The sequence below is a fragment of the Carya illinoinensis genome, chromosome 16, assembly GCF_018687715.1.
Source record: "Carya illinoinensis cultivar Pawnee chromosome 16, C.illinoinensisPawnee_v1, whole genome shotgun sequence".
NCBI lineage: Eukaryota > Viridiplantae > Streptophyta > Magnoliopsida > Fagales > Juglandaceae > Carya > Carya illinoinensis.
The window spans coordinates 3,943,959-4,221,016 of NC_056767.1; the positions used below are offsets into that span (position 1 = coordinate 3,943,959).

Genomic DNA, 277,058 nt, shown 5'->3' on the forward strand with positions numbered 1-277,058 from the left:
AAAAGAAGGGTAGTGATAGGGTACCCTATTACTACCCATTTACTACTTAAATGTATTTTAAGTTTTTTTATTTTTATTTTTTATCTTTTTAAAGTATTTTTTAACATCTTTAATTATTAAAAAAAATTAAAAAAATATATAACTTTACTAATACTCATTTTCTTAATCATTTAGTAAAATAAAAAATTAAAAAAAATCATATATAAAAAGAGTGGTAGATGAATATTAATGGAGTAAACCTATCATTTTCGTAAAAAAATATTTATGCTGCCCTCCCTCTGTCCCTCATCATTTGACATTTATTGTGAGATAATATTAACGGTAGGTGAGGGATCCCTTTATTGCTTTATTCTGATTCTCTGAATGTACGTCGACGAGGGCCAATATGTCTTACCTGTTTGTTAAGTTTTCTAGGCAACAATATGTCTTACCTGTTTGTTGTGTTCAGGGCCATTACTGCAATGTGAATGAGTACAGGGAACACGTCGTTCGTATACTGTACATACTCAGTAATATATCACTATTTTTAAGAAAAAAACAAGTCGTAATTAGAAAAAATTAAACAACTCAATGAAAAAAATATCAAAATATTAAATAGATATATCAAAATATTAAATAGATACTATGTAATTGGTTATCTATCTTCAAATATATGTTTCTCTTTTGTTGGCAGAGGTAGGAGATTTGTTTCTTTGCCTTTGCCTTAGCCTTTGATAAAGGTAGGAGTAATTTTGTTTCTCTTTTGCCTTTGTAATTTGAAAATATTTAGTTACAAGTATAATTATGTATTAATATGTGTATTAATTTAAAGTAATTGATTAAAAAATATATTTTATTAAAAATAATATTAATTTAAATTTTAAATATGAAATAATTAATATTAATATATAAATTAATATGCAATTTTACTATTACTTAATAAAACTCTTGCGATTTAGGAGATTTGTTTCTTTGCCTTTGCCTTTTGCTGCCTTTTGCCTTTGCCTTTGCCTTCGTAATATGTTGCCTTTGCCGTAGCGTAGACCAATGTAGTTCAAAAGTCAAGAACCTTTTTCCCACGCATTAAATTCAATTGGGATCCGTCCAACTGATTTACTGTTTTTTTTTTATTCCTTCACATAAATGAATGCATGCAGGCATTGGTCTTTGTGGACCAGGAAGTCCAGGCGAAAGGGCTTTGATGCACGGCATTTATGGGGGTGGCTATGATATCGACGAATGTTTCCATCTCACAGATTGACAGACATTCCTTGGAATCAATATCAGATAAAATAAAGTAAGCCAAAGGCATGATTAGTATTATCTCCCGCTTTTAAAATAGAAATCTGAAGTTCAAAATCCCCTATCTTAAACGTATAATAAAAAAAAATCAGATAAAATAAGCTATTAATGGAAGTAGAACAAGATGTTACGGCCCAAATTGGGCATAATATATATTTTCTATTTGATATTGGAAAATGATAAGGTTATCACCTTTCTACTATTTATTTATTATTTTTTGTATTTATTTATTTTTAATTTTTATTTTACTTAATGATTAAGAAAATGACTATTAATAAAATTATATATATATATATATTTTAATTTTTTTAATAGTTAAGGATATTAAAAAAATACTTTAAAGATGACTAAAAAAAGAAAAAATTTTAATACTTTATAAATAGTAAATGGATAGTAATTAGATATACTAAAAAATGATAGGATTACCACCTTTCTATCACCCATTTACTATCAATGGTTTCAATCTAGTTAATATCTATGTGGTGATCCACAACGTTACTCTTTCTAAAGGAGATTATTTTTGAGCCCGTCTTTATTTTTATTAATATATACTCTCACTTGCCAAAAAAAAAAGAAAAGAAAAAGGAATTAGATGATAAGAGAGAAAAAAATGTGAAGCCGATGAAAAGCTCGGCCCAATAAGCGTCTCTTGTCCTTGAGCATCCCAATAAGTATAAACTTCTTTTTCCCCTCGGTGGACCAAAATCCTTCTACCTCCCTCTTATTTCTCTTCGGCATTATGGATTCTGGAAAAACACCACTTACAGCTTTAGCTGAGGAAGCCCGTTACAAAGCCCACCCCGCACACCCTTCACATCAGCCTTTAATATTTTACCCTCGTTTAAAATTTTAAATCACACTTCCTTTCCCACTGGCCTGCTCACCCACGGCTGAAGAACTATCCCCTTTCTTCGATCTCCTTCCTCCAGAGACTCACCCACAACGGAACAATTACGTAGCTCAGGTCACGCAACAAAGCTCAGGCTTTAAGGTTCAATTGTTTTTCCCATTTCGCCCATCTCCTTTTCCCTTTAACATTTGTGAACAGTTAGGGTATTTCTTTGGTCTGCAATTTTTTTGCCCATTGATGAGAATCGAGATTGTGTTTGTTGGTCTGTGATGACATCTTGATGAAGAATAAATAGATGAGAATGATTTTTTTATCAAGTTTTTAGTTTGCTGGTCTGGGTGATACTGGCACAAGGATTTTTTTATTTTATTTTTTTATGCTCACGGGTTTTGCTTGGAGAACTGGATTTTTTCTGAGCCAGTCAGTGTTTCGAGAACTTGAGTGTTCGAAGTGAATTCTGGTTGATTGATTTTGCTTGGTTTTGTCGAGTTGGGTCTTTTGGATTTGTTGATTCTTGCTGCAATGAAAGATCTGGCTTTTACCCCCATTTTCAAGATCACTTGAAGTCAAATTTCTTTTAGAATTTTCATCAAAGGAGGGATAGACACTACTTGGACGACAGTGGCCACTTTCCACGCCAGGCAAATTTTCAGCTTTTGAATTGGTTCTATCAGGTTTGAAGATTCGATCTTTGCATATTCATCTTTGTATCTTCCCTACACAAAAAAAACTCTCTGTTTCTAATGCCCATATTCAATATTATTTGTCAGCCAAAAAAAAATCGGTAGGGCAAAACTCCAGCATTACAGAGATCGGAGAAAGGGTTTGAACTCAATAGCGAAGAACAAGAACTACAAGGAAGAACACTTCTGTTTCATGAATCTGTTTTCTGAGAGAGAGAAACGCAATTTATTTACTGAAGCACTACTCGGAAAAGAAAGCCCCATATAGAAGGCAGGGAAAAATTTTACAGAAGGAAAAGAAAATGGCGCCAGTATTGCAAAGCTCTCAGCAATGGGTCGAAAAATAGTACGAAACCTCTCTACTGCGTTTCATATTTTCTTTATTTTAATGGGTTTTATTGTCTCCATCATTCTAAATTTGGAGTGTTTATGTGTGCGCACCTTTGAAAATTGTTCAGTCGGCCAAAACAAGTGAAAGATGTAGCACACCAGGAGGAGGTGGTTCGGGTCCTCACAAACACCCTCCAGACCAGCAATGTAGCAGGCTCTTACACTCACTCTGCAAAAATTATTCAATTTCAGAAAACCCCTTTCTCAATATTCTTTTTGCCTTGTTTTGTAGTGCCCGCATATGCTCTTCTACGGCCCACCCGGCACAGGCAAGACCACCACCGCGCTAGCCATCGCTCACCAGCTCTTTGGGTTACTACTGCACCTATTGTTTATAAATCTTTAATTTGTTTTAATTGAAGTATTGGTTTTGCTTTGGGCATTTTACAATGTGTCTGAGGGAGCTTAATTGCTTTGGGCTGATAAGTGAGTCTCTTTGGGAGCTTAATTGCTTCCAACTGCCTAAATAAGCACCAGTTTTGCTCAAAGTACATCATGGATCTGTTTCTTTTATGCATTGACGCAAACACCTTTATATTATCATATTTTTGTATGCCCTCCTAAAGCTAAATGAAGAGATACCCAAGGAGCTTCGTGGGTGGGAAAAAAAATGGGGAACATAAGTCCAGGAACTCAATGGTGGAAAACAATTTGGAATGGGTTGCTTGTCATTTTGAAAAGGACATCATCAAATATAGAACTTCAATTATAATTAAGCAGTTAACCTCTTACCGATCAAAAAAGAAAAAAAAAAAAAGTCAGTTAGCCTCTGTTGCGGGCTCTTTTTTTTTTCCCCTCTTTACTCTACCTTGATATGCCTATTCAGATTATTGACCCCACGGTGTAGAAAAAGCACTTTTGGACCACACATAGCATATATAAAACCTGTCTTTCACCTGGACTTGGATATTTTATTTGGCATCATACTGACAACTATAGACCATCATCCTAGATGGTGGAGTTGATAGACTCAATTTACCAGTCTTCCCTTTGTAATAAAACAGTGATATTTTGCAGGCCTGAGCTCTACAAGTCTAGGGTGCTGGAGCTGAATGCGAGTGATGACCGTGGCATCAACGTTGTTAGAACAAAGATCAAAGATTTTGCTGCCGTGGCTGTTGGTTCTGGTCAGCGTCAAGGGTGTGTACTCGTACCTTGTAACTATTGGTATTCCTATTTTGTTCTACACTATCTTCTATGCACTTTAACAATGTTTTTCCCTTTTCTGCATGGTATTTCAGAGGTTATCCATGTCCACCATTCAAGATCATCATTCTAGATGAGGCAGATTCAATGACTGAAGATGCTCAGGCATGTTTGTTACCTGTTTTTTCCTTTGTTCTGTTTAATGAAATATACACTCCACTTATATTTTACTTGACAGAATGCCCTGAGGCGTACTATGGAAACCTACTCCAAAGTTACAAGATTTTTTTTCATCTGTAATTACATCAGCAGGTAAGCCTTACTGCTTCCTAATTTAGCATGAAAGTTGATAGGATTCTGACTGACTAATCAATTGCAAAATATAAGAGAAATTGACACGAGGCTCTTTATGATATTCAAGAGTAAACGATCCAGGCAAACTGATTTATAGACTGATTATAACTACTCTCCGTTCATTAAAATAACAAGCATGTATAATCACAGTTCTCTTATGTAACTGCATCATAGAATTTCCTAATCCAACTGTTACTTGTCAACCAGTTCAGTTCATGTGTAAAGTACTTTGTCGAGGCTTAAGGAGTCATTTTACAAACTCTATTGTCATCAGTCACACATTTCATTGATTTCGTTCACTCGTGTATGTAAGCTGCTTTCATTTCTTATTAACAATGATTAACGAGATGCTTGGGGTATGGGATGATATGAGAAATCTGTGAATAATAGTGAATAGTCGGAAAAATCGAGGTGCACTTGCAGGAAACTCATTGCCAAGGACTTGTACGCCCTTCGAATTAGTCGGGACATTGTTCTTGGACACCCAGTGCCAATCAAAAAAAGAAATCTATAAATAGTAGTTAAATAGTTTATGAATAGTAGTAAAATAGTTTGAGTTATGATGTTTTATGGAATTTTGAAAAAGAAGAGAGAAAAAGTTGAATAAAATATTATAAAGTAAAAATATTATTTTTTAATATTGTTTTTATTTTGGGATTTGAAAAAGTTCTTTTTTTTTTTGTTGTGTGTTTTGTTTGGAAGTTTGGGAAAGTTGTAATGATTAGGTATTGATTAGATGAAAAAATTGAAAATTTAAACTTGAAAAGTGAATGCTTGAATGGGGTTAGGATGTTGAGATGTGATAGGATGAGATGAGATGAGATGGGATTAGATGATACCATCTGCAACATCCAAACAACCCCTAAGTTAATTGGGAGCATGAGGCAAGGATCCGGTCGGTGGCTTAAATAAAGGAAAAATATAGACCCACACATTGTTTTTGATATTATCATCAGTCATTGTTTTTTATATTATCATCATTTGTGATTTCATCTTTGGCATTTTATGACCTTAATTGTTAATAGCTCTGCTCCTAGGAAAGACCCATAATTTTAGTGCTGAACTTAGCCAAACAGAGTGGAGCTGCAATAGGACGTAAGACTTACAAAGTTCTCATGTTTTTCAAAGTTTCTTTTGTTCAATTTTCATGGCGAATCTTTACCTTTTCGTATCACACTGAGATGTGGATGATTGAATGGAGACCCTTATACTTTATGATGAAGATGATTGTATTTTCTGTAGGATCATAGAACCACTTGCTTCAAGGTGTGCAAAGTTCAGGTTCAAACCACTTTCAGAAGAAATCATGAGCAGTCGAATATTGCATATTTGCAAAGAAGAACGCCTCAATCTGGATGCCGAGGTGTAGCCATGATGTCTCAGAGTTTGTCTTTTGAAATAGTTTTCAGAGTAGATTTCTTCATTGTTTTGGTGTTAGGTTTTCTAACTTCATTAATATGATGCATAAGTCTAGGCTCTTTCAACCTTGAGTTCTATTTCACAAGGTGATCTTCGTCGGGCTATTACGTACTTACAGGTGAGAACTGTTTTTTACTTTTCCTGTCGTGTGTTCAAGTATGTAAATATTATCACCTACAAAAAAAAAAGTATGTGAATTATTATGATTTTATCTCTGTGCTCATGCAAAAGAACATTCTTTCTGAAATCGGATGCCATCTATGTGTCTAAAATAATCTATTCTTGCCAAACTGGTTTGGTCCATACATGTTGTTGATGCTTGCTCCAACGAAGCACCCCCATCCCGTGAGTGGATAATCCTTCAATGCATTTCTGAAACCTTCAGCTTAAAATATTGGTTTGGAAAAAAAAAAAATTAAAAAATTCTTGGCAGTGCCAGATATACAGGTGCCACAAATAACCATTGCGTTTTCAATTTAGTTAGTATTTTCTTCAATGCTCAACACACATTCATTTTGGCAACTCCGTGATAAAATTGGAAAAATTTTATTTGATTGATGATGATGGGTTGACTATTAGGAACTTTCAATATAGGTTTTCCATTTCATTGGTCTATGGTCATGGTTGAAATTGTACAGAGGATTAAATAGTAGGTCTTCCAATCAAAATACTGTCATTAATCTGGAGTATCAAAATCTTAAATTCTCAAGTGGCTTTGTTTTCCATGGATCTTGGGCCTTTAAATAGAAATTAATAAACAGAGTACTAGATATGCTTTTGTGAGAGATCATGGGCTCTTTTGAGTAGAATTTTCAATGAAAAAGGTCAAATAAAACTAGCTCTGACATTGGAGCTTGGAGACACAAATCTTTGTCTTGTGATTAAGGGCTGCTGGATGTCTATACAGTATAATTGTACAATTTCTTGATGTTGAGCAATGTTACTCTTCATCTTAAGTCTTGTCATTCATAACCACACATGTTGTGTGTCCCATTTCAGTGGTTTTTTCTATCAATCTCTTAAATGACACCCATTTGAAATGTGTCACGCCACCAAGTGTGATTGGGGATGACAGATTAGGATGAAGAAGAGCATTTCTCAATTGTTTATTCCGTAGTCTTTGGGCTTTTAAATTTAGTCCCTCTTCATCCATTTACTTTTTCTGTTCTAATAACTATTCCATGGACACCAAGTTGGAGCTTAGTATGTAGATAATGACTTGAGTTTCTAATCTGTCTTTGCATATTTCAGTCAGCTGTGCGATTATTTGGATCATCCATTTCTTCGAAGGATCTGATTAGCGTGTCTGGGGTAAGTTATGATGAAGTTTCAAAAGGCTTTGTCTGTCATAACATGCATCATGACCCATACACAAATGTGCATAAACATAGGTGCATGGATGCAATATGTGTATACATCTATATGTTTATCTGATTTAATTGTGGCTTCTTCAGGCTTTTATTGAATAAAACCACCCTTTATATCCATGTGGTCAAGTATATAAGAAACTTTTCTTCAACATCAAAGATTGTTGTGCTTGTGCACACAAGCTTGTTTGAGACTGGGTGCAAGATGTTGGAAGTTTCATCCACGAATTTCACACTTGGGTGTTTTCTCTGATTCCAACATTTTGCTGTCAATTCCATGCTTTATTGATATGATAGTGGAACTTCATATCATCATTCAAACCATTTCTTTATTCGTTTTTACTGGAACTATAACTTAACACTTAAACAGCAACAGATGATAAATATAAGCACTCTCCATAAATACAAGGACTTTTTCCTCCAGTTTTAGAAGCCCCGCCATGTGCTAACTCCTCAACGCTTTATTATTAGGTCATTCCACAAGAGATTGTCAAGGCATTTCTTGTAACTTGTAAAAGTGGTAACTTTGATGTGGCAAACAAGGAAGTCAATGATATAATTGCAGAGGGATATCCAGTCTCTCAGATGCTTTACCAGGTTTCCAAATTATACTTTTGTTAGTGGTTCTTTACCATTTGCAGTTGGTAGATAAAGATACAAATAATTGAATGCTTTTTTTCCAGTTACTTGAGGTGGTTGTTGAGGCAGATGATGTATCAGATGAACAGAAGGCCAGAATTTGCAAGAAATTGGCTGAAGCAGATAAGGTTAATTATCTAGTCGGAGACTTTTTTGAAGCCTTTAAAATAATGGAGTCTGGTATCATTCTGTTCAAAATGAAATGAGTCTTACCATAACTTTGTTGTCTTCCTAGTCAAGATGTTGTACATATCATTTAGGATTCAGATGCTGTCTTTTTGAATATTTGAGATTGCTTGAAGGTGAATCATACTTCAGCAACGTAAGATGCTTTAAAGAAGCTTTTAAATCATTGTAGAACTTATGCTGTCTCTCAGGAATGACCTAGGGTTTACCAATTTCCATTCTAAATTGATTTTCCATTTACCTAAAGAAAAATGACCCTAGCCTTAAAATTTTAAAATCTGCTCCTGAATAACGTTGTACAACTGGATGTTTCTGGCATTCCTACTTATCAAGTAGAATTTCTGGTATTCTTATTTTGGTTTTTTGGAAATTCTAGGGTGCTATTTTCAATTAAATGTTATAAAAGGTTATTGTTTACTTTCCTTCATGAACTTAGGAATCATTCTTTATCCATGCAATAATGGTATCTACACTGATGGCTAATTTTTATAGTAGCACTCTACTGTACAGAGACATTGTTTTGCACGGCTCTTACTTCTTTTAATTTTGAATCGGCAGTGTCTAGTTGATGGTGCAGACGAGTACCTGCAGTTGCTGGATGTAGCTAGCAATACAATGCGAGCTCTTTGTAACATGCCACAAGAATTTTCTTATGAGTGTTAGGTAGGTTGGAACCCTGATCTAGATACAGTTTGTTGTCATATCATGCAGAGATAAGCAAATTCAGCTTTGGATGGATGTTGAATTTATAAAACAGATCAGTCTTTTTGCAGCCAGATGTATTAATTTCTCCCCATTCACAAAGAAATATGTATTATTTTATCATAACATGTTCTTTCTAAAGGCAAGGATTATTAAAGATCAAATAGAAATAAAGTAAGGCAGTCAATTGGTTTGAGATTATGACAATCTGAGGTCTCCAAGCCAACCTTTGATTGGTTAATATAATTAATAGACATTCAACTCCCCACCTGTTGATAAGAATATTCCCCCCCATCGATAACAACGTGTATATATATATTATAATATGAAGATTTCTGTTGCAGGCACGATCCAACCTGAAAAATGGACCAAAAATAAGGACGTTTTGGCAATGATTAGAAAATCTCAGCATCAGACATATCTAACACAAATAATCAGGACCACTCACTTCATGATCATCACCAGTACGTACGTACGAGATGTCCTTCGACATGGAGGGTCAATGCGAGTACTGCTGATCATTCCTTTTTAAAACTCAATGATGATGTATATACATATAATATTGATGGCGATTTTTTTTTTTTTTTTTGGTACAACGGGAGTTGGGGGTTTAGAACTCAGGTTTTCTAGCCGTGACAGAGGAGATAAGTTTTAATGCTCATGCACAAAGAAATTGCCAAAAATTATCATTCAGTCATGAGTCACATAGGTAATGGTTAGTTTTTTGAATTGGCATATGATTGTATCTTCTAAACTTCCATTGAATTGAATTGTACTTGCTAAACTTGTTTCCCTCTTGCCCTGTATTTCTTAAGATGTGTACTTTACGTATATATTCAAACGTTTTTGTCTTGTTTATGAGGATATATTGCTAAGAGATGTTCAATGTTTCTGTGGTTGTCATTCCCATCAATTTTTGTGAGGCATGTTGGTATAGCATGCATGGATCCACCATATTTTGATATGCATCCAATTATGAATCATGTATGCACCTACATATGTAACTACATACAACAATCTTTGGACCTTTTGAGGTTATGTCATGTCTTCCATGGAAGGAAATGCCATATTCTTATTCTGCTGACGTTTTTGTTTGACACAAATGCTATGTCTCGAAATCAAAATCCGTTCAAACGGTAAATTTTGGACTATTTTTTTCATCCCAAAATAAAATCTATTCGAATGTAATTATTTGCATTTGAACAATTGTTATGAACAGAATTTGTTTGGTCTAAAAAAATTCCATTCGAACACTTTCGAACTGAAATGAAAAATTTCATGAAAATTACTATTAAGTCCCACATTGCTCAAATAAGACTCTTGTATGGCATTGAAGTTCTATATAAGTTGGCCTAGGGTGTCCATGCCATTTGCAATCTTGTAAACAAGTATCACTCTCTTGTGATTCTTGTAAACAAGTCTAACAAATTTAAAAATTAATAACATAATTTTTATGTTAATAGTTTTTAAATTATTATTATATATATAAATTTTAATTTACGATTTAACTATTCCATACCATCCCAACCCAAATGAAATCCCAGCCCACCCAGACAGTGGCAAGGATGGAGCTCGGCCTAGTTCCACCACCACCATTGTTTTGTCCACCATCTCCGTCGCCCAAAACTTCCATCGCCTGCCATATTTTCTTTGATTTGTTATCAAATGTTGTGGACAAAAAACCCAAGCAGTGCTCATCGATATCCATACCCATGGAGGACGATGAGTTTGGATTTCATAGAGAGCACGGGGTTTTCTAGATTTTGGTCAGATGGTGGCTGTGCTAGAGTGGGTTATGGTCTGCAATATATCTTGGTGACTCGCAAGTATTTTTTATTTCTTTTTCAAACCATTGTTTTACATTTCAAATATGAAAGTCTACAGATACATTCATGATTTATAAATATGAAAATGAACAACATTACACATACAAGCATCCAAAATCTCAGCCCCTTCTCACCATGAAGAATATCCAAAACTCTCTCAACTCAATCTCGTTGGGTGGAAAGGCTTTTGATGGTCAGTTCACTCCATGGCTGTGAAGGTCTCACCGGATCATTCAGTCAGGAAGAGATTTCTTTCCGTGTGAGGGGGCCGAATCGATTTGGGTTTTGTAAGTGGAGAGGGGGGTGTTGCCGGGGGGTGTTGCCGAGGGTTGTGGTATGTTATTTGTAGGTTTCCGTCGAGAGAAATGGAGGGTCAACGCCAGTGTAAGGGTTCCTTGACAATGCCATGATTCAGTAGGAAAAAAGATGGCAGAGAGATGGGTGAATACTTGAGGACTTGGCCGGAGAGTTGGAGGAGAGTGCTACGGTCTCCGGGAACCCCTTTTCGTTAGCTTCGTTCGAGACCTCACAGATGGTGATGGAGAGGATCATGTCACAGTTGGTAGTGTTGGTGGAGACTGGGGAACCAACGTTGAGGCGTGTGTGGACAAATTGTGGGGTTTTTTGGCTTCTTTGGGGTTGATTCAAACATTGGTTTTAACTGGCATTTCTCTTTTTGTTTCTTTGTTCTGTTTCCTGTATAGGGTATATTGTATTATTGCTTTTACTCGTAATTTGACTGGGTTCTTGTTTTCTCTTTCTATTCTGGTGTTTTTTCCCTGTTGTTTGTTTCCTGGTTATGTTCAATCCGAACAATGCTTTCATACTTTTATGTTCTGCTTCTGACCCTCAATTTCAGTTTTGTTTTTCTACGTTTACTCTGTTTTCAATTTGTCTATTCCTGGGTTCAATGTCTGGACTAGTAGATGAATTCGACAATGCCATGATTTAGTGCGAAAAAAATGAAGGAGAGATGGGCGACCGAAACAAGGCGAGCCAATCGATTTGGGTTTCTGGTTTTGTTTCAGTTGTTAAAGTGATCGTATCACTGGGTGAGGACGACGGCGAGGGACAAGGGTGAAGACGAAGGTGTCTCCCATTCATGAAGATCCAGTATGATGAGGTTCATTGTACTTTAAGTAGAATTATTGACGTGGCAAGTTGTAATTGGAGGGCTGCTATTCTCAGTTAAATATTCCGACCGTCCCACAGTGTTTCACTTTTTTTTTTTTTCCTAAGCAAGCTTGTATTTATATATAACGTGTTCTTCCTAAAGGTAAGGATTATTAAATATCAAATCGAAATAAAGTAGGAAGTCAATTGATTTGAGATTGTAAACAAGCTGAGTCTGCCGCCCGTTGATTGGTTGACACAATTAATAAACATTCAACTGCATGCCCTTAAATTTAATTAATGTTATCTTTGTCTGATTATCCTAATTATCCCCCTCCTGTTGATAAGAATATTCCACCCAATCGATCACAACATATATATATATATATATAAAAGGAAAATTTAGTTACAAGTAGAATTACATATTAATATGTACATCAAATTAATATGATTGATTAAAAAATAAATTTGATTAAAAATAATGATAATTTTAAATATAAAAAAATTAATATTAATATATAAATTAATACAGAATTTGATTTGTACTTAACAAAACTCATATATAAATTTAAGGGCAAAGATAAATATATATAAAGAAGATTTCTGTTGCAGACACAATCCAACCTGAAAAATGGACCCAAAATAATAACTTCCAGAGTCTTCCCTCTATCGGGTACTGCTAATCATTCATTCCACTTTAATTTTTTAGCTAATGCATGCCATATAATGCTCTAATTAAATTAGTATTTTCCAAAACCAGCAGTCTTAGTATTAACTTCTTGTCGTATCTGCTTATATTTGTTGACGTGTCATATTTTAAGCGGATGTTTTCACGTGTTAGTTATTTTAACGGCAGTTACTTAAAAGAGTTCTTCTACCGTCATCGAAGAAATCATCCGAAAAAGTGTCCCGATCTGTGTATTTCATTTTTTTTTTAATTTTTTTTCTTTTTTTAATGCATTTTTTTAAACATCATAAACATTTAAAAATAAAAAATAAAACATTATTTAAAAACACTTCCTTAATCACTAAGTAAAAAAAAAAAAAAAAAGAGACATATTCAATAGAATTAGTGTTTCTGTACTTAAAATGTATAATACGGCACTCTAATGGAAGTACTGCATGTCTTTTATAAATACATACATACATATTTTATACATGACATACATATTGTAATGTTTTAAACTTTCTAAAGGGGCAAGAGTCACACATCTTGATCTCTATTTCAAAAAGATTAGTCAATAATATAATCGAAATTTTATCGAAATTATTATAAAGAGAAAAAAATTTCTAAATTTCTCATTCTCAAAAATACATCACATATTCTTATCAGTCAGTACAAAATAATATAAATGGAAGAAAAGGTGTATAAGTCACGCCATTGGCTCTAATTTGACCAATCCTAGATGGGTTTATTGCCATATAATTTTCTTTATTGCAAATTTGCAAGTGTCTTAGATGGCAAAAGAGCAGAATCTTTAGTTGTCTCTATAACGCTCCTTTTTATCATATCGACAGGATTTGATACATCCCATTTTGTTATAAAATAAATATTGACTTGCTTTTATAAACTAAACTTACTACTTCCATACTAATATGATCGGATTACACAAAGAACTATCTAATCTAGGTTTAGATAACAAAATTATTTTCAATTAATTATAGAGTAATATTGCTACCCGCCATTTCTTTAATTATCATTATTTCACAATTTTATGATGTGTCATTTAATGATAAGAAGTTATTTATTATGTTTTATTAACTTGTAAGTTAATAATTTGATGCGTCGAGAATGATAATAACATGAATGATAAATATAATTTTTCATATATAAAATAGTAAATAAGCATACACATGATATATATATATATATATATATATATATAATAGTAGAATTGTATGAGACAGACAGTGATTTTAAGTGCAAATTAAGGACAATAATGCTTAGATCAACAACAAACACTACAACAAATTTAATTTTTGGAGACGAAATTTTTTAAGAAGGATGCCATGGATTTCACCAATGTTTTGAAGAAAAAAATGCATTTGGAAGCTACAAAGAGATGGTAATAAGGAGAATTCTCCTCCTTTTTAAAACTCAATGATGATGTATATATACATATAATATTGATGGCGATTAAAGGGTAGAAAGGTGGTGGGATCAGGTCTTGTAGCCGTGACAGAGGAAATGAGTTTTACTGCTCATGCACAAAGAAATTGCCAACCGATGGTCTCAACTAATGGTCAACCGATGGTCAACCTCCTTGTATTGTATAGATTTTTCCACTGTTTGTTTGGCCATAATGAAACACGGTGCCTACAACAAAGCAAGAGAGCAGCAAAATTACCTTGTGAAATTTTCTAGATAACAAAAATTCTAAAACTAAATATACAAATTAAGATAAAGTATTAGGGCCTTTTAGCCTTCACCGAGTTAATTCCTAGATTTTTTACTTAAAAAATATTTTTTTAAAATAATAGATTAATTTCAGTTTGCCGTTTGATCCATCGATCATTATTCCTTCAGATTTCTGTTCAGAACCTTAAAGATAACAACGCAGTAGTAGGACCGCGCGTGTGGATAAAAGTAAATAAAGAGTTAAAAAGTAATCTAGAGCATTATAAGAAAAGAAAAGGTAATAAATATAAAATCTAGCCTTTCAAGAGTGCGAGGCAACCAGAGAAAGCAATTCAAAACGTAGATATAATTAATAGGGGTTCCTTTTCTGCTATATATGGAAATCTTGCGTGTCTTGCTATACCTTCCATCATTCGATTAGTGGCTAATTTTTAGGATTGATTTATAGATGAAATGGTCACTAGGAACCTCCACAATAAGTTGTATATATATACTCATGAGCTGTGTTTCTTATTGTGGAGGTTCCTATATTGACCAAATGAAGTTGACACACCGCAAATGTATATCGCATTTGCGGCCCAAAATTGAATAGATTCATTTCTTCGGTCGTTCGGTAAATGAATTAATAAATGTCGGCCCGCCTTCTACGACCTCGTTGGAAGTGATCCAAAAAGTGATCGATCATCAATATTAGCATCCAGCATCCGTGCTGGACTGATTGACGAGCTAATTGCGGACGGATAAAAAGCGCTCTATCGTTAAAAAATGTTATTTGTGGTCTCCCGGCCTTTAAACATCGTTTGCTCATAATATCCTGATCATGTATTATCAAATTATTAGAAGATAATTAAAGGATGGTCATGATAAATAGGTTTCCAGTAATATGCATGCTAACTAAATTAAAATTTTTACATAAACACTAATTTTTTTTAAGGATAAGATGGGGATCAATATCGATCGTATGTATTTTTAATATATATTCACAACTACATAAGTACGCACTCCTTTCTCTTGTCCACTTCGTCACTTGAGCGTAACGAGCCAATTACCCTATCATTAAATTAACTAGTGGCTTTGAAAAATGCGCCCGCGCGTTCATTATTTCATCACACGGTCTCTAATGTAACTTGGTCCCCTGTCATCTGCTGGAAAGAACGTGATGGCGGAGCGACCATGTCGATGGTTTCTAAAAGATAAAGATAGTGAAGAGGAAAACAATATTGTTATATATAAGCTATTTTCCTCACATGTGATTTATTGTATAGGTTCCCAACCAAACAATATATATAGTTATTATATATTTTTTATAAATTGGTGTAGTTCTAATTTATCGTCCATATTACTTAAATGATAAAATTTAATTGTTAAAATTTAAATTTTAAAATTTATTTTTTAAATCAAATTAAGTCATATATGTAGACAGGCAATATATGGTACAGAAGACTTATAGTAGTATATATTCATATATATATATATATATGTTTGTGTATCCACGTACGGTTGGTTACAAGAGGTCCACGCGAACAAATGACCGACTTGCTTGTTATCGACACGAAAAATATCAATTAAAGTCTCTAATTAGCACCATTTTCGTTTTGGATAAGGCCGGATTACCTAGTTTTAGACAGCATTGATATGTTTCAGCATTAATATGTGCTGATTGAGAAACAAATGGAGTAGTACTACTCAAGAAACACAATTCACTCATATTAATTAAACTGCTAACACCACAAATATAGGAATAATACAAGACACACTTCAAATAATTCTTACTAAAAAAAAACACTGATTAACAACAGCCAAACCCACAAGGCGCAATTCATGAACATCTCCCACACATTAGTAGTACTGTTTTGCACTCAAAACACACTGTATATGACACCAATACCATGCATGCATGCAGACTCTGCAAACCGAAAGAAAACTCAAAAGCGGTGCTGGCTCTTCAAGCATTGAATTTCAACCTAGTTTTCCTTGAAGAGCTTGTGAGTCTGGAGATTAAGAACCACCCCAGCAATGTAGCCTACTACAGCAGCAATGTTGATGATGAGGAGCGCCAGGCTCAGGATTTGAAGGAAAACCCATTTTGCGCTCCATCTTGTTATCTTCTTTTTAGCTATATACATCCGCACAGGCAAGTAAACAGTCAGAGGCCAAAACCCTAAAATCCCAGTAAGTCTAGCCACGTCTTCCAAGGAGTACCTCAGAAACATTGATATAACAGTAATTATCATCACAAAAATTGTTCTACAAACAGAACGGTAGAGATTGGGTCTATCTGGGCGGCCATTCGGGATTGGGTTTATGGCCTCTCCTGTGAGTCTTTCATGTGCTGCAGCATCCTCAATCAAGGCAAAGAGTGCTCGGGAATTAACTTGGTACGCAGCAACACACTCGAGAGACACGGCAACATGTGCTATGTCCAGCAGCCAATACGGGTTATAGAAGCCGAATCCAGCAAGGAGGTTTCTGGGCGTGCTCTCTCCAAAAGCAGCATAACCCAAATAGCCACAAACCATGTAGAAAAAGGTTATAAATGCAAAGCTGAATTTAATGGCCTTCTTCATTATAATCTTCGAGTCTGATGGCGGGGAATTAAATACTGTGTTCTGTTTTTAACCAGTATCGGTTAGTTCAGCATATATACAACTCTGATCATTTACAAAGAGAGAAGATAATTGTAGCTCTTAAATCCTGGAACAAAATATACCTGAATTTCATTAAAGTCGATGGAGAAAGAGAAAGTAAATGCTATGTCCCCGAGTGCTTGGAAGCTCCTCCATATCTTTTGTGTTTCATTCACATGGCTATTGCCTATTCCAGTCATACTTCCCCAAAACTTTCCAGTTTCTGGTGTTTGAGCAATCAAATTACAGGAAAATCAAGTCAATAAGCAAGTTACGATTCAGAAAATGAAAAGAATTGAAGGCATAAATTAAGCAGTAACATGGACCTGCTACTTTTGCGATGCCGAGGCCAAGACCAATTGTGGAATAAATGAAGGACATCACAGCTGCAATAATGGAGAACCACTTGAAATCACCAATGACAGAGAGAATTATCTGAACAAGGCCAAATGCAAGGATATATGGGTAGCTGTTGATTTGGCATGGATTCCTGCCTTCACTGCTGTGGAAGCAGATAGACCTTTGGATTGCCCTGTTTGATCAAAAGCAAAAAGACTCATCAGCTCTCGTTGGCTCTTCTCATTATGTCAAAGTTTTGACTGAGGAGACAAGTCATAGCCCTACCAACTTCAACTTTGCTGTCCCGCACACATTTATATAAATATATATATATATATATATATATAAATTAGGGGGAAATTAAGAGAGTTCTTTTTATGATATAGTTTATTTTTTTTATAAAAGAAATGTAAGAGAGTTATTTATTTAAAATTTATATAAATCATTGATCGTTTCTATAGGAAGAAATATGTAATAGAATATACAGGTGTCGGGTTATTAATAGTAAGTTTATAATAATGGGGAAAAAATCCTATTACTTTATTTATGATGGTCATATATGTTCGGACAAGACCACCAACAACTTACTTCCTATATATAATTGGTTTAGTGGGTGGTATATACAATTTTACACACATCACACACACATTTATATATATATATATATATATATAAAAGATTTCGAACTTACATCATGCCTGTGGTGGCTCCAATTGTGTATCCAATCGCACTCCCGACGAGCCTCAAATATTGACCTAGTACACATATCTTCACCTCGGGACCACCTAGAAAATAAAACCCACAAAAAGAATGAGATGTAAAACTTGAAAATCTTGTTATGTATTTTGAGAGCGAGCAACTATAAATTTTTATGAATGGACTACCAATTGGCCATTCGGGTCCATCTTTATGTTAATATAATCCCAATCTGTACATAAACTCAACAATTATCATGTACGTGCACAAAAAATAAAATCATTCTCTAAAGTAATATCTGCAATTGTAATGATGCTTTGAGAGAAGACTTCATCATAACTGAAGTCTACAACATGAATGAATTTACTAAATAAGATTTTATAAATAGATCATGACTAGCAAGCTAATTGAGTGCTAAGAAATAAATTTTCTTTACCTTTGGGCCAAACTAATTACTAAATACTATTACTATATCTGAATAATTAAATCATATGAATAATTACTTATAAATTTTTTCACATGATCGATCATCAAAATAAATTAGGATGCTAGCTAGCTGTGACCATTTCTAAAGTACGTACCTTGAAAATCACCACCTCATAATTGGCAATAACTTGAGCCTTAGATTAACCCAAAATTACAACGAAGAAATATTACCATGCATACATGCTAAAACCCTAATTTACGGAGTCTAAACCTCATTGGGAGGGGTCCTGACGTACGTACATTTTCTAATCATGTACGTCGTCGGCTTGGAAGTATCATAACTTACAACGTACCCAATCCTATTTGACAAAATTTGCTTGTAGAAATTAAAACATGGCCCAACTTAATTACCAAGGTTTTTCTGCAAAGCCCCCTTGTAGGTATAGTACCGCCTCTGGGAATTTCTAGCGTCAGATCGATAACATACAGAGAGGAGGACTGAAGTATCTAAGTACTTGACGATGGAGAAGAAGAATATGGCAGCAGGGCCTGCAATCCATCCTAGCTGAGTATTAACTCGAGCTAAGGACAGAACTCCGGAACCAATAAGAACTGTTATTATGTAAGCACTGGCAGTCAAGACACGAGTTCCTGAATCGTGAAGAAGCTCTGGGAAAACAAACAAGCACACTAACCGTGTCAGTCATGAAAGTGAAGCCTTACCAAAACAAAAACAAAACGAAAAAAGAAAGTAGTTTTTAAAATGCTAATGGGACAATACAAACTGTTATTATATAAGCACTAGCTGGCAAGCAGTCGACAGCTGAATCTGGAAGAAGCGCTGCATGGGATAACAAGGGTAATGATACCCACACCACCAAAGACTACCCGTTTACTACCCATCTCTCTCTCTCTCTCTCTCTCAGGTCCCTCTTGCGTCGCTTCTTTTTCTGTGGGTTGCCACCGTTGAACGGCGTCGGCCAGAGAGAGACATATAGCTAGCCCAGCCCTCAAGTCACAGATGTGAAAGTTGGAACAATATTATTTTTGTACTGATTTTTGTGCTCGGCTTGGTGCTCATCTTGGACTTATTTTTGTGCCGCTTTTGGAACAATCTTTGTTGATTGAGCTGTAAAAAGTGGAGTTATATCTTAAAATCCTATACTATCTGGGCTTAGGCAGAAATCTCTCTGTCATTGCGCGAAGTTTCTGATTTGTCGTTGCAAATGCTATGAATTGGGAGTATAACAAGAAGTATTGTTCGTTGGAAGCGGTGATTGAATTTTAAGAGGAAAAAGGAAAAAAATAACAGTAGAATTAGGAAACACAACACATTGGCATGCTATATTTTCTGCATTCTTGGTGTTTCAGTGAGATCCATTGAACTGATGGAAGTGAAGCCTTACCAAAAAAACAAAACGAAAATATGAAGTAGCTTTAAAATGCTAATGGGCAATGATAAGAAAGATTATGCGAAAGTAATTTAATTGCCTGCATGCACAGCTTCGTTGAGAGGGCCATCGTCCTCGATGAAGTACTTGGAGCCGCGGCCTTCTGAATGTACGTCGACGTGGTATTTGTTTGTTGCTGTGTTCAGAGCCATTTAAACTGCAACGAGTACAAGGTGGTCGGAGGTCGGAGGTATTTATAGAGAATGCTACTCAACTTCACCAATTTCCACATTCACTTTTGTGCTAACTGGTAGCAAGATTCTGCAGTTTTTTTCATATTTATAATTCGAGTGGCGGACGTGTGATAAAGTATTACACTTCACTAGATTGGAAAAGTGAAGTATTTGATTGGAATACTTCACTTTTCCAATCAAATACTTCACTTTCCCATCTACTTCCTATTCTTCACTTTCTGAAGAAAATATTTTGATTGAAAGTGAAGAATACACATATTTTTCATATTCTGCACTTTCTCATCATGAAAGTGAAGAATACACAGATAATTCCCAGATGAAAGTGAAGAATACACATATTTTTCATATTCTGCACTTTCTCATCATTAAAGTGAAGAATACACAGATAATTCTCAGATGAAAGTGAAGAATACACATATTTTTCATATTCTGCACTTTCTCATCATTAAAGTGAAGAATACACAGATAATTCCCAAGATATTTTTTCCCAAGATATTCACTTTTTTGCTACCTCTACCAGCTACCAGATTGAAAAGTGAAGTGTAATATTTTATCAGCACGTACTGATAGTGTATTACACTTTTTCTTGCTACCCTGCAAACAAGTACTACTTAACTGCGTGCATTCTGTGCCAGGATCACCGTACGCACAAATTAATTTTGCTTGTGGGCGCACAAAGTACGAAGAACTTTTTGATTTTTTAACTTCCTAATCAAGTTAGTCAGGGAAAATGATATTATTATTACTAAATTACAACTTATTTACAATTTTTTTTTGTATTTGATTTTTTTTTTAATTTTTTATTTTACTTAATGATTAAGGAAGTGAGTATTAATAAAATTATATTTTTTTAAAATTTTTTCTTAATGATTAAGGATGTTAAAAAAATACTTAAAAGAAAATGAAATAAAAATAAAAAAATTTAAAATACACATGAGTGGTAAATGGGTTGTAATATGATTGGTGGTGTATCATTGTCCGTTAGTCAGAACCTCGCAATGACTTTTTTGCCCTCGATCGAGGATCCAGAACATTTTGTTTACAATTTATATACAACTACGTAGAAAGTAATATTATTTTAGATTTTATTGATGGTTTGATGTGTTTAAATATAATAAAAAAATTATTATTATATTTAAAATTATTTTTAAATTGTAAATAAGTTAGTGGTGTATCATTATCTTGCAAGATTTGTAGAAAGAAAATGATAAATTTACTTTTTATTTACAATTTGTATACAATTATATAGAAAAATAATATTGTTTTATATTTTATTTTAACTTTATTGATAATTTGATGTGTTTAAATATAATATAAAATTATTATTATATTTAAAATTATTTATAAATTATAAATAAATTGGTGTTGTATCGTTACCCTGGAGGAGCATTGCCAGGGCACTATAGAGCTGAATCTAGCAGCCATGATCTGGCCAGTGTCAGAAAGGAAATGATTGCTACAGCCCAAGCATACAAAGGAATGATTGGGTCAGTTTATTATTATTTATTTTAGGGTTGTTTTCTGTTTTGTGAGGAAGTGAAATATTCGGTAGACAGAGTAAATAGTTGTTTGTCTTTCCAAAAATATCAATTTTATAATATATATTCGGATTCTATTTATATAAATAATTCGGAACGGAGAGTATTTACATATTTCATAATATTTATTAATAGATCAAAATGGATTAATATGACACGACTCATTATGTTAATGTGTCATGTTAGAATTTAAAATTTTGACATGATAAGTTTAACGAATCAGATTAAAATTAACCTATATAATATAATATATATATTTTGACACGATATAAATATGACTTGTTAACACAATTTTACATCCCTACAAATAATATCTTGCACATGCAACCACCACCGAAAAATCTGGAAAGAATAAGAAATCCTTTGAAGTAGAAAATGTAAGGAATACACTAGATACATTGCGGAAATTTTTTTTAATTTTTTTTTAATTTTTTATTTTAACTGAGTGATTAAGTAAACATTTTTAAATGAATATATAATTTTTTTTATTTTTAAAAAATATCTAAATAATTTTAAAAGATAGTAAAAAAAATTAAAAAATATAATTTTGAAGTAATCGGTAAAAATTATCTGTAAAAATTCTGATGTGGCAACGCCCAAAATGGACTGGACAGCGTACGTCCCCCACTCTGTGGACCTTTTTCCTTCTAGAAAAGTAGAAATCTGTGTCGACTTTTTGACAATGGCATACCGCCACTGATCCGTACTTCCTTGTCCGAGTGGATTTCTTTTTGAAAATTCTTTCCCCCCACCCCCCCTACAAAAAAAAACTCTTTTACTCAATAGAAATGATATACATCATCCCACACCACACATTTTATATATTAAAATAATATTTTTTATTTTTTTATTTTTTATTTCATTTTATTCTTATTAAACTAATTAAATTATTCTATTTATCATCTACACATTACATATTTATTATAGAAAAAATGAAAAAAAAAATAAAATAAGTGTGGTGTGTGAAGTGTGAGGATGATAAGAAGAATTTTTCTTTGAGTAATTCTACTCGGCAGCCTACTGTTTACTTCACACCGCACACCTTACGTGTATTTTTATTTTTTTAATTTCTTCTCTACATCTGTGAAAGCCTTCACTGCTCTGCCATCTGAAGCTTTTGTCAGAAAATTGATTTGATTGACCTTCTATCAGAAGATGTGCCTCCCAGATTTGTGCTTTTGTTTTCCTTTCGAAATTCAAATCCACAAATCTCGTACCCTCTTGTTTTCCCTTCATTTTTGCTTCTAATCCTCTACCTAATGCTCCGTATCTCTCCCTCCCAAAGTCGCATGCCTCCCTCCCTCCCCTCCCTTCATTTGAAACCACAAAACCGAAGCAATCTCAAAGTTCCACTTCCATTTCTCTCAAAGACCGAGCGACAGAACTCCATTTCTGCATGGAGTGTTTGTTAATATGTTTGTATGCTTCTCTCTTACTCTGTATGCTTCTCTCTCTAATTTTCACTTCTCTGTTTTCGGTGTGGCATGGGTATGAATTGTTAGTTTCCTGTTGTTGTTTCTGGGTGAATCTGAATTTCTGATTCGTGACAGTGGTGATTGCCTGGGTGGGTTATTGGTTTTTGTTTTTTTTGTTTTTTTTCCTATTTTGATTTTATTCGTGACCACTTGTTGGTTCGCTGAGGGGGAGTAGAAGGAAAGTTCGGTTTGGATATTTGTTGGGGTTTTCCAATGGACTTAACTGTCTAATTCTTCTATTTTATTATGCTTGAATACATTATTTTGATTTGGTTATTTTGGTTTCACTATGCTCATCATTCTGGGTGTTGGCACCAAGTTGTGTTGCAATTTTTTTTTTTTTTTTAATAGTTGATGGATTTGTTATTTGATTTTTCTCCCAGGAGCTATTTGTTATAATATATAGACCTCTTTTTCCCTTTTTTTTTTTTTTGTTGCTAAATAACTCTACTTGTTACATTCGGAGTGTTGGCACCAAGTTGTGTTGCATTTTTTTTTTTTTACAATGGTTGATGGATTTGTTATTTGATTTTTCTCTCAGGAGCTATTGTTATAATAAATAGACACGTTGTTTTTTTGGGCTAAATGACTATGCTTGTTAACAACACATTTATCTCTACATGTCCTTGATTATTTTCTATGGAAACAAACACATATTTGGTGTTTTAAAATTTTCAAAATAAAAGATTTGTGTTTTCAAGTTTATAAAACAATGTGATAGAAGCACTTATGATCTAAAATCATGAAAAGCTCTTTGCCGCACAATAACAGGATCAAAATTTGATTTTTTTTATGTGCCTTGACTGTGTGTCCTAATCTTTTGAACCCACTGTACATCACAGGTTTATATTTCATCATTCTGAGTCAATTTGTCAAGAAATTCCTGTGTTTATAAGAAGCCTAGTTTATGTGGTTTCCTTGACTTTTTGTGCTTATGCTTTTATTTTTTTTTAATAAGCATTCAACAAAGTCAAGTTGGTTCTTATTAGGTTGGTTTTTTTTTTTTTTTATGCCAAACAGTATACACAGTCAAGTTTGGACAAACATCCAAGTTTATATGGGTACAAAATTGACTGCGAATCCATTTCAGGTAATGTTGACGTCGAATATGGGCAAGATTATGGTTTTAATTTAGTTTGGTTCTAACTACGTTTTGTTCCTTTAGGTGCAAATGGTGATCTACACCCGTATAAATGGTGGCACACCCTTTGTTGGGGAAGTTTTGGTTGAGATGCCATGCGTTAGTTTGAGGCACAACTTATTGTGTTTTGTTAAATGTGTTTGTACATAATTTCTATTAAAGAGCAAAAAGAACTAAAAACAAAGTAAGGAGTTTATTGTAAACGCTTTCTCCTCCTCTCCAGACAATACAGGAAAGGAAATACTTGTTGAACATTGGAATGTATTTATACATTTTTTTCTTTTATTCTGCTTAGCAAAGAGATGGAATGTATTGTCCTCGGGCCCGAATTAATGATGAAAACTGCAGTCAATCGGGCAGTCTTGTGGATTACAACAGTGTTGGACCTAATTAATTATGAAAAATGAAGTCAAGCAAGGGATGGTTACGAATGATTTTCTCCGTGCATGCACCTGTTTGCAGTTCAAAAATCCGAACATTTTTCTCTCCCTTTTCCACAAACATTAAAAAACAAAAAGAAGGGAAAAGCAAAAAAATCCAACCAGATATAGCTGAACATTATTTGGGTAGAGGGAGAACAACTAATCAAAAACAAAGAAATGATGCAACTAATCACATAATCAATTGGCTATACATATATTATATTTTGTAGCTGCTGCTAATAAGATACTGCCTGGCTCAGGAATGCCCCAAAAAATATAACATCTTATTACATTGGCAAGACTTGTGAGTCAACATGGTTTTTCAAAAACTAACCATATTCCAAAAAGAATATCCACAATAGTGAAATTGAGATGATATAACTGTTTTCCTCCGGTTTTCTCTTGTGCCGCCCAGCCTCTATTTCTAGTTGATCTTGAGTGGTTTGGATGTCTATTGCTGCTTGTATCTTTTGAAGTTTGATTTTTGATCTACCAATTGGCTGTTGTAATAAGTTGATTGTCTTTTGGCGATATACTGGAATTTTTGGATCATATCAAAAGAAAAATTTGCAAGACTGCCCAACCAACAAAAGTGACCAGTACATATTAGCAAACAACAGTACAAACACATATTAGCAAACAAGACTACTGAGTGGCTCAAACATTGGGTACTTAACCCTTGGATACTACTACACACAGTCAAGGCACATTAAAAAAATCAAAATTTGATCCTATTATTGTTTATTTAGTTTCCTGCACTTTTAGTGGCAAAGACCCTTTCATGATTTTAGATCACAAGTGCTTCTGTCAAATTCTACCATGTTACAAATAAAACTAGGTTTCTTAAACACAGGAATTTATTGACAAATTGACTCAGAAGGATGAAATATAAACCTGTGATGGACGGTTCAAAAAATTAGGACACACAATCAAGGCACATAAAAAAATCAAATTTTGATCCTGTTATTGTTTATTTCGCTGCCAGCACCTTTAGCGGAAGATAGCTTTTCATGATTTTAGATCACAAAGCGTATCACACTGTTTCATACACTTGAGGACACAACATTTTCTTCTGAAAATTTTAAAACACCAAATATGTGTTTGTTTCCATAGAAAATAATCAAGGACAGGTAGAGATGACTCTGTTGTTAACAAGCAGAGTTATTTAGCCAAAAAAAAAAAACATGTCTATTTATTATAACAAATAGCTCCCGAGAGAAAAATCAAATAAAAAATCCATCAACTATTGTAAAAAAAAAAAAATGCAACACAACTTGATGCCAACACCCAGAATGATAGAGATGAATCTGTTGTTAACAAGCAGAGTTATTTAGCGAAAAAAAAAAATAGGTCTATATATTATAACAAATAGCTCCTGAGAGAAAAATCAAATAACAAATCCATCAACTATTGTAAAAAAAAAAAAAAAAAGCAACACAACTCGATGCCAACACCCAGAATGATGAGCATAGTGAAACCAAAATAACCAAATAAAAATACTGTATTCAAGCATACTAAAATAGAAGAATTAGACAGTTAAGTCCATTGGAAACCAAAAAATATCCGAACTGAACTTTCCTTTTACTTCTCCTCAGTGAGCAAACAAGTGGTCACGAATAAAATCAAATTATAAAAAAAAAGAAAAAAAGAAAAAGAAAAACCGATACCCCACTCCTGAAGCCCAAAAATGATCACTCACACAGGCAATCACCACTATCACAAATCAGAAATCTAATTCACCCAAAAACAAAAACAGAAAACTAACAATTCATACCCATGCCATGTCAGAAATAGAGAAGTGAAAATTAGAGAGAGAAGCATACAGATATATTAACAAACACTTCATAGCCACGCCATAAATGGAGGTATGCCGCTCAATCTTTGAGAGAAATGGAAATGGAGCTTTGAGATTGTTCCGATTTTGTGGTTTCAAATGGAAGAGAGGGGAGGGAGAGAGGCGTGCGACTTTGGGAGGGAGGGATACGGAGCATTAGGTAGAGGATTAGAGACAAAAATGAAGGGAAAACAACAGGGTATGAGATTTGTGGATTTGAATTTTGAAAAGAAAACGAAAGCACAAATCTGGAAAAGACATTTTCTGACAAAAGGTCAGTCAAATCAATTATTTGACAATAGCATCAAATGGCAGAGAGCAGTGAAGGCTTTACATATGCAAAGAAGAAATTAAAAAAATAAAAATACACGTAAGGTGTGCGGTGTTAAGTGAACAGTAGGCTGCCGAGTAGAATTACTCATTTTTCTTTACTCAAACCCCATCTTTCCAAACCCCCCCCCCCCCCCCCCCCCCCCCCCCCCCCCCCCCCAAAAAAAAAAACTCTTTTACTTAGAACCCATCTTTCCAAAAAAAAAATCTTCCCCCACTCACTCTTATCCATACGGCATTGATGGCTGTAAATATTCCAGTCACACACATTGCACTTTGCAGCTAATGAAAGTAGTACGCGGCCCAAATTGGGCATGATACTTGACACACAATTAATCAAAGTTTACACATTACATTATTAAGATGCTAATTGGTTTTCTAGCTTCAAAACCTTCTTTCATTTTTATTTTTTTATTTTTATTTTATTGAAAAGAGATGAATAAGTCAGAGCTTTAAATAAAGAAGCGATTTCCTGTCAATTTCATGCACTTTTGAATTTTCTATTTGATCTTCATCAATTGTTTCAATCTATTTAATCTCTATGTGGTGATCCACAACGTTAATATGAGATGATTTTTGAGCTCCTCTCTTTATTTTTAGGGTTTTGCTACATAACCTCTCAACACCCCAACACCCCACCTTTTTTTTAATTTTTATTATTTTATTTTTTATCAAATATTTAATATATAAATAATAAATAAAATAATTAAATTAATTTAAAAAAAATAAATTCAAAAAAAATATTAAAAAAATATTAAAAAAAGGTGGGGTGTTGAGGTGTTGGGAAGATTTTTTCTTATTTTTATTAATATATACTCTCACTTGCCTTGGAACAAAAAAAAAGGAATTAGATGATAAGAGAGGAAAAAAATGTGAAGCCGATGAGAAGCTCGACCCAATAAGCGTCTCTTGTCCGTGAGCAGCCCAATAAGTATAAACTTCTTTTTCCCCTCGGAGCCCCAAAAGCCTTCTCCATCCCTCTTATTTCTCATCGGCATTATCGAAAGGAAAGACGCCACTTTCAGCCTTAGCTAGGAAGCCCGTTACAGAGCACACCCCGCACACCCTTCACATCAGCCTTTTTGAAAGGTCTATTTTACCCTCGTTTAAATCATACTCTCTTTCTCACTGGCCTGCTCACCCACGGCTGAAGAACTATTCCCTTTCTCCCCATCTCCTTCCTCCAGACACTCACCCACAACGGAACAATTACGTAGCTCAGGTCAAAATGAAATGAATATCACCATAATTTTGTTGGCTTCCTAGTCAAGATGTTGTACATATCATGTAAAATTCAGATGCTATTTTTTTGAATATTGGAGATTGCTTGGAGGTGCATCATACTTCAGCAACATAAGATGCTTTAAAGAAGCTTTAAATCATTGTAGAACCTATGCTTTCTCTCAGTAACGTCCTAGGGTTTACCGATTTCCTTTCTCAATTGATTGAACGCACTATTGCCATTTACCTAAAGAAAAATGACCCTAGCCTTAAAATTTTAAAATCTGCTCCTGAATAACGTTGTACAACTGGATGTTTCAGGCATTCTTACTTATGATCAAGTAGAATTTCTGGTATTCTTGTTTTGGATTTTTGGAAATTCTAGGGTGCTATTTTCAAATGAATGTCATAAAAGGTTATTGTTTACTTTCTTTCATGAACTTAGCAATCAATCCATGCAATAATGGTATCTACGTTGATGGCTAATTTTTAAAGTAGCATTCTACAGTACAGAGACATTGTTTTGCATGGTTCTTACTTCTTTTAATTTTGAATTGGCTGTGTCTCGTTGATGGTGCAGACGAGTACCTGCAGCTACTGGACGTAGCTAGCAATACAATGCGAGCTCTTTGTAACATGCCGCAAGAATTTTCTTACGAGTGCTAGACAGTTTGGAACCCTGATCTAGATACAGTTTGTCGTCAGATCATGTAGAGACAAGCAAATTCAGCTTTGGATGGATGTTGAATTTATAAAGCAGATCAGTCTTTTTCCAGCCAGATGCTGATATCATTTAGCATTCACACTGCAGATTTTGCTTCAAGAGTTTGTTTGGCAAGTCTCTTTTTTTGGCTTCAAGGAGGTTCATTTCTGAGTTAACCCCACTAGCAAGTTTTGCGTTAGCAAAGCTTTAAAACTTAAAACTACCCAGTTCTAAAGAAGCCACCCTCCCAAAAAGAACTAATAACAGTTTTTTATTAGGCATTAAAACGGCAAAAAATGTTTATCTTTATTAAACATAAAAACCACCTTCATTTGAAGTTTTCCAATCTCTCTCTCTCTCTCTCTCTCTCTCTCTCATCAGGTTTGGATGCTAGTTGGGAGTTGGACAGAGTATAGTCTACATGCACAGCCAAAAAATACATGGCAATTATTTGTTCTCCACATGAACCAAAAAGAAAATGGACAAGTCGAGAATATAGAGGCCTTTACTAGGGGTTTTGACTAAAATAGCTGTCCTATGTGTGATTTTCCACTTAACATTGACAAAACTCCCACCAGAAATATGTATTATTTTAGCATAACATGTTCTTTCTAGGGGTAAGGATTATTAAAGATCATTAAGAAATAAAGTAGGGAAGTCAATTGGTTGGAGTTTGTCTGTCTCAAATTCCAAATCCTTCTTGATGGGGTAATTTTGGCCCTGGTAGGAAAGTATCACATGGAGTTTCTTTGTCTGTGTGCCACATATATCTGGTCCAAACATTAAACTACACAAACAAAACAGGAATGTCAATTACTGCAGTATAAAACAACAAGACGAAAGGAAAATAAAAAATTATTACTCGAATGTTTGCCAATTTGGGAGCAACCAGAGTACTACTGCTGGTATTTTGGATGTGGCTAAACATCAGGTGTAGACTCATTAGATTAGAAGAAAGAAAACTGTATAAGCTTGGAACATGAAAGAAGCACAAAACAGAAAGATTCGAAAATGTGGGAAGAGAAAATTTATATAAAACTACTTTAGATGGCATCTTAAAATCCCCCACAACATTCTCCTTAGGTGAACTCATCAAAGATATGAACCTCCAACTAGAAATAAACAAATTACTAACGTGCGCTCTCAGAAGTAAAGAAAACTCATCCAATATTCTATTTAAATCAAAATCTTCTATTCCTTTTGAGTGACTCGACAATATTCACTTGCAACTGTCTCAAGATCTCAGCAAAATATGAGCATTATACATCGCATATGGTTATGTCCAAACTGGTTGGCTAAACTACTTTCTTGCTGATCTGAGAATTTAGCATTCTTCCATGATAAAGTTCTTCAGTCTCTTTCCTTTGATAATCAAGACAAGCCCTATTTATAATTTGGTGGACAAAATCCTTTACCTTCACGAGGTAGTATAAGCAAATAATGAATGATATTGCCATTTTTTGTGTAAAAGCTTCATATTGTCTCCTACACAGTGCCAATGATAGCAAAATCACTCACATAGGTTAAAAGTGTTCACTAGACCTTCAGGCAATTAAGACACTTTTAATGAATTTGGTTAGTAGGTAGAGCTGGAGCATTCACAACCTTCCCACTCAATTTCAAAGATTGATGTACATTGAAAGACATGGGGATTGTTTTCTCTTGGTTGCTTAATCCTTTTGCACTGGAACCGGATTACTTCATGCTATTCACTTAACATCCAAATCTAACAGATCCACTATCTTTCACAAAATAATTTTTTTTTAAGAAATGAGTTAAAAAAGAAGACAAATTGAAGGTGTAGATTATACTAAGTTTGTGCATTAGAAACAAACCTATATGGAGTGTTCCCACCAAATTTCTTTTGATCGACAAATCCAGAGAGCAGTGTAACCACCACCACATTCAATATCGTGCTCAAATCTTAATGGAGTATTGGCGGACCAATGTTCTGTTCTTGTTGTTGAACTCTGGTATCTTTGCAGATAACGGAAAATGTTTTGCATCAGGATATGTCTGAATACCTACAAAAGTTTTACGTATAATCAGAAAACTACTTTAATTGCCAATGCCACCAAAGTTTCAGTTGACATTTTGGTTTCAACCCTGCTTCATCATCAAATTCCAGTGTTGATATTTAGGAAGAAAAAAATGGCGATAAATCCTTTTTGCTGCAGCTAGCAAAGATAACAATTAACATCAACAACTCAAAAACCCCACAAATCAAACAAACACAAAATCGTAGATCATTAAACACAAAAATACACAATATGAATACAATAGTGCTACGTACAACAAAAGGTGCGTAACCATTGCGCACCCAATGCTGAGGTGGCGTTGTCAGATGGTTAGTGTAGTTAAAAACAAAAAAAACAAAAAACAAAACGGAGGGAAATCGAAATAGAAAGAAATAAGCTGTACTGCTTTTCTGCTTTTCGTCTCTGTTTCTTCTTCTGGACGCCGAATCCATATTGCTGGTTTTTTTGGTTTCTCGTTGACGCAGAACTGGTTGTTTCTTTTTCTTTTTTATTTTTCCTTCATCTCCCCCAAATCTCTTCCTCTACCTGTTGGCCGGTTTGCTCTACACCAACGGTGTCCTCTGCACGCGACATTATCTTCTGCTTCATACGGTCTCAAGCAAGTACTGTTTGCTGATTTCTAAGTGAGTAGATATTTGTGTATCATGTATTTCAGGATATCTAGATTTCTCTTTTTTTGTATCCAGCAATCCACTGAATGCATTTGCTTTTGTTTATACTAGATAAAGTCATTAATAGATATAATTGGACCTTGGACCCAACTTCATGAACGAATGGTTCTGAGGTAGTGATTGTTTCCTACAATATATCTCTATTAAGTGGTCTTAGCCCGAAATAAATATATTTAAAATTTCGTTAAGTTTTAATGTCGATGAAATATTCTCAAAAATGCATGTTCTGAATGTGATTTCAATAAAGTCGTTATTTTTAGGCAAATGATTATTCTTCCACTATTTTATTTTATTTTTTTGGTTCAGAATTTGATTGGTCAATAATTTATTACAGTACAATATAAGTTTGAAGAAATAGCTGTTTTAATATTTAAATCAACTATTCCTAATCGATATTTGATGCTTTTATCTAATTTATTGTAAAGAGAATAGTTAAGAAGGCTGAGTAGAGTGAAAAACAAACACTACAGACTACACAGTTAGCTTATGGGCTGGGAACTTGACAACCCACCTTTCTTTATGGCATGAAAAACAAAAGAAAAATGATCACTCCCATGTCCAATACAATGTACTGGTTAGAGAGATGTTGTATTCCAACCACTATGGTTTTGTTAACTTGGATTGTGATGAGCATTGTTTTACTAGATACTAGACTGGTGATTATATATACTTAGGTATTCCATATAAGATAAAACGAATGCCCATGGTTTCTACATCTATCAGACAACTCAGGTAATTTTCTAAGATGTAGGCTTTAGAAGTCTGAAGGCTCTTGCCTACAGTAGTCTTTGACATTCTTCCAAGTGATATCTGTAGACAATCATTCCTCAATTAAGTGGGCAGAGTTTTTCAAGGAGAAATGTCCAGTGGGGTTTAAACAATCTTATACATTAATTAGCTGCCCCTTCCATTATTTTTTAATATTCAGAGTAAGCTACACGAGGTAATTCCTTGCGGAATTGGGAATGATTTCATTTAGGACAGACTTCCAATGGGTGTCTATGTAATATGGATGGCCCATGTTGATGATTCTTAAAAGTCTACCTAAACTCGAATCTACCAACTGGTAGGGCTGAATGTAGCATAGCTCATATGCTTAGAACTGAAGAAATTTCTTCAAGTAACCAAGAGAACATGAATTTCAACTGTGAGAAAGACAACTATATCAGCTCAACAGGCTATCCTAGATGATGAAGCAGCTCTGGATTAATCGAGTGGTAATAATCAGTTGAAAAAAAAAACTAAAATGCAGTTTCTTAATTTATTAAAGTTGTTTTCTTTCTTGATGTTATATATCATGTGAGTAATTTTATTTAATTGAGTTGCTTTTTTTACATATTTTTTGTCACTCTTAAAAGTTATGATTTGTTCTAAAATACAAGTAAATACCATGTAGATGGAGAAAGGGAAAGGGAAAGAGCATGCATCTCCTATAACGCCTCTTGCCACTAATCCATTAATTAATCCATCAACTCAGGTATGTGGAGTTTCTCACCTCTTTCAGTTTTTTTACTCATTATCATGACATGGTTGTTGACATCTTAGGTGATACCAAGACCATTTTATACATATTTGTCAACACCTCCTACCACAAATGCATCTATCAATCCAACAACCCAGGTACTGTAAATATTAATTTGACACTAATGTCTATATTTATTACTACATCTTTACTTAATTTTCATTATTGATCTATATGTTAGGTGATACCAATATCATTTTATCCAGATTTCTCAAGTTATATGCATGGGGGCCATGCACCAATGCCACATGCTCTGTTACCACCTTTCTTACCTTGTCCTAATGCCAACCCATCGTCATGGACTTGTCAGGTAATGAATTAATTTTTTTTGTAGGGTGTGTATTTATAAAAATGTTTATATCGATTTAAATATTGGTTTTTATTGTTATAAACTGTAGGAAAATCTTATGCCAAAATTTCAGTCATCAGCTCCCCCCTCTTTGATTGGTATTCCATCTGGAAGCTCCAGCTGTGTTGAAGAAATTCAAGAGCCCACACCTAACTCGAGGGAGGTTGAAATCTTCTCTACATCCTCTGAATCCGAAGATAACAATGAGGCGGAGATAGAAAATACAGTGCATAATGAGGGGGCCGATATCATTGAGGAGCCGAAGGTGGGGATGGTCTTCAAATCTCAAGACGAGTTAGTGGCATATTATAAAGGTTATGGGAAACAATGCGGTTTTGGGATAATGACTCAAAGGAGTCATAGGTTTGAGGATGGGAGCCTCAGATATATCACGCTTTGTTGTTCTCGTGGTGGGAAGGCACGGAACCGTACGACAAATGTTGCGAGGCCACGTCCGACGTCAAAGACTGACTGTAAGGTAAAGATAAATGCTACGTTCATGGATGGAGTGTTCAAGTTGTTGAGTGTTAACAATTCCCACAATCACGGCCTAAGTCCACAGAAGTCGAGATTCTTTCGCTGTAATAGAGAAGTGAGCGAGTCTGTTAAGACAGTATTAGATACAAATGATCAAGCTGGCATTAGACTAAACAAGAGTTTTGCAGCACTTGTGCAAGAAGCGGGTGAGTTTGAGAACTTGCCTTTCAGTGAGAAAGATTGCAGAAATTATATTGATAAGGCACGCCACTTTCGACTTGGGAAAGGTGGCGCTGAAGCCCTTCGTCAGTATTTTGCTAGGATACAGTACAAAAATGATGGATTCTTTTCAGACATCGACCACGATGATGATGGAAGGTTGAAGAATGTCTTCTGGGCAGATGCACGGAGCAGGGCAGCCTATAAATATTTTGGTGATGTTGTGACATTTGACACCACATACCTGACAAATAGGTATGGAATGCCGTTTACACCGTTTGTTGGTGTAAACCACCATGGTCAATCAATCCTTCTGGGGGCAGGATTGATTTCTAACGAGGATACGGAAACATTTGCATGGCTGTTTCAGACTTGGCTAAACTGTATGGATGGGGAAGCTCCAAAGGCCATTATCACAGATCAAGATAGAGCTATGAAGAATGCAATTGCTCTCGTCTTTCCCAATACACGACACAGATATTGTTTGTGGCATATTCTAAAAAAAGTACCTGAGAAACTTGGTTCCCATCATGCATACAAAACTGGGTTGAAAACTAGTTTAATGAAGTGTGTGTATGACTCTCAAACCATAGGGGAGTTTGAAAATTGTTGGAATGTGTTAATTACCACGTACAATTTGCAAGAAAATGCTTGGTTGCATAGTTTATATGATGAGCGTTCGTTTTGGGTACCAGTATTCTTGAAAGAAATATTTTGGGCTAGGATAAGTACAACACAACGAAGCGAGAGCATGAATGCTTTCTTTGATGGCTACGTACATTCGAGGACAAACTTAAAAGAGTTTGTCGATCAATTTGATAATGCATTGCGAAAGAAGATTGAAAATGAAAATGGGGCGGACTTCCATTCATTCCACGTCACAATTCCCGTCGTCTCAATCTCCACTTGAAAAGATATTTCAGAACATATACACTAATGCTAAATTTCGAGAAGTTCAAAAAGAGATAATCGGGATGTTTGGTGTTCTTCCAACTCTACATCGAAAAGATGATGTAATCGCAACGTATCATGTAGAAGATGAAGTTGCTATTGATGATTTCATCAAAGAGGTGACCCAAAGGGTGTACTTCAATGAGGCTGAATGTGATGTGAAGTGTTCATGCGCACTGTTCGAAATGAGAGGGATATTGTGTAGACATGTATTGGCTATTATGAGAGTTAACAAAGTGAAAAAAGTGCCAGAAAAATACATATTAGATCGATGGAGAAAGGACATTAAAAGGACATACACTCTTATTCGAAGTTCTTATGACTCAGTTGATGCAAGGCCAGAAGTGAGTAGATATTCACGTATCATGAAGGTATGCTACGAGGTTGCCACAAATGCAACGTCATCTGATAAGAATGTCGAGGATATGATACATAAGTTACATGAAATGAACCTCGGCTACCTCACCAACAAGTTGCCCTTTCAAACTTCTTCCAACGTTGCAGTTACAACTGTCAATACCACTATAGAGGGGAGTTCAAAAAAAGTACTGAGTCCCCTTCCAGTGAGAGGGAAAGGCAGACCACCATTTCTCAGGAAGAAATCAATGATTGAGCGGGTCAGACCGACAACGAAGAAGGCTACTCAACAGAGAAAACGTAAACAGGTCGACTCAATACTCCATTATGATAATTTCAGTTTTATCTATGTTGGTCAATTGTTTGTTATACTTAACTTATTTTTAATGATTTATAGCCGCATGGAGGAGAAACATGCAGAAATTTATTTGGACATGTAGATATTGGGACTGAAGAGAGTATTCACATTCAGGTATCATACATTTTTAGATATTTATAGCCTCATGCATTTTTAGAGTGTAAGGTGGCGCTCTAAAGTAATCTAGTTTTTTTCCTTTTCTATTGTTATGACTCAGTTGATTTATTGATGTATTTCTTTAAATTAATCTACTTGTTTGTATCTATTATTAGCAACCAAAAAATACTACAGAGGTGTTGGAATATGGTGGAACCCAGTTTGGTTTTGCAATGAGTGAGACTCAAGAAAGTGTAACTTTTTTAACTTGGTCACTCTCTTTAAAGTGCCTTATATAGTTACATGTGGATATTTTTTTAACCATTATTTAATGGTTCACAGGTACATATTGGGGTAGATGGAATCCAACTGGAACCGTTGGATGGGACACAGCTATGGTTATAAGGACTACTATAGTTGGTGAAAAGTGGTCAGAATATTTTGTTGTAGTGTTGGTTTTTTTTGTGGGTCTGTTTCAGACTTGGATATGGCGTGGAAGGGGTGGGTTGGCCTGGTTTGTGTGGCATTTTCACCATGCATTTTGTTGCATTTAAACAATGCAGTTTTATGCTTTGATTGCTTACTAAAGGTGGGATATTTATATGCTTGAATTTATGGATAATACCTTAGTATTTTGTTAGCTTACTTTACAAGGAATATATTAATCATTCTAGATGGAATCCAGTTATGTTTTAAGCCTTGACTGAAGTTAAGTTAGATAAGTATGAATGGCTGTTTGGTTTTTGCAGGAATTGGTTTTTGAATAGCATTTTCACCATGGTTTTTTATGCTTTGCTTGCCTATTGAAGGTTGGATATTTATTTTCTTGCTTACTAAAGGTTGGATATTTGATTTCTTGAATTTATGTCACATGGTGGATTCTTTTCTTGTTAGATTAAGATTCACGGGATATGTTAATGTATCCCGAATTTGTCAGTTTTAGATATTATTTGACATACAATTTTTTGGTAATATGAATAATGCACGGTTGTTCTTATTTTTGCAGGAGTTGGTATCATAAATATTCTGAATTTATCAACTTCCCCATGCAGAAATTTGGTCAACCAAGGAGATTGATTTGAAATTCCAGTTTATGAAGATGCATCGGGCCTTGAATGCTCTGTTTTTGTGTATATACGTACATATCTCGGTTTAGTAGTTTTTGTTCATGGTCCCATTGCCTGAAATAGACATGTATTGATTACGTCCTGGAGCTTTGCTTCAGTTGGAAAATGGGGCCGAGTGACCTCACAACAGTTCCAGTGTAAGGTGTGGGTAGTGATGCAGCCTTCAAATCATTAAGCTCAAATATTTATTTCAAATTATCTTGTTAACACCTCAGTTCTCAAATTCATATTACCATTGGGAACTTGCCAAGTTCTCAATCACCCACACCATTGTCTGAAATATACCTACGATTTTCAACACCTAATAGATGTTTAAGCACATAATACAACAATACAACAAGATAATAAACCACTGTCTGAAAAACATGCAGCAAGAACAAGGCAGATCAGTCTCTTCAAATCTTTCGAACACTGCTATATATCAATAAACCACAATACAACAAATCTGGACAGCTAATCTGTAACTCGAGTTACAAAATCCAGTTACCAGCTACATACAGAAGGTTACAACATACTAAGGTCACTATGGTGACTACATACACATGGATCTAATATATACAAGAGTTTTGAGCTTTTGTCCAACTACATTAACAATATATCAAGCTGCCTTGATCAGTGGGTATTCATTGTGATCGTACGAAGTACAATAAAATTAAAATTAAAATCACACAATAGATACGAAGAAGTGTGCGTTCATGTCGGATGTCTGCTTGTTGCTTTTGAATATCCAGTCGATCATTGTGGACTTCCAACTCCCTCTTCAAAATCTCTTCCTCTCTTCTTCGAAACTCTTGCTCATTTCTTAACCGCTGAATTTCGATCTTCATGCGTTCTATTTCTATTTCCTCACTGATATCTGCCCATTTGAAGTAGTTGCAATGTGGTAATCCCTGATAAAACCAAAAAATTAAGTATGTAAATCAAAGAAACAAACCACATGCTTTGTAAAATAAACAAACTTTCCATAAAACTTTCCACCTGTTTATTATACTTTGGACACCCAAAGAATGATCGTCCCGGATTTGTCATCGTATTTGAAGTTCTAAGTGAAGCGGGTTGGCCACAAGTGTATATTGGGTTGTTCACCAAAGTACGGTTAACAAGAGAAGATGAAGAAGTTGATGTTGACATCCTATCAACTAAAAGCAAACACAATGAGTGGGCCTTGGCTTTATGAGGTCCGCTGTGTGGACATATGTAAAATTATGTCACTGTATTTTGATATGATATACATGTGCCAATAATAAAAGAGCTGACTTGATTACTTGGGTCAGTTTATTTTCTTACCATTATATTAATGAAATTCCACGAATTCCATTAATTACCATTTATAATATTGTGGGCTAGAAGTGTGATTTTTAAACAGATTTATTTGCAACATTGTGTATATATATTTGTATGAACTATGAATGCTACAAATTTGAAGCATAAACTACCCCAGGGCCTGCATGTGAAACGAGTCAACACATGATACACCCCAATGAGTCATGAGTGACTCGTTTATTTTCTAGTAAAATATTTTTAAATACACCCCGTACGTCTTTAATTAGTAGCTCCATAATAACAATGGATCCCAAAAGCACAAAAGCATATGATGATCTTCAAATCTTATGCGTTGCGTTAACTACATATAACTAGCTGCAGCTGGGAGCTAGCTGATTTGATGGAGAAAAGCATTCATGAGAGATCAACAAAAATTATCCACATTCATGTAAGTGAGTATATATACAGTTATAAGTTGCAGCTTAATGGGCAGCAAAAATATGAGCAAAAAACATACTAAAAAAATCTCAATGTAGGAAGTGTGACAAATTAAGACGATATTAATTGCTTGCTTGCTTCAGAGAAGACGTCTCTGGTCATGTTAATGGACAAGATTTTGGGACAACATTATTAACTATTCACGTCAAAGATATATATATATATATATATATAATATTTGTAAATGTAAATACATACATACATACATATAATGAGTACTAGCTAGCTGATCTCTGATAATACAAGTAGTAGTACTAGTACTACAATATACCTGATTCTTATCGATATTACACCTCAATCTAATCCCCTTTTGAGTTCACGTGTGTGTCCAACTAATAATGTGACTATATGATCATGAACTAATGCATATATATGGATGTACTTTAATGAAAGAGACATAGCAAATTAGTTTGCATATGCATGCATCGATCCACATGCATACATATATATATATATATATATATATATATTTTGTCTAAGAATTTAGATCATCAGAAAGCGTCTATATATAGATGATCAGTATATACCAATTAATATATATTTTTTTTTGCTGCTACTGAAAACATGATGGCTCGAATGCGGAGAAATATTTGAGAGCTACCTATACTAGGAACTTATAATAAATAACAAGTCGCCTCAATTTAATTAGAAATGTTAATAGTGGAAGGAGCTTATCAATTGACGAAATTGGCGTACCTTTGCATGATTTGCTCTCTCCAAGAAACAACACAAACCTCTTCAAATACACGAAGATTTCTTTTTGCTCATTCGTCAAATTATATATCAACCTAGCTACGTACTGATATTGGTCTTTTTAAGTATCCTTTCCTCACTCTCAACACACCACATATTACCATTAGAAAATTAGTGCATATATATGTCAGTGCGTGAGAAAGAGAGAGAAGGACATGAGCTTGAGTTTCCAGTCCTTTGGGCTGGAAAAACGACACATGGGAAGATTAATTATTCAGTGCAATTAAAAAAGTTGCCACACACTCACAGACAAATATAGAACATACAAACTTCAGGAAAGAAAAAAATAATCAGGGGATTTTTTAAACTTTAATAGCTAGCCACTTCAAAGATTCCAGTAGCTTAGCTCATATTAGTCTATCAGCTCTTTCTTTCCTTTCTTTCTTCAGGCATCATTATATCTCAAATACGATCAGAAATAATTGTAATGCAGAAATTATTGTAATGCAGCTAATATGCGTGATTTTAATTTTAATTGTAATGCAGAAATTATAATATACGATCACACAATAGATACGCTAGAATTCAAAATGACATAGACAAATTATTCTGAACAGATGGGTCTCACAGAAACTGCCAAAAAAAAAAACTTAAACTTTATGGACCATGAAATCAACAACTTACGAAATGCATGAAATCTAGCGCTGGGTTCGGATGCAGCAAGCAAAGCTATCATCCAATGGGGCTTCTGGACAACGAAAACTCTCAGAGCATGGACAAAATATGATGAGTTAGGGTTTTCCTGAAGGGGATTTGGGAGAATAGTGCGGAATGGATGAAGAAGAAGGTGAAGGGTGTTGGAATGGATGAAGGAGAAGAAAAATCTAAAGAAAATATATTAAAGGGAAGGGGAAGGAGAAGGAGAAGGGAGGAGAACGAGAAGGAGAAAGGGAAGGGTGTGTGCGGGAGGGGGAGAGGAAGGGGAAGGGAGGAGAGAAGGGGAAGGAAGAAGATGTTTATTTTTCGTTAAGTTTTGATATTAATGAATTCAAAAATTTCGCTTACCGCTTATTTACTGATTCCTTAAACCGTACCGTTTTATTTAAAAAGTTAAGACTAACTTATAACTTGTTATGTTAGATTGGTGTGTGAAGGTTGCGTGGGGATGGTTACGAACAGAATTTTCCATATGAATAAGGTTAAAAATGGAGAGATAGAACGAGAAGAGAAAAATAAAAAACATTTTCTTTCGTATACAAACAAACACAAAGCTATAGCTTGTTTGCCGCTCGCTCCTTCGTAGCCTTGAAGCTTTAAAAAAGGCTTAAAAGGGATTAGACCTGCGCGATCGGTGGTGGTGTCAGAACATATGACTTTAGTTTTTAACGAAGCTACAGGTGTCGGACCGACCCCACCTCCTTCTGACACCGTTAATGAAGTTTACACGTGATTGAGATTGTCTTGTGCCCTTTTATGATTTTATCTCTTGCAAAGTAATCAATATTAAAAAAAAAAAAAAACAAAAAGTTTTAAGATTGCATTAAAATGAAATCAAGAATATAAATGATGGGTAAGATATTCTCCGTAGATAGAAAATAAATAAAATATAATATATTTTAAAATGAGTCATTTTTTTTAGATTGGCGTGAAGTGCATATATATCAATTAAATAATAATATTTAATTTAGATTATTCAAGCCAAGAGCCTAATTGACTAATGTCATATGACCCTATTCTCCTAATAAAAAATCTGAATTTAAAAACCCCATCTCAAAAAAAAAAAAAATTATAATATTCAAATTTTAAAGTTTTTCTTTTAAATGAAATTATGTCATATAAATATATTACTAGATATGTTATATACACCAATTTATAAATATAAATTTTCTTTTAAAATATATAAATTAAATTAGACCGGGACTAATTTCTTGACATTTTGCATAAATCCAATCGTTAGCTTGGTGGATTTTATTATCTTTCAAAATTTTTCTACAAAATTGTGTAAACGACTGAAAATATGGAAGAAGCAAAATAAATCCAATCGTTAGCTTGGTGGATTTTATTATCTTTCAAATTTTCTCTACAAAATTATGTAAACGACTGAAAAAATAAAAGAAAAGAATGAATAAACTCGTAGGTCTCATCTTCTATTTATAGAGACACCATGTGAAAAGTCACAAGTCAGTTATAGTTTAAAGGTTATGTTGTATTATTTAAAAACCAAGTGATTGGACATCCTTCCCTTCTTTAAGGGAGGTCATTAGTTTGAAACACACTTATTCAATCATTTTAATTAAATTTATTTTGAAGCATTCCATCCATCCAAGTGGATTTTCACATGAGCCGAATCCAGCCCACGCCAAACATTGTATTTGTTTAGCCCATGCATGGTGTCTTTTTGGCCCATGTCTTTTCAGCCCATGCATGTGGGAGCATGTAGTACTTTTTCATCCCAAACATTGTGCCTTTTTGGGCTTAACTCATATGCACCGCTTGGGCTAGTCCATAACATTGTTAAAATTAAAGCATCAAAGTATATTCATGGTTGTTTGAACTCATGCCATTTATTTTGAAATAATACACTCTTACTACTAAAGTAATGTATCTCTTTGAGATTCTAGTTCATAAAAATAAATAATACATTTAATAAATTCTTATATTTAATATCACTTTCTATAATAAATATAATGCGGGTCCCTGTTTAAAGTCGTGTAATCTTTGTTTAGTTGCTTTTAATGGATTCAAATGGATCTACTTCAAGATCCATATAAGACTACAATATAGCCTAAAATGCCAGTTGAGATGGAAAGAAAGCCTAAAATAATTAAGGCCACTATTGTACCCAGTACTGCATCTTATTCATGATGCAATCAGAAGAAAAAGAAAATAAATGTACACTGGAAATGATCCAGGTAATTGACTTTTCCCCAACTTTAGGCCCTTAGGGAGTGGACGATGGTGGAGGGATAATGGATAGCTTTCATATTTAATTATTATTTATTCTTTTTTTTTTCAAATAAATTAATAAAAATTTTATTTAAATTATTAAATTAAAATTAAGTAAATTATTAATGTAGATTATGTAACTAACTCATAAAAAAAATTCATATGGTCAGTAATAATATATTAGATAAAAATTATATCATTAAATTATATAATTATTAATAAAAATAATATATTAAATTATTAAAAATATTTTAAAAAATATATATAGAGTTTGGTCAATTTGGTCAGGTCCGGTTCAAAATTTGTAGAACCCGGGACCGGACCGAATGTCAATTGGTCCACACATTTTGGGACTGGACAAGTCCCAACTTCATTCCGGTCGGTTTTTGCAATCCTGACCGACTGTTGAATCCCGTAGGAGGGAGGGGGCTTGCAGGCAAGGGGGGGTGCGCAGAGAGAGAGAGAGAGAGAGAGAGAGTAAACTTTCTAAATTGCTAATGCTTCTCTTGGGCAACCATAATTGGATAGACACACAAGCAATTTTTCAAAATCAATTTATTTCCTTCTGTCCGAGAGAACTTCCTATGCGAGAAATGAACTTTCCTGCCTTCCTATGCCAATTTGTTTGTCTCTTGTTTTTTTAAAAAAAATAAAATAATGTCACGTCACCATGTGTGCAAGGTGTGCAAAATAGAGGAGCTTCTTGGTAGCAAAACTCTATTATTATTATGACTTCTTCTACTACGTATTATTAAGCGGGAATGAGATAAAGAGTAATTCCCAACCCGCTATGGTAATTTGGACCTTGATCAGTGTGGTTTGGAGCCCCTAGCAGTAGTTCAGTGCGGCTATACTTCTGTACGGCGTCGGTGAGTACATCTATGGCGGTATTGAACGAAAAATAAGTTTAGGAAAAATAAAAAAGAGAGAGAGAGAGAGAGAGAGAGAGAGAGAGAGAGAGAGAGAGAGAGAGAGAGAGAGAGAGAGAGAGAGAGACATATATATATTTACATGATTCGGCACTGGACTTACGTCCAAGGATCGTTTGGGAAGGTGAATTCACTATAATATACTTGTTTTATAGTCTCTAATCCTCACTGTGTAATAGAGACTGAAGCTTTATCTCGTGGTGTAAAATGCCATCATTGGTCTCTTTTAGGGGTGTTCAAAATTCCGAGACTTCCGATTCCGACCGATTTCCGCTCCGATTCCGACACTAGCGGAGTCGGAATATTCGAAACTCGGAATCGGAATCGGAATATTCCGATTCCGACTCGGAAGTCAGAATCGGAATCGGTGCCCGGGTTGGTTCCGATTCCGAATACCGAATTCCGAGTTTTTAAAAAAAAATTATGCAGCTGCAAAACGACATCGTTTTGAAGCTGCATAATTTTTTTTTAAAAACTGGAACGGCGTCGTTCCATTTAAAAGGGAACGACGCCGTTTTTCGTAACTCTCACGCCGAGTGCTCTCAAGTCTCACGGACAGGACCGGTCTCGACTCTCACTGTCACATGACTCACATTTCTTGCCTCTCAGACCATTCACAGAAGCACTGCTGCCTCCACAGACCTCTCACGCCGCAGGCCCCCACCGATTAGCCGTCGCCGCACTGCGTGATTGCCGAATCCGAGCAGTTTTTTTAGTAAGGTAAATATAGGAATTATCATGAGATAAATTGTGTATTCCGAATTTTATTTAAACGGATTATTTGATGTATGGAATTTTTCTGTGAATGGTGAACGACGTTGTGATTCTGTGAAATGATTATGTATTGAGGAACCGTTTTGCATTTTCAGTATTTTTTTTGTTTGTGATTTTGGACATTGAAGGCAACCTGTTTGTAGAAATGTCACAAAGAAAATGTTGGGCTATTTTCAGCCGTGGTTTCACTGGTTTGGTGGATGTTGGGGTCCACTTTATATATCTACATTATCATATATATGTCCTAATTTATATATATATATATATAATATCCGAATATAGTATAGACTATGGTTATATACTTATATCTCGGCCCAGGACCCCCAAAATTGATACGTTTGGTTCCCGAAATAGATGGCTTCTCCCTAGATAGCCACCCTCCAGGTAAATGCAAAATGCTAGTGTAAACTCTCCAATCTTTCATATAATATATTTTAAAAGACTTCAATTATTCATTATTTAAATTATAATATCATCAATATAATCGAGATCACAAAATCTAAGATCAAAAACAACATTTTTCTTATTCCCCTTGGTGTTTATGGACATTGATACGAGAATCATGTGCCATATCCGAGCTTCATCTTGATGAGAATATTCAAATTCTAAGGCTTAAAGGGTGTGGCAGTAGGTATTTGAGAGCCTCTAGGGAGTAGAAAGTTTGAAGTATCAATAACAAATATATATGTAAAGAAGACCATGTGAGGTTTAAACATCAAGAGATTCTTCAATACTGCTTAAGCCTTAAGGTCAATACCTCAAGGCTATCTCTTGAGGCTTCCCTCTAAAGTTTATTATTAATAATTTACTTTGGGCTCATTAGAGAGCGCTGGGACCTACAGGCTATATAGCATGGACATGTTTGTGAGGAGTTAATCCCAGGTTGTGTGTAAGACATCAAGAGGCTTAGTAGCTATAGGCAACTGGCGTATTTTGCTTGTGATTAAAATGAGATGCAGTAGAGGCTAATTTTCCTCTACTGTCTAGCCGTCATTCATAACCCTATATTATATATGGTATATTATAACTTGGCTGAAAATTATATTGAGATAAAGATATATGTGTATTATATTATATATGGTATATTATAACCATATGGTATATTATATTTTCCTCTACTGTCTAGCCAGATAAAGATATATTATATATATATATAGGAATATATATATATATATAGGAATATAGGAATATAGGATATATAGGAATATATATATATATATATATATATAACTTGGCTGAAAATTATCATGAGATAAAGATATTGAAAACTACAGCAATCTAATAATCAAAAAGACACCTTAAATTGTTCTAGGCATCACTAGAAGGAACTAGAAGGATGATCATGAGCCTCATTCACCATGCAAGAATCTGTAGTAATGATCTTTGGCAGATTCTTTTATTGTTTTTTTAATAAACTTATTAATTTGGTCTTCTATAAATGTGTCAGATTTGAAGCTATGGAGGAAGAACCATATGGGACCCCAGAACAGGATCAAGATGCCACAATGCCGTCCCCAGCACCGAGATCGAGACCCTCTTCCAGAACACAAACTCCATGTGCAAGTAGTCGATTCCCACTCCCGGTAAATATAGAAGATGAATATACATTTAATGAGGAGACTGAGATGGGTATTGGGGATGAGCCGGATGTACCACCTCCATCCGTGAGTGCCAAGCCACCACGTCCACGATCAAATAAAAAAAGATCGTGGACGTGGGAACATTTCACCAAGGTTGACGGTGATACCTCGGAACCGTACGCGGCTTGCAACCATTGTGGCCAAGAAGTTGGATGTCATTCAAAGAAACAAGGCACTACTGGATTGATATCACATCTAAATGGTTGCCAGAGGTATAAGATAGCGAAGGGATTGGCGGCCAAAGATCAGACAACGCTGAGTTATGAAACTTCTACTGCGACTGATGGTACGCAAGTTAAGAAAATGGTTATCCCTCAATACAGTGAGAAGTTGTTGAGAGATGCGCTTGCTGAGATGATCATTGAAGATGAGATGCCTTTTATGACAGTTGAAAAAAGAGGGTTCCGCAAGTTTGTCAAGCTCATTGAGCCACGATTCCCAATATCGTCACGGTATACAGTGATGCGGGATTGTATGAAAAGGCATTTAAAAGAGAAGGCTGAGATGAGACAAATGTTTGTGAGGACTGGCCAGAGAGTCTCATTTACGACTGACACATGGATGTCTATACAGAATGTTTCCTACATGTGTATTACAGCACACTACATTGACAGTTCATGGATTTTAAAAAAAACGGATTATTGGATTCAAAGAAATCAGTGATCATAAGGGTGCATCAATTGGGGCGGCAATGGATGATTGCTTGAAAGATTGAGGAATTCAGAAAGTTTTGTGCATTACAGTTGACAATGCTAGTGCCAATGATACTGCAATCGAATGGTTCAAGCGGAATACGAGAGTGAGAGATGATGTCATCCGGGACCATGAGTTTATCCATATTCGTTGTTGTGCTCACATAATCAACCTGATTGTGACTGAGGGCTTAAAAGAGGTTGATGATTCCATTACCAAAGTCCGCAACATTGTGCGGTATGTGAGGGCTTCTCCCCAACGGCTGAAAAAATTCAGGGCAATAGAAGAACAACTTGGGATAAAACATTCACGGACGCTGTGCTTGGACGTTCCCACTCGATGGAACTCTACATATATGATGTTGGATGTAGCACAGAGGTACCAGAAAGTATTTGAGCGGATGGAGGTGGAAGATGGGGGCCTTAAGTATGCTTTGCTGGAGCCTGCCGGAAAGGGGCTCGGTCCGCCGGACACACATGATTGGATGAGTGTAGGATTTTTTGTCACATTTTTGCAGATTTTTTATGATATTACAATGAAAATATCTGGATCCGCATACACGACTGCAAACTTGTGGTTCAGTCAGATCTCGACACTACACCACCACTTGGAAGATGGTTGTGATGACCCTAGCGGACTTCTATATGGTATGGCTCAGAGGATGCTGTCCAAATATAATAAATATTGGGGGCAGGTTGAGAAGATAAATAGATTACTCTTTGTGGCTGTGATCCTTGACCCCCGAATCAAGTTGGCCGTGATAGAATATTGGGCTAATTCTGTCCTTGGGGCAATGAAGGCTGCATCGTTTATTACATCGCTTAAAACTGATCTCGATGACTTGTACATCCATTACAAAAATAGTGGACAACCTTCATCTTCAGCGGGTACCTCACACGTGACTCCGACACCTCCCTCTGATGACTTTAGCCCAGTAGGTGCATTGCCTCGACGCCGTAGGAATTACGACATCATGAATGAGTATCATCAGCTCGTTGCGTCGAAGAATATTATGGGGTGTACTTCAGAGGTTGAACGGTATTTTATGGAAGAGGTCGAGGCACCTAGTCCTGCATTTGAGATATGCATTTGGTGGAAGGCTAATTCCGTCAAGTATCCAATCCTTTCCCGTATTGCCCGAGATGTGCTAGCCATTCCTATTACGACAGTTGCATCTGAGTCGGCGTTTAGCACTGGAGGTTGAGTGTTAGATGCTTTCCAGAGTTCTTTGTCACCGTCAACTGTGGAGGCCCTCGTTTGCACACAGAACTGGATCAGTGATATACCCCTTGGACTAGATAGCATTGGCATTGACGATGAGAGCTATAGGCTTGAAGATGATAACCTTATTTTACTTGTTTTTTTATTATTGATTATTTTAATTATTTTTATGATTATACTAATTTATTTAATTTATATTTTTTTATCATTTCACAGATGTAATTGTGAACCCCAGTATAGTTGCTGATGACTGATGGACTATGGATAAAGATAAGTTGATATCAGAATTAACTTATTCCGTCCTTGGTATTAATGGTAATTAAATTTTACTTTTACTTGGTTACATTTTCTGAATCAATATTTGGTTACATTTATTGATTGAATTTTTTTTTTTTTATCTTAATTTCAGGTACTTCAAATGACCAACTACGATGCTGCAAATGATGTTTCTTTTTTGGTTGAATCAAAATGTTTGTTCTTATGGACTGTTTAATCAAACTTTGAACTCGGCTGTTATTTCTATTATTCATTGTTTATGATCTTCTGAATTATGTATAATTAGCTCCTAGCTAGCTATAAAGAAAATATATAGTCAGACTTTTAATGAAAATTATATCAATCTAAATTTTGAATATGAAGATAATAATATTAATACGCAGATCGGTATGTAAATTCATTTGTATGTAACAAAACTCATGAGCCGAAAATGCGAAGGGAGCTAGCTAGATCATGAGCCGCCTATATATATATACACACACACAGATATCTATATATATATATATATATAAGTACTATATCTCCCATAATGCAAGTCTCCTTAATTAGTAAATTAATCATAAATGGTAAAAGAGAAATGCTATGTACTAATTTCAAAAGTACAAATTCAAGTCTTTTATAAAAAGACTGACTTCATTATAAAAAAATTTATATAACACTGATCAATAACTATATTTTTAATCTAAGAATTTTACTACATATAAATTATAAGCAGAGTCGTGTATTAATCTACATATAAATACTGATTTCTTTATATTTAAAATTTAAATTAATACTATTTCAAGTTAAAATTTACTTTTTGATTAATCACATTAAACTAATACATATATTAGTATATAATTAAATTTAAAATAAGATAAAACCTATCATACTAAATAAGTCGGAATTCGGAATTCCGGAACCGATCGGAATTCTGAATTCCGACTGGAATCGGAATTCCGACTCATGTTCGGATTTCGGAAGTCGGAATTCCGATCGGGAGTCAGAATTCCGACTTCCGAACAGAGTCGGACTCCGATTCCAGTCGGAATCGGAATTGGAGCTCGATTTCGATTCCGACAAAAGTCAGAATCGGAAGTCGGAGTTCCGATTCCGACGTAGTCTCTTTGTTTAGGGGTGTAAAAAAAAACCGGTTTAAACTGGACCAACCCGGTAGGATCAGTCCGGTTTCGAGTTTGGTTTAGTCCGATATCGGTTTTATTTTTTTTTAAAACCGGTCAAAATCGGTCTAGTTCTATTTTTTTTTCTAAAACCGGACAGGACTGGTTTATATATATATATATATATTAATTTTTTCTATTGTATATAATATTTATATATAATATATAACTATATATAAAATAGTTTTGTATTATATGATAAATTACTAATTAATATAATATTAAATTTTAAAATCTTATATCATTTTTTTTATTGTATTAATAGTTATACTAATATTATATAGTACATATTAATAGTTATACTAATACTATATCACTATATATTATAATATATTATAATATGTCATTATATTATATATTATATTATATCATTATAGTCTATAATACAATTATAATATATATTATAATATACTACAATATATTATCACTATAGTATTATATACTATAATATATATAATATAGTACATTAAAACTGAAAAACCGGACCGAGCCGAACCAGAAACTGGTAAAACCGAAGTACCGGTTTAGGAGGGTAATCGGTGCGTAATCGGTTTTGAAAAATGCAAAACCAGTACATACCAATTCGGTTCTAAATTTTGTCCAAAACCGGACCGAACCGGATCAATTACACCCCTACCGTTGTTCGTGTTCTAGATGTGAGGTTGAAGAAGCTGAATCCGTCGTCTCCCCCAAAAGTCATCTGGTTTCCTCCCTTAATGCTCTACCCATACCCTTCTTTATGTCACATCTCCTCTCCTTTATATCACATCTCATTTTTTTTCCCTCCTGACACATTAATTTCTTTCCTTAGCCTTTTGTCCTCTCCTTCATTCCCTCTTTATTTCCTCCTGATGAGACCCCCCACCTTGGGCTAGGCTTGGAAACTCATTATGGGCTTGAAATATTTTATTCCCCTAGTTGCCCGCAATTCTTAAGGTCAATTCACTCTAAAAATTTTCAAGATAAAATATGCGACGGAGATAATCCGTAAACAAATAAATTTCGAGAGTTGGTCCCTTGTTTTCTATTTGCTTGTTTCAAGTGATAAAGATTTCCAAGCGCGTGACTAGATGAGAGATGTACTAATAGCAAAGTTGTAACCCTCAAAGTGATCTCTCTTCTGCATTCTCTTTTTTCCACCTCATTTTCTATTTTATTTTTATTATCTTCAATGAGAATCATGTGTGAAATTTAATCATTTAACTCATATATTATATTCTTTTGGCATATATATAGAATTAATATTTCTTTTTCAATTTAATAATGTGTCATAATTTCATGATAAAATTGAAAAATGAGAGTATGTCTTAATCTACTATAAGCTAATAATTTGATCAATACCACATCCTCCGCAATCTGATCATTTTGATAGTATAAATGATATTCGGTGATGATGAGTTATACTATTTACAAATTTGAAATCACCCCACATATATGCTGCATGCAGGAGTACTTATTTATTCATAAAAAGAATAAAAATACAAATTATTTTTTATATACGCTAATGTAGTAAGCTTTCACATGATTATAGGTCATGTACGTATCGAGTCAAGTGTGGCGATAATTAAAGGGCTAATTAATTTGCAAATCTATTTATTCTTTAGTCTAAAAGAAGGCCGGAGCTAGGTTGCCATGAAAGTTGGAGCTAGCTAAAGAATTGCATGTGTGAACGTGAAGCAGAACAGTTCCGTCTTGCTGGTATCCTTGAAAGTCTCCAAAATATATACTACTTCCCTTGGCCGCTGAGTTCTGACATGAAGTCGATCGTATTTAGTCTGACTTTTAAGTTGTTATATATACTTGAAAAGAATTCTGGATACATTTAGTCAAGAGAATATCAGAAGTCTTATCTAAAGCTCCAATGAGTCCAACCACGTCGACGTCGTTGAAGAACGGCAGAAGTATTGATATGAGAGTGGTTTGAAAGAACTGCACGTCTCCTTGGGAGCTAGATAAAAGACTACTTCTGCAAATCTTTGGCACTGAAAGAGTACGTAATTAACCACCTAATCAAAATTATCTAGCTCCGAATTAATATTAAAATCTCTTAGATGTTTTTCGTTAGTCAAAAGTGAGTTTCGTGGAAGGGAATGAGATTTGAAGGAATGGATGAAAAAAAGCCAAGATTTTGATGGAAGAAAATGGAAGGGAAGAGGATATTGTTTTAGTAGAAGATTCGATTAAGAGATGCTTAAAGGACCCGCAATCGATCGCACCAATTTTCCGGTTACACTTGATTAACGTTTTGGACAGCGACACCTTCGTTCATTGAAACAAGCTAGATATATAAGGTGGGAAAAATCTATACAATGCGAGGCCCTACATTGTATATATATTACTTTTTCAATATTATAAGTTGATGATGAAAACCCCACGCTAGCCCATGTGCGGCGGGGTGCAGGAAAGGCCCCGCATGCAGTGGCGGAGCCACGTTGGGGCAGGGGGGGGGGGGGGGGGGGGGGCCATGGCCCCCCAGAAATTTGAAAAAAAAAATTATATGTTAATTTTTTTAATTTAATAAAATAATATGAATTTATTATGTGTTGGCCCCCTCTATAAAATTTAATCTAATATAAAAAAGCACATCTCATATAGAATAAAATACATATTTTTATTATAAATAAAATTAAAAAAAAATTATAACTATATCCGGTAACATTTTTAGTCTCTTTACATTTTCTAAAACATTTCAATCGGTTATGGCAATCTGTCAAACATCCTTTTACAGACTATATTTCATTCTCACACGGCACAATACCGTATTTTCACATCTCCTCCTTCACTTTTGTTTTCTCCACTTTCCAACGTCAAAACTCATTTCATCCTTTACATTTTATTTTCTCTACTTTTCAACATCAAAACAAAAAAAAAAAAGGAAGGCAGGAAGCAGAAGATTTTACCTGTTAGCTGCTCTGCTGCTCGACTATGAGGCACTGAGGTGTAACCCGGCGACTGCCGACAGATCATTTCCAGTCGCTCTCGCTCTCAGCGTCCTCTCTCTCAGTCGCTCTCGCTCTCGCTCTCGGCGTCTCCAGACTCTCCACTCTTTATTTCATTTCACGCTAAAAACTAAAAAGGTTTTAGCTAAAAAGGTTAGACCTTTTTCACTTTTTGTTTTTGAAGGCTTGATTCGCTTGAAGCTTCCAAATGAGATAATAGATTAACAAATAACAATGAGGAGAATCTCGAGAGAATATAGTCAAATAGTCAAATAGAAGATGGCCCTCTTGTAACTTTGTTTGTCTCGACATGATATTTTGATTTTTTTAATTCATTTTTTTTTTCTAATCTTTGGTTACTCAGTTTATAAAAAAATTCATAATATATTAATATTATTTATTTAATAGATTAATATTTTTATAGATTAATACTTTTATTTATTTAGTAGATTAATAATTTTTTTCTATAGTAAACTAACATTTTATTTTTTAATAGATTAGTAGATGTATTTGATAGCCCATTCTAGATTGCCAGTTCTCGTCACACAATCTCGCAGGTATGTCTTTTTTTTTATAAAAATTTTATATTAATATTAATCATATTGTATATATATATTACATATATTAATTGTGTATGGTTATATGTACTTATTGAAGTTGCGGGCCCATGAGTGGGTAGCACCCTGTCCTTAGACAATAGCACCCTGTCCTTACACAATTTTTATTGGACAATAAATTCTTATAATTGTATTTATATTAATTTAATGTATTGTTTTTTAATTATGTAATGAAGTTATTATAGCTATTTATGTATGTATCATAAGTGTATGGATTCTTCCAAATTTGTACATATAGTCATTATTTAAGATACAAATATCTATTGCATATATATTTAAAATTATTTATACATGATCATGTTAACGTCGTGTTTCGTACGCCTTTGGGCCGGGTTACCCAGTCGGTCTTGGCCTTGACTCAATCTTGGGCCGGCACGCCGATGGTGGCGTTGGGCTTGTGTCCGCAATGTGCGGATCCAGTGGAGCTGGGCTAGGACGAGATGGTGCAAGACCCCAGTTGGTCCAATGCGACTGTACAGAATCCATGCGTATGAGCATGAAGGTAAACAGTATAAGAATGTAGGGAAAATAGAGAGAAGTAGATACACAAATTTATGTGATTCGGCACTAAGCATACATCCACAAGAGTTTGGAGAAGGAATAATCCACTACATAAGCTTTATTTACAATCTCCCAGGGTCTCTCATCCTCACTGTACAACTAATTTGCAGATCAATCTACTGATTTGGACTCTGTCACTGGAAGCCGAATCTGGAGATTGAAAAAGCCTGACCGGAAAGCCTCTAAGGAGTCTGGCCAAGGGTCCCTCGAAAAGTCCCCCCGCAAGATCCAGAAGAAGTCCTCCCGAAGATCCAAAAGTCCCCTAAGTCGTCTGCCCCCCTCCCCTTTTATCTATTTCTTCCCCTTCTTTATGTTACATCAACTCACCTCACGTCCTTTTTCCTATTCCCTGCATTCTTGACACTACTTTCCCTTTCCTTTACTATCTCATTTCTCCATATTTCGTCTTTTAAATTAAGCCCCCTAACACATGATTTATTGCCGAAAAAAAAAAAATATTTTGAGTAATATTTTAATATTTATTTTCAGAAAAATTGATATACTGATGATTTATATGACTTTATGCAAATGAATATGATCTCAAGTAATGATGTTTATTTATATGAGAAATAATAAATTAATCACATAGTTTGAGATCGAACAAGTTTAAGCTTATTAAAAATAAATAAACATATTAAAATAGATAATATATATTACTCAATAAGATTTACAACTCAAGTATATTTTAAAAAAACAAAAAAAAAAAGAGAATCATTTTCGTTTTTCTCGATTAGAATTACAGTAAAAAAGTCTGTTTTAAATTACTTTTTTTGTGCTTTTAAACAAATTAGAAAAAATAAAACAAAAAAAGCCAAATAAGATAACGGTACAAGAGCTAAGCAAAAGAAGACGTGAGGATGAAGTGATCAACACGTTCGAGTTAATGGAGCTTGCGATACTTGACGCATGTGGTCGGCGAAGTCACTGGTGGAGGAGACGCTGACGGACTTTTGGAGGCGAAGAAACTAGGCTGCCTGTCTCTGCAGTCCCGAAATACATGGATTCGACGTACGAGGCGCTGCTACCGTCGTCTTCAGACTGTAGGAAGCGCTAGGTTATTCCCTCCCGGCCCCTCCACTCCATGTGGTGGTGGCGGCCATTAATTTGCCTTAAAAAATCCTTTTTTTTTTTTTTAAAGTATATTTTTTGGCTTTCATGTTTTATTTAAGTTTGTTATATATATTTGGATTTTATATTTGTAGCTTAATTTTTTCTTATAATTCTTTAGAAGACTTTTTTACTCTTTATTTACTTTTATCTAGACGTACTGCTAGCGTACGTTATCGTTAAGGCCGTTCTAAATAGAAATATGAAGGAATGATGGATCAAACAGCAAACTGAAATTAATCTATATTTTTTTTAATTTCAAAAATTCGAAGGATAAATTTGACTGATAAGGCCAACCACACTGTGATCCCACAAAACTAAATCATCTATATATATATATATATATATTAATTTATCATCATTTGATAACAAAAAAATATGTAATAAATGATCATTTAATAGTGATAAATATGTTACATCTTACTTAGTGGCCAGGATGCAAATAAGAGGCCTAGTATGGTGTATAGAATTTTTCATATATATATATATATCATTTTAATTCATATATATTGGCACTATATATACAGCACTAATTAATATACCTTCAATTCTGTCATTAATCGAGATAACTAACATGCATTGGGTTTCTGCAGCTTGGCCTAGTCGTTTTTCTTGACCGAGTCGGCCATTCATGACCTAGGTAATTGACTTTTCCCCAGAACGTTAGGGAGTGGGTGATGGTGGAGGGATATATAATGGATAGCTTTCATATTCAGCGCGCGTTTGCCTCCATATATATATATATATATAAAAGTAGTAGTTCGCTTAAAAAACAAAACCCCACAAAGAGTACTCCTAATTTGTAGTGAGCAAAAAATAAGTGAACATGGTCGGAGATACAGTACTTTACACATATATATTTAAACACACGGACAAATCATAGCAATTAGCATTATGCCGATGGTTTCTAAACGAAGATAAAGATAGTGAAGAGGAAAACAATACATATAGATATAAGCTATTTTCCTCAAATGTGATTAATTTATTGTATATAGGTTCCCAACCAAATAATATATATAGTTATTATATTTTTAAATTAGTGCATGTAGATCTAGTTTACCATTCACATGATTTAAATGGAAAATTTTAATTTGTAAAATTCAAATTTTAAAATTTATTTTTCAAATCAAATTATGTCACGTAGATAATATATAGTTCAAAGGACTTAGAATAGTAGTATATGTTCATATATATATGTTTGTGTATCCACGGTCGGTTACATTTAAGAGGACCATGCGAACAAATGACCGACTTGCTTGTTATCGACACGAAAAATGTCAATTAAAGTCTCTAATTAGGACCATTTTCGTTTTGGATAAGGCCGGATTATCTAGTTTTAGACAGCATTAATGATATGTTTCAGCTTTTCCTTAGAGTTTAATATATATGTGCTGATTGAGAAACAAATGGAGCAGTACTACTCAAGAAAAACAATTCACTCATATTAAACTGCTAAAACCACAAATAGAGGAATAATAAAAGACACACTTCAAATAATTCTTACTAAAAAAAACACTGATTAACAACAGCCAAACCCACAAGACGCAATTCACGAACATCTCCCACATATTAGTAGTACTGTTTTGCAGTTTGCACTCAAAACACACTGTATATGACACCAATACGATGCATGCATGACTCTGCAAACCGAAAGAAAACTCGTAAATTATGTCGGCAAACCACTCAAAAGCAGTGCTGGCTCTTCAAGCATTGAATTTCAACCTAGTTTTCCTTGAAGAGCTTGTGAGTCTGGAGATCAAGAACCACCCAAGCAATGTAGCCTACTACAGCAGCAATGTTGATGATGAGGAGCGCCAGGCTCAGGATTTGAAGGAAAACCCATTTTGCGCTCCATCTTGTTATCTTCTTTTTAGCTATATACATCCGCACAGGCAAGTAAACAGTGAGAGGCCAAAACCCTAAAATCCCAGTAAGTCTAGCCACGTTTTCCAAGGAGTGCTTCAGAAACATTGATATCACAGTAATTATCATCCCAAAAATTGTTCTACAAACAGAACGGTAGAGATTGAGTCTATCTGGGCGGCCACTCAGGATTGGGTTTATGGCCTCTCCTGTGAATCTTTCATGTGTTGCAGCATCCTCAGTCAAGGCAAAGAGTGCTCGGGAATTAACTTGGTACTCAGCAACACACCCGAGAGACACGGCAACATGTGCTATGTCCAGCAGCCAATATGGGTTATAGAAGCCGAATCCAGCAAGGAGGTTTCTGGGCGTGCTCTCTCCAAAAGCAGCATAACCCAAATAGCCACAAACCATGTAGAAAAAGGTTATGAATGCAAAGCTGAATTTAATGGCCTTCTTCATTATAATCTTCGAGTCTGATGGTGGAGAATTAAAAACTGTGTTCTTCTCAAGATTCAATTAAATTGAGTGACAAGACAACATAGGAATCCTCAATTTACAGCACTGCAGTCCAGCCCCTTGGAAACATAACTGTCAAAGACAGTGCCCACATGCCATCTTCCTTTATTTATGCTTCTTGTTGGACAACTTGTATAGGATTATTAGCTAGTTTATTTAGTCTTTCATGACCATATATATAAAATATACTCTCGGATTCCTCTGTAAAGCAACTTACCCACTGAATACTTGAATATACTGAAACTTTCCATCTCTTTGTTGTCTTACTTCACGTTATTTTCCTCTCAACAAGATCATGGCAAATCTTCTTCATTCTTCACTCAAATTCTGACATGGTATCAGAGCAGGATCTTTGACCTGTTCTTTTGCTCACCTTCCTCATTCTGATTTTCTTCTGCTACTATCAACTCTCATTCAAATTTCAACATGTCTACAGAGGAAACTGTTGTTAATCCTCCTACCAGAAATCTCTCACCATCCGAAGACAGCAACAGCCCATCTTTCCTTCATCATTCTGATGGCATCAATACTGTAGTCATCACTCCACCTCTATCTGGCCCCAACTACCTATCATGGAGCCGATCCTTCACTCTTGCTCTTTCTATCAAAAATAAATTAGGCTTTCTTGATGGAAGCATCATCACCCCTGCTGTAACTAGTGATCTTTATGGACCATGGGTTAGATGTAATAATCTCATCCTCTCTTGGATCCTTCACTCCATATCCCAGGAGATATCATCAAATGTCTGCTTCATAGGTGATGCTAAGAAAATATGGGACAAACTCAAAGACAGGTTTGCACAACCTGACAATGCTCGGATTTATCAACTTCAACATCAACTTGGGACCATCATACAAGGAACTCAGTCTGTAAATGAGTATTTTACCCAACTGAATGCAGCATCTCACCATCAAACCAGGAAGAGAGATAAGTTTGACATCACTTGTTACAATTGTGGGAAAACTGGACACACTAAGGATAAGTGTTATCGGTTGATTGGATTCCCTCCTGACTTCAAGTTTACAAAGACCAAACAAGGAAACAATCACTTGGCAAATCAGACCACCAGTCAACCCTCTAATGGCAATGCAGCAGAACCTGCCCAGCTAGCTTTGAGTCAAACTCAGATTCGGCAACTCATGCTCTTGGCAAACTCACAGACATCACAGCTCAGCATAGAGGACTCGGGCAAAGGAAAGAATGCCTCACAGCCTGACCCTACCACTCACGGCTCTCACATGGCAGGTATGATGACTTACCATTCACCCTTCATTTTTTCCTCTGAACATGATCACCATCTTGCATCCATGACCACCTGCATTTCACACAAACCAAAACACATCACATGGATAGTGGATACTGGAGCCACAGACCACATGGTCTGCTCCACCAGCCTTCTCTCCTCCATCATTTCAACTTCTCAAGCTTATGTACAGATGCCAAATGGAGAAAAAGCACAAGTCACTCATATAGGCACTGTTCAGATCAGTAACACCTTAACCCTCCATGGAGTATTATGCATACCATCTTTTTCTTTTAATCTTCTCTCAGTCAGCAAGTTAACTCAAAACTCTTCTCTATGTCTTATTTTCTCTCAAAAACAGTGTCTCATTCGGGACCTAGCTACATGGACAGTGATTGGAGTTGCTAGAGTACGAGAGGGACTCTACTTCCTTGATTCCAATTCACTAGGAAGTTTTTTTTATCAAAGTCCAGCAACAACCAATTCTGATCCCAGCCTTTTATCTCAAGTCCAACAAGTTTCAACAAGTCAAGATTTTCATTTATGGCATTTCAGATTAGGGCATGTATCAAATCAAAGGTTAAATTTGATTTCTTCTCATGCCTCAGATGTAAAATGTACTGATTTCAATCAATGTGATGTTTGTCATTTTGCAAAACAGAAAAGAAATCCCTTTCCCCGCAGTGTTTCTTCCACTTCTTCTCCTTTTGAGTTAATCCATTGTGATATTTGGGGACCATATTCACAAGCCACACCTCAAGGACATCAATATTTCCTCACTATAGTAGATGACTATAGCCGAATGACATGGATTTTTTTAATGAAGTTTAAATCTGAAACTCGAAGTCTCTTGCAGTCTTTCATCCAAATGACAAAAACTCAATACAATATTAAGGTGAAACAAATTAGATCTGATAATGGAGCCGAGTTTCTAATGCAAGAATTCTATAATAAACATGGAATCCTTCATCAAAAGACATGCATTTATACCCCTCAGCAAAATGGGGTAGTTGAAAGGAAGCATCAGCACCTCCTTTCCACTACTCGGGCTTTGCTCTTCCAAGCCTCTCTTCCCACCAAGTTTTGGGGAGATGCTGTTCTAACAGCAGTTCACTTAATAAATAGGATCCCCACTCCTGTACTTAACAATCGGTCACCTTATGAGCTTTTGTTTTCAGCTCCTCCTTCATATTCACATTTAAGAGTCTTTGGTTGCTTATGTTTTGTCTCCACTCTCAAACACAATCGAACCAAGCTAGATCCAAGAGCAAGGAGGTGTATGTTCATAGGATATCCACCAGGGGTTAAGGGATACAAAGTTTATGATCTGGACAGTCACAAGTATAGCATCTCAAGAGACATCATTTTTCATGAAACTAATTTTCCTTTCCAACATCATCACTACAATTCTACACTTGCTCCATCTCCAGACTCCATTTTACCTCCCATCCCTTCGAATGTAGACTTCCAAGATCCCCTTCCAACCGACCCTTCTTCTGTCAATGACCTAAATACACCCTCACCTTATTCCCTTTCAACCGACCCTCCTTTCTCTCCTTCCCTTCCTTCTAATCCTATTCCTTCCACCACTTTACCCTCACCATCTCCTGCACCTCTAAGAAGATCGGATAGGGTCAAAAACCCACCTAAATACCTTCTTGATTATCACTGCAACTCAGCATCTTCACCATCATCTCATCACTCCACTGCTCATCCACTTGAGCATTACCTTTCCTACACTCATTTCTCCCCCTCTCACAAGGCCTATACACTCTCCCTTTCCTCTACCCGAGATCCTACCACTTATGCTGAGGCTGTTCTCTCTGAGCATTGGATCAAAGCCATGGCAGATGAGTTGAATGCATTGGAGGCCAACAACACTTGGACAGTCACTACTCTTCCAAAAGGAAAGAAAGCAATTGGCTGTAGATATGTCTACAAGACCAAATTGCACTCTGATGGTTCTATAGAAAGGCACAAGGCCCGATTGGTAGCCAAGGGCTACACTCAAAGAGAGGGATTCGACTTCCATGAAACCTTTAGCCCGGTTGCAAAGATCACTACTGTTCGTGTCTTCCTTACTTTGGCAGCAATTCACAATTGGTATTTGAACCAATTGGATGTTCACAATGCTTTTCTTCATGGGGATTTAGAAGAAGAGATCTACATGGATTTGCCTCTGGGATTTCAGCCTAAAGGGGAGTCAATCACAGATCAAAATTTAGTTTGTAGGCTGCACAAATCCCTTTATGGCCTTAAGCAAGCCTCAAGGCAATGGCATTCAAAATTTTCCACATCCCTCATTGCCATTGGTTTCCAACAATCCAAGTCAGATTACTCTTTGTTCACAAAGATTCATGATGGCCAGTTTATTGCATTATTAGTGTATGTTGATGACATTCTCATTAGAAGCAATGATCTCAAAACAATTGACTCCATCAAGACATATCTGCACAGCCAATTTAAAATCAAAGATCTTGGCAATCTAAAGTATTTCCTTGGCTTAGAAATAGCAAGATCAGAAAAAGGAGTTCATTTGAATCAAAGGAAATACACTCTTGAGATTTTAGAGGATGCTGGTATGCTCGGATGCAAGCCTATCAGCACACCAATGGAATTGAATCATAAACTTTCTCATTTGGCAGCAGATCCTATCATTGACGTTACAAGTTATAGGAGGCTGGTTGGAAGGTTAATTTATTTATCCATTACAAGACCGGACATCACTTATTCTGTTAACATCTTAAGTCAATTTATGGATCGGCCTTCACAAATCCATCAGCAAGCTGCACACCGAGTCTTGAGATATCTCAAAGGATCCATAGGCCAAGGTCTCCTATATTCTTCCAAATCTGAACTACTTTTCAGAGCATTTAGTGACTCAGATTGGGCTGCTTGTCCTGAAACCCGAAGATCTACCACTGGTTTTTGCATCTTCTTGGGAGATTCCTTGATTAGTTGGAAATCAAAGAAGCAAACCACTATATCTAGGTCCTCTGCTGAAGCTGAATACCGTGCATTGGCCAACACCAGCTGTGAAATTGTATGGCTAATGAACCTGCTGCAAGATTTTAACACAAGCCATTCGAGACCTGCCCTCCTATATTGTGATAACCAGGCAGCCCTACACCTCACCAAAAATCCAATGTTCCATGAAAGAACAAAACACATTGAGCTGGACTGTCATTTTGTTAGAGAGAAAGTGCTTGCTGGAATCATTACACCAATACATGTGAGTTCAAAGTTACAGATTGCAGATATCCTAACAAAGGCTCTACCTACTGCTACATTCCTTTTTCTACTGTCCAAGATGAACACACTTAATCCGTGCGTCCACCTTGAAGGGGAGTCTCAAGATTCAATTAAATTGAGTGACAAGACAACATAGGAATCCTCAATTTACAGCACTGCAGTCCAGCCCCTTGGAAACATAACTGTCAAAGACAGTGCCCACATGCCATCTTCCTTTATTTATGCTTCTTGTTGGACAACTTGTATAGGATTATTAGCTAGTTTATTTAGTCTTTCATGACCATATATATAAAATATACTCTCGGATTCCTCTGTAAAGCAACTTACCCACTGAATACTTGAATATACTGAAACTTTCCATCTCTTTGTTGTCTTACTTCACGTTATTTTCCTCTCAACAAGATCATGGCAAATCTTCTTCATTCTTCACTCAAATTCTGACAGTTCTGTTTTTTACCAGTATCGGTTAGTTCAGCATATATACAACTCTGATCATTTACAAAGAGAGAAGATAATTGTAGCTCTTAAATCCTGGAACAAAATAAACCTGAATTTCATTAAAGTCGATGGAGAAAGAGAAAGTAAATGCTATGTCCCCGAGTGCTTGGAAGCTCCTCCATATCTTTTGTGTTTCATTCACATGACTATTGCTTATTCTAGTCACACTTCCCCAAAACTTTCCAGTTTCTGGTGTTTGAGCAATCAAATTAAAGGAAAATCAAGTCAATAAGCAAGTTACGATTCAAGAAAATGAAAAAAAATTGAAGGCATAAATTAAGCAGTAACATGGACCTGCTACTTTTGCGATGCCGAGGCCAAGACCAATTGTGGAATAAATGAAGGACATCACAGCTGCGATAATGGAGAACCACTTGAAATCACCAATGACAGAGAGAATTATCTGAACAAGGCCAAATGCAATGATATATGGGTAGCTGTTGATTTGGCATGGATTCCTGCCTTCACTGCTGTGGAAGCAGATAGACCTTTGGATTGCCCTGTTTGATCAAAAGCAAAAAGACTCATCAGCTCTCATTGAGTTCCAAACAGTGCACCACCAAGAGAACAAATTAAAATGAACTTTTTTAAGAGTCTAATAAGAAGCTGACACCTCAGCTTTTCATGAGTCTTTTCTGAAAAAATAATTAATTGCATTAGATCATTTACCGAAAGTAAGTTAGAAAACTTCAATTTTGCAGCCCCGCTGGGTAAACTAATCTCAGACTTAATTACTACATTTTTTCCTTTTTATATACAAAATTCTAGTGAAGTGGCCGGGCACGTCCACTAATGTTGTTTTTAATTTGTCCCACGGCCATTTTCTTTGCTGGGTTGAAGTCAAATTAAGATTTTACTATATGGCTAAATGCCCGTATTAGCTAGAGTAGTATATTCTTATTGGTGGTACTGGTCTACTATTGGTCTGAAAATGCAATTCCCTTTATAATCAGACTATTTTTTCTTCGTTGATTGAACCAGATCAATGTATTTGTGACCCGTTATTTTTTATAAAAATAATTATTTTTTGTCAAAATAAATTTATATATTTTCATCACAAATAATTATTTTTACTATATTTAATTAGTCGTAAATGCTCTTTTCTTTTTTTGTTTGTAATAGAAAAATTTAAGACATAAGATTGATCAAAAGCTTTTTTGAGATTTGATATTGACGATCTAGTGAAGAAAGCTCAAGGATAAAGATGCGAATCCATGTATTCGGTAAATTATGAAGCTTCGTGGCAATTAACGGGAATTAAGTTGGGAAGCGGAAAGATAAGATTGTCATTATATATATATATATATATATACACACATTCACATTATAACTACTATAGATATAAAGAGATTATACAAAATAAATCTACAGATTGATGTGATTTCATGTAACCCGTTAGATCTATTTTATAATAAAAGTAACTTTACAATATGAGGTACAACGTCAAACCATATCAGTTTGAATTTTTTATATATAATTCATTTGTGACTAAAATATTTTTCTCTATATATAAGATTTCGAATTAACTTACATCATGCTTGCGGACGCTCCAATTGTGTATCCAATGGCACTCCCGAAAAGCTTCAAATATTGACCTACTACACATATCTTCACCTCCGTACCACCTAGAAAATTAATAAATAAGCTTTAATTAGATCATGACTTGCAAGCTTGAGTGCTAATAAATAAATTCTCTTTACTTTGGGCCAAACTAATTTATAAATACTATTACTACTCTGAATAAATCATATGATTTAATCACAAGTAAACAAATACCGAAAACATTATGAATTAAGTTCTATTCATTAAATAATCTTCACACGTACGATCGATTGCCAAAATAAATTAGGATGCTAGCTGAGAAAAAGTACCGAGGTTTTCCTGCAAAGCCCCCACGTAGGTATGGTACCGCCTCTGGGAATTTCTAGCGTCAGATCGATAACATGTAGATAGGAGGACTGAAGTACCTAAGTACTTGACAGTGGAGAAGAAGAATATGGCAGCAGAACCTGCAATCAATCCTAGTTGAGCATTAACCCGAGCTAGGGACAGAACTCCAGAACCAGTAAGAATTGTTATTATGTAAGCACTGGCAATCAAGCTGACACGAGTTCCTGAATCGTGAAGAAGCGCAGGGAAAACAAACTGAGAGACGTTAGAAACAAACACACTTACGATGACAAAACAGTAGTGGAAATGAAGCCTAACCAAAATAACTAAACGTACGTAGTTTAGTTGCCTGCAGCTTCGTTGAGAGGGCCATCGTTTCCGATGAAGTACTTGGAGTTGCCTTCTGAATGCACGTCGACAAGGGGCTAGACATATTCATTTACAGTACTCCGAAATCCGACTAACTTTTCTGGGTGCATGGTGGTGTTGTCCATGCGTATGTTTATAAAGGCGCGCGAGTTGCCGTGTGTACGTGTCATATATGCATGTAAAATGTCACCCACTAAAATTTCCCGCAACGTGGGTTTCCTTTTCTTCAACCCTTTGTTGGTAAATACTTTGCAGCTTGACGAAAAAGTCCACATAGTTGAGGACCCAACGGCCAGTTATGTATAACAATTAGTAGGGTTTTTTTTTTTTTTTTTTTTTTCTCGGCAGTTTGCATTTGCGACTTCGAAAGTAATTATGTACAAGAAAACTGTCTAATTTTGATCAATGCTTTTTTTTATTAAAATGATTATTTCTTATCAAAATGATATATTCTCCTTATAAACAATTTATCATAAATACTAGTTTTTCTTATATTGTAAATTATCCCATCTAACTAAGATTTTCTCTTTAATATATATTAAATTCCCAAACCTCTAATGGTTATACCAACTTTGTCCACAGTTGAAGACCCAGTTATAACAAGTTAACAGTAGTACTACCCGATAGTAGTACGTAATATAAGTGCATATTTCATGTCAATTTTGTGGGATTGGTAATTAAATTGGCCTTACGTACGACGGACAAGAGATCTTATGCGAAATTATTTATGTCCTCATTTTTCCACATTAAGTACTTGTTGTCTATTTGTCATTGTGCAGCTAGTACTCTAAACTCATGGGAATATATGGTGTTTCTTTACACAAAACCGTCAAAGAGAGATATTTGCGTGCACAAACTTTTTATACATACATAAACTTTCTCAACGTGCCAAATAATTAGTTGAATTTTTTTATTTATTTAAAAAATACTAAGATGAAATAGATTTATATTTACTTGAGCAATTTTCTGGACTGAAACGGGCATATATATCAACTTTCAAATCAACCACGATAGTTCGGTTTATATTTAATTTTTTGGTTTGAATATCTGCATCTTTGTTATTCGTTGGTTGGTAATTTGGGAAAATATCAATTTTATAATATACGGGCCAGGGAGAGGCACGAACTAATTATTGGAAGATAACAATTAAGGGTCTAAGACAATATGGCATCTTTCATAATCAGCGCCTGTATGTCGGCAATTCAAAAAGACACCAATTAAGATTCGGTCTACGGCCTGAATGGCCGGGCTAAAGGCATTTTCTTTTGGTGAGAGTAATTACATCACTCATGCTTGTTTTATTCATAATTTACGTATTATTATGTTTTGTTCATGTGATAGGTTCGCTTGCCGATAAGTCCAAATAATATCTAGCACATGCAACCAACTACACTCCTTCTGCCGTTTGACCGAAACCATCTTCAGGCAATCACAAGTCGCGGAAAGGATCTACGTAAAGGCTTTTCCCATATAAATGGATCTTCGTTGGCATTATGAGGATCATATGAATGAAATAGGTATGTTCTTCAAACGTTGAAGGTTTTGGGAAGGTGGGGGTCTGGTTCTTCCTACTTGCATAAACATTCAACGTTAGGCCGGTTAGGACCCATGTACTATGGTTTGGAGAGTGAGATGAGAATTTTGAGTTTTATATTAAAGTTTAAAATATTATATTTTAATATTATTATTGTTTTGATATTTGAAAATGTTAAATTGAAATTTGAAAAAGTTAAATTGTTTATTATATTTTGTATGGGGATTTGAGAAAGTTGTAATGATAAGATGAAAATTTTAGCTTGGCCAAACCGAACTGTTCGGTGAGATGATAATTCACAAAGCTCATGTTTCTCAAGCTTTTGAGAAAGTAACACATGAGCTAGAGGTTTTGGTTGGTTTGCGGTGAACAAACATAGACTGGTTCTGCTTGGCCACTGAGAATTCTCATATGAGAATTTTGAGTTTTAAGATTAAATATTAAAATATTATATTTTAATATTATTATTATTTTGAAATTTGAAAAAGTAGAGAAAAAGTTAAATTGTTTATTATATTTTGTATTGGGATTTGAGAAAGTTATAACGATGATATGAGAATTTTATTTTTGAGATAAAAATTCTTTGTGGCCAAACAGTAAAGAGGGAAAGAGAAAAGCTCCCAACCGGTTAGGTGAAAACCCCATTTTAACATCATCCAATAAAAATTCGCCATATAGGATGATAGACGTGTAGCAAACCAAAATTTACACTCACATGAAGTAGATTACTCCATTTTATTTTTGATATCTTCCCCCTCTTCTCTATCTCCCTCCCCCCACCCCCTATTGCCTGCAATCCCATGAGCTCGTAAATAACTTCCTCGTTGATGACGTTCCATTAATGAAACCCCATGAGATTATCGCTCCAAGTACAACTTCTTCATCGACTTCTTCCTCTCTTCATCATCTTCTTCAAATTCCTCCAACTTCTTGCAAGAGTACTTAGATCAGTTCCATGATAATAAAAAAATAAAACAAAACCCAGATAAATACATCTTACCCACCAAACATATCATCAAACAAATCATAGTACCGATAAAAAAAATAGATGAAGAAAAATGGAGAACATTGAGTTCAACGAAAGAATTTGGGGCTTTGAAAACTAGTGGAAAGCTTTATGAAGATGTTATGAAGACGGAGCTTCAAGGAAGTCAAAAAATAGAGAGAGAGAGAGAGAGAGAGAGAGGCTTCTTGGTAGCAGAACTATATTATTATTATGACTTCTTCTACTACATATTATTAATTATTATTATTATTGTTAATGCCTAAAAATAGCATTACTATTATTATTAAAACAACATGCCTGAAGGAGAGAAAGAGTGATTCCCAACCCGCTATGGCAATTCGGAATTTAATTAGTGTGGTTTGGAGCCCTGCGGTTGTATGGTGTCGGTGCGTACATCCATGCTGGTATTGAACGAAAAATAAGTGCAGGGAAAATAAAAGAGAGGAAGACACACAGATTTACATAGTTCGGCACTAAGCCTACATCTATGGGTTGTTTGGGAAGGCGAATCTATTATAATATACTTGTTTTACAGTCTCTCATCCTTACTGTATAATAGAGACTGGAGCTCTATCTCCTGGTGTAAAATGCCATTGTTGGTCCCGTTGTTCATGTTCTAGTTGTGAGGTTGAAGAAGTTGAAGCCGTCGTCTCCCCCAAAAGTCATCAGTTTCCTCCCTTTATCCTTTACCCATTCCCTTCTTTACGTCACATCCCATCTCCTTTTTTCCATTCTGACACATTTTCTTTTCTCAGCCTATTGTTCCCTCCTTCATTCCCTCTTTCTTCCCTCCTGATGAGACCCCCCACCTTGGGCTAGGCTTGAAAACTCATTATGGGACTGAAATATTTTATTCCCCCTAGTTGCCCCATGATTCTTAAAGTCAATTAGCTCCAGAAGAAGGCCTCAAGAATTTTTAAGATAAAATATGCGACAGAGATAATCCATAGACAAATAAATTTCAAGAGTTAGTCTCTAGTTTTCTGTTTGCTTGCATTAAGTGATAAATATTTTTAAGCGCGAGACTAGATGAGAGATGTACTAATAGCAAAGTTGTAGCCCTCAAAGTGATATCTCTTCTGCATTCTCCTTTCCACTTCATTTTCTATTTTATTTTTATCATCTTCAAAGAGAATCATGTGTGAAATTTAATCATTTAACTCATATATATATTCTTTTGGCATAAATATAGAATTAATATTTCTTTTTCAATTTAATAATGGGTCATTTCATGATAAAATTGAAAAATGAGAGTGTATATATATATCTTAATTTACTGTATATAATCTAATAATTTGATCAATACCACGTCCTCCGCACTCTGATCATTTTGATGGTATGATATTTGGTGATGATGAGTTATACCGTTTACAAATTTGAAATCACCCCACATATATACTGCATGCAGGAGTACTTATTTATTCATAAAAAGAATAAAAATACAAATGATTTTTTATATACGCTAAGAGCATTGGCATTGGATTGACTATCCTAATCTTCAAAATTTGAAGAATATGTAACTTTTTATTTTTTAGCTACTCACTTAACTTTTAAAACCTACATTGGATTAGCTATTACATTCTCCATAATAATAAAATATTATTATTTTATAATTTTTATTTTTTTATTACTTTTTTATTTTATTTTTCTAATGTGATATAACCTCCAATAATCATATTCCTTTTCATATTCATAATCAAACAATGTATAATATAATAATCTTATATGTATATAGATGACAAAATCTCATATGTAAAAAAAAATTCCATATGTACACAATCCATAATAATCTCATTTCTATAATATAACAATCCATGCTTCTCTCAATCACGAGATAAGAAGGAAATCCCTAATTTCAATTTCCATTAATTGATGTAAACAGCTAAAAATGTTTTACATGATCCCTCTTCATTTGTACAAAAAGCCAATAATAGACCACCTAGATTCAAGCACTTCAATATTATGTAGCAGTTAATGTCATGAACTCAGAGTACCACTTTAACAAATTTTTATGCCACAGTTAAGTTTCAACTTACATGTCTGAAATGCAATTATTCAACAGAGAAATCTTGCGATATTGCCAGTGATTCTACTCTCAACAATTCATTTTTTCTGTTATTTTGGCTGTCATGGAAATCCAATTATACAACAGATAATCACAATGTATCATCTTGATCCTTCCACACATATCACAGTTGTCAGATCAGTACTTGATAATTAACAGATCAATGGTGGAGACGGTACATTGTGAATAGATTGTGAAAGAAACCTTATGAGAATAGCTTAAGAGATGAAACCCGAGGCTGCCATCTTGGCTAATAAGCCCTTAGTCAGTCATGTTCTCTAAACAGGAAACTAACACAAATAAGGAAAAATAAAATTATTCTTTCAAATTGCCTAAAGCATGGTTTCCTAGGGCTACTTCTCAACATTCTGACTAAGTTCTACTTTTCAAAAAACAAAAAAGGACAAAGTTCTCTGATTTTTTATATTATCCTGCAATTGCATCCAAAATTTTTTAGGAAAAAATCCCTATCCGCTTTACCTCTTATACTGGCAAGGATTATTTACATATTTCCGAGTACTTTTCAGGATTTCATAAATCCCAATTGATCCAAAACTCTACATCAAAGCACAGCTCAATTGGGCTCTTGAAGGAAAACCTGAGACTTGAAAACCGAAGATCTAAAGACCAAAAAAAAGAAGGCAAATAGCAAATAGCTAAATGACAGGCAAAAGGAAGGCAAATAGCTAAATGACAGGCAAATAGCTAAATGACAAACTAATAATTAAATGAAATAAAGCAATTGTGGCCGACCAAAAAAAAATTTACCTGAACCTAAAGAACCAGGTTTCTTTGCAAAAGAAATAAACAATTATTTGCAACTGTGGGACCGTGGGACCAAGAACAGCAAATAAACCGAGACACTTGCAACAGCGGTGAGAGTTTCTTTGCAACCGTGGGACCGAGAACAGCAAATAAACAATTATTTGCTGCAAGCTGGATAAGACCGAGACACTTGACTGAAAAAGTGAGTGAGCACTACGAGACCCAACACGTGACTGAGAAATAAAGACCCAACACTGACTGAGACCGAAAATAATGGTGCCGAGAACTTGCCTGAGAACCTGTTGAGATGAGGGTGCCGAAAGATACAGAACAGAACCGGGAACTGGATTTCTGAAGAGGTGCTGAAAAAAAATTCTGAAGAGCTTCAGTTTCTGAAGAGTTGGATTTCGAAATTTTCTGAAGAGCTGGATTTCGAAAGAGGTGCTGAAAAGAAAGTCTGAACAGCTTCAGCGGTAGCTCGGTGAGAATTTCTGGAAAAGAAAATTTCTGTAGGACCAAAACAATAGAGATAGACCGAAAAAATTTCAAGGAAGCTCTGATACCATGTCAAAATGGATTCCAATTCGATACCTCTTTCAGAGGATTTATTCCCCTTATATAGAACATATTTACATGTCTATGTACTATCTAGTTTGAGCGGGAAAAGCAGCGCCGTATATGGCGCCGAATGTAGCCTCCCTCTATTTAGGCTACCTATATATATAATATGAACTACTACAAAAAAGAGATCGACTGTTTGTACGTTGACAACCCCCCTCAAATTGATGCCCGTAGATCAACAAGCATCAATTTGCTACTTAGAAAGCAATGTCGATGACGAGTGAGAGCCTTGGTGAAAATATCAGCAATTTGTAGTTCAGTAGAAACATGTGTAAGAGTGATAATACGAGCTTCAAATGCTTCACGGATAGAGTGACAATCGACTTCAATATGCTTCGTGCGCTCGTGATAGACAGGATTGGCCGTGATCTGAATAGCACTCGTATTATCGGCATGTAGAGGTGTGGGATCGATCTCAGAAAAATCTAGCTCAGCAAGCATACCTCGAAGCCAAATAATTTCAGAACAAGCTAAAGACATCGCTCGGTATTCAGATTCTGTAGATGACTTAGAAACTCGGTCTTGCTTCTTACTCTTCCAAGAGACCAATGCATTACCTAAGAACACACACCAACCAGTTATGGAACGGCGTGTATCCGCACAACCAGCCCAATCAGCATCGCTATAAGCAGCCAGACGAGTCGAGTTGCCGGCTGGGAAGAATAAACCACGAGCAGAAGTGCCATTAACATATCGTATGATCCTACGAACAGCAGCCAAATGAAGATGACGAGGAGTCTGAAGAAACTGACTGACTTGCTGTACAGCAAACGAAATGTCGGGTCGAGTAATAGTGAGATAAACAAGGCTACCCACCAACTTTCGATATAAACTGGGATCAGAAAGTAAGTCACCCTCCTCTTTGCGAAGCTTGACATTTAATTCCATAGGAGTATCCACAGAAGGAGCCTCCTGTAGACCAGCTGTAGCCACCAAGTCACTAGCATACTTATGTTGATTGAGTGAAATACCAGAGGGACTACGATGCACCTCAAGACCAAGAAAATATGTGAGAGATCCAAGATCCTTCATATGAAAGGACTCTAAGAGATGAGTCTTGAGCTGACCAAGTAAGACAGAATCGGAACCAGTGATCACAATATCATCAACATAGACTAAAAGAACAACAATACCCATGTCTGATTTCCGAAGAAACAATGAAGTATCATACTTGCTCTGCTTGAATGAAAATTGTAATAAAGTTGTGCGGAATTTATCAAACCAAGCCCTCGGAGCCTGTTTGAGACCATAAAGAGAGCGACGAAGCTTACACACATGTGAAGTTGGAGAGCTGAACAATCCCGGGGGTGGCTTCATATAAATACACTCTTTAAGATCCCCGTGAAGGAAAGCATTCTTAACATCCATCTGATGTAGTGGCCAATCACTGGAAGCAGCAAGAGCTAGAATCATACGAACAGTAGTCATTTTAGCCACAGGAGCAAAGGTCTCTTCATAATTGACACCATATTCTTGATTATTCTCGAGTGCAACAAGCCGAGCTTTGTAACGATCTAAACTTCCATCAGATTGGATTTTGACTGAATAAACCCATTTGCAACCCAGAGGAACAATGGTGGAAGGACATGGCTCAATATCCCAGGTGTGGTTGGCCTCTAAAGCGTCAATTTCTTCCTGCATAGCTTGTCGCCAACAATCATGCTTGACAGCTTGTGAGTAGCAGGTGGGAATATCAAAATTGGATAATGTAGTAGTAAGAGCAGAAGCAAACCACCCATACCTATCCGGAGGTACTGATACTCGAGAAGAGCGACGTACCAAGTGCTCTAAAGGTGCTGCAACTGTTTGATCCTGGAGCATGGTAGGATCAGATATTGGTTGAGCCACCGGAAGAGACTGTGAGTGGGAGCATCTTGTATACACAATACCTGGTTTAAAACGGGAGCTGACTGGATGAAGATCTGAGAACTGCTGTTCAAAAGATGGGAGGACCACAGTAGAAGAAGAAGGGATAGAAGACACAGGAAAGAAATGTTGATTTTCAAAGAAAATAACATTCCGAGAAATGCGCGTACGATGTAAAGTGGGATCATAGCAAACAAATCCTTTTTGACACACATTATATCCCAAGAATGCACATCTAACAGATTGAGCAGATAATTTATGTCGCTCATGAGGAGGTAAATGGACAAAACATACACAACCAAAGATACGAAGATTATCATAATTAGGTTGTTTAGCAAACAAGCGGAAATAGGGAGACTCCATGTGTAAGACTTGGGAAGGTAAACGATTAATCAAGTGAGTAGCAGTTTTCAGAGCCTCGACCCAGAACATGGATGGAACAAATGATTCTAACAAGAGTGTACGTACCACATCAAGAAGATGACGATTTTTGCGTTCGGCTACTCCATTTTGTTGGGGAGTAGCAGGACATGAACGTTGATGAATAATACATTTAGAAGCCAAGAATGCCTGAAACTCAGCAGACAAATATTCACCACCAGAATCTGTGCGTAATGTCTTAATAGTCGCAGAGAATTGATTGTCAATATACGCAAAAAACTCAGTGAAAGTACGAAAAACTTCAGATTTAGAGCGAAGAAAATAGACCCAAGTGAATCTGCTATAATCATCAATGAAAGTCACATAATATTTAAATTTTTCACGTGAACTAACCGGGGAAGGTCCCCAAACATCACTATGGATAAGATCAAAGCAGTGAGAAGCTCTACTAGCATGTAACGGAAATGGAAGAATTTTACTTTTACCAAGTTTACAAGAATCACATTGAAGAGATAAAGAAGAACGTTCTTCATTATCAAGAAAACCCGAGTGCAATACATGAGATAAAATCTGAGCATTGGGATGACCTAAACGACGATGCCACATCATACTCAAAGCTGGAACATTATGACAAGTAAAGGACTTAATAGACGAAACTGAAGAAAGTAGTGGAACAGGTAAAAATAGTGGAAATAAACGCCCCACTTTAGGTCCCTTCGCGATCGGCTTCCCCGTTACCTGGTCCTGCACAACACATCCATCACCAGAAAAGTGAACAGCACAATTGTTATCAACTAATTGACCAACAGAAATAAGATTTGTGGAAAGTTGAGGAGCAAGAAACACATCAGTAAATTGAGAAGAGGCATCTCCAATAGCAGCTATTGGCAAGGCACTACCATTGGCAGTCTGAATGGCAGATTGACCAGCATAGGGCCGAACATGACATAGAGCAGTAGGAGTATTCGTCATATGATTAGAAGCACCCGAGTCTACATACCAGAGTTTAGTTGTAGTTTTACCTTGAAACCCCATTGCAGATAATGCCGAAATTAGCATTTGTTGCACCATTTCTGGTGTGCAGTAGTTTGTTGCAGGAGGTGCGAGATCGGAGGAAGCACCTGAGGAAGAGCCATGTGCTACAGAAGTTTGAAATGCTTGAGCCTGACGATTCTGGGGACGTATACGACAGTCTTTGATAATGTGACCCTTCTTCTTGCAATAAGAACAGTATTTCTTAGGACAATTAGCAGCAATATGCCCGTATTCCTTACAGCAGAAACACTGTAAGGTGCGAGAATGAACAGGCGGTCCTCGTCGTTGAGCAGCATAAGCCACAGGAGGGAATCCGGAACTTCCAGGAGAATGTTCCAGAGAAGCTTGAGTACTGAGCCTTTGTTCTTCACGAAGTAACTCACCAAAACAAACATCAAGAGAAGGAACAGGGGAGCGATTTAGTAGAGAAGATCGAACAGATTCATACTCGGGGCGGAGTTTCATAAGAAACTGATCACGACGACGAGTCTCGTGAAGATTTTGAATAGTGGAAAGAGAGGCAACAGGAACATCCGCAGTAACCAAATCAGAATATTCGTTCCAAAGAGTCAGAAACGCTGAATAATAATCTTGGATGGAACGATTGTCATGTGAAAACAGGGCAATCGTATGTTCTAACTGAAAGCGACGAGCACCATTATCTTGATGATATACTTTCTTTAAGTAAGTCCACATGAATTGAGCGGTACGATGAGGCCGTAAGTGGGTGATAATATGTGGCTCAACTGAGCCAAGAAGCCAAGACATAATTCGAGCATCAAGGACATCCCAATCCTTGGATTTATCAGGATTAGATGCACAATCAGTGCCATCAATATGCCCCCAAAGATCTTTTCCTTTAAGAAAAAGTTCAAACTGAAATGCCCACGTAGAATAATTATTTCCCGAAAACTTAGTACATACAGGTACGGAGTCCATGTTAAAAGCCGAAAATATCAACAACAAAAAAATCTGAAAAGAAGATTAAATGGAACCCGAGACAAGACTAATAAATTATATCCCACGGCAATTGTGGCCGACCAGGAAAAAAAACAACTGACAGAAAGAACAAACAGCCGAAAATATCTAAAGACCGAAGAGCTAAATGACAGGCAAAAAAAATAGTGGGACTTGAAGGAAAACCTGAGACTTGAAAACCGAAGATCTAAAGACCAAAAAAAAGAAGGCAAATAGCAAATAGCTAAATGACAGGCAAAAGGAAGGCAAATAGCTAAATGACAGGCAAATAGCTAAATGACAAACTAATAATTAAATGAAATAAAGCAATTGTGGCCGACCAAAAAAAAATTTACCTGAACCTAAAGAACCAGGTTTCTTTGCAAAAGAAATAAACAATTATTTGCAACTGTGGGACCGTGGGACCAAGAACAGCAAATAAACCGAGACACTTGCAACAGCGGTGAGAGTTTCTTTGCAACCGTGGGACCGAGAACAGCAAATAAACAATTATTTGCTGCAAGCTGGATAAGACCGAGACACTTGACTGAAAAAGTGAGTGAGCACTACGAGACCCAACACGTGACTGAGAAATAAAGACCCAACACTGACTGAGACCGAAAATAATGGTGCCGAGAACTTGCCTGAGAACCTGTTGAGATGAGGGTGCCGAAAGATACAGAATAGAACCGGGAACTGGATTTCTGAAGAGGTGCTGAAAAAAAATTCTGAAGAGCTTCAGTTTCTGAAGAGTTGGATTTCGAAATTTTCTGAAGAGCTGGATTTCGAAAGAGGTGCTGAAAAGAAAGTCTGAAGAGCTTCAGCGGTAGCTCGGTGAGAATTTCTGGAAAAAAAAATTTCTGTAGGACCAAAACAATAGAGATAGACCGAAAAAATTTCAAGGAAGCTCTGATACCATGTCAAAATGGATTCCAATTCGATACCTCTTTCAGAGGATTTATTCCCCTTATATAGAACATATTTACATGTCTATGTACTATCTAGTTTGAGCGGGAAAAGCAGCGCCGTATATGGCGCCGAATGTAGCCTCCCTCTATTTAGGCTACCTATATATATAATATGAACTACTACAAAAAAGAGATCGACTGTTTGTACGTTGACATATAGTTGTTACTTATTGCATATTTATTTTCTGTGAAAGTTTTCTATGGAAGCATCAAGATTGGAGAACAGGCTTAGCAGAAGTTCAAAAACAAATCCCAACAACATCAAGAAAATCAAACCCAAACAACAAAATCAAGATGAAAGAATCAAGGTTAGGGTTTCGGATTTTACCGTGTTGTTGGGCGATCGGCGTTGGAGTGAAGCCGTGCGGTGCCGTGCTCGAGAGAAGATGAAAGAGAAGAGCTGCGTGCGAGAAAGGGGGAAGAAGAAGAGAAATAAGAGAAAAAAATAGAAGAAAAGCAAGAAGGGAGAGACACGGGAGACGGAAGAAGAAGAGAAAGAAGGAAAAAAACTGTAAGAAGTGAGGAGGTGAATCGTGATACGCGGGAGGGAAGAGGACCGCGGGAGAGAGGAGCCGAAATAATAAAAAAGATTTTGGACGTGCAACAGGACTTTTCAAACATGAAAAAAGAGATGAAAATACTGTAGCTTAAAATTGATATAAAAAGTCTTTAACCAATCCGATGCAGGTGTTTTATTCATAAAATCGATCGAATATGAAGATGAAAAGTCATTTAAACAAACCGATGCCAATGCTCTAATGTAGTAAGCTTTCACATGATTATAGGTCATGTACGTATCTAGTCAAGTGTGGTGATAAAGAGCTAATTCATTTGCAAATCTATTTATTCTTTAGTCTAAAAGAAGGCCGGAGCTAGGTTGCCATGAAAGTTGGAGCTAGCTAGCTAAAGAATTGTGTGAACGTGAAGCAGAACGGTTCCATCTTGCTGTTATATATCCTTAAAAGTCTGCAAATTAAATACTACTTCTCTTGGCCGCTGAGTTCTGACGTGAAGTAGTATTTATTCTGACTTTTAAATTGTTATCCTTAGAAGTTGCTAGTCTGACAACTACATATATTTATACTTAAAAAGAGAATTCTAGTCAGGATATTAAAAGCCTTATGTAGAAGTTATTTTCTCCAGAAACTTCTATGCAAAATAACAAATTAACTTTGATCAACACTATATACATCTGCCCAGGGAAGTAAATATGAGTGAGATGCCGAAACCCTAAAGCTCAATATATAAGTCCAACCACGTCGTTGAAGAACGCAGAAGCATTGATATATAGAAGTATTCATTATTTTATTATTATTTTTTATATAATTTTTACTATTTTGTATCACTATTTATTATCATTTAATATTTTTTTATTACTTTCTCGTTGTTATTTACAGAATATTTGAAATAATTTCACTGTCCAAACAAAACTTAAAACTCCAATAAGTCCAACCACGTCGTTGAAGAACGGCAGAAGCAATGATATATATGAGGGTGGTACGTTTGACAGAACACGCCTCCTTGGGAGCTAGATCTCTTAGATGGATGTTTTTCGTTAGACAAAAGTGGGTTTCGTGGAAGGGGATGAGATTCGAATAAATGGATGAAAAAAAGCCAAGATTTTGATGGAAGAAAACGGAAGGGAAGAGGAAATTGTTGAAGTAGAATATTCGATTAAGAGATGCTTAAATGACCTGTAATCGCTCCGATTTTCCGCTTGTTAACGTTTTGGACAGCGACACCTTCATTCATTGAAAAAAGCTAGATATAAGTTGGGAAAATCTATAGAATGCGAGGCCCTACGTTGTATATTACTTTTTCAATATTATAAATTGATGATGAAAATCCACCCCCACCCATTATAAATTATGGGGAGGGCGTCGGTGCAGGAAATGGTAGGGGTGTCAAATTGTGTTAACGGGTTGTGTTCGTGTTGTGTCAAAGCATACATATTATACTATATAGATCAACCCTAATCCGATCCGTTAAACTTATCGTGTCAAAATCTCAAACCCTAACACGATCTATTGACATAACGGATCGTGTCGTGTCAACCCATTTTGACCCATTAGTGAATATTAAGAAATAAGTTAACACAACACAATATGACCTGTTTCAAAATGTTTTTGTAAATGGGTTGAATAGACTCGAAATTAACATGTTTGACCTAATTAAATTTAGTATAATTTTATATAAATATTAAAATCACAATATCTATAAAAATTATAAAACTAACTACAAGTCCAAAATTACAATCCAAATAATAAAAATATCAAAATTAAAATTCTAACAATTTTAACTTTTAGGTATAAGGGTATAATTATAATTTTAACTTTCTTCTCGTGTCATAGCGGGTTATAACAGGTTGACCCGTTATCAATCCGTTAAGCAATCGTATCTTAACGGGTCAACCCGTTTGACCCGAACCCGTTAAGACTAAACCCTAACCGCTATTATTGTGTCGTGTTGGGTTAACGGGTCATGTAACATATTGGCACCCCTAGAAAAGGGTCTACCCTGTTCCCGGATGAGCGGGTAGCACTTAAACAATTTTTATTGGACTATAAATTCTTATAATTGTATTTATATTAATTTACTATATTGTTTTGTATTATTTAATGAGGTTATTATAGGTATTTATTTCTGTATGATAAGTGTATGGATTCTTCCAAATTTGTACATATATATATAGTCATTATATAAGATACAATATTTAAAATTATTTATACATGATTTATTGCAAAAAAATTTAATATTGAGAAATAATTTTTTTTTCAGAAAAATTGATATACTGATGATTTATATGACTTTATGCAAATGAATATGATCTCAAGTAATGTTGATGTTTATTTATATGAGAAATAATAAATTAATCACATGGTTTGAGAACAAGTTTGAGCTTATTATAAATAAATAAACATATTTAAATAACTAACATATATTACTCAATAATATTTACAACTCAAGTACTACTATATTAAAAAAAAAAAAAAAAGGAATCATTTTCGTTTTTCTCGATTAGAATTACAGTAAAAAAAGTCTGTTTCAAATTACTGTTTTTGTCGTTTTAAAGAAATTAGAAAAAATAAAACAAAAAAAGCCAAATAAGATAACGTTACGAGATCAAAGCAAAAGAAGACCTGAGGGTGAAGTGATCAACACGTTCGAGTTAGTGGACCTCGCGGTACTTGCATGGCGCAAGTATCATGATACATATATGATGACAAAAATTTCCTATATGCATTTAGGGCTGTAAATGAACCAGTCTGTTCGATAGCTCGCTCGGTTAAATTCGAATAGAATTCGACTCGTGAAAAAAAAAGCTCGTTCGTTAAAGCAGATGCTCGCTCGATTTGTAAATGACACATACTCGACAAGACTCGACTCGACTCGACTCGTTAGCTCGACTCGATTAAAACTCATTCATATATTAATAAATATATACATACACCTATGCATGTATATATGTATTAGCTAATAATATAAGCATACCACTTTTATAATTAAATATATAATATGTATTCTAATTACTTATGTCTATATAGTAAATATACTTCATAGGTATATTTTATAATTTGTATAATAATTAGTTGATAAAATTTAATAATTTCATATACTAGTATGTGGAAACCATATATGAAATAGATATATTCTATCATATTAAGTATATGTATTAATAATATATGTAGGCATATAATATATTGTTATTTTGGATAAATATCAACTAGTTAGATATTAATTATTTATAAATTTTTTAAAATTTTATAATTTAATAGAGGTTCTACTTGTTAATTGTATAAATTCAATATTAATTCTTTTTTATTTATTTATTTATTTAATTTATTAATTATTAAATCTTATTAAAAAATAATAATTCAAGTTCGAGCTCGAGCTCGACTCGACTCGAACTCGTTTGTGGGACGAACTCGAGCTCGAGCTCGAGTTGAGATTTCAACTTATCGAGTCGAGCTCGAACAAAGAATTAAAAAAAATCTCGAGCTCGGGCTCGAGCTCGAGCTCGAGTATTTTGAGTTGAGCTCGAGTTCGGCAAGCCAAAGCTCGGCTCAACTCGGCTCGATTATAGCCCTATATGCATTAATACATATCATGATGCATATAGGATGACTTAAATCGTCTCCGTGGTCCCGATCGAAATACATGGATTAATCGACGAGGCGTTGCGTGCTACCGTCGTCTTCAGACTGTAGGAAGCGCCAGGTGGTTAATTCCCTCATGGCCCCTCCACGCCATGTGGTGGGTGGCGGCCATTAATTTGCCTTTGAAATTGCCTTTTTCTTTTAGTATATTTTTTTTGGTTTTCATGTTTTATTTTTATATATATATATATATTTGATTTAATATTTGTTACTTTTTTCTTATAATTTTTTAGAATACTTTTTTACTCTTTATTTACTTTTATCCACACGTACTGCTAGCGTACGTTATCTTTAAGGCCGTTCTAAACAGAAATCCGAAGGAATAATGGATCAAACAGCAAACTGAAATTAATCTTTTTTTTTTTTTTTATAATTACGTAAAGACGTGTTAATTACCATAATTCGAAGGATAAATTTGACTGATGGAAAAATATAATTGTAAGTATAATTGTACATTAATCTGTGTATTAATGTGATGTGATTGGTTAAAAAGTAGATTTTATTAAAAATAATATTAATTTAAATTTTAAATATGAATAAATCAATATTAATATATAGATTATTACACGACTATATTTATATGTAGCAAACTGATAAGGCCAACCACACTGATCCCACAAAAGCAAATCATTTCTGAAAATATATAATATTTTAATTCCAGGTATATTAATATTTTGATCCTAAAAGAGCAGCATGCAAGAAGTGCAGTCAGAATCAGCCGGTGCATTAATTGATTGCGGCCTTTTTAGGGTCAAAATATGATTGTGACTGCATTTCCTGCTGTTTTTTTAGGGTCAAAATATTTTCGGCAAATACTTTAAAACCTCCAACTGAGTGTAAGCACTCAGATTTTTTTAGGGTCAAAATATTTTCTGCTGCTTTTTTTGACCTTCAGTTGAAGGTTTTAACGTATTTGCCGTATTTACGTACGGCAAATACTTTAAAGCCTTCGACTGAGTGTAAGCACTCAGATTTTTTTAGGGTCAAAATATTTCCTGCTGCTTTTTTTGACCTTCAGTTGAAGGTTTTAAAGTACGGCAGGTTTTAAAGTATTTGCCCTATTTTAAAACCTTCAACTGAGTGTAAGCACTCAGATCCCATTGCTAAAGATTTGCGTTATACTTGATGGAGGCGATCAATTTGCCAACATATCAAGGGACGACGTTCTCCGGTAGATCCGAGCCGTCTTCGTGACATCCTTGTAAAGGGGCGCCCATAGATATGATATTATTTAGAAAGGAAATACGATGAAACTTACTAAAAGTAATCAATCCAAATAATGTCACTTTATCTTATATATTCGATCTATTTTAAAATAATTTTATAACGTATCACATCAAATATATTTATAATATATTTATAAAATATATTTATAATATAGTTAAAACATTTCTCAATTGCATAGCACCTAAGTATATAATATAATGAAGTTTTTATTTTGTAATGAATATAATGAAGCTCGTAAACAGATAATGCGTTTAATTTAAAAGTATGTTATTGGTCATGGGTAGGGAATAAGAAATTGATCTCAAATAATCATATTTTTTTTTCTTTTTTTCCACTACTATGCATTATTATCCATTACTTTGGGGCATTTATTGGAGAACCTCACTCAGGATTGTTCATGCGGGCCGGATTTAGCCCGGCCCAGACCGGAATCAGGAAAACCGGAGTTCCGGTTATGGGTTTCGACCCGGATTTGATCCGAGCCGGAACCCGTATTAGACAAACCGGATTTATCCGGTCTATACCCGGGGTATGAAACCCGGGTTCCGTATTAGTAACTCGGTGTAATCGAGTTTGTATAAAACGAAAAAAAAAAAAAAAAAAAACTTCTACCCCCGATCCTGACCCCCCCTCCCCGTCTCTCTCTCAAGTTAAGTCCTCCTCGAGATGAGAAATGCTGGAGGCAATCATGAGGAGGGGGAACCGTAGGAACTATCATTGATCGAAAGAAAATGACATTTATTTAATTATTGATGGTAAGCATCAATCACTCCCCATCTCTTGATTCTTGGTTCCCGACGGTATGTGTGGAAAGGACAGAAAAGTTGGAAACAAAGTGAGGCAATACAATAAAATTTTAAATCATAAAAAGGCCAGCCAAAAAAGCATGTACTGCATATACTTCAATCTAACCGCACGCTTGTGCTTTGTGCTTTGTGCTTTATGCCTAGGCTCTAGATGCCAGATGGTGTTTGTGCATCTGCTTGTGCAGTTGTGGTCTAGAAATTTATGCCTATAAAATGATATGGCACAAATGAAATCAAATCTTAATTTCCACCGGAGCCTTATAGGATTGATTAAGATTTGACCCTAATTACAAGTTGTGTTGAATCAACTAACATAGTTTATAGGCATAAATTCTAACGTGGTTTATAAAGGTCTGGGGACTTGGTTGTGACACAGGAAACCTTGGCAAGAGAATCCCCCTTTTTTTCTCTTCTTTCGGTGTTTAGTGTTTTTGGTCTGAATAGAATACCGGAAGGATCTTATCTCTTCACACATTTTTGCTTTTGACTTTTTGTGCTCCCACACCTATACATTCTCCATTCCCAGTTTGGGTGATCTTGAATTATGAGTTCCTCTCTCTCTCTGAGTATTTTCTTCTTTTTAGCAAGATAGTGATTATATGAGGTGGGCCTCAACCAACATCCAAAAAACAGCAGATTCAACTCAAAAAAGTACTAAACTGAGAAAAGGAAAACTGATTAGGAAATAGAAATGGTAGCAAATAATAATTTATATGCCTTCACTTCAGCACAGCCCACCCTAGAAGTTAGAACACATTTAACAGGCGTATATATTGTCTCCCCCTTGCTTGTAATTATTAAGTTAAGTGGTGGGTTCTTTTCTCCAAAACTAAACTAATGTTGCAGAAACAGGAGCTTGAAGACCACAAACAAAGTAACAGCCAAAGAAACCACAGCAGGTTCTAAAGGAATGAAAAGAACTACATCAATTCATTAACTAATCGAGTTTTGTTACAGGTTCTAAAAATATTAGAGGGTAGACAAATTTTGTGAAATGTTCTGAAAATTGCTGCCCAAACTGTCAAAACCCTCGAACTCTTACCACATTTGATCAATTTTTCACTACCCATTTAAGTAAGTTTATTTTTGTTTTTATTAATATATACTTTCACTTGCCTTAAAAAAAAAAAATATAAAAAAATAAAAAAAAATAATAATTAAATTATAAGACAAAAAAAAAAAGTGTGAAGCCGATGAGGAGCTCAGCCCAATAACCATCCATCTCTTGTCCGTGAGCAGCCCAATAAGTATAAACTTCTTTCTCCCCTCGGTTGCCCAAAAGCCTTCTCCCTCCGAGCACTGGGCTTTCAAATAGTAATTCCATGATCCATCTGATTTTTCAAATTTGCAGCAAAGATCAAATATTATTTTATTGTTTTCGTTTGCTCCAACGTCTTTTTTTTTTTTTTAACCACCTCGAAATGCAGATTGCCCATTTCCCTTTCTTTCTTTTTCGAGTAGTGCTAGAAAGAGGCACAGAATCGTGCCTCCGGGCGAACTAGGGCTGAGCACCGATTCAACCGGAGTCGGATTTGGCCTCCTCCGACTCCGACTCCGACTCTGTCGAAGGCCGAATCCGACCTCCGACTCCGACTCCGCTTACACTCCACTCCGCTCCGACTCCGACTCCGATTTGTCGGAGCGGAGTCAGAGTTAGGCTTTTTGTTGGACTTTTTTATTGAGCTTTTTTTTAGACTTTTTTCTTTGACCTATTTAACATTTCAATTTTACAATTTGCAACTCTAATCGGATTTGGGCTTTTATATCAATTTTTTTAAAAAATATAATTTGAGATTTCTAATTTATCTAACCAAAATTATCACATTAGAAAATAAAACTAAATTCAAAAGCTATCACTATAAAAAATAAAACTAAATTCAAATGTGCAACCAAAATTAAAAACCGGATTAAAACTAAATACACACATTAAAATTACATAACCAAAATTACAACCTAAAATTAAAAATACATAACCAAAATTAAAACCTAAAATTAAAAATACATAACCAAAGGTCCAAAATTACAACCTAAAATTAAAAATACATAACCAAAGGTCCAAAAAATATCATTTTTCAACTTGTGCCTGAAAAAAAAAAAAAAAGAACAAAATTAGTAAAGAAATAAGATACCATATAAATTTATAAAAATAAAAAAAGTAAAATTGAAATAAGATACCAGAAACAAGATTGTCAATCCTCTTCATGAAATATGCTGGTCATAGAATTGGCTAATTCTGCATTAAGATGTTAAAGTATAGGAAATTAGTATTACAAAATGTTAAAATCAACTCATATAACAAATTACTATAATATAAACTGGATTTCTATTCAATTATATGTATTAAACAATTTTTATGGAAAACAAGATATTGTTTCGTTAGGCTTTAGTAAATAATTTTTCAATCACCACATATTTGCTTATATGGAAAAGAAAAAGTAGGCTCTAGCTGTCATAATTATCTCCTAATTCTTCAAGACAAAGTTTATTTTATTAAAATCAACCTTGCATGCCATAGAAATAAATACATTTGAGATTTGAACTCGAAGCATTTGAGCATTTCTTGGAAATAATTTTGGTGATATTGAAATCCTAATGGTAGCAAGGTTGCTGACTTTAGGCTGTTTCCTGGTTTAGTGTAGTTGTACTGTAAATGCTATTGCCTTTTCATGATGTCATTCGTCTCATTATAGTGTGGCTGACTTAATAGAGAGCTGTGCTTTTGGTCAAGTATGCTTTGTGTTTGGAGTATTTTTTTCATGCTTTTTGCCTGTTGTTTTACCTTGAGTGACTGAATTTTATTCCCAAACAACTTAACAAAAAAAATTATCATTCCCAAACAAAATTTCCTCTTCGCCTGGTTAACTCAAATGCTGGTGAATTGCAGTCTAGATATTTTTCAATCACCACATACCGCGCCGTTTACCACTTTCTACTTCTAAATTCTACTTCTAAACAATAAAAATAAAGTAATAAATAATAAGTGAGTAAAAATATATTTTAAGTTAGTAAAAATAAAATTAAGTAACAATTTAATGTGTATTATTTAATTAACTCACTAAAAAAATCACTAGTTAATTATTACTTTATTAATTATTACTAACTTAGAGAGTTAGTTATATATTAGAAATTTGACAATTTTTTTTTATTGTTTTTATATCCAAGGGAATATATTTAATAATTATGTAATTATATTGTATCATTAATTTAATATATATTAACTAATAGTATACTATTATATATATATATTATATATTAGTAATATACTAATATTAATACTATTAGTCTATTAATATATAGTAAATTAGTAATATTTATTAACTTATTTACTATAGTCTATAACTAATAATAACTAGATGTAATAACTAGTAACTAATAATATGTAATAACACTAGTTACACTAGTACTAATAGATAATAACTTAAAGATATTAATTTAATATATATAACTAATAGTATATTATTATATATATTAGTAATTTACTATATACTAATAGTCTAATACTATTAGTCTATTAGTATATAGTAAATTATTAATATTTATTAACTTATTTACTATAAGTTTATAACTAATAACTAGTGCGAATTACAAGTATATTATTGAATTTAACTAATGATGTTAATATATAAGATATAGACTATAGTTATGTAAAATCTATAAAATCAATTTTAATTTTTATACATTAGTATTAAATGCTATTATAAATTTATTATTTATATATTAGTGTTATATGTTATATTATACATTAGTATTATAATGTTACATGTTATTAAGCATTTTAGTATTTATACATTAATATTACATGTTATTATATTTATATTTATATGATTAATATATAGAAAAACACATATATTATTTATAAAATATGTACATTAGCGGAGCGGAGTCGGAGTCGGAGTCAGAGTCGGAGTCGGAGCATCGGAGTCGGAGTCGGATCGGAGCGGAGTTGAATCCGCCTGGCCTCCGACTCCAACTCCGACTCCGACTTCCCACCGGAAAAAACCTCCGACTCCGACTCCGACTTGTCGAAGGCGGAGCGGAGCCGGAGCGGAGTCGGAGTCGGATTTTCGGATTTCTGCTCAGCCCTAGGGCGAACGCCTTTGATGTGGCCACATACATTATTAATTATATTTATAAAAAAAAAAAAAGGAAAAGCAGACAAGAAAATGAAAAGCAAAACAGCGGGAATCAATGTTAATTCAAGCTCTCAAACCTCTTCATCTCTCATGTTTGAAAATCGCAGATTCCTTTTCCTTCTCTCATACCTCTTCATTTCACAGGCTTAGAAATCGTAGATCTCATCTTTCTCATCCTTTTGACTAGACCTATTTATCTCTTAGGTTTGGAAATTGCAAATTCGTGTCTATTTTGTTTTTTTTTTCCCTTCAAGTTCGGCTTTCTGGGCTACAGATCTCATCTTTTCGTTTCTGGGTTCTTTTTTTTTTTCCAAGTGGGTCGCTTCCTTGGTGAGTCTGTGTATACTCGCATGTGTGTTGACGCACCCTTTTTGGTGAACCATAAGTAGAACATTGATAAGATTATCAACTTTGGCTACAGATCTCATCCTTTTTGGGTTCTTTTTTTGGTTCTTTTTCAAGTTTGGCTTCTTGCGGCTACACCTCTAGAGAGAGGCCAGTTCTGGGGAACAGGGAGGGAAGGGTTTCGTGTTCTCGAGCTAATTGAGAAGAATAGTCTCAAAAACACTCGAACGGGACGTTTTGATCACTTAATTCAAATAGGGCGTTTTAGTCCACGTAGGAGACCGTTTGCGGGGAGGCCCCTCCCATGATTGCGTTTAGACTTTTCCTTCTTGTTCTCTACTCCGAATCGCACCATTTCCTTCCTCCCTCCCAATCGCCGACTGAAACACTTTTCTTTTCTCTTCCTCTTCTCTCACGCCAACTGCAACACTTTCTGATTCTCTTCCTCCTATCTCATGCCGACTGCAACATTCAAAATTCCTTCCAATTTTTGACTCCATTTGCATCGTCTCTCACCTTTTTCCTTTCCCTCCCTCCCATTTTCTTTCATTTCCATTTGCAGAGAACCCTTTGATCAACTTCCATTTGCGCATCTAGAGTCAAAATTTACGCCCACGATTTTTGCCCTAGACTGCCAAGATCAACACAGAGTATCCCTCGACTCACAGGGGTAAATTATTTTGATATTTTTTCCTTCAAATATCGGTTCCAGTTGCTGGCTTCTTTTTGGTGGTTTGAATGTATGCGTGAAGTAAAACTGATAGGTAAAACTAGTTTGTTAGTTCTTTACCCTAGATAGGTAAAATTGGACCCTGATGCAGATCTAAAGGTTGTTTTTATTCTTTTCCCACTGCAGCGACGTTAGACTTTTTTAAATTCGAAGAAAAATTAGAAATTAATAATTGCGGCAGTGAATTCTATGGATAGCCAAATCATGAGTGTCCCAAAAACTAGTGATATTGAAACGAATTCGTACTGATACTCTTTGTATTATGACATGATGATTTGATAATTGACAGAGTTATTAATATCATGATTTAGTTATATTCTTGAAGTAACAAATGTCTTAATTTGTATATTAGAAATTAATTGTTGATTTACCTATTTGTATATAATATTTTAGTGTAAAGGTCATGATTATATAAGATGATCGAAAATTTTTAACCTTGATGTATTGAGTCTTGACACCTCGGAAAAATAAGTTACACGTACGGTTGTGCAAATACGTGTAAGAATGATTAAATGCACTATTAGTAGTAGTTATAAAGATTTTTAGCCTTCATTACATTTTCTTTTACCTGAAAAAATGTGCCACAACTTAATTCCTAATGTTCGGCCGGGCAGGAATCATTAGGAATTAATTGAGGATTTGGATGTCTGGTCTGTGGCACGCATGCTGCTGAACGTTGTATTAATTTATAATATTGTTTTCTTTCCTTTTTGGTTAATGTGTCGTTTAACTCTGCCAACTCACATTTAATTTCGAATTAACGGCCATTGATGTAGGTGAAGTGCATCGCTGACACTTTGCGCGTGGTGCTCCCTTGGGCAATAGTCACGCGAGATATACGCAACACCACACACCACGACACGACACAACATTGTAAGATTGAAGGATGCTAGTACTCATCATTCCAATATTCGTTTCTGCCAATTTCTACAAGTCGCTGGCCTTATTTAGCTTAGGTTTGGTTGAGTAGTAAACTGATTCGAGATGATATATAAATAGTAAAAAATATATATATATTTTAGTCATAAAAAAATTATGTAAAAATAAATTTAAAAATTGATATGACTTGATGTGGTACGTCAGTTTGTAAAATTACTTTTATTATAAAGTAAATTTAAAGGATTTTATGAAACTATATCAATTTGTGTATTTATTTTATATAATCTCTTTATGTTTATAGCAATTTTAAAAAAATAATAATGATAAAATATTAAATAATAATAATAAAAATAATGAAAAAGAAAATATATAAAGATTTTGTCCGCCACCATATCTCATATATATGATATTTTATGCTTTTATAAATAATCGATGACGATTTATTTATGGAATTGGTAGTGGGAAAATATTTTGACTGCAAAAACCCAATTTTCTTGTAGTGATATTAAAAAAAATTCCAAGTAAGTATTCGTGATATTGGATTTATCAATAAACTATTTACTTAAGTCATTGTTAATTGAAATTCGGTTTGAGATGTTATATATATTTGGGTAAAAGTAGATAAAATTAATACAATTGAATGCGCGCGGCCATGTCATTGGGGTGCTGTGATCTCCAAAAGCAGATTAGGATGGAGGAGCATTTCTCAATTGTTTATTCCGTAGTTTTTGGGATTTTATCTCTCTTCGTGCATTTATTTTTCCTGTTCTACTAATTATTCCATGGACACTGAGTTGGAGCTTAGTCTGTAGATAATGACTTTTAAAGTTTCTAATCTGTCTTGGCATATTTCAGTCAGCTGCACTGTTATTTGGATCATCCATTTCTTCCAAGGACCTGATTATGGTGTGTCTGGGGTAATAAGTTATGATGAAGTTTTAAAAGGCTTTGTTTGTCTTAACATACATCAAAACCCATACACATACGTGCATACACATAGGTGCATGGATGCAACGTGTGTATGCATTTATGTGTTTGTCTGATTTAATTGTGGCTTCTTCAGGCTTTTATTGAATAAAACCGTTTGTATCCATGTGGTCAAGTATATAAGAAACTTTTCTCAACATCAAAGATTGTCGTGCTTTTGCATGCAAGCTTGTGAAGTTGCAACGAATATGCTGAATGTTTGAGACTGGGTGCAAGATGTTGGAAGTTGCATCCACGAATTTCACACTTGGGTGTTTTCTTTTATTCCAGAATTGTGCCATCAGTTGTATTCTTTATTGATGTGAAACTCCATATCATCATTCAAACATTTTCTTTATAATTTGTTTTGCTGGAACTATAACTTAACACTAAACAGCAACGGATGATAAATATGAGCACTCTCCATAAATGCAAGGACTTTTTCCTCCAATTTTAGAAGCCCCTCCATGTGCTAACTCCTAAGCTCTTTATTATTAGATCATCCCGCAAGAGATTGTCAAGGCATTTCTTGTAACTTGTAAAAGCGGTAACTTTGATGTGGCAAACAAGGAAGTCAATAATATAGTTGCAGAGGGATATCCGGTCTCTCAGATGCTTTACCAGGTTTCAAAATTCTACTTTTGTTTGTGATTCTTTACCATTTGCAGTTGGTAGATAAAGATACAAATAATTGAATGCTTTTTTTCCAGTTACTTGAGGTGGTTGTTGAGGCAGATGACATCTCAGATGAACAGAAGGCCAGAATTTGCAAGAAATTGGCTGAAGCAGATAAGGTTAATTATCTAGTTGGAGACTTTTTTCAAGCATTTAAAATAATGGAGTCTGGTATCATTCTGTTGAAAATGAAATGAGTCTTACCATAACTTTGTTGTCTTCCTAGTCAAGATGTTGTACATATCATTTAGAATTCAGATACTGTCTTTTTGAATATTTGAGATTGCTTGAAGGTGAATCATACTTCAGCAACGTAAGATGCTTTAAAGAAGCTTTTAAATCATTGTAGAACTTATGCTGTCTCTCAGGAATGACCTAGGGTTTACCAATTGCCATTCTAAATTGATTGAACCCACTATTTCCATTTACCTAAAGAAAAATGACCCTAGCCTTAAAATTTTAAAATCTGCTCCTGAATAACGTTGTACAACTGGATGTTTCAGGTATTCTTACTTATCAAGTAGAATTTCTGGTATTCTTGTTTTGGTTTTTTGGAAATTCTAGGGTGCTATTTTCAATTGAATGTCCTTTTATTGTTTACTTTCCTTCATGAGCTTAGGAATCATTCTTTATCCATGCAATAATGGTATCTACTTTGATGGCTAATTTTTAAAGTAGCATTGTACAGTACAGAGACATTGTTTTGCATGGTTCTTACTTCTTTTAATTTTGAATCGGCAGTGTCTCGTTGATGGTGCAAACGAGTACCTGCAGCTGCTGGATGTAGCTAGCATTACAATGCAAGCTCTTTGTAACATGCCGCAAGAGTTTTCTTACGAGTGCTAGACAGTTTGGAACCCTGATCTAGATACAGTTTGTTGTCATATTCATGCAGAGACAAGCAAATTCAGCTTTGGATGGATTTTGAATTTATAACGCAGATCAGTCTGTTTGCAGCCAGATGTTGATATCATTTAGCATTTACACTGCAGATTTTGCTTCAAGAGTCTGTTTGGCAAGTGTCTTTTTTTGGCTTCAAGGAGGTTCATTTCTGAGTTAACCCCACTAGCAAGTTTTGCATTAGCAAAGCCTTAAAACTTAAAACTACCCAGTTCTAAAGAAGCCACCCTCCCAAGAGAACTAATAACAGTTTTTTGATAGGCATTAAAACGGCTTAAAATGTTTTCCTTTATTAAATAAAAACCTTCATTTCAAGTTTTCCAATTTCTTAATCTCTCTCTTTCTCTCTCTCTCTCTATCTCTCTCTCTCATCAGGTTTGGAAGCTAGATGGGAGTTGGACAGAGTATAGTCTACAAGCACAACCAAAAAATACATGGCAATTATTTGTTCTCCACATGAACCAAGAAGAAAGAGTTTTGCTATGTACAAGTAAAGTCTTGTACTAATTTACGTACTAATACTGATTTCTTTATATTCAAAATTTAAATTAGTCATATTTTTAATAAAATCTACTTTTTGACCAATCATATTAGATTGGTACACATATTAGAGCGCAGTTATACTTACAACTAGATTTTTCCAAAAAGAAAATGGACAAGTCAAGAATATAGAGGCCTTTACTAGGGGTTTTGACTAAAATAGGTGTCCTATGTGTGATTTTCCACTTAACATTGACGAAACTCCCCCCAAGAAATATGTATTATTTTAGCATAACATGTTCTTTCTAGAGGTAAGGATTATTAAAGATCATTGAGAAATAAAGTAGGGGAGTCAATTGGTTTGAGTTTGTCTGTCTCAAATTCCAAATCCTTCTTGATGGGGTAATTTTGGCCCTGGTAGGAAAGTATCACATGGAGTTTCTTTGTCTGTGTGCCACATATATCTGGTCCAAGCATTAAACTACACAAACAAAACAGGAGTGCCAATTACTGCAGTATAAAACAACAAGACGAAAGGAAAATAAAAAATTATTACTCGAATGGTTGCCAATTTGGGAGCAACCATAGCACTACTGCTGGTATTTTGGATGTGGCTAAACATCAGGCGTAGTAGACTCATTAGATTAGAAGAAAGAAAACTGTATAAGCTTGGAACATGAAAGAAGCACAAAACTGAAAGATTCGAAAATGTGAAAAGAGAAAATTTATATAAAACTACTTTAGATGGCATCTTAAAATCTCCCACAACATTCTCCTTAGGTGAACTCATCAAATATATGAACCTCCAACTAGAAATAAACAAATTACTAACGTGCCCTCTCAGAAGTAAAGAAAACTCATGCAATATTCTATTTAAATCAAAATCTTCTATTCCTTTTGAGTGACTCGACAATATTCACTTGCAACTGTCTCAAGATCTCAGCAAAATATGAGCATTATACATCGCATATGGTTATATCCAAACTAGTTGGCTAAACTACTTTCTTGCTGATCTGAGAATTTAGCAATATTCTTCCATGATAAAATTCTTCCTTTTCTTTCCTGTGATAATCAAGACAAGCCCTATTTATAATTTGGGGGACAAAATCCTTTGCCTCCACGAGGTAGTATAAGCAAATAATGAATGATTGTCATTTTATGTGTAAAAGCTTCATATATTCTCCTACACAGTGCCAATGATAGCAAAATCACTCACATAGGTTAAAAGTGTTCACTAGACCTTCAGGCAAGACACTTTTAATGAATTTGGTTAGTAGGTAGAGCTGGAGCATTCACAACCTTCCCACTCAATTTCAAAGATTGATGTACATTGAAAGACATGGGGATTGTTTTCTCTTGGTTGCTTAATCCTTTTGCACTGGAACCGGATTACTTCATGCTATTCACTTAACATCCAAATCTAACAGATCCACTATCTTTCACAAAATAAATTTTTGTTTTTTAAAAAAGAGCTCAAAAAGAAGATAAATTGAAGGTGTAGATTATACAAAGTTTGTGCATTAGAAATTACAAACCTATATGGAGTGTCCCACCAAATTTCTTTTGATCGACAAATCCAGAGAGCAATATAACCACCACCACATTCAATATACGGCTCAAATCTTATGGAGTATTGGAGGACCAATGTTCTGTTCTTGTTGCTGAACTCTGGTATCTTTGTAGATATCGCAAAATATTTTGCATCAGAATATGTCTGAATACCTACAAAAGTTTTATTTATCATCAGAAAACTACCTTAATTGCCAATGCCACCAAATTTTCTCTTTATTAGTGATAACATATTCCTTAAACAGAAACAATGCAGTTGATATTTTGGGTTCATCCCTACTTCATCATCAAATTCCAGTGTTGCATATTTAGGGAAGAAAAAAATCACTATAAATCCTTTTACTGCAGCTAGAAAAGATAACAATTAACATTAACAATCTAAAAACCCCACAAAATACAAATCAAACAAATACAAAATTGCAGATCCATTAAATACAAAAACACACAAAATGAGTAATGCTAGAAATGGAGATATGAAACGAAAAGAGAAAAATAAAAACCCTTTTCTTTCATTTCTTACCCTTGTCGGCGAAACCAAACGACAAATGACAGATGATGGGTGTCGGCTGCAAGAATGATAGCAGAGGACTAAAGCTATGGGGAAATCGTGAAGCTAGCGAAGAACTTTTGTTACATGGTGCTAGAGTGATGGAGCCACAAGGTGCTGGCGGAGGGTGAGGCCGATGAAAGGACAACGTGCTGGGAGAGTTGGGCGGGGGGGGGGGGGGGGGGATTGAAATAAATCTGCAGACCTAAACACATGTTTAAACTTAAAAAATAAAAATTAAAAAATTAGAAGCCATATAATTGATGTGTGGAGGTTGAGTGAATATTGGAGGTATTTTCTTTGGTTTCTCTCATATAAGGGGTGTTCTCTGTGAATGATGGCTCAATATACATTTAACTCATTACTTCCACAAAATCTGCCATAAGCAGAATTTACATGTGATAGCTCAATTGGAGAATCAAATGAAGATGGTAAAAAATAGAAGAAAACATCTAATGACTCTATATGGCACACTTACTTGCCACTGAGTCTTGAACACATGTTTTGGTGTTCTCTCACATATGGGTTTTTGAAGAAAATTAAGCGAATACAGTAATCTGAAAAAAATAAATGTGACTTTGAGACATGTAGAATACTATCTTTAAGGTGATAATTGCCCCCACTCGAAAGAGTTTGCTATTGGGTTATAAGCAATTCACCTACAGGATACAACAAATTAAATCATCAACTGCAAATAGCAATTAATTCTGAAATTTTTCTTTCAGAATTTCTCTACAAAATTGTATAAATGATTGAAAATATAGAAAAATAGAATGAATAAATTCGTGGGTCTCATCCTTTATTTATACAGACACAATGTGAAAAGTCACAACTCTTGACTGATAACTTTTTAACTAGTGACTTGTGACTTTTCAACTGGTAGTTATAGTTGAAAGGTTATGTTGTTTCATTTAAATACTAAGGGGCATGCTTAGTCAAGTGGTTGGACATCCCTCCCTTCCTTAAGGGAGGTCACTTGTTTGAAACACATTTATTCAACATTTTAATTGAATTTATTTGAAGCATTCCATCCATCTAAGTGGATTTACACAAGCCGGTTAGGCCCACACCAAACATTGTGTCTGTTCGGCCCATGCATGGTGTCTCTTTGGCCCATGCATGGTACCTCTTCGGCCCTAGTATCATGTCTCTTTAGCCCAAACATTATGCCTCTCTTGGGGCTTGGCCCACATGCGCCCCTTAATTTGGCTATTCCATAACATTGATAAAATTACAGCATCAAAGTGTAGTGGTGGTTTGAACTCATACACTTTCCTTTGAAACAACACTCTTACCACTAAAGCAATGCATCTCTTCGAAATTGTGGTTCACAAAAATACATTCAATAAATTCTTATATTTAATATAACACTCTATAATAAATATAACGCAGGTCGCATGTTTAAAGTGACCAACCTTTGTTTAGTTTCTTTTAATGGATTCAAATGGGTCACCTTCAAGATCCATATAAGACTACAATATAGCCTAAAATGCCGGTTGAGGTGGAAAGAAAGCCTAAAATAATTGGGACCACTATTGTAGCCACTGAATCTTATATATTCATGATGCAGTCAGAAGAAAAAGAAAAGAAATGTAAACCGATCGAAATGACCCAGGTAATTGACTTTTTCCCAAAATGTTAGGGAGTGGATGGTGGAGGGATAATGGATGCCTTTCATATTCAGCGTTTGCTTCCATATAAGTAGTAGTACGCTTAAAAAAAAAAAACACCCCACAAAGACTCCTAATTTGTAGTGAGTAACAAATAAGAGAACATGATCGGAGATACTCAGATACGTACGTTACTTTACACATATAAAAAGACAAGCGGACACATCATAGCATTATTATGTCGATGGTTTCTAAAAGATGAAGATAGTGAAGAGGAAAACAATATAGATATATAGATAAGTTATTTTCTTCACGTGATTTATTGTATAGGTTCCCAACCAAACAATATATGTAGTTATTATATATTTTTAAATTGGTGTAAATCTAGTTTATCATCCATATTACTTAAATGGTAAGATTTAATCGGTAAGATTCAAATATTAAAATTTATCTTCTAAACTAAATTACGTTATATTTGTAGATAATATATGGTACAGAAGACTTATAGTAGTGTGTGTATATATATATACTAGGTGAAAGCAACGTGCAATGCACGTTTGCTTAGTTTATATTTAATTTTTTTTGTTAAGAATTAATTTTTTATTAATAAAGATGTAATATTTTTGGTTAATTAAATAACTAACGATGTAATGTTTATGTAATTAATAAATAATTACATGTTGTGATATATTATAAAAGCAAAGAATTAATAGCATATATAGCATAGTCCTATAAATAAACATCGTCTATAGTTTTATGAAAGATGTTTGAGATAATTTTAATTCTAGGATGACGATCCAACATTTTCCTCATCTTGCATTGCTTCAATAGAGAGGACATTAAAATGCCTATATTTTTTCTTCTTCAATTTCTCTAAATCTATATAAACTTGAATCTGCTAAATTTTTTTTGACAATTTCTCCGCAACGCTTTTAACATATGGTCGATGTTCTTACAAAATAAATTTTGAATAGCAGATTAATCTTTCATATATTCAACGTGTAAAGTAAGAAGGCAACAAAATATAAATAAACTATAATTTAACTACTGATTAAGAGAAAAATCCAACGAACCATAAACCCGAGAATTCCAAATTTTTTAAGTTTAGCTTCTAGAGAACCAAACGCAACATTATGATTTTCTTTCTATCATAGCTATAATAATACATCAACGAAACCAACCAACGTTTATGAAATCAATCCTAAACTCTTCGTTGAATGAAAAAATTTTCCTCTGAAATTTAGTGATCCAAGATAAACCAAGTAATTTTTAGACAACTTCATGGATCACACTGCATTAAAATCAACATTCAAATACAATCTATACAAAGGAAAAAAATGGTTATTTGTAAAAGGATTGATTTCACTAAAATAATTCCATAAGCTCTGAAGAGTCCTATAAGGTCCACAGATTCATCCCAATAAAGTTTCAAAAACACCTTTAACATATACATGCAATCACTTAAATAAAATCTATAAGCATGTCAAAAGCATTTTTAATTTGATCCACTTGCCCAAGAGGGTAATGTCGGAGAAATAGGTAAAAGAAAGTAAGAAAACATGAATCCAATCACAAATGAGAAGTGCAATATCTACAGTGAAAAATGAAGGATGGGACACCTGGAGGTGATGAGTCATGGTCACAAATATATACTCACATCCCACCCTGAACAAAATTTTCAAAAGTAAAGGTGAATGCCCCAACAACAAGAATCTAGTGAATTTATAATGAACATAAATGTATGAGAAAAATGAGACTAACTACATACACAAAAGAAGCTAGCACACTATAAGAGCAAAAATTCTAAATGAAGATTTCTCAAGAACAAACGTATCACATTGGATTTTAGGGCCAAAACACTAATTTTCTATTAACCCAATACAAAAGGACCATGACCTGCTTATAGATATAAAGACTAACTGCTTTAGGCTAAAAGGTTTAAACAGATAAAGGAGATGAAGAGACATCATCGGATTTGAGGATTTGACGGTGGGGAAATAAACATCAAAATTACAAAAGCATTTCTTAATTAGCAAAACAATTTGTTTACATTTCATGAAAGGAGTTTTATTATATTGGAAAATGTCGATCTCAATAAACTTTCATGGAACAGAGGAGATACCTTTGGAAGTCCACCATTTCCCAGTGCTATATCCATAACAAAAGAACCTGTGCATACTTAGTAAAACAATTGATATTTCTCTTTTCTGTCTCAGTTATCTCTGACCAAACAAGATGGAAGAAATTACAAAGAAAACCAAAAAAAAAGTGCTAAAGATTGAAAATAAAGAGTAGACAACTGACTAAGGTCCTGGATCTCAACTTTGGGCTATTTGATCTTCGAAGCGAACGAATTAGTAAAGCTGTGGGATTACAAATCATTAGCAAGAAAAATGAGAGAGTGATCTTGACCGGAAGCAGATAGACCTGAAAAAAAAAAAAAAAAGTCTATTTGCACCCGTCAGGGAAACCCCCGCGTACCCGTCTCTCTCATAAATGAAATGCAATGTTTCATATACACCAAATGACCAAAATCACTGAGTCTTTGCTGTTCCTTCCCTTCCCTTTGTCAAAAACTCTGCTTCTCCCTTCGTCTACCCACGAATACAGGTTCGTCTTCTCATCTTTTTCTCGACTTCGTCTTCTCATCTTCTCCTTGACACCTGCTCACTCTCGGTCATTCTCTCCCTCTGCATTTGATCTTCCTCTCATCACTCTCTCCTTCTTGGTTTCTTTCTTAGCCAGCACCAACGTCAAGCCTTCCTCCAGCCATCTCTCAAGGCATTGCCTCACATCGGAAACACCATGAAAATAGCCTAATCAATGTGCTGCTCCTTCCACTGATACAAGTGGCCCTGTTTTTTGTCCCCGAAACAGAGCAGCCAAAGGAAAGTGCCACCCAAGTTCACTGTTTTTTGGTTACTTTTGTTAATATAAATGATAAAAGGCTTGGGAACACCGTTTCTGGGCATTAAAAGTATGATATTATGCAAACAACATATAGTTATAGTTCATCATGGAAACATAGCATACCTCGGGAAAAAATCTAAAATAAATAAAATAAATAACACCCAAGCTACCTATCAATGCATTCTCTTTCAAAGCACAAAGCCCAAACAGAAATGTTGCACCTGAGGCACAGAAAATGTTGCTAAAGGCAAGAACTCCGACTTCCAAAATAAACAGATTTAGAAAGCATCTAGACCTATTAAAACAAAAAAATAAAGTGAATAGATCTGTTCTTCTCAAACTGCAGGTGCTCTCTCTCTCAGACAGCCAGCGCTTTCTCTCTCCCAGACGGCACTCGATCCTTTCTCTTCTTCAGTTGGTTTCATTTGTATAAACTCTGTTTGTATTTCTTTTTTTTTTTTAAATATATCGATTGACGTGCGGTTCTCCCAAAGGTATCCAACGCCGGGTACCTGTAGCAAAGCTGAAAAATAAAAACCAACGCTGCAGAAAAATAAAGAAGAATCAAAGAAGAGAGAAGAGAGAAAGAAAGGCAAATAAAAAGAGGAGAGAAGAATCAAATAAGAGAGAAGACAAAGAGATGGAGGAAAGAAGTGGTTTTGGAGAGAGAAACAATGAGAATATGTAGAAAAAGAAGACGGAAAGGTGGAAAAAATTAAAGAACCTGACATGTTATACTTTTAGCCGACCCCACGTCTGATCATTTATATGAGTAAAAGACAAATAAAGCCTCATATAAACAGGCTAAAAGAATAAAATAGAAAGATAAAAAAGTAATGACATAATAAACGACTACACACAGAAAAACGAACGGCATGGACGGAAAAACAACAAATAGACGGAAAAACAATAAATTCCGTTTTATACACATTTTTTATATATAGAAGATATATATATGTTTGTGTATCCACATACGGTTGGTTACAAGAGGTCCACGCGAACAAATGACCGGCTTGCTTGTCATCGACACGAAAAATATATAATCGATTCAAGTCTCTAATTAATTACCACCATTTTCGTTTTGGATTAGGCCAGGATTACCTAGTTTTAGACAGCATTGATATGTTTCAGCTTGTCGTTAGAGTTTAATATGTGCTGATTGAGAAACAAATGGAGCGGTACTACTACTCAAGAAAAACAATTCACTCATATTAAACTGCCAACACCGCAAATATAGGAATAATACAAGACACACTTCAAATAATTCTTACTAAAAAAAACACTGATGATTAACAACAGCCAAACCCACAAGACGCAATTCATGAACATCTCCCACACATTAGCAGACTCTGCAAACCGAAAGAAAACTCAAAAGCGGTGCTGGCTCTTCAAGCATTGAATTTCAACCTAGTTTTCCTTGAAGAGCTTGTGAGTCTGGAGATTAAGAACCACCCCAGCAATGTAGCCTACCACAGCAGCAATGTTGATGATGAGGAGCGCCAGGCTCAGGATTTGAAGGAAAACCCATTTTGCGCTCCGTCTTGTTATCTTCTTTTTAGCTATATACATCCGCACAGGCACGTAAACAGTGAGAGGCCAAAACCCTAAAATCCCAGTAAGTCTAGCCACGTCTTCCAAGGAGTACCTCAGAAACATTGATATCACAGTAATTATCGTCACAAAAATTGTTCTACGGTAGAGATCTGGGCGGCCACTCGGGATTGGGTTTATGGCCTCTCTTGTGAATCTTTCATGTGTTGCAGCATCCTCAATCAAGGCAAAGAGTGCTCGGGAATTAACTTGGTACGCAGCAACACATCCGAGAGACACGGCAACATGTGCTATGTCCAGCAGCCAATATGGGTTATAGAAGCCGAATCCAGAAAGGAGGTTTCTGGGCGTGCTCTCTCCAAATGCAGCATAACCCAAATAGCCACAAACCATGTAGAAAAAGGTTATGAATGCAAAGCTGAATTTAATGGCCTTCTTCATTATAATCTTCGAGTTTGATGGTGGGGAATTAAATACTGTGTTCTGTTTTTTACCAGTATCGGTTAGTTCAGCATATATACAACTCTGATCATTTACAAAGAGAGAAGATAATTGTAGCTCTTAAATCCTGGTACAAAATATACCTGAATTTCATTGAAGTCGATGGAGAAAGAGAAAGTAAATGCTATGTCCCCGAGTGCTTGGAAGCTCCTCCATATCTTTTGTGTTTCATTCACATGGCTATTGCTTATTCCAGTCATACTTCTCCAAAACATTCCAGTTTCTGGTGTTTGAGCAATCAAATTAAAGGAAAGTCAAGTCAATAAGCAAGTTACGATTCAGGAAAATGAAAAAAAATTGAAGGCATAAATTAAGCAGTAACATGGACCTGCTACTTTTGCGATGCCGAGGCCAAGACCAATTGTGGAATAAATGAAGGACATCACAGCTGCGATAATGGAGAACCACTTGAAATCACCAACGACAGAGAGAATTATCTGAACAAGACCAAATGCAATGATATATGGGTAGCTGTTGATTTGGCACGGATTCCTGCCTTCACTGCTGTGGAAGCAGATAGACCTTTGGATTGCCCTGTTTGCAAACGCAATTCTCTTTATAATCAGACTATTTTTTCTTCGTTGATTGAACCAGATCAATGTATTTGTGACCCGTTATTTTTAATAAAAATAATTATTTTTTGTCAAAATAAATTTATATATTTTCATCACAAATAATTATTTTTAATATATTTAATTCATCTTAAATACTCTTTTCTTTTTTTGTTTGTAATAGAAAAATTTAAGACATAAGATTGATCAAAAGCTTTGTTGAGATTTGATATGGATGATCTAGTGAAGAAAGCTCAAGGATAAAGATGCGAATCCATGTATTCGGTAAATTACGAAGCTTCGTGGCAACTAACGGGAATTAAGTTGGGAAGTGGAAAGATAAGACTGTCATTATATATATATATATATATATATATATATATATATCACACATTTACATGATAACTATTATAGATATAAAGAAATTATATAAAATAAATTCACAAATTGACGTGGCTTCATGTAACCCGTTAAATTTACTTTGTAATAAAAGTAACTTTACAATATGAGGTATAACATCAAGCCATATCAATTTGTGTGTTTATTTATATATAATTCATTTGTGACTAAAGTATTTTCCTATATATATAAGATTTCGAATTAACTTACATCATGCTTGCGGACGCTCCAATTGTGTATCCAATGGCACTCCGAAGAGCTTCAAATATTGACCTACTACACATATCTTCACCTCCGTATCACCTAGAAAATTAATAAATAAGCTTTAATTAGATCATGACTAGCAAGCTTGCGTGCTAATAAATAAATTCTCTTCGCTCCGGGCCAAACTAAATAATAAATACTATTACTATATCTGAATAAATCACAATTAAACAAATACCAAAAACATTATGAATTAAGTTCTATTCATTAAATAATCTTCACACGATCGATCATCAAAATAAATTAGGATGCTAGCTGAGAAAAAGTACCGAGGTTTTTCTGCAAAGCCTCCTCGTAGGCGTAGTACCGCCTCTGGGAATTTCTAGCGTCAGATCGATAACATGCCGAGAGGAGGACTGAAGTATCTAAGTACTTGACGATGGAGAAGAAGAATACGGCAGCAGGGCCAGCAATCCATCCTAGTTGAGCATTAACCCGAGCTAAGGACAGAACTCCAGAACCAATAGGAACTGTTATTATGTAAGCAATAGCAGTCAAGACACGAGTTCCTGAATCGTGAAGAAGTGTTGAGAAAACAAACTGAGAGTTAGAAACAAGCATACTAACGTCCTTGTCAAAACATTCATGGAAGAGAAGCCTTACCAAAAAAACAAGACGAAAATAGAAAGTAGCGTTAAAAATGACAATCGGACAATATAACTAGCTAGCAAGCACTCAAGATAATGAATCAGGAAGTAGCGTTGGGAATACAAATTGAGAGACGTTGGAAACGAACACACTTACCTTGTCAAAACAGTCATGGAAGTACTGAAGCCTTACCCAAAAAAAGAAAAACAAAACAAAACGAAAAAAGAAAGTAGCTTTAAAATGCTAATGGGCAATGATAAGAAAGATTATGCGAAAGTAATTTAATTGCCTGCATGCACAGCTTCGTTGAGAGGGCCATCGCCGTCCATGTACTCGGAGCAGCCTTCTGAATGTACGTCGACGTGGCTGTTGTTTGTTGCTGGGTAAAGAGCCATTTACTGCAATGACTACCGGGATCATGTCGTCGTCTCTTATAACTCTCTCAATTGGCTTCTATTAGAAAAGGTGGGAGACATGGGGGTCGAATTCGGTTTAGATGGGCCTACAATGGCAGTACTTCTTCCCACTTAGGATTTAACCGAATTCGGTTTAGATGGGCCTACAATGGCAGTACTTCTTCCCACTTAGGATTTAAATGAATTCGGTTTAGATGGGCCTACAATGGCAGTACTTCTTCCCACTTAGGATTTAAATGGGACCCCCATGTCTCCCATCTTTTTATATGGTAGTTTTTTTTTTAAGTAGAATTTTTTGACATAGCAGTTTTTTTTTTTTTTTTTTTTTTTATAAACATATTTTTTTATAATAAATATATATTTTATTAAAACCGAAAAACCGGACTGAACCGGACCGGATGACCGGTGCAAAACTGCAAGTGCACAGTATCGTAGTTTTATAATAAAGTGGTAAGAAGAGTATCGTCCTCAGGGATTGGTACCTTACTCTTGCCAAATACCAAAATTATACTAATCTCAATTTTATCTAGAGGAATCGCTAAGGTTTTTGTAGTTGCAAATAAAACTAGATCAACTCAAAGAGAAATAAGCAAAGAAAATAAAACTGACTTTCAAAGATCAAATTCAATAGGGAAGAAAACTTCTAGGAAATCGATTTCACCATAATTCTTCACTATGCTTTTCTCATCCAGCTAATTTAACTTAAACCTCTTTTGTCTATTAGCAAATCTCTAATTCATCCAAAAGCCTCTTTCGATAGTCAATTGGAAGTGATTCTAGTTTATCAATTCACACAAGAGTATGCAAATTAAATAATCAAGAACGCAATAAGACCAATGATTTAATTACTACACAGGTTCATACAAGTCTTTCGATCTCTATACTTACCTATGCTGAAATATCCAAGATCTACCCTATGATTCCCTCTTTCGATAGCAAATCACAAGATTAATAATCATCTAATCAATGACCAGTTAATTAGAAGCATTAAACTCAGAATAAATCAGATAAACAAAGAGAGAATTGCATTAAATTAGCATGGACAAACAAGCATAGTTCGGAAATAGGTTACATCGTTTTCCTAGAATAAAGAAAATTTAGCTCATGCTAGAAATGGAATTCAACATAAACGAATTCACCATAATTGTTCTGAGAAGATGGGAAGAAGAAAATAAACACTGAAAAATCCTCCTTGCAGCCTCAACTCGTCGTCAAAAGCTCAAGGGAACGATTCAACGCTTTTCTCCCGTCTGTGCTCGTGTATGAATCCAACGTACGTGCAATAAATTGGAATTCCGTCTCCAAAACAAATGATTTGAATCCCTCTAGCTATGTTTTTCTCTCCCAAAGAGTGTTCTCCAGTCAAAACTCGCGGCTCTAGAGTGAAAAATGGCTTTTATATGGTCCCACGGCGGAAAACCTAAAATCTGTCAAAATACGATATTCGCTCGAGCGGGGTGTCGAGCGCGCGTCGAGCGTTCGACTCTGCCTGATTTCGCTCGAGCGTCCTATCGAGCGTTCGACTCTGCCTGATTTCGCTCGAGCGGCCAATGTCTCTGCTCGAGCGATATTCGTTTTTCAGCAACCCGCTCGAGCTCCCTGTCGAGCGGCAGTCGAGCGTTTGAATCTGCCTGAATTCGCTCGAGCGGCCAAAAGCCTCCGCTCGAGTGAACTTGTAAAATCTGCAATATGAAATTTTGCAAGCCATCACCGGAAACCGGTAAAACCGGAATACCGGTTTAAGAGAGTAATCGGTGCGTAATCGGTTTTGAAAAATGTAAAACCGGTGCCTACCGGTTCGGTCCTAGATTTTATCTAAAACCAGACCAAACCGGACCGATTACACCCCTAATTGCCAGGGCACTATTGAGCTGAATCTAGCAGCCATGATCTGGCCAGTGTCAGACAGGAGCCGATTGCTACAGCCCAAGCATACAAAGGAATGATTGGGTCGGTTTATTATTATTTATTTTAGGGTTGTTTTCTGTTTTGTGAGGAAGTGAAAGATTCGGTAGACAGAGTAAATAGTGGTTTGTCTTTCCAAAAATATCAATTTTATAATATATATTAAGATTCTATTTATATAAATAATTCGGAACAGTATTTATATATTTAGTAATATTTATTAATGGGTCAAAATGAATTGACATGACACGATTCATTATGTTAATATGTCATGTTAGAATTTAAAATTTTGACACGATAAATTTAACGAGTCATATTAGAATTAATCTATATAATATAATATATATATATATATATATATATATTGACACGATATAATACAACTTGTTAACACAATTTTACATCCCTACAAATAATATCTTGCACATGCAACCACCACCGAAAAATCTGGAAAGAATAAGAAATCCTTTGAAGTAGAAAATGTAAGGAATACACTAGATACATTGCCGAATTTTTTTTTTAATTTTTTATTTTAATTGAGTGATTAAGTAAACATTTTTAAATGACTATATAATTTTTTTTGTTTTTAAAAAATATCTAAATAATTTTAAAAAATGGTGAAAAAAAACTAAAAAATATAATTTTGAAGTAATCGGTAAAAATTATCTGTAAAAATTCTGACGTAGAAACGCCCAAAATGGACTGGACAGTGTACGTCCTCCACTCTGTGGACCTTTTTCTTTCCAGAAAGGGTTTGAAAAGTAGGAATCTGTGTCGACTTTTTGACAATCACGTACCACCCAAATTGGGCACTGATCCGTACTTCCTTGCTCGAGTGGATTCTTTTTGAAAATTCTCCCCCCCCCCAAAACCAAAAAAAAAAAACTCTATTACTTAAATCTAGGGCTGTTCATTCGGATTCCGACCCCGAAATCTGGATATACCCAACCCGAAATCCGGATGGAAAAAATCCAGGCAATGTTGAATTGAGAAAGAAAAGGGAATTTTTTGCTTTCTATTTTTTTGTCGTTTCTTTTTATACTATCTACTCTCCCCAGCTAAGCCGGCAAGAGAGAGTGACGGGTTAGATCCGGGCCAGAACTCGGATGAACCCAGGTTTTGTAAAATCCAGATTTCGGGTTCCGGATTGAAACCTTTTTTTTTTTTTTTTGCTGTATTTGGCTCCCGACCCCTGTCACAACATTTTCCGGCATTTCCTTCACAAGAGAGCGTCCTTCCAGCCGGAGCGTCCTCTCATATGCGTTGCCCATAACCGGATCCAACTTGACGGCCTGATGCCTCTGGCGGAGAGTACTTCGGAAGCGACATCGCAGTGAGATTACAACGACACCGTTTCGGTTCTACAAGCGCAGAGGCCTCCTTCCCCCTTCCTAGTTCTGGTTTCCCACGAGACTTCGTCTAAGGCTTTTCCAGTGCCAAAGACGACAACCACAGAGTAGATGAAATGAGAGTTTGTTGAGCAGATTTTTGGTTCACTTTCAGAGGATTTAAAGTTGGTTTCTTGTTACAGAACAGAGAAAGAGGGCAGGGCAGAGCTTCCCATCAACATCACATATGAAGGACAATTTTCGAACACTAACAATGCAAACAATGCATCCTTTGTCTTACCTGAAGCTAGCCACGGAGACACCCAAAGATGACAGCGACGACGACCCACGAAGTTGTTCACGCGAAGGCAAGTAGATCTCTTTTTCTGGTCCATGGTGCGTACGCAACAATCTAAGAAGAGGAAGAAGCTCAAATTGTGGTAACACCACAGAAACAAGTAGACCTTACCACTGCCGAGAATGCAACCAAGGAATTGTGCGACTCATCTACCAAGGAAGCTGCATCTGCATCAACTCTACGTAAAGGTAAAGAGAAGCGCAAACCAAGGTCTTCCTTCTTTGGCAACCGCATGTGCTGTACGACTGATGAGAGCGAGAGAGACTGAGGAAAGGATAAGCGGCAGCTAGGGTTTCACTCTTAGATGAACGAGAGAGAGAGAGAGAGAGAGAGAGAGAGAGAGAGAGAGAGAGAGAGAGAAGGGGGGCGGGATATGTAGCTGGGGTAAAATAAATAAATGAAACCGGGTACTGGGTTTTTAATCCGATACCTGGATTCTAAAACCGTATCCGAACCGCATAGGTCCAGATTTTGTGATCTGGGTTTCGGCCCGGATTTAATCCGGGCCGAAACCCGGAACCGGAATCCGGTTTTTACCGGATTCCGGACCGGGCCGGATAAAATCCTTAAACACATACAGCATTGATGACTGTAAATATTCGAGGCACACACATTGCACTTTGCAGCTAATGAAAGTAGTACACGGCCCAAATTGGGCATGATACTTGAGACACAATTAATCAAAGTTTACACATTCAATTATTATGATGCTAGCTAATTGGTTTCTTCCTTCCCTTTTGAATTTTCTATTTGATCGTTATCAATGGTTTCAATCTAGTTAATCTCGATGTGGTGATCCACAACATTAACACATTTTGCTTGTTTTCTCAAAATTACTAGCCCAACCTCGAGATTAATGGAATTGGTCAAGATGCTCAAATTCCATCCTTATATTGATGGAACCAATTTAAATGTGTACTGCGTGTTTGTATGTCATTTGTCGTCTAAAGGCACGCGGCCATGTCATGGAAGTAACTTTCCTCAGCACAAGTTCTGCTATGGCTTTTATTTTAGGCCAATCAACAGTATCTATATTGAACAAACCTGCTTTTTATGGCGATAGCTAGCACTGGGTTTTTGCAGCTTCACCTGGTCATTTTTCTTGAAGGCTCGAGTCTCCAGATCAAGAGCAAACCCAGCAATGGAGGCCACTGCAGCAGCTATGGTTTGAAATATATATTGGCTTATGTGTGAAATATATTTTCTTTTAATTATAAGAGAACAATGGATTAATAAAATTCTGTTTTTATATTTATGCGGAAATTGGATGAAATAAAAGTTAACAATGAGTGGGTCTAAGATATCTGCCTTCTTTCATTTTTATTTTTTTATTATTTTTATTTTATTGAAAAGAGACAAACAAGACATAGCTTTAAATAAAGAAGCGATTTCCCATCAATTTCATGCACTTTTGAATTTTCTATTTGATCGTTATCAATGGTTGCAATCTAGTTAATCTCTATGTGGTGATCCACAACGTTAATCTTTCTAAAGGAGATTATTTTTGAGCCCGTCTTTATTTTTATTAATATATACTCTCACTTGCCTTAGAAAAAAAAAAAAAAAAAGGGAATTAGATGATAAGAGAGAAAAAAAATGTGAAGCCGATGAAAAGCTCGGCCCAATAAGCGTCTCTTGTCCTTGAGCAGCCCAATAAGTATAAACTTCTTTTTCCCCTCGGTGGCCCAAAATCCTTCTCCCTCCCTCTTATTTCTCTTCGGCATTATGGATTCTGGAAAAACGCCACTTACAGCTTTAGTTGAGGAAGCCCGTTACAAAGCCCACCCCGCACACACTTCACATCAGCCTTTATATTTTACCCTCGTTTAAAATTTTAAATCACACACTTCATTTCTCACTGGCCTGCTCACCCACGGCTGAAGAACTATCCCCTTTCTTCGATCTCCTTCCTCCAGAGACTCACCCACAACGGAACAATTACGTAGCTCAGGTCACTAAACAAAGCTCAGGCATTAAGGTTCAATTGTTTTTCCCATTTCGCCCATCTCCTTTTCCCTTTAACATTTGTGAACAGTTAGGGTATTTCTTTGGTCTGCAATTTTTTTGCCCATTGATGAGAATCGAGATCGTGTTTGCTGGTCTGTGATGACATCTTGATGAAGAATAAATAGATGAGAATGATTTTTTTATCAAGTTTTTAGTTTGCTGGTCTGGGTGATACTGGCACAAGGATTTTTTATTTTATTTTATTTTTTATACTCACGGGTTTTGCTTGGAGAACTGGATTTTTTCTGAGCCAGTCAGTGTTTCGAGAACTTGAGTGTTCGAAGTGAATTCTGGTTGATTGATTTTGCTTGGTTTTGTCGAGTTGGGTCTTTTGGATTTGTTGATTCTTGCTGCAATGAAAGATCTGGCTTTTACCCCCATTTTCAAGATCACTTGAAGTCAAATTTCCTTTAGAATTTTCATCAAAAGAGGGATAGACACTACTTGGACGACAGTGGCCACTTTCCACGCCAGGCAAATTTTCAGCTTTTGAATTGGTTCTATCAGGCTTGAAGATTCGATCTTTGCATATTCATCTTTGTATCTTCCCTACACAAAAAAACTCTCTGTTTCTAATGCCCATATTCAATATTATTTGTCAGCCAAAAAAAAATCGGTAGGGCAAAACTCCAGCATTACAGAGATCGGAGAAAGGGTTTGAACTCAATAGCGAAGAACAAGAACTACAAGGAAGAACACTTCTGTTTCATGAATCTGTTTTCTGAGAGAGAGAAACGCAATTTATTTACTGAGAGTTTGTCTTTTTATTAATATAATTAGTCACCTCAGCTGTGTGCTTAATATAAAGAGGCTTCTCTGTAGCACTACTCGGAAAAGAAAGCCCCATATAGAAGGCAGGGAAAAATTTTACAGAAGGAAAAGAAAATGGTGCCAGTATTGCAAAGCTCTCAGCAATGGGTCGAAAAATAGTACGAAACCTCTCTACTGCGTTTCATATTTTCTTTATTTTAATGGGTTTTATTGTCTCCATCATTCTAAATTTGGAGTGTTTATGTGTGCGCACGTGTGAAAATTGTTCAGTCGGCCAAAACAAGTGAAAGATGTAGCACACCAGGAGGAGGTGGTTCGGGTCCTCACAAACACCCTCCAGACCAGCAATGTAGCAGGCTTTTACACTCACTCTGCAAAACTTATTCAATTTCAGAAAACCCCTTTCTCAATATTCTTTTTGCCTTGTTTTGTAGTGCCCACATATGCTCTTCTACGGCCCACCCGGCACAGGCAAGACCACCACCGCACTAGCCATCGCACACCAGCTCTTTGGGTTACTACTGCACCTATTGCTTATAAATCTTTAATTTGTTTTAATTGAAGTATTGGCTTTGCTTTGGGCATTATTACAATGTGTCTGAGGGAGCTTAATTGCTTTGGGCTGATAAGTGAGTCTCTTTGGGAGCTTAATTGCTTCCAACTGCGTAAATAAGCACCAGTTTTGTTCAAAGTACATCATGGATCTGTTTCTTTTATGCATTGACGCAAACACCTTTATATTATCATATTTTTGTATGCCCTCCTAAAGCTAAATGAAGAGATACCCAAGGAGCTTTGTGGGTGGGAAAAAAAATGGGGAACATAAGTCCGGGAACTCAATGGTGGAAAACAATTTGGAATGGGTTGCTTGTCATTTTGAAAAGGACATCATCAAAGATAGAACTTCCAATTATAATTAAGCAGTTAACCTCTTACCGATCAAAAAAGAAAAAAAAAAAGTCAGTTAGCCTCTGTTGCGGGTTTCTTTTTTCCGCTCTTTACTCTACCTTGATATGCCTATTCAGATCATTGACCCCACGGTGTAGAAAAAGCACTTTTGGACCACACATAGCATATATAAAACCTGTCTTTCACCTGGACTTGGATATTTTATTTGGCATCATACTGACAACTATAGACCATCATCCTAGATGGTGGAGTTGATAGACTCAATTTACCCGTCTTCCCTTTGTAATAAAACAGTGATATTTTGCAGGCCTGAGCTCTACAAGTCTAGGGTGCTGGAGCTGAATGCGAGTGATGACCGTGGCATCAACGTTGTTAGAACAAAGATCAAAGATTTTGCTGCCGTGGCTGTTGGTTCTGGTCAGCGTCAAGGGTGTGTACTCGTACCTTGTAACCATTGGTATTCCTATTTTGTTCTACACTTTCTTCTATGCACTTTAACAATGTTTTTCCCTTTTCTGCATGGTATTTCAGAGGTTATCCATGTCCACCATTCAAGATCATCATTCTAGATGAGGCAGATTCAATGACCGAAGATGCTCAGGCATGTTTGTTACCTGTTTTTTCCTTTGTTCTGTTTAATGAAATATGCACTCGACTTATATTTTACTTGACAGAATGCCCTGAGGCGTACTATGGAAACCTACTCCAAAGTTACAAGATTTTTTTTCATCTGTAATTACATCAGCAGGTAAGCCTTACTGCTTCCTAATTTAGCATGAAAGTTGATAGGATCCTGACTGACTAATCAATTGCAAAATATAAGAGAAATTGACACGAGGCTCTTTATGATATCCAAGAGTAAACGATCCAGGCAAACTGATTTATAGACTGATTATAACTACTCTCCATTCATTAAAATAACAAGCATGTATAATCACAGTTCTCTTATGTAACTGCATCATACAAGTTCCTAATCCAACTGTTACTTGTCAACCAGTTCAGTTCATGTGTAAAGTACTTTGTCGAGGCTTAAGGAGTCATTTAACAAACTCTATTGTCATCAGTCACGCATTTCATTGATTTCGTTCACTCGTGTATGTAAGTTGCTTTCATTTCTTATTAACAATGATTAATGAGATGCTTGGGGTATGGGATGATATGAGAAATCTGTGAATAATAGTGAATAGTCGGAAAAATCGAGGTGCATTTGCAGGAAACTCGTTGCCAAGGGCTTGTGCGCCCTTCGAATTAGTCCGGACATTGTTCTCAGACACCTAGTGCCAATCAAAAAAAGAAATCTATAAATAGTAGTTAAATGGTTTATGAATAGTAGTGAAATAGTTTGAGTTATGATGTTTTATGGAATTTTGGAAAAGAAGAGAGAAAAAGTTGAATAAAATATTATAAAGTAAAAATATCATTTTTTAATATTATTTTTATTTTGGGATTTGAAAAAGTTGATTTTTTTTTTTGTGTGTTTTGTTTGGAAGTTTGGGAAAGTTGTAATGATTAGATGAAAAAATTGAAAATTTAAATTTGAAAAGTGTATGCTTGAATGGGATTAGGATGTTGAGATGTGATAGGATGAGATGAGATGAGATGAGATGGAATGAGATGATACCATCTGCAACATCCAAACAACCCCTAAGTTAACTGGGAGCATGAGGCAAGGATCCGGTCGGTGGCTTAAATAAAGGAAAAATATAGACCCACACATTGTTTTTGATATTATCATCATTTGTGATTTCATCTTTGGCATTTTATGACCTTAATTGTTAATAGTTCTGCTCCTAGGAAAGACCCATAATTTTAGTGCTGAACTTAGCCAAACAGAGTGGAGCTGCAATAGGACGTAAGACTTACAAAGTTCTCATGTTTTTCAAAGTTTCTTTTGTTCAATTTTCATGGCGAATCTTTACCTTTTCGTATCACACTAAGATGTGGATGATTGAATGGAGACCCTTATACTTTATGATGAAGATGATTGTATTTTCTGTAGGATCATAGAACCACTTGCTTCAAGGTGTGCAAAGTTCAGGTTCAAACCACTTTCAGAAGAAATCATGAGCAGTCGAATATTGCATATTTGCAAAGAAGAACGCCTCAATCTGGATGCCGAGGTGTAGCCATGATGTCTCAGAGTTTGTCTTTTGAAATAGTTTTCAGAGTAGATTTCTTCATTGTTTTGGTGTTAGGTTTTCTAACTTCATTAATATGATGCATAAGTCTAGGCTCTTTCAACCTTGAGTTCTATTTCACAAGGTGATCTTCGTCGGGCTATTACGTACTTACAGGTGAGAACTGTTTTTTATTTTTCCTGTCATGTGTTCAAGTATGTAAATATTATCACCTATAAAAAAAAAAAAGTATGTGAATTATTATGATTTTATCTCTGTGCTCATGCAAAAGAACATTCTTTCTGAAATCGGATGCCATCTATGTGTCTAAAATAATCTATTCTTGCCAAACTGGTTTGGTCCATACATGTTGTTGATGCTTGCTCCAACGAAGCACCCCCATCCCGTGAGTGGATAATCCTTCAATGCATTTCTGAAACCTTCAGCTTAAAATATTGGTTTGCAAAAAAAAAAATTAAAAAATTCTTGGCAGTGCCTGATATACAGGTGCCACAAATAACCATTGCGTTTTCAATTTAGTTAGTATTTTCTTCAATGCTCAACACACATTCATTTTGGCAACTCCGTGATAAAATTGGAAAAAATTTATTTGATTGATGATGATGGGTTGACTATTAGGAACTTTCAATATAGGTTTTCCATTTCATTGGTCTATGGTCATGGTTGAAATTGTACAGAGGATTAAATAGTAGGTCTTCCAATCAAAATACTGTTATTAATCTGGAGTATCAAAATCTTAAATTCTCAAGTGGCTTTGTTTTCCATGGATCTTGGGCCTTTAAATAGCAATTAATAAACGGAGTACTAGATATGCTTTTGTGAGAGATCATGGGCTCTTTTGAGTAGAATTTTCAATGAAAAAGGTCAAATGAAACTAGCTCTGACATTGGAGCTTGGAGACACAAATCTTTGTCTTGTGATTAAGGGCTGTTGGATGTCTATACAGTATAATTGTACAATTTCTTGATGTTGAGCAATGTTACTCTTCATCTTAAGTCTTGTCATTCATAACCACACATGTTGTGTGTCCCATTTCAGTGGTTTTTTCTATCAATCACTTAAATGACACCCATTTGAAATGTGTCACGCCACCAAGTGTGATTGGGGATGACAGATTAGGATGAAGAAGAGCATTTCTCAATTGTTTATTCCGTAGTCTTTGGGCTTTTAAATTTAGTCCCTCTTCATCCATTTACTTTTTCTGTTCTAATAACTATTCCATGGACACCAAGTTGGAGCTTAGTATGTAGATAATGACTTGAGTTTCTAATCTGTCTTTGCATATTTCAGTCAGCTGCGCGATTATTTGGATCATCCATTTCTTCGAAGGATCTGATTAGCGTGTCTGGGGTAAGTTATGATGAAGTTTCAAAAGGCTTTGTTTGTCATAACATGCATCATGACCCATACACAAACGTGCATAAACATAGGTGCATGGATGCAATATGTGTATACATCTATATGTTTATCTGATTTAATTGTGGCTTCTTCAGGCTTTTATTGAATAAAACCACCCTTTATATCCATGTGGTCAAGTATATAAGAAACTTTTCTTCAACATCAAAGATTGTTGTGCTTGTGCACACAAGCTTGTTTGAGACTGGGTGCAAGATGTTGGAAGTTTCATCCACGAATTTCACACTTGGGTGTTTTCTCTGATTCCAACATTTTGCTGTCAGTTCCATGCTTTATTGATATGATAGTGGAACTTCATATCATCATTCAAACCATTTCTTTATTCGTTTTTACTGGAACTATAACTTAACACTTAAACAGCAACAGATGATAAATATAAGCACTCTCCATAAATACCAGGACTTTTTCCTCCAGTTTTAGAAGCCCCGCCATGTGCTAACTCCTCAACGCTTTATTATTAGGTCATTCCACAAGAGATTGTCAAGGCATTTCTTGTAACTTGTAAAAGTGGTAACTTTGATGTGGCAAACAAGGAAGTCAATGATATAATTGCAGAGGGATATCCAGTCTCTCAGATGCTTTACCAGGTTTCCAAATTATACTTTTGTTAGTGGTTATTTACCATTTGCAGTTGGTAGATAAAGATACAAATAATTGAATGCTTTTTTTCCAGTTACTTGAGGTGGTTGTTGAGGCAGATGATGTATCAGATGAACAGAAGGCCAGAATTTGCAAGAAATTGGCTGAAGCAGATAAGGTTAATTATCTAGTTGGAGACTTTTTTGAAGCCTTTAAAATAATGGAGTCTGGTATCATTCTGTTGAAAATGAAATGAGTCTTACCATAACTTTGTTGTCTTCCTAGTCAAGATGTTGTACATATCATTTAGAATTCAGATGCTGTCTTTTTGAATATTTGAGATTGCTTGAAGGTGAATCATACTTCAGCAACGTAAGATGCTTTAAAGAAGCTTTTAAATCATTGTAGAACTTATGCTGTCTCTCAGGAATGACCTAGGGTTTACCAATTGCCATTCTAAATTGATTGAACCCACTATTTCCATTTACCTAAAGAAAAATGACCCTAGCCTTAAAATTTTAAAATCTGCTCCTGAATAACGTTGTACAACTGGATGTTTCTGGCATTCCTACTTATCAAGTAGAATTTCTGGTATTCTTATTTTGGTTTTTTGGAAATTCTAGGGTGCTATTTTCAATTAAATGTTATAAAAGGTTATTGTTTACTTTCCTTCATGAACTTAGGAATCATTCTTTATCCATGCAATAATGGTATCTACATTGATGGCTAATTTTTATAGTAGCACTCTACTGTACAGAGACATTGTTTTGCATGGCTCTTACTTCTTTTAATTTTGAATCGGCAGTGTCTAGTTGATGGTGCAGACGAGTACCTGCAGTTGCTGGATGTAGCTAGCAATACAATGCGAGCTCTTTGTAACATGCCACAAGAATTTTCTTATGAGTGCTAGGTTGTTCTGAACCCTGATCTAGATACAGTTTGTTGTCATATCATGCAGAGATAAGCAAATTCAGCTTTGGATGGATGTTGAATTTATAAAACAGATCAGTCTTTTTGGAGCCAGATGTATTAATTTATCATAACATGTTCTTTCTAAAGGCAAGGATTATTAAAGATCAAATAAAAATAAAGTAAGGCAGTCAGTTGTTTTGAGATTATAACAATCTGAGGTCTCCAAGCCAACCTTTGATTGGTTAATATAATTAATAAACATTCAACTCCCCACCTGTTGATAAGAATATTCCCCCCCATCGATAACAACGTGTATATATATATATATATATATATGAACATTTCTGTAGCAGACACGATCCAACCTGAAAAATGGACCAAAAACAAGGACGTTTTGGCAGTGATTAGAAAATCTCAGCATCAGACATATATCTAACACAAATAATCAGGACGTTTCACTTCATGATCATCAACGGTACGTACGTACGAGATGTCCTTGACATGGAGGGTCAATGCGAGTACTGCTGATCATTCATTCCACTTCCTTACTAATATGATCGGATCACACAAAGAACTATCTAATCTAGACTTAGAAAACAAAATTATTTTAAATTAATTATAGAGTAAAGCTACCAACTATTTCTTTAATTATCATCATTTTACTATTTTATAATGTGTCATTTAATGATAGGAGATTATTTATTATGTTTTATTAGCTTGTAAGTTAATAATTTGATGCCTCGAGAATGATAATAAAATGGATGATAAATATATAATTTTTCTTATGTAGAATAGTAAATAAGCATACACATGACATATATATATATATACACAAGTACAAGAAATAATATTGTTTCCTAAGTCAGGGCGTTGAGAGTTTCGTACGTATGTACATCGACAAGTATAATATAAAATCTTAATGTTTTTATTTTAATATGATGACTATTATTTAGTAAACTTACAGCTGTGCAACAATTCAATTAATATGATTAGTCAAATAATAGTACGTAAGATAGATTAATCAAGATCTCAGTTCTCATTTTTTTAAGATCCTATATATATATATATATATATAACGACAATAATGCTTCAAACAACAAACACTACAACAAATTTAATTTTTAAAGTCGGAATTTTTTAAAAACAATGACATGGATTTAATCGATGTTTCGAATAAAGAAAATGCATCTGGAACCTACAAAGAGATGGTAAGGAGAATTATCTTCCTTTTTAAAACTCAATGATGATGTATATACATATAATATTGATGGCGATATTTTTATTTTTTATTTTTAATACAACGGGAGTTGGGGGTTTTGAACTCACGTTTTCTAGCCGTGATGGGATCAGGTCTTGTAGCCGTGACAGAGGAGATAAGTTTTAATGCTCATGCATAAAGAAATTGCCAAAAATTATCATTCAGTGTAGAAATTCATTCACTCATGAGTCACATATGTAATGCTTAGTTTTTTGAATTGGCATATGATTGTATATTCTAAACTTCCATTGAATTGAATTGAATTGTACTTGCTAAACTTGTTTCCCTCTTGCCCTGTATTTCTTAAGATGTGTACGTTACCTATATATTCAATTTTTGTGAGGCATATTTTGATATGCATCCAGTTATGAATCATGTATGCACCTACATATGTAACTACATACAACCATCTTGGACCTTTTGAGGTTATGCCATGTCTTCCATTGAAAGAAATGCCATATTCTTATTCTTTATAAATATGGAATGATTTTTTCAATGATGCCCGAGGCTTAACCTTTTAGCCTTAACTCTTCTATTTGTTGTACAATTTTGTTTTTCCTTAGGTTTAATCAGTTATAGAGGCTTTATTTTTTATATTATGTTCTTCTGCTTCATTTTGGCCAGGTAGTTTGTTCATTTCAATTTACATCAATATAAGTTGTTCATGTAATTATTTACTAATTACCTCATGTTTATGTAAATTTTTAGGGATTGTTCTTGACAACAAGGGAAGATAAAAAGTTCAAGACTTGAATATCCTTGAGTTGAACATATCTTGGAAGAACAAAAGTACTGAAGTTTCAAACTTGATCCCTTCTATTATTCTGTATTTTCGGCATGCTTCAGGGCCATGTAATGGGTTGTGTTATGCTTGAAGAAAATATTCATTTTATTTGTGTAACTCATGTTTGTTGTTCTTGACTTGTTAATTTGTTATAGTTAAGAATTTGAGGGGATTTTGTAATGAAGATTTTTTTACAACTTTTTATATTAATTTTCCTGATTTTATATGGCCATTTGCTGGTAGGTGAAGGCAACAACTGATTTTTTTGAAGATTTTACAAAAAAGTATTTGCTGCAGCATCATTTCGCCACAAATGATTATTTGTTGACGTTTTTGGTTGACTTCTATTTCTCCAAATCAAAAATCCCTTCAAAGTTCAAACGGTAAATTTTGGACCATTTCTTTTCATCCCAAAATAAAATCTATTCTAATGTAATTTTTTGCATTCGAACAATTGTTATGAACAGAATTTGTTTCATCTAAAAAAAATTCCATTCGAAAACCTTCAAACGGAAATGAAAATTTTCATCTCAAAAAATATTTTTTGGAATGAAATTTTAATTGTCTCAAAAAGCTTTTTGCAACAGGTTTTTTAGACGAACTAGAGATGAAATGAATTTCTTCCCAAAACACTTTTAGAGATGAAATTGAGATTTTTTTAGACGAAAATTTTCGATCCTAAAGATTGAGTTTGTTGTAGTGAAAGGAGAGAATCGGTCTACACATGAATGCATGCACTGTCGAAATCCTACCTAGGATTCAAGTTCTATAGATGAACATTATCTGTATTTGAATATATCTTTTGAGCTTTCCGTAACCTTTGTAAATATCAATGAATACATTTAGGTTTCTTTTTGTCATGACTGGAACCTTTTCTTTTTCCCAGAAAATATGTATTTTCCCTGCAGTCATGAGATTAAAGGAGATGCTTGGTTAGAGCAGCCACGAATTCTTAAGCCATATATATGTCTTCAGGCACAATGAAGTAGAGGAAATATATTATGGAACAGAGCTTTTTTTCTTCAACGTCAGACATCACAGCAAAATGTCTCAGAGATTTTATAATGCATCCAAAGGTTAACCATCATGACATGATTCTTCAATAATAAGCATGAAGTACTGATCATGAACTCGGATTTATGTTCATTTCTGTCCAGTCTGGGCATCCTTTTGCATATGTATATCAGGTAACCAAAAATTTCTCTGCAACTTTTTCCCTGAAACTACGAATGATTCAATATTAATTAGTTCTATATAATTTTCATTGTTCAATGATGTAATTCCAAGTGATTATATATATGTGTGTGTGTGTGTGTATATATATATATATAAATGCTTTAGCTATAAAGGGATTTTACCAAAGTAAACTCACAAGCTGAAGTGATTTGATGTAGTACGTTAGATTACAAAATTACATTAATTATTAAATAAATCTAATGAATTAATCATGATATGAATTCACGTCAACTTGTGAGTTTATTTTTGTAAAATTTTTTGTAGCATTATATATATACTAGGGAACGCCCCGGGTGCACCTAACATAATGATTTAAATAAATAAATAAATAAAAGTGAAAAAGTCAGTAGTTTATTTGTTTGGAAAAAGAAAATACAATGTTAAATAAAGACAAAAAATAAGATAAAAAAATTTAAATTTCAACAAAGTATGAGTATTGGTCTGCATCCATATTGGATTATCTATTTACTCTCTATATAATAATAAAATATTATTAATTTAATAATTTAATAATTTTTATTTTTATCACATTTTATAGTTCTACTAATTAAAATATTAATACTAATTATATTTTAATCAAATTAATAGTATTAAATATTAATATTAATAATAATTCTATTCTAATTAAATTAATAATTAATATTATATATTAAGTGTTTTAATTATTTTATTAGTTCAATTTACTTAAAGTTGAATTTTAGAATGAGAATTCTCTAGAGCGTTTCTATTCTTAAAAAGTAAAGTCATTTTAATTTTTTTATTTAAAAAAATTGAAACAAAAAGAAAGGAAACTGAGTACATTGTCAGAACAAAAAGGATATGAAAAATAAACGTTAATTCATGTACGCCGTGGGGATATTAAGGGCCTTTTGATAAAATAAAAGAGAGTTACACGTCAAATGGTCAAGAGTCTTAAGGACCTTTTGGTAAATAGGACTTAACGGACTTAATAGAAAAATAAGAAAAGTCAACAAAAAAAATAACAAAAATTACTATTTACAATTAGATAACCACTTATTATAATGTAATAGATATATATATATATATATATATTTATATACTAGATTAATTTTATATTATTAGAAAATCTATGATTCGGGCTTGATAATATTTTTTTTTTTCTAATCAAGCAGACTTCATTAAAATAAAAAAAAATGATACATGTTGAGGGGATGAGATTTCCCAACAAATATCCCAATACAACAACTATAGTACAAAAGTGGTGAAAAAAAGAGAAAAAAAATGAGATTTTGAGACCAATTTCTTGATCTCTATCCAAGCACTACCAATTTCAGAAAGTCTCAAGAGACATTCTGAAGGTAAGCCACCGCTGGAGGCAGTGCAAGCCAGTATACTGTAGTCCATTGTCTTGAAATATTTTTTTAGAAAGATCTTTAATTCCTTTAACAAGATTACTGTTTAAAAAAAGCGATAATCTAAATAAATCGACATCGGACCAAGAACAAATCTGCAGCAAAGAAACTGTCAAACTGTGCGCCTGAAGAGGCGCGTGAGAGCCACGAGCTGGTGGTAATAATTATAGTTCAAGACAAAACTATGCCATTAATTAATGAATTAAGTATAGGTTTAAATTTTATGAAGTGGCCTAGCTCATGTGACGTCCCAACAGATTGATCATATTATAAAGTCCTGATCAGTATTGAAAGAGTAGTACTTGTTGATATTTATCTCCCAGACAAATGTACGAACGCAGGTGAGTGTTTAGAGGGCAGAAGAAAACATTGATCTGTCAAACTGATGGTACGAAGTCATTACTTTCTCCTTACAAAAAACAATAACGTGGAAGGCATACATGAAGCATCGGTTTTAACCTGTAACTAGGGATACTAGATTCCCCCTTCTTTATTTGTACACTTTCTTCATATGATCAATACCTATATATACCAACTTACCCTAAAATAAAATAAAATAAAATTAATGAATCATGACAATTACACCAACATTGAAGTTGCTTAGTTTATGTTATTATATATATATATATAAGTGTTACAGTCATATAGAAATTTCATAAAAATAAATTTATAAATTAATGTACTAATTTCCCGTGATTTATTAAATTTATTTTATAATAAAAATAATTTTACAATATAACAAATCAAATCAAGAAATGTCAGTTTATAATTTTATTTTTATAAAATTCTTTTATACTTTTAAGTATTTATCTATATATATACGTCATACTCTTGCAGGCGTTGAAATAATATAGAATATTATTGAAAGGTTAATATTAAAACTTTGATGCCTGAAAGTTCCATCTCAGCAGCACAAAGTTCCAAATGAAGGGGCTTCAAACTAACACTGATATTAGAAGTCAAGAGTTTCTATTTGCAGTTTAATAAACTACTCTTTATGTTGTTTTTTAAATGCAAATGAAGGTGGTAACTTGCGCTTCCTGCCATGCATAGATTTTTTTTATGTCCAGCCCTTCTTGTCTGTTTCCAAAGAACAGTCATCATCTTTATCTAATTTTTTTTTTTCTTTTTTTCCTTTAACCAAACAACAGAACAGATAACATAAAATTATAGAAAAATCTATTTGTCATCCTCACACTTCACACACCACATTTATTTTAATTTTTTTTCATTTTTTCTATAATAAATATGTAGTGTGTGGATGATAAATAAAATAATTTAATTAATTTAATAAGAATAAAATAAAGTAGTAGAATTGTAGTAAAGTAGTAATAAAATAAAAATAGAATAATACTATATATAATAGTAGAATTGCAAACACCGTATAATCATTTTAAAAAAAAGTAGAGTCCACGATTAAAAAATTAATTTTTTTTTCATATGAATCTTATATTAATTTATTTTTTTAAAAATAATTATATGCCGCTTGTATAATCACGATTACAATTTCTCGTAAAAGTAAGGCATCTCGATTGACGTGGTCGTTTTAGAAATTAATGCAAAAGCTGAATTTGTCGGACAGTGAGGGGAAATTTCATTGATAAATATTTTATTCATAAAAAATTTCGTAAAAATAAATAATAAAATTATTTATATTATAAAATAAATATAATATGTTATATAAAATCATGTGAATATGTTAATTTAGTTTTACGAGATCAGAGTACTATAGCACTTCTCTTTTTATAATAAGATATTTTTTTTTTGTTTTATTTATAAAAAATAATATTTACAATTATAAAATATATAAATATTAAATATAAATAAATATAAAATCTATATAAAAAACTGATTTTTAATAATGTATGGTACTCTTTTAAAATAAATTTACAGCGCTTATACAACTAACTCATTAATATATCTAGCATTTTCCTCGTTTATTTATTCGGAGATGTGTCTTCTTGAGTGAAGAAAGTGACATGTCCTTCCGTCGACTGTGTTGACCAATGTTTTTGGTACCGTATCGTACCGGTGCGGCTGGTACATTCCGTACCGGTCATCAGGCCGGTACAGATAAGGTACCTGTTTCGTACTGGCTGAAATACCAGCCGTACCGGTCGGTACCGGCTGTACCGGTCTGTGTACCGGCCGGTATTTCGGTAATTCGACCTTCATGTTTTTTTTTTTCATTTTTTTAAGTTATAATCTTATTTTTTGACCCCAATTCATATTAGACTATTTATAATTTATATATACATATGTATTCATGTATAATTTATTCATATATAGATTATTATTTTGAAATATAATTTATATATATAATTTATTTATATATCGACTATCTCGAAACGGTATACGAAACGATACCGATATCGAAATATTTCCTTCCAGTACTTTGACCGGTACGCCATCCAGTTAGGTATTCAAAACATTGGTGTTGACGCCGTTTAGAGCAAAAAATGATGGACTTATTTGCTGTCAAGAAAGCTAAAGATAGATCACAATATATATATATATATATATATATGTGGCCTTAAATATATATATTTATGTGCAACTGATTGTGCATGTCAGCTCTTTTTGTAATTATTAGATGATTAATTAATATAAAATTACGTTTATTTAGATAATAAGATTAATTGCAGGATATTTTGTGAAACCACATGGGATATTGCTATTAATTTGGAGGGATTTGTACCAACGAAGGCATAAGAACATTTTTAGAAGACTTGAAGCAATGACACCCTGGTCTTAATAAAATTAAAGATGCTGCCATGCATGGAGCTATAAATACATGGAGCTCCCAGTCCCAGCTTTGATAGTTTCATTGCAGGACAGTCTAAAGTTTCCAGAGATCAGAAAGATAAAGAGAAGGCCAGAGAGATCTAGAGACCAGATATGGGAGCCCATGATCAGCAGCAAGCTGAGAGTGAAGTAGTTCCAGCAGTTGGAGGGAGTAACGTCCGCATCGCAGCCGCTCATGATTTGGAGGGAGAGAATGTACTCCCTCCATTCGTCGATCATGATATCAAACAACTCGATCATGATTATCATGAAGACCCTAATCACCAGGTCTCTGATCTCATAATCTTTGTCTCTTTCTTTCTTCACCATGCCTTGGTTTTGTTTTTCAGTTAAGACATTTCCCAGTTCTATGTTTCTTCACCAGGCGGCCTTTCTTTTGGCTTGGTTCTGATTATTATTACACTTTTTTCTACCGTGAATATTGACTTTATTTATTGTTTGGTTCTATGCTTTGATCATACATTAACTTTCGAGGATCAACATCTGATCAGTACGATGATTCTACTTTTGTGATTCTTTTTGATGTTCAGAAACCGGGATGGAGAAAGTTCATAGCACATGTAGGTCCTGGATTCCTTGTTTCTTTAGCTTACCTTGACCCCGGCAATTGTGAGTCTCCCTCTCTCTTTCTCTCTGTGTGCGTGTGTGTGTGTTCGACAGCTGATTAATTAATACCATTTTGTATTATAATGTATCTCTTCACAGTGGAAACTGATCTGCAAGCAGGAGCAAGTCACAGATATGAGGTAAATCAAACAGCTGCAAGGGAAAACATTCAAGAAAAAGCCTTCAAATAACAATTTGAAAGCATAAAATCGATCTTAATGTTCTTTTATTCAGTACTAATGGGAAATTAACGCATGTTTGGGATATTTGTAATTTGCAGCTACTGTGGGTTGTACTCATTGGATTGATCTTTGCGCTCATAATCCAATCTTTGGCTGCAAATCTTGGAGTCAGCACTGGTACCAAAGCTGCAAAGCAAACAAATTCAACCCCAAAATCTCCAATATTAGTATTTCTTCTGCAATATTTTCTTTCTTTCTTTTTGGGTAGAGTAAGATAAAAGCCATTTATGTATCTCTCAGGAAAACATCTTTCAGAGTTATGCAAGGCTGAGTACCCCAAATATGTGAAGTATTGCCTATGGTTGCTAGCTGAGCTTGCTGTCATAGCAGCTGACATACCCGAAGGTTTGACATCTAAGTTCTGATCAATTTGTTCAACATTTTACGTTTTGAATCGCTGATTTCTTAGTGTATAAGTCTCGATCACTCTCTTTAAAAAACAATAAGGTCGACCATTTAAAAAAATGGAATGCAGATATATATCAGATAATAGAACAAAAAAGACAGCAGTATTGTTGATGCAGCATTGACCTGAAAGCAATTTCATCTTTAAAAAAATGGCAGTGATCGGGACAGCCTTTGGACTAAAAATATTGTTTCATATTCCGTTATGGGCTGGAGTTTTGTTCACTGGTTTGAGCACTCTCTTACTTCTTGGCCTGCAGAGATACGGGGTACGTAATTTCTTTTAATTTCTTTAATTTCAATTTTTTTTTCTTTTTCTTTTTCTTTTTCTTTTCCTTTTTCTCTTTCTTTTTTCTTTTTCTTTTTCTTTTTCTTTTTTCTTTTTAAGTCGGCCATAATTATATTTAATTTATGCTCGACTACGTACGTAGATTATATTATTTATATATATATATATATATAGCTACCATAAGTTTGTCGTACGTATAGTTTGTAAGTAAACGACAATTAGTTTATTTCTTTTGTCAATTAATTTAGAGTAGCGCTCCATGAATGCATGATAAAATTAAAAAAAAAATAAAATAGGATTCATTATTTCAAAAAATGATTTTTTTTATTATGGGTCTTATATTTACACATTTTTTAAAGACAATATACGAAATTTGTATATTCTAGACTGCAAATATCATTTATTTATATCATGTCGAATAATAGTCTCATTTTATCAATTTTTTTATTCTAATTTAAATTTTGAATTTTAAATATCAAGATTTTTATTATTTTAATAATAACATGTCAGCACGTATAATTATGTATATAAAATTATAAATATAAATAGCATATTTTATTAATTTATAAAAATAAAAATAAAAAATCTACATTAATTACTTCATCATGTGTTTTTGTCTTTATATGCAGACATGTTTTTTCAACATATGATGATGATCATGTGTAATAGGGTACATCATGTGGGTGGGGGACCCTGAATATATAATAAATCCAATACAAATGTCAAATGAATAGATTTCCACTTGTGTATTTTAAAAAATATTATAAATATTTTAAGGCAAAAATTTGGTGAGCTACTTGGTGATTTTTGCTGATCTTTTTAAACTACTTAGTGAGCTAGGGTTCCTTCTTTTTCAATATATTCCTATAGAAAATGCTTCACTTCTTTCGTCTCATTTGTCACTTGATGATGCAATCATAATGCTTATGCTTAATTAATTATAGTTAAAGAGTATATCCCAAAAGAATATATCCATTTCTATTTAGGAATAGTTAATTCTAGTAACATCAAACATTATTTTTTCTAAACTAGTTTTTACAATTGACTTATATTTTATCGAATAATGCTAAATACAAATTTTAGAAAAGTACAAATCTTACATGGGCCATCTGTAAAAGGATGGATCCCATAAGACAAAGATGTTTTTTCTTAATATTTTTTCACCTACTTTTTCACAAGAGGGTTGCAAGAAACTTTTATACTTGAGTCTTGCGCAAATATTTTTTAAAATAAAATATCTTTGAAAACCAGAATAATTAATTTTTATGGTTAATTATGAGAAAGAAGTACGTACATGTATTTTTGAACTAGATGATCAGAAAAATGAATGAATTGTGAGTGGGGGGGCTTGGTGCAGGTTAGGAAGCTGGAATTGCTGATAGCTGTGCTGGTGTTCGTGATGGCTGCTTGTTTCTTTGCGGAATTGAGTTACGTGAAGCCTCCAGCAGCTGATGTGCTAAAAGGATTGTTTATACCAAAGCTCAAGGGTCAAGGAGCCACTGGCGATGCCATCGCCCTCTTGGGTGCCCTTGTCATGCCGTACGATATTTTCGATCCCCCTCGCACATAAATATTTTAATAGTATATGAAAGGAAAATGTTACTGGCACCGATAATGTGCTGGGACTGGCGTGACGATGCCACCTGGCACTCTCATGTTGGTTGGTATGTTGATTGCGCCGTCGTGGCATTGCCATGTGGTCCTTCCATGTCAGCAAAGTCAACTAAATAATGTTGCTTGTGTTAGTAGATGTTCTATGCATGGACATTGTTGCATATATAATTAAGTATACGATTGTTCGTAGCATGAATTAGTTTCTATTTTCTCACCAACAGGCACAATCTCTTCCTCCACTCGGCTCTTGTCTTGTCCAGAAAAATACCCACTTCTGTTCGTGGAATCAATGTAAGCCAATGTCCACCAAGAAAAAAATAAAATGTTCAATTTATCTCTTATTTTTCAAAACAATATACTTTTATAAAAAATCATAATTTACAATGATATCATGCATGGAAATATATAATAGGAAACATGATGGCATGGAGTATTAGAATGGTTATTCAAAAATAACTTAAAAAGCTTTTGAAACTGCCAGAAAAATAAATAATTTTAGGGTTTTGAAAATAAAATAATTCATCAGTGATTTTCTTAAATAATGGATATTTTGTCTTCCTCATCATGTAAAATTGCAGGATGCATGTCGATATTTCTTGATAGAGAGTGGATTCGCATTGTTTGTGGCATTTCTAATAAATGTTGCAGTTGTTTCTGTATCTGGTGCTGTTTGCTCAGACAATAGCCTCACAGATGATGATTCAGATCGTTGCAGTGATCTTAACCTTAACTCTGCATCTTTCCTTCTCAAGGTTCAAGTTCATCATACATACATACATACATACATACATACATACATATCTTCTAACAGAAATGAGAAAACATTAATTATTTAAATTTTTTTTATTGTTGTATGTATGTAGAATGTGTTGGGTCGGTCAAGCTCAACCATTTATGCCATTGCATTACTGGCTTCAGGACAAAGCTCCACCATCACAGGCACTTACGCAGGGCAATTCATCATGCAGGTACATACAAGATATGAATCATGATAAATGTTATTCGTCATTCTTTTATCATCTTCTGATATGACATGAAATGTTTGACAGATAAGTAAAAAATAATGAATAATTTCTCAATAATTTAATGACAAAATAGAAGAAAATAAAAGAATGAAGAACAATATTTCATTGGTTTGAGGATGGTGTGGTTTTAGGGGTTTTTGGATCTCAAGATGAAAACGTGGGCTAGGAACTTGATGACTAGGTGCATTGCCATTACACCTAGTCTTGTTGTTTCCATTATTGGTGGATCTTCAGGTGCAGGCAGACTGATCATCATCGCATCGGTTTGTAACTCTTGGAAACTACACATCTTTTTTATTCATATATACTAAACAATTATATATTAAATGCTTTAATTTGTTATGCAGATGATACTCTCATTTGAACTTCCATTTGCTCTAATCCCTCTCCTTAAATTCAGTAGCAGTACCACCAAGATGGGACCACACAAGAATTCAACCTATGTGAGTTGTTTTGTTTCTCTGGTTTTCTTCTTTCATCAATTGCCATTTAATTATATTGAGGTGAATCAGTCAAATAGGTCTTCACTTGGGTTGCTCCATCTCATCTTTGATATTGGGATAATGCATCAAAGCCGATGCAGACTTACAAACATAACAATAGAACTGATCATTTTCCTAGCCCAATTGTGTGTATTTTATATGGGTGTGAGAAATGCTGTCCACAAAACACAACAAATAAAGTTGCTTTAACGTGACTAAATGTGATACATTAGATTGAAAAATTATTTTCTAATACATCGTATCCATTATCCAAGCATGTCAGTTAGCTTCCTTTTTGTAATTCTTTTCTTTTAAAGTATAAATATATTAATATCAATAGGTGTAACCAAGTACGTACACTGTATATACAAGGGAAAACACCTAGCACTTCTGTATTAATATAAAAAAGACTTCATCCTTTTTGTAATTCTCTTTGTAAACCTAGTACTTCTCGCATGTATACGTATGTACGTACGTACATACATGCATGATTATATATATCATTGTCCTTGCCTTCAACATGTCTCAGTCATGGCTCACCTTTTGGCCTCCCTAACGCTATGTTTTATGATAATTCTATAAGTCCATCTGCATGTTGATGCCATGAATTAAATAGGTCAATGAATCATAACCATAAAGCAAAAGACGATTTAGAAAATCTATGCAAAAGTAAAGGTTGAGCGAAACAAACTTCCTTCCAACTATGAATCTAAATAAATAATTATGCCTGTATGTATGTGTGCAGGTTATTGTGATCTCGTGGATCCTAGGCGTGGGCCTAATTGGCATCAACATATACTACTTGAGCACGGGCTTCGTGGATTGGCTAATTCACAACAGTTTACCCAAGGTTGCAAATGTGTTCGTGGGGATCTTAGTGTTTCCCCTAATGGTCGTCTACATCCTTGCAGTGATCTACCTAACCTTCCGAAAAGATGCTGTTGTAACATTCATAGACCCCACAAAGGATGACCCAGCAGCCCAAAACAATATGGAACATGGGCGAGGTGGCGCTGATCGGCCAGGACAAGTGGACGGCATCCCTTACAGAGAGGACGTGGCTGATATCCCGTTTCCGGAATAGAGGAGGGGGTTTCAAGATCAAATGCTTCACCTTCGTCTAACCTAGGGAGCTCCATAATTTATGTTAATAACTTTCTGAAGGAGTTATATAGGGCTTCCTCGGCATTATTTGAAGCTTCTTCGAGTTCTTCTAAAGCTTTATTCCTACAAGGAGAAGAAAATAAAACTTTGCCCAGGTCCCCTATATATATATATATATATATAGACACACACATATATATAGTGTTCAGTTTTTTTTTTTGAGAAAAATATATAGTGTTCAGTTATGAGTTCATATTGAAGCTCCATTTCTTGTATCAATATTACTTAGTGTTCCATGACTTAATCATATCTAATGAAAAGAAACTTTTCAAGTACCTATTTACTCATGATAAAATAGGCATCTGTCGTCTGCACGCATACTGTTAAATGGACCGCTACCAACTCAACTGTTAAAAGCATTTCTACATCATACCTCCCCCTCCATTGCATATTTTGGTATATATTTTTGGTCCCTCCCCGAATCAATCCATTCCTACGTCGTTATTGTAATATTTTATCATTATTTATCCGCCCCCCCTCCAAAAAAAAAAAAAAAAAAGAAAAGAAAAAGAAAAAAAGAAGAAGCATTCTTTCACTTTTCGTTACCAATTACTCGGATTAGTCTTACAGTGTCTGTCTTCAACCATCAACTTCTCGCAATACTTGAGTAAACATGGCTGGCAATATAGGGAAAATTATAATACGGAATAATCCAGTGTGCATGAATTTATGTCACATTTTTAAAATAGTTGAGGTGGATAGTCCAACTATATGACTCAAAACACAATTCATGAGATTGTGCAGAAGAGCCAGAACAACTTCAAAGAATGTATCAAGGGACTTTAAGGATGAGCAAAACAGAAGTGGAACCTATCATAAGTATAATTGACTTGGAAAATTCTAATTTCTATCTTTTTTACCCGTGTAATTACAGGCCTTACATGAACTGCCCCTGATAACTTCTACGTAGATCAAAACTTGAAAAAGTGCAAGCCAGATATATTTCATTGCAGATTTAAATAATTTCCTTCCTTTTCATTTTCAATGCAGAAAGTAATCTATAGAAGGAATTGAATCATAAAATTCACGACTCATATTAAGTTCTCTTTTTCAACCTAAACCAGAGGTAGTACCAGATACAGGCCGAAGCATTTGATGATTGAGAGTAGGCTGTGCATTACCTGAAGTATTGAACATAGCATTCGAAGTAGATGTGTACTGCTTCATCCCTCCTACAGGCAACCTTGGCCCCAACCCAAACATTTGCTGGCGTGGTATAAATGGCATGTGGGGATGAACTGGTTGGTTGTTACCAAATCCTGCAATGCTAGGCTGTGAAGGTCAAGCTGACATAATCTGTTGCTTATTATTACTAGTGTTATTGTTACCCATAGGACAAACATCCGGTAAACTCGTGGATGAAGTAATACCAGCAGGTCCAAATCGGGTTGATAACACATGGACCCTCTCAGTAGCAATCTCTGCCTTGTCCTCTCCACTTGTTCACATTCTTTCATCAAAAACGTTTCCATTTCAGCAAACTGCTTCAGCTTCAGCTCTAATCTTTTCAACTGTCAAATACATTTTGTAGCAGAAAATGGCAACAGGACATTTTAATTTCCTTTCAAGGAGGGGTTCATACTTAGTATAATTTGTACAGTTCAATTCGTGTAAATTTTGGTGACAAAAAAACGTTTGGTAACTAATCCAGCTTTTCTAGGGCATGATTGTTGCTCATTATACCATTAATGGGGATCAAAGACCTTGAGTTCTTGCCCGAACTTGAGGGCCTCAATCAATCACCTAGTTAGAGTTTCAATCGATGAATGCAAGAAAATTCAAACAATGAAATGTGATTCTTCATTGATTAATTTTGATGGAAGCATTTGATGAAAAGTGCAAAGCAGAAGAGGTGTAAAATTCAACAAGAACTATACAAGAACATTGTTATATTTGCTGATTTTTTTTTTTTTTTATAAATAATATAAATTTCACTAAAAGCACAAAATGTGCGTTCCAAGTTCAACAAGAAGTGTAAAAGAACATGATAGATTTAAGATGTTTAAAATTCATAAATGTTTTCATTTGAACCAATCCTAAAACCAAAATGAATTGTGTTATGTAATAAATATTGATCATTTAATACTAGCAATTTTTTTCAAATCACTTGGTTTTAAATCCTCATATCGAAATGCAATCTCTGAATACATTTATGAAGAATGATGGATTTTAAACTTCAAAGAGCCAAAAACTGCAATAGGCAAAACCCATGCAAGAAAGTTCAGTAATCTAATTTCTATGGTATTGTGGGCAAATATAGGGTTTAGAGTCACCTACCAAGGCCATAACTGGATTCCTGGAATTTGCAAAAGGGAGCCTGGTTTCAGAACCAGTATCTGGATGGCAGGGTCTTGAAAGAAGAAAATAAAACATAATACATTACAAATAAAATATCATTACTTGATGGTGGATGCTTTAGGTCAATAAGACAACCTGCTGAATTTACATTATAATTTGAATTTGAACTTCCACAATCATCTCCCTTTGACAAATTGGACGACATGCTGGGAACTTCAATGTTTTCCAGTAGGCCATTCTCCATGGGTAGACGGAGAAAGTGGAGAATGCATTGTGCTTTTGACTTGGTACCAACATGTTCTGCAATTTCATTCCAATTCTCATTGTAGATCTCCATTGCCTCAAGTAGAAGTAAGGTTTCCTGATCGTTCCAATTTTCCCCATCTGGGTTAGCATAATCATTTGTTGAATCCACCCTTATAAAATCAATGCCGGAATGTCCAGTAACAAACCTCCCCTCTTGGAAGCACTCAACGCATAGTTGTGAATCAATCTGTCACATGAAATGTAAACCATCTATTAAAGTTGGATCAAATAACTGGATAAGATGATAATTCATATCAGCATTCATCTGTAACTGGGCACAAACATCAGAAGATAGCTGCTCTACATCAAGCAGACATTTCATTCACAGCATATTCCCCACTGTCAAAGGCTTTGTAAAAAAATTTCACCATTTTAACAACTTATTAAGCAGGCAGCTAGTTATTCAAATTTTCACTCATTTCTTAAGCCTCAAGTCTTTAGATTGATGAATGCCTAGCCTCACATGGGGTACCTTTAACAGACTCATAAACAAATCGTCAAGTACCATGCAGAATACAGTGCTCTCTCTCTCTCTAACCAAACATAACTTCTATCAAATAATTACTTCCAAATTTTTATTCAGCATAATACCAAGCATTACTTTTCAGCAAAATTACTTTCCAACTAACCACTACAAAAGATTCGCTTTTCAGAGAATTACTTATCTACTTGGAAGTAGAGAACAATAATGGGGCTAAAACAGTACACAACACCCTGCATATAACAGTCAGATTTACAGACATCAGACAAGCCATAGACCATCATTTTATATAGAGGAAAATTCTTAGGTGCCCTCCAAATGTGCCCCCAAAAATGCACTTGGTGTATTTTATTTATTTATTTATTTTAATGTCTAAAAAAGTTACCACTAGTGAATTTGTGTGTGTGTGTTTGTTTTTTTAACATTAAATAAACAATAAAATAAAATAAAATAATCAAAATACACTAGGAGACACTTTTGGAATCATGTTTGGAGGGCATCTTAGCATCACCCTTATATAAATATCAACCAAGAGAGATTATTTTCACAAAATCATGAACTAAACACATGGTTTTATGCAATATTAGATAGAAACATTCTTTCCTTCAAGTTTACACGTCCGCAAGCCATTAGATAACATGTAGTAAATCGGGTAAACATCAGCAGTTCCAGCTATATAGGCAAAGATACTAGATAACAAACGTAATGAATGATAAAAACACAATAATGATAGAATTTAGAGATAAAAAAACAAAAAATTGCTGACAGGAAAGTCTATTCTACCTCTTTCTGTGACTGGTAGTACGCAGTGTGAAGAGACCGAGAACAATGATTACAGTGATTTTCCGAGAGATGCTCTTGGATTCTGTTGTCCAAATCGGAGGAATCAGCATCATAAGATGATAATGATGAATAAATGCCAGCTGCTTTAAGCCTACATTTGGGCCTCTCAAATTTGATTAAACTATCAATAGGCTTTAGAGCAGCCACATGGATATCGCCATTTGGATTCTCCCTAACATAGGACCCACCATTCCAAGGCTCAAAACTTGGTGCCACAGCATAGTAATTGATAATTCCCTAGTGATCAAGAAACTGAACAATTTGGGTTAAATCTTCATTATCAATACCAACCACCAACCCTTGGCAATCAGAAACCATGAACCTCTTCTCTGGATTCTCCATGTATTTGGCAACAATGTAGTTCCTACATTCCATGTATTTCTCTGATGTGTAGTCTGGTAACCTCCCAGAGAAATAATGTGGCACCACTTGCCTTTCCAGTTGATGCACTGCAGTTGGTGAAAACCAATCTGCAAGAAGGAGAATCCCAACAAGAACGAGACAAGATTACTACATATACAAATGTTTGCATATATACTTACTGTAGCCGTCTAAATCTTTATCTGTCCGCACATACACATGCATATTTATCGCACCCACACGCACATGAAATGCACAAGGTGGGGGATTGAAAGAAAGAGATTCGCACTAAACAATATCAATGGGGGTGGCATACGGAAAAAGGTGAAGAAAGAGAGAACAAACAAACAAAACTATGCTTTATTGGTCTTCCAGATGCCGGCAAATGCAACTCGCATGACACCTGGCCTCGTATTAAGGATCCGGAATATCCCAAGAATAAATTGCTAAGCTTTTGAGCGGTTAGACTAGAGCCTAAGAGAACTGTCCTATTCTCTCGTAACCCAAAGGGGAATGGCTTAAAGCCACTGAATGACATGAAAGGAACATAAAAGCCTGCAGTTTGAAACAGAGTTATGCAGATGAAGCAGTCCTATCTTAGCATATTACGATATCCTATGAACAAAACGTCCATTCATACTATCACACACAAAGCCTACCCATGGCTTGCTTCCAAGCGGCATCGGTTCGAGGGGAACCAAAAAAAACACTTTCTCAAGTAGGTCGACAGATAGTTCAAATGTATGCTAGATGGACCTGGTTTCCCAAACAAATTAAATGGGAACTTCAAATTAAAAGAGACTAAACCCCCCTCCAAAAAAATAGGTGCTATTTGAGGCATTCAAAGCAACACGCTCCGTCTTTCGGTTCAGGAAAGTCTCAGCAAGTAAAAAATTCACTTTCCAGAGCTAATGGACTAATGGAGTAGACGGTGTTGCTCAAAAGGCTCAAAAGCAGGTGTCTATTCGTGTATGGTATTAGAAAAATAACCTGAACGCACTGGAAGCACATGAGTTATAGTCCCAAACCGCTTGACAACGCCACACCCTTCCATGATCTGCGGAAGCGTGATTACATAGGCCGAACTGGCACCGTCTGTAGTGCAGTCTTGATCGAACACCCAAGCATCAGCGTGGACAGCAGAAAGCGCCTGGAGCTGCCCGTAGGACACATTTTTCAAGACTGGTAGAGGAGTTAGGAGCTGGCCCTTGCTGCAGTCTCCGCTCTGATTGGCACGCTCATAGGCCACTATGGCCAGGACGGAGGAGTGGGGCCGGTTGACGGCGTGCTTGAAGACGGGAGGGAAGTCACAGACGCATTCCCTGGAGTTGGAGAGGACCTCGCTCTCGTGGGAAAGCGGGAGAAGGGTGGCGTGTTGGGGGTCATCAGCGTCCCCCGTAGGGTCAAACTCGTTGTCATCGTCGTTGTGGCGGGGATGAGGAAGAGGTTCGTCTTCTTCCTCCTCCTCTTCCATCTCCTGCTTCTGTCCGCGGCTGATCTGGGGGTCTCTCTTTCGCTTCTTCCATTTCATCCTTGTTTCTGAGCCCAAAAACAAAAAAAACCTAGAGTGAAAATCAAAACACAAATTCTGGAGGAGCAGAGAGAGAGAGAGAGAGAGAGAGAGAGAGAGAGAGAGAATTTAGGTATGAAGAAGGGAACCTGAAGGGAAGGAGATGCAAGCATTGTGGAAGAGAATTTATAGAGAGAATTGCGGGGGAAGTTTGGTAACGGTAACGAAAGAAGGTTGGCGAGGACGGTGAATTGGGGTTGGGGTGGATTGTTTATTGTCTCGTCGCTGCCTTCAAGCCCTGCCTCTGTGCTTCGGGCCCCATGGTGAGCCAGCAGCATGCCATGGCCCATGCCATGACAAGCCTATGGACCAGGCCAGCCAGCCAGCGCCATGGCCCATGCCATGGGCCATTTTCAGCACCGGCTAGCTAGGCCCCACGGCCAGAATTTTATCAACATTTTATTATTTTAATAAAATCATCTATTATTTATATATTTCATTATTTCCTTGTTTTAGTACAACTAGGAATTAATTCCTTAGGCTAGTGTTACTAGGAATTAATTCATTTCTAGGATTTATTCCCTTATTCAAGCATCATTAGGACTCTCCCCTTGTAAGCCTATATAAAGGCCACCCTAGTCTCATCTTTCATTATCTTTTGACAAATTCCCTTTGTGGTTGGCTTATTTGTTCTTGAGATCTCCTTCGGTGCTTGGCACTTGGGCTATTTGGGTGCAACCCGTGTGAATCCCAAATAGAGATTCAACACCTTGACGTTTGTGGATGGGTGTTGCTTCATCTATCAATCTATGAGCAAGTTTGTTTCTCTTTTCCATTATTGAGTTTTAATCTTGTTATTTGTATTACTCTTTTTGCACTTAACATTATATCACACGCCCCATATCATCCCAACACACTAGATTTACTTTGCCAAGTAGATCTAGCCTTGTTGGATTATTCCCTTCATATTTCCTTCACTTCCATATCATTTCATCACCATATTATCATCCATATACCTTCCATAATCCTAGATCTAAACCCCTTTCATCATAAAGTTCTAGATCTACACTAGATCTAGTGCCTCCATATTCCCTACCATAAACCCTAGCCTCCATAAGGATTTCCTAAATTTTAGGAAACCTTAAACTCTAGCCTCACTTCCATAATTACCATAATACCACCCAAGAGGCGCCTACCATAGCCTAATCACACCATTCGGCCATCATCATACCATACCATACCATTATCATACCCTACCATACCATCATCATCCCATACACCATACCATCCCACCAAGATCTAATTGACAAACCACAAACACTCATCATCCATATTCACCAAATCTCATCACTCAAGTCTAGACTCAAGTAAGAAGGCGAGCAAGAAGGATAGGCTCATCGGTCATAGTTTGGTGAAACGGATCTAGACAACCATAGTGTTTAGAGATTAGACCGAGGTCCCTAACATTGGGGTGGATTGTTTATTGTCTCGTCGCTGCCTTCAAGCCCTGCCTCTGTGCTTCGATCCACCGATGCCCAGCGAAGACACGCTAGTTTCTAATTTCTTTTCCATCTTTTATGCTCTATGCTTAATTGTAACATCAGCTATTTTTTAATATATATATATATATATTTATTTATTTTTATATAATATTTTACAGATATGTCTCAAGAAAGATTTCTCTTTGATTGTTGCTTCCACTCCCTCTACTTTTTTTTATCTGGTATATTTAATATATTAGATCTTTTCACTTTAGTTGAATAGTTTTATTATATTTTTTTTATTTAGTTGATCCATGATGAACATGACATATATAAATTTACACATTTAGGTTTGGTTTGACCATCAAGATTTCTCATCTCAAATATAAAATTTTCATCTCATCATTACAATCTTTTCAAATTCTCGTATAAAATATAATAAACAATTCAACTTTTTCTTAATTTTTTTTAAATCTTAAAATAATAATAATATTAAAATTTAATATTTTAATATTTCATCTTAAAATTTAAAATTTTCATATAAAAAATCTTAATAATCGAGCAGAATAGTTACGGATTTACATAAGAGTTTGAAATCCTAAGAGGTCACAAAGTCCAATAACTTAAATATAACTTTTAATCTTAAATAAATTGTATATAGCTATATATATTATATTTAATTATATAAGTATTTCTATAAATTTATAAAAAAAAAAAAGAATATCTTATAACCGGTTGGGCTATTAACCCTCAAATAATAGCCCCCAATTCTGTGATGACATATAGACATCACACCATATGTTTCATGTGGCCGCATTTGAGAGAATTGGAAATTCTCATTCACTAGCTTGGCATCCCTCTCATCGGACCCCTCGCACGAACCCTCGCCGACACGGCCACGCCCAGACCATCGCATGCCTTGCCGACACAGCCATCTCTCGCGTTGCTCTTAGTCTTTGCAGCCGTCGCACCCCTCGAACTGCTCGCCCAAAGGAGCACCGTCTCCAACAATAATGTTATGACCAATCTGGTTTCTGTGTGAGAGAGTGAGGTATTGGCCAGATTGGATGAAATCAAAATTATCGGATGCATACAACTTAGAGCAAGGGAGAGAGCACGCACGAAGATGAAAAAAAAAGGACACGGTGAAGCTGATCAACACCGAGGGTTTCAAATTCGTGGTCGATAAGGAAGCCGCCATGGCTTTTATGGCCTTACTCTCTTTCTCTCTTTTCCCCTTTTTAAATTTCTTTCCAGACCGAATACAAATAGGGCTACTAGCCATTTGTTTCATCGTCATGAAATGGAGAAATCGAGTTGGGCGCTCACCAATCTTTTGCTTTTTTTTTTTGCTTTTTGTTGAGTATGAAAAAAAAATGAGATTTGTGTGTTACGGTGGTGCTGGTGCTATCGGTGGTGGTGTTAGGAAGAAAGAAGAAATTATGCTCTGTTTTTGCTCCTCAAAAACAGAGGTTTGTTAGGCGTTTGGGACACGACGTCTGGGCTATTTTTATGGAGGTTCAACGCTGGCTACGGAAGTTAGACATGGGGCTTCGCGGTGTGCTTTCCTTGCGGTGCCATGCAATGCTCGATTGTCTCATGGTGTAGCCATTTTTTTTTTTTTTCTGGCAAAGGGTCGTGGCGTGCTTTGGGGCTTTGGGGGTGGGTTAACAGAGGCTAAACGTAGTGCACTTTCTATCTATGTATGTGAGTGTGTGTAATGGCTTCCAAATTCGGAATTGATGTGGAGGGGCTAATGTGGGTTCTATCATACGGCGGTGGAACTGAGATGGCGTCGAATTGGTGGCTGTGTAGTAGTGGCAGTGGAACTCTGCTTTTCTATTGTGCGGCGGTGAAACTGGAAGCACGTCTGGATCGATTTTCCTATCATGAATGAGTGTCTCCTTCTCTTTCCCATATGACAGAATTTCCATGTGAACGGGTGTACTGTAAATTTGGTATAATTCATGAGGTGGCAGCATCTGTGTGGAAGACTGTTAAACAACAAAAAATAGCCCGACTGCTTAGAAGCGGAACTGAAAAATAAAATTATATATATATAAAAGGACGGGGCGGGGCTGACGGGGGCGGTTAGCGGGGTGCCGGCTACCGACACCTGGGGCCCCGAACGAACTCTATCGAGATGGCCACGAGACTAGGCACTAGCGATCCGAAACCACCATTTGCGTGTACCCATTGACACTGGGCTCCCTCCCAATCATTAAGAGGCCCAGACCCACCTCGGGTCCTCACCAGTCACCTCCCACGGCATCGCTCTCTACAACCAAAGCCACTCGTATCCATATCCAAATCCATTACTGCACCCAAATGGGTTCAACTCGGTCTCAGCCGATCGGAGCTCTTCCTGAGTCCTGACCCTCACTTTCGCCGCCGGAAACGGTGGGAACCATCCTATTCTCTTCAGTTCCCTGGTGTCGTCGAGTCCCACCTCGTTTCCCCGAAGCACCTCCAAGATGACAACGTGTCCAACTAGTTCATCCACCACACAACACCTCCGACGCCGAGACCAACAACGCCAGGATGGCTCTGCTCGATGTTCGCAACGTGGTTATTTCTCTCAGTGACATCTGGGAAGTCTTTCGGCTCGGACCCGAGCTGGCGGGCCATTTGGGCTGTGGCCGGGTGCTCAGACAAAACGGTCCCGCTCAAGTGTTTGATACCGTTTCTGTGTTCCTCGAACAATATGGTGATAACAATTACCAAAGTGGTGGACTTTATTTCGTCTCTGCGGAATTATATGGGGACCGTGGAAGGCTTTGAGTTCCACCAGTTTCCGAATTGGGAGCGGTTAGCAATGGTTTCTGAGGATTACAGGTAAATCAGTTCTGCCTATTTTCATTGATAAAATCTCCTTTGCTGATTAAAAAAAAAAAGGTTCTTAAGCTGGCTAATTGTACTGTCATTCATTGTACATTTTTTTTTGATACGTAAACGATAGTATTAAAATGAATAGGCATAGCCCAAGTAAAACAAGAAGTTATACAAGAGATAAACCTATCCAAGCTGACTCTAGTTTTAACGTTCTTTTGGTCAAAATTGTTAGTATTTGATTACCCTATCAAAACAAAAAAACTCTCAGTATTTGATTGTCTACATCGATGTTCTGTAATTCATAATGAAGTAATAGCCCCTGTTTAACAAACAAATTTGATCGAATGACTCTGGCCAAGAAGATGGTTCCATCTTGCCTAATGTGAAGTATATGAAAAGAGAAATGACAGCAGTTTCGGGGATTGTGGGAAGTCAATGTTGGAGCTTTTAGAGCTTTTTTTTTCAACACCCTTCAACTTTGGAAGTGATCCAGCTGTACCTAGTCTTCAAGATTTCTATCTTTTTCCTTTTCTGGAGAGCTGTATTTCTTGAACTGCTTGTGTACTTGTATTGAACATTCGTTTTGAAGTTCTAAAAGCATATATTTACTAAACTAAAAATTGTTCCTTTCATTCATAGATAAAAGAACTCATAATTCAACGATAATATGCAATCTATTACCTTCTTTACATATCTACAGATAAAAAATAGGAGTTGATAGTACTAATCTTTCTTTCCCCATGGAAATGGTACAAATTTATCCAGGGTCACGCGCATTGTGCATCAACCAATAGAGCTTTAGGCTTGCCAGGGCATGGATCACCACCAAAAGTATGATTTGATACAATGATGGAACATTTACTCTTCCTTAGACAGGCCTGCGAAGTTACATTAAAATTAAAAAGAGAATTATTAGTCAAATTACTCCACATTGATTTCATGAACTGCAACATAAATGAAAAACATATTACTTGGAAATAAGTTACAGAAGCTCACCTTTTCTATAATGGTTCTGGAATTAGATGAGTGACAGCTTCCAATAGCATGATTCTCACAATCCCCTAAAGGTGTTCCAAAGCTTGCAAATAAGATCTTTGATATGGTACTATTTGGAGGACACTGGAGACGAAGTGCTGGTCTTCCATGAGGTTTCTTTTGATAGATTATTCCGCTTGAGTTGTCTCTCATCCAGGAATTAGCTGGGGGCAAGTTGGAATCAGACACAAAGCCACATACTTTTGTTCTTGAAATTGTATCCAGGGATATCCCAAAGGGGTTCCCATTTTCTTCTTCAAGTAGAACTAATAGGTTATCCTTGGGCTTGAGAAAGGATCGAGGCACATTGTACCTAAAACAGAAGTCCTAACATAAGTGTTTTACAACATCAAGAAACTGTTCTTTATAGAACACTTCTTTAGCAGAAGGGTTACAATTTTCACAATAGAAACTGTTGTTCTCTGGAGAGGATATATAGTAAGAATATTTACACAATAAAATCAAGAAAAAAAAAAATTTCCATAGGTTACCATGTTTGTGAGGGATTTCCATCTGAGGTGTGGTATGATACCCAATATCGGCCGATGCTCTGGCCATTGATCCAAACTTCTCCCTTTCCCATGGAACCAAGGTTCAATGCAAGAGGTTCATTTCCAGCAGGTGCATCGAATACAGTCTTGTATTCAACCACAATAGAAAATATTTGGTTAATTCATGTATTTAAGACATGTAATGGTTATTAAAATCAGATATGTTATTGATTCTGATAGAAAGATGTGAAAACAAAAAGGATTAAAATGAGAGAAAACCTTACATCTTGTTGCACATCATGCATGAACTGAACCGATAATTATTAGGGTAAAAATTAGCTTTAGTATTCCTACCTTATACCATGTAAGTCGTTGTTGAGTAGACCTTCCAACACCACTCCATTGAATTTTACTCGATCCAAGATTTGTATAAATTTGTAGTTTCTCTCCTAACAACCCAACCTGCAGAAACGCCACCCATTAGAATTAACCTGAGCAGTAGAATGGTCACAATAGATATGACACATCAAATTGATGCCAAAACAAAATGCTTAATAAGTGATGATAAATCATATGAATTTTGAATGGTGGGTCGGACACCCAAAAGATCATCTGAGATTAATATGATATTATACTGAGATTTATGGAAAAACGAGGAGAAGTTACCAATAATAAAATTGAATTTTCTAGCCTGTGTACCCGCGGGATTAGTCGAGACTTTGTTCTTGAACACCCAGTGCCAATAAAAATAAAAATAATTGAATTTCTATAATGAGAAGATATGCTTAAATAATGATGTGGCATTGTTGAATTTTCCTTTAATTCATCTCAAATTGACATGTTGAAATCTCTTGAAAACTTTATGTATTTGCAAATAACTTTTTAGAAACAAAAAGGCTCAAAACTATAAATGAGAAAGCACATTACAAGATATTACTTTTGAATGTTCTATGTAATGAACGCAGGCAGCATTTTACAGCTATCAGTGAATTACCTGATATCCCCATGGGAAGTTAGTGAAATCTCTGCCTTGAACTCTTACTCTGCGTAAGCCTGCAACTCTGTGCTCCAGATATGCTCCCCAATCCTTCATATGGAAATAAATTTGACGCATGAGGAAACAAGCATTTGTGTGTAATTATATCCGTTTTATATTGTTACATAAAAGAATCAGTACTGCTTGCTTGTTTCACTGACACTCTCCCTGGCTATTGTTGACAATTTCCTGAAATAAGCTAAAATTTCTTTCTTCAAAGGTTCTAATCTTGCTTTTCATCAAAATGAAATATTTTACTTGCCCGTGTTACTGAATTGCTAGGAGAGGCCATATTAGGTCATTGTTTGGGTCTCGTTTCCGTTAGTCATGATACATAAAAAGTAAAAACTAGTGGGGAGAATGAGAGAAATGAGATCGAAAATTACCGGCAAGCCAACCATGACACTAAGTAAGGAGATGTAGTTTGTCCCCTTTCCTAATGTTATGTTATTCTCCAGGGAGAAAGCTCTGCTCCTGCTGTTGTGACTACCATGTGCAGATCCTAAAGAATAACAGAGTAAAGTTAAATTTGCTTGTGAAATTGTGATATATCAAAGAAAGTACTTGTTAACAGGTTCTAGTAGACAATAGTCGGGAGGAAAATAGACATGTTGAAGCGTATTGTTTTCATTGAAAAAGACAAAACAACAAGGCACTGTGTTGAAAGCTTAGTGAAAAGGCTTGTTGTAGTATGGAATGAAAAGGCTTCGAAGGGAAGAAGGAAAAATTATGAATGAAGCAGTCTTCCTTGCACACTTAAAGGTGTGGATAATATGATGAGTAAGAAAATGCAAGCCATCACTTCCACAAATCTTGAAAAGAGAAGCTCACAAATTGCATAAATTTCCACGTGGAAGAGGCGTACTGAATTTGTTATTATATGTAGAATTCACACGTTCATATTTGTGATCCACCAATTACTTGAAAAGAAATCAAGGAAACATGACACTTGCCTACGAACTCGCCATTTACAAATGCATGGAGAATGTGGCTGCGGGATCCAACATTAAGTACAGATTGAGCATTTGAGTTTTCATTCTGAAACCTGCATGTATATCGTCGATAACATTCATTTTAGTAGCATAAGGCTTAGTCCTATTCAGCCAACTTTCACTTCAAGTCAACTATATTGACTTTAAATTAACTTTACCTGAAAGTGTACCAAAGATAATCAGACGCAGCTTTTGTTGTACTCATTTGCTCTAACAGTGTATTCGCTCGTAATGAAGTGTCCTGGAATTTGGGGATGACTTCTTTGTACTCGCTCCATTGTTTGAAATTTTGGCTCGAGATCACTGATCTTTTATCATATTGTGTGCTTACCTGTTGCAGGAGCAAGTTAAAAAATGTGAAACTGCTTTTGAAATAGTTTATAGTTTGTTGTTGTTTATTGATTAAGCACTTATTGTCAAGTGTATCTCTTATGTTTTCTGATTCTATTATGTGGAACTGGAACGCAGAGACATCAAGCATATGGAATTGTTAATACTAGAAATGCATTGTGTGCATTTGAGTCTTACCTTTGCAGTGTTGAAAACTGTGGTCTTGCAATCTGGTAGGATACTGATTGAATTTGGAGGTAAATCATAAGTAAAATTATTAAAGAGAGCATTGACACTTCTCTTGCCATTGTTCACCAGAAAGGCAGCACATTCTTCGGAGTCCATTTTGAAGACATAAGCCTGTACAGTCCAAAAGAATGATAATAAAAAAATAAAAATAAAATAAAAATAAAAATAAAAAAAGGAGGAAAATATCAAAACGGACAATATATATATATGGTTTTTGGAACAGAAATACTAGGAAAAGAATACACAGGAGTTACTACTTTATGTTCTTACTTCTTGTTGCTGACCCAAAGAAACAGTAGATTGTGTTCCTGAAAGTAAAGGCTCTGAACATAATTTTATTGCAGCATGTAATTCCTTGAGATGACCCCACTTGGGTTGGCTAAGTAGACCTGAACTCATTAAGTAAACAAGTCAATTACAAACTCAAATAATTATGAGTAAAACAAGACTTGCAAATAAAACGTACCGTACTCATCCAGAGGAGCATTATCATAATAACTTGTGGTTACATATTCAGAGCCTGTTCTTCCAAAATTGGTACCTCCATGATACTGTGAGGAAAATATGTCGTTAGGGGGAAAGATGTTAAGCTGAACAGAGAGAGAGATAGAGAGAGAGAGACTATCACACCATGTAATAGTTTATGTAGCTTCCTCTTTTCTTTGCAATGAACAATGCAGCATGGAATGCAATATCTTTCGCAGATCTCAGGTAGGGTTTTTCACCATATGTTTGAAAGCTTCAAAGAAAACTCAAGGCATTAATTCGGTATTTGATTTCTGTTTTCCAATGTGTTTTCAGTGTCAACTTTGCCTAAAAAGAGGGCTAAAAAAATGATTGCAGATATAGATCAATATAATGAGAACATACAAACTTGTCCAGTTCTCAGTCCATAATGCTGGTTTATTGGGTGAGTTGGGTCCTGCAAATGTTTCTCCACATCGCATGCCATTGCATGTATTTATCTGTAAATTAATTCATCAAAAAAAATCATGAAAAGCTAAGGATCATTTGATATAACAAAATCAAGAAGAGAAAAATAAAACACAACAACGATTTGTGGAAAGAAAAGTCTCTATGATTCATACATATGAAATTTAAACAGAAAGAGGCAGCGCAGTATCAGATCAATGCAGTTCTCATACTGGTTCAAGAAAAAAGAACCCAGATCTGAAAAAAGAAGTGCGGAATCTTCTATTTTTCCAAGTTTGTTCCTGATTCCCTGAAACCATGAAACCAATTTACAAAGGAAAGCAAACTAACCACTGGATCGGGGGCATCATCTTGCTTACACATAACCCAGGGCACACCCGTTTCAAGCCCTACAGCCATTTTTGCAGCCCAACGAATGTAAGCTGGCCCTCTCTCACGAAAAGCTGCTTCCACCAGCTTGTACTCGTTCTCGATCTGCATTCATGCATGCATACGTACGTACACTTTGTAAATCACGAAAATGGTGCTATTTAAACAAATCTCAAATGTTTACTTTTTCTTTACTTCTCATAATTACGAATTTAATTAACCTGTGATAGTATAATCGGCCCTCCTTGGGAAGCATACAATCTCTCTGATTTCATCATGTCGACTATCTTCTTTGCAAACCTTTGCATGTGAAACTTCCATGCATTGACAAAACAGGGAACAGAGAACAGTTTATTAGTAATATTGTTTCATTCAGGACATATATGGGTTATGAAATAGAGGGAGTTTAGAGATCATATAAAAGTAAATACCTTGAATGGTTCATTATCAGTTCGGAACACAATGCCCGGAACATCACGCAACCAAAATGGTAGACCCCTGCACACCACAACTATCAATCATACTCGAAAATTATATTTGCAAGACAGTGTAGAAGACACATCCTTTACACTAATGACATGGTAGAATCTCTAGCAAAATCGAAAACACTATGTCAACGACATAAAAAATGTGTCTTTCACACTATCTAGAAAGAATATATATGCATACACACAAACATACGCAAAGTCTACACACAAATGTACGTGTGTTTTTGAGTTTGCATATTGCACATAGAGGAGAAGTACGTAGTAGGAGAGTTGCTTAATTTACCCATAAGACCATTCACCCTCGATGAAGGGTCCCACTCGAAGGCATGCATAGAGACCCTGTTTTTGGATTTCCTTAATGAATAGAACTAAATCACGTCCTCCACTAAAATCAAACTGCAAATTACATTCATTAAAACCATCATATATATAGCTATAGGCATTAGCAAAGCTGCAAATGTGTACGTTATATCGAGAGAGAGAGAGAGAGAGAGAGAGAGAGAGAGAGAGAGAGAGAGAGAGAGAGAGAGAGAGAGAGGAGGGGGGGTGGTCAGGGTCTTACATGTCCTTGCTGTGGCTCATGAAGGTTCCAAAACACATAGGTTTGGATTACATCTATTCCTCCCATTTTGGCTTTGGCTATCAAATGTGGCCACATCTGCAATAGAATTAACATAAGGGCATACACCGTTAATCATTTGGTCCACGTCAAGTAACGATAAAACGACGATGATTAAAATGATGATAGATAATATTTTTATAATCCATCTAAGCATGATCAAGGAACAAGCAGAAAAGACCATTGAAACCATAGAAGATCATGAGAAAGATAAGGGCTTGATGACTTGGCTGGATCAAGCTTTTGTCTTTATACAAGTGAGACAAATTAAACAAGTCACTGCAGCATGTTTTTGTTAAAATCCAAAACATATATATACAAAGAGTGGGAAAAAAACCTCAGACGTAACCATATATATATGCTTTTCTTAGACGTGTTTGATATATTTGGTTTATTTTCTGCCTGACCTCTCTTAAAAACATGCAAGTCATGACAAATGCAACCAGGAAGTACCTCAACTAGTGAAAATAAACTAAATTCCCATTATGGAAATAACGATAACAAAACTTCGCAGGTTATCGGCCTGATCATGATCAACTGCATACTACTTCTGTATACATTGCGTGTTTTGGGTTATTCCTTATGTGAATAATGTTTTCCTTCATTTCGTTCGTCATGCTCAATGTCCTACCTAACCAAAACAAGAACTGCATGCATGGTTGTTTTCATTAATTTTCTCCATTGATCTCGTTCCTCCAAACTCTAAAAAGTACATGAATTTTTACGAAGGAAAAAGAAAAAGTGGAAAGAGCAAGTACATCTGGAGTGCTACGAGTATAGTGAATTGAGCCGGAGAAGAGAAGCTTGTGTTCGCCATTGATGATCAAAGATCTGCCATCATACGTTACGTTACCGCCATGAACGAAGCCAATTAGAGCCAAAGACAAGCTGAACACCAACAAGCTGTGAAATAGCCACGATATCTTCATGGACATCATGACTTCAATCTCTATTCTTTCTGATCAGTACGTATCAGTAGCCAGAGTTTCGACAAATTCCTGCAGTTCTTTGTTTCTTCAATATGTGTAACTTGCAGTTAGCTCTTACCATACATGTATATATATACCCGTACACTCACTCTCAATATAGGACTGTTTAATGGGTCAAAACTAACCTTAAGAGAAATTAGAAAGGATAAGAGAGAATGAATTGGGAATATCAACACTGCAAAATTCTCTCCCCCGCGTATTCATGCCAATTCTAGACGGCACGTACAAAGGTGGTGGGAGCAAAGTCAACTTCATAGAAAATAGTAGATCAACCGCTACTTTTTCTGATCTTAAATTATCTAAATTATTTGTTAATTATGCCATATATTTTAATTACTTTTAATCTTAACCTATACCGTTGTTTAAATGTGTATTCATATCAATCGACTTGATCAATGATAATTATAAAATCAAATATAAAAAAAATAAAATAAGAGAAATATTTTAAACTTAAAGACAATTTCTAAATTTACAGATTGACGTGAGTTGATATAATTATAAAGTTATTTTTATCGTAAAATAAATCTAATATATTATATAAAATCATATCAATTTGTAGACTTTTCGTACATTATCATTACAAGGAAAGAAAAGGAGATAAGATTGAATAATAATTAAGTAGAAGTAGTAGATTGAAACCACGACTCAAGTAGCCTAGATCATGTGGTAATTGTAATATCAGACTGGTAGAGACCTGATCAAATTACGTACGGCCGAAAATTAAGAATCCAAACAACTACTAATTTCTTCTCTCATGGCCTCTTTTGCAGACGATATATATATATATATATTGGGTAGATAAAGTTTGCATAATTAATTGTGATCTAGTACGCCACGTGTTAATTAAATTAGTAAAAACAACAAAAAAGTAGATGCTGCTTGTTGCTGATCACGTCCATTCGGATTGGAAAGTACTACTGAGCAGTAGTACTTCAAAATACTACTGCGCGGCCATGCATCCATGCAGATCATGATAATGATGATCATCAAGAATCAAGTTGATAAGCACGATCATCATCAAGTGATCAGAACTTACTATATCTATATACGAATCGGATTAGAGTAATATCATCAAATGGTAAACTACTTGAATTTGGATGTATATGTATTGTGTACTTTATCTCAAACGTACATTCGAACCGTAGGTTACAGTCATATATATATGTGTACGTGTATATATAAGAAATGATATTTACAATTTAAAAATATGTAATTTCATGCGTACTTCTTTTTTAAAAGGTGGATAAATCTAGATTTTACATAAAAAATTATTTTTATAGTAATAAATCTCACTTTTTTTCAAATAAAATATACGGAGAGTATTGTATACGTACACTCCATGATTATATATAATATTATATTCTTTTCAGCAGCGGGTCTACACCACACACCTATTTTTATTTTTTATTTTTTTAATTTTTTTTCCTCATCATGTGTACGGTGTAGGACAGTATAAGAACTATAGTGTATAAAGCGCATCCAATAAATTAATATTTATATGGCATATATAATTTGATTTAAAAAATAAATTTTAAAATTTAAATCTTATAAATTAATCAAAATCATACCTATATATATACACACACATCTGCAAATGATATTATCTGAATTGAAAGACCATTTTAATGTTGCTCGTGGGAAAGTTCTTAAAAGTTCAAACGTACGTGTAAATGCTTTAAACAATGATTGATCTAAATTTATTTAACACTATTACTTCAATTGATTAGATAATGGTGAGACAATGGTGTACTAATCATTCCTAATGTATAAATGTGTAAAGGCCGGAAGTATATTTATATGCAAAAGTCTTACAAAAGAAAATTTACACACTGAAGTATTATATTAAGTCAGGAGCATGTAAATTCCATTTTATAAGATTTGTATACAGCCCCAACACTTTTCATACATAAAATATAATTATTGTATAAAGTTGTTTGAAATGTGAATGAACAAGTGAGATGGTTTTGCAAGAGGATGGAGTGATTACTGGGGTTCCTTTTGATAGAAGAACAGTTAGGAAATCCAAAATTCTCATCTCAAATTTAAAATTTTCATCTCATTATTACACATTTCCCAAATCTCTATACAAAATATAATAAATAATTTAACTTTTTCAAATGCCAATACAACTTTTTCAAATCCCAATATAATAATATTACTAAAACTAATATTTTAAACTTTCATCTCAAACTTAAAATTCTCATCTCTACCCTTAAACCTCCCCTAGACTCTCTCATCTATTTTAAGTTGATGATAATCTTTTGTTTTGCAAGACTAATGCTATAAAATGGAGCAGGCTTTCTAGGATCCTCAAAGTTTATAAAAAAGCTTCGGGACAAAGATTGAACCTAGAAAAGACTTCAATCCAATTCACTAGAAACATAACCAAGGAAACTCAAGATTTCCTTCTCAGCATTGCTAGTGTGAGATCAACAATGGCATATGAGAAATATCTTGGGTTGCCAACAGTTATATGTCAAAGCAAGGGAGAAGTCTTTTAGAAGTATTCTGTATAGAGTGAGAATGAGAATAAGTGGTCAAAAGATAAAACCACTGTCTCAAGCGAAAAATGAAATTTTCCTTGAGGCTATGGTGCAAGCTCTCCCAACATATAGTATGAGTGTTTTCAAGCTGCCTAGCAAATTGTTAAAAAATATCAATAGTGTTATGCAAAATTTCTAGTGGGGGCAGCAAGAGGCTAAGAGAAAGACTCATTGGGTCTTATAGAGTATAATGGGAAAGGCTAAATCAACAGGAGGTACGGGGTTTCGAGATTTGGAAGGTTTTACCTTGCACTACTTGCTAAACAAGGCTAAAGGCTGATTCAACACCCTAAATCTCTAGCAACTAAAGTATTAAAGGCCAAGTATTTTCAAGAATCTTCCTTTTTTAGTGCTAGATTGGGACAAAAGCTTTCTTATATTTGGAGGAGTATTCTGGTAGCCAGGTATCTAGTTGAAACTAAAACTTATTGGAGAATAAGCATGGGTGAAACAATTTGTATTTGGGATGATAAATGGCTATCAAAGCTCACACCATCAAAGGTTCACAGTCCTGTGTTGCTATCGGATAGAAAGGCCAAAGTTAAGGAGCTAATTGAGGAAGGTGAGAAGAAATGAAAAACTAAGCTAATGGAATAGATTTTTGAGAAGGAAGAAGCAGAATTGATAATATAAATCCCTTTTAGTTCCTCTAATAGCCTAGATAAGCTAATCTAGAAAGGGACTTATACTAGTTTGTTTACTATTAAGAGTGCCTACCACATGCAATAAAAACTGTTTTTGGTAGCAAAGATGCCTCAAGCAGTAACATATTTCAAAATGTGTGGCAACTAATTTGGAACTTGAAGGTCACTCCAAGGAATAGGGTCTTTCTTTGGAGAACATGTTTAAAAGCTTTACCTACTCAGACTAATTTGTTTAAGAGGAAAATAGTGAAACGTCTAAAGTGCCCTATATGTTTTAGTGAAGAAGATGCTATTTGAGAATGTGAATTTGCTAAAGATGTTTGGGTGTCATAGTTCAAAAAGACCCCAAAAAAGTTCATTCCCTCACAAGAATCTGTCAGAACTAATAGAGGCTATGTCAAATGCAATGGAAACTAAATGGTTGCATGAGTTTGCAATGGTAGCAAGAAAGATTTGGTGTAGGAAAAATGAACTTATATTCAATAAAGAGTTCAACCACCCTAACAAAGTAGTGAATGCAACTAATCAAACATTGTAATTGCTAGACGAAGTGAAAGAGTAGAAGAGTCATACCTCAGAGCCAAGTAACAGTACTGCAGCCTTGTGGAAAACCCCTCCTCTGCACACTTACAAATTAAATTGAGATGCAGTTGTCAGTAAGATTCAATCTAAAATTGGAATTGGGGTTGTGGTAAGAGACTATGTAGGAAGGACTATTGCCACTATGAGGAAAAACATGTGTTTGTTTCTAGATCCATTACTGGCTAAAGCATATGGGACATTGCAAGCAACAACTTTTGGTCTAGATTTGGAACTAAGAAAGATTATACTTGAAGGGAACTCACTTCAAATCATACAGGCCTTGAAAAAGGAGGACACTATATGGACTAGTGCAGGAATGTTTTTGTCTGAAGCTAGAGAGAACTTATTTTGCACAATGGGATGCTCTTCATGTTAAAATAAATGTCAATATTCTTGCACATGTATTGGCAAAAAATGCTTTATTCATTTTTGATGTAATTATTATTATGGAGGAATCTCCTCCATATATTTCAAATTTGATATAATGAAATGAGCTTCAAAACTCCAAAAAAAAAAAAAAAAAGGAAAAAAAAAAGAACAAGAACAAGCAAGATGGTATTCTATCCAAATTGAATCATTCAATTAAATAGTAAACCATATTATTTATTCAATTATTATATCAGTAGTTGATATGAGAATTTTTAATAATTTAGATTCTCGTCATTTACACAATGATTAAAATTAGGGTTATACATAAAATCGAGAAAACCGAGATGAACCGATCAAACCGGCCGAAACCAACAGAGAACTGGTCGGCCAACGGTAGGATTTAAGCCAAATCGATATCGGCCGGCTCGGTTCGTGGTTCGACCAAAGGAAAAACCACTAAAACGGCCGACGTCAGCTTATGTATATTTTTTTCAAATATACATATGAAACGACGTCATTTCATTTAAATAATTAAAACATCATCATTTTGGAAACACAAGTTGTAAAAAAAATATAAATGCAACGGCGCCTTTTGGCTTAAGCCAAATGACATCATTTTGAATTAGGGTAAAGGACCCCTTATAGCCCTTCTTCCTCGTTTTTCCTTCGAAATCTCTCTCTCTCTCTCTCTCTCTCTCTCTCTCTCTATTACAGATTCTCCCCAGAGGTGTCAATATTCTTGCACATGTATTGGCAAAAAATGCTTTATTCATTTTTGATGTAATTATTATTATGGAGGAATCTCCTCCATATATTTTAGATTTGATATAACGGAATGAGCTTCAAAACTCCCAAAAAACATAAAAAAAAAAAGAAAGAACAAGAACAAGCGAGATGGTATTCTATCCAAATTGAATCATTCAATTAAATACTGCACCATATTATTTGTTCAATTATTATATCAGTAGTTGATATGACAGTTTTTAATAATTTAGATTCTCGTCATTTACACAATAATTAAAATTAGAGTTGTACATAAAACCGAGAAAACCGATCAGAATAGATCAAACCGGCCGCCAGAGCAAGGAACCGGCCGAAACTAGCAAAGAACTGGTCGGCCGGCGGTAGGATTTAAGCCAAATCGATGTCGACCGGCTCAGTTCGCGGTTCGACCCAAGGAAAAACCACTAAACTGGCCGATGTCAGCTTATGTATATTTTTTTTTTCAAATATACTTATATGAAACGACGTCATTTCACTTAAATAATTGAAACATCGTCATTTTGGGAACACAAGTTGTAAAACAAATATAAATGCAACGGCGCCGTTTGGCTTAAGCCAAATGACATCATTTTGAATTAGGGTAAAAGACCCCTTATAGCCCTTCTTCCTCGTTTTTCCTTCCAAATCTCTCTCTCTCTCTCTCTCTCTCTCTCTCTCTCTCTCTCTCTCTCTCTCTCTCTCTCTCTCTCTCTCTCTCTCTCTCTCTCTCTCTCATGGGATGGTTAATGTTTATCATTTGGATTTGTATAGTTGATGTTTATTGTGGAATCTATATTGTTGAGTGTTGAAAAATGTGTATGACTCATTAGAACCGATGTTCACACCGATGAACCAATGGCAACCGACAGAAACCACACCAGCCGGTTTTACCACTCTCTATCAATCGGTTTCGGACGATATCTTCCCTTAAAATCCATATCGGTTCAGTTTCAGTTTTGGTCCAAAACCGAAACCGAATGGTCGGTTTTCACCCCTAATTAAAATTATCAAACACTGTTCCCTGAGCAAGTTAGACAATGACGTAAGAATGGTGTAGTTTCTAAAAATTTGTACTATGCATATATGTATAATAATATTTACAATCTTAAGATATGTGATTCTTACACATTTTAAAGAAAATAAAAAAATTTATAAAAAGAAAAATTTAATAATGAACCTCAATTTTTTTTTAAAAAAAAAGTACAACTAACATATTTTGGTATATTATTGGCGCGATGTCGTTGAAATGAAAAATGATTAGTTCAGTCGTCTCATGTAAGCGCTGCGTAAGCAACTGATGATGTGGAAAAAAAAAAAAAAAAAAACCAAAACGCACCGTTTTGGACAATGAAGCCACGAGCTCTCCTCCCTTCCCTCCTCTGTTTCCATTTGCAATTCCTTCCCTCTCTATGTTTCCACCCTGGATCCTTCCATGAAGTCCCTCGCTCCCTCTTCCTTGTATGTAATTCCTCTATTTTTTTGTGTTTTTCTACCTTATTTGGCCTTTCTTTTGCTTTCTATCACTTGCTAAACCTTAACTCTGTGTTGATTTTTATTTGTGCAGAGTTTAGTTTTTTGGGATTTTAGAAATGTGGAGACAGGAGGGCTCGTAACTGAGGTGAGGATTTGGGCCTTTGATTTCATGCTATTTGCGATCCAAGCCTCTCTCCAATTCTTTGCCTTGGTCTTTTTTGGTTTTGATTTGGGGGGGAGGGGGGGTACGATTTTGTGAAGGTTTTCATTTTCCTGTTCGTTTTGCTGAATGAGGTTGAAAACTAACATGGGTTTTGTTTGTTTGAAGACCATGAAGCTGAAGACGAGCTCAAGAGGAAGACGGAAGTTGAAATTGGCATTGTCTAGTGCTTGTTTTGACAAATTTTCTAGACATTCCATTGTGTTGATACTAACATTATGGTTGCAAATAGGAAAGTGCAATTTTGTTTTCATGAATTTTTTGATGCATTTATTACTTCGGAAGCCAGCGCTTTATTGGTGCTATTGATGGAGTTCTTGTGTTTGGAATCATTGCTTCTTTTGCAGCTCTTGTGGCCTTTGCAAGTAGGAACGTACAGTGGGAGAGGAAGACGATACCAGTGACACCACGAAGCTGAAGATGAGCTCGCATACCTCTTACCAGAGAAGCGGGAATCTAAAAATGCACTCTTTTTTATTCTGTTTTTAGTTTTTTTTTTTCATTTTTTTAATATCAACTTACGTGTCATTATGTTATGTCAACCGACTGTGCATCGACTGCATCCGGCGACTGTACGTAACAGAATTGTGTTGAAATATGCAAAATCTTACGTCCTAGGTGGAAACCCTCTCTCTCCAAATTGGATTGAGCTCGTTCTGGCCCAGTACGAAAAGCCCAAACAAATTAGATTCCGAAGAAGGGATGGTTCTAAGCCCGTATATTCTGGCCCACTACCCAATTGGCAACATGGAAGAACGATGAGTAAAAAGCTCGGAGATCGTTAGAGTAAGCCCCAAGCCAGTCTTCTTCTTCTTCTTCACCAAGTCTGCTCCGAAACCTCATTTTCCTATCAGTCACTCTCGCCTTTTTCAATTCCAAAACCCTAATCATGTCGGTAAGTCCCTCTCTATCCTCGTTAATTGCGATTCGTATACCGTCTCAAACCCTAATAACTTTGTAAATGCATTTGGGTGTAATCATGTCATGGTATTTTTATACATGTATCACATTTAAGGCTTACTTTCTATTCCTTTTGGTCTCGCAGATTTTCGAGTACAATGGATCTGCTCTGATTGCCATGGTGGGAAAGAACTGCTTCGCCATCGCCAGTGATCGTAGGCTCGGAGTTCAGCTCCAAACCATCGCCACCGACTTTCAAAGGATCTATAAGATTCACGATCGCCTATTCCTCGGTCTTTCCGGACTCGCCACCGACGCTCAGACTCTGTACGACTCCATCGGAGTCTCCTTCTAATTTCTCTTCTTCCTCTTCAGTTTTATTTAATTATATAATCGTTTTGAGTTGATTAATAGGTATCAACGGCTTGTGTTCCGTCACAAGCTGTATCAGCTTCGTGAAGAGAGAGACATGAAGCCTGAGACTTTTGCAAGCCTAGTCTCTGCTGTTCTGTATGAGAAAAGGTGAACTTAGTGTTTTTAATCTCTTATATATGAATATGTTTGTGTTTGTAGTTACCGTTGGATTTATTTGTTAATTAGTTTTTGTTATGTTACTATAGAATTGTGAATTACTACATATGACTCGATGTAGTGCTATGAAAATGACTTACCTATTGTGAATGATAAGATTCTCTGACAGTTCTAGTGCGCAAGAATGTATGTATGCTATCCACTTTTCCTTCACCATTCTGTTATGCAATGCTGAAATGTTGTGGTAATGGTTATGTCAGTAGAGATCTATGCATTTGAGTATAAAGAAGTTATTAGCTCTTTGATATGAACACAGCTGTAATGTTTAGTCCAGTTGGTGTCAAATAAGCGTCCCTGCACAGCTAGTTGTTGCAGATTGGGTCCTTCTGAAATACAAGTGACTGCTCTATAGCTCCTTTTTGAACAAGTACATAGATGAAACAAGCATGTTCTACAAGCAAAAGGTGCTTAAGACCATAAATAAAAATGAATGGAGGAGGGAGCAAGCTTTTTTGTTTTCCAGTTCACTCCCAATCAAAGTAGTTGGTGTGCCTATACAAAGTCAGACCCTTTCGGTGCTTAAGCCTTGAGGTAGCTTAGATGTGCTGTTATGCTTGTTTATCCCAAAAAAATTACAAAGACGACAGTTTATTCTTTGGTTAAGCTTTCAATGAAGACTTGTATAACTGCGGGGCCTATATCTATAATCTGCCACTGTACGACATACTAATTGCTATATTTTTTGTCCTTTCTTTTCCCTTTTAACATTTCAAATTCTCTAACATCAAAATATTAAAGTTGCAACAATTTCAAATTCCAGTATTCTTTGTTGCATTTTGTATCATTTGTGGCAGTCAAAGATGGTTTTACAAGTGTTAAGTGTGCTTGTGTAGGTTGCAACTACCCAACCTGTGATGGATTTATTATATCTTGTTATAACGAGTGCATAAATAAACTCCTTTCGCTCCTTACTTTTCTTTTGTATTAAATTTGTTATTAAAATGGCATTCAAATATACTTGGTTACTAATGAATTTCAAACATGGTTGTTAATAGATCTTTATATATATTTTTTAGTTTATTTTTTATTACCCCTAAGTCAATAAAGCAATTTTAATAGTTTATTTTCTTTGGTCCATTTGCTATCAAATTTAGCCTTTTCATGATCATTTTTACTTTTGTTTGAACGATCTTATGAAACGCATATGAGCTAAACATGGATGTGACCTCTCTTTTTGACTGGCAGGTTTGGTCCATACTTCTGTCAGCCTGTAATTGCTGGATTGGGAGAAGAAGACAAGCCATTCATTTGCACTATGGATTCAATTGGAGCCAAGTAATATGATTTTTCTTTTCTTAATTTTTTTTTAATTTAGATTGATATGAGGATTTTGAGCGTAATTTTTTCATGTGATAATTATATGCAGGGAACTAGCAAAAGATTTTGTTGTTGCTGGCACTGCCTCGGAGTCTCTCTATGGTGCTTGTGAGGCAATGTTCAAGCCCGACATGGTTTGTCACAATATTCTCTTGACTTACTAGTATGTAGGAAGTTAAATTCAGTTGAGCAATAGATAACCCTCAGATGTATAGTGTATGAGTTGCTACTTCCTAGAGGTCTTATACATGCTATGGACATAATATTTGCTACCACCTAGAGATTTTATTATTATTTTTTTTTTTTTTGACAAGTTCCTAGAGATATTATAAAAAGGATATATACGAGAGAGATAAAGAGTACTCCATTTGTTATGATTATGTCATTTTGAACATACAAATACTACTCTTATGCCTTTTGCAAGTTTGAATGAAATTTTATTAGTTATAAAAAAGAATGGAATATGCAATACTCTTCTGCCATGTTGAGAACTCCCTGTATAAGCATGATGCATTATATCATAGATAAATGAATCAGTAGGAAGCACAGATGCGATTGTTGGGCTGACTTCACAGTCAGAATAACTAATTGCTTCTCAGCTAGAATTTATTGGGCTAGCTCTTACTGCTTTAATTGCTGAATATTATAATCTTCTCGTTTGTTGTTTGTCATACTAATTTGAGCTACTACTCTTTGCTTTATCTACTCAGGAAGCAGAGGAATTGTTTGAGACCATCTCCCAAGCCCTGCTATCGTCAGTTGATCGAGACTGTTTGAGTGGATGGGGAGGACATGTTTATGTCATGTAAGCCCTTTATGCCTTTCCTTCTTAACTCTGGCTTGCTGGAAATGCATTCTTTTTTAATTGTGATGCTGCTACTAATCAAGCAAAACCATAATGAGGACTATGTCACGTCCTGATATTGCATATAATACTGTCCCTTAACCTGTTGATCACAGTAGAATATTCTTGGTATGCAAGTGTTGTTTTTTAATTGATCTAGAGAATGAGAAAATGATCTCCCTCAGCAGTTCAAAAGATTTTTTGTTCCTCCTCTTCTTCCAACGAACTTGGTAAATGTAAGGTTCTGTGTTTTGTTTTATTTCTTTGTTCTGCTTGGCTGTGAAGATGTTTTAATTTTCCTGTTTCAATGGAATAAGAAGCTAGTGAAAACAAATATGTTCATGAAATGAACGAGACTGCTTATGACGTATATCAAAGTGAGAAGCTTTCTATTGAAGTAGTGGATTAATGCTGTAAATGAAGCTGGAATGCCCAGCATATATTGCGATCATGTGAAAAGGAGAAACAAAGAGGTGCTGCCTATTTGCTTAGGCTTTAGCCAACCACTGATAAGCTGCATGAAAGGGGAAAGAAATAATTTTACTACAGCAATCCAACTTCTAAGAATTGTGTTGTTAGAGATTTAATATTTCTACTATTATTTTTCAATAACAAAAACTAGCACTAATAATTTTTCCCTCTGGTTAGAGTTTTGCCATCTTGGATCTTTGTTTTTTTTTTTTTGGCTAGCTTATCTGTTCATCTATTTAAGTGCTGTTACAGTCTCTTTTTATCGGTGGCATTCTTCTAGAATCCGATGAACATTACAAAAGATTCATATTAATAATATATATATATATATAGGGAAATTTTATTTTGATGTGTATTTTCACTCTGTAACAGAACACCGACTGAAGTAAAGGAGAGGATCTTGAAGGGAAGGATGGATTGACCCACTGTTGCACGTCCGAAAACGAGTCCAAATTGCCAGAAAACGAGTCCAAATTGCCATTTCCACCTTTTCTTTACGTTGTTTCATATTTATGTAGCTTGCAGTTGATTGCCCTTGTTATGGGTTGCTCAAAATTGGATGTACTCTCCTCTCACTAGTACTTGTAATTGATGAAATGTTTTCGGGAATTCAAAAGTGTTTCGATTTACAAAACTAGGTTACATTTTTTCTGAATGTTTTCGGGAAAGCACATGCCTTTTTTCGATGGAATCGCATATGCTTTTTTATCTGCTGCTAGTTTTGTAGTGTCATCTACTGCTACCAACAATGGTGTTAACTATGCAGCTCTTTTCATTTCAGATTCACCATACTAGCATATCGAGCTTTTATCTATAAGAGAAATGCTCTGATCATAAAAGAATTTTACAAAAATAAATTTAAAAATTAACGTGATAAGTCGGATTATAAAATTATTTTTATTATAAAATATATTTAAGAGATTATATGCAATTATGTTAGTTTATGAATTTATTTTTATAAAATCTCTTTATAATTGTAGTACTTCTATGAAATATGTAACATTGTAAACATGTTGGGCACTATTTACTTTGAAAAGTTCTAATTATTATTCTTAAATTATATTTAATTATATAATAAAAAGATTATTTTAATTAATCATTTTAAATCACTGCAATTTGTAAAATAATTATTTATAATTTTTTTATAGACAAAAGATTTTCAATAAAGAAAGAAATATTTCCTTGTATTTTTTTAACCAAAATTGAGTCTTTTATAGCACTAGTTTAAGTATTTGAAAACGCGGTGCAGTGACGCAGGCCGCAAACATGGACGGAGGGGGATATACAACGGCGGTTATAAATATGTTGTGGACATCTGAACTCTGTTTTCTCATTTGTCTCTCTACGCTCCCATCTGTTTTACCCTCATCTTCGTTTCTCTCGGCACTCCTTCCATTCATTGGCAGCGAACAATGCCGTAGATGTTTCTTAATGCTACACATCATACGCACTGAAATGATGAAACTGTAACTCTCTCTCTCTCTCTCTCTCTCTCTCTCTCTACACGACACTTACACCTGCGGGCATTGTACCAATATCATTAGTTTTGGCCAAGCTTATCTCCTCATCTCTGATAACCTGAATACAGTGGTTTTTTCGTTTTTTCAAGTTGTGGGTCTTACATTATTTTTCCCATAAATTTGAAATCTGCATTTTACTCGGAAGTTAATGATTGCACTGATCATAATATCCAAGAACTTGAAAAATACACAAAAATTTATCTTGCAAATCAAGGTAAGTTTGGCAAGGGGCACTAAACAGTGTTATCTTCTTCTTCTTTTTCTAATCTTACAGGAGTGAAACACAAGGTCCTGACTTTCTCTGAATATCTCGGGCAACCGTGAGGCCATGCTCAAATCTGTCACTTAACTTGATGGGTAATATAATTAGTTCATTCTTTTCGGGGTTTGGTAAAGTCTTTGGCGACCTTTTCAACACCCCACTTGATTTCCTTGCTGGAAAATCATGCAGGTAAACACAGTTTTCACTTTCATTTTATACTGTGATGCCTCGTTAGAGGCTTAGTATAAGATCCTTAATCTATAGCTCTTGGTTAAATCTTATGATTCGGAGGGAACAATGTAAGGGACTGTTATCCATAGAACTCTTTTCATACGCAGTAACCACTGTAATTTGAAAGCAATCGTTTTCTTACATTTTCATTTCTTGATCTTGATTATGAAATATACTGCCAACAGTTTGGGAAATAATGTATTCTATTATCGTTTTTTAATCTCTCTTTCTGGTTTTTTGGCTGAATAATCGTCACGGCGTCTGTATTTTTGTACAGTTCAGTGTGCGGATCATCATGGGATTTCATCTGTTACATCGAAAACTTTTGCGTTGCCAGTCTGCTAAAGATGGCCATGGTACTGGTTCTGGTTTACATAGGTGAGTTTGTTTGCTGAGAATATGACTCTTAAGTCTAGGATCAGTAGACAAAATTGGAGAGTCATATCTGAAATTGGATTTTTTTTTTTTGGGTGTTTGCAGTTCTCTTATTCTTATATCTGTTAGAGAAAGTAGGCCTTTGCCAATGTATCATTCACAGCCTTTGCAAGATAGTATGGGCATGCCTTTCTTCCTGTTGTCATGCTTGGGAGTACTGTTGCATTTTCTTGTGGGCAAAGCTTCATAAGCTTAAAAGGGTCAACAGAACACACCTCGAAGAAGGGTTCGATACAAGCGAAGAAGAATATGATGATGAAAGTTTTTCATATCATATTTCTAGACCCATGGATGTGAATAAGTCACCATCTCGCCAATGGAGGAGTTACAGACGTGCTTACCTGAGGAAATCTTTGCGGCCAAGGAGTCATCGTATACAAGTAGCTATTGGGGATTCAATTCATGGTGGTAGAGGAAATGCTATTAAGCATTGGAAACATGGTAGTGCCATCCATGACATTAGGGTGACCAGGACATCAAAGTTTGCACACAAGGGAAGAAAATATAGGAGAGGGGCTTATCAGAGGAGCAGGGTGTGAAAATTAAGGGTGGAGAACATTTGGCAGTTCAATTCGATATAATGAGATATCTGTGTCATAAGGTGAGAGGAAAGTATAATATCTTACATTTTTCTTCTGAAAGCTTTATATGCATGGCACTGGACATTTCATTTGGAATTATAGAACAGTCTATACGATGAAGCCAATCCGAAGTAGTTATTATAAAAATAAAATAAAAATGTTGACTTTTGAGTTCTTTGCATTGAATGAAATTTTCTATCCTGTCCATCTCGCTCAAAGATTGAAGTTCGAAGTCTATAACATAAAGTGAGTGAATTACTCCTGATTAGGATTGCAGTTCCCTGGCTTACATGCAAAGGGCTATAACCCTCATTTCTCCATGCAAGACAGTAGCCTGGTATTCATTCTTTCACCATTTTTCATGTATTTTTTTCCGTGTATCTTCAACAGGATAGCTCTCCTAGCTCGGCATGATGTTTTTATTTCTGAGTTCCATTTCGGGCGGATTTAGAGACAATTAACTTCTGCCTGACAAATAAGAGTTTCATTTGAGTATGTACCATCACTTGTTTATTCTTTGGTAATTTTCAACAAAACGTCATTTAGAGTTTTTTTAGCATCATCTTGAAACCGGATTCGTGTGTGTGTGTGTGTGTGTGTGTTTCACCCTTATACTTGCTTGGACTGGTAAATTGGGGACTGCCTATATCTCAGCAAGTCAAGATCGGCTGCATGGCTGCGTATCATAATGTTTCTGATGATGCTCATCATGATGGTGATGGTGATGATGATGATACTGAAAATTTCGAGAGCCATGAACATCCTTGATGAAGTAGATTGCAACGTACAGCACCAGGAAAGTTTATCGGAGGAGACAATAGCGGGTTTAAAATATACACAAGAAGGTTATGAACTTATTACAGATGCCATAGCTTAAAAAGATCCATCCTTACTCGTTTGGGCCGAGCATACAGCCCAATGCAATTTTCTAGGGAGCAAGGCCCGATTACGTGCACAAGACCAGAGGTCATTAGGATCTTTTCGAAGTCTCGAGGAGTTGATTGCTAGAAGTGGTACCACTGTGGTTCAGGTCAGAGGAAGATGCGAAAACCCTCGACCCTTCATGTATGAGGGATAGGGATAGACAAAACACCGGCAACAACTGAAGCAAAGTGTCTTTAAAGTGGTTTAGGTAGATGAAACAGTGTGCTATAGAGTGGAAGTAGGAGAGTAGGAGTTGACCTATAAACGGCGCGTGAGTCTCACATGTCATCAGGAGATTTCATCTGAGGACATGATCCCTTAGTCACGAGACACGTGTCCTTTGATGACAAACTTTTAAGGAAAAGAAAGTATTACAACATAAGAAGATCTTATTAAAATAAACTTACAAAATGACATGTTTTTTTATGATTCGTTAGATATATTTTACAATAAGTATCTTTATAATTTAACATACTACATCAAATCATGTTAATTTGTAACTTTATTTTTATAGGATCTTTTTATAGTTAAAGCATTTCTCTAAAGGAAAATCAGAATTAATGACTCACTAAGTGATGGAGATGTGGGAGGGGCGTCGACCACCTAGAATGCTTTTAGGTATTTTGACAAGCGGGAGATCAGGCGAATGCTCTGAGGCTAATGACTACTCGATCGGTAACTGTTGGGTAGCTTTTCTTTTCTTAATTTCTTTGTAAGTAGCGATAATGGAAGCTCAATAATATTAAACCCTATACGCTAGCCTCTAGAAAAACAACCCACTTGTGCAAACGCCGAGTAATTATTAAGTTAATAAATATAGGATTCATATAAAAAGAATTGAAACTTTTAATAATAGACTCTATGTGACGCCCCCAAATTCCGTTTGGGATCGGATGGACATTTGAAGCGTCGAGACATGCAACACAAGGTTACCTGCCCCCGTTCATGACATATAAGATGCAATAATCCTAACATGCATCTAACATTATGCAATATTCGCAGCGGATAATTTTTTTCTTTAGCAATACTATGCACCAAACTGAAAATATCCCAATACTTAAAACATACTTCATACATAAAGATCCATTGAATAACTAAGATCACAGCACTATTCCAAAATAGTTATGATCCAAAAGTACTGGAGATGCAACTCCATCGTACAAGTAGTAATTTAACTACTATATTAACATTAACGACGCACCGTCGTTCAGTCGACTGTGTCTAGTTGGTCAGCTCCTGATCCTCCTTCAGGTCCTGTAACAAGATCTACCATTCGGGAGGAATGGTAGTTGGGACTACCACAGTGAGATTTGATTACAAATCTCAGCAAGTTAACAAAAAACTTCCACACAGACTAATGATGCATGGATGACAGTAAAAGCATAAATGCATAATCAAATTCATAAGTAATTAAAGAATAACTTAGCGTACAACATAGCATAATTGACATAACTTAAATTGAAACATGAACTGAATTTGACTTGACATGAATTTGATCTGAAACTTGACTTAGCATGAACTTGCTCTGAAACTTGAATTAACATGAAAAATACATACTCCACAGTTGTTGTGGCCCCATGGATTCTACGTGTAAATACATACTCCACAGTTGTTGTGGCCCCATGTATTCTACACAAACTTGACTTAACATTAAAAATACATACTCCACAGTTGTTGTGGCCCCATGTATTCTACACAAACTTGACTTAACATGAAAAATACATACTCCACAGTTGTTGTGGCCCCATGTATTCTACATGTAAATACATACTCCACAGTTGTTGTGGCCCCATGTATTCTACACAAACTTGACTTAACATTAAAAATACATACTCCACAGTTGTTGTGGCCCCATGTATTCTACACAAACTTGACTTAACATGAAAAATACATACTCCACAGTTGTTGTGGCCCCATGTATTTTACGCATCACAATTATAGTTAAATACATACTCCACAGTTGTTGTGGCCCCATGTATTCTACACATCATAATGTACTCAAGATGAAATGTGACTGGAATACGAAATGACTGAAGTCCTGACGTAACATAACGTGACTTGAACATAACTTAGAATACATGACCAACTTGAGATAGAAACATTTCGTAACATGGCATAACATATAATAGACAACATATTTAACATGACGTACTTGCAACAGTGAATATTAAATGACTTGACTTACATGTAATAGATGACATACTTAGCATGACGTACTTGTAATGTACAGTAATACATAACAGAATATATTATGTAACAGATAAAAATTTATGACAGAATAAATTCTGTATAATAGACAATTACATGATAACTTGACATGGCATGACACATACATACATACACTGTAATTCTTTTACTTAGCACACATACACAGTAGACTGCTAGTAAGTTAAAAGTTAACTTACCTCGATCTCCGCGTTTCTTATAAAACTTCAAGTACGATCACGAGGAACTGTAATTAGTGATTCTAAAAATTAGAACTAAATCACTAATAATTTGAAATATGGAAAATACTAACTTAAAGAGTAAAAGTTTCAGTTTACTCTCTACATGTGGGAAAATTACCGTTTTATCCATAACTTAAGGATTTTGCATACTAACTCCAAAAGTTTTCAAAATTTACATTCCTCATGTAAATTTTGTCCTAAACTTAAATATCAACTCAGAAAAATTTAAAACAAAACACAACTATGAAGAACACACTATGGCCGAAACATCCATAGGCCATTTCCCTTGATTTTTGTTGCAATTCCTTCCAATTTCAAAACTCATGCTTAAACCAAAATTTTGCAACAAATATCTTCCAATCCTAAGTTCAAAACCATACTTAAAACATCCATTTAGAAAAAGCTAATAATTAACACCAAACTTTTTTGTAAAAAGATCCAAGCACTTGAATCACAAGTTTTGACCTTAAATCAAAACATCTCCAAGAGTTTCAAAAATCAAATCTTACTTCTAACATATTCATAATATCATCCTAACATCAACCATGCTTTAAATCATCAAACCAAAGTCACCAAAATCACAAAATAACATTTGGAGTTTTTGGTTTTACACTTAGTCCAAAAACAGAAACTTTTTTCTCAACTAGTTTTGATAAATCTCTTGATCTATGACTTATAAATATATGATCTTCAAACCAAACCATCACATGGTTTAAAAAGATGTCCTAAAACATATATAAGCTTCTAATTCAATATCACATGGTTAGAAATTAACCAAAACATAAATTTAGCCAAGAATATCCACACTTTGGCTTATTTGAATATCTCTTTGCATAAAATTTCATATCTTTGAAACTAACATCAAATATCTTCAAAATAATAATATAACATGTATATAAGATGTTTAGGATCCTCCAATAAAATTATCAAAGTCATTAGAATAGGTTTAGACCACCAAAGAGTTAAACTTTCTCAAAACAGAAACTGTTTTTCCTCTTCCAGTTTCTAAGTTTCTAAATCTAAGAAAATATTTCATCAAAACCTTTAATCATGCAAAAATCCTCAACCAATAGTCATATATACATGTTAACAATACTCCATAAAAATTTCGGACCAATATCTATCCATTAGCTTGGTCAAAAACTCCAAACTATAACATATTCTCCAGTTTATCTCTCAGAATGACCTTTCTATAGTTTACACAATATTTGACTGACCAAATGATCTTCAAATGGGGCAAATAAGATATCCATGTAAACTAGACTCAAAAAGGAACAACTTATATGAAGGAGACTTTATGATAAAACACTTACAAAAGCTTCGAAATGGGTGTACAAAAGACCTCCTAAAAGCTGTCCGAGAGAGAGTGTTTGATATTCTTTTAATGGAAAGTGTAAATGAAGATAATTTCGTGGGGAGAGGTGGCTGGAGATACTTATGGATGACATATGGAAGAGATGAGGCTGGACTTGAGAGTTGAGTGTAGTTTTCTCCTACCCAAAAAAAATCTATAAATGATTATCTTATAATATTCTATCCAATAATATCTAAAAAAAAATCAACTTAAGATATTTTTATCTAATAATATCTATAAAAATCAACTCAAAATATTTTTACCCAATAATATTCATGAAAATTACCTCAAAATATTTCTTTTTATCCAATAATATCTACAGTTTTGAACAGACGTTTTGTCCGAAAATATGAAAAAATGTTATTGTGCCATAAAACTTTAAATAATCCTCCGAGTCTAATGGCACAAACCATAATACATTTTGACACTTCTAACTATCTCCAATAATCAAAAATACACTTATGATACCATAGTAAATAATAACACTAACTATATAGTTAGACAAAAACCTATACGATTAATGGATTCGTGAAAACTTATGAGGTTTTCACGAGGTTCCTAAAATTAATAGAAATTTCACAATTGAATTTTTAGCGGGCTGTTACACTCTACTCTTTTTCAAAACGACTGCACAGTTAATAATGTGCATATGATATTTACAATCTTAGATATATAAGTTTCGTGTACTATTTTTTGTTTTAAAAAATGAGTAAATTTGGCACCCATATAATAAAAAAATAAATTTTTTAATGATAGACTATTTTTTTCAAATGAATTGCTCAGAATTGCACATCATATATAAGACTGTATATAATATTACTCATATATATAAATATGAAAAAATAAATTGATTTATGTAAAACAGAAGGCAATATATGATAATGGAATGGCTAAAATTAATAGTTTGATCAATAGCATTGGAAAAATCCATCTCAGTGCAGAAAACCAAACTAATTTGTCCCAGCACCATTATCAACATCATAATCTTAGGTTATGTTTAGATTCAGAAAGTGTTTTATCTCATCTTAACTTCTCTCATATTATTATTATAATTTTTTAAAATTTTTACATAAAATATAATAAATAATTTAATTTTTTTAAATTTCAATTTAATTTTTAAATTTCAAAATAATAATAATATTAAAAAATAATATTCTAATTCTATTTTACTAATTTTTATATTTTATCTAAAACCATTCTATTTCATCTATAAATTTCTAAATCTAAATCCGGCCGCCATGTCTATAGGACGATGTTTGAGAGCGGCTAATTAAGAACATATCTTAGTACTAGTGCCGCACACATGCGTGAAGATTATAGTCAACAATGGCAGCAGAAAAATTTGCTCATGTTCAATTCACTTAGACAGATTTCGGTTCATCATTTTGAAGTTTCTGAACAAAAGGTTATGCATGCCAAAGCCTAATTAATGTCCTTTTCTGGAACGAAAATGCTTCTCGTCAGCCCCTGTTTTGTTGAAGCCGAAGCACACCCCACGTGGCATAGGGTGATTTTACTTTTGTATCCCTGCTGGTCGATCGAGTAAATTTCACTTCATTTCAAATTTTGAAAAACTGTCTCCGTCTCCTCCCCTTCCTGACGACGACTTGCCAATCAAAACTCCCCACCCCGAGACCCTTCCACCTCCCTCTTCCCCCCGAGATCTCCGTCTCCTCCCCTTCCCGACGACGATTTCCCCCCACCCCGACCCCTTCCACCGCGACCCATCTCCCCCCACCCCGAGACCCATCTCCCCCTCCCTCTTCCCCCCGCGACCCATCTCCCCCCACCCCGAGACCCATCTCCCGGGACCCTCTTCCCCCCCTCCCCGAGACCCATCTCCGCCTCCCTCTTCCCTCCCTCCCCGAGACGCCCATTCGTAAACCCACCCACACCCTCGCGTTGCCATGTCTGTTTCGCCCTAAAATTGTGGTGATTGAAAAGTGTAATTTCTGGTGGGAGATCTGCAGCCACGGACGAAGGTATTGACTCCCATTCAATCTTCGTGAGATTTTTTGTGTTATGTGGATTTTGCATGTTATGGAGTTTTCAGCTTTAAAGTGTGTGCTGGTTCAATTAGATAAACATTTGATGTAAGCTTCCATCACGTAGTCATACTCGTTAATTTCAATCTCACTTAAGTTATGGTGTCATGTAGGCTGAGTAGTGAAAATTCAAAGTAAGAGTTTTGATTGCATAAAAAATATGTTGTGTAACCGAGTCTATGAAAGTCATGCATGTAAATTGACCTGTAATTAGTCCAAGGTAATTCAGTTGAAATGAGAATAAATTTCTATGATAGAATTTTCCAGAGTTGACTCACTGTTGGAAGGAGTTGAAATTTGTTAATGGTATGGCTAGGGGTATGGTGATCAGTTCATAACTTGTGCATGATTATATTTCTATGATTATAATCATTGAGGCGTGATTAGGGATTACAATGTATTCCCTTACTGTATAAGGAAAGAGGCAAGTTTGTCAATCTTCAAACATTTTCGTTGAAAATGAATACCTATTAGTTGGAAAGAAATAATGCTATTGAAAATCATAGGGGGAAAAATTCTGGACAATATTTGGAAAGAAATACATTTTTCTCACATGCAGTTGTCTACCATTTTTATGCACACGTGATAAGGATTTTACTATGTATTTAAATTTGTGGTTCTATTATTTACATTCCGATCAGTAGGCTCTATCGCTATGTATTCAATGCTGTAAATGACACATATATATCGTTGACGTGCTGCTACATTATTCAGAATCACGCATGGCATCATCCCAATCATCATGTTTATCTAATGATGATTGGGTGGAATCACCAACTTGTTGGTGTGGCTTGAAAACATCAGTTAAGACATCCCACACTAAGTCTAATCCTGGAAGGAGATTTTATGCCTGCCCAAAGTATGATATGGTAAAGCAATTATGTATTTTGTCATATTCTCATTATCGAATTATGCTTGGGGGTTGTGGATTTTTACGTTAATTGGGAGTTCGTCAAGTGTGCAGGGAGATGTGAGGTGTGAATTCTTCGTCTGGACAGATATATTTTATTTGCTAGATCAGAATATTCGTAACAGAGAAAATAAAGTTTGGAAGATGTGGGATGACGTGCTGCTTCGAGAGTGCGAAGTTCGTTTAAGGGAAGACAAAGTAAGAGAGAGAGAGAGAACACTTGAAAAAAAACGAAGGAAATTATTGTGTTTGTATTGGGCTCTCACAATTGTAATACTATTTGCTTGGTTTGGATAATGCCTTGTATGTATTCAAAGACACGTTGTATGGAGTACATCATTTTGAATTGGTTCTAATGTAATCGTACTCCCTATGTTTTGGTTATGATGTACAAAAAGGGGATTTCTAGGTTGTGAAAATTTATCATGTGCTTCAATGAAGTTCCAAGTGTGACAATTTATGTACTTTTCTAGCATTCATTCATGCATTTAGGTTGGTATCAATCCTTGTATAAAACTGAATTGGAGAAACATTAATTGGAGGAGATGTCGAAAAACAGGTTTCATACATAAAGGGAATCATGGTCCTGACGTTGGCATACCCAAAATGTTTCTCTTTCATGATGCTCAAAATAGTCACTTGAAAAAGCATTAAGGTTTCTACTACCCTTATCCTAAGAAACCGAGTAGCTGAAGAAACCCAATATCTTAACTTGCATACAACGACTTCTCCATTCATATAGAAACCGAATATTCACAATCACTGCCCATTAAATGGCTGTTGCAGTTTCCACTTAATTCCAGCTACTGGAATTTCTTCTCTTTCCATGACAACAACCGTACAAAAGGAATTTACGTAACACTAGTTAATTATAAAATTCTTAATAGAGAATGAATACAATGTCGGCTAGTACAATTGCCTGCATAAGCAGCCGTTGTCTGTAGGTCGCTGGAAGTGATATGTTTTGAGTGCATGCCACAAACCGAATTGTTGTACCTATTTTTTCCTGTTTAATGCAAATCACAATCCGTTAGGCTTGGGAACAAAATAAATGCAGAAAATAACATTGAATATTCTGCACAGTTGTAACTTGCCAATCTTAAAAAAATAAATTCATGCACCCCTGTCACTATCCAATTGACCAATTACCCTTCCTATTAAGTAGGTAATAAAGTTTTAAGTGTATGTCACCTAAAGAGACAGAGAGTTGATATAAATGTGGGGATTTTAATTTTTTTTTTCCTTCCATTCCAATAGGATGCATTAAGGTTTCTCTAATAGGAAACTCCTTTAATACAGCGTGCTTAGTCTAAAGACACAAAATGGAAATTCAGCCGTTGCACGAATTCACCTAATCCATGACAACCTAACTTTAACTGCAGATATATATTGAAATAAATCTAACAAGAGCACCAAATTCCCCTTGAAAATTATTACATTTGAACCTGACTGAAAGTAGCTAAACTGAAACCATAATATTTTGTCAAATTTATCATTGTAGCAGGTCAATAGACATCCTTCAACTGTATTCGTATCAAAGGTAATATGACTACGGATAGTTATACTCCACACTAGTGGTGAATAAATTTTGGGCTACAATTACCAGAAACATTTCAGCCAATTATGGAAACAAATACCGAGCTCTCGAATACCTTTCCTGAGACAAATACATTTTCTTCTAAACCGACGTGTTTCTGGTACCATGATGTTCATCCATACAGTTCCCATTATTGGAACTTCCCAACCCTGTAACTAATTAGAAACACAAACAAAAGCCATGGTAGGAAAATAAAATGGTTAGGCTAGGACCTAAAAATAGCAATAATAATAGGGAAAAATAGGGATGTTTGTCCGACCAAGGAAAGCACTCGTAACATGCCACAAAAATCTGACTTCACCGATGCAGACAATCCACAAGTGCAAAATCTCATACCTTCAAATGCATTCATTGCTACCTGTGGACAGAATCAATAAAACTCAATTAAACATCATTAATCAAAATCCTAACTAGCCTCGATACCGGTACTTGGTGCTTACCCTATTTCACTCTTACATGAAAGACAATAAATTATGGAATGTGAATGGAAAGAAACCAAACCTTTTTATGTTGCCCATCATCAAGTCACATAAAACCAACCTTATTCATTATGCTACCAAAAACCAGCTGCTTCTCGACTATCTCGGCATATTCAAAGGAGATCACCACACCTCTTCCGGAGGATCAAAAAATATGTCGTTGCACTCCACAAAAAACCCATCATGTTTGGCATTTTCACAAAGTGGGAAAATAAAAAACGACCAAACAAATACCGATGAGTGTATTACCCAATCACTCAACCAATCACTCAACAAATGACTTCACATCGACAATCTTTTCTACACCATGACACAAAAACAATAGACACAAAAACAGCAACGACCATGATCCAATAGACACAAAAACAGCAACGACCATTATCCAATAGACACAAAAACAGCAACTATGGCGGCACATCTGAAATAAAACAACTATAATGTAAACAACTGTTACATTATGTTATCAATCTTTAGTTGATAAAAATATATTCAAAGACACAATTAACCAATATCTTAAGACCTCTCGAAATCTCCGGTGGCATAGATTGTGTGACATTGCTCTGTTGTGTCCCAACACCTTGCCCATCATCAAATGGAGGTTGTTGAGGGCCCGGGGAATCACCCAATGGCATTGCATCTTCCAATATCTTTCTGCAAGCCTAAGTTAAGAAACAAATAAAGCCAGAAAATTAGAGAAAGATGACCATAAAAACAGTAAATGCAGAAATGTGAAAGTGTACTACCTTTCTCTTTCTTGCCACCTTCTCCACAGCCGGAACCTTTCTCTTACTTGGGGGTCTCCCTTTCCCTCGAACCACGTGAGGGCTTAATATCTTCTTACCCTTATCCGCATGTACGTTTGAACCAACATGCGTTGATTCTGATCTCGACCCAACCGTTGCATCATCACATCTTGAATCAAAGTCATCGACAACACGTAGGAATGCATTGACACGCTCATCACTTCGTGAAATCTTAGTTGCTAGTTTCATGCATCTTTTAACCACCATCTCATACCTTCGTGCATCTCCACTGGACCGCAAGTCATCATAACTACTTTTGATCAATGTGTATGTCCTCTTCTCATCCTTCCTCCACCGATCCAAGACATATCTATCTGGCACCACATTAATTCGGGACAGCTGAAAAACTTTAAGTGCATGCCTACATAAAATTCCCCTCATCTCAAACAATGCACACGTGCACTTCAACTCACACTCCTTTTCGTTAAAATAAAGTGTGTAGTGGACTATTTTGTTGCAGTCATTAATAGAGATTTCATCCAAGATATCAAAGGTTGAAATGCACCCCTGTTTGCACACCAATGTGCAATTACAACACATTAGGCCCATCAGCTCTTTTTGGAACTCTTTAAACTTTGCATTTGTGTATAAGCTCTGAAACTGCTTCTCGAAGTTAAAAGGGGAGACGCAGGGGATCGTTTGGTTACTGGAATTGAAGTCAGCCGTTGTCTCTAGCTCCACCTTCTTCCTTAAAGCATTATCAAACTGGTCCACGAATTCCTTCAATGTTGTACCGGAATGGACATATCCGTCAAAAAAAGCATTCATGCTTTCTGACCGTTGTGTCGTGCTCATGCCCGCCCAAAAAACATCCTTCAAATAAACCGGAACCCAAAACGTCCTTTCCTCAAATAAGGACTTCAACCAATTATTATCTCTGAGATCATACATATCTAGAAGGTGGCACCACCTCTTCTCAAATTTCGAGCATGTCTGTGAATCATACAATGCAGCCTGAATAAAGGTCTTCAACCCTGTAGAGAAATGAGAGTGAGATCCTAACTTCTCTGGAAGTTTGCGCATTATATGCCAAAGACAATACCTATGGCGGGTTCCCGGAAATACAATCTCAATGGCATTCTTCATTGCCCGGTCTTGGTCGGTTATAATGGCTTTCGGCGCTCGACCATTCATGCAATCCAACCACGTGCGGAACAACCAAACAAATGAATGCGTGTCCTCGCTTGACAACAACCCTGCCCCTAGTAGTATCGATTGCCCATGATGGTTAACCCCAACAAATGGAGCGAAAGGCATTCCGTACCGGTTTGTTAGGTACGTCGTATCAAAGGTCACAACGTCCCCAAAATACTCATACGCCGATCGACTCCGTGCATCAGCCCAAAATACATTCCGTAACCTTCCGTCATCATCCACATCCATGGCAGAAACAAACCCATCATTCTGCATTCTCATTCTCTGGAAGTATGCATAAAGGGCATCTCCACCTCCTTTACCCAATCTTAAATGTCTCGCCTTATCAATGAAATTACGACAATCTCTCTCTTGAAAATCTAAATTCTCAAAACCCCCAGCATCAACGACAAGAGAGAAATAATTCTTATTCAACCGAATACCTGCTCTATCATTGAGGTCGAGAATCCGTTGACTGTATTCATCTAGACGTTTGTGAGATCGCAACAGTCTTGATTTCTTTGGGCTGATAGTAATGTGGTTGTGCACATGTTCAACTGTGGTGATAACCCATTTTTCATTCTTGTTCAATGTCGCATTGACCTTGGCTTTACAATCCGTCTTAGTTGTTGCACGTGGCTTCGAGGGATTAATGTTCTTAGGTTGGTATTTTCCCCCACGGGCACATCCAATAGTAACATAAACGGGCCTCCCATCATCATCTTTTTTAGTCCTCTGTGTCCTTACACCAAATCCCTCTTGCTTGGCATATTGTTTATAGTACGCCGTCAGCTCATTCTCACTAGGAAATTCCATACCGGATCTTGGTGCTTCAACCCGGGCATCACCATCTGGGCTAACAGTGTTACCCTCTAAATCTTCATCTAAATCAAATAACATTTCTAAACATGGAAACATAGCGATGGATTAGCATCACATCAATATTAGCATCATTAAAGTCAAAGCAAAGCAAAATTATGTGTACTACCATCAGCCGCATCAGAAAATGTACTTCCAACATTTTCTTGAAATTCTGTAGAGGGAGAAAATTCTTGAGTAAAGTTATCCGGATTACTCGGAGGCGGAGGGTGGGACACTCTAAATTCAGGATTTTGCTGAAATAATGCAAATAATTAGAATAATGAGCACGTCAAACACACTTTTTTAAAGACAATAAAAGGCATCAAGTTGCACACTCACTTGGTAGTCATTTGAACATGTATTTTGAGGCGTCATTAACGACTGCGAAGTTGAAGTCGATGGCCTGGGTGTCATTTCATCTTCTTCCCCCATCACAAAAATCTATGAAGAAAAACAAACATTTAACAAATCATAATTGATAACCATTAATAAAAATTAAATAAAAGTTTCAAATGTCCAACTTTTATTATGTAAAATTGGTGCGTTTCAATGTATTATAAAAAATAATTAAATAAAAACGAATGCCACGTAGGAGTTTTGCACACCACTATAATGCTTGGTCCCTATCAAAACTATTTTATTTCATGCGGCTCGTGATCCGGCTCGATCGATAAATCTGAAATTGCCTTATTTTTCTTACGTTCCTACTAAAATGAGACAACTGGAAGTACAATCTTTTTCTCTTCAAAATAAAAATTCACCACTAAATGGGAATACTTAGTCCTTGAAAAAAAACTTTTCAAACATAAGTCATAAAACACTAACTACCCCTTTTCATACTTCATGAAAAGGCTGATAAAATAACTAAAATGATCACGCATTTCTGTGTGAACTAGAAAACAGATGGATCATCAACAATAAAACCATACAAGCAGAACAACAGTTAATGCAGGGAACTTCAAAACCGATAAAATATATTTTTTAGCCTTCTTCACTCAAATATTAATGCTGAACTACAATAAATTCACCTTCTGCAACAAACCACATTTTTTTTCCTTTCTTTCTTTCATTTTAAGTGCCAGATACAACCCTAAAATGCATTCTGAACATTTTCAAACGCAACCCAGTAATATATAATACGGACAGAGCTTAAAAATACATCCGGGAGTTACCTCTCGTTGTTTCGCAGCTGGCCGGGTAAACAGTTTTATTTTCGTTCTTCGGCGCTGGTGAGCTTCAGGTTGGGTGGCGCTGTCGCGGGTGCTGAGCTGAGCGACGGTGAAAATGGCGTCACGGCTGCAAACAGACGACGTCGCCAGATGCTTTCAACCGGCGAAAATGGTTGGACGGCAGACGGCGTCGCCGGTGGGAGTGGGGAGATGACGTTCGACGCGGGCGGGGACTGTATTCTACGCGGGCTCGATTTCAACGCGGGGGGGGTTTCAATTCGAAATGGGTATTTCAGATTGCGTTGATGTAACGAACGGTGCGTTTCGCATAATAAAAAAAAAAAAACATTTGCCACGTACGGTGTGCAAAATTGCACACCGCTACAGTGGCTGATGCCAATCAAAACTCGTAATGGACCCTTTTGAATTGATTAATATAAAAAATTCAGTGGCTACTAATATTTGAGAAATGATAATTATAACTGTGAATACATAAATATTATATAATTATTATTTTTTAAATAAATAAATATTTGATTTATATAAAAAAATTAATTTTTTAATACTAAATTTTATTCTTTTTCATAATAATTACATAATACTTATGCACTCAACGACTGTATATAACATTATTCCTAATATTTTAATACAAATGCTCCATTGTGACAAATTTTGCTTATTGTAAAGAGAAATTATTTCTATAGCAAGTTTCACGTATTTTTTTATTTAAAATGAATAAATTTAAGATTCACATAAAAATTTTATTTTTTGTTGGTGGTCTCTACAAGAAGTACTCAGAATTTGCAAACTCGAATCTTATATATAGCATTATTCATTATAAAAAGGTATAAATTTTAAAATAATTTATTTTTAATTTCTTTTTTAGAACATATAGAAATCAATTCATTCCTTCTTTTTCAATGGCTTTTTGCCAAACCTTTCATTTTTAACTCACTTTCCTAACAATTTAAAGTTTTCATTGTTTCTTATATAAATTCACGATGGGATTCATAAAATGTCACTCAATTAATTAGTTAACTTTTAGTTGGAATTATTTTTGCTGACATGGCAAAGCACTTACAGATCATATTTAGAAAAAATCTAATTGTAAGTACAATTACATACTAATATGTATACTAATCTAATTTGATTGGTCAAAAAATAGATTTTATTTAAAACAGTGCTAATTTAGATTTTGAATATGAATGAATCAGTATTAGTACACAAATTAGTACGCGACTTTACTCGTATATAACAAAACTCTCATATTTAATTCAATATTCTATAGACCATTATGAAATGATCCTTTCGAAAGTAAATAAATTAGCAAATAAAATTATGAAAAATATTTTAATTAATTATATAAAAATAAACTCACAAATTAATTTAACTTAATATAATATATCAGATTATAAAATTATTTTTATTAAATAATAAATCTAATAAATTTTATAAAATTATATCAATTTATAAATTTATTTTATATAATTTTTTTATATATATATTTATAATAATACGTGAAAGAATGGATATATATGTTATGCTAATGGCTAAGATGATAAGAATGGACGTCTGAAGTACGAGTGTGACTGTGTGATTGATAGTTGATACTTTACAAAGGTGATTTTGACGTCGGACAGCATACTTCTGCTGAGCCAATAGCCTACTGATCACATGGAAATTATTTATATACGATGACAATTCAGATGCATTCATGCACATGTTCATACAGACCTTATTAATCAACAGTTCATATGCACTTCTATCATGCAGTTCATACGAGCCAACGGATTTCCTCAAAAAGTAAATACAAACGAGCAGGGATAGGACTTTAGCCCACTTGTGTTCTATCCGCTTGATTACATACATACACGTGTGTGTATATATATATGTGTATTAAATTAATTAATTAATTAATTATTAAAAAAAAAAAACCTTAACCTAAGTCACTTTCTTCTCCTCCCCAAGTCCTAGATGCCATGATGCCATCTTCTTCTCTAGTCCTACTCCTCCTTTGTCTATCTTCTCCTCTTCTTCTTCTTCTTCTTGTCCATCTGTAGTTCGAGGAATGGATGTGCTACAAATAATCGGTCGAATGGGGTCTTGAAGGAGGTGAAGGTGGGGATGGGGGTGGGGCCAGAAACTACCACCCCTCCCAGGTGGGATCTAGGGACAGGTGCGGGTGCTATCTGTCCATTAAGGACGGATAGAAGTCCTAATATTGTCTAAGTGCGATTGAAAATGACAAGATATTGGTACATAAATCAAATGACTCGTAATCATGTTAAGTAAATTTCAACTTATCTATTCAACAAAAGAAAAGGAATGAAAGGGAGGGAGGGTGGGAGGGGAAGAAAGACAACAAATGAACAAACATTATGGTGGCAATATATTGTGTCAATTGGTAACCTTAAGGACCATCCAATGGTTCACATTTTGATTATCTTTCTCAAACAATTCTCATGGTTGAGAATCAAAGTTCTCTCTATATAATTATTTATTTCGAATATTTTCATTATTAGAAGATAAATGGATAAAACAGATGAATTCTATAATATTTAATTCTATCAATATACCAACCTAATTAGATATTATTTTATACCCAGATTCTATATACATTCAAATAAAAACATTTGAGAATGGTTAATGTATCATGGCTGCTCACAACCGTCCACAGAACTTATTTCTAACACCACGTACATTCCTGTTTCCATTCCTTTGAGAAATCATTGGAGCTAATTAATTAATAATTATACATTATGTTGGTCCACTAACTTAGACCTAATTTTTTTTTTTTTTATTCTATATGCATGTATTGACCAATCAATATCATTGGCTTATTAAGACTTAACGATCATCATCACGCATGCATGATACAAATTATGAGAAAGTTAGCGAATCTCAACAAATATTCTAAGTAAAACATGAATCATTCATACACAAGGAAGGAAAAAAAAATAGAGTGAAAAATGAAAAATAATGCCAATAATGCATGGTCCCAGCCATATATATTTGCTTGACTAAAAACAAGAAATGGTTAATATTATAAAGATATATGGCTTTGAAGACTATATGAGTGCGAGTCTTTCGATAAAGGACTTGTATAAAGACACAACGGAAAAGCGGTAGTACTGCATTAATGCAGAGGACCCAAGCGATATATCAAAGCAAAAGGTTGCCAAAATGACTGACGTACGTACGCGTTCGATGGCGATTCTTGAGGGCCATGCACATGCACATATACTAGCTCAGTACAAGCCGAAAGTTGATGATCGAAGACCGGTTGTGGTGGGATTGAAAGAGTGGGAGGGAAATGAAGTAGCTAGATATATAGGATTAGGGAAGTGCTAGACAATGACGACGGACATGAGCTCAACATGACATGAATTGTTGGGGCACTTGTCCTACCTATATCAGTTGTAGAATGAGCTGATAGTATAAGTGTGAGGAAAACTCTAACCACTTGAACTAGCTTTTAGAGTTGAAAGAGACCTAAGATCCCCAACTTGAATAGATCGACTTCATGTGTGTGGCCGTGAATTAAGTAAAGATGATAATTATAATATAAAGAAGATAGAAAGCTAGAAAATTGACCAGCATCTTACAACATTGAAGTTGACAAAACGAGAGAAATATTGGAGGGTCCTCCCTCTACGTACCTAGAGCATTGGCATTATATAGCCCTCTGATCATCTAGCACATGTATTGGAGTAGACATATAATAATAGTGAAGATAGACTTTATCTACAGTATTATTACATATATGTAAGACATAATTATTACATATTTTTATTTATAGGTTGGTAGACATGAGCATCAATTTAGTTGATTTTGTACATATTTTCATGTATTTAGATTGCTGGACTGGTTTATGTATTTTCATGTATAGATTGCTGGAAATCATGAAAATGTTATAAAAAAAAAAAAAAAAGTAATTGATAACAAATGAGAAGATATATTGCATTAAGAAGTAGATAAAAATAAAATAAAATAATATTATAGAGTGAGACGACTAATCCAATATAAAATTCAAATTTTGAATAGATAGTTAAAAGTCAAAAAGTGATATATTAGCCTAACTTTACCTAAACTCTTGCACTAGCACGAAAATTGTGAATAAGGGAAGAGTTGGGAGTCATTTGAAAGAATTGCATATCTACTATATTTTTTTGAGAAATGATATTTGGAGTCGTAGTTATGCAAGTATTGCATTGTCTCTTCGAAAAAAATAAATTAATATGAGACCCATATTAAAAAAACTAACTTTTTAATCGTGGACCTTACTATTTTTTAAAACGATTGTGCGGCATTTACACACTCCATTACTATATATAATATTACTCTATTTTTCTTTAGAACTAATTTGGATAAAAATATCATCTCAATTCATCTTATCCTATCTCAATATCTAAACACCATAAACTTAAACACTTTTTAATTTTTAATTTTTAATTTTTTTATCTAATTATTATCTTATCATTATAAATTTTTTAAACTTAAAAAAATATAAAAAAATAATTAACTTTTTCAAATTTTAAAATAAAAATAATATTTAAAAATTAATTTCAATTATTTTATTATTATTTATAGATTATTTTATCACATTTCATCGCCGAAACTCGAAACGAAATCTAAATCCTTTTCCAAACAATGGTGACAGCTTTCGGCATTTATTTTGAATATTTTTAATTTATTTATTATAATGACATGTCAAATCCAAACTAGAATGATTCCAAAGTCAGTGGAGGCCGTCCATATACTCCTAGTCCTATACTAGTCTTTAAGACCTATGGATTGAATGCATTAATAAAATAAATTACATCAATTCATAAGTCTTCGTCAAATATTGTAGGCAATATATAGCTCAAATATTGACGAATTTTGCATGAGAATGAGAAGGTGGCAGGTGAGAATGATGTCCTACATTATTGTGAAGGGATAAATTCTTATCCATATTTATATATATATAAATAATATTTACAGTTATAAAATATATAAAAAAATTAATATTTTTATAATAATCTCACATTTTTTTTAAAATAATTATAAAGTGTTTGTTTATACACTCTACGAATATATAGAATTTAAGAAAAGCATGTACGTACACAGCATCAACATGATTGGAATTATGCATGAAGATGGATAGAATTAGAAAAACCTTTTTATTTGAGAGAGCAAATAAAAAAATAAAAAAAAAAGATTAAAGAATCATTAGAGTTTAATTGAATAATTCTTTCAAATTACAATCGAGTGCATGTATCTAGACCCAATCGAGATCCCTTCTGTTAAAATAAAATAAATAAATTCAAAAAAATGTACCCAACTAAGTATTTGAGTGTGGGTTTGGATAAATTCTGGATCTTTAATGACAAAAGCTTTAAAATAATTTGTTTTTAGACTGTTTATTTAATATTTAGAGGGGAAAAATGTGATATACATATATATATATATATATTCATGAAATAGTTCGCAAGTTGTAATATCATTAATGTGACAATTATCCCACATATGAGTAGCCACATTTGGTGGGTATATTTAGTAACGATATTATCATTTTTTAAAAGAAAATAGTCTTAACAGCTTTTCATGGACTCGATATTGAAATGTTACTTATCATTCTTACACCACACATCAATATATAATTTATCGATTTTATCTTTCTATTTAAATATATATTTATATAAATATGTGTTTAAATAAAATAATAAAAATGATAAATCACATATCTATTACGTAAGACACACGTAACAGATGACAAAATTCTTCTTTACAAATATTACATTTAAGATATTAGGGATATAATCTTTCATTTTGTTAGGGTTGTTTTCACTTTTGAGTTTTGGAGAAAATCAATGTTAAGAATAACTGAATTCTTTTAGGGATCAAAAATTATTTTTAGGATTTAAAATAATTTATATTGGGTTAAAGGTTCAAAGTTTTTTACTTAAGATTTCTAATATATATTGATCATAATCATTTTTTTTTAGAAATTTTTTAACCACGAGAAAATACATAAAATTAAATTCACAAATTGAAGTAATTTAATATAATTTATTAAATTGTAAATTTATTTTTATTTTAAAATAAATACAATTTAAAAGAATGATACATAATATTTATTTTACTGTAATCAACTTGCAACCGGTCAGTATTGCACCGTCGGCTCAATCACCAGGAAAACGAATCAACCTGCCGACGATGCCAGACGGACAGATCCGAAGATGACCCGTTGGGCTCAGCCGCTCAATACCGACTAGCTAACCCGTCCAAAACAGAGAGCGTAAGCAGTGACAGAATCACCTCCAAGTGGGCGATGGTCTCGCACGCACTTGGCCTGAGCGTTCGGCACCTGTCCCGGCGGCGTTAGTACCTAGTTCAGGGGCAAAATTAAAATAATAATAATATCTTATCGTCCACGTGTTGTCTGCAACCCACTGATACCTACCGACGCGTGTCCCCACCACCATCCTTTATATTCAGCTTTCCCCGCTTGCGATCCAAGTTTCAAAGGCGCCGCCTCTAAACTGCATACAGCACAGACAGTGTGTGAAAAAGTCGAGACTAGAGAATGGCATCGGAGTTACTGTTACCTCCTGGCTTCAGATTCCATCCGACAGACGAGGAGCTCGTCATGCACTACCTTTGCCGGAAATGTGAGTCGCAGCCGATCGCTGTGCCGATTATAACCGAAATCGACCTCTACAAATACGATCCTTGGGAACTACCGAGTAATATTTTTTTCTACTCGATTCAACTGAGCTGAATGTCCTTAATTTCTTTAATTTATTGATTTTTGGTGGTTGGTGGAAATCTTACAGGCATGGCGTCCTACGGAGAGAAAGAGTGGTACTTCTTTTCACCGAGAGAGCGGAAGTACCCAAACGGTTCGAGACCGAACCGGGCGGCGGGGACCGGTTACTGGAAGGCGACCGGAGCCGACAAGCCGATCGGGAATCCGAAGGCGATCGGTATCAAGAAGGCTCTGGTGTTCTACTCCGGAAGGGCTCCCAGAGGAGAGAAAACGAATTGGATCATGCACGAGTATCGGCTGGACGTGGATCGCTCGGCTCGCAAGAAGCAAAGCTTAAGGGTGGGTGATATAGATCGGTGATAGTCGAAATGACCGTCTTGTTTTCAATGCAAGCTTGGTCTCGTCTGTCACTGTTCAGATTGGGCGGACAATTTAATGCTCAAAATGGACGGCGGAGATGGGTCCTTTCTTTAATCAAAAGACAATCTCTGACCCTTGTTTGCTGACAAATTTCTTTTGCTATTTATTTTTTAACGATCTCGATTTTGACAGCTGGACGATTGGGTTCTGTGCCGCATTTACAACAAGAAAGGCAGTAGCGAGAAGCAACAATCGCAGAATATGAACAGCTCGGCGATGGAGGACACAAAGCCGGAGATTCCGACGGGCGGTAGGACCACGTTGGCGGTACATCCCACTCCTCCGGTGACTGCGAAGTCGAACGATTATATGTACTACGACACCTCAGATTCGGTGCCGAGGCCACACACGGACTCGAGCTGCTCGGAGCGGGGGGTGTCTCCGGAATTCACGAGCGAGGTGCAGAGCGAGCCAAAGTACTGGGAAAAGGCACTGGAGTTCCCATATAGTAGTACGATGGACGCCACCTTCGACGGCGGGTTCGGGTCGCAATTCCAGAGTAGTAATCACATGTCGTCGTTACAAGATATATTCACATTCCTGCAGAAGCCTTTTTGATGTAGGACTGGTGTTTCTAGCCCGTACGAGGCTGACGGCATTGGTAGATGGAGTAGGGATTTTAATAACTTTGTCTCATTAGATTTCATAATATTTAAGAATGAATTTAACATATTAAATATTATGATAATTATAAAAAAAAATGCATATATGGTACAATAATTATTAATACTGCACAACGAAACCATCATCTATGCTCGTTTGGATGGGTCGATGACTTATTATACTTGCTGAGATGGGCACCATATATAAATATATTAAATATTTATTTAAAAAATAGAATAATTATATACAAATAATATTAAATAAACAAATATTAACTGTCTAATTTTTCTATAATTATTTGGAAGGTGGAAAAGTAAATAATATTTGTTGAGATAAAAAGATTTAAATAGTTAGTTGTAACTGGTGAGATATGCATTGGGAATATCATATGTTTTTGAAAAGTAGATGCATTTTTTTTTTTTAATCGGCAAAAAAGCTTCATCTCATTGGGAACTAAAATGACAAATTGAACAATAGATGGCTTTTCTTTTTCAAACCATAGGCAAAATATCATATTGCACTTCTTCAATCAAGCACATCTCTCCACACATTTGTAGTACTCTCTTTGCTAGTTCATGTGACACACTATTACCTTATCTGTAATTGAACTTGACTTCCCAATCAGATCTGTGCTATAGAATGAACTTGATTTCTTCCACATTTTGCCCCTACCATGCACTTGTAGCCTCTTTCTTATAAGTATCATTGATAACTTTTTGGGCATCCCCTTCAAAAGATGCTTTATGTATGTGCAGCTCACTACCCTCCATAACGCACATGCTTTGGCTAGTTCAGCAATTCCATCAAAATTCTTAGCAGCACACAAAGAAAACATAATCTCCCTTCTATAGTTTCTTACTATCACACATGTTCCCATTTTTTGCTGTGTCTTATTCAAACATGCATCCAAGTTAATCTTTGTAACATCTTCAGTGGGTGGCAACCATTTAGTTTCTCTCCTCCTACTGCTGATTTGAATTTGCTACTCTCCTTTATCATCATTAGCTTCTTCAAATGTTTTAAGATTAGCTAAGGCAGTTTGCACAACCATGCTTGGGCTATCAAACTTATCCTCAAAAACACTACTTATTCCTTCTGGTTCAAATACCTACTAATATCACATATATTTTTTCTAGTTTTTCCTGGTTTAAACATTGCTACAACCTGTCCCATAGTTGGAAAAACTCCCCATCCTCTCACAACCACACTTTTACAGTGCACTTTGTCTCTCTGGCCACACATCACTTGCAACTGAGCATGTCCAAAGCACATGCTGAATAGTCTCATCTTCCCTGTAACATATGGGACATAAAACATCATCGACAACCTTTTTCTAAGATAATTTTTTCTTGGTGGCCAAGATCATATTGAGTACCTTCCAAAGGAACTGCTTCATTATCCCTAGTATGTGCATTGTCCAAACCTTCTCCCACATCTATGTTTTATTCTGGCTGCTTGAGCATTCAACTTGGATAGTAGCTGCAATACTTTTCCCTGCATAGTAGGCACCTCTCACTGTAAACTTTCCATCTTTTATGTATCCCCATATTGCCTTGTCTTCAATCTCTCTTCTACTCAAAAACATGTTACATATTTGAGTAACTTGATCTTTCTCAAAGATGTCAAATATAAGTTTTTCATTCCAGTAGTAAAGTTCCTCAATTATCAGCTTCCTTACTTTTGAGTTTTCATCCAGGACTGTCAAGGAGACTTGACTTTGAAAGAAAGCGACTGAGGCAGCCCCTTCTAATTCCAAATAGAGATATTATTAGGGGTGAAAGTTTAAAATGAAAAACCGCCCAGACCGAACCAGACAGGTTTAAAAATATATATATATTAAATTTTTAATATTATATAAAATATGTTTTATATATAATATATATAATTATATATGAAGTTTTTATATATAATTATATATCATATATAAAATAATTTTATGTTATAATTCATAACATAAAATTTTAATCTTAAATATGAACATTTGTAATTTATTTGATCATATGTTATAATGGTTATAGCATAATATATTTAACTTAATATGTTAGCATTAATACTATGATATGATACTATGATATATATTAGTATTATACTATGATATTAGCATAATATTATAATTTATAGTAGTAACACTATAATACTATGATATATTAATATATAATATAAATTGACACTTGATTAAAACCGAAAAACCGACCGAACCGATAAAATCAGAAGTATTAGTTTAAGGGAGTAATTGGTGCAGAATCAGTTCTTAAAAATGCAAAAGCAGTGTAACAAATTCAGTTCCAAAAATTCTATAAAACTGGACCAAATTAGATCCGTTACACCCCTAGATATTATAGCCATTACCAATCCTCTAAACCCTACCTTCCTTTAACAAACCTTGTGCAACCATCAAACTTCTCCATATAAAGGAAAGATTAAAGCCAATCTTTGCTTCTGAAAACTAAGACCCTCTATAATATTTTCTTTGAATATTTTTGCAATAAGAAAGCGACGATCATGTTGCAATTGCCAACATTGCTTTGCCAGCATTACTCTATTGAACATTTTCTATGTCCTCAAACCCCATTCCACCCTTCATTTTATTCTCCCCCATATTTTCCCGTCTCTTCTAGCAAACACATCTTCCTTCTGGTTTGTTGTTCCACCAAAAGTTTGAGAATAAAGCATTGATCTCCCTCCATAACTTTTGGAAGTAGAAATACATTCGCGGTATAGTTTGGAATAGATTGCAACACTACCTTTATCATAACCTCCTTTCGAGTAGTTGATAAAAAAGAATTCTTCCAGCTATGTGTCTTCCGATCCATATTCTCTCTTTAATCCTCTTGAAAGTTTGGTATTTTAGTCTACCAATCATTATTGATAAACCTAAATACTTTTCATAATCTCCAAACAGCACTGTTCCTGCTTCATGTAATATTGCAATTTTAATGGATTCTTCTGTGTTAGAAATAAACAGAAATGAAGTTTTCTGTCCATCGAGAGCTTTATTCCTTGCTTTACTAAAAGTTGATGCATTGGACTAAGGGAAATGAGAGGAAAACAATTAATACACAACTCTTTAATAAAATATTATCATTTAAAAAAAAAATTAAATCTATTCAAACAAAGCACAAAATAATAATTATTATTAATTAAAAAATCATTTTTGAATGGACCAATGGTGCATGGTGAATAAGTTCAAAGCACAAATGGTTGCATGTGTATCTCATTTATGGAGAATGTATTTGGGGCTCATACTTTTGCTACGACTTCTTAGTAGTTGGGTTGATTTTCTTCTTATCCGTAAACAAGTATTTATTTGAAAATGCCCTTTTTTCTTTTTTTTTTTTTAATTTTATCCCTCTTTCTAATTATTTTAATATATTCACTATATGAACAGTTTATAAACAGTAAAATACTGTTTAAACTTTTCTTTTCTCCCTAATGACAATCCCGTGTAGGAATCACGACTCTACCTTCTAAGTGAGGACGCCAAACAGAGCAGAGCAGATATCTAAGTTATTCAAATGGACATCCCCCAAACAATCCAATTTGAGATCCCCTTGCTTTAGTTGGGGAAATAAAATCTTGACTGCAGGCACAATTGCAAACTTACACCTTTACATTCTTTAAGTCAAGTGGCTTGCAGACTACATAAGTTAACATCCAATTCTGGAGCCAAAGTCAAACCGAATGTCTCGAAATTCTATCTACTTGGTGTGCCCATGGAGAGATGAAATAAACCATATGCCTCATTAAGTAGATTCCAAGGGAAAGAAACAGCCCATGTAGAGATAAACACAATTACTTTGCAGCAGCAACCAAATCTGAGCGAGCTCGTGTAAAAGAAGCAATCAGGGATCCGAGTTGCAACTTATCGTTGCATCCAAGACTCAACCTGTACCTGCAGATTGAAATACTAACATGAATAAAGGGAATAAATGCAACTACAACCTCAGAAACTATCAATTCCAATTCCATAGTCGTCTAAACTAAGATACCGACAAAATCCTCAAACAAAAATAAGAGAAACAAGCACCAAATGCGTTCCACTTAATAGACAATATAGATTATATGTCCTAGTTAAATACCACCTTCAAAGCTTGCATTGGGCAGAAATATCCTTGGAGAGTATACACAAACCCCCTCAAAATACTACACAATTTTAATCACCCCCTCAAACTACCGTGGTTAAAAGTCTAGATAAATACAGACAGCATGATACAAATGCAGACACAACTTGAGTATGCTTGTCCTCCTACCTTTCAAGGATAATGCATGCATGCGCACACACAAAATCTCAGAAAATTTTAAGATGTGCACCTCTTTATTGGTTGTAACATTGAGATTAGACCACTGTTAGGCATATCTTTGTTAAGGAATCCTGCATGGGTTTGTGTATAGTTAGTTAAAGGTATATGTCTTTGTCGGGCCTCTCCACCTGCTGCTAGCTTAAGCCTTCTCGATTAGATTATGGGTATTGATTACTCTTTGTCAGGCCTGTTTGTCATGGTCTCAATTGGATAATTAGGGCAATCCCGCAAGAAGAAGCCAAGCCTGAGGCCAAGAAAAGTGAGTTCGAGGTAAGGAGCCAAAGCAGTTTCCCTTAGTTTGGTTTCTTTTCACCCAAACTGGAACGTGGCATTAAGGATTCTTGCATTAGTTGGATATGTAATTGGTTATGAGTAATGTACTTACTGGAACTCTCCACCAATTAGCTTAAAGTCAGGAGACACTAACAAATCTTAAAGCGAAAAAATAGCAAGGTTCATATATTTGCATATGGAAGAACAAAATATAGCATGTAAAAAGAGCAAATTGCATATATACTCTATGTCAGCCAAGTCATTAATCAACTGGACTCGAACATCTGATGGCATCTTGATCTTGAAAACAAACCTGTTAGAACAATGCACAAGGAAAATGAGATCAAAAGAATAAAATGCCAAGTGGATACCTAGCAAATGAACAGCACTTACATTGTCACCTCTCTCACAATATCTACCAAGGCCAATCCTTTCCTCGTCTTCATTTCAGATATTCCTACATGAGTTGAGCATAAAAATATAAATATAAAATTTGGGAAGAAGAAACTTCTACAGAACTGTCACTAGCTGCAACAATGGCATGATAATTAAAAAAAACGTTTCATATACGTTTGAAACTCTCTGAAAATGATTCATTCAAAAGCCAGTATGATATCTGCTCTATGTCTTTGGGCAACGGATTTCCAGTGCACAGGTATACAGCTTCTTCTGTTATCTGCTGAGAAGCCATATGTGTAGACTGTATACATCCAAAAAAAAAAACCAAAGAGATCAACAACATCATCAAGGATCCATTCACAAAGAGAAATAAATTGAAACAAGACAAAAAAATGGAAAAAATAACCTTGAATTCTAATGTAAAGGAACCATTTTTTAACAAGTAAAAATATCAAAAGTTTTGTTAAAAAAAAAAGAGCGCTAGGGGTGCACCCAAGTACTCGTGTATACAAAGGAAAACACCTAACTAAGACGAGAAAGGAGAACAAGAATTCAGAAAATCCACAAAGGACGAGGACTTGAGGAGTGGATTTTTTGTGGGCTGTTTATCCACTCATACAAAGATTTGAGCATAGAGGAATCTAACTCTGGAAATCTTCAAGTTGTTAAGCCAATGGAAAAAGACAAGAATATGAGGACTACTATGATTGATAATTTGATAATCATGATTACCCCAACTGAACCCACAATAATACAGCTATATTTCAGCTCTGCGCATTTAGTTTGGCCATGTTAATGACCTATAAGAAGGATAATTTGCACATCAAATACAATACAAGCAATAAATTGGATATATACTACTCTCATAACTACCTTCAACCCACAATAACCAGGGAGGGGGGGTGGAGCAATAATAATAGAAGCAGCAGAAGAAGAAAAACTAGAGGAGAAAAATTATATAACCTGTAAAATGTTCAAAGCCTTTCTCATATCACCATTGCTAAGTCGTACTAGTGCCGCTAACCCACTTTCAGGTACATCAAGCCTATTACAGTCACAAAATGGTTGAACATAGCCATAAGACAAGTGATATAGCATCACTTATTTACAAGATTTTCAATATTAACTAAAGCGCTGAAAGCATTCATCCATTTATGAGCTTAAATGATTCCCAATCCCTTTATAAATAAAGTTCTCAGACATATTTGAGTTGAATTCCAAATAAAAAAACTCAATTTGCCTCTTCGAAAAAAGCTTTTATTTTTGATGAACTGAGCCAGAATAGCCAGCAGTCATAGACTAACAAGCTTGTGTATGCATGAAATCTCCCCCCTTCTAGAAGGAGAATGAAATCAATCATCTGAAAAGTCTGACATATAAGTAAGAATTTCAATAGAGAGAAATTTCACCATCTAAATTGATGGCAAACTCCCCGATGCAGCCCATCAAAACGTTTTAGAACATGTCTTCATGACGTCTTAAACTTGTATTGAACCGACCCACAAATTCCTTATTTTTCTTCTTGCAGAAAAATTGATATGAGTGATTCCATATATGTAATTAATATGCAATACACTTACTTTTCAGCTTCTATAACATGTTTGAGTCGCTCAGTGACATGAAAAGAATCAAGTGGAGCAAAACGAAATCGAGTACATCTTGATTGTAGGGCAGGAATAATCTTGTTGACATGATTACAAATAAGTGTGAACCTAGTGTTTCTTGTGTATTTCTCGATCACTGTAAAGCATAATAAAATAGGTGTATCAATACAATGACATCTAGAAAAAAAATATAATAAAGAAAAATAATAATAAAATAAAAAATAAAATAAAATAAAAGAAACATGTAACAACTTCTACCTCTACGCAAGGCAAATTGTGCATCTTTTGTCATAGCATCAGCCTCATCCAATAAGATCAACTTTACAGATGACTTTGCACTGCTAAGAAAAAAGGAAGAAGTAAATTCAGCCATCAACTACGAGAATGAAGTGCATTTTCCAGTGACTTCCCAAGCCAGAAAGAAATATATCATGGCTGTTATAAATTTGAGAAGAACTAATACGTGTGGGACACAACATTTGAACTGAAGCACATGCAACATAATCTAACGGACATGAATAATCTGGCAACAAAATCATTGAGATAAATGTGAAGAAATTTATGATAATCTGATTTGGAAGTCTTACATGTCAGTGCATTGTAAAGGGGAAGAGTGCTATATAGTTATAGGTGCGCACCCGCTGAGAGAAGATGAAATCCTACATTTCTTTTTTTATTATTTTTTCATAGCTCTATTTGAGTTGATAAACTTATACCTCTCAGACCCATATATATATATATGGAGCCTAAAACCACCACAAGGCAAGGACAACCAACCAAACACCATTTCTCATTGTTTCATTTAGAGTAGCATTCAGGGCAAAGCAAGCAATATGTGTATATTACAACTTCAACCAAAAAATCTTCCTTCAAAAGTTATTCACTGAAAACATCTAAGAGCATTTGCAACTCAAAATCAAAATGCTTCCTATAAATTCAGAAATGCCAAATTCCGCACAGAAAAAGTGGCAAACAAAGAAACTACAGGTTAGAAAGTAGCATGTACAGAATGAAGGATACCCAAAAGAGAAGCTCTGAGTACTAGCAAAATCTTGGATCTGTTGTCGCACAACATCAATTCCCCTATCATCCGATGCATTCAGCTCCAAAATCATATTGTGGTATTGTACTCCGTAAAGCTTTCGTGCCACAGCCAGGAAAGTCGATGTTTTGCCTGTTCCAGGCGGGCCATACAATAGGAGATGGGGCAATCTGTTCTCGCTCGTCAGCCTATCAACTGTTTTAAACCCAAGAATAAAAGTAGGAATTAAAACAAGGTCAGGCATGCGACTCGAATTAAAGCTACATTCTTTTCGTTTTACGTCGTTTGCTGGTAACCAATAGGAAACATGCAGACACTCCAGCGTCCCGTTTGCTTTACTACGAAACTGAAGGAAATTAAGATGGATCATACGTTGAGCCTCATAATTTTCGATGAGTCTCTCAAAATTGTGATATCACAACTCTGGCACACCCTACACTCGTACTAGGCCGGGGGCAAGTCATTGCTTTCTTATCTCCTACATAACCAAAAAAATAATCTTAAAATCACTACAACGTTTTTCTTTCTTTTGCCACATTTTCTCAGAAACCAAACAATTGTTGAGGATAAATTTCACTGTCCAATTAGGTTTGACTACAATATAAAAACTTAAAAATTTTCTCTAGTCATTTTCTTTCCGTAGTTTTCTTGGACCCAAAGCAATAGGCGAAATGAAGAACCACATTCTTAAAGGTTTCACTTGAATTTCAACTATCCGACTCCTTTATATCCATATTGCCCTCTCTCGGGAATCAAAAGGAAAATCAAAGGGGGGAAAAAGTAAAGAACAGAAAACCCTAGGACAGAGAAGGGAAAGGGAGAGTTAATAATTAGGTACTCAACTGGTGTCCACGATATCACGGTGAGCAGCAACGTCGGCGAGAGACTGAGGGCGATACTTCTCGACCCAGGGGACGGCTTTGGACTCCGGTGGGACGACGACGACGTTTTTGCCCTTATCGTTTTTGTTATTGGGCTTGACAGAGTTGTTGCTTTGGTCGTTGTCGTCGAGGTCCATGACCACGGGAGATAGTGCCTCCGCCATTGGTGAGAAACGATGTTGTCGTTTTGGTTTGGGGCTCTGCGTTTCGGTCCTCTGCTTCCTCTTCGCTTCAGCTACTGAGTGAGAGAGTGATGGCGCCAACAATTGTATATTTGACGTGGTTCCCCTGCGGTTCCTGATATTACGGTTGCGAAAGTAGTTTTGTTTTGTTTTTGTTTTTGTTTTTTCTTTTCAAAGCAACATAATATTAATAATTTAATATAAAATCATGTGAAATGCTAGGTTTATAAGAATATCAAAAAAGAAAATTGTAGTTATAAGTATAACTATGTAATAATATATGCATTAATTTAATGTGATTGATTAAAAAGTATATTTTATTAAAAATAGTGCTAATTTAAATTTTGAATATAAAAGAATCAGTATTAATACGAAAATTAATGTGACACCTCCAAATTCCGTTTAGGATTGGACGGACATTTAAAGTGTCGAGACATGTAACACAAGGTTACCTGTCCTCATTCATGACATATAAGATGCAATGTTCCTAACATGCATCTAACATTATGCAATATTCACAGCGAATAAATTATTTCTTTAGCAATACTATGCACCAAATTGAAAATATCCCAAATACTTAAAACATACTTGATATATAAAGATTCATTGAACAACTAAGATCCTAACACTAGTCCAAAATGATTATGATTTAAAAAGTACTGGAGATGCAATTCTATCGTACAAGTAGTAATTTACGTTAACTACTATATTAACATTGACGTCGCATCGTCGCTCAGTCAACTGTGTCTAGTTGGTCAGCTCCTGATTCTCTTTCAGATCCTGTAACAAGATCTATCATTCGGGGGGAATGGTAGTTGGGACTACGACAGTGAGATTTGTAATCAAATCTCAGCAAGTTAACAAAAAACTTCCACACAGGCTAATGATGCATGGATGACAGTAAAAGCATAAATGCATAATCAAATTCATAAGTAATTAAAGCATAATTTGGCATACAACATAGCATAATTGACATAACTTAAATTGAAACATGAACTGAACTTGACTTGACATGAACTTGATCTGAAACTTGACTTATCATGAACTTGTTCTGAAACTTGATTTAACATGAAAAATACATACTCCACAGTTGTTGTGGCCCTATGTATTCTACGTGTAAATATATACTCCACAGTTGTTGTGGCCCCATGTATTTTACACAAACTTGACTTAACATGAAAAATATATACTCCACAGTTGTTGTGGCTCCATGTATTCTACGTGTAAATACATACTCCACAGTTGTTGTGGCCCCATGTATTCTACACAAACTTGACTTAACATGAAAAATACATACTCCACAGTTGTTGTGGCCCCATGTATTCTACGTGTAAATACATACTCCACAGTTGTTGTGGCCCCATGTATTATACGGAAACTTATTCTTTAACTGCTTAAATACATACTCCACAGTTGTTGTGGCCCCATGTATTCTACGTGTCACAATTGCTGTGTCTCACATAGTGTATGCATCACAATTGCTGTGACCCCATACATAAGTAATCAAGATGAAACGTGATTGGAATACGAAAGGACTAAAGCCGTGACGTAACATAACGTGACTTGAACATAACTTGAAATACATGACCAACTTGAGATAGAAACATTTCGTAACATGACATAACATATAATAGACAACATAGTTAACATGACATAATTGCCACAGTGAATATCACATGACTTGACATACATGTAATAGATGGCATACTTAGCATGACGTACTTGTAATGTACAGTAATACATAACAGAATATATTATGTAACAGATAAAAATTTATGAAAGAATAAATTCTGTATAATAGACAATTACGTGATAACTTGGCATGGCATGACATATATGATAACACACATACATACACTGTAGTTCCTTTACTTAGCACACATACACAATAGACTGCTAGTAAGTTAAAAGCTAACTTATCTCGATTTCCGCTTTTCTTATAAAACCTTAAGCGCGATCACGAAGAACTGTAATTAGTGATTCTAAAAGTTAGCACTAAATTACTAATAAATTGAAATATGGAAAATACTAACTTAAAGAGTAAAATTTCTATTTTACTCTCTGCATGTAGGAAAATGACCGTTTTACCCATAACTTAAGGATTTTGCATACTAACTCCAAAAGTCACCAAAATTTATATGCCTCATGTAAATTTTATCCTCAATTCATATATCAATTTAGAAAAATTTAAAACTAATCACAACTATTAAAACTCCATAGGGCCGAAATTCTCATATGCTATTTCTATTGATTTTTGTTTCCAACTTGTTTTGATCAACCTTTTGATTTATGACTTATAAATATGTGATCTTCAAATCAAATCATCACATGGTTTAAAAAGATGTCCTAAAATATATATAAGCTTCTAATTCAAGATCACATGGTTAAAAATTAACCAAAACATAAATTTAGCCAAGAACATCCACACTTTGGCTTATTTGAATATCTCTTTACATAAAATTTCATATCTTTGAAACTAACATCCAATATATTCAAAATAATAATATAACATGTATATAAGATGCTTAGGATCCTCCAATAAAATTATCAAAGTCATTGGAATAGGTTTAGACCACCAAAGAGTTAAACTTTCTCAAAACAGAAACTGTTTTTCCTCTTCCAGTTTCTAAGTTTCTAAATCTAAGAAAATCTTTTATCAAAACATTTAATCATGCAAAAATCCTCAACCAATAGTCATATATACATGTTAACAATACTCCATAAAAATTTCGGACCAATATCTATCCATTAGCTTGGTCAAAAACTTCAAACTATAACATATTCTCCAGTTTATCTCCCAGAATGACCTTTCTATATTTTACATAATATTTGACTAACCAAATGATTTTCAAATGGGACAAATAAGATATCCATGTAAACTAGACTAAAAAAGAAACAACTTATATGAATGAGACTTTATGATAAAACACTTACAAAAGCTTCAAAATGGGCGTGCAAAAGAACTCCTAAAAGCTGTTCGAGAGAAAGTGTTTGATATTCTTTTAAAGGAACATGTAAATAAAGATAAGTTCGTGAGTGATGGCTGGAGATGCTTATGGACGAGATAAGGAAGATGATAAGGCTGGAGTTGAGAGTTGAGTGTAGTTTTCTCCTACCCAAAATATCTATAAAAGATTATCTCAAAATATTCTATCCAATAATATCTACAAAAATCAGTTTAAGATATTTTCCAAATGTGGAGTAGACTTGGAAGAGTAAGGTGGCTAAAATCTTTCCATGTGTATTTTAAATCTCTATTCTTAAGATATTTTCCAAATGTGTATTTTGCTTAGGTGTCATGATCTCACACCTTGATTTCCTTCACAATTCCATATAATGGTTTCTCTTTGTGCCAAGTATCTAATACTATTCATTATGTGTGGTTAAGATCTTGTCAAGTGTCCAAATAAAATTTCGTTAACCTAATTTGGACATTTCACACTGTGATTTTGAAAACACTGCGCTTAGTTGTTTACCGAGGTTACTATTCACTCCAAAAATAAACGTAATAAACTTAGTACTGAAAAATCCTAAATATTCAATTAAGCCTAGTGGTGTAGACTATAATGTATTCTGACACTTCTAACTATCTCAAATAATTAAAATCGCATTTCTGGCACCATAGTGAATGATAACACTAACTATGTTGACAGGCTAAAACCTATGCGATTAGTGGATTCGTGAAAACTTATAGAGTCTTCACGAGATTTCTAAAGTCAATAGAAATTCCACAATTGAATTTCTAACGGGCTGTTATAATTAGTACGCGATTTTACTTATAGGTAACAAAACTCTATTGAAAAACTTATAAATTAACATGACCTGACATTATGTATCCAATAAAAAATGCTTAATCCATGATGAGAATTACAAGAAATTACCTTACAAATTAACTTATAATGAAGATAAATATTTTAACGATTAGATAAAAGTAAATTCACAAAATAACGTGACTTAATGTGATATATTAAATTAAAAATTACTTAATAATAAAATAGATTTAACTGATCACATAAAAATATATAACTTATAAGTTCACTTTTATGTAATAATTATGTGTCTATAGCACTTCTTACTAATTAATGTTGCAAGTTTAGTTATAATAATGATGATACAAAGCCTATACATTGATGAATAAAAAAAGCTTATGAAAGAAAAGTACCATTCATTTTAAAACATGATTGTATAATATGTTGTAAAAAGTAACGTGTGTTTATTATTTTTCTTTTGATAGAGTTGTTGGCAAGAAGTTGGCACATGCATAGCACGAGCAATAGCATCCTCCGTGAGCAAAACAACTCTTTAGATAGATAGATGATAAGAACAATGGCCAAGAGAATGTGTAAGTCTAGGATTTGATACAAGTTGTGAGCACAAATGTGTAAGTCTAGGATTTGATATAAGTTGTGAGATTCATTTGTGCTCATGGCAACCCATGATCTTATAATGTCATGGACAGAATACTTGAGAATCGAGATAAGTGGTAAAAGAGACATGAGTAATGACTTTCAAACACTAAAAAGAAGAGAATAAAAAGAAGAAGAGTGAAAGTAAAAGAGGAGATGAGATAAAAAAGAGGAAGAGAGAAGAGGAGATAGAGTTATCGAAACTTCTCTCTCATCCCCAATCAATCAAAGTACTCAAGAGTCAAGAGGCTCTCAAGATTCTTTTGAACGTAGTGTTCTTTTTTAATTAGTTATTATATTGTTAGCTCGAATATTTTGTGGAATTCGGGTTCTTTAAAATTTATGCTCGAATTCTAGAATTTAGAATAAACGAAATAGACATATAAAATAAATCTCACAATATTTATTATTTATCAGTGTGAATTTATAATTGTAAGGAATCATGTAACAAGGCCGCCTCTAATCTTGAGCTTCCCCATTCATAAAGTTGAATTAAACGAACGATATGGGATTAAGGAATCCAATAAAAGCAACGGTTTTGATTTTGATACGAAGAATCAAGTTCATAAAATATAGATATGTTCTAATTTCTTAAAAGTTCAATGAAGTTTGTTTGCTTTCCTGTCGTGCGCACTAAAAAGAATGGATGCAAAGGAGAAATTATATATATAGGATACTGTTACGTCCACAGATAAATTCCACCAAAGGTGGCCTCTAAACAGAGTAATTTTTTTAAAAAACCTTTTTTTATACATTTTTTTATATCTTTAAATATTTTTTTTAAAAAAATCACAATATCATTTAAAAATACTTATTTAATCACTAAGTGTAAAAAAAAAATCAATAGCAGCTTTAGAGCATGGCAAGCCATTGCCATTGCTAAGTCTAAATTTTAACTAAATGTGAAAAAATACATTCACATTGGCCTAGCTATACTTGTAAAGCTTGACATTTGTGCTACAGTAAATCTTAGAACATTTCCAAACCTGGCGAGCCACTGTTCAGAGTTTAAAGATATATTTTATTATTTCATCTCCTTCTCTCTCTCTTTTTCTCGTTTTTGGCCTTCATCTTTTGTTCATTTGTCTTGGTAAAGTTACCCACATCTGCCCTTCTGTAGTAAATTTTAATATAAATTTTTAATAATTTTATTTTTTAATAAAGTTATTAATTAATATACGAAGTGTATTTGTAAAATATTAAAAAAAATATTATTAAAATAAATAATATTATATTATTATTTAGACTTTAAGATAGCCAGTCCAATATGGACTAATCTATCTAGAAGTTTATATTACAGTTAAAAGATTATATTTAAGTTCTATTTTAAACTTAGCAATAGCTAGACCATTGCCAATACTCTTAGTGGCTTTTATATGTGGACTCAGCATTATCCACATATATATATATATATATATATATATATAACAAGTGTTAAATGCATAAGTCTCGTACGTATATTTTATAAAAAGGACAATATTAGGGTGTATCCCAAATATGCACACCAGTGCAAATTAGTTTTTTTGTTTTTATTTTTTTAAGCATTTTTTACATATCTTTAACCATTAAGAAAAAATTAAAAAAAATATATAAATTTACTAATAGTCACTTCTATAACTATAAAAAAATAAAAAATAAAAAAATATAAGTGAGCACATTTTATAAATATATTTGAGAGTTATATTATCGTTTTCCTTACAAAAAAGTGAATTTCATAACGAAAAATGATTAAAAAATTCTTTTTATTAAACGTATAGTTTTATAAAATGTTTGTAACGGCTAATATTATTCAAAAAGATTAGATGCAAAGCATCTATATATAAAGGAACCATGATGATTTCCATCCAAACCCTTTTATATATTCAATTCCTTTCTTCCTCTTTATTCTTTGCCATAGTTCTTGAGTGGCATACGAATGTTTAAAACCACTATTTTTGTTACCCTTTTTTTTCATAGTAAACTGATTCCTCAAAATTTTGATGATAAGGCTATGTTTGGATAATGAAAATGCTTTATCTTATCATTAAAATTTTTTTAAATTCACACATAAAATATTATAAATAATTCAATTTTTTCAAATTCTAAAATAATAATAATATTTTATTCAACTTTCAATTTTCATTTAAAACTATTTTATCTTATCTCACTATACAAACCGCACCTTACTTCGAGGTATGAGTGAAATCCTTGTATACATGGAAAAAACTAATTTACCTAATTGGTGTTATTAAGTTTTAAGTTTTAATGACATGAGTCACATGACAAACGATCAAAAGTAGTATAATATTAAATTGATATAAAAAATTCTATTTATTAGTTGATGTGAATAACACTGCTTATATGACATAATTTGATTTGAAATAAAAATTTTAAAATTTGAATATTATAAAAAAAATTTTATCATTTAAGTGGTGTAAATTGTATATTCTACATATCGACTTAAAAATAAAATAACTATAAATGATAAGTCATGCATTTTATCTCTTTTACATCGATTAGAAGATTCAAACTTCATGCCATTCCATTCACAAAAATCAAGGTTTGGAATTCTAAGGCCTTGTTTAGTTGCAAGATTCAGCTGGGATTAACTCAGTTTAGTTTAATTTTAAACTAAGTCTAACATTTAAACACGCAATTCTCAAATTACTAAACCCATCTCAATTCAAAACTTTCTTACACGGGAGAATCATAACTTTTTTCAACTCAATACATCTTTATATGTATGACTCACAACATTTTTCAATTTTTCATAAATAGTACTAAACTCATCTTAACATCCAAACACATCTAAACTCATTTTAAATGAGCATCACATAACTCACACCATCTACTCAACTTATTACTATTTATAAATAACTTAATTTAGCTCAACTTAGCTCAATATCCAAACGTAGTCTAAGTTTAAAGGACATTGACTTATGACAAGTTTAGAGAGTGAGATAAAATGAGAATTTTGTGAATAATAATAAAATAGTTTGTGAATAGTAGTGAGATAGTAATAAGACCTCGTTTGTTTCCTCAAACTTAAACTATCTTATCCCATCTCATCATTACAACTTGTTGCCCAGATGACTAATACAAGAGGGGGGATGAATTGAGTTGTATTAAAAAAAAATAACAATTATAAATCAAATATATAATATAAAATATAAACAAAATATGAAATAACAATAAATATAAAGAGTAAGGGTAAGAGAGAAGCAAACTCAGTATGTTAACGAGGTTCGGCCCCACTGCCTATGTCCTCGCCTCAAGCTACCCCTTGAGGATTCCCAAATTCACTATTCAACTTCCTTCAGGTGGAGATAGAAACCTATTACACCTTTGAACAACACCGCTACAAAGGATCCGTGTAGAACACCCTCTACACTTGCAATCACCTTACACGTGGTGATTCAACTATTCCCCGTGTAGAATACTTTCTACACACACAAGGGTTACACACACCCTTTTTCTGATACAAAAGCTGATAGTGGGTAGGTTATCAGAAAACACTCCTCAACGAGTGAAATAAGAACAATACAGCGCAAGCTATATCTCTCAAAATGAACAAGGATTAAGGCTCAATGTTTAGAGAAGAGAGAATGAAAGTTTTGAATGAATGTTGTATGCTCTTGGTGTTGTGAATGTGAAGCTCTCAAATGATCTATTTATAGGCATATGAGACTTCATATTCAAATTTAAAAAGATTCACATGTCAAAGACAACATCATTCACTTTTTCAAAAAATTCAAATAAAAGGTTCTTCTTTTTCAATTGTCAAAGACAACATCATTCACTTTTTCAAAAAAATCAAACCTAATCTTTTACTTTTGGCATATGACAAAATGAGCATACTTTCATTTTCAAAAAATTCAAACCTAATCTTTTACTTTTTGTATAAGTCTAAAAAAGTATCAATCACTTTTGAAAATATTCAAATAAAACATGCACATGTGAAAGATGACAATCAATCATCTTTAATATTTTCAAAGTTCAACCCTTTAATCAAGGCATGCACATGCAAAAGATGACAATCAATCATCTTTAATATTTTCAAAGTTCAACCCTTTAATCAAGGCATGCACATGCAAAAGATGACAATCAATCATCTTTCAAAATTTTCAAATTTAATTTTTAAAAATATTCATGCACATGTGGAAAATGTATTTTAATGCTTTATGATAAAATATTAATTTTGAGCATTAATCCTAATTTCGAATTTTGAAGAGATTTACAACATTACTCTATAATTTTAATGTGAACTTGTTCCCTTCTTGCTCATGCTTGTTTCCTTGATGTGCTTGACTCCATTGTGTAGACAACTTGAGCTTGAGACTTCTTTATTCTTTGAATTCATTTGTTATCATCAAAATCCATGTGTAAATATATAATTACACAAAACTTGAAATCTTGGGTTCAACACAACTTTTTCAAATCCCTAAACAAAATATAATAGACAATTCAACTTTTTCAAATTTCAAAATAAAACTAATATTAAAAAAATTTATTATAACAATATTTTTATTCAATTTTCAACAAAATATCTCATCTCATCTCATCTGAATTGTATAATCAAACAAGTTATTTTATAAGATTTTGGAAAAAGAGGGAGAAAAAGTTGAATAAAATATTATAAAGTCAAAATATTGTTAGAATATAGCTTTTTTAATATCTTTTTTGTTTAGAGATTTAATAAAGTTAAATTGTTTTTATTTTTTTACTTGAAATTTTGAAAAAGTTATAATGATTAATTTAAAAATATGTATTTGAATGATGTTTAAGAAAGAAATTTGATGACATGATATGAGAATTTTGAAATGAATACTTTTTCCAAACAAACCCTTAGGTTTTTCTAATGGGTAATATTGTATATAATCTTGGAGTGTGTAGCATTTGCATACTCATTTTAAAAAAAGTGAGATTATTATTATAAAAAAATTCATATAGTTTATAAATTTATCTACTTTTTCAAAGAAAATATATAAAAATTGCACATTTTAAAACTATAATTATCATTTTTCTTTAATAAGATGTTATTACATGCCTTGATGTTGTGATGCTAGGTATTCCTCTCCTTATTTTCACTTTTATTTTCTCTTTTAATTTATTAGTAAATGATACAAATGATATATTTATGCTTATATTACCAGTGTGATCAAGGGATAGACACCCTGGTAATGGTGTAGATTTATTGTTGTTAAAACAAAGGAAAGTTCTCTCCATCATTCACATTTAGAGTAAATAATGGTATAGTATTATTTTTAAAAAGAGTAATATTAGATATAATTAAAAAGTGTGCACGTATTCTTTTTAAAAAATGACAGAGCTCATTATTAAAAACTTGAGTCTTTTTTCATTTGAGTCCTAAATTTTTACTTATTTCAAAATGAGTATATGAAACTTAGATGCCATTATACTGTACAAATCATTTTCCTTCAATAAATATAGAGATGTGCTAGACATAAACCGGACGGTTAGCACACTACTTATAATAGGGCCCATTATAAGTTTAAAAAATCAAATCATAAATAATTAAATTTTAATTCAAAATATAATAAATAATTTAATTTTTTTAAATTTCAATTCAAACTTTTTAAATTTTAAAATAATAATAATATTAAAAAATTATATTCAAACAATATTTTATTAAAATTTTAACTTTAATATAAAACGATTTCATTATTCAAACAATCCCTTAATTATTCGAATATATTGGGATAGAATAAGAGTTTTGTATTATTATATAATTAATAAATATTTCTCTTTAAAATGTACAAATAAAATAGTAGTATAAAAATTTTATATATAGTTATTTTTATTTTATTAATATGATTGATATCGTTATTTTTTTTAATATAAAAAGTTATTTTAATTAATTACATCAGTAATGTGGATAAGAAATAAGCAAAATAGATTGTCCATGTAACGTAACTCTTAGGAGAGTCTGTCATCGCCAACGATGTCGTTCGTGGCCTTTGAAGTCATGCACTTGCCGAGGAAGACGTCGTCGCTCGTACTCGTACTCCACTGATATAAGTGCCCACCCATACGCCATAACTCCATTCTCCCTCGTCGCTCTTCCCATCAGTCTCTCTTTGCTTGTAGAGAAAAACCAGAGCAACAGAGTGCGCCGAAATTCCAAAGTATGGAGCAGTTCATTGACCAACCTCGGCTCCCGAAATTCGCTGTCCCGAAACGCTACGACTTACGACTCAAACCGGACCTCACCGCCTGCAAGTTCTCCGGCTCCGTCTCCATCGACCTCGACATCGTCGGCCATACCAACTACATCGTCCTCAATGCCGCCGAACTTTCTGTCGACCCCGGCTCCGTGTCGTTCACCAACCGAAACGTTTCCAAGGTATCTTGTTCACTTCAGTTCTCGGTTTGGTTGCTGTGAAAATTTGGACGTCTTAGAAACAATAGTAGCCATCAATTGCAGCCATTTTGATTCAAACCTTTTTTGTGCAATCAAGCACACTGTCGTTTGTGCTGAATGAATAAAATTTTGGGCAGCTGATGAAGCCTTCAGCAACTAATTTGGTTGAAGCCGACGAGATTTTGGTTTTGGAGTTCTCTGAGACACTCCCGATTGGGACCGGGATTTTGAGTATCGTGTTTGAAGGAACTTTGAACAAGAAAATGAAGGGGTTCTATAGAAGGTAGCGTTTAATGATTTGATTTCATCGATGAGAAGGATTAATCGAAATAATATATATAAAGATGATAATTTTTTATATGGACCAGGCTTTGATGCAACAATTATTTTTCTCTGTTTGCTGTGACGACCCAGAGCAACAGCTCATCATGCCTGTGATATCACAAACTCGTTAATTTAAAGCTCATTTAGAATCATTAATCAATTACAGTTTCATCTAGTAACTAGAGCCAGTGTGTGACTTAGTTGTAGGGAAAGAATGAAAATTTATAAGTTGACATAGATACCATATATTTAAGTTGTTATTTTGCTTTCCAGTACATATGAGCATAATGGCGAGAAGAAGAATATGGCTGTTACACAGTTTGAACCAGCTGATGCTAGGCGATGCTTTCCGTGCTGGGATGAACCTGCTTGCAAGGTGTTGCAATCTCTCTCTCTCTCTCTCTCTCTACTGATTGAAGATCTTGTACTTCTTTGCATCTGTTGCTGAGATGAAATCTTATTTTCTAAAACACTTCATAATGCATCTGTTAAAAAAAAAAAAAAAACCATCTTTTCACAGAGTGTTTTGGTTGCTGTGGTTAAATATTTTTGGCATTGAAAACGGATATGCCTCGTTCTGTTTCTAAGGATGCGTACAAAAGCTATTTGATCCTTGTTTTCTGGCACTGGCTGTTACAACTTACAGGCTACATTCAAAATCACATTGGATGTGCCATCTGAACTAGTAGCACTTTCGAACATGCCAATTATTGAAGAAAAAGTGGATGGGCATCTGAAGAAAGTTTCATATCAAGAATCACCTCTAATGTCTACCTATTTGGTGGCAGTTGTTGTTGGTTTTTTTGATTACGCGGAAGATCATACTACCGATGGTAAAATCATACTCTGTGTGGATTGTTTCTTGTGGTAATAGAACGATTTATGTTCTTGATAGTGTAATCTTGCATCTCTATACAGGGGTCATAGTTCGAGTATACTGTCAGGTTGGTAAGGCAAATCAAGGGAAATTTGCATTGAATGTTGCTGTCAGGACACTCGAATTATACAAAGAGTAAGTTTTACCATCAATCACCACCGAATTAATGATTGCTAGTCACAGCATTACAACTTTTTTAGCTGAACAACACATTTTTGGACACTAGATTGGGCTGCTAGTGATCCCTTCAATTATTACCCACCTGCGCTTATGCTGCATTGTCTGGAATTCAGTTTAACTATGTTAGTTTTGACAGATACTTTTCTGTGCCTTATTCTCTTCCTAAATTGGATATGGTTGCAATCCCTGACTTTGCTGCTGGGGCCATGGAAAATTATGGTTTAGTTACATACCGAGAAACAGCTTTGCTCTACGATGATCAGCATTCTGCAGCTGCCAATAAGCAGAGGGTAATTTCATGCTTGATGCTTTTCTTTTTGTTAGGATTTACTTTGGACAATTTAATCTGAAGCTATTGTTTTAATCACAGCCCACAGAACAATTAACCATTACTTTTGCTACTGTGAAGGTCACAATTGTTGTAGCCCATGAACTGGCACACCAGTGGTTTGGCAATCTTGTAACGATGGAATGGTGGACTCATTTGTGGCTGAATGAGGGGTTCGCGACATGGGTGTGTTTCATGGGTCATATGTCCCATTACCATACCTAACTAAATGGCATGGTTATATATATTATATACCAACTATACTTATAAAAAAAATTTTATACCAATTATCATATTTTTCAGGTTAGCTATTTAGCAACTGATAGCTTGTTCCCAGAATGGAAAATATGGACTCAGTTTCTTGATGACTCGACTGAAGGCCTTAAGCTGGATGGGCTTGCAGAATCCCATCCCATTGAGGTAATTTTGCATGGGAAAAAGGGTTTTTATTTTTTATCCTGGGTATGAACTGCTTTAAGGAATTAGTATTTTTCTTGATTGATCGTAGCTCAATTTAAGCATATTCTTTTAGGTGGAGATAAATCATGCTCGTGAGATAGATGAAATTTTTGATGCAATAAGTTACAAAAAAGGTGCATCTGTTATTCGGATGCTGCAAAGCTATCTTGGCGCTGAATGTTTCCAGGTTGGTCCTTAGGTTTGTTACTTGTATATGTTTCTTGTGCAAGTTAAGATATTTCTCTTGATTGAAAAAAAAAACTCCTGTTCCATCTGTATTGATCAACCATTTTTTGCAATTTATTGGATTAAGGCTTACTTGATTTGCATCTGATGGTGGTTGAGTTTGAATCATAAGATGGCATCTATGAATTTCCATTTCATTATGTAATATGATGTCAATGTCTTTCTAAGAAGCTCTTAATCGATTCCGATTAGGAGAGCGGGAAAGTATCTCCTTGTTCTTTTTGCTTTCAGATGGCTTGGTAAGGAGATATAAGGTCCCTGCGAAGAAGGTTTTTGATATCTGATAGCAATTGTAATTGTAGTTGATCAAATGATTAAGTTATTGGAAACTAAGAAGCACAATATGGTTTGCTCATCTGTGGATATTTTGATGTAATTGTCTTCAGTTAATTATATATTTTTCTTGCATATGTAATTTTTTTTTCCTTGTTTAATTGACTGTTTTGCTTCTTTTTTTCCCTGTTTTTCTGATTTGTTTATGCAATCAGAGGTCGCTTGCTTCATATATAGAAAGATTTGCATGCTTCAATGCAATGACAGAAGATTTGTGGGCTGCCCTTGAGGAGGGATCTGGTGAGCCTGTTAACACGTTAATGAATTCATGGACAAAGCAAAAGGGATACCCAGTTGTCTCTGTCAGAGTCAAAGATCAGAAATTGATGTTTGAGCAGGTTTGTTGTTTCAGTGCTCTTTCGTGCATTTTCTCTTGAGATAATATATCTTCACTCAGATATATAGTCAGCTGTTATCATTTTGTACTATTCCAGTTAATGATGTCTTTGAGAACTAACAGAGTTCTGACAAATAAATGCAATATGGCAGTCTCAATTTTTGTCAAGTGGCTCCTATGGGGATGGGCAATGGATTGTCCCAATAACATTGTGCTGTGGCTCATACGAAGTGCGCAAGAGTTTTCTACTGCAAACAAAGTCTGGAACTCTTCATATCGAGGAATTCTTGAGTGATAAAAGTGATGCAGTCTCTGCTTGGATAAAACTGAATGTGGATCAGACTGGTTTCTATAGGGTGAAATATGATGATAACCTTGCAGCTAGACTCATATATGCAATAGAGAATAAATACTTAACTGCAACAGACAGATTTGGTAATTTAGAAATTTGCACTCCTACTTGCTTATCCCACGGTAGAGAATAGCACTTAACAACATTTTCCTGTAACAGGCATTCTGGATGATTCATTTGCCCTTTGTATGGCTCGCCAGCAGTCTTTGACCTTGTTGCTTACCTTGATGGATGCTTTCAGGGAGGAACTTGATTATACAGTGCTGTCTAATTTGATTAGCGTAAGCTTCACATCCTTATATTTTCTAAGCTTGTTTCAGCATGCTTTTAGTTCTAATTCTGGTCCCTCTATTCACAGATAAGTTATAAAGTTACAAGAACTGTGGCTGATGCAGTCCCTGACTTACTGGACTACGTTAATCAATTTTTTATCCGCCTTTTCCTCTATTCTTCAGAGTAAGTTATCAAAATAAATAATTTAAAATTCTAATGTGATCCTTGTTTCTAAGCCACCAGGTTCGCACTGTCTACTGTTCTTTTGACATTGGGATGTTTGGAAAAGTTTTCCATTTAAACCTATTTCATCTCATCCCATCTCATTTTCTTTCCAAATATCATTCAAACACAAACAATTTCAAACTAATCATTAAAACTTTCCCAAACTTTCAAAACAAAAAAAATCCAACTTTTTCAAATCCCAAAACAAAAATTATATTAAAACAATATTTTAATTTTATATTATTTTTTTATTAGACTTTTTATTTCTCCTTTTCCAAAACTCAATAAATACTTAACTCAAATTATCTTTTTTTATAAGTATCTTACTACTATTCACAAACCATCTTACTACTATTCACAAAATTCTCATCTCATCTTATTCCCCAAGCATCCTAAGTGATCTATTTGAAGTCAATTATTTTTCATTTGATTGGGAAAGCTCTGTGAGGTGTTAACTATCTGATAATTTAAGGGACTGGAGCATATAAAGATACAATTCCAGAGATTCAGATTGTAAGATAATAATTTCTCTTATATGATGAATTATAATAATAAAAGATGCTTGAGATGCTATTATTGTTTAAGACTGCTGAGAAATACCCCCTTCCCCAAGAAAAATAATAGACACTCAAGTGTTGTTTCATTCCCCCTTTCAAGTTTGTGGGGAGTAGCTTACATAGTTTTGCTATCTAAGATGTAGATGTTTCTAGCATCATGGAACAGGTAATTTGTATATGTATGTTCTTTCTCTTCTTATTTGAAAATTCTTCACCAGCTAATAGTGAAGCTAATAGAAACCCAGTTTGTATTGTTGACTGAAATAATGAGCATGCTAGAACTTCCCTTGAGCAAGATGAGTCTGATTTCATTCTACTATTTATTTTTCCTTTTATGCTGGTCATTTTTTGCAGTAAGCTTGGTTGGGAGCCTAAGCAAGGCGAGAGCCATCTAGATGCAATGTTGAGAGGAGAGATTTTGACTGCCCTTGCCATGTTTGGGGATGATCTGACACTAAATGAAGCAAGTAGGCGTTTTCTGTCATTCTTAGATGATAGAAGTACGCCACTCCTCCCTCCTGACATAAGAAAGGTTGGTAAAAGCACTGGCCAATCACTAGTATTGTTTCATTTGCAATTCCTAGTGATGTTTACACGGACTTTGATTGCAGGCAGCATATGTGGCTGTTATGCGAAGAGTCAGCACCTCTAACAGAATGGGATGTGAATCTCTTCTCAGAGTGTACCGGGAGACTGATTTGAGCCAGGAGAAAATGCGAATTCTAAGTGATAACATATCATTATTTAAAATGATGCAGAAAATCTAAATCTGTGTAGTATATTGGAATCATTTATCCTTTTGTGTTTGTAGGTTCATTGGCATCTTCTCCAGATCCCAGCATAATTCTTAAAGTTCTGAATTTTTTGTTGTCTGATGAGGTATCTGGGTTTTGTATAATTGTGGCGTTCAAAAGTTTTTCATAGAAGTTAATAAATTTTTGTCTGATGGAGCTTGGGTTGCTAAGGCTGACTTTACTTTCCACTTGATATAGGTTCGTAGCCAAGATGCTGTTTTTGGACTCACTGTTAGTAGGGAAGGACGTGAAACAGCTTGGAAGTGGCTGAAGGTAATGCTCATCGGTAATGTAAATAGCAGAAAGCATATTGCAGAATGTTCATGCGCATGCACTATATTTGCTTGATAAATTGATAAAAATTGTCCCCAAACAATTACGATACTGGTCTGAGATCTTGCATGTCAATTTAATTAAGAAAACGAAAACGTAACTCAAGCAGACATGATGAACTGGGTACTCATCTTCTTTCCTGAAAGCAATTGGCATGGTGTTGCATCTGGTGCACTTGTTACTTAGAGAGAGAGAGAGAGAGAGAGAGAGAGAGAGAGATTGGAACTGTGCATTAATCTGTTAGAGAAACGAGGTGGTAGTGTGATTTCATGCTCTTCTAGGACAATTTGAAATTGCTTCAAAACTCCTCTCCTCATCCCTTCTTCCTCCCCTCATTCAGGAAAAAAAGAAAAGAAAAGAAAAGATAAATCCGAAAGGCAACTTGTAGGCCTCAGACCTTTTCCTTGGCTCCAAAGTAGGTTTTTTGAAGAGATGTTATGGACCTTTAAGAATGGTGTCATTCACAGTTTTGGGATTTAAGACTTGAGTACTCATGAATCCAATCCCATACGATTGACAAAATAATCAGAAAAGTTAGTTCCAGAGAAGATGAATTCATCTGTGGAAGTAGCAGGTGACTTTTAAGTCTTGCTTGCTTGAGGTAGACGGAGCAAAATATCCACCAGGAGTTTTAGGTTTTATTATGTATCTCAAATTTGGTCAGCAATATCAAGGTAATGCACATCTATATCTAAGGTAATGCACATCTATATCTGAATCGCTAGGTAAATACAAGTGCAGTTTAAATTAAGGTAATGGTATGGACAACTATTTTTACAACCTATTTTATATCCAGCCAATGTGAGTGTATTCATCAGAGATTCTAATCCTTTTGAGTTCCTATTTGATTTGATTTGATTTATTCTACGTAATCTTTTTTTTTTTTTTTTTTATTGGCACCGGGTGTTCAGGAACAGTGTCCCGACTAATCCCGGGGATGCATAGGCCCTCAATAAGTAGTTTTCCATAAATACACTTCGAATAATTGAAGGGGAAAATCCTTCAATCCCATGGCCCCTAGAGATTGTTTGCACTCGAGGAAATTTGAACCTTAGACCTGAGGGAGCATCCCCTGATACCCCCAAGCCCAAGGCCTTAACCACCTGAGCCAATCCCTAGGGGTTATTTATTCTACATAATCACCCTCCATTTAAAAAAATGGTTGTGTATATACCATTACCTTTAAAGCAATCTTAATTGGTCAATCTCTTTTAGTGCCAAATGAATTGACAAGGAAGCCAACTAAGGTGCCCAACTTTTTTTCAGAAACTTCATGATGCCAGCCTATATACATTTCTTTAACCTTATTGTTGCTGCAATCTTTATGTTTAACGTGAAGGAAAAGGAAACTTGCTCTGATTCTTTATGGCTGAGCCCTTGTTAGAGTATTTTTTGATTGATGGGCAATATACCACTTTGTTTACACATTCTGTTTTCCAATTTAAATATGATGTGAACACAGGATAACTGGGAGCATATTTCAGAAACCTGGGGTTCCGGATTTCTACTAACTCGTTTTGTCAGTGCTATTGTCTCACCAGTGAGTCTCTCTACCCCTTCCTCTCTTTTGTCACAAATGTTGTGCAGAAATTAGATTCAGCTACAGTTAAGGAGTTATTGTTTATGCTTGGCATTTTACTCTCTTTATTGTTTTTTTCCTTTTAAATATGGTTTGGTTATCCCACTTTCCCAGTTTGCTTCGTTTGAGAAGGCCATAGAAATAGAGGATTTTTTTGAAAGCCGTAATAAGCCGTCAATTGCTAGAACTTTGAAGCAGAGCATTGAAAGAGTTCAGATTAATGCAAGGTGGGTGGATGGCGTTCAGAATGAGGAACATCTGGCTGATGTTGTGATGGAACTGGCGCAGAGGTAGAAAAAAGTAGTAGGAGACGTATGTTGTGATCTGGCTGGTGCGTCCATTTCACTGCTCTCATAACATTAAATCTGCCAGAACAGGGGTGGGGAATAATGAATCAGGGACATCAGCAAACATTAGTCTATTAAAGATGTGTTGGGTTGGGTTTGTTTCCAATAATGGCTTTTGCCTTTATATTTTCCTTCCTGTTTGTTTCTTGCATGGATGAAAGGATTCTCCTCCTTGAGTCAACCGGTGCAATTAATGATGGTACATTCAAATAGAGTAGCTTGGCCTTTTTTGCAATATATGCAGGAACAACCCAACCCATGTACTTTTTTAAGAAATATTTTAAGCTGTGATAATAAATATTTTTATTAAATTTTTTAAAAATTTAAGAAAACGGCATTAATTTTTATTTTATAAGTAATCAAGAAGTTTTATTCTTAGGAGTAGGCAAAACTCAAGTACACGTGAAGTATATATGAGAATAACCTAATTAGATTGTAACGAAAGTTGAAGATCACGAACATTTAGCCCATTACAAACAATAGCTCCCGCCGATAACAAAGTTTTAAAACAGAAAGCTCATCCATTGTTCTCTTACCATCTTCGAAATTTCTATTATTTCTCTCCCACAACATGCATATTAATATTGGATTCTTAACTCATTTTAAAGTGATATGAAGTTGAGAAAATTTCTAACATTAACATCAACAGCAGAATGGCCACCTTCATTGATTCTTACCGCACCATAACCATCACCACCTCAAAAAATAAGCAGAGTATCGGCAAGGAAAATCTCTAAGGAGACCAAAACTCAATCTATTTCCCTGAATCTGCTAATTTCGTTATAAAGTATCATGCAGTTGAAACAATAAGTAGTAAATACCTCACAGAGCCTTTTTAACTCGGAGGCATAATGAATACACTTTGGCCACAACGTTGAAAACATGGAATTGTCACCATCGACTGTCCTACAACAAGCTGCTAAGATTTACATAGCCAGAAATCGGCAGGGGTGTGTACAACCAGACTCTTTGAGACAGTGAAGAGTTCTTGAATCTTGGATGTTCTATGGAACATACAGACTGCTATTCTCAATAAGCAATAAAAGCCCCGTGAAAAACATTAAGGGCAGAACTATACTGGATCATTTTTCAGATTGTACAAATATGGAGCAGACAGCTAATAGGAGGTTGGAGGTGTTACCATCATGTTTTGCTTTTGAACTTCCTTTGAGCTTTCAAATCTACCACGATCACAGTGATGTTATCCTTGCTTCCCTTTTGAATAGCACGGCTTGAGAGCAATTCTGCTGCAGCTTGAGCAGCGGGATCAATCCCTTCACCCCTTATAGTTGGCAGTGTAACCCCATTCTTCTTGTGCCACATAAGTATTCTTTTCCTAGCCAGGTCACACACCTCTTCATTTGTCATGACATCCCACAGCCCATCACTAGCTAAAATAAGGCATTCATCATCTTTTGCCCGTGGAAGAAACATCACTTCCGGTTCCGGAATTATCCATGGTTTCAAATATCTGTCACCTGAAACCAACAAGCCAGGTCAGACAAAACGTTTCCCAGAAAATAAAAGTTTATACAAGCCTGTTGTATTAGAATGCATTCCTAGCGGCCTGAAGTTCCTCACATAAGTAAGCAATAAGCGAACACACAGAACGTGACTAAAGAACATAGTTTGTTATACTGCCAATATTTTCCATTTGGAAAAGTCAATGGGCAGAAATCCAAATAACTTACTTGACTTGACATTTCAATCACCCTTTTGCACTTACTTGCAGTTGAATTTAAATAAAATTACTCATGTATCCGTTCTGTGTACTTGGCTATGCCTATTATTATAAATAAAACTTTTTGATTACTTATTAAAAGAAATATATTTGAATTTGAATCAAAGTGTAATTTTAGATACCTTTTCATAAAATAGAGAACACCAAATAGTCATCCATTTGTAATAATTTCTAATGAAAGGATCCTTAGACTTCTGCCACTTCCTTTTCCCAGCTCTCAAAAATCCGATTGTTCTCTCTCCATAAGCACGGCATCAAGAGCAACAGAGTAAACTTGAGATTTTCAACCATCCAACTCTCAAATACAAATCACATTGTGAAGGTGTCCTTTCACAAATCTGATCAACATAATAATTATCATCTTACGATTCATACCAATACTTTTTACATTGCCACCACCATGGTCATTGCCACTTCCACGGCCACTGCCTATAACCAACACCATCGTACTACCATTACCCAATCAATGCCATCGCCAACACCATCATCTTTGTTACTACAATAATACTCTAATTTATGATTTTGAAAATATTCCTTTCAAACAATGAAATTTTCGATAACATAGCTGATAGTCTCATAAAAATTTTTTTTATTAAGTAAACTAAAAAAATTCTCTTTCTTTACCGGTAGTTAACGAAAAACATTCCCATCAGCTTTAATTACATCATTTTTAAATTTTAAGAAGATTGTAAATTCTTCATCCAAATGATCTACAAGAGTGTTTCCTGGGATGTTCTATTCTATTTACTGAAGCCTAGCAGATTTAGAACACTTTCCATACATATCAAAAGCAACCCACAAAAGAGTTCGATGTGATAGAACAGAGATTCCATACACTTTCTAATTCTTTGACAAGGTATGTGAGAGCAGGCACCCTCAGGACCGCAAGAACCAGAAACTAGTAATGAGAACTTAAAAATTGCTTTCATACATAAACTGCTCAAATTTGGTCCTTTACATTTCCCATCACTCCTCCCCTTATACAAATAAATTTATGTCAAATTCAGCCACTTCCAATCAGTATCCTAATTCAGCATCCGTCTGAAGCTTACACCTCAAGGAGAGTCCTAAGAAACCAGTTTGAAGCTCAAGGGCATGCATCACACCTTACACCACCTAAAGTATTCCCTTCCCACAAAAATAATGACAACTAGAGAAAATAGCGGGGGTAACTTCTGTCACAACATTGCCATTACTCTTTCTTTTAAAGCATAAAATTGGACATACCTTCATCATACTCATTTAAACAAAAAATTAACATAAATTGTTCGAGTCCTTTACTATTTCTGGAAGTCATTAACACCCTACAGACCTACCCTTATTTTACTACCTTAAACTATCAAGTAATATCAGGCAACAGCTCAAATAAAGAGCAAATGTAATGCATTCATAAACACTCCAGGTTGGCATCCAAATTGCAAGTGCCACAGAATTGGTAGGACCACCAAAATTATTTCAATGTTACACTGTCATATTGTGATGGGGTTGATAATCTATAACATGATAATGAAATTAGTGGACAGCAAGGAGTCCTATACCAAAAGTCCAGGCAGTCCGAATATGCTTGTAGGCTTAGTAATACAAACTTGACTATAGCAATGTGCTCACAAAAGCAACCCCTTTCGAGGGGGTGACATTTGGGAAAGTCAAAATCCAAAACATGCAAATGCAATGGCAAAAATTCATGGTGAAGAAGCACGCACCAATTGACCTTGACATTGCAAGAACTCCAAAAACACGATGCCCATTCCACTGTATGATCTTGCCTCCAGCTGCCTCAATTCTTGCATATTCATCTTCTCGATTTGGCTGAGATTACATCAAAAATAAAGTTATTAAATGGATATCAGTTATTAAATGGATATCAGCTTCCATATCGATATTTACTACAGAGAGACGCAAATTCTATTGGGGGCCTCTTACTTTGTGATCAACTGACAATGCCACCGGTTCTTTCCCACGACATAAAACTGCTCTTGAGTCTCCGCAGTTTGCTACAATGATATGTGATGAACAAATAACTGCAACCACAGCAGTAGAACCAACAGTTTCTGGAGCAACAGGCTCAAGACTAGCTTTTCCTCCAACTTCATCGTCAACCTTAAGAAAACAATCCATGAATGCTTTCTTCCACTGCTCTTGGCAGTTTGCCTTCATAGTTCCATGAATTAACCCTTCCTTAACAAAATCTATCTCCTCGGCCAAAGTCACATGGATACGATCACGACAATAGTTTGCAACCTGAAAAATGCAAACACCTCATGCGACTAAATTACAAGTACGAAGACATTATATCATGATCCGACAGTAGCAAAAACAGTAGAAGAGACACCGAGTAAATGAAGAACATAAAATAAACGGTACCTGAGAGCCTCCATGGCCATCATAGACTCCAAAGAAATGAAGTGTCTGACGAGGTAAGCAATTAGTCATGCCATCATTTATCCTGTCGCCAATTAACATTTGAACAGGAATCTTCATAAAACGGGGTACAGCAGCAACTGCATCTTCCATCTCAGGCCTTCTTCCGCACATAGATATAACTCCCCAAAGAGGCACATAATCCACCTCAAAAACACTGCGGCCTGATGTTCCACTCGCCCTTCTTTCCAGCTGAAGAAGAACTCCAGATGGATTCGGATTCGGATCCGACCCATCAACAATCACAGCAACAGGATCACTCACTACGTCTGTCCCATCAGTTGGTTCCTCTGAATCAGCGGCCTCGGTAACAACATCTACGCTGCATCCGTATAAGCTCTTCTCGATGTTGATGGAGTTCAGCGTTATCATATCAGAAGCCTCGAGACTCATTATGTCCTCTCCGCACAAACTACTGCACTCACTCCCCACCGAAAAAGAACACGACATATCTAGAATCTGATCACCCTCCAATGATAAGGAATCATCTTCCACACTTTCCGTGGCTGTAACATCATCACCAGCAGCAACCCAAATACCTCCCTTTTCAGATACGATACCAACCAAGGAATCCTCTTTCGACGCCATAGCAGCTGCAATGCTAACTTCATTTCCCAAATCACGAAAATTGCAATCCCCATCACCACCGGGAACCGTCTCAGCGGAAGCCTTAGTTACGGAATCAGATAGCAAACCCCCTTTTTTGTCCGCCATTAGCTTAAGTCTAGTGACGTCTAAGTGGGTAGCGATGGGTGGGTTATCACAGACAGAGTTACCTACTCTATATGGTACCGCGACCGCCGAAGACATCTCCTCCATCAATATCCCTATCTAGGTAGCACAAAAAGTTACCTGTCATTTTTCAACTAATCCATTACCTTCTTTTCTGATTAAGAATGATCTCGGAATGTGAATGCTGGGTTTCAACGGAACATTTCCCATGCCTACGAAAATGAATTCAGACCAATAGAGGAAGGAAGTTCAGCTGTATCTTGGAGCCAAATGGAGGTAAAAGTCAAATGGGTGGTCAGATCTGGTCAACAACAACGGATCCCAACTTCCATCTATGGAAGTGCAAACTTAAAACTGAATAGAATAGAACTGTTCAAGCCTTATCAACTTGCTTCTTCTCTGGACTCTTCTTTATCTAACCCCATCAACTACAATGAGAGAGAAACAATCAGGACGATAACTTTGAATGGACACACAAAAACCAAAACCAAAAACTAAAGAAGGGGGGGACAATAGAATTAAATTAAATTTGAAACCAACCCATTATCCCCAACACAAGAAAGAAAGAGAAAAGCGGGTCATGAGAAAAGGCAAGAGTCCCAAGAATCACAGGAAAACCCTAAAAAGATGGCACCTTTTTTTTTCTTCTCACAAATTACTTGGGTTCCCTACTTCCCTGGATCTGAGGCAACCCATCTCAGCCTCTTGTACTTTACCCAGCCCCCTCCCCTCTCTCTCTCTCTCTCTCGGTTGCTGTCTCACTTATTTCTCTGTTCCAGAGACTTTCTGGAAGCCCAGTACTGAATCAACGAAAAGTAAATAATAATAAAAAAAATCAAGGAAAAGGATATAAAAGAAAGGGTCGGTTGCTCACCATAGAAAACTAACCATACTATCAACGGAAGACTTCATTTTCTTTATATTCTTTTTTCGGTGTTGAAACATGGAAAGAGCAAGAAAGGGAGTGGCAAAGAGAGAGAATAAAACATTAGAAAATTGCATACTTTGTAGAAAAGCAAATTCAAAAGAAAAAGAAAAGGCAATAGAGAGAGTGAGTGCTGCGTGAGTGAGAGGGATGGATGCCGTGGACAGATGTCAACTCCAGAACAGCATCTTAAAGCATCTCCACCACCCATCGCCCATGGCTCCCTCCCACTTTCCATTCCCAATCCAATCCCAAACTCCCATCACCCAAAAGCGACTTTTCCTACGTCTACATGACAGTATAATTCTAGTTGGATTATACATAACAGTATAATTCTGACCAAAGGAATACTTAACTCTCTGTCTTCGTCTAATTCTGACTATGAGCGTACCTTTGCAAAGAATTCGGTGTAAAAATCACTTTTTTGCACACATTATTAATAGCATTTACGTCAATTTAGTTGAGGTGACTAAAATCTAATGGGGCTAGAATATTGAGCATCTCAATAGATTAGATAAAGTTAAAAAAGATATTTTTGATTAACGTAAGATAAATTTTAATTTTTAATTATTTTATTTACATAAATTTTATATTGAAATAGTTATTTTTTTATTATATAATAATAAAATAATATAAGATAAATTTCATTTTGATTATTCATATTAAATCTTTATATTAAATTATTTATTATATAGTAATAAAATAATTAATAATTAAAAAAATATTTAATATATTTAACTATATATTAATTTATTTTATTTTATCACTTTTACCATTTTATAATTTATTTTATTTGAGTTGTATATAGGAGATAGCAATATGTTACACGACCCGTTAATTCAACACGAACACAACACGATAATAGCGGGTTAGGGTTTAGTTTTAACAGGTTTGGGTCAAAACGAGTTGACCCTATAAGACACGATTACTTAACGGGTTGATAACGAGTCAATTCCATTTTAATCTATTATAACCTGATATGATACGCTAAGAAAGATAAAGTTATAATTATACTCTTCTACTTAAAAGTAAAATTATTAGAATTTTAATTTTGATATTTTTATTGTTTGGATTGTAATTTTGGATTTGTAGTTAATTTTATAATTTTTATAGATATTATGATTTTAACATTTATATAAAATTATACTAAATTTAATCAGGTCAAATGAGTTAATTTCAAGCCTATTCAACCCATTTATATTAATGGTTTGAAATGTTATTTCACAATATTAACTAATGGGTCTAAACGGGTTGACACAACACAACGCGTTATGTTAATGAGTCGTGTTAGAGTTTGAGATTTTGACACGATAAATTTTAGGGGTCGGGTTAAGATTTACCTATATAATATAATATATATACTTTGACACGACACGAACACGACCCGTTAACACTATTTGACACCCCTAGTTATATACGGTAAATTTTCCATAAAAACAATAGTTAGAGTTGAGTGAGATGATGAAAGAAATAATGAAAAGAGAGAAATAATGGATAAATTAAACATTTGATAAAGCTACAGTAGCAATCAAATTTGAAAATAATTTTAACGTTTATTGTAGGTAAAGTATAAATATTTGGATTTTGATTAATCAATTTTGATGGTATTTTGAGGTCCAATAGCTAAATTGGCGATGAAATTAACATTTGGCTAATTCATTAAAGATGCTCTTAGAGTGAAGATTGAAACTATGATCATATTACTTATAATTATTATTTATTTTAAAATTTTAAATAGATTAAAGGGTATATTTAATTATTTATATTATACTCGTAATAAAATTCAAGATAATCGAATTTTGATAATCGGTGATGCTGATAGCTATTTTTTCAAAAATTATTTTTTGATTCAAGTTAGGTGAGTGTATGGATAAAGTAAGCGCTGTGAATTTTTTTTTTTTTTAATCAAAAGTGAGATCTATTATTAATAAATTAATTTTTTTTTATGTAAATCTCATATATATTTATTTTTTTTCAAATAGATTATATAATGTTTATATACTCTAAAACTGTAAATATTATTTTTCTTTTATTTAATGTTTATTTGGTTTTTTGGATTGGGTTATTCTGATTTTTGGGTATATTGTATAGTTTTTTTTTAATGGTTTTTTGGATTGGGTTATTCTGATTTTTGGGTATATTGTATAGTTTTTTATTTTTTTAATACCTGAGGTTGGGTTTTTTGAGTATTTGTAACCTCAGGTATTTGAGTTGTTATTACAGGTTTCTTTCATCATAAGTGAGGACTATCAATAAAATTGAGATACTATCTTAATTTTTTTTTAAATAACCGTTTTTCGTAGTTTAGTTAGATGTAATTTGTTTAGAAAATTGAATCTATTTCCTGGATATAAACTATCCTAAACTCTTAACATCTCCTCTTTCTTGTGAGACCAATCAATACATGATTTCATCTACTGAGAAAATAAGTTTATCATTTTAATTCGGAGATGGAATATAAAATAGAGTCAAACGTGGGAATTCAATACCATTTCTATAAGATTGTTTGATCTATCCCATGTTTCTATATACTCTTGTCAATACAATTTTGTCTAATGAATTAATTAGTATATCTTTGTTCCTTTGTGTTTAAAAAATAAAAAGAAAAAAGTAAACTATAATGATGCCAAAAGCTGAAACGACAAAATAAAAAAAAAAAATGTTAGTGAAATGCTATTGGAGCCGCTCAAAGTTACCGCTCGATTATTTTATTTTTAAAATTTTTAATTTAATGATTAAGAAAATAATTATTAATAAAATTGTGTATTTTTTTATTTGTTTCTTAATAATTAAGAATGTTAAAAATATTTTTAAAAATAATGAAAGGAAAAAGATAAAATTTAAATATGCTAGATGTACGCCTAATGGTTAGACGGTCCGCTAGCAGTACTCTATATGTTATGATGTTAAAAATTTAATTAAATTAGTATATGACAGTTTGAATAATAAGCAAACATCAACATCCAAACTATAAATAATTCATGTCATCCATTAAAAAAAGGATGATGATGCGTTGAAAATAACAGAACAAAATGGTCGGTTAATTCAATAAAAATGGAAATTGGATAGATTTGAAGACTCTTATGTTATTCACAGCATACTTATTATTTTTTTAACTTATCTTCAATCATTTGTTGAGTGTTGTAGATAAATATATGTATCAACTAAGAAAAGGGGAATTGTCCAATCCATTGGATATATTGAGAGATCTTCCCAAATCTAAGATTTTTTTTAAATAATCGAATTATATATGCAAGCTTCATTTTTTTTTTTTTATTTAGCCAACGAAATCCTACTTTTCATGCCCACGATTATTATTTTAAAATACTGTTTAATTAAAAAAAAATGATATTTATAGTCCGTAAGTCTCGTAAACTCACTTAAAAAAAGTAAATAAATCTTTAGCAACATGAAAGAAATAATTATTTTTAATGGTAGACCATACTTTTTTCAAATGAAGTAGGCGTGATTTGCACGCTTAAAATTTTTATCTAGTATTATTCTAATTAAAAAGATAGAGGAATGAAATGTCCTCTTCCTTGCCAGTGACAAGTTGACAAGTTATAGTGAAGCCACGTAGAGTGAGAAATGGCCGCATCACAAGGAGAGGTGGTTCCGCCCTGCCCGTCTCTTTCAACCGGATGGCCGGATGCACCTCCCTGCATGGCAAGGCTTCCCAACCCCACAAAAAAAAAAAAAAAAAAAATCAATAAAATTTTTTGCATTCATTTATGCAAAACGATTGGGAAAACATTTATTTATCAATGAAGGCAGACAAACATTGCAACTACCCGTCCTTCTCATCCAAATTATGATTCCAATCAGGAAGAGGATTTTCGAGGCCTTAAAACATCCTCGTTTGCTAGATTTCACACCTAGAGCAATAAGAATACAAAGATAGCATGCATATTATAATTTAACAGCTCAAGATTGCCATATATCTCGAGACAGCATATTCAATAGCTCGTTTCTTTGGACATAATATATCTCAATAGCCACTTTGTCATGGCTTACACACAAGTAACAGTGAATAAGTCTTTAATAACTCCATTGAATTTCTTGCTAACTTTGCATCAATTAAAATTTCACCAATTTCAACTGCCACTAGTGAATATTAAGACATAAAAATAAATAATAAAATCTACATCTTTTTATTGGTTTAAACTTTTTAGATAAGTAATGATTTCATATGATAATATCAGATCAAAATCTTGAGTTTTAACCCTAACTCTATACTTAGTAAAAAGAAGTCCGATCCACACATTAAGAAAAATGTTATAACATAAATATAAATAATAAAGTTTACATGTTCTAATCAATTTAAGTTCCGTTTGGATAGTGAACTTGGGCAGTAGGTCAGTAGATCACTGCTAACTTGGGCAGCCAGCCATATATTCCACAAATCTCTGCCTCAAATTCTTAATTCTAATGCACAGATTCTTATTCCTATAGTGTCACTTGCCCTCCACTTGCCTCTTAAGAAGCTCTTCAAATACTGTGTACACTTTGATGGTGGTTATGACAATTGGAAGGCAGCCAATTAAAGAAATACAGGTCATTTTGTTACCATGTGATCTTATTTTTATGGTAAATACTATATATCTATCAATTTTTATTCATTTAAATTACTCAAAACTGCTGATTGTAGTGAAGAAACAAGAACCTTTACTTGAAGGAGGATATGATGGAGAAGATTCCTTACTAAATATTGAATCAATGGATGGTTGTTTTGGTGAAATGCTTCTTCAATAGTCTTGAAAAAGAGGGTATGATTTGAAAAAGTGCTCAAATCATAGTTCTTCCATGAAGAAGCACATATGTGGGTTAACTTGTAATAGTACCCAATAGTCTATTACCAAACAAATTGCCACTTGAGCAACTCCTACGATGAACGTCATTAAATTGTTGCAAGACAAAAGTGATTTGAAAATACGGAAGTGCTAGCAAAAGGCTAATTTGTCAAAATTAACTTAATAGTCACGGCGTTGTTCGTGGTCATGTCCATCCAAAAGAAACATGAAACCTTATTTTCTCTGTGAAGTGGACGTAGCAATGTGAGTGCACCACCACCTATAGACTAGTCCAATGGGCATTATTTTGGCCATGATTGGGCCCAAACAACTGTTGGGTTGGTTCCATGTCATTGTTGCACTCGTTGTCATGCCCTTGCGGTCAATACCTAAGTGCTTCTAGATCCTAATGCCCGCTGAGCCATCAATAAAGACTGTAGCATGCACCAGCTCTCCGTTTCATTTCTCAGAGTAATGATGTTCTTCCATATTTCTGTTGTGGTACAAAACTCATTAACTATTGTCCCCCACACAGGTTGGAAAAAAGGGCCATCAATTTGTTTGACCTACTTGACTGCCCAACCCAATGGGGAAGACTCGTTGAACAAACTATTCCTGGCTGAAAAAGCATCAACTTTCTGTTTGTCCACCAAAATGTGAATCATTACAATGACATGAAAAGGGATTGGGTTTCGGACTGGAATTCGGGTTTGCGCTATCCTCTTTTGAGTTGGATGATCATGGCCTCAGTAGCCTAAGTTCTCTCTTGATTTTGCCTTAAAGTGACTTGCGGCCCAACCCAACCCTATCTCGAGTTTGTCTTGGGATGACCCATGGCCTTACTAAATCCTTCCTCGAGTTTGTCTCAAAACGATTGCAGCATCAACAGCCCAACCCCCCCTCAAGTTTGCCTCGAGGAACCTTGTGGCCTATCTCGACCCTCCCTTGAGTTTGCTTGGGGCTGAATACAGCCCTAGTAGCTCTAGTCTTCCATCGAGTTTTCCTTTGAGCGACTTGAGGCTAACGCAGTCCTCTCTCTTGTTTGCCTCAAGATGACCTGTGGTATTGCCTAAACATCCCCCAAGTTTGCCTTGAGATGACCCAGGGTTTAGTAGCCCTAGTCCCCTCCCCCCCTCAAGTTTATCTTGGGGGCAACTTATGACTTCTCCATGCCCTTACTTAAAAAATGACCCACAAGGACTTATGAAAACTGGGAGGAATGTCCCTCTGGTGTCCCAAGCCAGTCGCCAATGTCTAGTCCCCTCAACCCACAAGGATTTAGGAAGACGAAGGGTACGTCCCTCTAGTTTCCCAAGTCAGTCGTGAGCACCTCATTCCCATTACCTACAAGAATCAGTAAAGCCCCTTGCACCTAGCGGAAATCATGGGCACCATTTTGGCAATTTGAGTAGGGTATTTGGCGTTATCAAGGGTGAGTCTTCTCCAGGTCCCTCCCTTGAAGACTCCTCAAAAGTTTAGCACCACTAAAGGCCCGCCCTTCAAGTCGCATTCTCAAGAGCTCCAAAATTACCACCCACACAGAAGATGCAAAGTTGGCCCAATGCGGCCCAATGCATATGACTCAAAGAATACACAAGGAATGTGGTGAGAGCGTAAGCACTAGGAAATGGTGAATCACAAAATCAAAGAAGGGAGAGGAAAAGATAAAAAGGGCAAGTGAGAGCAAGTTTGAGATTCTCAACAACATTCTAGCAAGACAATTCGACCATTGGAATTGGAGTTCCTGTTGGGCCTAAAATGAGTTCATGTGTTAAGCCTACCAAAGGCTCATGGAAGATTAAATCCCACTAAGATAAGATGAAGGGGAAAAATGGAGAAAGAGATGGTACGACAATAACAAGACTTGATCAAACATAAAGGGAAGAGGAGACATAAAATCGAAGGACATGACATAAAGTATGAAAAAAGAACGGGCTTGCTAAGAGTTAGGATGACTTTGGAGGAAGAAAGGGGCCAGAGGACCCTCAGATGATTATTCAGAAAGAACTTCATAGGCTATGAACATAGACCTTATTGTTAAATCATGTAAATCATTATCTTATTTATTTCTAGTCAATTATCATTAAACAAGCCATGAATGATCATTCCAAGCTCTCCACCACCAAGAATCACCGTGTGAGATGAGAGGGTGACCTGACCATATTGTTGGCATTTCATATATTAACAAACATGATCATAATAACATTGTTACTTTTCAAAATGTTTGTCAAGGAAGATCTAGTTGTACTGTATAATAATAATTAAGTGCTTAAATAATTGACATCCAAGCACAATCCAAAGTGAACTGACAACATTGATATATCAATTTAACTTGTGTTTTGTACCATAATTAAACTTCAATTTTGTCTCGAAAACAGCAGTTAGCTTGGTTTGTGTTTTTTTTAGATCTGTTCTACAAGGACAACACCAACATAAAAAGCTTGGAAGTTGGAACACTTAGGTCTTGTTTAATTAAAATAAAACAGTTTAACAGATGTCAGATCCTCACTCATTTGTTTCAAAATTATATGAAGAAAACTTGGACATAAAATAGACTATAAAATGAATAAACAAGAGAGTCCAACCCAATGACAGGCTACATATGGATGCTAATTAGGTGATCTCAGATAATATGTGAATAGTGTGTGGAGAGCAATTAAAAAAAATGTTTGCTACATACAAACAAAATCGCGTATTAATCTGCTTACCAATACTGATTCCTTCATATTTAAAATTTAAATTAATACTATTTTCAATCAAATCAACTTTTTGACCAATTATATTCGATTAGTGCATATATTAGCGTGCAATTATACTTGTAACTAGATTTTTTCAAAAAAAAAAAAAATGCATTTGAGATGGAAATAGGATACTCTCTTATTTCACTTGAAACGAATAATCCATCAACATTATTAAATTCAAATTTGCTTATAAAGAAATGGAAAATGAAGTTTGTTGTGCTAAACTCAATTGTTTTCTTTTTTCTTTATTTTTTTTATAAAAAAAATAGACTATAAACTTAGGGAAAACCACTCTTTCATCATAGATGTTATCAAATTGATACGAATTTCTTATAATTTATGTCCGAACTCTAACGCTTAAAATGGAGAAAATATAGATAAATAAAAAGAGTCTCGCAACATTTAGTATTTAGTATTGCCAGAGAATCAACAATAGATACGGTATGACTCATTTTATGTGTTTATATTTCTCACTCTTAACTCTAAACTCTATCCGATAAGAGTTTTGTTACATATAAGTACAGTCGCACACTAATCTGTGTATTAATACTGATTTATTCATATTTAAAATTTAAATTAATACTATTTTCAATAAAATTTACTTTTTGCCCATTCACATCACATTGATGTACAAATTAATGCACAATTATACTTACAACTATACTTTTCCATCCGATAAATACTCATTTATATCTATTTAGTTTAAATTTGGAAGTAAAGTGTTTAAATAATTTTAAAAGCTCTTTAACGAAAAAATTAGATTATTTGGATATTACATATTAAAGTACTTTTCAATCTCAGAGAAAATAAAAAATACTTTTGAGAAAAAGTATCATTTTGGTACTTTTCTTGAAACGCACTTTTCTAAATAATTCGGAATATAGTTTATATTTAAATTAGATTATTTGGATATTATGTATTAAAGTACTTTTCAATCTCAGATAAAATAAAAAATACTTTTGAGGAATTTTCTTGAAACGTACTTTTCTAAATAATTCGAAATATAGTTTAAATTTTAAAAAGGTTGTCAATGGGCAAAAATATTCATATAATTTTCAGATACTTACCACTTTCAAACTTTTAAGAATATAATCATAATTTTTAAAGACTTAAATTATCTTCATTTCGACTTTAAAAATACTTTTTTTAATTTATTTTCATACAAATATAACATGTTTAAAAATATTTTAAATATATGGTTATCAAATAATAAATAAATTTTTAATAATATAACTCATTACTTAAGTTATAATTTATAAATCTTAAATTTTTAAGTTATATTTTTCATTATAATCCTGCTACCGCCATCGAGAAAGTAAATTTTCTTTTTTTATTTTTTTAAATATTTTGTAAAACCATTTAAACATTTAAAAGAAAATAAGAATCACAAACTTATTTAAAAACATTTCCTTGGCTATTAAAAAATAAAAAAAAAAAAGTCAAAATCTGTACTCAATCTTGGAACAATCTCTCCACGACTAAAACATTTTCACTTAATAAAAAGCTAACTCTCATATTTAATAAAAAGAAAATTCGTAATGAAGCTTTTGTTGAAAATTCATGTAGATAGTTGTATATTTTTAAAATATTATTATAAATATTTTTAAAATTACTTTTGATACATATTTATCAAATAATAAATAATATTTTAATTATAAAATTTTATAATAGAATATAACAATTAACTTTATAATAAAGCTTTATAATTAAAAGTATTAATCTAAAAAAAGATTCTATTTCACAGTGCAACCCCAAACGTACCGCTAAATCATATGGGGTTTTAGGCCAAGCTCGAAGGAGTAGCTGAAAGTTGATCGATCACAGAAGCCATGGCGGATCCCTACTACAGATACAGTGCGGCTGCAGACAGAGGTAACCTGCTGCGACCTAACCCTAATCTCACTGATTCGGAATTTCATAAAGTCCAACCATCCTTAAACCCCTTGAAAAAGATGGGATAATCTCATAATTCTCTGTCACTCCGTTTGGTTTAAAAGAAAATTCGAACTAAGGAAAGAAAATGGAATTCTAACTAATTCGATTATGTACTCGAGCTTTTATTTTATATGCACCCAGAAACAAGTGTACAAAAGAGCATTGCATGGTTAAGTTTCTTCTATTTTCTCAAATTTAGGGATACTCCAGTTCCATTTTTACATTTGGATGCGAACCCTGCCACGGCTGCAATACTGTTCATGTATGGATATACCGTAATGAAGTAAAACTGCATAACCATGCATTTTTAAGTGCATTATCGTTCAAATTTGTAGAAAGGTTTTTTTTTTTTTTTTTTTCCTTTCCCGAATAATAAGATATTTTACTGATATAAAGATAGGCATAGTCCAAGTACACTGGAGCTATACATGAGATTACACCTATTTAGGAACTAGAAATGGTTACAAGGAAATCATTGAAACTGAGACCATTTTAATCTAAAGTAATAGTCCACATAAATAAAGTCTTCCCAAAAAAAAAACTCTTAAACTCTTCCAAGTAGCGCTCATAATCCTCGAAATTTCTATCATTTCTTTCTCTCTAGATACACCAAAAAATACAAATGGGAGCCATCTTCCACACAGCTGCAATCTGTGGTGTCCCCATGATCCCTCTCCAGCTAGCTAGTAGTTCAATCACCCTTCCTGGCATAACCTATGCTAATTCCACTTTGCTGAAAAAATAATTCCATATAGTCCTTGCAGACTGACAATGTAGAAGTAGATGATCCACTGTTTTACCACTATTTCTACACATACAGCACCAGTCAATTATGATAAGCTCACATTTTCTTAAATTATCAACACTTAGTATCTTCCCAAAAGCTGATGTCCAAGCAACAAAAAAAAAAAAAAACAGCCCTTGTAGGTGCCTTACTCCGCCAAATGTTCTTCCAAGGAAAGTGATTCCTACCTCGGGTGGTAAGAGTCTCATAAAAGGACCATACAGAAAATTTGCCTTTTCTGGAAGGCCACCGTTCCAATTTATCCTCCGCTGTAACAACAGGACTGATGTTGTATAGCAAGTTAAGGAACTCCACCATGACTCCTATTTCCCAATCATGGGCCTCTCGAATTAAACTAACGTTCCAATGCAGCACACCGTTATTAACATCCCACAAGTCAGCCACCAAAGCATCTTGTTCCCTCGCAATTCTGAAAATAGAGGGGTAGACATCCTTAACAGCCATATCTCCAACCCAAACATCATGCCAAAAACTGATTTTATTGCCATCCCTCATACACAACCTAGTGTTGCTAGAGAAAGACCACCAACCTTTCCGAATATGCTTCCATAACCCCACCCCGTATGCCCCCGCAACTTCACTAGAGCACCCACTCCACCTTATACTCCCATACTTAGTATTAATCACCATCTTCTACAAGGCTTCCCTCTCATAATTATATCTCCATAGCCACTTCCCAAGAAGAGCCTTATAAAAGGCCCTCACATTACGAAACCCCAATCCACCACCCCTCAAGGGAGAGCACACCTTGTCCCACCCAACTAAATGGGATTAGACTCTTCTGGTGTTGGATTCATATAAGTTTATGTTGTTTTCATGATAAACGTTCTTTTGCTATTCATATATCAAATATTCAATTATCATAACACAGATTGCTGTGGCATTTTTTATAATAGCCAGTGTTCCGAGGCCCAGCTTTCCCGACTACTTTTCATCTGAAGCACCACCATTGGGATCTCATCCTTTATTGGGCTCTACAGTTATGATTGGTGCTTCTCCTGGTTTCATGCATAATAATGTAAGAAATTTAGAGCAAGGTTTATAGATATTATATCTATAGTGCATGCAACTAAGCCATGTGACATGTGACTTACAGATAAATCCATTGCAACCAAGTGCATATCGCTTTGATGGCATTTCAGGTTTTGGATCTTCTCCAGATCCTGGTCTTGGTGGTGTAACAGCAGGGGCTAGCATTAGGCACTATCCATCTCCGCTTGAGGATCTAAACCACAGACGGGATGTTGGGCCAGGAATTAGTCCTGATGTTGTTGACATGAGCAATGAAATACCTAACTCTTCGAAAAAAGCCGATGGTCTCCCAGTTTCAGCTAGGGAACCAAACTTTCTGTTTGTTGATAAACTCCCAACTGACTGTACCAGAAGAGAAGTGGGCCGTATCCTTTTCCTTTGCGTTGTGTTTACCTGTAGCATACTTGTTTATGTGATATCTTGTGTTGCTTTGTGCTACATTGAACTATTACAACAGAAGGGAATCCTGGTGCTGCTCAAAAATGAGATTTTTTCCTTATCTTATTATGATCTTTTAATGGCATGAATTTTTATTCATCATGTGGCACAACTGTTTGCAGATGAAAGAAATGTGCCTTCTTTTGATTAGCAGAGAAAAATAGGAACATGCCTTCAAATGTTACGGAAATGTAACTGAATGTTCCTGAAGATTTTATAAGTTTATCACTTTCTGCTATCATGTTTAACCTTGACTTATAATAAAAGATCTTTTCCGTCCATTTATTGGCTATAAAGATATTAAAGTTGTGCACAGAGAGGCCAGACGTGTAAGTCTATAACTAAACCTTTTTTTTTTGCTCCTTTAAATTTTTTCCAGAGTCTTGAAGAGGAAGAAGCCTTTGATCACGTGCATGAAAAACAATGTCAACTTGCTGTTCTTGTTTGTGCATTGATGAAACTAGGAGTTGCTTATTGATTCCTGTTATCATCTTCTGTTGTGAATATCTGTCTGTTGTTGTTATAGAGAGAGAGAGAGAGAGAGAGAGAGAGAGAGAGAGAGAGAGATTGTGACTTATTTTTTACTTTGTGAGAAGTTTTACTTCTTGAAAAGGAAATGAAGTTCCAGACTTTGCGACTTTGCATCATTGGTTTATGTGTTGGTGCCTGCCTAACTAATTGCTAGAAGTCCACTCAAAAGAGATAATCCAATAAAGTGTTTGTGGAGATGGTTTGTTTAGATAATGATTTCATTTGCCCAGAAAAAAAAAGAAGGAGCTTTATTTTGCTCTGAAACCACCAAGTTTCCCTTAATTCCAGTCAAGTAAATCCACAAATGGTTCCAGCAAGGAATATGTTATTTATTTCTCAAGTTCCTGAGAAAAATTTCTGCACCTTAAAAAAGGAATGAAGATCTAACTAGAGAATCTTTCTGAGTGGTTCTTTAGTTTTGCTAATTTGGCCTATCTGGGCCTCTGTCACAATTATCAAATTTCATAATTGTTAGGTTTCAACTAAGTTCTTCATGTATCAACTGTCCTTGTATATACCCAAGCAGTCTATTATTATTTTCCTTTCAGGGGCGTGTGGCTATGGCTGCTACACGTTTTCAAAATAAATATTTGCGCAATATGCTATTTTGAATTTTTTTTTCCCGCCTGTAACCAGTCATTTGACAAATAAGTAAACTGCAGAGTGGAGATAAGGCTAGGGTTTTGTGCTTTGTGGAGTTTGTTGATTCTAGGTGTGCTCGGATTGCTATGGAAGCTCTTCAAGGTAAATTCCGAATCATAATTTATTATTCTTTGTGGGGATAATGCTTTCCTTTTGTAGGTTTAGTAGATGATGGAACAAGGAAACAGAGCATGACTTTGTTATATAAGCAAGTTATCTGCAGCTTCCATTTTCTTTCATGTCAAATTGCTCAGACATTAAAATTTAGAAAAAGTACACTTTACGCCATCAAACCTCCACTCATGTTACAATATGACCACCACATGCCAAAGTTATCACTTTGCCGGTTTGCCCCCCCATCTTCTTCTTTGATAAGTACACCATCTTAAAACTTAAGTTGCAATTTACTCCATCGTTAGGATCTGACTATCTAAATGAAGGAAAAATAGGTGATATTATACAATCTTAATGGTTGGTTCTTAAAAGACTGGGCGGATGGAGGGGGCAAGGTGTAATTTTCTGTGAAATTTATATTAAGTTACAAATACATTTAGCTTAGAAATCAGTACATTCCATATACATTCCCTGCAATATTCAATCTTTAAAAAAAGGTCACCAGTGAGTGCTTCACTTATCATGCTGTGAATGTGGGATTTCCTTAGGTTACAGGTTTGATGACAAGAAACCTGAGTCCCCTGCCTTGAAGATCCAATTTGCACATTTTCCATTCCGTCCACCATCTGAACCATCCGATCACGTTGAGAAACAAAGTGGGTCCTAGACTGACCGGGAGGACATGACCGAGATGACAAAACACTCCATGGAAGATGTGCCTTTCCATTCTGAACTGTGTAGATGAGCTATATTACAGCAATAGGTACAGAATTCTGTTGGATAAAGGCGGTTCTAGCCAAGAACCTTTTGTCATTTGTCATGTGAATGCATATTTGGTGGTTGAATATTCATTACCATTTGTACTGAAGCCACAACTTTGTAGTCAAATAAAGAATTAAGCTCAGTACTGCTAAATATTTGACAATTTTACATATGAAAAACTTAATTAATTCTACCTTTTTTGAGGAATTAATTCAGTGTGTTTTATGGTTGCAGTTTTATTATGGTGTGCTACGAATTGGGGAGATTGACATAAATACTCTAATTGATGAGGCATTATCTATCAATTATTTGATCATTTTTTGTTTTTTAAAATAATAATTAAGTAATTAATTTATAATTACACGTTATTATAGTAAAATAGAAATTAAATGATGATAATGTAGTATGTAGAATTCTTTCGTGAAAATTGCCTAAACTTGGCCACAAAAGTAAAAGACTAAACAGGTTGCATGATTAATATTATTGACTGGCTCATGAAAATGGAAATTCATCAATACTGCCTACTGTTAGTTCATAAGTGCCATTTTCCCAAAATGTTCCCAGAATTCAATTTACCAAACTCTTTCTTACGAATGTTGGGGGCATGATATTGATTAGATGAAAAAATAAAAAAGTTTAAAAGTAAAGTATATTTATATTTAAATGATGTTTAAAAAGTAAATTATAAGAAATTTTAAGTGGAGAATAGAACAGTTCTGCTGTAGTGTTGTTATCAAGAACAGTAACCCGACAGGCTGTGTGTCACACCGAGAAAACAGTTGCGCTGTTGTGCTATCAAGAACAGTAACCCGACAGGCATTGGGTATGAACGAATTGGGATCTCACACAGAGCAGGAATGCAGGTATGCCATTACAATCAATCTTTACTCATTCTTTGGAAATTGTTACACGCCACTCTTTGTTAATGTGCCCCACTATTTAGAGAAAGAACCTTATCCCTCGCTGCAAATATTCAAAGTCTTTTCAGATACCAGACTATGCATGCAATTTTGTTATCTTAGGCTGAAAGTCAGTGCAACAGTTGTTGTTGTATAATCCCATGTTGTAAACGCCTACTGTATAAGTTCCTTGTTTCTTGAGGTCCCATCCATTTATAACATGGTATGGCATGGTACCCTGTACATGGCAATTCACTTACCAAAATTCATAAAGGAATTTTATACAATTAAAGTTACAAATAGAAGTAAGATATATGATATCTACTTCATAGTAAAAGAAGTTTATAATCAAGTTTGTCATATTAAACTACCACATTAGGTATAACTTTACTTTTGTAAAATCGTTTTATGGTATTGCATCAGTCCACCATATTGTATATCTTTCCACCTATTCCACTCAATTTGATACCGATTGATGTACATGATTTCCTTGCGACTTCTATAGCGACCTAGATAAGTCTTATCTCTTGTATAACATCTTGTGTATTTGGGTTATGCCTATTATTATTAATACTACCGTTTTACTTATCAAAAAAAAAATTGATACCGATTGATATTTGTTGATTATTAAACATTTTGATTGATATTTTGTTGTATTTATTGAGAATTCTAGTAAAAATGATAAATCACATGTTGATGTTTGGTGTAAGGGATGATAAGTGGAGTTTTTAGTCTTAAAATGAATAGATTGATAACTAGAAGGATCAAAACATATGGTATTCATTTTAAGTGAAGTGAAGAGTGTACTTACATGTTATGCCATGAATTAGAGGGATCATACTCTTAACAGTAATGGTACTCACCATTCTTTTTACTATTAACATATCATCCTCTCTTGATGTAGCATTTAATTATTAGAGATTATTTATTATATTTTGCTTGTAAGCTAATTATTTAATGCCACATCAAGTGATATTCAAAGGATTATTAAAAATTTATGATAGATAGAATTTTTCTATTGCTAACAATGATGGTTTTTATTTTTATGTTATGGGCATCAATGATGGTCTTTTGTTTTGTTTTGTCTTTTTTTTTTTTTTTTGATAAGAAACAAAGTATTTCATTCATACGGGATGACAATTACAGGCGTGAGAAAGAAAGTTTGCAATACAATCCAACCACATTTCAATACTATCAACTCTCTATGCATTTCTAGCTAACTTATGAGCTGCTCTATTTCCCTCTCTACAAACATGATTGAATGAACATGTTACAAAGATAGTTTTGAACCATGAAACCTATGCAAATAGCACAACCATAACTGGATCGATCATGTTATTTTGCTGTAGAAATTCAACTAACATCAAGCAATCACTCCCAACAATTATATCAGTTATACCTATCCTGGAGCAGAGTTGTAGCTCTCTAAAAATAGCTAAAAGTTCAATAGTTTCTAGACTTTCAACATCATTTTCAGCCTTACTAGCAGCCATGATCACATTCCCTGCAGCATCACGAAGACGCACCCTAATTCCTGCCTTATTAAGGTCTCCAAACAAAGCCCCATCCGAGTCTCATTTTAGTTCTAGTCTTATGTAGGGAACAATTTCGTGGGGAGAATTAGGTGAACTATAAAATAAAATATAAATGATTATGGTATGAGAGGGACATGTACGAAGTTTTCGATTGGTACATAGTTGAAGACTGGGAAATTTGAAGTCAATCCTGTTTGCAGGCTCCGGGGAAAAAGAGCAAGAGAGTAAATAAATCATAGCACCATCTTTTCAGGGTCAACGTCTCTCTATCGTGGGGCAGGAATGTTTAACGTTTATCACTATAGATTGCGAAAGACTTGGACTATTTAAGGGTGTGATCATTATGAATCTGAACTTGATCCGCAAACAAGATGTGGAAGCCACCAGATATATATATATATATATATATATATATATATATATATATATATATATATTTAAATGCTAGATTCTCAAACCAAGTTGAATTTTTTGTTATTATCATCATTGGAACCTCGTGTCTGAAATAAAGTTTGACTAATCCTTCATTTAGGTGTACAGTGCAATACAGCTTTCGACAAGGAGTTATCGTAGGTGTATCTTGAATAATTCTAGAGGAAATTTGAACCCTAGATGTACAAAGGGAGTGCATCATCAAGACCAAAGTTCTTACCGCTTGAGCCAACCTCTTGAAATTTCCAAAAGATTATGATCTCTAGATTCTTTCATACCCTTGTTTAAGCCAAATTAGGACATACAAAGGAATAGTTCAAGAAAAACTCCCAAATTGTTTGCCTCATTATAGAATATCACCTAATGGAGGTGCTGAATTGCAATGACAAGTAGTTGAATTATTACAAAATGGGTTGATTGGATTAAAAGCCTCCATAATGAATTGAACTAAAACACTTCTTACAATCTGAAAATATATATACAATCTATGAACTTACAACATTAATGTTACCATTAAACAAGAGTGACCGCTATATTAAATATACAGTATTAGAATTGTGCCTTCCTAAGTTATATTGCTCACTTTATCCCATTGATTATCAGTTTACTACTATATGGTACCACGTAACTCATTAAAAAATAAAAAATATATTCAAAACAAAATAGTGTCCGAAAATACAAAAAGAGAAAAACTGAAACTTGAAGTTTCTTATATCTCTTTTATGTTTGTATTTTTAATTTTCTTTTTAATAAATCACGTGGTAACACATAAACGTCAATAGGGCAAAGCAAGTGGCATAACTAAAATGAGACAGTAGCATTTCTCTTAAAAAAAAATGCTACTTAAATATAATGGGTCCATATATTTTGTTTATATCGATTCGAATGGTAAAAAGTGTTGTGGGTCAGAAATTATATATATATATATATATATATATATATTGAGAATTCTACCAATCACAGAAATCTTAAAGAACTCTAAATTCACAATGCACAACTTTCATACATCATCCGGTATGTAGCTGTCACTGGTCTCCTTTATTATGGCCAAACCTGGATCCAAACTTACGTGTTTGATATAAACCTTTTTTTTTCTGAGAAATTTACATAAACTGATACGGGGCAAAGCTCAATTGCAATAACACGAAACGTCTTTTACCTGTTGGCAGGCCTGAAAATATCAAAAATTAAGGAGTTTCTGTGGAATTAATTATATCGTCTCAATTAACAGTATTAACCGCTGCAAACTTGTAAATATATATATGAAATTTACTAGTTTAAATGGTGAACGATTGTGTCCAGACAATGGCATGCTCAACATCAAATGCAAAAATTCTCCCACTCTTCCCCTATGATCAATTTCATGCAATAAAAGTTAAAACGATTGTTTAGAAACTCAAACCAAACAAGGAGGTGCTGGAACTCATAATCACAGTGAACAATCAGTGTGTACGAATCAGAACCACTTTGTCTTGCACACTGTGAATGATTATATGTTCTCACTCAGCGACAAAAAAGAATCAGATTCACTTTAAGACATGTTTGGAGAAATAAGTTTCTTACTTGAGAATATGAGAGGTAGATCACATCTGCTAGTATCTCACTAGTCATGGGAGACAGAATCTCTTTTATGGGGTATTAATACCCAACTGTAATCTGACAGTCCATGAATAGAAGTACAAGCCAAAAAACCAGATAAAACAAGGAAAGAAAGGCGAAAAAGAACTAATCACATTAAAGAACTAAACACATGCATTAACTCATTTCATTTACTATTATAATTTTTTAAAATTTTCATACAAAATATAATAAATAATTTCAATATTTTCGAATTACAAAATAATAATAATATTAAAAAATAATATTCTAACAATATTTTATTCAATTTTCATCCCACCACACTATCTAACATCACCTAAGATTCAGTATCCAGCGGAAGCAAAAGAATGCTACAAAAGAATATCAAGTTGCTTGAATCTATTCATCCCTTATTTGGTAAATGAAAGTATGGAACTTAAGTTACAACATGTGTGTGTATCTTCAAGGTATAGCTAATATTATGCCTACAAACACTATAAAAGTATCCCAAATTAAGGGAGGGACAACTATCTTATCTTGTACAGAGGCCCTTCAACAAAAAACGATGAATGACTTCTATCACACAATTGAGAGAATCAATTAAGTAAAAGAATCACAATCCCAGTCTTTTCCACTACACAAAACGAGTGCCTCCGATTCCATGGTGCAAAATATTATGAGCAATGGCATCCCTATCCTTCATGGTGCTTACCGGTCTCAAAGGAGCCTCGGGGACCATCTCATCGTCAACAAGCTCAAACCTCAGCTCCGGATCCATTTCTTCATTCCTCAGCTCACAGATATTGTGCAACACACAGCAGGCACCAAGTACCACAGGTAAGTCTTGGAGTTTGACCTCGGTTCTCTTCTGCAAGCAACTCCACCTGCCTTTTAATCTCCCAAATGCTTCTTTTGCAACCCTTTGAATCTCCCCAATCTTCTCATTGAATGCATTCTGAGGCCAAGTCAGATTGGGATGCGTGTATGGCACCAGAACCCAATCCAGTAAAGGGTACCCAGAACCCCCAACAATCCACATGCCCTTCAAAAGTCCACCATTCGCTCTCTGGTAAAGAGCAGACTTCTCTAGCACCTGATCATCGGACATCGAACCAGGCCAACCAATACACACATCGGTGAATACCCCTCCTGGGTTCACTACACCTTGAACCGTGATCGAATACGAGGTTTTCTGGTTCCGCTCCGTGTGCCGCTTGTTGAAATAGGCCGCCACACTGATCTTGGGCGCAATAATCGGTATGTGAGTCGTATACATAGACCCGACCACATTGGGTATCCCCGAAATGGATTCGAATTCTTCTTTGATCTTCTTCAATGGGTTCTCGTCCGGCCACAGTAAGTACTTGGGCATTAGCACCGTCCGAATAGCGGAACAGACTTCAAGGACCAACTTGTGGCAAGTGGATATGCCAAGGCCGAAGCGTTTGGAGACGAGTCGAAGCGGGTCACCCGTGGCCAATCTCCATAAACAAACAGCGACCCTTTGGGCAACGGGAATCGCATTTCGAAGAGTAGTATCTTCTTTGGCAATAACCGAATTGAGTTCCTCGCATATCAGATCAAAAGTGGCCCTCCCCATTCTGAAAGCCTTTTTGAATTCTTCCTCGGGATAATCCGGGCTGTTACACTCATCCCACCACGCTTTCGATCTGTCCTTCACCCATAATCTCCGATGGTGTCCGGCGGCACCGCCAACACCACCACCGCTGTTGCTTCCACGCTTATCTATTTTACCAATCTTTTCGAGCCCATCAGAAGCCGCGGCCGAGGCCACAGTTCCGGCCATGAGCCGGGACTTGTTTCCCTTTGTCCGTTCTAGCTCGTCGGCTTGGACGTAATAATCTTGGACATTGGAGTAGTACTCCACCATGGCTTCCGTTTTATTCTTGTTATTTGACTCGAAGAACAACTTCTCTTCCTTCGAGGCCCTCTCGGACTCTTCATGGTCCTGCTTTTCTTGTTCTTCCAACAACAAGAAGGAAGTCAGAATACCCTTAAACCCTTTCTTCTTGTCGGCCTCCTTCTCGGCGTCACCATTCCCATCACCTTCGTAATCTCTTCTCTGCCGCTTCTTGGTGTTGCCGTTGCTGTTATCCTTATCAGAATCATTCATTTGGTAAAACCAGCTCTGGAGGAAGCTGTAGAAATTGGATAAGTCTTCTGCGTCCAGGACAGAAAGGAAGTTTCATATAGACAAAAGAGACGAGCCTGTAGATAGAGAGAGAGAGAGAGAGGAAACGAGGGCCTTGTCCTCTCTCTGCCTTTGAAACGTTTGATTGTAGGTGTGAACGAAACCTTTGACCTTCGAGAAATGGAGGCAGACGCAAGGATTTATATAATGTAAAAGTAATGGCGTATTCTATGTTGGGGCAGCAATCCATTATCGTCAATGGAGACTCAATCGCTACACGTTACTTGTAAGACCAAACATAATTACCCCGACAAATTTTTCTTCTTTTTTTTTTCTTTTTTGGATTAACTTTCTTTCATTGCGAGAAATGGTATTTGTAATGGAGTGTACAACAATTTATTTAAAAAAATAATAAATAAACATAATATTTAAATAAATTTTTTTAATAATAGACTACACTATTTTTTTAAAAAATTGTGTGATGTTTATACTAGGCTTGTGCAAGAAACCGTTCGAACCAACCTACTTGCGAAACCTAACTTGCCCCGCATCAAAAAAGTTGGTTTGAATTAATTATCGGGTTCGCCCATAAAACCCGCTTTGTATTAGGCAACCCGCATATAGTTTCCAATGTGTTCTTACGGGTTGCATCCTTGAAGTAAAAATTCTAGAAAATGTCATCGAAAATATATATAGTTTAAAAAAAAAGGTAGGTTGATCCGAATCAAGTCGGTTTGGTTCATGCAATCATGTGTGATGAGTCAGTCCAAGTCAAGACCAGACACAAAACCGTTTTGGTCGGGTTGCAAGTCTAATTTATGCATTTTACGATTATATTTAATATTAAAATAAATCATAATGGCTCGGCAAAAATTAAAATATAATTAAATATATAAATTGATTGAGATAAATTTATTTTTTAATTATTGGATTGACGCGTATGGTTCAATATTAAATATTCAAATAAGATTCATACAGCCTAGAAATCATATACAGATAGATAATATTAATATTATATGTATAAAAAAAAGATAATATTAATATTATAGAGTCTACATAATATGAAATGATCTCTATTTTATTTAATTGGGAATTTTATTTTTATGTTGGTACAAGAAATGGAGTGAAATCTATTAATTGTTTGTGCTTTAAATAATTCAAATCTGAAAAAAGAAAAAGGCAAAAAACTAAAGTGACGGAGAAATTAATGGAAAGTGTGATGATGACTGGCAATCTAATTCTACAACTACCAGATCTTTACAACTTACATATACAGGCGGCAGAGGGACCGCGTAGACGTGTAAACGCGGTTTCGGAGACCCGCGTGGATTAGCGTAATCGGTGCCACGGTTGGTCTTGGATGGTGACTTGAGATTACGTCCCTCTTTTTTAAGGTTGAGTAATGTTAAGTCTGAAGTTTGTAAATGTAGTATAATTATTTTAAAAAATAAAATTTTTTATTTAAAAATTAATTTTTTTTACTTAAATTTTATATTTATTTATCTTTTTAAAATAATTATACGGTATTTATAATTATTATTATTTTTTAGAATAATCCTATACTCATTGGAAAAATATCGAAAACTTTTACCTATGTTTTTTTATTAAAAATATTAAAAAAAAGTCACAAATTCATAAAAAATCACTTCATTATTTATTAAAAAAAAAAACATTCAATAAATTTTATGGATGACTTTTATCCGTGAAAATATCATTTTCTCTCTCTCTCTCTCTCTTTTATTTTTATTTTTTAACCCTCAAACAGAACATTACTATTTTGTACGGATAATATATATATTAAATATTTACATTTTTCTTATAGTCAATATTTATTATATATTGAGAAATCTTTAGCAATAAAAAATTTTTACAAAAATAAATTTATAAACTAACGTTGTTTAATATGGTATGTTAGATTGTAAAATTACTTTTATTATAAAATAAATACAACATATCATATCAAGTCACTTGAGTTTATAAATTTATAAAATATCTTTATGAATATAACATTTCTTTTTGTATTCTTTTACACTTGGCGATTATATCGCTGACTTCATTATTTGTAGCAATTAAATTCACGACCTCTACCTTTTTTTATTTTTTATTTTTGAAGACCGAACTTTTCGGTGAAGGATATAAGTTAGAGTTTTGCTATATATAAGCACAGTCGCGCACTAATCTGTGTACCAATATTGATTTATTTATACTTAAAATTTAAATTAACATTATTTTTAATAAAATTTACTTTTTAACCAATCACATCACATTAATGTACAGATTAGTGCACAATTATGTTTACAACTATATTTTTCCTATAAGTTATAACTCACCATCTCCTTTATTATTACAAAGGGGACATATATACCATTTGAATTACAAATCAATTTGTGTGTATATATGGATTTTTGTGGGTCTAGCTCTTAATGTTTTTAGACCTTCTTCTAAAACTTTTGCAATAATGGTAAGAAATGCTTTTTTTTTTTAATATTTTATCATATAAATTGATGAAATATAATTTCAGTGACTATAGATTAGCCTCACCATAAACCACATAAAATATGAAAAAATAAGTTGGTGAAATTGAGATAATCAAATTCTAAATAAATAGTACTTACTTGGTATTGCAATAGGAAATAGAGTTCTTCATAATAGTTCTTTTAGTTATAGAATTTTATTATGAAACTCTACGATTAAAAAGTTGTTTACTGTTTAATAAACATGTATCTAAAATATTTTTAAAATTAATTATAATAATTTTGTAAAAATATACAGTTATTTGCAAGTCTGTTAAGAGTAGTACTTTTTATACTTCCAAACACAAATCCAAACACGTACTAACCAAACATATTATTGATGTGAAAGCGTGCCGCATCAAAGCTAATATATATATATAAAATATATATATTTCTGAATTTTTTATTATTAATATAACCATACAATAAACAAGTTTATATTTATATATTGATAACATGTAGTAAAATTAAATAAGACAAGAAACTATAGTCTATGGTTTTTAAAATCGACCACAACCGTTTTCAGAAAGCTGACCACCGTTGGTGTCACATGCAAGATTGGACCCACTCGATGGTGGGCCAAAACTGTCGCTTAAGGTAACATCTCGTTTGTTTTATAAATGAAATAAGATAACTTGAAATTAAAATTAAAAAAAAAATATTATTATAATATATTATTTTTATATTATTTTTATATTGAAATTTGAAAATTTTAAATTATTTATTTTATTTTATGTAAAAATTTTAAAAAATTATAATAATGAAATGACATGAAAAATTTTATAAAAATAAATGAGATCGTTAATATCAACTAAGTTGGTATCTATTAAGGTCTCATTCAATTTCATAAAAATTTTTATTTTATCTAATCTAATTATTATATTTTTTTAAATTTTTATATAAAATAAATAATTAAAATTTTTCAAATTTTAATATTAAAATAATATTTTATTTAATTTTTAATTTTAATCTTAATTCATATCATCTAATTTTTAAAAACCGCCACATTAATGCTTCTAGTAGTAGTTGTGAGGTCGATCAGTATCCGTCCATCATGATGCTGATATATGGATTTGGACATCTTTAGAATTTGTCCTAGATTTTGGGAGTACGAGAATGAGACAGTGCGTTCTGCAATATTTAGCAGTGATGGAGCTTGCTATCTATCACTATTTATTTATTATTTATAAGGTATTAAAAAAATTTTATTTAATTATTTTTTTAATTATTTTTTTAACATCTTTAATTATTAAAAAGAAATTTAAAAATATATAATTTTACTAATAGTCACTTTCTTAACTATTAAATAAAATTAAAAAAATATAAATATAAAATAAATAGTAAACAAGTAATAAAATAATAGTAATCTTATCATTTTTCGTATTTAAAGTGGTAGGAATGAATTTCTTTGATAATATTAAATGGTACAAATAAATATCAACTGTATTTATTTCTTTCCCATCATTAAGTCCTAAAATTCGGACACTAACGTCTAAATCCCTAATAGTGAAATACTAACAAAACGGTGAAGGCTAGACTTTCGTAGTCATGCATCTAGCATTTTCTCTTTGATTTAAAAGAAGTTGCAAGTTTGACTATTTTAGATGAGGGAATTGATGGGTAATTGGTCTCATATTCAAATCTTTTTATTTATCATTTTCTAATTTCCACAACCAACTTAGAATAAAGATTCCACAAAGAATATTATTGCAAAGATTTTTTAAGTTTTCCTGACCTTACTTTCCTTTTCCTGTTGACTACTTGAAGTACTTCACCATCATGTGTTGGTTTCAAATGGCCGGCCGACTAAGATTATTTCTAAAGAAACATTAATATGCATGGTGTGTGTATACACACACATACATATAAATATATATATATATATATATCACTACAAGAAATTCGTCCTTTTGCAGCGCATAAAATCGCTGCAAATACATACAAAAAACGCTGATATTAATCAATTGCAGCGTTATTACCCTCCTTGCATCTTCGACAGTATAAATGTGATATTTTTGATCAATTCCAACGTTGTTGAAAATACGCTGCAAAAGGATTCATTTGCAGCGTTCTTACACCGCTGCAAATCATATAATTTTCCGCTGCAAACGACCACTCCATCTGAATGGGTTGGCGCTGCAATAGATCAATAGCAGCGAAATTTATCCTTGCTATATCAATAAAGTTCGCTGCAATAGACATCCAACAACAGCAACGCTACAGCTTGTTCGTTGCTTTTGTAGCTTTTTGCAACACTTAAAATCGCTGCAATTAATATACACGCGCTGCAATTGATCTACGTTAAAAGCAACATATCATTTTAGCGCTGCTTTTGTTACTCATTGCAGCATCACTTAATCGCTGCAATAAACAAAAAAACGCTGGAATTGATATGGCAAAGCAACAATTAGTTTCGTTGCTTTTATTTATTTACAACGTAATTAAATCGCTGCAAATAGAGAAAAAGCGCTGCAATAGAGTAGACCAACAGCAACATATTTATATTCGTTGCTTTGGCCTGTAGTTGCAACGCTCTGTTATCGTTGCGTTTGAGTTTTTGCAACGTTAAGGAACGCTGCAAAAGACTAATTGCAGCGTTTTGGTAAATTATTTATAATACCCAGGATTTAATGGTTTTTTAATTGCAACGATCAAAAAACGCTGCAAAAGATGGCTTTACAGTTTTTTTTTCCCCTCCGCTTCGGCTTATAACTAGGTCAATTAACTTAGTTAAATGTCCAATTTTGTAACTAACTGTAAATAATAAATTATTTTAAATCCAAATAATATTATTAATTGTTAGTTATTTATATGTCCAAATAATAAATTATTTGTGTTTTAATACCTTAAATCCAATTTAAGGTATTTTCAAGCTTTTTTTCACCTATATGAAACGACACCTAGCTTAAACCCAATATTAAGTACTTATAAATTAGCAAACATAATAAAAAATCCATAAACACATATTATATAGTCAGCAATGAATATCTTGGATAAAAGTCTTGTGATATAACATCAAACACAGAGGGAATCTATTCCTCTTTGGGAATTCACAAAATATAGTTATGGGCTATACAATGGGGTGGACCAAATGGAACCAAGATCACAGCCACTTTTCTATCCACTAAATATATAGTGCTTCCAGTCTTGCTCTTTTATATTTAAAAATGTTATTTACACCAAGTGCACCTGGGCATTGTAGGCAGGATATATCAACTTCTCTTCTGCATCATGCAGGGGAAATTGATCTGTTGCATTATTTATAACGTCTTTCTCTCCAATCCAACCTACCTGTGATAAAAAAAAATGACTAGTCAGGTGATTGCAAATACTTAGTAGTAGCGATTTATTATTATCAATCGCTAAAAGAACTCCCAAAAATTCACAGTCTTTGGTAAGAACTACCCAAGTATTTGCTATTATCAAGAACTCAACAATATCCCTACTGTAGCAGTTTTCTATGATATTAAGTACACGTGGTAAGTGTGCAGTGGAGAATCACAGATCACTCTCTACTTCACTATCCGCTATTTCTGCATCCTTAGGATACATCTAGAGCAGGACAATCATCAAAACCAATCAACCAAGATTACACTTATATCACATCCTAAAGTTGAATCAAATCCAACGTATTCACCCAAGCATCATAAAAACAACCCCCAGTTTACACAACACAACACTACATTATACTAGATGTTGAGCTATCTCATTATGCACCCAAAGTTACATTGCAAACCACAGTTATAGTTCATATACAGCCTTGATAATTTCGAGTTCGGAATCTTATGATTCTAAGTGTAATATAAATTAGCATATTAATAAATATGCTGGCAAACAGGGACCAAATCATCCAAGATAACACATTCTTATCATGCATATAAGTGTACTTGAGAAGAATATGTTACATTGCTGGCTGGTCTACTTTCATTAAACTTTATGATAATGAAATACTTGAAAAATCTCCTAAACAGTTTTATCCAAGTACACTTATATTTCTATAGTCATCCATTTTTACCTGTCAGTGCTCAACTTCCTCATTTCCCGTATATTTCAAGACCAACTGCTCTGGTTGATAAGTTAATAAACACTCTAAATATATATTTCACAGATAATCAGAAGAAGTCTCACTCTCACTGTGCAAACATAATTAGAAACAATGTTCAAGACAGTAATACATCAGGACAATTTTGCAAAACTGTAACAAAAGGATGCTAAGAAAACTTTGAGATATGGAAAAAATTTGGAAGCACTTGTTTCTGCTTGTTTTCAGTCCATAGTTGTTTAAGGTACATTGAGATATGAAACCTCCAATGGCAATCAAACCAGTAACTCCAGAATCCAGCTGTTAAACCCATTCCCAGAGGCGATGGATATAGAAATTCATGGTTTGTTACCTACCCATCTGTCCAGTATTGAAATAAAGTTGTGGCCTATACAACTTTGAATCAGCCTCCATTTATTTATGGTTGAGTTAATAAAACCTGGATAATTTGATATCACATGGGCTATAACTAATCATTTCAATATACCGGTTTTACCATATGTAACAGAGTTTTTTTTTTTATCTAACGTGGATTCCAATTGCAAGCATATATTCCAGCAAGCGTTAAGCATATTCACCTAATGCTAGGATTTGCTATATTCAATGAAAACACGCATTAAAAAAAAATAAAACAGATCCAACCCTTTTTTAATGTGTAATGTTCATGGCTCTAAAGTTTAGTTCCTGGTACATCAGAAGCCATATTTGCAGATATGGCTTTTCTTGAGGGACCATTTGGCCATTTGTTCTCGGGAGTACTAATACCTATCCTGGTTTTGCATTAAAAACAGGGGGAACTTGATACATTGCAAATGGAGTGGATCAGGAGAACAGTTTGCTCTGTCATGTTCAAAGTTACTCATGACAACTCATCTCATACATTGGATAACATGCTTGTCAAAATATAGGGTACCCACTTCATATTTACCCCATTTCAGAATCTGAAAGTGTTGTAGGGAGCTTTGCCCGTGGACAAGCAAACCTAATTATAGACATTCTTTAGTGGTCCTAAACCTGAATTCTTTTTAGTAGCATAAAACACCTCAACATGAAGATCCAAGTTTATGCCATCACAGAGAAAAATGACACACTACTGGTTGGAAGATTCAATACGTATTCCACATGTTGTGCAAAACCATACCTGGAATTATAAATGCTAGGAAAACACCACAAAGTGAAGGCATCCATTGAATCCTCATATCTGAAGAAAAAAAAAAATAGGGAGGTGTTGACAGTATGGGAACATATGAATGGTAAACCTCTCTCCAAGTTGGAAAACCTGAATTAGAAAAGGGAAGAGACCGTATTTCACTACTTTGGTCTAATAAGTAGCAACAGCAAATGATGGAAAAATTCACACTGGGAACAAGGTTTGTAAAAAATCAGTGATTAATTTGTAGCACTATGGTGGTGCATAAGTGGTAAGTGAGTAGAAAACTACTACCCCAATAAAAAGCTATTGAAACTTTTCTTTACCTGTCTCTCTTTTCTGTTACATTAACAGATTCTCTCCATATTGGCTTACACACAATGTAACCATAACCTTAAACTATTGTTTTTGTCTACATTTACTGATTCTTATAGCTGTCACTTCACAAATGACAGTACCCAAAGATAGGTATTGAACACTCTCCAGAATGCATTAACAAAAAACATTTTTCCAAGCAATGAATTTATTTGCAACTCTATAAGTAAACCTAATATCATCTCTTAGGATACACTAGACCTACACAGGGCCTCACCTAAACTCTAAGGCAAGACTGCATTGATTCTGAAAATTTCTATGCAGTAATTTCCATAGAACTCCATAAAGCTTGGTATTGTGTTCAGCCATTAATTTCCTGTCCCCTAAAAGTGCTATAACAACAGTACAGATTCTACTTCAAAATTTTACTGAAGTATTCTTCAGTAATATATACATGTTTACACAAATCTATATTAATGGTTTTGCTTCCACCCAAATATAGATTCCACCAAATCTATGGTCCATGTCTGCTGGTCAACTTTCACATACCAGCAATAGTACTGTATTAAAGGGAAGAGGAAGACATAACCTCATTGTGGCAAGTAACCAAAAAAAGTAGGCTTTTCTAGCATTCAAATAAGTGGAGATGAATCCATACCTGAATACATATTTCATATGTCCCCAGTCACTCCAATACATCTCATCCATGCCACAATAATGCTGAAGTGCTGCATACCAATTTCATCATCTGTCCTATTATAATCAGAAATCCATGATAAGATCAGTCACCACGGCAATACCAGAAATATACTGAACAATTTACACTTTCAGAACTTATCCATCTAAGGTAGTATGTAAAATAGAAGACATGATTGCCATAAACCCATAAAAGCATAGATCACTTTCATTACTTATCCATCTAGATGTAGCCTTAATGAAGCTGTTCAGAATGAAGTTAAGCATTTAGAAACTACAAATTATGCTATTACTGTGGATAAACAAGAAAATGCCAGGTTGTGTATAATTCCATCACTTGGTGTAAACATTATAAGCAACCCTAACTATCACCACAATTCCCTTGTAAAAAATACAATTAATCTCCTGGAATCACTTATAGACTTACTTAACTTCCATAGAATCACGAAGGATTGTGCATATGCCCATAATACGTCACATAATTGCGTTCTTAATTCAAACCAATTCTGGAATTTCCCAGTGCCAGTCACATGCATCCTTATCCAACACCAATGCGTGACTGTATGAATATTCATACAGTCACGCCCAAAAAGCCCCTCAACTGCCCAATGCCGCTGACCCTTTACAAAAAAGTAGACAACCTTCCTTTATATATATATATATATATATGTATGTATATATATATATTGTGGCAATACTATTGGTCACCCACCATCTCCAACAACCAAAAAGTGCCCAACCCCCTCAAAAAATGTCATTCCCTTTATTTATCGGCGACGCTCATGGAGTCTCTCCATGATCCTGGATCGACTCCGTGTTCCCACGGAAATTGAGTAAAAATTCCCTCATAATCTTATCTGTTTCATTTTGCCTCTCACGCAGTTTCATTACTTCATCCTGAAGTACATCAAGCTGTGTCTTGTACTTGTCGGCATCTTTTCTATAATTCTCTGCATCTTTCTTGTAAGTGTCTGCATCTTGCTTGTGTTTTTCAATCAAGGCTAGGTACTCTTTTTCCCTTTGGATCTCTCGTTGTCTTGTCGACTCCGGGATGACCATCTCTCCTAGGCCCCTTGCATATCCTGGTCTAGAGCCAAGTACCTCCCTAAATACACTTGCTGCTGCCTCAGCGGTGCGTTGCTCAGGCTCGAGACCATCCAGCTTCCCAACCATCTCCTTCTGCACGTGGAAATTTAAACATGAATGAATCAGTTGTGTGTCGTGTAGTGACATATGAAAGAGACAGGTTCAAATAACAAGCTGGAAACCATCATATAATGCAAATATATAACCTACAATTGGTATCATACTCACATAGGTTGCTTCAGTTGCTGAGGTGACAAATTTACCGGTCTTCTTTGACCAATGCGTCTCCTTATAGAACTCCACCAAATCGGCATTTGCAGCCCTCTACAAGTGTGTAATCTTGTCAGCCAGTTGTTCAATCAAGAACATCAATATTAAACACAAATCTAAAGACCTTACACTAGACATTGTACATGAAGCTAATTGATAGCCACACATGGAACATAACTGAAAATCATAGACCAGTAGCACTATAATTATAGTCATTGTGATAGAAAGATTTAATGGACGTTGGGTTGTGACATCATTATTCGCTGAAATCAGTTGAAATTACATACCTTTTCCTCCAATATCCTAACAAATGATTTCCGGCCGGCTGTGTGGTTGATGGTTAAAGCCTTTCTATTTTCCCGATTTTGCCTTGACATTTTCTAAAATTAAGTAGCATATGTCAGCTTACCCAAACCAGCATAATAAACGGAAATTCAGACGTTTCCAAATGTTAAAATTCCTTCAGCTTAATATTGTGAGTAACCAATAATCACCTTGAATTCGTCGCTTCCCCACCTCCGACACAAGGTTTCCCAAACGTTCACATCAACCATGGAACAACCAGAAGCCAATGCTTCTTCGTGGCTTCCGTATGATTCATATTTTTTGTGTAATTGGTGATGGAATGCATTGAACCTCTTACGCAGCTGCTTGAAGACAGTCAACCTATGATTCTCCCGGTCCCAATCCAACACGAAGTCACCCTACATGCAAGAACGTCACATTAAAACAATATAACGTTCTATTGTACTCTCACTCCCATGAGTCAATATGAAAGGCACATATCTTACCCTCACACGGTCGACCAACTCGTCCTTTTGTGCCTGTGGCACATCAGTCCATCTCGCATAGCTCATGTCGCAATGTTGTTTTATAATTTGCGTGAGCCGTGCAGTAAACAGGGATGAGTTCGTACAGCAAGGTGCGGTTTCGCCGTCATTAATCTTCAATAACACTTTTCCTTGCTTTCTCAACATCTCGAAAGCAATACACTTAGCCGGCCCACGTTTCCGTTTGGGCGGCTCCTGGTTTGTTGCAGTCATTGTGGGGGCAGTCGCGTCTGTATTACAAGATAACAAAAAGTACTTGATCATTATTAGGAAAGCATCATTTGTTGTTTGCAAGAATGTCTCGAGGGTTTTGTAGTAAAAATAGAACATAACTGAAAATCGTACCGATATTGTCTCCGTTGGGTGGGGTGACAACAGTACCCGTATTTTCTCTGTTTGGTGGGGTCACAACCGTAACAATATTATTCTCGGTAGGTGGTGGTTATCTAACTGGTGAGGGTTCTCTATTCGGCTCAGGTGGGGGCATCGGAATGGGACATGGAGGCTCCCATGGATGACTAGGAGGCTAAGTTGAGTCATCTGAGCCTGACTCATTATCTTCAAGTGAAGGGCTGTGGTATGAACTAATACGAACTCCTCGTGGTCGGCGTGCTCTACATGAGTATGGTACAAATCTCCGACCTCGGGCACGTCGTCCAGCCCCTCTTCCTCGGGAACTTTCTTCCATCGTGTCACCTGCATTTATTTAAAATGCCATCATTTAAGTTAGAAGTAATTCAAACCGGGATAATATAGCATTGGATTGATATTTAAATTAAAAAGCACAAAAAAATTATTTTAAGTCTGTTTTCACAATTTATGTACATCATTACATCTACGATCATGGTAATAGGTTTTCGGAAGTACTGGATTTTTCAATGTAAACTTAATATGAAATGCAACATAACTTGCTGTACCAATTGGTAAACTCAAAAGTATCGAAATCATCCATACTTAGTTGAAGGTAGCAACAACTGTATTTCTTGATACCTTATATTGTACATTTACACATTACTAAAAAGGTAAACTCAAATCACAAAAGCAGTTCCGCAACAAGTAAATTTCCAGTTGACTAGGCTGATAGAGATTCATTGTCTATGGAAAGGTCCTCCTCATCTGAATATTCCCCTTCACAAGAATCATCTCCTGAACCAGAATCAATCATGCCATCGTCAATAAAGTCTGTCGAACTCGGGTTTTGACCAGCCGTACTTGTCACTTCTCGTGCATCAATCAAGACAGGTTCTAAGTCATTCCTATTAAGTGGAGATGACACTGGACATGCATCGCACTGCAATGGTGCATAATTATATGTTTCCTCAGTTTCTTGATATGCATCATCATCACTCGAGGAGCCATCAATATCTTCTAACACTCTTGGCACCGATGGAATGTCATATACATTCCTGTTCGTGTAGTGCTGCACCACAAACCATCTCCCTTTGGCCCTTATATCTCTGATGTAAAAACACTGGGAAGCCTGACATGCCAACACATATGGTTCATCCTTGTACCAAGTCCTATCCATGTTGATACTGGTCATATGGTTATCAACTCGTACCCCTCGTCTTGGATCACCAACGTCAAACCAATCACACATGAACAAGTACACCCGCCGCCAACCCATGTAGTGCAACTCCACGATCTCATTAATAACACCGTAGAAGTCTACATTATTAGTATTTTCATCCCCAGTTACCACTACCCCTGAATTTTGTGTACGGCGCCGAAGTTCACGTTGTTTCGTATGAAATCTTTTGCCATTTATAATGCAAGCACTATAGGATGCAACCCACCGTTCTGGACCACAGGCTAATGCATATAGATCATCGGTCACCTCAATTGGGTTGGTGATACGCTGGTCCTGAACCTACAATCAGGTTTTGGTGGAAAGTCATCACTTATAGATTTTTTATAGTAGTCAGAAAGGGTCGGGTTCATCTAAATATAAAGGGAGCGAGCTAACTTACACGTTTCTTCAACCAATTTGGAAATTAAGTACGATGTGTTTGATCGATACAATTAGGGATGTGCACCCTACATTTCTCGGCGTGCTCCCTGCATTTTGGAGAACACAAAATGAGGCTTTTTTCTCAGAATTATACGCAAAGGACATACAACATAAATGGAGATGTCCCAAAAAGCCATCAACAAATATTGTGATCACGTGAGGGATAATGGAAACTTACTCTAGGTAGGGTCCAACCTCAGCGCAGTTGTTGAGGACGTACCATGTTGCTTCCATTAGGAGTTTATCCGATAATTGCCTGTTGGTAGCTGTACCAATGGGCCGAACTTTCTGGTTGAAAATTTTGAATCCATCTATATTCTCGGCTTCACCATCAATGTTGCGGTCATTTCGAATAAACTTCGTCTCAACATCTTGGAGATACAGTGAACAAAATGTCAGGCATTCAGTGTGAATGTAGGCTTCTGCTATTGAGCCTTCTGATCGGGCTTTATTCTTAACATACCGCTTGAACTTGCCGAGATATCTCTCAAATGGATACATCCACCTATATTGTACTGGACCCCCAAGTATGGCCTCACGGGGTAAGTGGACTGCTAGGTGGACCATTATATCGAAGAAAGATGGGGGAAATATCATCTCCAATTTGCATAGAATTGTGGCAATATCAGTTTCAAACTGGGATATTTGGTAAACATCCAGGGTTCGAGCACACAACCCCTTGAAGAAAGTGCACAGTTCAATCAAGGCCAATGCAATATCAGTTCGTAAAAACCCCGCCACAGCAATAGGAAGTAGTCTTTGCATGAAAACATGACAGTCATGGCTTTTCAACCCTGAGATTCTGCAATCTCGTACAGAAACACAATGCGAGATATTCGAAGCAAATCCATCTGGGAATTTCACATCGGCCAGCCATTCACAAAACTTCTTCCTTTCTTCACCGTGTAATGTATACAATGCTTGTGGCATTGTAACACGTTCTCCATCATACTTTAAATGTAATTCTTTCCTGAATCCCAAAATTTCTAGGTCACGTCGAGTGTTGATATTATCTTTAGTTTTACCAGTTATGTTCATTAAAGTGCACAATATGTTATCGAAAATATTCTTTTCGATATGCATGACATCTAGATTATGTCGAAGACGCAGGGTTACCCAATATGGTAGTTTGAAGAAAATGCTATATTTTGTCCAGTTCAACTCTTCAACAGTGCGTTTTCTCTTTCGATGACATTTACCGTAGTGCACATCCCCAAGCATCAGAAGTTGAGCTAAAATATCTGATCCTTCTAAAACCCTTGGTTGAATGCGATGATCTTCTTTACCATTGAACAAATTTTTCCTCCTTCGCCACATGTGATCAGACGGCAAGAAACGACGATGTCCCATATAACAATGTTTTCGACCATACTTCAACCAATTGGAGTCAGTGCCCTCATTACACGATGGACAAGCCAATCTTCCTTTTGTTGACCACCCAGAAAGAATCCCATATGCTGGAAAGTCATTGATTGTCCACATTAAAGCAGCGTGCAACATGAAGGTTTCCTTTGTGGAGGCATCATACGTAGGTACCCCAAGTTCCCAAAATTCAAGCAATTCATCCACTAATGGTTGCAAATAAACATCAATGTCATTCCCCGCAGATTTTGGCCCAGGAATAATTAGGGATGTCATGAAGAATTGGTCCTTCATACACAACCAAGGTGGCAAGTTATACAGTACCAGGATTACTGGCCATATGCTATACGGTTTAGCCATATTATTGAAGGGATTGAAACCGTCACTTGCCAGGCCAAGCCTAACATTGCGAGCATCTTGTGCGAACCAACTATGGTCGTCATCAAATCTCTTCCAGGACTCTGCGTCTGCAGGATGTCTCATACTGGACTCATCGATTGGCCGTTGCTCTTTATGCCATCTCATTTCACTGGCTATATTTGCAGTCATGAAAAGACGTTGCAATCTTGGCTTCAAAGGAAAATGCCTCAACACTTTTTGAGGGATAAGACGAGCCTTGTGTGTATTAGGCAGCCACCTTGAAGCCTTACAGGTAGGACATTCATGAAGATTAGCATTTTCCTTCCAGAATAAGATGCAGTCATTGGGACATGCATGAATTTTGTGATAACTCATACCCAAACCCCGCTCCAATGACTTTGACTCCTCATATGAATGTGGCAATTCAGCATCAGGAAAGGCAGTCCGTAACAAGTTAAGTAGCATATCAAACGACCTTATTGACCACCCACCGAGTGTCTTAATGTGTAATAACTTCACAATGAATGATAGTTTTGAGAATTTTGTACAACCAGCAAAAAGTGGACGTCGGGCATCCTCTAGTAGCTGCTCAAAAGATGAACTTGGAAAGGGTCCTGGTATTGATCCACCAGTTGGCAATGGATTACTATGATCTTGGGGCACATCAACAAATGTGCCTGCCTGAAGGTCAGCTAACATATGGTCCATGTCATCAATGTAGTCATCGGCATAATCAGTAACACTATCGTCGTCGTCGTCATTGAAAGTTCGTGTTTCCTCCTCCCCATGAAAGATCCACTGGGTATAATTTGGATTGATCCCATTCAAGAACAAGTGAGTCTCCACATGAGATATAGGCAAGAAGAGAGTGTTACAGCATGAACGGCATGGACATCGAATGCGATCACTTTCTCCGGAATGGTTTCTAGCCAGGTTGAGGAAAGTGTTAACCCCCTCGGCATATGCAGGTGATCGAAGTCTATTGGGCAAGTGCATCCAGCTTTTGTCCATCTAAAATGGTTGAAATCAGCATGTTAGTATAATCGGTTTCCCTTTAAGGTTCAATTTAGCTATACGATAGATGGGTAAAGCATATGGAGGTGCAAATACTAACCGGGGATGTCATGTTTGTCGTAAGGGAATGACAAAGGTTGTGTATTCCCTTTTGGTGTGTCTATGGCAGGAGTATTGAAGTGCTACAGCAGATGTGATCATGTTAAACATACAAATATCTGGGATATTTGTTTTTATATGGCGCAGGAATGCATATAAAGATGCTAAGAAGAAAGGCCAATGATATGGAGGTTGTACAAGCTTGTTGTTGGTATACTTTAGTACTTAAATTATTTGAAAGGAAGACAATGATTTAATCCGGTGATTGCATACATATCTCAATGAACTGCACTTGTAAACTTAGGTACTTTGGTCTAATAGGGAGGTTGTGAACCAGGATGGACGTTTCAAGAGATTTAGTATGTGCTTGAGAGAGAGCAATAGAGTTTAGGAGTGATGCAACCCAGAAAGGTCCTCCACATGTGGCTAGAATAACTGAAAGTTATAGATATTTTGAGAGCCAAGCCACAAGCAATAAAAGCCCAAGTATGGAGTTTAAGGGTTCTGTTCTTTTTTAAAGTAGAGAAGTTAATGATCATGTGGTGATTCTAAGGGTGAGACAAAATTTAAGTTTATGTTGAAAGAATGGAAGCTGGATTTTTCAGAATCCGCGTTCTATGCCCAGCATACACATTGATTCAAAATTCCCATGTGCAACCATACCACAACATTGGACATGATTCACAAAGAAGAGAAGGTAGGGGCCACAAAAATCTGAGCTTGTCAAAAGATAAGTTTACGTGGAAATTTAATAGTTATGGGCTGTGTGTGTATGTTTTCAAGCAACCAGACAGTTCACCCTACATGGTTCAGGCTTTAGGACAATTTCTATTCATTTCAATAACCGTCTTTTCAACATAATAACTCCATGTACACAGAAAGATTTTCAATCCAACAACCACTTCAAATAAGCATACCTTATCCAATTCTAACATAGAAATGATCTTCAACCAATTTTATGAATGCTAGTCAATTCTGTCTTTGAGTTTAAATGAGTATAGAATTTCTAAGTGTACAAAATCTGCTTGTTTTTTCCTGAGGTATAATCAGAAAAATATACCCCATCGACACTTAACTCATCAGAATTTATTTTCAGTGGTTTTGATGGTCACGCAATTTCTAGCCAGACTAAATTCTTTCAGAATTGATCATTCCATCGCAAATATTGCAAATACTTCATATTTGTGGTCTGTGCTGGGCTTTCGACTGCTATTCACAAATAACAGCTTAATTGTCTGTTTTATGTTTGGTAGGTATCTAGAACTCTCACTAACTATCTGTGTCACTGTCTAGAAGTCTATCGAGAAAGTGAGTCTCAGGCTGCTATGCAACAGACACAATGTCCATATATGTGAACCACCACAGCAGCGATGGCTGGAAAGGTCCAAGCTGCTCAGCCTCTTACTAGGCTGCAAAGTTTAGCACCTCTCTCTCTCTCTCTCTCCTGTTATCTGTGTGCACCTAGGCCACTCAGGACTAGGCCACAACAATTTTGTTGCCTAGCTTATTTTTTGGTAAGTCTCGGAGAGGGAGCCCTTCATGACAAATTGCTACTGAGCATCTCTCACTGTGATTCTGTTTTATGACCAGTGAGAGACCTAGAGCCTCACAGACATGAAAAAGGATTATAGCATTAAGCCAGCTCCTACTTTATCTATAGATAAACATGAAGGATGTCCATGCAATTCCCTTAATTATTTAAAACCTCAGAGTTCTGCATACCAATTAAGTGTGACGAGGTTAATATGCATAAGTGGTAGTGAGGTAATTTGAGCATATTTTGTAAATGTCAGTGTCCAAAATAATTATAAAATATTAAAGCATATGACTATTAGTAAAAATAGCAACGTACAAAATATCCAAACTATAAAGTAAAGCCACAAAATATCCATTACACTTATCCAAACTATAAAGTAAACGTACTTAATTAAACCCATTCTCCGATCTCAGTGAACACCTTAGTTTTTTCCAGTATTATGCCATCACATATTGAGGGATAACTGAGAGATCACAGCCACATACCTATCCTGAACCTCTCTCCCTTAAACTACAGTTTGGCCATCAGAATTTTGAGAAGAAAGTGAACTTTTTAGTCCAGTGTCATAATCTACACTTATATTGCTTCCTTCCATGCCACCCAAATTTGTGGTTAGCAGAGAATTCATAAGCTAAAGACCTCAACAAGTGATATTCCTACTTTTACATGAAGCTAACAAGCCATTCTATAGATATATACATGAAAACAACTATCAGTATGGCCTGCAGATATGCCAGGCCCTTAGTAAATTTCTGGAACTTTTTTTCAAACTTTTTGCCAGTCACAGATTCCGAGAATTTTCCGTTGAAACTCTTGATACATTGCAAAACTTGACTAATCCTTAGAATGTACTCGTTTTCTTTCCAAGCAAAATAAGTAAAAAGAATGGTCATGATCCTGAACATGTACTTAGCATCGAGTTATCCAGCAAATTATATTAACATTAATTTGCAATTTTGGCTGGGGTGAGACCAAGAAATAGATCTCAAAGAACTGAACATGCATGCATGAGGAGGTTGTGTCATGATTAACGTGATACAGTTGTAGGAAATTGATCATTGTGGGTGAATTCCTTGTTGTCAGCAGTATACAGTTGTGTTTGTGTCACATGATCAATATGCAGGATTAGTCTAAAGAACCAGTTGATCCAGTAGAGTAAAAGTTTCACATTATTAATATGCAACATTAGTGATGAAGAAAAAGGGTCTATTTTCAAAGGCACTGTTGGTCTATGACCTTCTTTCTGAGTTCAGTTTTCAACATCGGCACTCAGCACAGCAGCATTGAAAAGGGCATCCCAACATACAAGAATCAATGATTCATCCTCAACACCCAATAAGCGTTAAGAGTAAGACAGCAAGCCTGATTTCTCTCGTGGCAATTCCTAGATTATACCCAAGTACTGGTCTTTCTTCCTAGAGCTGGCTGCTAGGCCAAAAATAAAATTAAAAAAAGAAAAAGAAAAGAAAAGGTTCCCTGTCTTTCTAGTTTCTTACTTTGGTACTCCCACAAGTTATTCTTTTTAATTCTCCCCTCCCCTCTGTTACTGTGCAGTTCTTAACCAAACTTTGGAACCACAATATTATATAGTCTTACATTTATCATGGCGCTTTAATCGTAGTTTTCAATTTATTTGCTTAGACATTTCTGTATCAATGAATCATTAAACACTAAGACGACCCCATGGTACTTTAAGATCATTAATTATGAAGAACAGTATGTGATGATCTACTTGATCTCTGACGTGAAACTCAATCATAATTCGGTCCCTAGCTAAGCTGCGTCGAAATCTCTGTTCACGAAGAGAGAGAGAGAGAGAGAGAGAGAGAGAGAGAGAGAGAGAGAGCTGCATGCCATGAGCAGCTTGTAAATTGGTCATAGACTTATCTACCTCAATGAGGTCAAGATGCAAGAAAATTCAAGAAAAGAGCTAGAGATCTTAGAAAAATCCAAGAAGAGCCTAATTAAAGTGAGAATACAGAAACAGGGTATGCACAAGCATGGTGACCAGACCAGAAAAACACTAGCAAGACAAACTCATGAGTTAGGCAGAATATAGGGTGCTTCCAAATTTGGCAAAATGTAATATAGTGCAATCTACTTGATCCAAATGTTAGAAAGCCATAATGTACTAAACATATACTGCTTCTCATACATTGGAAAAAAGTTCTTGTTGAAGTGCACATGCATCTCAAATTAAACCATACTCAGTGATAACACCTAGCTAAAACTTGCAAATCATTTTATACGTCTTTGTGGCACTAGACATACACAACAGATATGGTATCAGCTGACCAAGGCATTGAACTTAGTAAACCTAATTGTTAGGTTTATTAAACATAATAAAAAATTTCGGCCTCATGTAGCAACTTAGCACCTAGAATGAGACAGCAAAAAAAAAAAAAAAAACCAAAATCATTTCAATGCATCATAGACCATAATAGCAATCATCAATGAATATATTGGGTGCATATATATACAATTTGGTCAAGAAGATAACAAACTTAGCGATCAAAACAGTTATCCTAAAGATGTACCTATTGCATTCACGTTGGAATAAGCAAAAAAAACAGAATTCCTCCAATACAAGATATACATAAACTTCAATTTTTCGATGCTATTCAAATCCTAACTGAAAATCTGGAAAATTAGGGATTTCAAGCAAAAGGGAATGTCAATCAGCGGTTACGGTGCAATTTGGCAACTATAACCTAGTAAATTTAGGCCTAATTTCATAAAACCTATTTACTCTACAGCGATGTAACAATGCAGATATAAATGAAATAAAAGAAAAAATTGAAGAAAGAAAATAATGGCAGCTTTCAGATTCCAACATCTACCATTATGCAAAGCAGCGAGCGCGGATGAAGGGGGAGAGAGAGGAAAATGAGTAGAATCAATACCTGTGGTCACGGAAGGACTGCAAGCCTTGTTAGGTTCGACAATGGCAACGTCCGATGCAAAGAGAAACCCGGATGCAAAAGACCACCCCGACAGTAATCACAAACCCACACAGCGGGATGGGGAGGAAACGAGGCCCGTGGCTTCCGCGGAAGGGAAATGAGGTGGTGGAGATTCTAGGGTTCGGAACGTAGGCGAGAATGGGGGTAGATTTCCAGCCGAAGATATGAGGTTGGTCTCCTGGGTACTGAAGGTACGAGAAATGGGCGAGGCGCGAAGTGGAGAACTCTGAACTCGGTAACAGAGGTTTCGGGGGGGAAAAACAAATTCTCAGGAAGTTTTCGCGCCCGTAGCCAGTGGCAACGATAATAGGCCGCTGCAAGAAGTTTTTTTCTTTTCCAACGCATATTGTCGTCGCTATACACTAAAATTTCGCTGTAAAAATTTAAGTGATGCGCCCCGCTTCATTAAACCGTGTATCGAGGTAAAAAAATTGCAAGGAGTAATATTTCGCTGCAAAAGAATATCTATTGCAGCGATTTTAATTGCAGCATAAATAAAAACGCTGCAAAAGGCCTACATTCTTGTAGTGTATATATATATATATATATATATATATGTTTGTAAAGAAAATATCATTGGAAATGTATTGGTTAAAATAGAAGTTACAAGTTCTTTAGGGTTTACCGAGCGAGATCACGCTTGGTATCCATATTCACCAATTTCTTTTCTACTCTCATCCTCTTATCACCCCTTTTATGTATATCCCATATGTTCAAACAGAAAGAATTAAGCTGATCATGAATATCATCCCTTAGCCTGAAATGGTTATAAGATCATAGTCATGACGACTAGGAGATAGGGAAGCTTGGAAAAGTTGGGTTGATATTTTCAAAGTCAAACTAATTATCAGCAATTCCCTGGTAAAAAAAAAAAAAAATGGTTGGAATTATCTGGGAATGATCATGACAAAACCCTAGCTACCAATTAGAGATCACTGGCATCCAGGAATTAGTCATTCGTGATCTCTTCAAGAATCTGGATATATGATCATTCAAAGAAGTTATAAATTTTTAATTAGTTCCTTTTAACCCGGCCAGTGATCTATTTAATTTAGTCCGTTCCCCCTACGCTTTCAGGGTCATGAGATCATAAATCAAAACTGTTTTCCCCCAGGTCAAGAGCAAGAACATGAATAATATATGTATATGTACGTATAATGCATGTGACAGTCAACGTACGAGCAGGCCGGCCATATGTTTTCATGTATGGATACAGAATTCAGATGAGATGAGATAAGATGAAATTTTTTTAATAGTAGTAAAATTTTTTTGTTAAAATAAGATGAAATAGTTTGTAAAAAAATATATATTTAGATACTGAGAAGAGATGAAATAACTTTTAATTCTAAAGATTTGAAAAAAGTGCTAGTCCTACTATTTTAATTTTCAGCTGAATTATATGCTCTTCACACACTATTCATGTCAGATTTTACTGTTTAGTATTATTGATTACTGTCTATTTAAGTTGATATTTCTAAAATTTAGATATAAAATATAGTGTATTTAAATAAAGTACAGATGAGATGAACAGTGCTCGGTATCCAAACCGGTTAAGTTTCCTAAGAAAAGTGTACGTTGATGATCATGATCAGGGTTATACATAGCTGCATGCAGCTGCTTTCTCCAAGTACGAAAGGTGTCGATGTAGGTCTTCCTAAATGATCATATATATTCATGCCTAAGTTCGACATCTTATTTTATACATAAATATATATACATTAAAACATATAAATAAAAACAAAATCGATACAATACATTAATTGTTATAACATCATTTAAGTCAAGAGCTTAATGTCATACGATTCTATAAATAGAAAATTTGGATTTAAAACCCACTCTTTGTATTTAAAAAAAAAAAAAAAAACCATAATTTAAGGTATAAATGATTACGGTATTTTTGTCGCCATCAGTATACAATTAAGCATTTTGGTTTTAGATAATATTATCTATACATACAAGCTTATATAGATAATTTTAATTAATTAATTAATGCAACTGTACGTACATGAAGATGTAATTGTCTGGCATCGGTGGTACTGCACTTTCAAATAATATGACCTTTTTCCGGCATAATTCACGGAGATCTGTAACATCAGCTAACCAAACTATATAAATATACATGACACACCAAATTAAGTCAAGCTGGCACATGCATGAGATCCATCTCCATCGTCAGTTCCAATATTTTGGCTCTTAATTATATTCTCTCTATGAGTAATGTAACGTACATTAATCGTAGAGTGTAAATATTGCACAATTTATTTGAAAAAGATTAGAATTTATTATTAAAATATTAATTTTTTTATCATATAGATCTCATATTTATTTATTTATTTTTAAATTATGTAGTATTTATACATTCTACAACTGTAAATATCATTTTTCTAAATTATTAGAAATTATTTGTTATATTCAAATTAAGAAAAGATAAAATCATCGAAGATGCAGACAGGCTTCCTCACGATCATGTGTGTCTGCATGATGAGAAAAACATCATCAGTTTCACCACTAAATAATCAAAATCACAAGGACAATTAACCTCTAATATACCAAGAGCATGCATGCATGCAGTACTAGAACTCATGCATTCACGTATCTCTGCATGCGTAAGAATCTAAGATTATATGTAAATCGAGTACCCTGCAATCACCTGATCAAACCTAGCTACCTGATGAATGAGTTGATCAATTCTTCCATAATTTCAAGCAAAGTGTTTGTGAAATAAACCCATAATCACATTCCCCAGGCCAAAATGGGATTTTTCAGGTCAAGCAACTCATGATGATGATCACGATCACAGCTAGCAATCCAAAAAATATAAAAGAATTACGTACTGATTTCCACTTGAATTCATCAATGAGCTAGCCAGCTAGCATTATTCGCACACGCAACCGCTGCGTAATTTTCTTTATAAACTTGGCATTTCTCTTACAACTTCCAAGTATTAATTATACATCTTGACTCTGCGCGCCATGACCCGCGGTGCGTGTCAAGAATCATATTATTTGGAAATATCAAAAGCTAGCCCGGCGATTATTTTCAGCGCAAATTGAAAGGTACTTGAGCGTGCACACATGCAATCGGGCCATTTTTAACATTTATATATATATATATTAGTAAAGGCAACGTCCTTTGGACGTTTGCCTAGTGCAGTGCATAATTTAGACTGGAAACTAAATCTTGATGTTATTATAATTAAGTTTTGACAAAATAAAATTGAGACGTTTGCCTAGTGTTGGAATATAAGTTTGATTGTTAATCAAAGAAAATGATCAAAATAAAAAATTGCATAACCTTTGACACTATGTTGATAAAATAAATATTAATAAAAAAAATCTAAGAATTTTTGTTGGACCAAAAGATTATAAATGTTAAATGTTGTGAATGTATGCAATAGAAGTTTAAAATATTCTGGTTAGATAGCCTGCCATATTTTTTTGTAGAATATAACAAGTATTAGTACTACAATATTAGTATATAAATTTCTATAACTCTACTTGTCTATTATGCAACTGTCTTTCAATAATATATATCTGCCTCTCAGTGATATATCTTATTTAAATGCCTTATGAATTCAGGTACATCCTCAATTTTAGTATGATAAACATTTAGCAATTAGTTTATAATTAAGGGTCATCTCCGCAAGTTTTGAACCCAGGTGAACACAATGAATAATCTCTCAAAAAAAATTTAAATAAAGCATAAGATAACCCAATAAATCATCATTTGAAAAGTTAAAATAAATTTCAAAATGAAAAAGAAATAAACGCGACATATTAGATAGTAAAGAAGTTCGAAAGTAAAGAAGCAAATTTAAAGTTTATATACAAAATAGTGTCTCATTTAAGTATATAATTATACATATAGTGTCTCATTTAACATGATAGTTATACATATAATTCTACATATAATTCTACAAGATAGTGTCTCATTTAACAAAAAAGGATTTAGAGTATCTATAGTGTAGCTTAATTTATAGATTCAACAGAGAGAACATTGAGCTTGTTCTGTCGTAACTGTCCATATTGATTCATCTCTGTGCGCAAGTGTATAATCCATTCTTTTTCTAAAAGTGCAGTTGCAATATTTGCTAAATATGGTAGATGTTCCTGTAATAATGAAAAAAATATAGAACATAATGTAATAGATTTTTTTAATAAATTTATAAAGAGAATTTTTACCTCGCCTGTGTGCTCTAATAGATCAACTGCTGTCGAATTCAGAATTTCTTCTGCCACCAATCCAAAGGCAACAACTGCTATACATCTTGTGTCATCTTCTATTTCTAAATATGCTCGAGAACTATAATTAATGAGAATATTATTATTGCATAATTTTTATAATTATTATTTTATATTTATTATCTAAAAAATGATAATTTAAACTATTGAAGTAAAATTTTTACCGTGGTTGTCCGATGCTCATATTTTTGCAATTGTAACATAAGAATTTTTCATTATAATTATATCCAGTTGCTTTATTGCAGTTGACACAGGACATATAGTAGAACGGTTGATGCAAGTCGAGCAGTAAAAATTTTGCTTTAACTGTAAATGTCGATTTCTGCATTAAAAATGAAAAAATAAATTTGTAGTATGAATGTAGCAATAAAGTGAATTTAAATAGAAAGAAATAATTTAGTTTTAAAAAAGAAAATTATACCGTCATTGCCTCTGTAGAATCTATAATTTCAGCAATTTCAGAAATTTTTGTCATTGTCTGCATGGCATTGCTTGAACTCGATCCTGTTAATGTATTGAAACCCTTGGCAATGATTTCTTCTAGTAATGCATCATTTTGGGTTGCCCTAAAAAATTATATTAATAATTAAAACAATGTATGTAATAAAAAAAAGTTACATTTATAATTAAAGCGATTTTAAAAAGATAATTTACCATGTATGTAACGAAACCGCAGTTGCTAAAAGAGGATCGATGGTAAACATGCTCGTCGGTTGTGATGATAAAGATAGACTTGTAGTATAAATATGTGTTAGCAAATATATAAATACATGATAAATAATCAACAAAAGTATTATTTTGAATGAGAAGTACCATTATAAGAACCAACTTTAATTCGCATTATGAGAATTATTGGTTTTGTTGCAATGATGTTTGAAATTTGTTGACATTTGTCGTCAACAAATTGTGCCCACATTGTTAAACTTAAAGGCTTCAGGCTATACAAATTAGAAATAGAATTAAGTTTGTAATAATAACAATATTATAATGTGTTAAGTAAAAAATGCTATAAATGTAATTAGAGATATGTTTAAACCTCTTATCAATAAGTTGTATATCTTGAACTGTTGTCTTTCCATTAACAGTGTTGACTTCTCTGGGTGGCATCATTTGGATTGCAATAGCTAGAATCTCTATTTCAATAAAATATTTTTTGTTAGTTTGTAATGAAACGAAAGTATATAAATATATATAATAATTATTTATATAGTTATTACCTATTTCAGAATCGGTATCCTTATAAGCATCAAATTCATTAAAATGGATGATATTGTACTCCGGAGCCTTTAGCACTGGTTCGTCATCTTCAACATTTTCAATAATTGTCCTCAAATTGATGATCCATTGATATTCATGCGATTCGATTTAGTGTCTTGGATCTATTGCTTTCACATATGCATTGCCTATATAATAAGATTGAAAAACCTGCAATGTATCATCGCGCAGATCGATATCTTTACTAAATAGTACTGCTTGTAAACGATTTTCCTATAAAAAAGAAATTGGAGAATTAATCAATTGGATTTAAAGAAATAAATATTTATATATCAATAGTAAATACAATATAATAAATATAATAAGAAAATATGTTTGTAGATTGAAATGTATAAAATATAATAAATACAAAATGATTCATACCTGAGGATCTATCAATGTGAAATTATGATATTTTGTTATTAAGTTTCGTGTAATCATTTTTGGAGATTTTTCTGCAACGAGTATTTTTACTTTCCAGTTTTTCGTAGCTGGAGTAATATCTTTGATTGATGCATAAATGGCTCGCATATTTGCTGTGTTTACAAATTAGAAGATAGAGAAGTATTACTATATATATTATAAACTGTATAATATAATTAAAAAAACAATAGAATGCATAAATGATAACAATATTTGAAAAATATCAGCTAAGCAAACTAAAAAAAATATTAAATATGACTATTTATATAGCATTATAATGAGTTTGTTATTTTTAAAAAATCTTTATACACAATATTCTTTTGTACAATTTTTTTCATAGTTATCAATTATAGTTGGTCTTATAAGAATTTTTACTGAATTGGCAGTTTTCGCTCTTGATAATGCTACATATAATTGTCCATGAGAAAATACTGGTTCAGGTAAATATATTCCGACAGAATTTAATGTTTGTCCTTGTGATTTATTTATTGTCATTGCAAAACTTAATTTGATGGAAAATTGTGTTCGTTTAAATGGAAAACTATTATTTTCATTTATATCTGGTAAGAATGGAATTCTGGGTATAGAAACTTTTTTCCCTTTGTGATGACCAACTGAAATTTTTGCATCAATAACGTTACGATTAAAATTACAACAAATCAATCGTGTGTCATTGCATAAATCTTATGAAGGATTTATATTTCTAAGTAACATGATGGGACAATTCTTTTTAAGCAATAATTCATGTGATGGCAATCCATTTAGTGTTAAAGTGTTTAAAAAATCTTCTATTACACCTTGTTCATATGTATCAATTGTTTTATCGAAACTATAATATCGCACCATATCACCAGAGAATTTTTCAATGATTATAACATTTATTTCATCAACTGAGTGGTTTTTTGGTGTTAATATAGCTCGATTTGTCATTTCAATTAAATTATTTGAATAATTTGATATGTCTTCAAAAATAATTTCTAATAAATAATTTAAAGATTTAGCATCATTGTTATATTGAATACGCATTTTTATTGAAATTTTAATCATATCGTTAACAGTAATTGGTTCATTACCATTACTAACTTCAATTAAATAACGACAAAAATCAAGATCCAATCTATATCTCATGTTTTCTGTTAATTTAATTTTGATTAAAGAAGATTATAAATGAGAACGGGCTAAGCTTGCATCAATTTGTTCTTCTTTTGTGCTTTTTCGAATTACAGGTAATACTTGACGAAAATCTCCGCCAAAAACAATAACTTTTCCACCGAAAGGAAGTTTTGTATCATTTATATCTTGTAACATCTTGTCCAATGCCTCTATAGAATGTTTTTCAGACATAGGTGTTTCGTCTCATATAATTAATTTTGCAAGACGCAATAATTTAGCAAGATTTCCTTGTTTGCTAACATTACATGTACTATTTTTTTCTATATTCAATGGAATTTTAAAGCGTGAATGTGCTGTTCGGCCTCCAGGTAAAATTGATGCAGCAACACCAGATGATGCAGTTGCAAGTGCTATCATATGTTTTGATCTAATTTCAGCAAAAAGTGTTTTGTATAGAAATGTTTTTCCAGTGCCAGCAGGACTATCAATGAAAAATGCAGCAGGTTTGTTGAGAATAAAGTCTCGAGAATTAATTCATATGCATGTTTTTGTTCAAAAGTTAAATGATTTGATGCAAGCAGATCTTCTTGTGGAATTGTAACAGTTAATTCATCATCAATTTCTTGATGTCTAAATTTTTCATCGTCAGAGAATATATCAATTGGAGTAAGATGATACATATTTATATTTTTTCCCATTGATTCAAATGTAAAAGAGATGTTTTGTAATACCATTTTTTTAATATTTTCTGCTATTGTATTTGTTAAATAAAAATCTGCAGACATTTCTTTTTCAAATCGTTCTCAAAGTTCTTTTGGATTTGTAGGATTACAATATACTAAAATTGTTGCAAAAAGACGTCTTAAACTATTTGGCATTTGGTATAAACAAGCTTCTTCTAAACATTCTTCTAAACTACTATCTTTGTTCAACAGACCATGTAAATTAGCTGCTTCACGAAATGTGAGCACAACAATACCATTAACTGTTTTTAAATCTTCAAATGATTTTGGCTCTCTAATGTAGTTCAGTAATATTCGCAAGTAATATCTTTTACTTTCAATTGGATTTGCACTAACAATTCGGCCTATAACATTTCCTTTTTTTCTTGGAGTCCAAATTTTATATTGTTGATTCCAAACGAATTTTTCAGGAAATTCTCTGTACAATAAATTGCATGCATTTTGATCAATTTGATTTGTTAAAAAGAATTCAGTTAATATTGATTTTGTTGATAAATCTGAATTTAAAATGTTATTTAAGTTTTCATGTGCATGAAAAGCTACTAAATGTTGATTTTCAAGGTGTAGATGTAAACTATAAACTGATGGATACATTTCATTAAGTGCAAAACCATATATTTTCCATGTAGCTTCAGTTGATGTAATCCATCTATCTGATTGAAATTGTTCAATTTCATCAATTTGTTAGTTATTTTCGTCGTTGATTAAATTGAAAGTGATACGATCATGTCCTTTGTAAATATATTTATACAAATATTTGACAGCTTTAATTGTAGAACAAATTTCAACATTTATATGACAATTAAATTTTGAAAGAATATATGGATTATACGGTACAACCCAACGATTATCTAAATTTTTTCATCTAACTTTCACAATTGTTCCGTCATTAGAACGTTTGTATAATGGAAAACAATCAATTCCAACGGTATTTTTAGATGTAAATTTTTTGGGATATTGATTTTTGCAAATTCCATTTTTTCCATACATATATTAGTTGGATTTAATATTCCACAAGGACCATGCATCATATGTTTAACAACAGTTTTATATAAGTGTACATTTTTTGTTTTATCAGGTATTTCTGCTGAAACAATTTCATCGAAAGATTCAGGTGCATAAATTCGCCAATCTTTTTGTAGTATTATTAAGAAATGAACATGTGGTAAGCCTCTTTTCTGATGTTCGATTGTGTAAACATATGCTGCAACTTTACCAAAAAAATTTTGTTTAAATAATTCGTTTTTTAAATCTTCTAATTTTGCTTTAAATATTCATGCAATTAAATCAGGACGATTCTGAACTTCTTCATGTGGTTTCAATTCATCTAAAATTTCTTTCCAACTTGGATTACATGTCATAGTTAAGAACATATCAGGTTTGTCAAAACGTTGAACTAATGTTATTGCTTCCATATATCTCTTGCACATATCTCTTAGACCTCTAATAAAAAATGAAGGTAAGATAATTCATCTTCCAATTTTGGAGGCATTAGTTTCTCCAATTGAAATTCTATCAACAATACCTTAATATATATCTGATCTAATTTCTTGTTGTTTTGAACGAAAATAATTTAATCTTGATGTTTCAATTTTAATATACATGTCAACAACAAATTGTTGTAATAAACAACCAGATAATAATAAAATTGATTTGTTATGTTGTCTTATTTGTAATTTGAAACAATAATATTCACGGCATGAAATTGTTGGTTGTTTCTTCTTCTTCTTCAAAACAATTTCTTCAGTTCGAAATAGTTCCTTTGCATTATTTGATTTGTGTAGATCATTTAGTGTTGATATTTGATTGTTTAGTAATATTGTACATTTTTTTATTTTTTCGATTCCTTCATGCCAACCAGAATCACCAAGAGGAAATAATAATGGATGCTATAGTGGATCATAACGACCAAAATAATATTGAACAATATGATTTTGACCTGTATGAGTAAAAACAATAATATTTCGATTTGTTTCTTCTGCATAATTGTCAAATTCAGTCCAAATAGCTGCAACTTGTGATACTGATGGGGTATTATAAACACGTTGATCTAATCCAACGTTTGATCTTATGTGAATTATATGATTTTCGAGATTTGGAATGTAGCTCAAACTTCGAAAAAAATGACTATATGGATTAACTCTGAGTATAGTCATTAATTGACTAATAATGGAAGCATCTAATCTTTCTACATCATTAACACGATTTTCTAATTCATGTTCAGTATCATAGAAGTATAGTTGCAAGTACGAAGGACATCCATCTTCAGGAATTAAATCATTAATGTAATAATAGATTTGTCATTGAACTCTAAATGTATAAATTCCTCTGTTTCTTTTACATAAATTTATATCAAACTTAACTCCAAATGATGTGAAGGCAAATTTATTATTATATGTATGCACATATGTATAAAAATTTTCAAATTCGTTTGAATTAGAAGTAAATAACTGATAAAGTTCATTAGGAACTTGACTAAAAGCTAACGATATGGCTCCATCAGAACAACAAAAACCGTTTGGTTCATGATAAATTTTTTTTGCTCCACAATATTTACATGACGGTACCAATGGTAAATAATTTGGTTCAAGAATTGTAGTGTGTAATATTTGTCTAAAACAATGAGATCTTCTTTGTCGTTTTCCTATATTAAGAAAATAAAAAATAAAATTATTAAAGATAAAATATTAAATATTGATGTAAAAATTAACGAAAAAATGTGTGTATTTGTACATTACCTAAATTGAAAGTTAACGTTCTTTCAAAACTGAATTCATCTTCATTTAAATAATTAACCTATAAAATTATTTTTTAATATTTATTAAATAGAATGACAAAGGAATTGAAGTTGATTGGCCAATACTGAATGACAAAGGAAATTTTTTTTTAGTAAGAAATAGTTATGAATAAACCTGATTGGTCAATACTGAAGTTGAGGTATTGTTATGAATGCTAATTTCAGAGAAGTTGATATTCGAAGGCAATCCAATCTCTCTTATACAAATCCCTTCATTGTTGTTTGAAGAAAGAGAGAGGATATTCTGAAACTGTCTTTGCCTTCGCATTTCAAGAGAGAGGATATTCTGAAACTGTCTTTGCCTTCGCATTTCATTATGTCGAAGATTTTTCAACTCAGCATATCTCTATCTTTTTTTTCGACGGATCTCTTCTTTTTTTTCGTTTGATTGGGTACTATACCAATTTTTTCTTGATGAATTGTTTTCACTCTCTTCTGGATTTATTCATAAAAGAAGTTAGATAAAAAAAAAAAATTGTGTTAATAATGTTTAAGTATATTTTTACATTTGATAATATTATCTTACCAGTCGGCATAAAGCAATGAAAAATTTTAAATTCTGTGTCCATTTTGGAGCGTAATCTAAAAAAAATTTGAAAATATATCAAAGATGTGAATAGATATATACATATGGCAATATATATGCATAAGAAATATCATAAACATTTATACTACAAATAAAATAAGAAAATAATTAATTCGAAATAATTTCTCACATATCATATTAAATGGATCAAACAAGATAACAAATCTTAGAATGAAACAAATGTATGAAAAGAAATGAATATAATGAAAAAAATAAATATTCACATAACAATAATGTAATATCATCAATTTATCCTAATTATAAGTGCACTTAGATGATTATAAAAAAATTGAATAATATTTTTTCAAATGAGATAAAAATAAACATACCAGGAAGTGGAGCACAAACAGAGGAACAACGTGAGCACAACGAATTGATACCAACCAGATTGATGAATAGTCAAATAAAAGCAACAGCACAAATCTGTATAAAAAACATACATAAAAAAAAATATTCTAACAATAAAAAAAAGATCATATAAATAAATTCTAAATTTTTTTCATTTAATATATCAATTTTACATAAAATTGTATTAAAAATTAAAAATATAAAAATTGTATTGAGAATTAAAAATATAAAAAAATGAAATTTAAAATGTTTTTTCAGTTAATCCTTAACTTGTTAAGAAAAAAATTACGCAAATTCTTATAATGAGGTGTTCGTTTGAAAGCAAATAACAAAAAATTACTTTACTTACTAATCACGCTATCATTTACATTATTTCTAAATAAAATGGAAAATTTTTACAAATTATGCGTGAACAAAAAATGATAAATATTATTATTAAATTTGCAATAATTATTAATGTATAAATTAAAACAAATCAAATTAATATCATCAATTTATCTTAATTACAAGTGAACTTATATGAATATAAAAAAAATTAAATAATATTTTTTCAAATGAGAAATAAAAATGAACATACCAGGAAGTGGAGCACAAACAGATGAACAACGTGGGCACAGCGAATTGATACCAACCAGATTGATGAGCAGTCAAATAAAAGTAAAAGCACAAATCTATAAAAAAAAAACATACATAAAAAAATATTCTAACTATAAAAAAGATGATATTAATAAAATATATAAAACAAAAAAGATAAAAGGCTATAAAAAAACCTACAAAAAAATGGAAATGCTATTTTGTTTTATTTTTTACAATATTTTTTATTACAATAATGTAATCTTATTCTTAACCTTGCGGAGTGTGGTGTTAAAACCACACTATATTTAATATTGAAATTCATATTACTCAGGATAATCTAGATATTTTCTAATTTTTCGAATCTGTTAAAAATTAAAACATGTAAGTCATGAAATTATAAAAAAATCCTACTCATGTTATGAAGGCTTGTGTCTTGTCCTTAATTAATGCCCTTGTCATACATGTCCAATTTCTAAAATTTATCGGGCTACTTGCTTCAATGCCTTGACTTTTAGACATCTTATCAATGCAGAGGACATGCCTTTTAATTAAAAGTGCTGGTTAATTTTTTTATTCGAGCTAGCTTGGTCTTATCAGTTCCACCCACCTCACTTTTTTCCATGTACAATAATTCTTCTTTGTCACTCATCATATCCCTTTCAATCAATACAATTGCTTCCTCTTTTTCGAGAGTCTTCTTAGGTTCCTCCCCGCCCCCTTCTCTTTATCTCTCCATTTCTCTCGCTCTCTCTCCTGTGACGCCCCCAAATCCCCACGCCCGAACACGGGGAAATCGAGACGTCCGGATGGTGACAACCCGGATCACCATCCTATCGACGGGTGCCAAGTGTGTGCAAAGGCAACAGATGTGCACGAAGAGACACGCAGCGGATAAGCAAGTCAATAAATAAGTACCAGAATTTTTCTTAACGTAATACAAGCTGTTTAAAACATACATAACTAAAATATTACAAAAACACAAATACAGTTTTAAAACCATAAAGAAAAGCATGACATCAGCAACCCGGCGGAGCCGCATCCTCGGGCTCAGCCTCCTCCTCCTCATCCTCATCTCCTGCACCAAAAGCTACGGAACCAAAAATGGTACCTTAGGTAAGTAAAACCCAAACACTACCAGATAAAAACACATAGAACTCAAACAATATGCATGAAACATGCCCAATCCACAAAGCCCATAAAACACAAGTTTTCCACACACGCCAAAAACCCATTGGCCCAAAACCACGCCAAAAGTCCCATTTGGCCTCTCAAACCATTATCCAATTTTAACCGTATGCACCATGACCTCCCCTAGGGGTCATCCGCACACCCTGGTTCCAGTGCCACACCGCAGAGTACCACCACGCATGTGACACCTAACGAGCGATGCCCAGTTCCGCGCCTCGCGCGTTCGTAGCCAAGCATCCTCTAGCCCTCACCAGCGAAGGGCCACGGAGTCGGTGCGTAGGGCGATGCCCGGTTCCGCGCCCGGCGAATTCGTAGCCAAGCAACCCCTAACCCCCACTCCCGTCGTCTAGCGACAACTCATGGGACATCACTCAGTTTATTCCGCTCCCGAGTGACCAGAGGAGCTCCACCAGGATAATACCCCATCCCGGCTTGGGGTCGTGATACACACGCACCCGTAAGACCACTCACGCCAATACACAGGCTTTTCACACATTGCCACAAACACACGTGCATGCACCATGCAATACCATAACAATGCATAATAAAATAGTCCAACAACATAAAACAATTAAACAGGTAACTCCGTCCTCCATCCATCCGACCCCCGAACTCCTCGGACTCAGTCCGGAATCAACCAACCAGCAGATAAAATAAATTGAATGAGCAATATATATTTAAATCTGAAAATAGGGTTTGTAAAATACTTACAGCGCTATATGGTATTTTTAGAAAGCTTGCGGCGTTGCAAACGGCGGAAGAAAAGCAACGTAACAGTGTAATTTACACTGTTGCCGTGGGTAATAAATTTCCCATTTTCGAACGGGGACAAACCAAGGCACGAAATTGATAGGGAATGATCTTGAGATATTTATGAAGGTATAGGAAATGAGTTTTGGCCGTGGGTGGTGGTGGAAATGGCGGTCGAAGGCCAAAAAGGGGCTGAACGGAGTTGAGCTCGTGGGAGCTGCTCCGGCAACGGATCGAGGCCGGAAATGAGTGGTTTAGGTCGGCAAGAGGTAGGGGAAGAAGCTGTGAAAAGATGGTGGCCGGAGGTGGTGCGACGGCGTCGGAATCGGTGAAAAACCGTATGGCTTGGAGGAGCTCGTGGTGGCTAACGGTGGCTCGGATGGAGGTGAAACTTGGTGGGGATGTTCACCGGTGAGAGGGGAAGAAAACTGGGTGGTTGGTGTAGGCCACGCCGCCGGTGAGCGGCAGTTATGGGCTGCGAAAGCAACCGGCGACAGGGGCAAAAACAGAGCAGGTGCAGCGACTTCCGACGGCTCTCGAAAGCTAACGGCTGGTCCGATGGCTCTGAAAATTGGTGGGGATGATCTCTGGTGGAAGGGGAAGAGAATGGTGGTGACGGCGCACCAAACGGTGGCCGGACAGCGGAGAACTGGCCGGTCAAAGTGGCGGCAATGGGAATGAGAAAAAGGGGCAGCTGGGCGTACTTGGGAGAGAAAGGAGAAGAAAGAAGAAGAAAAGAAAGAAAAAGAAAGAAAAAGAAGGAAAAAGAAAAGGAAAAAGGGAAAAAGAAAAGAGGAAAGAAAAGAAATGAGGTCCAATCCTCACTCCGGAGACCAAAAACCGATCCGCCGAAAACGATATTAAAAACCGTAAAACGACTAAAATAAATTAAACACATCAAATAAATTAAAACCAATTTAAAATACATTAATTTAAAATAAATAAACCAATATATTAATTAAATTAAAAACCACCCTTAAGTGAAAATACACGTAAAAACGGGTCATCACATCTCCTCTGTTTCTTCTTCCCCGCCCCACCTTCTTCTCCTCCTCTTACATTTTTTTTTCCTTGTTTATTTTCTTTTGTGTTTAGATGTGTGTTTCATTTTTTCTCCGATTGCTTTGCCCTTTTTTTTTCTATCCCTGGAGATTCTCCTACTTTTACATATGGTGAGTGTGTAATTAAAAGCATTTCGGTTTTCTGGTGACCTCACCATTTCTCATATGGCAAAATGGTGAGCAAAGTGAAAAACGACAACGCTGAGGTCTAGATCCAAAGATTTCTTAGATTATTGTCTGTCGATTCGTCTGAAATTTTTTTTCTTTTTTCTTTATATATATATATATATCTAAACAGAGAGTTTGTAGATTGTTTTTCAATTTGCTTTAATTTAATTTAAGGAATGTTTTGTTTTTCCTTAGATCTGAACAATTTCATATATGCTCTTTCTGTTTCTCCACTTCTACGAACGACTTTTTTTTTTTTTTAATAAAGATCTGAACATATATCTCTGTTTGGAGTCTTCTGAAAGAGTTTTTTTTTTCCCCTTAGATCTGAACAATTTCATATCTGTCTTTTCTATTTTCTGACCCATACGAATGTTTTTATTTTTTAGATCTGAACATATATTTTATAGAGTGGAATATTTTGTGTTTGGGATCTTCTTGTGGGTTGAAAGTTGGGATTTTTTTCGTCATTTTGGGACTGTTTCAATGGGTTCTTGTGGGTTGATGTTTTTCTTGTCTTCTACTTTTCAGATCTGTGTTTAGTATATGAGCTCTCTATTTAGTAAAAGAAATGGGTTCTATGGATTTTTTTTTTCTTGCGCTTGACTTGATCTACTTTTCAGATCTATATGAGCTTTGTATTTTTCAGATTTGTATAATAAAAGTTTTTTTTTTTTTTTGAGATTTGTGTTTCTAGGATTTTTTTGTTTCAGATGGAGCTTTTTTTTTTCCCTTGCGTTTCATTTCTTCCACTTTTTTTTTTTTTGCTGGCGTTTCATTTCTGCTTTTTTTTTTTGGTTGTTGTTCTGCGTTTGATGTATACTACGTTTCATTTCTTCTATTTTTATCCTTGTGCTTCATGTATACTACATTTGTTGTCCTTGTATTTCATTTCTTCTAATTTTTTTTCTTGTTAAGTTTTGTAATCTTTATGGGGGTGTTCTAATTTCATATATTTCTAATGTTTCCCCTGTTTGATGTTATTCCAGTTGCAAAACTTGAACCTTGAAGTTCATTTTTTTTTTTTTGTTATCTGTGTTCATATGCATATCATCTAATCAGAAGATGCAATTTTTTTTTTTTGCTATCTGTGTTCATATCTTTTTTTATTTATTTTCAATTCAAGTTTTTTTTTTTTTTTTGCTGTCTGTGTTCATATGTTTTTTTTTGTTTTCGATTCATGTTTATTTTTTTTTGTTGGGTTTGATTTGTTCTACTTTTTTGTTTCTTGTTCTTCAAATTTTGATTTATATGACTTTTATACTTTTCACATCTATAGAACGAAAAATTCCACTTGATTTCTGTTTTCCTATACATTTCTCCCCCACCAACGCATCTTTACTAATGGTAGTTTTTTTTTTTTAATCAAAAATTTCAAAACTGGGTTTTCTTTTTACATGCTAACTGTGTTTTTTTTAATTTTTGGTATTCTAAGTACATACGAGCAAATCAGAAGATGCAATTTGTATGAGATGCATATGCATATCATCTAATTAGTTACTGTAATAAATTCATTCATTCAATATAATTCATTCTTACAGTACTGAGAGAAAGAATAGTAACATACCTATAACTGCTGAGATTTACATGCACGAGTAACTTGCTCCAGCGTATTTATTTTTTAAGCTAGAATACAAACAGAAGAAAGATACGGAATGAAACAAATATTAACATTTAAATTTCAGTTAGATTCAATTTGTCAAATAAAGTGATAAACTTTAACTGTAAAAAGACATTAACATCAGGGTGGCTAAGTAAAATGGCACTAAGGACAACGAACTGAACAATAAAATTAAGGGGTAAAACTGAAAATTAAACAGGAAAAGTTAATGAGTCGGTAGAAAGATATAAAGACCAAAATAACTATCGGTAAAATGAAAGGGAAACGTAAACGGCTGTAATTGTCAAACAAAACCAAGGATAAAATAGGAAAAAAATAGTTAAATGAAAATACTGTTGTTAACCGATTGCCACTTTATATATTAGTATAGATATATAATTGAAAAATGTTTTAGCCATAAAAAGAATTACATAAAAATAAATCTATAAATTGATGTAGTTTGATGTGGTACGTCAGATTATAGAATTACTTTTATCATAAAACAGATATAATATATTTCATAAAATCATATCAAATAATTAGATACAATAACTATTGAATCTAAGATTTCAAGTTTCGTACAATTATATATCGATATATGGATTTTGATGATAACAAATGAATTCAAAAAATAAATGAATCTCAAACTCAAGTTGTCTACATAATGAAGTCAAGCACATCAAAGAATCAAGCATGAGCAAGAAATGAATAAATTCACATTAAAATTATAGAGTAATATTGTAAATCTTTTAAAAATTCGAAATTATGATTAAGGTTCAAAATTAATATTTTATTATAAAGCATTAAAATACATTTTCAACATGTGCATGAATATTTTGAAAATTATATTTAAAAATTTTGAAAGATGATTAATTGTCATCTTTCACATGTGCATTACATGATTAAAAGTTTGAATTTTGAAAATATTAAAGATGATTGATTGTCATCTTTCACATGTACATACTTTATTTGAATATTTTCAAAAGTAATTGATGTTTCTTTTTTTACTTATGCAAAATGTAGATAATTTTGTTTGAAAATTTTGAAAAATAAAGTGTATTCTTTTTGTCATATGCAAAAAGTAAAAAGATTATGTTTGAAAAATTTGAAAAGAAAAATGTGTTCCTTTTGTCATATGCAAAAAGTAAAAAGATTAGGTTTGAATTTTTTGAAAAGTGAATGATGTTGCTTTTGACATGTGAATCTTTTTAAATTTGAATATGAAGTCTCATATGCCTATAAATAGATCATTTGAGAGTTTCACATTCACAACACCAAGAGTATATAATATTCATTCAAAACTTTCATTCTCTCTTCTCTAAGCATTGAGCCTTAACTCTTGTTTATTTTGAGAGATATAGTTTGCGTTATATTGTTCTTATTTCACTCATTGAGAAATATTTTCTGATAACCTACCCACTATTAACTCTTATATCAGTAAAATTGTGTGTATAACCCTTGTGCGTGTAAAAAATGTTCTACATAGGAAATAGTTGAATTATCACGTATAAGGTGATTGCAAGTGTAGAGGGTGTATTACACGGATCCTTTGTAGCGGTATTGTTTAAATGTGTAATAGATTTCTATATTCACCTGAAAGAGGTTAAATAGTAAATTTGGAAATCCTCAACAGGTAGCTTGAGGCGAGGACGTAGGCAGTGGGGTCGAACCTCGTTAACATATTGAGTTTGCTTCTATTTTACCCTTACTTTTTATATTTACTACTGCTTTATATTTTATTTACATTTTATATTATGTATTTGATTTATATTGTTAATTTTTTAAATATAACTCAATTCACCCCCTCTTGTGTTAATCATCTAGGCAATAATTGGTATCAGAGCAAGAACTCTGTTATAAAATTAACTATCTTTTAAGTTAAGATCTTATGGCTAATATTGCAGTTTCATTTGGTGAAAGTCAATCTAGCAGTCGGCTTCCACTTTTTTGTGGAGAAAATTACTCATTTTAGAAAGTTAGAATGAGAATATTCCTTCAGACTCAAGGTCGAGAAATCTGAAAATGCATTGTAAATAGACCTTATATTCGAACAAAAGTGGTTAATGGAGTAAAAGTCAAAAAGGAAGAAGAAGAGTTTGATTGTGAAGACGATAGACTTTATACTTTGAATTTAACTGCTATGAATTTATTATATAATGCTCTCAATAGAAAAAAGTTTAATAGAATAATGACTTGCGCTATAACAAAGAAAATTTGGGATAACTTGAAAATTACTTATGAAATAACTTCGCAAGTTAAGGAATCAAAAATTAATATTCTTACTTATGAATATAAAATGTTTAAGATGAATGATAATAAATTTATTTCTAATATGTACACTCGTTTTACTAACATCATAAACAGCTTGACAGCTCTTGACAAAATTTATTCCAAGGTGGAGATAGTAAAAAAAATTATCAACTCTCTACCAAAACGTTGGGAATCAAAAGTGACAGTGATTCTTGAAACTAAAGACCTCAAGAAACTCGAAGTGAATGAACTCATCAAGTCACTTATCACCTATGAGTATACATTGAAAAGAGGAGAAGAAGAAAGAAAGCCAAAGAAGAGCTTGGCACATAAAACTGTTCCTTATGAAAGTGAAAGTAATGAAAATGAGGAAAATGACAACAAAGATGAATAAGTTACGATGACAACAAGAAAAATTAAGAGGTTCTTAAAGAAAAACAAAACTCCTCCGAAAAAATCATTCAAAAAGTTTTTCAAGAAAGATTCAGGTAAAAATAACACTTTAATTTGTTATAAATGCAATAAGTATGGTTATATCAAAACAGATTGTCCTCAGCTCAAGAAATATCGAAATAAGGACAAGAAAGTAATGAAAGTTATATGAGATAATGATTCAAGTAGTTCGGATAGTGAAACAAGCAATGAAAAATCAGCAAATCTTTATCTTATTGCTAAAGATGACATTGAGGTAACAAATCTCGATAATATTGAAAATCTTTCATATGAAGAATTGTAAAATATTTTAAAAGAGTTATATAAGGAATTTGAAAAATTGGGTATCAAGTATACTGTTTTGAAAAAAAAAATCTTATTTAACAAACGAAATTGATATTTTAAGAAAAGAAAATATCGTTTTGAAAGATGAAAATTTTAAGTTAAAGAATAAAAAAATTGATTTAGAAAATATTGTTGAAAACTTTATGAATAGAAAAAGAAATTTTGAAAAACTTCTTGGTAGTCAAATATGTGTTTTTGACAATACATGTTTGGAATATATGCCAAAACAAAAATACAAATCTTATAAAAACTTTTTGATAATTCTTATACATCAAAGTCCACTATTCAAAATTATTTTCATAAAAATAATTTTGTCAAAAAAATATACTATTATAATCACTCAAGTTCTTCATATATGCCACATACTATTTACAATTTTTGTAATAGAAATGGTCATAATTATTATACTTGTCATATTAAAAAAAAGCATACAATGACTATTAGGGTTATATGAGTACCTAAAAATCTTGTTTCTTCTAATACTAATAAATGAATGACCCAAAGAACTTGAGTACCAAGAAAAATCATTTTAATTGTTTTTATAGGTATGCATGAAGTTATCCACAAACAAAAACAAATGATTTTTAGATAGTGGATGTTCAAGACACATGACGAGAGACAAGATTAAGTTCTTTGATCTTAAATCTAAAGAAGAAGGATATGTGACATTTGAAGACAACTCGAAAGGGAAGATCGTGGGAATAGATAAAATTGGTAATGAATTTTCTCTCATAATTGAAGATGTTCTACTTGTTGAAAGTTTAAAGTATAATCTTTTAAATATAAGTCAATTATGTAATAAATGATTTACAGTTACTTTCAAAATAAATAAGTGTATTATTTTGAATAATTATGATTGCCATGTTTGTTTTATTACTTTTAGAAGTAGCAATGTTTATACAATCGATTTTGAAGAAATTACCTCACAAGATGCTATTTATTTTTCAACTTAAAATGAAACTAGTTGGCTATGGCATAGAAGACGAGGTCATGCCAACATGAAACTTATTTCCAAACTTTCAAAAAATGATCTTGTGATAGGTTTACCAAAAATAAATTTTCTTAAAGATAAAATTTGTGATGCATGCCAATTTGGTAAACAAACAAAAACTTCTTTTAAAATCAAGAAATATATTTCCATTACTAGACCACTGCAACTGATACACATGGATCTTTTTGAACCAAATAGAGTTGCAAGTCTAGGAGGAAAATATTATGCATTTGTCATTGTTGATGATTTCTCTAGATATATGTTGGTCATTTTTCTTGCTCATAAAGATGAGGCATATAATGTCTTTATCAAGTTATGTAAGAGAATTCCAAATGAAAATGGCTATACTATTTCAAGTATTTAAAGTGATAGGGGAAAAGAGTTTGTTAATAAAAATATTGAAACATTTTGTGATGAAAATAGTTTTGTGCATAATTTTCTGCTCCTCGAACTCCTTAACAAAATGGGATAGTAGAGAGGAAAAATAAATCTCTTCAAGAGATGATAAGAACAATGGTCAATGAAAATAGTTATTTTTTAGCCGAAACGATAAGTACTGTATGTTATATTATAAATAGAGTTATGCTAAATTTAAATTAGATAAAAATCCCTATGAGCTTTGGAATGAGAAAAAATCCAACATTGATTACTTTCATGTATTTGGATGCAAATATTTTATTTTAAATGATAGAGATAATTTAGGCAAGTTTAATACAAAATCTGATAAATGCATCTTTCTCGGATATTTTACTATTAATAAAACTTATAGAGTATTCAATAAAAAAAATTTTGACTGTATAAGAATCTATGCATGTAGTATTTGATGAATCTAATTCTCTACTCTCTAAGAAATCCATTGATGAAGAAATAAGAGGTATAAATAACACGAAAAGTTTTAATCTCAACAAAGAGAACACAATAGAGGAAATCCAACATGGAGACATCAGGAAAAATCATCAAAATTTAATGCAAGATGCAACCAAATAGTGAAAAGTTGTGAAAGATCATCGAGTGGAACAAATTCTATGAGAACTTTCACATGGAGGAAGCACTCGATCATCTCTTAGAATATTTACAATCACACTGCTTTTCTATTTCAGATTTAATCCAAAAATATTGATGAATTTTAGATTCTAGTTATGCAATAAGAGTTGAATCAATTTGAAAGTAAATGATTTTTGGATACTTGTTCCTAAACCCAAAAATCATACTATTATTGGAACAAAATGGATTTTTAGAAATAAGAAAGATAAGTTCGGAGTCATTACTAGAAATAAGGTTCAACTTGTAGCCCAAGATTTCAATCAAGAAGAAGGAATTGATTATGATGAGACATATGCACCAATCGCAAGATTAGAAGTTATTCGAATGCTATTAGCATATGCTTGTTATAAAAATTTCAAACTTTTTCAAATGGATGTTAAAAGTGCTTTCTTAATTGGTTTTATAAATGAAGAGGTATATATTGAGCAACTTCTAGGTTTTGAAAATCATATTTTTCCAAATTATGTTTTCAAACTCATAAAAGCTCTATATGGATTCAAACAAACTCTTAGAGTTTGGTACGAGAGATTCAGTGGTTTCTTGATTGGAATTTTTTTTTTTAAGAGGAAAAATCGATACAACTCTTTTCATTAAATACTAAAATGATGATATTCTTTTAATTCAGATTTATGTTAATGATATAATATTTAGTGTTACTAATGAAAATATGTGTCAAGTTTTTGCTAAGACTATATAGGAAGAATTTGAAATGAGCATGATGAGAGAACTTACATTCTTTCTTAGATTGCAAATTAAGCAAGCAAAAAGTGGGACATTCATCAATCAATCAAAATATATTAATGAATTACTGAAAAGTTTGAGATGAAAGGTGTTAAGGAAATTGAAACACGAATGAGCTCATCCACTAAACTTAATAAAAATGAAACTGGTAAGCCAGTTGACTCGAACGTATATCGATGTATGATTGGTAACTTATTATATTTGACAGCCAGTAGATCAGATATTATGTTTAAAATGTGTTTACGTGCACGCTTTCAATTATCTCCAAAAAAATCTCATTTAATTGTAATTAAGCGCTTTCTTAGATATCTTAGTAGTACAATTGACTTAGGGTTATGGTACCCTAAGTACACATCTTTCAATCTAATCAGTTACATAAATACAAATTATGCTAGTTGTAAAATAGATTGAAAAAGTACTAATGGAGCATGTCATTTCTTTGGTCATGTACTAGTTTCCTAATTTAGTAAAAAATAAAATTCTGTTGTACTATCTACTATTGAGGCAGAATATGTTACTGCGGATAGTTGTTATGATCAAGTTCTTTACATGAAGTAACAACTTGAAGATTTTAAACTCATGTATAATCACATTCCAATCAAATGTGATAATACAAGTGTTATAAATCTTTCAAAGAACCCAATACAACATTCTAGAACTAAGCATATTGAAATAAAATATCATTTTCTTTGAGACCATGTGCAGAAATGCAATATAGTACTAGAGTTCACAAATACACATGATCAGTTAGCAGGTATTTTCACAAAACCTTTACCAGAAGATAGATCGTGTATGATTATAAGAGAAATAGGTATGATGCATGTTATGAATATCTCTTAAAAGATAGACTAGAGTCAATAAAAATAGAAAGAGATTTTTTAAATACTTTTACATAAACTTGAGATTCTTAGCCTCGTGTTTGAGACGTTCGTTCTCTTCATACAATATCATGTCATCCTTATCCATGAGAACTGGCAAGTGGAATGAAGAATCTAATAGAGATTTTAACTGTTTATTTTTCTGCCAAAGGATTCCTTCACTTGTGTGAGACTCTTGAATAATTCGTTGAAGTACAAAAATTTGTTCTTTAAACTTTTCAATCTCATGGTTTTTGACTTGTAGCCGCTAGGAAAAATCAACTATAGAGGAGCAATAGTGAATCCCGAGACTCATCAAGTCGTAGATAATATCGGAATCTGACTTATTAGCTAAATTATTATTTTCTTGTTGCAACATGAC

The 277,058-nt window shown here is 34.5% G+C and overlaps 19 protein-coding genes, 2 long non-coding RNA genes and 2 pseudogenes across 37 annotated transcripts; 12 read left to right on the forward strand and 11 right to left on the reverse strand.

The window, feature by feature from the left end:
* Nucleotides 1-2,117: 2,117 nt before the first annotated feature.
* LOC122299452 (replication factor C subunit 2-like) lies at nucleotides 2,118-28,764 on the forward strand. Of its 5 annotated transcripts, XM_043109755.1 has the most exons (14): nucleotides 2,128-2,272; nucleotides 2,713-2,805; nucleotides 2,902-3,160; nucleotides 3,273-3,351; nucleotides 3,437-3,516; nucleotides 4,222-4,344; nucleotides 4,446-4,515; nucleotides 4,589-4,662; nucleotides 5,947-6,067; nucleotides 6,179-6,241; nucleotides 7,375-7,434; nucleotides 7,962-8,087; nucleotides 8,174-8,257; nucleotides 8,874-9,219. In XM_043109755.1, exons 3-14 carry the CDS (start codon nucleotides 3,117-3,119, stop codon nucleotides 8,976-8,978), a joined length of 1,029 nt encoding a protein of 342 aa, XP_042965689.1. In that variant the 5' UTR covers nucleotides 2,128-2,272; nucleotides 2,713-2,805; nucleotides 2,902-3,116; the 3' UTR covers nucleotides 8,979-9,219. The 5 variants fall into 5 exon arrangements, with proteins under 5 accessions (XP_042965691.1, XP_042965686.1, XP_042965689.1 ...); XM_043109757.1 differs by lacking the exons at nucleotides 2,713-2,805; nucleotides 8,874-9,219 and adding an exon at nucleotides 28,571-28,764 and having other exon boundaries at nucleotides 2,118-2,272; XM_043109752.1 differs by lacking the exon at nucleotides 2,713-2,805 and having other exon boundaries at nucleotides 2,118-2,272.
* On the reverse strand, nucleotides 15,999-20,006 carry LOC122299161 (amino acid permease 3-like). The gene is made up of 6 exons (XM_043109164.1): nucleotides 19,895-20,006; nucleotides 18,815-19,072; nucleotides 17,973-18,066; nucleotides 17,269-17,474; nucleotides 17,026-17,165; nucleotides 15,999-16,924 (listed from the first exon to the last, which is right to left on the reverse strand). Exons 1-6 carry the CDS (start codon nucleotides 20,004-20,006, stop codon nucleotides 16,280-16,282), a joined length of 1,455 nt encoding a protein of 484 aa, XP_042965098.1. The 3' UTR covers nucleotides 15,999-16,279.
* A 4,054-nt stretch (nucleotides 28,765-32,818) lies between the features above and the next one.
* LOC122298713 (protein FAR1-RELATED SEQUENCE 5-like) lies at nucleotides 32,819-34,899 on the forward strand. Its single transcript, XM_043108582.1, has 4 exons — nucleotides 32,819-32,899; nucleotides 32,968-33,042; nucleotides 33,126-33,254; nucleotides 33,343-34,899. Exons 1-4 carry the CDS (start codon nucleotides 32,819-32,821, stop codon nucleotides 34,897-34,899), a joined length of 1,842 nt encoding a protein of 613 aa, XP_042964516.1.
* A 64-nt stretch (nucleotides 34,900-34,963) lies between these two features.
* On the forward strand, nucleotides 34,964-36,156 carry LOC122298714 (protein FAR-RED IMPAIRED RESPONSE 1-like). Its single transcript, XM_043108583.1, has 4 exons — nucleotides 34,964-35,605; nucleotides 35,695-35,769; nucleotides 35,928-36,005; nucleotides 36,094-36,156. The coding sequence occupies exons 1-4, from the start codon at nucleotides 34,964-34,966 to the stop codon at nucleotides 36,154-36,156; spliced, it is 858 nt and encodes a 285-aa protein (XP_042964517.1).
* Nucleotides 36,157-55,917: 19,761 nt separating this feature from the next.
* LOC122298716 (amino acid permease 3-like) lies at nucleotides 55,918-63,834 on the reverse strand. Its single transcript, XM_043108584.1, has 6 exons — nucleotides 63,811-63,834; nucleotides 63,443-63,716; nucleotides 63,103-63,196; nucleotides 61,866-62,071; nucleotides 61,621-61,760; nucleotides 55,918-56,562 (listed from the first exon to the last, which is right to left on the reverse strand). Exons 1-6 carry the CDS (start codon nucleotides 63,832-63,834, stop codon nucleotides 55,918-55,920), a joined length of 1,383 nt encoding a protein of 460 aa, XP_042964518.1.
* A 32,522-nt stretch (nucleotides 63,835-96,356) lies between these two features.
* LOC122299708 lies at nucleotides 96,357-97,757 on the reverse strand. Its single transcript, XR_006239735.1, has 2 exons — nucleotides 97,133-97,757; nucleotides 96,357-96,960 (listed from the first exon to the last, which is right to left on the reverse strand). It is a non-coding gene; the product is annotated as an uncharacterized LOC122299708 (long non-coding RNA).
* A 542-nt stretch (nucleotides 97,758-98,299) lies between these two features.
* Nucleotides 98,300-98,993, reverse strand: LOC122299838 (amino acid permease 3-like). Its single transcript, XM_043110301.1, has one exon. It carries the CDS (start codon nucleotides 98,952-98,954, stop codon nucleotides 98,370-98,372), a length of 585 nt encoding a protein of 194 aa, XP_042966235.1. The 5' UTR covers nucleotides 98,955-98,993; the 3' UTR covers nucleotides 98,300-98,369.
* Nucleotides 98,994-106,648: 7,655 nt separating this feature from the next.
* LOC122299628 (replication factor C subunit 2-like) lies at nucleotides 106,649-113,666 on the forward strand. Of its 2 annotated transcripts, none has more exons than XM_043110021.1 (13): nucleotides 106,649-106,801; nucleotides 107,433-107,759; nucleotides 107,872-107,950; nucleotides 108,036-108,115; nucleotides 108,818-108,940; nucleotides 109,042-109,111; nucleotides 109,185-109,258; nucleotides 110,510-110,630; nucleotides 110,742-110,804; nucleotides 111,939-111,998; nucleotides 112,526-112,651; nucleotides 112,738-112,821; nucleotides 113,449-113,666. In XM_043110021.1, the coding sequence occupies exons 2-13, from the start codon at nucleotides 107,716-107,718 to the stop codon at nucleotides 113,551-113,553; spliced, it is 1,029 nt and encodes a 342-aa protein (XP_042965955.1). In that variant the 5' UTR covers nucleotides 106,649-106,801; nucleotides 107,433-107,715; the 3' UTR covers nucleotides 113,554-113,666. The 2 variants fall into 2 exon arrangements, with proteins under 2 accessions (XP_042965955.1, XP_042965956.1); XM_043110022.1 differs by having other exon boundaries at nucleotides 106,653-106,801; nucleotides 107,653-107,759.
* Nucleotides 113,667-120,956: 7,290 nt separating this feature from the next.
* Nucleotides 120,957-126,974, forward strand: LOC122299676 (metal transporter Nramp5-like). Its single transcript, XM_043110080.1, has 13 exons — nucleotides 120,957-121,278; nucleotides 121,542-121,620; nucleotides 121,717-121,757; nucleotides 121,898-121,976; nucleotides 122,100-122,204; nucleotides 122,424-122,533; nucleotides 123,911-124,092; nucleotides 124,389-124,458; nucleotides 124,746-124,919; nucleotides 125,031-125,135; nucleotides 125,324-125,455; nucleotides 125,540-125,635; nucleotides 126,420-126,974. The coding sequence occupies exons 1-13, from the start codon at nucleotides 121,105-121,107 to the stop codon at nucleotides 126,756-126,758; spliced, it is 1,686 nt and encodes a 561-aa protein (XP_042966014.1). The 5' UTR covers nucleotides 120,957-121,104; the 3' UTR covers nucleotides 126,759-126,974.
* An 818-nt stretch (nucleotides 126,975-127,792) lies between these two features.
* On the reverse strand, nucleotides 127,793-129,124 carry LOC122298717 (annotated as a pseudogene).
* On the reverse strand, nucleotides 127,793-133,066 carry LOC122299360 (annotated as a pseudogene).
* A 3,154-nt stretch (nucleotides 133,067-136,220) lies between these two features.
* Nucleotides 136,221-140,761, forward strand: LOC122299361 (N-glycosylase/DNA lyase OGG1-like). Of its 2 annotated transcripts, none has more exons than XM_043109594.1 (2): nucleotides 136,221-136,952; nucleotides 139,970-140,761. In XM_043109594.1, the coding sequence occupies exons 1-2, from the start codon at nucleotides 136,672-136,674 to the stop codon at nucleotides 139,995-139,997; spliced, it is 309 nt and encodes a 102-aa protein (XP_042965528.1). In that variant the 5' UTR covers nucleotides 136,221-136,671; the 3' UTR covers nucleotides 139,998-140,761. The 2 variants fall into 2 exon arrangements, with proteins under 2 accessions (XP_042965528.1, XP_042965527.1); XM_043109593.1 differs by lacking the exon at nucleotides 139,970-140,761 and adding an exon at nucleotides 139,441-139,730 and having other exon boundaries at nucleotides 136,238-136,952.
* LOC122299362 (beta-galactosidase 16) lies at nucleotides 137,525-144,528 on the reverse strand. The gene is made up of 19 exons (XM_043109595.1): nucleotides 144,250-144,528; nucleotides 143,435-143,530; nucleotides 143,156-143,268; nucleotides 142,816-142,882; nucleotides 142,606-142,698; nucleotides 142,346-142,489; nucleotides 141,953-142,047; nucleotides 141,713-141,821; nucleotides 141,549-141,633; nucleotides 141,353-141,471; nucleotides 141,032-141,193; nucleotides 140,662-140,834; nucleotides 140,465-140,556; nucleotides 139,898-140,013; nucleotides 139,470-139,562; nucleotides 138,830-138,937; nucleotides 138,476-138,621; nucleotides 137,946-138,297; nucleotides 137,525-137,827 (listed from the first exon to the last, which is right to left on the reverse strand). The coding sequence occupies exons 1-19, from the start codon at nucleotides 144,427-144,429 to the stop codon at nucleotides 137,717-137,719; spliced, it is 2,454 nt and encodes an 817-aa protein (XP_042965529.1). The 5' UTR covers nucleotides 144,430-144,528; the 3' UTR covers nucleotides 137,525-137,716.
* Nucleotides 144,529-151,806: 7,278 nt separating this feature from the next.
* LOC122298416 (proteasome subunit beta type-3-A) lies at nucleotides 151,807-155,904 on the forward strand. The gene is made up of 7 exons (XM_043108144.1): nucleotides 151,807-151,968; nucleotides 152,119-152,300; nucleotides 152,388-152,495; nucleotides 153,750-153,839; nucleotides 153,931-154,015; nucleotides 154,592-154,686; nucleotides 155,569-155,904. Exons 1-7 carry the CDS (start codon nucleotides 151,963-151,965, stop codon nucleotides 155,615-155,617), a joined length of 615 nt encoding a protein of 204 aa, XP_042964078.1. The 5' UTR covers nucleotides 151,807-151,962; the 3' UTR covers nucleotides 155,618-155,904.
* A 387-nt stretch (nucleotides 155,905-156,291) lies between these two features.
* Nucleotides 156,292-158,393, forward strand: LOC122299794. Its single transcript, XM_043110246.1, has 4 exons — nucleotides 156,292-156,662; nucleotides 156,991-157,167; nucleotides 157,487-157,587; nucleotides 157,690-158,393. Exons 2-4 carry the CDS (start codon nucleotides 157,070-157,072, stop codon nucleotides 158,181-158,183), a joined length of 693 nt encoding a protein of 230 aa, XP_042966180.1. The 5' UTR covers nucleotides 156,292-156,662; nucleotides 156,991-157,069; the 3' UTR covers nucleotides 158,184-158,393.
* Nucleotides 158,394-164,761: 6,368 nt separating this feature from the next.
* Nucleotides 164,762-166,361, forward strand: LOC122299716. 2 transcript variants are annotated; one of them, XR_006239738.1, is made up of 3 exons: nucleotides 164,762-164,932; nucleotides 165,710-165,864; nucleotides 165,960-166,361. It is a non-coding gene; the product is annotated as an uncharacterized LOC122299716 (long non-coding RNA). The 2 variants fall into 2 exon arrangements; XR_006239737.1 differs by having other exon boundaries at nucleotides 164,762-165,864.
* Nucleotides 166,362-166,617: 256 nt separating this feature from the next.
* On the reverse strand, nucleotides 166,618-172,351 carry LOC122298667 (protein FAR1-RELATED SEQUENCE 5-like). Of its 4 annotated transcripts, none has more exons than XM_043108525.1 (8): nucleotides 171,952-172,351; nucleotides 171,119-171,220; nucleotides 170,907-171,033; nucleotides 168,725-170,820; nucleotides 168,004-168,640; nucleotides 167,762-167,860; nucleotides 167,558-167,651; nucleotides 166,618-166,911 (listed from the first exon to the last, which is right to left on the reverse strand). In XM_043108525.1, the coding sequence occupies exons 2-5, from the start codon at nucleotides 171,209-171,211 to the stop codon at nucleotides 168,452-168,454; spliced, it is 2,505 nt and encodes an 834-aa protein (XP_042964459.1). In that variant the 5' UTR covers nucleotides 171,212-171,220; nucleotides 171,952-172,351; the 3' UTR covers nucleotides 166,618-166,911; nucleotides 167,558-167,651; nucleotides 167,762-167,860; nucleotides 168,004-168,451. The 4 variants fall into 4 exon arrangements, with proteins under 4 accessions (XP_042964459.1, XP_042964461.1, XP_042964458.1 ...); XM_043108527.1 differs by having other exon boundaries at nucleotides 167,558-167,657; XM_043108524.1 differs by having other exon boundaries at nucleotides 167,762-168,640.
* Nucleotides 172,352-178,439: 6,088 nt separating this feature from the next.
* LOC122299327 (NAC domain-containing protein 2-like) lies at nucleotides 178,440-179,789 on the forward strand. Its single transcript, XM_043109529.1, has 3 exons — nucleotides 178,440-178,676; nucleotides 178,767-179,038; nucleotides 179,252-179,789. Exons 1-3 carry the CDS (start codon nucleotides 178,517-178,519, stop codon nucleotides 179,675-179,677), a joined length of 858 nt encoding a protein of 285 aa, XP_042965463.1. The 5' UTR covers nucleotides 178,440-178,516; the 3' UTR covers nucleotides 179,678-179,789.
* Nucleotides 179,790-183,261: 3,472 nt separating this feature from the next.
* Nucleotides 183,262-188,506, reverse strand: LOC122299326 (replication factor C subunit 3). Of its 2 annotated transcripts, none has more exons than XM_043109527.1 (9): nucleotides 188,185-188,506; nucleotides 187,320-187,536; nucleotides 186,558-186,640; nucleotides 186,276-186,435; nucleotides 185,659-185,740; nucleotides 184,867-184,996; nucleotides 184,690-184,753; nucleotides 184,541-184,609; nucleotides 183,262-183,614 (listed from the first exon to the last, which is right to left on the reverse strand). In XM_043109527.1, the coding sequence occupies exons 1-9, from the start codon at nucleotides 188,384-188,386 to the stop codon at nucleotides 183,515-183,517; spliced, it is 1,107 nt and encodes a 368-aa protein (XP_042965461.1). In that variant the 5' UTR covers nucleotides 188,387-188,506; the 3' UTR covers nucleotides 183,262-183,514. The 2 variants fall into 2 exon arrangements, with proteins under 2 accessions (XP_042965461.1, XP_042965462.1); XM_043109528.1 differs by having other exon boundaries at nucleotides 186,558-186,637; nucleotides 188,185-188,505.
* A 10,253-nt stretch (nucleotides 188,507-198,759) lies between these two features.
* Nucleotides 198,760-206,952, forward strand: LOC122298481 (aminopeptidase M1-like). 2 transcript variants are annotated; one of them, XM_043108242.1, is made up of 19 exons: nucleotides 198,760-199,153; nucleotides 199,309-199,454; nucleotides 199,769-199,871; nucleotides 200,142-200,328; nucleotides 200,414-200,507; nucleotides 200,689-200,842; nucleotides 200,962-201,066; nucleotides 201,184-201,300; nucleotides 201,413-201,526; nucleotides 202,074-202,256; nucleotides 202,408-202,690; nucleotides 202,767-202,888; nucleotides 202,966-203,063; nucleotides 204,017-204,194; nucleotides 204,274-204,388; nucleotides 204,474-204,541; nucleotides 204,655-204,729; nucleotides 206,252-206,329; nucleotides 206,483-206,952. In XM_043108242.1, exons 1-19 carry the CDS (start codon nucleotides 198,938-198,940, stop codon nucleotides 206,660-206,662), a joined length of 2,616 nt encoding a protein of 871 aa, XP_042964176.1. In that variant the 5' UTR covers nucleotides 198,760-198,937; the 3' UTR covers nucleotides 206,663-206,952. The 2 variants fall into 2 exon arrangements, with proteins under 2 accessions (XP_042964176.1, XP_042964177.1); XM_043108243.1 differs by lacking the exon at nucleotides 199,309-199,454 and having other exon boundaries at nucleotides 198,947-199,153.
* A 520-nt stretch (nucleotides 206,953-207,472) lies between these two features.
* LOC122299279 (protein phosphatase 2C 53-like) lies at nucleotides 207,473-212,808 on the reverse strand. 4 transcript variants are annotated; one of them, XM_043109423.1, is made up of 5 exons: nucleotides 212,498-212,808; nucleotides 210,821-212,037; nucleotides 210,380-210,697; nucleotides 210,160-210,265; nucleotides 207,473-208,193 (listed from the first exon to the last, which is right to left on the reverse strand). In XM_043109423.1, exons 2-5 carry the CDS (start codon nucleotides 211,694-211,696, stop codon nucleotides 207,859-207,861), a joined length of 1,635 nt encoding a protein of 544 aa, XP_042965357.1. In that variant the 5' UTR covers nucleotides 211,697-212,037; nucleotides 212,498-212,808; the 3' UTR covers nucleotides 207,473-207,858. The 4 variants fall into 4 exon arrangements, with proteins under 4 accessions (XP_042965357.1, XP_042965354.1, XP_042965356.1 ...); XM_043109420.1 differs by having other exon boundaries at nucleotides 212,484-212,808; XM_043109422.1 differs by lacking the exon at nucleotides 212,498-212,808 and adding an exon at nucleotides 212,244-212,450.
* An 8,970-nt stretch (nucleotides 212,809-221,778) lies between these two features.
* Nucleotides 221,779-226,535, forward strand: LOC122299917 (RNA-binding protein 2-like). 2 transcript variants are annotated; one of them, XM_043110399.1, is made up of 6 exons: nucleotides 221,779-221,937; nucleotides 223,702-223,823; nucleotides 223,902-224,202; nucleotides 224,543-224,604; nucleotides 225,469-225,550; nucleotides 226,111-226,535. In XM_043110399.1, exons 1-6 carry the CDS (start codon nucleotides 221,895-221,897, stop codon nucleotides 226,227-226,229), a joined length of 729 nt encoding a protein of 242 aa, XP_042966333.1. In that variant the 5' UTR covers nucleotides 221,779-221,894; the 3' UTR covers nucleotides 226,230-226,535. The 2 variants fall into 2 exon arrangements, with proteins under 2 accessions (XP_042966333.1, XP_042966334.1); XM_043110400.1 differs by having other exon boundaries at nucleotides 221,804-221,937; nucleotides 223,706-223,823.
* Nucleotides 226,536-231,157: 4,622 nt separating this feature from the next.
* Nucleotides 231,158-233,113, reverse strand: LOC122299800 (protein ALP1-like). Its single transcript, XM_043110250.1, has one exon. The coding sequence runs from the start codon at nucleotides 232,900-232,902 to the stop codon at nucleotides 231,403-231,405; it is 1,500 nt and encodes a 499-aa protein (XP_042966184.1). The 5' UTR covers nucleotides 232,903-233,113; the 3' UTR covers nucleotides 231,158-231,402.
* Between the last annotated feature and the right edge of the window lie 43,945 nt (nucleotides 233,114-277,058).

Excerpts from the sequence above, each read along its gene's own strand:
- LOC122299279 (XM_043109423.1), bottom strand. The coding sequence starts at position 211,696 with ATGGAGGAGATGTCTTCGGCGGTCGCGGTACCATATAGAGTAGGTAAC. Across the intron at positions 210,266-210,379 it reads CATTGTCAGTTGATCACAAA|CCAAATCGAGAAGATGAATA; the intron begins GTAAGAGGCCCC and ends ATGTAATCTCAG. Across the intron at positions 208,194-210,159 it reads TGCAATGTCAAGGTCAATTG|GTGACAGATATTTGAAACCA; the intron begins GTGCGTGCTTCT and ends TGTTGGTTTCAG.
- LOC122298716 (XM_043108584.1), bottom strand. The coding sequence starts at position 63,834 with ATGGCCCTCTCAACGAAGCTGCAG. Across the intron at positions 63,717-63,810 it reads CCCTCTCAACGAAGCTGCAG|TTTGTTTTCCCTGCGCTTCT; the intron begins GCAACTAAACTA and ends AACGTCTCTCAG. Across the intron at positions 56,563-61,620 it reads TCGACTTTAATGAAATTCAG|AACACAGTTTTTAATTCTCC; the intron begins GTTTATTTTGTT and ends AATCTTGAGAAG.
- LOC122299800 (XM_043110250.1), bottom strand. The coding sequence starts at position 232,902 with ATGAATGATTCTGATAAGGATAACAGCAACGGCAACACCAAGAAGCGG.
- LOC122299161 (XM_043109164.1), bottom strand. The coding sequence starts at position 20,006 with ATGGCTCTGAACACAGCAACAAACAAATACCACGTCGACGTACATTCA. Across the intron at positions 18,067-18,814 it reads GGCTTTGCAGAAAAACCTTG|GTGGTCCCGAGGTGAAGATA; the intron begins GTAATTAAGTTG and ends TTTATTTTCTAG. Across the intron at positions 17,166-17,268 it reads CGGCATCGCAAAAGTAGCAG|AAACTGGAAAGTTTTGGGGA; the intron begins GTCCATGTTACT and ends CTCAAACACCAG.
- LOC122299362 (XM_043109595.1), bottom strand. The coding sequence starts at position 144,429 with ATGATGTCCATGAAGATATCGTGGCTATTTCACAGCTTGTTGGTGTTC. Across the intron at positions 142,490-142,605 it reads GGCCGATTATACTATCACAG|ATCGAGAACGAGTACAAGCT; the intron begins GTTAATTAAATT and ends GCATGAATGCAG. Across the intron at positions 141,194-141,352 it reads CTTTGGGTCAGCAACAAGAA|GCTTATGTCTTCAAAATGGA; the intron begins GTAAGAACATAA and ends TGGACTGTACAG.
- LOC122299361 (XM_043109593.1), top strand. The coding sequence starts at position 136,672 with ATGTTCGCAACGTGGTTATTTCTCTCAGTGACATCTGGGAAGTCTTTC. Across the intron at positions 136,953-139,440 it reads ATGGTTTCTGAGGATTACAG|GCAGCATTTTACAGCTATCA; the intron begins GTAAATCAGTTC and ends TAATGAACGCAG.
- LOC122298481 (XM_043108242.1), top strand. The coding sequence starts at position 198,938 with ATGGAGCAGTTCATTGACCAACCTCGGCTCCCGAAATTCGCTGTCCCG. Across the intron at positions 199,455-199,768 it reads ATGAAGGGGTTCTATAGAAG|TACATATGAGCATAATGGCG; the intron begins GTAGCGTTTAAT and ends TTTGCTTTCCAG. Across the intron at positions 200,843-200,961 it reads CAGCTGCCAATAAGCAGAGG|GTCACAATTGTTGTAGCCCA; the intron begins GTAATTTCATGC and ends GCTACTGTGAAG.
- LOC122299794 (XM_043110246.1), top strand. The coding sequence starts at position 157,070 with ATGGGTAATATAATTAGTTCATTCTTTTCGGGGTTTGGTAAAGTCTTT. Across the intron at positions 157,168-157,486 it reads CTTGCTGGAAAATCATGCAG|TTCAGTGTGCGGATCATCAT; the intron begins GTAAACACAGTT and ends ATTTTTGTACAG. Across the intron at positions 157,588-157,689 it reads ACTGGTTCTGGTTTACATAG|TTCTCTTATTCTTATATCTG; the intron begins GTGAGTTTGTTT and ends GGGTGTTTGCAG.
- LOC122298714 (XM_043108583.1), top strand. The coding sequence starts at position 34,964 with ATGTTTGGTGTTCTTCCAACTCTACATCGAAAAGATGATGTAATCGCA. Across the intron at positions 35,770-35,927 it reads AAGAGAGTATTCACATTCAG|CAACCAAAAAATACTACAGA; the intron begins GTATCATACATT and ends ATCTATTATTAG. Across the intron at positions 36,006-36,093 it reads TGAGTGAGACTCAAGAAAGT|GTACATATTGGGGTAGATGG; the intron begins GTAACTTTTTTA and ends AATGGTTCACAG.
- LOC122298713 (XM_043108582.1), top strand. The coding sequence starts at position 32,819 with ATGGAGAAAGGGAAAGGGAAAGAGCATGCATCTCCTATAACGCCTCTT. Across the intron at positions 32,900-32,967 it reads TAATTAATCCATCAACTCAG|GTGATACCAAGACCATTTTA; the intron begins GTATGTGGAGTT and ends TTGACATCTTAG. Across the intron at positions 33,255-33,342 it reads CATCGTCATGGACTTGTCAG|GAAAATCTTATGCCAAAATT; the intron begins GTAATGAATTAA and ends TATAAACTGTAG.
- LOC122299326 (XM_043109527.1), bottom strand. The coding sequence starts at position 188,386 with ATGGCGGAGGCACTATCTCCCGTGGTCATGGACCTCGACGACAACGAC. Across the intron at positions 184,997-185,658 it reads AGGCTTTGAACATTTTACAG|TCTACACATATGGCTTCTCA; the intron begins GTTATATAATTT and ends GGATGTATACAG. Across the intron at positions 184,610-184,689 it reads ATTGTGAGAGAGGTGACAAT|GTTTGTTTTCAAGATCAAGA; the intron begins GTAAGTGCTGTT and ends TTGTTCTAACAG.
- LOC122299917 (XM_043110399.1), top strand. The coding sequence starts at position 221,895 with ATGGCGGATCCCTACTACAGATACAGTGCGGCTGCAGACAGAG. Across the intron at positions 224,605-225,468 it reads TGCACAGAGAGGCCAGACGT|AGTGGAGATAAGGCTAGGGT; the intron begins GTAAGTCTATAA and ends AGTAAACTGCAG. Across the intron at positions 225,551-226,110 it reads TGCTATGGAAGCTCTTCAAG|GTTACAGGTTTGATGACAAG; the intron begins GTAAATTCCGAA and ends GGATTTCCTTAG.
- LOC122299628 (XM_043110021.1), top strand. The coding sequence starts at position 107,716 with ATGGTGCCAGTATTGCAAAGCTCTCAGCAATGGGTCGAAAAATA. Across the intron at positions 107,951-108,035 it reads ACACCCTCCAGACCAGCAAT|TGCCCACATATGCTCTTCTA; the intron begins GTAGCAGGCTTT and ends CTTGTTTTGTAG. Across the intron at positions 108,116-108,817 it reads ATCGCACACCAGCTCTTTGG|GCCTGAGCTCTACAAGTCTA; the intron begins GTTACTACTGCA and ends GATATTTTGCAG.
- LOC122298416 (XM_043108144.1), top strand. Across the intron at positions 152,301-152,387 it reads GCCACCGACGCTCAGACTCT|GTATCAACGGCTTGTGTTCC; the intron begins GTACGACTCCAT and ends GTTGATTAATAG. Across the intron at positions 152,496-153,749 it reads GCTGTTCTGTATGAGAAAAG|GTTTGGTCCATACTTCTGTC; the intron begins GTGAACTTAGTG and ends TTTGACTGGCAG.
- LOC122299838 (XM_043110301.1), bottom strand. The coding sequence starts at position 98,954 with ATGAAGAAGGCCATTAAATTCAGCTTTGCATTCATAACCTTTTTCTAC.
- LOC122299327 (XM_043109529.1), top strand. The coding sequence starts at position 178,517 with ATGGCATCGGAGTTACTGTTACCTCCTGGCTTCAGATTCCATCCGACA. Across the intron at positions 178,677-178,766 it reads CGATCCTTGGGAACTACCGA|GCATGGCGTCCTACGGAGAG; the intron begins GTAATATTTTTT and ends GAAATCTTACAG. Across the intron at positions 179,039-179,251 it reads GCAAGAAGCAAAGCTTAAGG|CTGGACGATTGGGTTCTGTG; the intron begins GTGGGTGATATA and ends CGATTTTGACAG.
- LOC122298667 (XM_043108525.1), bottom strand. The coding sequence starts at position 171,211 with ATGGGGGAAGAAGATGAAATGACACCCAGGCCATCGACTTCAACTTCG. Across the intron at positions 171,034-171,118 it reads CATGTTCAAATGACTACCAA|CAAAATCCTGAATTTAGAGT; the intron begins GTGAGTGTGCAA and ends GCATTATTTCAG. Across the intron at positions 170,821-170,906 it reads ATTTTCTGATGCGGCTGATG|AAATGTTATTTGATTTAGAT; the intron begins GTAGTACACATA and ends TTCCATGTTTAG.
- LOC122299676 (XM_043110080.1), top strand. The coding sequence starts at position 121,105 with ATGGGAGCCCATGATCAGCAGCAAGCTGAGAGTGAAGTAGTTCCAGCA. Across the intron at positions 125,136-125,323 it reads CAGGGCAATTCATCATGCAG|GGGTTTTTGGATCTCAAGAT; the intron begins GTACATACAAGA and ends GTGTGGTTTTAG. Across the intron at positions 125,456-125,539 it reads GACTGATCATCATCGCATCG|ATGATACTCTCATTTGAACT; the intron begins GTTTGTAACTCT and ends TTTGTTATGCAG.
- LOC122299452 (XM_043109757.1), top strand. The coding sequence starts at position 3,117 with ATGGCGCCAGTATTGCAAAGCTCTCAGCAATGGGTCGAAAAATA. Across the intron at positions 4,345-4,445 it reads GGTTCTGGTCAGCGTCAAGG|AGGTTATCCATGTCCACCAT; the intron begins GTGTGTACTCGT and ends ATGGTATTTCAG. Across the intron at positions 4,516-4,588 it reads CAATGACTGAAGATGCTCAG|AATGCCCTGAGGCGTACTAT; the intron begins GCATGTTTGTTA and ends TTTACTTGACAG.